General features: G+C 40.2%; 2 protein-coding genes, 1 long non-coding RNA gene and 3 pseudogenes across 14 annotated transcripts, besides 6 other annotated features; 1 reads left to right on the top strand and 5 right to left on the bottom strand.

Annotated features, from left to right (window-relative positions):
- Window positions 1-18933: 18933 nt before the first annotated feature.
- LOC124900299 (uncharacterized) lies at window positions 18934-19050 on the bottom strand (annotated as a pseudogene).
- Window positions 28561-28750: an enhancer, noted in NCBI's record as "active region_3150". NCBI's record gives its function as "activates an Ori minimal core promoter by ATAC-STARR-seq in GM12878 lymphoblastoid cells {active_cell/tissue: GM12878}" and the evidence as "EXISTENCE:reporter gene assay evidence [ECO:0000049][PMID:35858748]".
- Window positions 46257-49152, bottom strand: YWHAZP3 (tyrosine 3-monooxygenase/tryptophan 5-monooxygenase activation protein zeta pseudogene 3; annotated as a pseudogene).
- MSRB2 (methionine sulfoxide reductase B2) lies at window positions 64022-90456 on the bottom strand. Of its 2 annotated transcripts, NM_012228.4 has the most exons (5): window positions 90309-90456; window positions 81791-81891; window positions 75717-75793; window positions 66584-66731; window positions 64022-65277 (listed from the first exon to the last, which is right to left on the bottom strand). In NM_012228.4, the coding sequence occupies exons 1-5, from the start codon at window positions 90424-90426 to the stop codon at window positions 65173-65175; spliced, it is 549 nt and encodes a 182-aa protein (NP_036360.3). In that variant the 5' UTR covers window positions 90427-90456; the 3' UTR covers window positions 64022-65172. The 2 variants fall into 2 exon arrangements, with proteins under 2 accessions (NP_036360.3, XP_011517728.1); XM_011519426.3 differs by lacking the exon at window positions 64022-65277 and having other exon boundaries at window positions 66584-66989.
- Window positions 90179-90648: a silencer, noted in NCBI's record as "silent region_2216". NCBI's record gives its function as "represses an Ori minimal core promoter by ATAC-STARR-seq in GM12878 lymphoblastoid cells {active_cell/tissue: GM12878}" and the evidence as "EXISTENCE:reporter gene assay evidence [ECO:0000049][PMID:35858748]".
- Window positions 90756-190611, top strand: LOC107984215 (uncharacterized). The gene is made up of 3 exons (XR_001747394.2): window positions 90756-91215; window positions 116467-116560; window positions 190217-190611. It is a non-coding gene; the product is annotated as an uncharacterized LOC107984215 (long non-coding RNA).
- Window positions 115226-115335: an enhancer, noted in NCBI's record as "active region_3149". NCBI's record gives its function as "activates an Ori minimal core promoter by ATAC-STARR-seq in GM12878 lymphoblastoid cells {active_cell/tissue: GM12878}" and the evidence as "EXISTENCE:reporter gene assay evidence [ECO:0000049][PMID:35858748]".
- Window positions 117581-117875: an enhancer, noted in NCBI's record as "tiled region #11378; K562 Activating DNase unmatched - State 4:PromP". NCBI's record gives its function as "activates a minimal TATA promoter and a strong SV40 promoter by Sharpr-MPRA in K562 cells {active_cell/tissue: K562}" and the evidence as "EXISTENCE:reporter gene assay evidence [ECO:0000049][PMID:27701403]".
- Window positions 129719-130258: an enhancer, noted in NCBI's record as "NANOG hESC enhancer chr10:23344706-23345245 (GRCh37/hg19 assembly coordinates)". NCBI's record gives its function as "activates a minimal SCP1, AML or CMV promoter by ChIP-STARR-seq in naive H9 embryonic stem cells {active_cell/tissue: H9 hESC(naive)}" and the evidence as "EXISTENCE:reporter gene assay evidence [ECO:0000049][PMID:30033119]".
- Window positions 133386-133886: an enhancer, noted in NCBI's record as "H3K27ac hESC enhancer chr10:23341078-23341578 (GRCh37/hg19 assembly coordinates)". NCBI's record gives its function as "activates a minimal SCP1, AML or CMV promoter by ChIP-STARR-seq in naive H9 embryonic stem cells {active_cell/tissue: H9 hESC(naive)}" and the evidence as "EXISTENCE:reporter gene assay evidence [ECO:0000049][PMID:30033119]".
- ARMC3 (armadillo repeat containing 3) lies at window positions 147512-257982 on the bottom strand. 11 transcript variants are annotated; one of them, NM_173081.5, is made up of 19 exons: window positions 257929-257982; window positions 253991-254039; window positions 239774-239891; window positions 230103-230228; window positions 226897-226965; window positions 226461-226636; window positions 223957-224151; window positions 217546-217729; window positions 204543-204695; window positions 204335-204440; window positions 187638-187887; window positions 183980-184116; window positions 182621-182789; window positions 179054-179151; window positions 177661-177759; window positions 177104-177220; window positions 155239-155439; window positions 153012-153174; window positions 147512-148765 (listed from the first exon to the last, which is right to left on the bottom strand). In NM_173081.5, exons 2-19 carry the CDS (start codon window positions 254036-254038, stop codon window positions 148556-148558), a joined length of 2619 nt encoding a protein of 872 aa, NP_775104.2. In that variant the 5' UTR covers window position 254039; window positions 257929-257982; the 3' UTR covers window positions 147512-148555. The 11 variants fall into 11 exon arrangements, with proteins under 11 accessions (NP_775104.2, NP_001269674.1, XP_005252437.1 ...); NM_001282745.2 differs by having other exon boundaries at window positions 177104-177199; XM_005252380.4 differs by lacking the exon at window positions 223957-224151.
- On the bottom strand, window positions 188677-188780 carry RNA5SP304 (RNA, 5S ribosomal pseudogene 304; annotated as a pseudogene).
- Window positions 257983-288358: the final 30376 nt, after the last annotated feature.

The following is a 288358-nucleotide window of genomic DNA, read 5'->3' as shown; positions in this document are numbered from 1 at the left end:
AAAAATTTTAAAATATTTTTAGTTTTTAATTTTTATGGATACATAATAATTGTACATATTTATGGAGCACATGTGATATTTTGATACCAGCATACGAAGTGCAATTATCAAATCAAGGTAATTGGGGGTTTTCATCACCTCAGACAATTATCACTTCTTCATGTTGGGAACATTCCAATTTTTCTCTTCTAGCTATTTTGAAGTATACAACCTACTTGAGTTTGAACTTGGCTGACTTTTGTATTTAGTGGGTTCATGGTGAGGCCTCAATAATATAGGTTAATTGACTAACCGAGTGGATAAGGTAGGCTTCACCACAGCAGCTTTTAGAAAGTACCGACTTCTGGGGCGGGGCGGGGGTGGGTGGTGGCAGGGTGTGAATTTCCTCTTTTTAAAATATTTTTTCTTTGTGTATTGTATTTATTTTGAACATTCTTTTTTTGTAAAAAATTGTATTTCAATAGCTTTTGAGGTACAAGTGGTTTTTGGTTACATGGATGAACTGTGTAGTGCTGAATTCTGAGATTTTAGTGTACCTGTAGCCCAAGTAGTGTATACATTGTACCTAATATGTAGCTTTTCATCCCTAGCCTGCCTCCCACCACCCCACTTCTGAGTCTGCAATATCCATTATATCGCTCTGTATGCCTTTATGCAGGAAATTTTTTAAAAGTTAATGAACTTATTTTTTTAAGAAAAATTTTGGAGTTTATTATCTCTTTATATAAGCCCTGGAGGAGCCCTCCAGAGATCTGGATCATAGCTTGTGCCATTTTAAAATATCAGCAAGAACTAGGTGGTAGGTGGGAACAACAAGGGCTCACAGGGACTGCCAAGTAACCTCGGTGACTCCCTTCCATAATAATCTAAAATGGATGGCATTGGATGAAATGCTATTTCCTGTATGAAGTCAATATCGGATAAAGTTTAGAGAGATTCAACATGTAAAACACATTTAAAATTACTAAATACTCATGAAAACCACCACATTTTCTGCATTCTCTGCAATTGCACAACCTACAGGTGACTTAACATTTTGGTCTATTTTCTTCCATGTGTTTCCAGTTCTATTTCTTACAGTTTTCACTGGACAGCATCTCACAATTTCTCCATCTCTTTACTGGCAGGCTTTAATGGTGGCATGATCGTTCATCACACGGCTTTACTGTTGGGTAATTTCATGTTCATTGAGCACCACTCACTCCATCTGAGAACTCACAGTTCAGTTCATGCTTTCTGTATCTCTTTGACTGCCTTTGTATTCTATTTGTGGTCTGACTTTATTCTCTGCTTGGTGGGCCATTACTTTCATTCCCTCCAAATTTTTCTACCTCTTATCAATAACACTTTTCACTCATATCAGGGGTTCTGAAGATGTTAGGGTATTGCAGTGGCATTATTGCTCTTGTTCCCTTAAAATCCTGTCTAGAGCAAGAAACTCTTCATCTCCTGGGTTAATCTGTGCTTGAAGAAACATATGCCAGACCACACCTGGTTCAAGCACAAAAGTGCCCAATATTAGGCAAGAAACTCTTCATCTGCTGGGTTAATCTGTGCTTGAAGAAACATATGCCAGACCACACCTGGTTCAAGCACAAAAGTGCCCAATATTAGCCAAGAAACATTAGGTTTTTAGGAAAACTGCCTAAAAACTCAAGTATACAGTTTTCCTGCTTATGCTTTTCAAGAAATAGGCAGCTGCATGTCCCTAGCCATGCCTCTGCTCCTGCATGTGCAAAAACAAATTATCCTAATATTACCTCACGGGGTTATTGTGAGGATTAAGTGAGTTAACACATATAAAGCACATCAACAGTGCCAGGCACATAGTAGTAGTTGCTTAATAAGTTATTTAGTAGTAGGTGCTCAATACATGATGGAATGGATATGTGTAAGTCATCGTGAGAAGTGGGAGCCTGCTTAATCACACAGGAGTCATTCTTGGTGTTGGCCACCCCATCCTACCTCCTAGATTCATAGTGGACAGTATCAATGACTATATCAACAAATACTGAGTTTAATTCACTGTCCACACTGGAAGATGCAGCACACCTCTATTCAGCTCTTCTCACGACTTTTGGAGCAGTCAGGATTTGGTCTAGTTACAGCTTTTTGCTAATGCCGCTGGCTTTAAAGTGGGGGCCAGAAAAGTAGTTCATTGGCCAGGCATGGTGGCTTATGCCTGTTATCCCAGCACTCTGGGAGGCTGAGGTGGGAGGATCACTTAAGCCCAGGAGTTGCCTTGGCAACGTTGTGAGACCCCATCTCTACAAAAATTAAAAAAGTTAACTGGGCATGGTGGCATATGCCTGTGATCCCAGCTACTCAGGAGGCTGAACTAGGAGGATGGCTTGAGCCCGGGAAGTTAAGGCTGCAGTGAGCTGTGAATGCACCACCGCACTCCAGCGTGGGTGACAAAGTGAGATTCTGTCTCTAAAAAAAAAAGGAAAGGAAAGAAAGAAAAAGAAAAGTAGTTCACTTACACAGTCTAGTCCTCTAAGAGAATTATCTGTGCTGAGGCAGAGCAAGGTGCTCAGGGTGGTGGGGGGTGGGTGTTCCCACAGGCCAGTGCTTTTCATTTCTCCTCTGCAGTATCCCTCTCCAAGTCACAGTTAGACTGACTCCAAGGCTCTGAGTGTAGGAGTCCAGGAGGAGACAGCTTTCCCCCTCTAACTCCCTCACTCTCCCCAGCCCTGCAGAGAAGCCAGGGGCGTTTATTTCACTTCTTATCTGAAGGATCAGCCAGGCTTGTTATGGGACACAGTTGCCTCACAATCTGCTCACTCCTCTGTAACCAGTGAATCATATTTATAGCCATTTCTCTCTTCATAACAAGGGGACTCTCCATTACTGGGATTGAGTTTCCTGGCGGGACCTATCATTGGACTTCTCATTTCCATGGGCCTCTGATTTTTCTGGATCCATATTTCTTCAATGAAAGCACCACAGTTTTATTACAACAATTTTTTAATTTTGTGACATCATTTAGATGATAATCTTAAAAAATAATGACAATGAAGTATGGGTGTCTGCTGGAACATCTAGATGAGCACCGTAGGACTTGGTCCAACCATGGGACATGGGACCCGAATCTGGGCTTCCATTCGTGTTTAAGATTAGGGGGTGCCAATCAGGCAACTTTAATTACTGCAGGCTAAAGAAAACACACAGAGATTGTGCTTGTGCCTAGAAAAGATGAAATAGCTGCACAACAAGCTAGACAGACAAAGCTACCATGGTAGTTTAATTAAACTGGGGTAGAACTATCCCATGGCACACAGTCGACTGAAGAGAGGAACTGATACCATGTTAGCTTTGTAGGTGGCATATGTCACTACGACAGAGTCATATTATCCATCATATTAAATGCTGGTTAATTTGAATTTTGTTGATTTATAGAATTTTTTCATTTTAAATTTTGTTTGGCTTTGTAGTTATCCAAGAGCAGTACATAGAAAGAGTTTATTCTAATGGTCTAAGTTTTTGTAAATTACTAATTTATTAATATGAAATTAATTGTTTTAATAATTAATTAAAATAATTAAATTACTAATTAAATTATTAATATGAATAATAATTGAATGTAACACTGAGAGCCCATAAATGTTTTTATTTGTTTCTGTTTTGTTTTCTATAAATGTATAAATTTCTTTTTGTGCATGTTGAAAAATGTACCCAAAGTATTACTACAGTATTTGTGTTCAATTTAAGTAATCTCTATGGAGATTTTATACAAGTACATATATATGTGTATGTGTACAAAAATATACACACCTGTACACATATGAACATATATGCATATTAAAGTCAAGATTGAGAAGTACTGTTCCAGATGATTACCAAATACAGATGTTTGGCTTCAGGAGGTAGATAGCAGAGAGGAAAGAGGACAGGGAAAGAAAGTAAAAAGGAAGTGAAGTAAAATAAGAGGGAGAAGATGCAAGAGGAAGAGTTGGAAAGGTAAGAAACACATATGAAAGGGCAGAGAATGGAAAAGCATGGAAATTTGACCCACATAATCTGAATTCAGATCAAAATATCTGCTCAAATGTCCTTATAGTCATTTGTTCCTGGATCTTGCTTAGATTTAGTTTCACTGACTAGTGAAAGGGGAAGAAATAACAATGTCTACCTGAAGGATTGTTGTGGAAAGTAAAGCAAATGATTTAGGTAAAGCATCTGATACACAGCAGGCATTCAATGATTGCCAGTTCCCATCTTGCTTCCCCTACACTCAGTGGCTAATCAATAAGTTTTTTTTTTTATCAAATGTCTATAAAGTACAGAAGAAAAAAGAAAAAGGCATGCATGAGAAGTGATATTACAGGGGTTCAAAGAAGAACTGGGTTCTCTTCCACTGCTATCTTTCACCTTGAGCCTTGATTATCTGTATCAACTTAGAAGTTCTTTTTTTGACTGTACACCTTGCATTATTTTGGATAAGTGTTCTGCCTTCTGTAACAAATGTCTAAAGGGTGATTAAAATATAATATTTATGTCTCTCTCATGTAATAGTTTAGCATAGGCAATCCAAAGTTTATATGATGACTACACGGGTTGGAGGTCCAGCTTCCTTGCAGCTTGTTGCTCTGAAACATGCTCCTGAAACATGGCTTCCATCCCTGAGTTTAAACTGGCTGCTCCTACTCCTACTCCTACTCCTACCATTGTATCTCCATCCCAGCCAGCAAGAAAAAGGAAAGGACGCACTTTCCTTCTTTCCTTTTAGGAACATGACCTGAAGGTTGCTTACATCGAGGATGGTCACAGTCAATGGGCCTGAGCTGTCACATAGCCACATCTAGCTGCAAGGGACACAGACAAACAGTCTTGAGGTTGGTAGGCATGTTTCTTTATATATATATATATATATATAATTATACTTTAAGTTCTAGGGTACATGTGCACAACGTGCAGGTTTGTTACATATGTATACATGTGCCATGTTGGTGTGCTGCACCCATTAACTCGTCATTTACATTAGGTATATCTCCTAATGCTATCCCTCCTCCCTCCCCCCACCCCACAACAGGCCCTGGTGTGTGATGTTCCCCTTCCTGTGTCCAAGTGTTCTCATTGTTCAATTCCCACCTATGAGTGAGAACATGCAGTGTTTGGTTTTTTGTCCTTGCCATAGTTTGCTGAGAATGATGGTTTCCAGCTTCATCCATGTCCCTACAAAGGACATGAACTCATCATTTTTTATGGCTGCATAGTATTCCATGGTGTATGTGTGTCACATTTTCTTAATTCAGTCTATCATTGTTGGACATTTGGGTTGGTTCTAAGTCTTTGCTATTGTGAGTAGTGCCACAATAAACATACGTGTGCATGTGTCTTTATAGCAGCATGATTTATATTCCTTTGGGTATATACCCAGCATGTTTCTAGTTAAAACTTGGAATGTCATCAAAGAAAGAGAGAAAAGTAGTGTGTGTTGGGGAGATGGAGATTAGCTGTGCCCAACGCACCTTATCATTACCAGTTTTGAGTATGACCTCTTGAGAATATATGTACATTTATATATTTTAAATTCACACAGATAGGACTGTAGTAATATATTGGGTACATTTTTCAACATGCACAAAAAGAAATTTTAAGAAGGTGAGTAAAGATTTAAGTTCTAAAATTCTTCCTGCACCTCAATAGAACATCTTATTTGCTTTGGAAACTACTACTTTATATAATGCTGAACAATCACTTAAGTTTGTTTTCTTTTTGCTTTGTTTTGAGACAGAGTCTCACTCTGTCACCCAGGCTGGAGTGCAGTGGCGCAATCATGACTCACTGCCTCTTCCACCTCCTGGGCTCAAGCCATCCTCCCACCTCAGCCTCCCAAGTAGCTGGGACTACAGGCATGTGTCACCACACCAGACTAATTTTTGTAGAGATGGGGTTTCACCATGTTGTCCAGACTGGTCTCGAACTCCTTGTACTCCCAAAGTGCTGGCAATACAGGCATGAACCACCACATCTGACTACTTAGGTATTTTTTAAGCTGAATAATCTTGTTGTTTTTCATAATTATATATGAAGCTATAAACACAGAAATACTGAGAAAATGTCAAATCACGCTGTTTTAGTTTATTGCTTTAAGGAATGTGTTTCGAGCATCAACCATGTTCAGGTGACTGTGTTATGTATGTGGAAATACGGAGATGAATATGTGCAGTCTCTGCCCCTTAGCACGTTCTTGGTGTAGTAAAGACAGGAGTGAGTAATTATGATCCGGTTCAGTGAGGGCTATATTGAGGCATAAGTCGGTATAAGAATGAGGGGACAGAGAGAGCTTCAAAAAAGGAACAATGTTGGCCACGAGTGGTGGCTCACACTTGTAATCCCAACACTTTGGGAAGCTGAGGCAGGCAGAGAGGTCGGGAGTTCGAGACCAGCCTGGCCAACATGGTGAAACCTAATCTCTATGAAAAATACAAAAATTAGCTGGGGGTGGTGGTGTGTGCCTATAATCCCAGCTACTCGGGAGGCTGAGGCAGGGGAATTGCTTGAACCTGGAGGGAGAGGTTGCAGTTAGCTCAGATTGTGCTTCTGCACTTCAGCCTGGGCAACAGAGCAAGACTCTATCTCGGGGGGTTAAAAAAAAAAAAAAAAGGAACAATGTTGAGCTAAGCCAGTCCTGAGGAAATAATGACCACAAGAGGAGGGGCAGAAATGTGCTTCTGGGAGGTTGAACATATTTACAAAAGCCTAGAGCTGTGAATAGCCCATGGATATCCCCAGCAAATCCATGGGATGTTAGGGGCTCAGCCCCAAGCACAGCCTGCGTTCTGCACCTTCCAGTGTGCCTTTTTGCATCTACTTTCTTAGTCCTGCCTCCACAGCCCAGCCTCATCCCAGGCATGGAGTGGCCTCATGGTGAACACATGGATGCCCCACCAAGACCTATGTCTTCAAAGAATGCCCAGTGCTCCAAATTATCCTTTTTGCCCTCTTTAGAAGCCAATTACTTCAGGGCCATTGGTCTCAGCTAGAGGCCATAAAGGAAAACATCTGCTCCCCTAAGGTATGGGCAACACAGAGCAACCACATCATTCCCTCCCCAGCATTTGATTAGGGTTCTTGAAAGGTAATGCCGTAAATCACAGGAAGGGATTTTTTTGAATCTGGCATTTGAGCCTTAGTGCAGTCATTTGAAGGCATTTCGGGGGTAGACAGAGATTTCCTCGTGTCCACTGAATCTCACTTTTATTTAGCCTTTGCCAGCCCTAGAAACAGATTTCCCTGTGTGCACCTCATGGTAGAATGTCTTTCTGTATCCTTACACACTCCTGATCCTGGCCTTTTTTCTTTTTCAGAAGCTTGTTATCTACTACACCTGAGTATAAACCCATTGTAGAAATCCAAGATGGTGCTAGGAATATATGCAGAGACTCCTAAAAATGTTAAGGGATGTCCCAGATGGAACCAAAGCTGAGAATGCATCATCTGTTATATAATATTTCCCTGCTCAAATTTAAAATGATGTGAGGGAATTATGTTGTCATTGGCCTTGGAGGTCTCCAGGACTTAGAGAGTACATTTCTTCTTCAGCTGGACAAGTTTGAGCAGAGAAGAAAGGAAGGTACAGGTAGATCATTTTATAATTTCTGGATGCTTTACAAAAATAAAAATTAACCGGAAAAGCTTCCACCATACCTAGGTTGTGGGAGCCAGTGGAGCAAACCACAGATACTCTCTAGTTCGTCCAGGCAGATGATAGCTTACACTTCTCTACCCTCTTCAAGGTGAAATGTGGCCATATGACATGCTCAGTGAATGAAAGATGTGTGAAAATGACATGGTACCTCTGGGAGGAAGTTTTAAGAGCCAGTGCACAGTTTGTCTTTTGCCTCCATATTCTGTAATGATTGTGGACGTACACCTTGGGGCAGGACATCTGTCAGCTGGGGACCTGGAGTGACTCTGATGAACAAAGTTCCCCCGCAAACCTTCATAGAACGGGTAACCTGGACCAGAAATAAACTTTTGTTGTGTGAAGCTGCTGAGATTTGGGGGTTGCTACTGCAGCAAAACCTAGCCCACCTGACATACCTAGGTTGGTGCATGTAGCATTCTGCACCTAGTGTCATTGCATAGAGACTCAGTACCTTTGTGGATTTGTTTACAGTCTTTTGGTTTTAGTAGTGAAAGCCAATTTGAACTAAGTTAGACATTAAAAGGGGGATACATCATGGGATACAGAGCATCTCCTAGAATCTGATAGCAGGAATGCAGTGAGGCCTCAGGAGGCAGCAGTGCCAAGTGTTGTAGAAACTGAAGATTCTCCCCTGATAGCTATTTTCTCCTTCCTTTCATAATGGCACTCCAGGATTTTAGCTGGGCACATAGCTACCCAGAATAAAAACTACATTTCCTGCTCACCATGGCAGCTCTGTGTGGCTATGAAACTAATTTCTAAGTAATGGGTTGTGACCAGAAATGAGGCCAAGCTTTGAGACTCAGTCTTTGAAGGAGAAAGACATGTCCTATATTGTCACTTCCCCTCTTTCCACTGGTTGGGATGCTGAGGCAACAGGAGGAGTTGGAGCAGCTACTATGAACCATGAGTTGAAAGCTACACGTTGAGGATAGATGAGCAAATACACAAGAGGAACTGAAGTCCCCCACATCATTTAGAGCCCATACCAAGCCTGGAATACCTATCCAGCTTTGTTTTGTCTCTATGAGAAGTAAATAAACTTGTATCTCATATTTGTAAACTTTTTACAGTAGAGCAGCTAAACTTGTACACTAGTCAACACATCATGATCTAGAAAGATGCCTGGACATTGTCTCTGTCTTTCCTGTGCTTCTTTCTCTTTCCTTCTGCACATCTTCATCCTTTTCATTTTCTATGGATCAGCTTTCTCTGATTTTGAGTTATTTCATAGAAAACGTGGCTGCCTTAAAGAAGCACGATGTTCATGTCTGTAACACACATTTATTAAGCACCTGTTGTGTGCTGGGAAGTGTGCTTGGAATATCTCTTCTATGTACTGTTCTGTCTGTTGCTAGCATTAAACACTAGCAACAGAACAGTAGGTACAACATATCCTTTTTTCCATGGGGCATATGGAGGATTGAAAATGAGGATTAGAGGTAGACAGTAACATGAAACAGAATGATCATCATGAAATTTGAAGAAATAAAAAATTTTATTTAAAAAAGGATTTTATTAAGGATGAAGTAAAGAGGGATGGTAAGGATGGAAATGTAGATGGGATCTAGATCAAAGAAGACCTTGTAAACTGTGTTATGGAGATGGGCATCATATAGATAGTCATTTGCAGATTGGATAAACCTTATAGGGGTATAGGAAGAAACTATCAGAACTATCATCTACATTTTTTATCTTTTTTTAGAAAAATTGTGTGTCCTATGCATTCTTTATAATATATATAACTGACTCGTATAGCAGCACATCTTTATAACTTACCTATAATTAATTTGGGAATAGAAAGCCGACAAACGGTTTTACCCAGGGGGATAGCATGATCCAGTTTACCAATTACGAAGGGTGCTTGGGGCTTCGCTGTGGAGAATGGATGGAAGCAAGGCAGGACTACAGGCAGGGAGACTGAGCAGAAGGCCGTGGCAGCAGAACAGCTGGGATATTGTGAAGGACTGAACTGGGTGGTGACTGGGCAGATTGGAGAGAGATTTTGGAAAGAATTACTAGGATTTCTGAACTTATTGAATGTGGGAATTGGAAAAAGAGAGAAGGAAAAGATGATACTAAGGATTCTGCTTTTGCCATCAGGATGAATGGTGGGCCTGTTACTGCAATTTTAGGCAAACTAAGGTCTGTAAATTGGCCCTAAATTGGGGGACATGGAAATTGCTGGTAAAATGATTAAAAACAGTTTCAATGTGAGATTGGGGTGCAGACTGATGAAGACTGAATAAAGGCAATGAACTTGATTGAGACCCCTATCTGGAGGAACTTATTAAGAAGTAGAGTTGTGAATGTGATAAAAGAAAGGTCAGGGGTGACTTTTCCGTTATTTTTGCAGATGGGAAAGACTTTCACCCTGTGAGGAATCTATTTTCTCCCCTTTATTCTCCTTGCAAACAGTCCTTTTCAGACACACACCCATCTTCCTTATCCTTGGCCAACTGCCTTATTCCTGGACCAACTTCTCTATTACTTTAAGAAAATCATTTTCTTTTATCTGGTCAAAAACGAATCCTAATAATTGATGACACATATAAAAGTAATGAGGGTGGTGGCCTTGCATTAAGGGAAAGGAAATTTCCAGCTAATATTAGGCAAGACAGACAAGCTCTAAAACCTTTTGAAGTTCCCTTTAGACACACCCAACATTTCTGTCTCCCTCATCTTTTCTTCAAGTTGGCCCTGAGTATTATTAAACACCACTTGTTCTTTTTAAAATTGTCTTAATATTATAGCCGTATTTCTTGTGCTATTTTTCTTTTTCAGTATTTCCGCCGTGTGAAGACTTTTTGGGGCTTACCTAGAGAGTAAACTCCATTGACAATTTCCTCCCTAAGGAAAAAAAGCATTTTAAGGTTTTGCTTTAGAAGCCAGCTTGAGGGGGTGGGGGTGGGGGGCTAAATTTCTTGGTTTGTCAGGCCTTCGGGACACAGACGGGTACAGGAGTGACCCACTAAAGGCATAGCTGTTGGTGCAGCCCAAAGAAGCTAACGTACCTTCCGTGGTTTCTTCTGGGCAGGGAGCGACTGTGGCGTTGGGAGAGGTCAGTGAGAAGGCCACACTGCTGTTTAACCAGGAACAGCTGCTAAATGCGCCTGGGCTCAGGCCCTTCTTTGCACAGGAAGATAGACAAGGAGAGGGCAGGCCTACCTGGAAAGTTCAAGTTAAATCCTGGCAGGCCTCTGGAGGCCCAAGCAGCCCAACATATGGGCAAAATGTTTCTTCCCCGGCACAGCGGTTGTCTCCCCGGAGAGGTTCAAGCCTCCTGTGACCTCCTGCTGCCGTTAGTCTTGAAACCAAATCGGGACTGGGCAGCCAGGCCCCTGCAGCTTTTTCTGTCCCGGCAGCTAGGATCTCCGTCTGCACCCCTGGCTGGCTGCTATGGCTGCAGAGGAGCAAGAGCGAAACCGCGCGAGTGGCAGGAGCAGGCCAGGCCGGAGGCCCCTCCCCGGCCCCCAATCCGGCGGCCTGCCCTCCCCCTCCCGGGGCGTTTGTATAGCAGACACCTGCAGCACGGGCGGCCGCCCGGGTTCCCGACACAAGGCGCTGGTACCTGAGCCCTTGACTGGTAATGCACCATAAACCGCTCCTTTCAGGCCCTTTCAGAGCAGGAGCACGGAGGTCACCGTGCCTACAAACCCCTCTGTGTCCGCCACGTCTCCTGGGCCCTGGGCGCTCGGGCCTCCAGCCGCAGAGCACGCCTGCCCGTGGGAATCCCAACACTTGTGCTCCGCGAGGCCGGCGGGGCGGGGGCGGGGGATTGGGACCACCCTGCCCTCCCCCAGCCCGGCCTCCCCCGCCCTGCCCGCCGCTGGTTCACAGAGCGCAGCGAGTGGAACGAATTGGGTGCGCCGTCCTCAGACGCTGGCGGAAATCAAATGATGAGGCGAGGTGGGACACCCGCTCTCCGCCCCGCGGCCGACGCCCAGCCCACGGCAAAGGTATCACACGGTGTCCCGCCTCGCGGCGACGCGAGCGGCGGGATGACTCGGCCTGGGCCCTGGCGCAGCCAAAGGCCCGGCTCGCTGGGGCGCGATCCCAGCTCGGCGCGCACAGCCCTCCGAGTTCCAGGTTGGATTGGGTGCGGTTGTACCTGTGGAGTGGGTGGCCCGGTGACTGCCACCCGGGCCAGTGCTGCCAGCAGATGTGCACATCCTGGGCGGGGGCTGGCGGCCGAGTGTCACTAGTAGGGGCGGCGGCTAGGCAGCCATTCGCCGCCTTCCAAGCCCGGCGCTGCGCGCAGGGCTTGGAGCACTCGGTGCTGAGACGCGAATGCGCATAAAGAGAAAAGTGTTTCCAGTGTTTCCCCAAAATGGGGAACAGGGAAGAAGGACAAGTATCATGCAAGACTGCCACTGCCACCTGTCTTTTGCGGACCATGCTGCCTTCTTTCCCGCTGGCCTGGCTCTGAGCACTGAAAGCCGGGGAGAGGGCGCCGGCCTTAGAGCCAGCCGCACTCGGGGACCGCAGGCGGCGCTGGCCCGGGCCACCCAAGCCCGGCAGATGAGCCTTTGGCCTGCGGGGGACCGGGCCGGAGGCCAGGGGGACGGCAGTGTCGCCGGAGGGAGCGCGCAGCCCAAGGCCGGTGCTCCGGCCCCGCGCGCCCCCTCCCGGGTCCGCAGGGAACCCGGGTTACCTGGGGAGCCGGGCTTTGTCGGCCACGCTGGCTCTCCGCGGCCCCAGAACTAATTAAACGCCTCTTTTGGCCAAGGGAAGTCTTGCGCCGGACGGGGGTGGGGGCGTGTGGGGGCGGCATGTGGGCACCGGAATAATCAGCCCCATTCTTGCGCTTCTACAGAACCCGCGGCGCAGCGAGAAGTGAACAGCGGCCGCCTGAATGGCGGTTTCAAAAGGCGACACCTGCAAGCGCGGCCGGTTGTGAATTGAATTGAGTCAAATGCGGCGCCCGCTCGTACCTGAGCCGCGAGCTATTAGTGTCAGGCGCGCCCGGTCGTCCGGGCGGGGAAGCGCGCGGCCAGGCCGTCCGCGCTGAATGCGGCAAGCTGCGGCGCGGCCGCTCCATGGGAATGTCGCCACTTGTGCTGCTAGCGGTCGGGAGGGGGTGCGCTGCCCTTTCAGAGACAGACACAATTAGGCAAAATGCTCAATGAACATTATAAATGACGTGCGATCGCTCTGCAGATTGCCTGGCAAATCAAATTATATGGTCGCTCGCGGGCAATTTCCATGTGCTTTTAAAACTTAAACAGGTATTCGCCCATTTAAAAAAAAAAAAAAAGGAGAGGGGGTGAGTCGACTCAGGGATTCCGGAAAAAACAAGTGAAAGAGTCGGTGTTGAATATTCACACGTCCCCTTTGTTGGCGACTGACTTCACAATGGGCTTGGAGAGGGGGTGCGTTTGGACGAGACACATTTTTTACTGTCTTCCATGCTGCAGAGGAAGGCACCAGAAGTTTGCATTTATTACAACTCACAATTACAGTGGGACTCCCTTTTTTCTTTTAAGACTAAAATTCTTCTCATAATGAATGACTTGAAAGCTACTGTCATTCTAATAAGATGGAAGAAACATTCTAATCAGATGGAAGCGCGCCCGGGTGCACTTGGGGAGGAGGCGGAAAGAGCCCTGCGCTTCTCCCTGGCACCAAGCATTAATCCAGGAGGGAGCTGGGGAAGCTGGGGCTCTGCGCTCTGCACAGCCCAGACTCTGGGCCTCAGGCGCGGCCCCGAGGCTCCCCGGTTGTCATTCGGCCTCCCTGCGGTCCCCCAAGCATCGGGAGGAGCAGCGGCACAGAACCAGCGAGAGAAGCAGCGCTGGGTGCAGTGCGCCCAGGGCGGCTCCGGCAGTGATGCCGGCACCGGCATGAGCACCCCAGCCGCCCTTGGTCTGCCCCAGCTTGGGCCTGCGCTCTGTGGCTGCGACCCTCGGAGGAGGGGGGCAGCTGGAGGCGCCCGGATTGCGCGGACCCCCGCAGAGGCCAGGAGCCGCGCCTCCGGCGAGGGGCTGTCATCGAGCAAGAGCAGAGTCGATTCTGGCTTCAAAAGAAGGAAGCAAGGAAGCAGCAGCCATCCGTGGCCTCACACCCCTGCCGACCTCCATCTCATTTTCGATTTTCTACTCTTTTTGTTTCTAGATAATTGGGACAGAGGGAGGGGCGAAGAACTGCGGATCGTGGTGACAGTTGGTAAATATATGCATCTTAGTGAGGAAAGGCAAGCAGAAAAGAATATTGGAAATCCAGCTTTGGGGTTCGTCTTTGTCGGTGACTCACTGTGTTATCTTGGGCAAGTAGCTTAACCTCTTGGGCTCAGTTTTCTCATCCATGAAATGGGAACCAATGTCTGATGTGTCTTCCTCACGGGGCTGTTTTCATTAGGACTTTAATTGGGAATGGCAATCTTTTGGGTAGGTTGTCTTTGTGTGCCTTAAAGTCAAAAACTATACATAAGCCCCAAGGATAAAAACCTCCGTGGGAGGACAAACCTTAGAAACTCAGAGACCTGAGCACTGGTGTTCCTCCCCTCCCAATCCTCGCTCAGGAATCGCTCCTTATTGGGACTGGAGGAAAGGGATGCTCTTCCTAACTGCTTCCCCGTGCAAAGAGGAACTGGGTCCCTGAGGAGTGAGGAGAGCAAAACTCAACCAACATCCGGACCATCTGGTTGTGTGTGTGTGAGCGTGCGTGCATGTGTGTAAGGGGGCAGGTCTCCAATACGTTGGACATTTTCGTTTCTCCTTGTCTCACACTTTTCCTGCTGGTACCAATGACCACTTCGTGAAGAGCAATGAATGAAGCGCAATTCATGAGTTAGGAAGGTGAATTTCATTGAGAAATAACATTTTTTATTGCAGTTCTGGGCATGAGAGTCCCGGAATGGCGAAGGTTCTGGGAGCCTCGTGGAGCCAGGTGCGCTGGCCTTGGTGCTGAAGGTAAAGGCCGAGCCTGCGGAGGCAACCGCCTCAAACCATGGGCCATCTGCTCAAATCTAAAAGCAAGGGGATCACACCTTTTTAATACCTCCCGTCCCGGGTGTGTGCTTGTTTCCGTTGGGGGGATGGGGGGGAGGGTGTGTGTGCGCGCACGCCCGCGCGTGTGTGTAATAAAAATAACATGAAAGCACAGTGACAGTGTCTAATAAAGTTTAGTTAATTGAATGGACATTTAGATACCTTTCTCTCAATCTGCTCCATAACTTACTTATTCAATTCAATGTGGGAAAATTTTTACTAAATAATAGTCATGCAATGTCTTAAGGATGCCTGACTGTTTCTCACTTTGTTTTCATCGTCTGATCTAAACATTATGGTGGAGAAGTTTCAGGCAAGAGCAAAATTTATCAAAGACAAGAGTGGTCCATTCAACACTTCTTCCTGATGACATTTAAGTTCTTCACTGCCTCTGGGCCCAAATTGGGGTGATTCTATCTCAGGAAAGAAATAACTGAGACAGAATCATCTTGGAAAGGTATATGCGGTTTTAATTAATGAATCTATTCTGAGATCTCTAGGGAAGCTCAGTTAGTACTGGGTCAAACCCAGTGATTAAGGCTTCATGTGTGCCATTTATAGGAAGAATTTTCCTTGGGCTAAAATATGGTAAAAAGACCAAGGACCTGTTCTGTTCATTTTTCTGTCACAATATCATCTTTTTTTTTGAGACAGGGTATCACTCTGTCACTCAGGCTGGAGTGCAGTGGCATAATCACAGCTCACTACAGGCTCAAATTTTCAGGCTCCAGCGATCCTTCCATCTCAGCCTCCCGAGTAGCTGGGACCACAGGCACTAGTCACCAAGCCCAGCTAATTTTTGGTAGAGACAGGGTTCGACCATGTTTCCCAGGCTGGTTTTGAACTCCTGAGCTCAGGCAATCCACCTGCCTCAGCCTCTCAAAGTGCTGGGATTACAGGCATGAGCCACCATGCCTGTAATATCATATTTAACAGTTAAAAATCTATTTATACCCTGCTCATTCAAAATACATATTAAGTAGTATGCGCAAATATGTGTACTTTAACAAGATCAGAAAATAAGTAAATGAAAATATTTGGAGTGAAAGTAGAAAAAATCAGATGTAACTGGAATTAATTTCTGTACACTTGCTGGAGATGCTCTAAAGTTCTGGCTCCAAACCTCCTCATTGTTCCCAATGCAAAGAAAAAACACAATAAATGTCATGATTCACGGGGTCTAAGATAAAAGTAAACTGGTTTCTCACAGAAGAACAACTATTTGCAGTACTGACATCAGACAGAAACCTCTCCCATGTGCCCCCATAAAATGATGTACCCATAAAATGAAAAGTGACCTCAACCGTGTCCCTAAAGCAAATAGATCTTAGTTGTGTGGGCTAGCTTCCATTTGTGTCACTCAGTGAAGCCCCACAATATTCCCTTTGTTTGAGTAAGAATAAAACTGGCGAGAAAAAGACCTGGCAAACAGCACGCTCACTCACATCCTTACTGGGATGTTGCAATCTTAGCGTTGGGGACAAACCATCCTGAGAATCCTCATGCTACAGTTGTTGCAACTTCTGAAAGATTTGCAAAAAATACTCTTGGGACTCAGCCTGATATTTAAGGAAGACCAATGACAGTGATAGACTTTGGAAAAGAGGAGGTGTTACTGTTAGTGCTGGAACCATCAAAGCCATCTTTGGACCAGCACTCCAACTTCAGTACCTATAAAAGTCATCAGCTTTAACTTCAAAACTTATGATTTGGTGGGTCTAGTAGCATCAGGAAAAAACATTATATATATATATATAAATAATATTATATATGCACATTATATATATGTGTGCATATGCATCTATATGTATATGCATACATATACATGTATATATGTGTGTATATGCATACACAAACATGTATATATGTGTGTGTATATAATTTTGGAAAACATAATTTTTTAATAAGCACCCTAGATATGCAATGAGATCACTAAATTGTTTCCTTCTTCTCTTGTATAGAGCTAAACTACAGTTTCCAGCCTTTCCTGCAGCTGTGTTGGACTGTGTAATTCAGTCCTGGCCAATGGAATGTAGGCAAAAGTAAGGTACATCACTTCTAGCATTAGTCCCTAAAACCACTCTTGAAATCCTCTAAGTTGGCTTTTTCTCCTCTTGTCATCTGCCACCTTGGTACAGAGGATCCCAGAGAGGACTCTAAATGCCCTGAGTGATGGCAGAGACATTAGATGGAAGGAAAACTGTGCCCCTGAATGAGTGTGTAGGGAAGATCACCCTTTACAATCTGCAACAGTCACTGGACTATGTAATAAGCAATAACTACATATTTATGCTGTCAGCTACTGAAATTTGGGGACCATTTGTTACAACCTCTAGCTTTTCTTAACTTAATATACCAGGTGATTCTAACATAGTCCAATAACCACTTTTGGAGAAACACTACTCCAAACAAAACTGTGGAGAAGCAAATGATTCCGCCTTCTGGTGACAATTCCTTAGCGTCTAAGAAGGACTCAAATGGTAATGGTTTCAGGAGTGGTAGCAATCCAAGTGGATGCAAGATTTGGGGTCGGTGCCTCCATTCCATAAATGTTGCCTGTTCATAAAATTTACTCAAAAGTCACAATTTATATGGCATTATTTTATTTCCTGAGTATTTACCTCCTTTTTTTCTCTCTGCCTTGACCCTGTCACCACTGGGGAAGAAAGATGAGCTCCAAGAGAAAAGGAAGAGCCTCAGGTCTGTAGAGTCTTTGTTACGTGGTAGACACTATACTGAACACTTTTCATGCACAATCTCATTTACACTCACATGCATTCCTTCAAAGTAGGCATGAATATTCCCATTTTATAATGAAGACTCTAAAACCTTGTTGGAATTGCTGTGCCAGCATTAGGGACTTACTGATGAACTTAAAGCTCTGCCCCTTTAGGGAGTTTGACTGGGTGACCTAAGTACACCTAAGCTATGCATCTCAGTGGGAAGATAGATGAAGGGGCATTAACTCAATCTGAGTGGTATCACTGGGCTGGAACAGCAGTTAGGGAAGGGCTTTGCTCGATGATGTAGACCGGTTTGCTCAGTTCTGCAAGGGACTATTCTAAATGGACCCATGGTAAGCCTATTCAAACTCATTAAGCTCCTTGAACTCTGACCTGGTAGAAAGGATGTGCTTTTTATTAAGAACCTTACAAAAGTACTATTTTTAACCCCAGAAACTCCATTTCTAGGGATCAGTTCTAAGGAAATAATTTGAAATATGGAAAACACTGTACACAAAAAGCTCTACTATGACACTATTTATAAACAAAATGAGGATACAACCTAAATGTTGTTTAAGTGGATAAGTCATTGGGTTAATGATGCATTATTAAATGACACACATGGTCATGAAAATAATCATGCAGAGGGCTTGTAATAACTTTGAAAATGTTGAAAAGATAATGTTAAGTGAAAAATATTAAAATGTAGATTTGAATTAAAATGGCCATCTAAAATGAAAAAAAGAACATCAAAAACTAGTGATAGAAAAAAGATGGAAAGAAATATACCAAAATGTTCATAGCATTTTGTCTTTGGGAAAAAGAATTTGAGGTAATTTTCTCCTCCACTTCTCTAATTTTTCTCAAATGTTCTCTTATGCTCATGCTTATATTTTATAATGGAAAATCAAAAAATAGAAAATTTAAATACAAAGAATTTGCTTTTAGAGAAATAGTTCAGAAGAAAAATTTTAAGCTGTAAAAAAAGTTGAAATACAGCACATAGAAAAATGTATGAAATACACAACTCAAGGATTTATCACAAGACAAGCACCACCAAGCTCAAGAGCTAGAATACTGCCAGTGCTCAGAAATACCTCTTATATCCCCCTCAGTCACCATCCCCTTTGTCGTCTCCAACAGTAATGACTGTCAAGCTTCTATGGTCACTGTTTCCTTCCTTTTCTTCAGAATGTTGTGTCCTAAGTCTGAATCCTTAAACATGAGAATTTTATCTACCTTTTGAACTTAATGGAAATGGAATCATAAAACATTTCTTTGTTTCTGCTTTCTTTTTTTTTAACACTATAAATGTGAGGTGCCTCCATGTTGTTGCATGTGGCAAAATTCATTAATCGCTGTATAGTGTTGCATTGTGTGAATGCAACATTATTTGTCTATCATTTTCCTGTAGATGTTTCCAGTTTGGACCATTAGGAAAAATGCTGCTGTGAACAGTCTTGTACGTTTCTTAGTGCATGCGTGTGCAGACATTTCTTTGAGGATAAACCTAGGAGTGGAAGTTCTGGGTCATAGGACATGCGTATCTTTTTCTTCTTCTTTTCATAATATTCCTTCTTATATGTATCAAAGCTCATACCGCACAATGAGCTCTGAGTTGCAAAAGAGAATTTATTTTTTGCGTCTGTCTAAGGATGTGGATATCTTCAGTAGATTTAATGCTGTACTGTTCCCCACAGTGGTTCTAAGAGTTTACGCTTCCATTGGCAAGAAGTATGTGCTTTAACCCTTTATGGAGTGGAAGCATATGGCCCATAAAAGGAGACTCCAGGGGATTGGCTTTTAGCCTTTTTCTTCTCAGGGACAGACTGGAGAAAGCTTTTTTTATCAGATTATGGGATCCCCAAGGCTCACAATAGATATTGACATTGCTATATACGCCAGCTCAGAATCTAATCTGACCTTGAAGTGAATCTCCCAATACAATTAAAAAAAAAAAAAACCATCCCAGCAGTCACAGAGCTGAAGGGCACTCAGAAATAACACTTGGGTGAAAAGAGGTAGGTACTGAGGAGTAAAGTTCTGGATGTGAATGGATCACACAAATAAAATATCTTTTGATAGTTCTGAGTCTGGGAACTTCAGGAAGCCATGGAGATGGTAATGGGGCTAAACCAAGAATTTTCAATATTAAACACTTAGAGAAATGAAATCTTTACTGCCGATAGGACTGGGCAGGATTTCTAAAGCTTCCTGGCTTTGTTTTGACCTGGAATTCTGTGAACTCATTGTGATAGCTCTGGCAACATCATGCTAATCACAGGCTTTGGTTGGAAGTCATATGTATCTCTGATTAACAAAGTTAGGAAAATTAGCTTTAAATGGACACATGTATAGTCTCTTAAACCTTGGGGCCCATGGGGTTCGTGGTGTTGAGGAGACTGGGGAGCACTGAAGGTTTATCATGAGGAATGTGGGTGTGCTCAGCAACCTAGAAACATACCCACACCTATCTGTTCAATCTCTCCTTCGTGGCCATTCTTCATTTTTTTAATTTTTAATTTTTTTACTTATTTTTAGAGGTGGAGTCTTGCTATGTTGCCCAGGTTGTTCTCAAACTTTTGGCTTCAAGTGACCCTCCCACCTCAGCCTCCCGGGTGGCTGGGATTCCAGATTCTTCCATGCCTGGCTCTCTTTGGCCATTCCCTACTCTCTAACACAGACTCTCAGTGATGGGTCCCGTGGAGGATGACAAATTTTACCCTTGTCCACAGGCATAGGGGCTTAGCAGGATTTGACCAGCCTGTTAGGCCAAGGCAAAAGAAAAATCAAGGGGATGGCGTGTGCCTTCTCTGTAAGAAATACATCTTGGGGGACAGAATGGATGTCACCATAGATGAAAAGAAAGACCTGTATTAATTTTCTGCAGCTTCTATAGCAAATTACCACAAATAAAACAGCACAAGTGTATTATGTTACAGGTTTTTTTGTTTGTTGGTTTTTTTGAGACAGAGTCTCACTCTGTCACCCAGGCTATAGTGCAGTGGTGCGATCTCGGCTCACTGCAACTTCTGCTTTCCATGTTCAAGTGATTCTCATGCCTCAGCCTCTAGAGCAAGTGGGATTACAGGTGTGCACCACCACGCCCAGCTAATTTTTGTATTTGGTAGAGATGGGATTTTGCCATGTTGGCCAGGCTGGCCTCAAACTCCTGAACTCAAGTGATCCACCCACCTCAGCCTTGCAAAGTGCTGGGATTACAGGCGTAAGCCTTGCACCTGGGGCCTTATGTTACAGTTTTGTAGGTTAAAAGTCTGACATGAAGGCTGGGATGCAGTGGCTCTGGCCTGTAATTGCAGCACTTTGGGAGGCCAAGGCAGGAGGATCACTTAAAGCCAGGACTTTAAGAGCAGCCTGGGCAACAACGTGAGACTCTGTCTCTACAAAAATAAATACATAAATAAACAAATAAAGGAAAATAAAAAATTATTAATTTTAGAAGTCTGACTTGGGTCTCAGTGGACTGTAACTGAGTGTTAGCAGGGCTGCCTTTCTATCTGGAGGCTCTAGGGGAGACCCATGTAGATCTGTTTCCTTGTCTTTCAGTTTCTAGAGGCCGCTCACATTCCTTGGCTTGTGGCCTCTTCCTCCATCTTCAAATCCCGGTAATACTGCATCCCTGGACTATCTCTCCCCCACTCACATCTCCTTCTTCCTCCCTTTTCCTCTTTTAAGAATGCTGTGATTTCTTAGCGCCCCCAGGATCACCCAGAATAATCTATTTTAAAGGCAGCTAACTAGCAACCTGAATTCCATCTGCAACCTTAATCTCCCTGCGCCTTGTCACCTAGCATAGTCACATGTTCCAGAGATTTGAGCGTGACCATATTTGGGGGCCATTATTCTCCCTGGCACAGACCTTGGGTAACGGGATGGTTAATTCATGTGCTGTGAGCTGCAAAAGAAAGAGAAGGCCAGGAGTGGAAGTAGGGGAGGACAGATTGAGCCTCCAGGGTATAAAAACAGCTTCCCCCACAACCCCACTTCTTCCTGGTGAGGCACAGAGCAAAAGAAGGTGAGCGAGCCCTGTAAATGATGCCGCTGCACATTGCAATCCCAGAAGCCACACCCTTGGGTTTCATGAAAAAGTTCCATGAACTTCCAGACATTTTCAGGCAACAGCTTGACTTGTTGCTGAGACACTGATATGCAGAGCGATTCTTCACGGTAGTGTATTTGAACCTTCTCTCCTTGCATCCCAGGAGAGACCTAGTCTGAATGTGGCCTCCAGGAGTGGAGGGACTAAAAACGCCAGAAGGAAGAACGAAAATGCTAGAAATCAGCCGTGTCCTAGCAGCTAAACTTGTGCCTTCTCTATACAGGTATCGGGCCTGAGCACATTACAGGCATTGCCTTAATCTTTGCAAAAGCAATCACTGTCTATTATTATCCTGATTTCGAAGTGAGGAAAAGAGAGACACCCTTGACCGTCACAGTCCTGCAGTCATGGTCAAACATGGAGGGCTGGAAAGGAGAGCTGGGCGCCTCTGGGTGTTTTGTCAGCCAATGGCTCTCTTTCTGAAGGAGGTTGCTTTTCTCTTTTTTTTTGAGATGGAGTCTCACTCTGTCACCCAGGCTGGAGTGCAGTGGTGTGATCTCAGCTCATTGCAACCTCTACCTCCCAGGTTCAAGAGATTCTCCTTCCTCAGCCTCCTAAGTAGCTGGGATTACAGGCACCTGCCTTCACACCCAGCTAATTTTTTGTATTTTTAGTAGAGATGGGGTTTCACCATGTTGGCCAGGCTGATCTTGAACTCCTGACCTCGGTGATCTGCCCACCTTCACCTCCCAAAGTGCTGGGATTACAGGTGTGAGCTGCCGAGCCCGGCCGGAGGTTGCATTTCTGTTGAATTTCCTCCACTTTTGCTCAGCAACACTAAGCGCATTTGGCTGTCGGCACACCCTCCCTGCCAGCCTGGCAAATGGAAGTGAGATGTCCTTACATTCCTAATTGAGCAGATTAAAAATGCCAGTTCCCAGGGGCTGATGGCAGAATTGCCCCCAATGCCACCTGGCCCCTTTGAGGCCCCAGTGATGCTGAAATGGGGCTGGGGGATCGGGGATGGCCAGGAGATTTAGCTCTCCTTTGTCCCCAAACTCTCTTGTTTGGGTGGGGCTGCATCTGTTGTGGGGGACGGCTGTCCTGTAATGAGGCCTGTGGCTTGGCTGTTTCAGCTCTCTGGCCTTGTTGGCACAGGACCAGCCTTTCTTGGGTGAGTGGGAGCCTCATGCCCTCTTTATGAAGGAGATTGGTCCAAATTCTTGAGATGGGCTCTCCAGACCTTTGTTCTGGGTCTTTATTTACAATTGTGGTTCTTATTGATCTCTCCTGGAATCCTCCACTACTAAGCTAAGGTGACTAACTGCTACCCACAGCAGTAGTTCAGTTTCTGCCATTTCCCATTTCAAATTATTTCATGTGTTTTGCCTCCCAGCTAAGTTTCTTTCCCTTTCCTTCCTTCCCTCCCTCCCTCCCTCCCTTCCTTCCTTCCTTCCTCTCTCTTTCTTTCTTTCCTTTTCTCTTTTTTTTTTTTTTTTGGATAGGGTCTCCCTCTGTCACCCATGCTGAAGTGCAGTGGTGTGATCATAGCTCACTGTAGTCTCAAACTCCTGAGCTCAAGTGACCCTCCCACTTTAGCCTCCCAAGTAGCTGGGACCACAGGTGCATGTGCCACCATGCCCTGCCATTTTTTTTTAATTTAATTTTTTGTAGAGACAGGGTTTCCCTGTGTTGCCTAGGCTGGTCTCAAACTCGACTTGTCAACTAGGTTTCTTGAAGGCAAGTACCATTCTCATCCTCTAATATACCTTCCTTCGGTCACCTCAGTGCTACAACCTACCAGGGACATAAATAATTGCTGGATGCAGGGGTGGGGTTGGCTGAATTATAGGAAAATTAAGTTGTTTACATTGATTTCCAATATATGTAGCTCTCTGGTAGAACTAATCAAAGCACCAGAAACTTCCGAGCAATACATATGAATCATAAAGCCATGCTTTATCAAAAATGCTTTTCCATTTCTAGATTTTATCCTTTAAAACATAAATTCATGTCAAAATTTTGTTTAGCTGCTGTGTCAGTAGATCTTTTATATCTTAAGAATTTGGTATGTTTTCTTCTTTCTGAAAATGAGAATTATTTAAATAATCCCATTGTCTTTCTGTCAGGTAGCTCAAAGGTAAAATCTAAACCTAGTCGGAGCAATAATTATACGTCACATTTTCCATTCTGTCCTCCTCAGGTTATTTTTGGTAAGGGATGGAGTGCAAATGGCAGAAGGTAAAACTGACGTTTTAGGAGGTGTTGAAAGCCAGAGATAAGGAAGCATGATTGGGAGGTGTTTAGAGATACTGTATCTGCTGCAATTTTGATTTCCTTCTCTTGAGGCTTGATTTCTGGCTCCCCCCAGCCTCATTTTCTTTTTTTGTTGGTGTGTCCTCGGGAACCCTGGCCATTTGTCACCAAGACATACCTACCCTGCCCCACGCTTCTAACCCCAAAAGCCCCAAACTAAAGAAATTTCTCACTCTAATCTCCACTGTCCCTGATGGGCACACTCCAGGGGCTGAAGTCACAGCCAGGGGACAGGGCATGGTGGCTCACACCTGTAATCTCAGCACTTTAGGAGGCCAAGGCAGGTGGATCACCTGAGGTCAGGAGTTTGAGACCAGCCTGGCCAACATGGTGAAACTCTGTTTCTACTAAAAATACAAAAATTAGCCAGGCGTTGTGGTACATGCCTGTAATCCCAGCTACTTGGGAATCTGAGGCACGAGAATCGCTTGAACCTGGGAGGCAGAGGTTGCAGTGAACCAAGATCGTGCCACTGCGCTCCAGCCTGGGTGACAGAGTCTCACTCAGTCTCAAAAAAAAAAAAAAAAAGTCACAGCCAGGCCTGAGAGCAGAAGCCCTGAGTCAAAAAATCTGAGGCCAGCTGGACTCTTCTGACACTGAATCCTTGGCAGTCACTGCGTTAAGATGTCAATTTTTCATGTTTATTTTTCCTAATAGTGAGTTTGGAGCTTTATTGACTCTCTAAAGCTCCTGACAGCCCCTGGAAGTTAAACTGCGAGAGAACAATCTTGAATTCAGTGACTTTAACTCTTTCAGCAGCTTGCCCTGAGCTTATGACATGCCAAAATCCTTCTGCAGCTCACTGGGGTCTGCTCAGCCATGTCTCTCCCATCCTGCTCTTGTGAAATGGAGTTTCGCTGACACCGCTGGCTCTTCCCTGGAGCTATGATACATTTCATCGGGTTGATTTGAGCCTGTTGTTCTAGCTGATGATGACTTTTCAACAGCTATATTGAGGTGTAATTAGCACATCATACAAATCACCTAGTTGAAGTGTAAATTTAATGACTTTGTATATTTAGTAGATTCGCAATATATTATATCCATCACCACAATCATGTTTAGAACATTTTTATTACCCTCAAAAGAAACCCCACACCTTGGCTGTCACCCCCAATCTCCTCATCCCCCCAGCTCCTGACAATCACTAATCTACTTTCCAGCTCTGTAGATTTGCCTCCTCTCGACATTTCATATAATGAGAATCATGCAGTGTGTGGTCCTATGTGACTGGCTTCTTTCACTAGCTTAATGTTTTCTAGGTTCACCCACACTGTGGATGTATCAGTACTTGATTCCTCCTTTTTTGCCAAATAATATTCCAGTCAGCAAGACCTCATTTCCCAGCAGTTAAATGTGGCTACATGACTAAGTTCTCCCCAAAGATGAGGCGTCAAGACAGTGAGTGTGCCTTCCCCATGTCTCTTTTGCCTTCCTGCTGGGTGCAGCCTGGACACAGTATGGCCCAGCCCCAGCCACACAGAGAAAAGGCCCTCAGGGATGGCAGAGCTCCACGATGGAAGATCTCAAGTCCCTGGATGACCACACGGAGCAGAGCTGCTCACTGACACAGAACACACACCCCAGACTATTACTTGAGTGAAAAACGCGTGCTTTTTGGTCTTTAAGCCATTATATTTGGAAGGGGTGTTCTCTTGTTCCAGTAGCTCAGCTTTTTGCCCTACCTAACACATTGAGGGAAGTAACATGTTACTCTAGTCAAGATTTTATTGGTTGTGAATTAATCAGCACACTTTGAGTATAGTCATTAAGCAGGTTGTGACCTGCATAACCATCCTGTCTCCATTCTCTGGTGTGGCTCTTTATGGTCTTACGGTTGTGTGCATAGGCTCTGGCATCAGGCTCCTGGGGTTCAAACCCCAGTCTCAGCTTCTACTACTCGTGTCCCTGGGCAAGTTACTTAATCCTCCTCATCCATCACCTTAGTTTTGCCAATTTAAAAATGTAGACACTTGTAGTGCCTATCCCCTGTTTCACAGCGCATTTCTGCAGATGAAATGAGTGAACACATCTAGTGCTTAGACCGAGACTGGCACCATGTAAATACCTGCTGTCTCTTAGTTCTTATTTATTATTTTACACCTTGTTCATAAAGATATCATTTATCCATAACATTGAATTACTCCTAGTGTGTGCATTGCATCCTGCTTGGTTCTGGGGCTAGGGAGAGTATTAAGACAAAATTCTTTTCTCAAGGAACTGACAGTTTAATAGGAAAGTCAGATTAAAAATAACTATGGAATTGAATTGGAGCTATAATATATTACAAAGTGTGTGCCACATAAGAGGAAAGATGTATTAGCCCCTCAGGTTGTGGGTAGAAAGGTAAGAGTGTCAAGAAAGAGGTTGGATTTTTTTTCTTTTTTTTTTTTTTTTTGAGACAGGGTCTCACTCTGTCACCCAGGCTGTAGTGCAGTGGCACGATCTCGGCTCACTGCAACCTCCACCTCCCAGGTTCAAGCGATTCTCCCACCTCAATCCCAGTTACCTCCCGAGTAACTGGGATTACAGGCACGCACCACCACGCCCAGCTAATTTTTGTATCTTCAGTAGAGACAGGGTTTCACCATGTTGGTCAGGCTGGTCTCGAACTCCTGGCCTCAGCCTGCAAAAGTGCTGGGAATACAGGCTTGAGCCACGGCGCCCAGCCAAGGATGGATATTTTAAGAACGTGGCTGAAATTCAGATACACCATTTTCCCAGCAGATCCTGGCCTTCAGAATGCCAATAATGGCAAATGCCAGTGGGCAAATGCTGTTGATCTGAACAGAGGGTCTCATAGGTCTGAAGCAGCACAGAACCAGGGAGGATGTGTTCGTCTAGAAACTTCCTAGCAGAGCTAACCCCCATCACAGCATAAGAAGAAACAGTCGGGCGCAGTGTCTCACGCCTGTAATCCCAGCACTTTGGGAGGCCGAGGTGGGCGAATCACAAGGTCAGGAGATCGAGACCAGCCTGGCTAACATGGTGAAACCCCGTCTCTACTAAAAATACAAAAAAATTAGCCGGGCGTGTTGGCAGGCGCCTGTGGTCCCAGCTACTCGTGGTCCCAGCTACTCGCAGTCCCAGCTACTCGGGAGGCTGAGGCAGGAGAATGGCGTGAACCCGGGAGGCGGAGCTTGCAGTGAGCCGAGATCGCGCCACTGCACTCCAGCCTGGGCGACAGAGCCAGACTCCGTCTCAAAAAAATAAATAAATAAATAAATAAAAATAAAAAATGAAAGAAGAAACAGTCACTGTCAAGGCTCCTTTGAAAGCAGATGCTTGAAATGTTCGTTGAAAATAGGAGAAAAGTGATCTGTTCAGTTGGGTAAGTTGTTTAGAATCCTAATTGGTTCTCGAATTCTCTCCCATCCCCTGGCAGGTCACTGTACTTGACCGGATTTTTTTCTCACTGTGTGTCCGCCGTTTCACTTTTTTTCCTAAGCCAAGATCTCTTTAATTATTCTATTCCCTATTAAGTGGGCAATTTTCACACTGTTAAAATACCTCGCCACAGCAGTATTATTTGTTTGTTCATAGTCTGTGGGCTAAGAAAATACGGAATGTGCATTTCTGGTGCTAGGATTACTTCTAATTTTTTAAGTGTCTCGGGTGGTGGGAGGGGAGGGAAGGGTGTTCAATGGGTTTGATTAAGCAGCTTCCCAAAGAGGAAAAGCAAAGCAGCAGTGAATGAAGGGTTCTAAAGCAGTCATTTGGCTCCCTCTGGTGGGCTCTTGCAGAACTCATCCCCCCCTCATAAACAATCCTGTCGCGCATCAACTCACTTATTTGGAAAATAGAAAAATGCAACGAAACAGTCTGTTAACACAAATCCTTGGCTAAATTCCAAGGATGAAGGAATTGACTGAGGACTTTAGGTCAATTTAGGCAGAGCTAAAGCAAAATTCAAGAGATACAATTGATTCAGTTCCACTCTATGCAAAATAGATATGGCATTTTAGCAATATTTGTATATTAATTTTGGTAGCTACCATTTTTCTTCCATAGTGCCTTAGTCTACAACACAAAGTCCATTCAATACATGTCAGGATCTTGCCTTCCCCCACCACCCCCCACAATTGCTCAAAAGACTTGTAAAGGTGAAGGTCGCCCTCTAATGGTTTGGATGAGTCACACATGTGAAATTTTTTGTCTTAGTTTAGACACCTCAAACAGAATCTACCGTTTAGAATTCGAGAACCCTCCTCCCACCGCTAATATTAGTTGCACATTTCTAGTTGGTTGATAAGGGATATTTAATAATTTTAAAACCACATTAAGTTAATGCATACTTTGCATTCCAACTCTGTGTGTGTGTGCGCGCGCGTGTGTGTGAAATTTCTAAACTACAGCTGGTCGGTGGGGTATGGATCACTGAGGTTTACCTGCCCTTGCTGTGGGAGGCGACAGGGGCTTTGCAGCTCAGCCCTGTCCTGACACAAGAATGCTGTGCCTCTCAGGTGTCTAGGGAGCCCACCCCCTGGACAACAGAAGCAAGTGTAGCAAGATCCCCCAAAGCTCCTGGGTGCTTATTTCCACCTGCGGGACCCTCTTCAGCCCCCAGGACTCTGCCCTCCCCGGTTGACCAGAGGACATTTCCTGCCTGCCTTTTTACGACGCTGCATAATTAATTACACGGGACCATCCGGTGCCTGGAGCTCACCGCTCATTATGATGACAGAGTCATGGGCCGTCAGGCAGGGGCATTTGTTTTTGGACGCACTTGGCTGCCCATAGTCCTTGACTCTAGTGTGCTTAGTGTGGCGGTGCAGTGAGGGCGTTCAGAGGCTGAGTTCTGCTGATTGCAGCAAGATGGACCATTCGCATCAGCTCAAGGTCATCTCGTGGGTGACCTCGCAAACCCAACCACCTGAGAGTTGGTCGCTCACGTTTAATGTAGTTCTTCCATTTTTAAAAATGTTTTGAAAGTACCTATCATGCACAAGGCCTTGTGCTGGACACTGCAGGAAGTTAAGATCAGTAAAAAGTCCCTAGTGGTAAGGAGTTTCCTTTCTAGTCTGGTAGAGAAGACAGGTTGTGCATTAAAGGCAAAATCCTTTGATCCACACAAAAGAAGTGCGCAGACCTGCACAGCACTGCTGTTTTGCTGTATTGAATTGTTCACAGGCCTGTGATTCCTAAATGAAAGATATTTTAATAGCTAGTTGGTTTCTTTCCCTTTCTTTCTCTCCCCTCATCCCTCCCTGCTTCCTTTCTATTTTTCTTCCTCCCTCTTTTCCTCCTTTCCTCTCTTTTTGTTTTTTCTCTTCCTTCCATCCTCCCTCCCTTCCTCTCTTCCTTCCTGTCTTCCTTATTTCCTTCCTTCCTGTCTTCCTTATTTCCTTCCTTCCTGTCTTCCTTAATTCCTTCCTTCCTGCCTCCCGCTCCTTCTCCCTTTCTTCCCTCCCTCTCTTTCCTTCTCCTTTCCTTTCTTTCCTTCTCCCTTCCTTTCTTTCCTTCTCCTTTCCTTTCTTTCCTCCCTTCTCCTTCCCTCCTTTTCCTTCTTCTTTCCTTCCTTCCATCCTCTCTCTCTTTCTTTTCAACAGGCACAGTGCCTGGCACGCTGTAAGCTTGTATTGACCAGAACAAATACATAGGAGGAAAATGGGGTTGGCTCTGGAGAAGGGCCGGCTCACACGTGCAGTGTGGGTGGAGGAAGTGGTGAAGGTGGGCGTCATCATCAGCACCGCACAGCCGAGTGATTGGGAATGCTCCTAATTAGGTCACAAAGGCCCCTCCAGATTTCTCTCGTTCCTACCCTCTGCGACTTTCCTGTTCCATGCAGTCTAGCCCAGCAGATGGATCGTTCTCATCTTGGTTTTTTTTTTTACATTGATTCCAGTTTGGTGCCGTTATGAATATGACGCTGCTATGACCTTTCTTGTTGTGTCTTGGTGCACATAGAGACAAATATTTGTGAGATATTTATCCAGAAGTAGGATGCATAGGTCCTAGGATCTGGGTACATTCAGCTTTGGTGGCTGGTACTTGTTCTGGTGGTCTATTGCTACCTAACAAATCACCCCAACATTCTGTGGTTTAAAACCACCACCATTTTATTACATCTATTCTGTGGGCTACAAATTCAGGCAGGCTCAGCTGAGCAGTTCCTCTCTCCCCTTGGCTCAGACTAAGATCATTTAAGTATTTGGCTATCAAGTGATCTGGAGGGTACCAGATGGCTTCACCCACACACCTGGTGCCTCAGCGGGGACAGCTGTGAGGCTGGGCTCAGCTGGAACTGCCGAGATCGTCCTCCATGAAGCCTCTCCAGCGTGGCCATCTCAGGATGGTGGGGCACCTTACAGCATAGCTGGCTCCCCCTGGAGCAAGTGTTCAAGAAGATGGAGGGGGAAGCCACAAGGCTGCTGCTGACCGAGCCTCAGAAGGCTTGCAGCGTCACCTCCGCCACGTTCTGCTTGTCACACAAGTCACCTAGGCCAGCTCAGATTCACAGGAATGAGAATTAGACTCTGCCTAATTCCAAATAGGAGAAGGAAAAAAGGATTTGTGGCAACCCTAATACTTCCCCAAGGTGGTCATGCCAATTTCCACACACGCCTGTAATTTATGGGACTGTGAGGGTGAGATTTTTTGTTTGTTTGTTTTTGTGAGACAGGGTCTCTCTCTGTCACCCAGGCTGGAGTGCAGTGGTGTGATTATAGCTCACTGCAGCCTCAATCTCCTGAGCTCAAGCAATCCTCCCATCTCTCAGCCTCCCAAGTAGCTGGGTCTACAGGTGCGCACCACCACACCCAGCAAATTCTGTGTATTTTTTGTAGAGATGGGGTTTCAACACATTGCTCAGGCTGGTCTCGAATTCAAGGGCTCAAACAATCTACTTGCTTTGCCCTCCCAAAGTGCTGCAATTACAGGCATGAGTCACCGTGCCTGGCTAGGGTGAGATTTGTAATAGGAACTTCTGTTGTAATGAACAAAGCCGTTTGCACGCCTCTGGAACCCCTGTCCTCTTTCCTTCCATCAGCTACAGAACAGACCTGCTTTCACTGCTTCTCAAGAATCTGCCTCAACCTCAACACGGTGAAACTTGAGGCGATTGAGTTACTTGGCTTAACTTCCTACCTCCTTGCCAACACATTCATCAGTTCCACATCCTCACCTCGTTCCTTCCCTCCCAGCTCAGGAGAATAAACCTCTGTTCCTCTCCAAGGCCAGTCCCTGACCCCGGCTTCAGCCTCCCCAAGCCCGACTCTGGCCCACCCACTCCCATCTTTCCTCAACCTTCAGTCTTTCCCCCTCTACTGCTTCTTTTCTCTCCAATGCAACCTTTAATGGGACTGTTTTAAAAAATTATCAAAAACTTAGACATATTCAGCTGTTTGCCCTTTTAATGTATTTTTAGCGATCAACTCTGAACTGTGAAGTTGATCTCAAATCCAACAGAGGGAAGGGCCCTAAGAGAAAAGAAGGGGGTGAGGGAGATATTTTAAGTAAAAAAAAAAGTATATAAAATATCTATTATATATATCATATTATATATAATATCTATCATATATCATATTATATATAATATCTATCATATATCATATATATAATATCTATCATATATCATATTATATATAATATCTATCATATATCATATTATATATAATATCTATCATATATTATATATAATATCTATCATATATTATATATAATATCTTATTTATTTTTTTATTTTTTTATTATTATACTTTAAGTTTTAGGGTACATGTGCACATTGTGCAGGTTAGTTACATACGTATACATGTGCCATGCTGGTGTGCTGCACCCACTAACTTGTCATCTAGCATTAGGTATATCTCCCAATGCTATCCCTCCCCCCTCCCCCCACCCCACAACAGTCCCCAGAGTGTGATGTTCACCTTCCTGTGTCCATGTGATCTCATTGTTCAATTCCCACCTATGAGTGAGAATATGCGGTGTTTGGTTTTTTGTTCTTGCGATAGTTTACTGAGAATGATGATTTCCAATTTCATCCATGTCCCTACAAAGGACATGAACTCATCATTTTTTATGGCTGCATAGTATTCCATGGTGTATATGTGCCACATTTTCTTAATCCAGTCTATCATTGTTGGACATTTGGGTTGGTTCCAAGTCTTTGCTATTGTGAATAATGCCGCAATAAACATACGTGTGCATGTGTCTTTATAGCAGCATGATTTATAGTCCTTTGGGTATATACCCAGTAATGGGATGGCTGGGTCAAATGGTATTTCTAGTTCTAGATCCCTGAGGAATCGCCACACTGACTTCCACAATGGTTGAACTAGTTTACAGTCCCACCAACAGTGTAAAAGTGTTCCTATTTCTCCACATCCTCTCCAGCACTTGTTGTTTCCTGACTTTTTAATGATTGCCATTCTAACTGGTGTGAGATGGTATCTCATTGTGGTTTTGATTTGCATTTCTCTGATGGCCAGTGATGGTGAGCATTTTTTCATGTGTTTTTTGGCTGCATAAATGTCTTCTTTTGAGAAGTGTCTGTTCATGTCCTTCGCCCACTTTTTGATGGGGTTGTTTGTTTTTTTCTTGTAAATTTGTTTGAGTTCTTTGTAGATTATGGATATTAGCCCTTTGTCAGATGAGTAGGTTGCGAAAATTTTCTCCCATTTTGTAGGTTGCCTGTTCACTCTGATGGTAGTTTCTTTTGCGTGCAGAAGCTCTTTAGTTTAGTTAGATCCCATTTGTCAATTTTGGCTTTGGTTGCCATTGCTTTTGGTGTTTTAGACATGAAGTCCTTGCCCATGCCTATGTCCTGAATGGTAATGCCTAGGTTTTCTTCTAGGGTTTTTATGGTTTTAGGCCTAACGTTTAAGTCTTTAATCCATCTTGAATTGATTTTTATATAAGGTGTAAGGAAGGGATCCAGTTTCAGCTTTCTACATATGGCTAGCCAGTTTTCCCAGCACCATTTGTTAAATAGGGAATCCTTTCCCCATTGCTTGTTTTTCTCAGGTTTGTCAAAGATCAGATAGTTGTAGATATGCGGTGTTATTTCTGAGGGCTCTGTTCTGTTCCATTGATCTATATCTCTGTTTTGGTACCAGTACCATGCTGTTTTGGTTACTGTAGCCTTGTAGTATAGTTTGAAGTCAGGTAGTGTGATGCCTCCAGCTTTGTTCTTTTGGCTTAGGATTGACTTGGCGATGCGGGCTCTTTTTTGGTTCCATATGAACTTTAAAGTAGTTTTTTCCAATTCTGTGAAGAAAGGCATTGGTAGCTTGATGGAGATGGCATTGAATCTGTAAATTACCTTGGGCAGTATGGCCATTTTCACGATATTGATTCTTCCTACCCATGAGCATGGAATGTTCTTCCATTTGTTTGTATCCTCTTTTATTTCCTTGAGCAGCGGTTTGTAGTTCTCCTTGAAGAGGTCCTTCACATCCCTTGTAAGTTGGATTCCTAGGTATTTTATTCTCTTTGAAGCAATTGTGAATGGGAGTTCACTCATGATTTGGCTCTCTGTTTGTCTGTTGTTGGTGTATAGGAATGCTTGTGATTTTTGCACATTGATTTTGTATCCTGAGACTTTGCTGAAGTTGCTTATCAGCTTAAGGAGATTTTGGGCTGAGACGATGGGGTTTTCTAGATATACAATCATGTCATATCTATCATATATAGATATATCTATATATGATATATATAGCAATAGATATATATAGATATATATAATATATGATTCTATCATATATTATATTTTATATATCTATCATATATTATATTTTATATATCTATCATATATTATGTTATATATAATATCTATCATATATTATGTTATATATAATATCTATCATATATTATATTATAAATATCTATCATATACTATATTATATAATATCCATCATATACTATATTATATATAATATCTATCATATATTATATTATATAATATCTATCATATACTATATTATATATAATATCTATCATATACTATATTATATATAATATCTATCATATACTATATTATATATAATATCTATCATATATTACATATAATATCTATCATATATTACATATAATATCTATCATATATTACATATAATATCTATCATATATTACATATAATATCTATCATATATTATATATAATATCTAGCATATCTTATATATAATATCTAGCATATATTACATATCATATTATATATAATATCTAAGTGTATGTGTATATATATGGGTTTTTTTTTACAACCTATTTTCTTTTTTTTTTTCTTTTTGAGTTTAAGACTGAGTCTTGCTCTGTCACCCAGGCTGGAGTGCAGTGGTGCAATCTCAGCTCACTGCAACCTCTGCCTCCCGGGTTCAAGAAATTCTTGTGCCTCAGCCTCCCAAGAAGCTGGGATTACAGGCGCATGCCACCACACCTGGCTAATTTTTGTATTTTTAGTAGAGACAGGGTTTTGCCATGTTACCTAGTCTTGTCTTGAACTCCTGGCTTCAAGCAATCTACCCACCTCAGCCTCCCAAAGTGCTGGGATTACAGGCATGAGCCACCACACCCAGCCTACAACCAATTTTCTTCCAAAGGGTCTTGAAAAAGGGAAACTTTTTTAAAAAGTTTATCAAAATATGAGTCCTAGTACTTTTTGTTATTGTAACCATAAAGAAAAGGGCTGCCAGTGATGAACAAGTCTAGTGGTTTACAGGTTTTTAGAACACATTCCTAGATATTCTAACATTAGTGAGATAGGATCAAGAAGAATCTCCAGAAATCTTGTTGGCTGTATTCCTACATTTGGATAATCTTCTGGAAACCCAGGTGATTTATCCTCAATGGAAAACTGTATTTATTGCTTCTGGGGAAATGTATTTGTTGTTCATCTCAGTGACAAAAAATCCAGGAGTCATTCCAAAATGAAACAGAATAAGCAAAAGAAATGGGAGAGAGTCTCATGGAAAATGAAGCCCTCCAGCTCAAGTTCTCGTCCATCCAGGCTGCTGGCAGTGCCCAGCCACAGGAAACTCCTTAATGTCTGCACCTGCTGTTGGGCTGGGCCAAGGCCGAGCAGGCACCAAGGTTAGGTGTGCCCCAACCGGCTCTAGGCAAGATGACAAATCGTGTGAACAGCAAAAAGATGCGCGGGTCAGAAAGGGTTACGTGCTGCCAGGCAACTTGCACCTCCTAACCATGCCCACCCTCCATCACCCCCTGAAGACTCTCTGACAGACAATTAGAGCTTTTGATTTAGTGGTGGCCACAGTAATGGATCAGGTCCCTAAAGGAAAATGATGACAGGCTCTCCTGGTGGACAAGCTTCTGTTTCTCAGCAGTGAGCAGAGCAAACAGAGCTTTGCACCCCAAGGCTCTGACATCTGCAAAGTCCCCGAACCTTAGGGTAACACCTACCTTATCATGGCCTGGAGCAAATTCGCATGCAGAGCAGTGACTGGAGCCTATCACTTGCTGCGAGACCGTCCACTGGGACGAACTGTCGTGGGACTCTGCGGAGTGAAAGCATGCCGAAGGAATGTAAGCCATTCCTGTTTACGAATTCTTGCTTTCCATATCACAATGTGGCGCAAAGCACCAGAGAAGGCACACTAGTGGCCGCTCTTATTTGGTTCCCACTCCTCAAGCTGACAGGAACTAGCTGTGGGACCTCAGCCGATCCCTAACTCCTCTGAGCTTCATTTTCTCCATCTGAGAAAATAGAAATGGACCAGAAAGATCCTGTTTGACGTCCAAATTATATTTTATTTCAACTTGAATAATAGGCATAGAATGAGTCCTAGATATTATTATGTGCCAGATGCTGTGCAAAAGTCATCCATTGTATTCTAGACTCTTTCCAATAACCCTCTGGGGTAGGTTTCAGGGGCTACTGTCATCTCTGATTTTACACACAAGGAAACTGAGCCACAGAGAAGTTAAAGCCCTTTCCTAATGTCAAACAGTCCATAAGTAGCAGAACCAGGATTCAGACAGCTGCTGCCTGCAGAGGCTTAACTTTTAGCCACGCTGCTATATACCATGAGACCGGGGAGGGTCAATGTCAGTCTTCTTTATCCCCCAAGGGACCTGTCTAAGGCTGCACAGCTGGCAAGTGGTGTGGCCCCAGACAAAAAAGCCAGTTTTTGTCTGAATGTAAAGTCAATCCTCTTCACCACTGTAGTATCACCGATGTCAAACTCCCAGAAGCATAAATGGAAACGTTCAATGGCAAGGCATTTGTTAAACAGCAGCATAGCCATACAAAAGAATATGCCTTCAGATTATAGGGGCGGGCTGGGCACGGTGGCTCACGCCTGTAATCCCAGCACTTTGGGAGGCCAACGTGGGTGGGTCACCTGAGATCAGGAGTTCGAGACCAGCCTGGCCAACATGGCGAAACACCGTCTCTACTGAAAATACAAAAATTAGTTTGGCGTGGTGGAGTGCACCTGTAGTCCCAGCTACTCAGGAGGCTGAGGCAGGAGAATTGCTTGAACCTGGGAGGTGGAGATTGCAGTGAGTCAAGATCACGCCACTGTACACCAGCCTGCTAGCCTGGGCAACAGGGTGAGACTCAGTCCCAAAAAAAAAAAAAAAAAAAAAAAAAAACAGATTACAGGGAAGAATAATTATGTGAGAAGACGTTCAAAACACACTGTGGAAAGCAGTTACAAAACAGTATGTGGCTTAAACCTATATGCAACCATGGAAAAGGTAATGAAAAAGAAAAGTGAAATGCAATTTCTCCCCTATTTGGTTCATAAATGTGAACAGTCTAGCAATACCAAGGGATGATGAAGATATGTGGAAGTGGGAACTTTTTTTATTTTTTTTTGAGATGGAGTCTCCCTATGTCACCAGGCTGGAGTGCAGTGGCGCAATCTCAGCTCACTGCAATCTCTGCCTCCTGGGTTCAAGCAATTCTCCTGCCTCAGCCTCCCGAGTAGCTGAGACTACAGGCACATGCCACCACGCTTGGCTAATTTTTGTATTTTTAGTAGACACAGGGTTTCACCATGTTGGCCAGGTTGGTCTCCATCTTTTGACTTTGTGATCCGCCTGCCTTGGCCTCCCAAAGTGCTGGAATTACAGGCGTGAGCCACTGGGCCCAGCCAGAAGTGGGAACTTTCAGATGCTGCTGGAGTGAGTGTATATGGGCAAAAACTACTTCAGAAGTCAACTTGTCAATCTTGAAACGTGTATACCCTTCAACCCAGCAATTCCAGTTCTAAATACACATCTTGAAAAGCCCTTAAGAAGTGCATAAGGAAACTTGTAGAGGAGTTTCTTTGCAGCATTGCTTGTAATAGTAAAATACTGGGAACTGTCAACATTTTAACAATAAAAGAAGAAATCAAATTGTATATATTGACGCAACAGAATGCCACACAGCTGTTTAAACCAATCAGTCCGTGCTACATATATCAACATGAAGATATTACAGACATGTAGAGTAGAAGTAAAATCAGTGGGCCCAGCGCGGTGGCTCACGCCTGTAATCCCAGCACTTTGGGAGACCGAGGTGGTTGGATCACCTAAGGTCAGGAGTCTGAGATCAGCCTGACCAATATGGTGAAACCCCCATCTCTACTAAAAATACAAAAATTAGCCAGGCGTGGTTGCGTTCGGCTGTACTTCCAGCTACTGGGGAGACAGAGGCAGGAAAATCATTTGAACCGGGGAGGCAGAGGTTGCAGTGAGCAGAAATCATGCCCCGGCACTCCAGCCTGGGCAACAGGGTAAGACTTCGTCTCAAAAAAACAAACAAAAAACCAAGAAGTAAAATCAGTGGCCGCAAATCAGTATGCATAGTAATTACCATTGTGTAAATTATATAAACATGCACACTGCACACGTGCGCACACGCAGACACACACACGCCCACATGCACACACACGCACAGGCACACACGCACACACACACACGAACACACACATGCATGCGCACACATGCACAGGCACACACGCACGCACACGCACACACGCACACATGCATGCACATGCACGCACACACACGCACACGCACGCACACACAAGCAGGGCCTAGAAGGATATATATGAATTCATGTTATTGGTTGCTCCTGGCGAAGGAGGAAGGAGACTGGAACATCTGAGAGAGGAACCAAGAAGATGTCACCTTCCCCTGCAGCATTTCATGCACACACACAGAAAAACACATACACACCCACGTATTATCACCAGATGCTCACATTGATTCATTCTGCTGGTGAATAGTACAGATGTGTTGGTTAGATTACTCTGTACTAATTTTCTTCAACTCCCCCAAGTATTTCATTTTTATATAATAAAAAGTATGTATTTACCTGGGGGGGAAATGATCTCCAAAGACACACGGTGGCTATTTTTAGAGGTTGGAATTGTGGTGATGTAGATTTTCTTCTCTCCATTTTTTACTTTTGTAATAAGACAAAAAGTGAGTTATATGCAAATTTTTGTTGAATCTAGGAGCAAAGTGAGGAAGGAATTTAGACCCCTGAGTGAGGTATTTTCATCACCGCCCTCTGTGGTGGTCAGTGTTTCCACTCAGGACTTAAGGGTTAAGATATTGGGAAGAAAATGGAATTATGATGAAGTCTCTCCTGCAAAAAGAAAAGTTGAGTCAGTAGTGACCTTTATAAAATGCATGGGGAAGCAGCAGGCTGGTGACAATTTTCTGCAGACAAGAGAAAAAAAAAACTTCTATTTTTGTTTCTAGCTTAGAGCACAGGTCTAAAACACCTGACGGCTGGACAGCATAAAAACTGGTCAAAAATATGGATACCTTGAAGTGATTTTAATTTCTTCATTAAGGTGTTTTTATTTAATAGGAAGAATAATTTGAATTGACAGATACTTCTACTAGTGCATCCAAATCACTTGTCATCTAAACTTGGACATTCTTGAGAGAGAAAGGACAGCTAACGTGGATCAGGACTCTCCTAGGCATGGGACATAAGGTCTTCCTAACTATGATTGTCTGAAGTACTTTGTGCAGTAGAGCACCAAGGCTGCCATGCATCCAACAAGCATTCAGTCATCCAATGAGCGTCTAGTGAGCATCTACCATGAACCGGCACTATGCATGTCCTGGGAGAGCAGCAGTGACCAAGACAGACTTGAGTGGCCTCCACTGAGCTCATCACCTCCACGGAGAGGACCAGCCCTGCTTTCAGAGACTCCAGAGCCCAGTCGCTCTGAGGCAGAGCCAGCTCAGACCCTGGCTTTTAAAGTCACACCTGAGACCTGCTATTCAAACCTACATTGATTCCTGCATAGGTGGTGGCAGGAGCTGAGCGGCAGGGAGCACCACTAAGGAGAAGCTGGGAAACCGTATCCGGACACTTGCAGCCCATCATCTAGCAGGGAAGAATGCTGTTAAGCAAGTAACTACAAAATTCATGAATTGCACGTCTACTGCGTGATTTGAGAGCCTAGAGTGTATAACAGGAATATCTGACCTGGTTTAGGAGCTCATGGGTTTTTCCCAAGGAAGTGGCGTCAAGCCGAGACCTAAAGAGTGATAGGATTTAACCGGGTAAGAGGGAAGGGGCTTCGTGCAGAGCCCCTGCATACTTAAAAGCAAGAAGGAACACAATGCATTTATGGATCCAAAAGAGGCCAATGTGGCTAGAGGACACAGAGAAATTCATATGCTTGGTTTATTTCTCTAGTTTCGTGTGTGTGTGTGTGTGTGTATTTAAAATCATATCCTGTTCTTAAAAACCACACTTCACTCTGAGCATTTTACCCAGCAATGAAAGGCTTTCTGGAGGCTTCGAGTGAAGCTATGTACAGACACAGTTTTTTTCCTGGGAAGTGCACAGGAAGTGCACGGCTGATGGGATGGGAGTAACAGAAGCCCTTCCCAGTGCTGGTGCAGAGGTGAGAACCCACTTCTGCCCCAGCCAGGTAAGACCTGGCACAGTTCCACAGTAGCCCGGGCGGAGCAGCTGTGTGCGGTCAGGGACCCTCTGTGCACTCTTAGGAGCTTGCTGGTTTTTACGTCCCAAACTCCCTCTTGCTGCTTGCTGGGTTAGGGTTTTATCTTTCAAGTGGCCTAGAAATCCTGCGTCCCCTAGCCAGCACAGCGAGAGCGGCCAGCTCAGAAGAAAAACGGCTGATCACAGTGACAGAGGCAAATCTGACGCTGAGAAAGGCAGGCATCTTGCCTCCCCGTGGCTGGCTCTGTCATTTTTTTCTGGGACAGCAGTTTCCCTCCATTGAGTATGTACGGCTGGAACTGAAGCAGTGTGGATCTGGGATGTTTGATTCCACGACACATAACTGGTTGGGGGCAGAGGGTCCATCAGAACGATGAGTGGAGCTCTGGGAGCTGGGACCAGCATCCTGGGGTCAGCACAATGGCTGACACCCACGTTCCTGCAGAGTGCGCTGAAACCAGGCTCTATCAGCAGCCGCTCCCCACCCAGCCGCCCGGCGAAAGGACTGGTTACAGGATGGGCGTGGCTGCCAACTTCATTAGGCTGTCTCTCTGATGGTCTCTCTGTGGCTTCCACAGGGAAAGATTATAATAGTAGTGCTAAAGAATTATGATAGTTGGCCGGGTGTGGTGGTTCATGCCTGTAATCCCAGCACTTTGGGAGGCGGAGGCAGGAGGATCACCCTAGGTCAGCAGTTCAAGACCAGCCTGGCCAACATGGCAAAACCCCGTCTCCACACAAAAAAAAAAAAAAAAAAAAAAGTATATGTATATATATAATTTGTATTATATATATAAAATTTGTATTTTATATATATATTTGTATTTAATTTTGTATTTTTAATTTGTATTTTATATTTATATACATATATATATATGCAAAAATTAGCTGGGCGTGGTGGCGTGCACCTGTAATCCCAGCTACTCTGGAGGCTGAGGCAGGAGAATCTCTTGAACCCAGGAGGCGGAGGTCGCAGTGAGCCCAGATCACGTCACTGCACTCCAGCCTGGGTGACAGAGCGAGACTCCATCTAAAAAAAAAGACTTATGATAGTTAAGTAGTGCTAAAAAAGAAGCCTCACAGATTTTGGAGTCAGAAAAATCTGGGTTTGAGGCTGGTCCTGGTGCCTCATGCTTATAATCCTAGCACTTTGGGAGGCCTAGGTGGGAGGATCACTTGAGGCCAAGAATTCAAGACCAGCCTGGGCAAAATAGTGAGACCCCATTTCTACAAAAATAAAAATAAATTAGCCAGGCATGCTGGTGCATGCCTGTAGTCCTAGCTACTCGGGAGATTAAGGCAGGAGGATCCCTTGAACCCAGGAGTTTGGGGCTTCAGTGAGCTATGATCAAGCCACAGTACTCCAGCCCTGGGTGACAGAGCAAAACTCTATAGAGAAAAGAAAAAGAAAAATCTGGGTTGAAATCTTAACTTGACCCTGCTTGCTGGGTATCCTTGGGCAAGTCATTGAACTCTTTAACTGTAAAATGGGACTATCAACATCTATCTCATAGGATGGTTGTAGGGATTATATGAGATCATGTATACCAAATATTTAGCATGGTGCGTGACAGGTAGTATGTTCTCAGTAACTGCCTGAGCTAGGGAGAAAATTGTTTCTCTCCCTTATTATTCTTAGCAGAGCTGTGTTGGAGGTCACCGGCTTGAAGATTGAACCAGGGACAGTGGGGCTGTGATGGAGAAAGACAGCCAAAGGCTTTCACACTCTACCTGTTACTGTCCATGGGCTTTTAGAACTCTGATTTAGGCTGGGCACAGTAGCTCACACCTGTAATCCCAGCACTCTGGGAGGCCAGGGCAGGTGGATCACTTGAGCTGAGTTCAAGACCAGCCTGGGAAACATGGCAAAACTTCGTCTCTGCAAAAAAACAAAATTAGCCAAGCATAGTGGTATATGTCTGTAGTCCCAGCTACTTGGGAGTCTGAGGTGGGAGCATCGCTTGAGCCCAGGAGGTAGAGGCTGCAGTGAGCCATGATGGCACCACTGCACTCCAGCCTGTGAGACACAGCGAGACCTTGTCTCGAAACAAACAAACAACAACAAAAAACCCCCTGATTTAGGGAACTTTCAGGAGTTGGTCATCCTCAAACCCCAAATCAGTGGACTGCCTATAATTTAAAACCACTTTCATCTGTCTGGTTTGATCAGGTCTTCCAAATGACAAAAACAAAACAAAACTTCCATGTCCCAGCAAGGTTATTGAGGGGACATGTGAAGTAAAAATGAAAAGAGGTGGTCATCTAGATGTTATAACATTTGGAGAATCTTGTAAATTTCTTATTGCCTCAAAAATATTTGTTTAAAAAGCTCCATCCAAATTTGGTTATTATGATATGCATCCACTTGGTGGTCTCAGCCTCTGGTGACCAGAGCTAGGTGTATGGGCTGAGTCCCGTGGTCTGCATGCAAATATGCAGAGTGAGGTCACGGAAGGTAGACCCTGGTTGCCATCTGCAAGAGGAACAAGCCATCAGAACCCTCTGGCTTTCAGCCTAGGTCTCAGTTATTTGTCTCACAGGGTGCAGTTGATTTAAAAAGTTATAAAAGTACCCAGGGGTGATGCTCACATGGAATCAGAACCTTAGGACTATAAAATAAAGATCAATAAAAAAATCTTTTATGGATCCGTTAGCAACTTTCTGTGGGATGTGTTCTGGCCTTCCTTGTTTTTGACTGGGCAAGCTGCATTCATGCCCTCCTACGGGGGTGGATAGATGGCGAGGCATTTTCTTAAACACAGAAAGCAGGATTTTCCTGGCACGAACAAAGAGTGATCTCAAAAAAATAACTCGTCCTGGTGTTCAAGTACTGCCAACTAAAAGGGCCACAGAGGCAGTGCCCTAAAATGCAAGGCATCATTTTTGAAATTTAACTGGCTTTAGCTAATAACTCTATGTGGTCATTTAATTTATTCACATTTAATCTATGTGCGTATTAAAAATTATTATAAAATTAATATATTTGATGAAGAAAAATGAAAAAAAAAACCAAATAGTGCAAAGTGAAAAACTCTTATTATGTCACCATCCAGAGGCTATGGCTGTTCATAAAGTGATGTAGATCCCCTCAGTGTTTTTCTATGCCCTTAATCAGAGCTTTCGTTATTTAGTGGTGTACAAAAGTTGAAGCTACAGCAAACATGCTGGCTTGCAACCCATCCTCCTCCTTATTTTAACTTCACAATTTCCCTTGAACATTTTCCTATGTCATCATGTCATTCATCTGTGACTCTAAAAGCTGATGGATATACCACAATTTTTCTTAGCCTGTCCTCTATTGCTGGAGTTGCATGCTTTTCCCAATATTTTACTATTATACACAACAGTAGCTATAGAAGTTATCTACATATACATCTCTGCATATATTTCAGATTATTCTTTTAAGGAATTACTGGCAAAGATATGCTATATATAAAAGGCATTGACAAATATTGCTAGGGGCTGGTTCCCTTGAATCCCTGCAGTAGTATATAGGGTACTTCTTGTCTACACCTGGCCTATACTATTGCACTCACTTTTTAAAATCCTTGCAGTTTGATGTGTAATGCTGAGGTTTGGGGTGCAATTGAACCTGTCACCCAGGTAGTGAGCATAGTACCCAATAGGTAGTTTTTCTACCCTGGCCTCCCTCCCTCTCTCCTTCCTCCTGTGTCCCCAGTATCTGTTATTCTCATCTTTCTGTCCATGAGTACCCACTGTTTAGTTCCCATTTATAAGTGAGAACACACAATATTTGATTTTCTGTTTCTGCATTAATTCGCTTAGGATAATGGCCTGCAGCTCCATCCATGTTGCCACAGAGGACATGATTTTGTTCTTTTCTCTGACTGTGCAGCATTCCATGGTGTATATGTACCATGTTTTCTTTTATCCATTCCACTGTTGATGGGAACCTGGGTTGATTGCACATCATTGCTATTGTGATAGTGCTGCGATGAACATGCAAATGCATGTCTTTTTAGTAGAGTGATTTATTTTCCTTTGGGTATATACCCAGTAATGGGATTACTGGGTCGAATGGCAGTTCTATTTTAAGTTCATGGAGAAATCTCCAAACTGCTTTCCACAGTGGCTGAATTTACATTCCTACCAACAGTGTATAAATATTCCCATTCCTCTGTAGCCGCACCAATATCTGTTGTTTTTTGACTTTTTAATAATAGCCATTCTGACTAGTATGAGATGCTATCTTATTGTGGTTTTGATTTGCATTTCTCTGATGATTAGTGATGAACCAAAGGATACTGCTGTTAATCACTCCCTTGCATGTCTTCTTTTGAGACGTGTCTGTTCACGTCTTTTGCCCATTTTTTAATGGGGTTATTTGGTTTTTGGTTGTTGAATTGTTTAAGTTCCATATAGATTCTGGATATTAGACCTTTATTGGGTGCATTGTTTGTGAATATTTTCTCCCATTCTGTAGGTTGTCTGTTTATTCTGTTGATAGTTTCTTTTGCTGTACAAAAGTTCTTTAGTTTAATTAGATCTCACTTGTCAATTTTTGTTTTTGTTGCTATTGTTTTTAAGAACTTAGTTATAAATTCTTTGCCAAGGCTGACGTCCAGAGGGTATTTCCTAGGTTTTCTTCTAGGATTTTCATAGTTTGAGGTCTCATATTTAATTATTTAATCCATTTTAAGTTAATTTTTGTATATGGTGAGAGGTAGGCATCCAGATTTATTCTTCTGTATATGGTTAGCAAGTATCCCAGCACAATTTATGGAATAGGGAGGCCTTTCTCCATTGCTTATTTTTGTCAATTTTGTCAAAGATTGGTTGGTTGTAGATGTGTGGCTTCATTTCTGGGTTTTCTATGTGTCTGTTTTTGTACCAGTACCATGCTGTTTTGGTCACTGTAGCCTTGTAATATAGTTTGAAGTCTGGTAGTGTGATGCCTCTGGCTTCTTTTTAAATAGGATTGCTTTGGCTATGTGGACTTTTTTTGTTCCATATGAATTTTAGAATAGTTTTTTCTAATTCTTTGAAAAATGACCTTGGTAGTTTGATAGGAATAGCATTGAATCTGTAGATTGCTTTGGGTAGTGTGGCCATTTTAAAGACATTGGTTCTTCCAATCCATGAGTATGAAATGTTTTTTTCATTTGTTTGTGTCATCTGTGATTTCTTTCAGCAGTGTTTTGTAGTTATCCTTGCAGAGCTCTTTCACCTGCTTAGTTAGATGTATTCCTAGAAAATGTTTCTTGTATGGCTATTGTAAATGGGATTGAGGCAGTATTGTTTTAATTAGCATTTCATTATTAGTAATGATTCTGAAGCTATTTTCTAATATATTTTGGTCATTTTTAATTTCTGCTCTTGAAAATTGCTTGTCAATGTCTATTGTCCATTTCTCCATAGAATTTGTCTTTTTATTACTAAATTATAAGAGCTCCTTATTTATACTACAAAAATGTTCCCCATTTTGTCTTTTTCCTTTCAATTGTGTTAATAAAAACAGAAGTTACCAAGTAAATGCAGCAGGCATTTCTGGTCTCTCCCTCCGACCTCTCCATAGCATTTCACAGAATTGACCATTTATGGCCTCTCTGGTCACTCTTTTATCCTTGGCTTTCATGACCTCACACTCTTCTGCTTTTTCTCCTCCTTCTTTGGCTGGTCCTTCTTATTCTCCTTGTGGGATGCCCCCCTCTGCCCATCACTTAAGTGTTCATGATCTTCAGGCTTTTGTCATTGCTCTTACCTCTCCTCACACTGTACACCCTCCCTAGGCAATCCACATCCACTCCCTTAACTTCAGCTATTCAATTACAACTATAGGCTGATGATTCCCATGTCTAGAACATCAGCTTGGATCTGCCTCCTGAGCATCAGATCCATATATTCAAGGGTCTATTGGACATCTTCCCTTTGGTGTCTCCCAAGAACCTCAAACACAATAGAAATCACCATCTTCCCCTTGTAGTAATACTCCTTCTCCTCTGTTCCTTATCTTCTTAAATGGCTCCACCACCAATCTGGTTGCCTAATTCAGAAGTCCGGGTATCAACTGTGACTCCTCCCTTGCCCCCTTCCACACATTCAGACAATCAACAGGAATTGGAAGATTTTACCTCCTAAATTTCTCTCATTTCCACTTTCTCCATCTCATACTTGCAACACCAGTCCAGAAGATAATCATCTCCCTCTGGGTTACTCCAAAAACCTCCTAAATCTTCTCTCCATGCTCTCTTCCTTTCTATCCTTCCCATTACAGATAGAGTTATTGTCTTAGTCTGTTTGCATTGCTATAAAGAGATACCTGAGCCTGGGTAATTTATAAAGAAACAAGATTTATTTGTCTCACAGTTCTGCAGGCTTTATAAGCAGCATGGTGCTGGCATCTGCTTCTGGCAAGGACTTCAGGAAGCTTCTATTCATGGTAGAAAGCGAAGGGGAGGAGGCATCCCATGGCATGAAAGAAAGAAAGAGAGAGAGGGAAGGGGTTCCAGGCTCTTTTAGACAACCAGATCTTCCAGGAACTCATAGAGCAATAACTCATTCATTACTACAGGGATGACACCAAGCCATTCATGTGGGATCCACCCCCATGACTCAAACACCTCTCACTAGGCCCCATCTCCAAACTAGGGATGGAATTTCTTTTTTTTTTTTCTCTCCATTGCACTTTTATTTGAATGTAATATTTGGGATAATTATCCAAAAGGGCCAATATTTCCCATTTTAATCTGAGGTCATAATAAAACAAGCAACAAAACAGTGTTTGGGATTTCAGTTTCTCACCCTTATCAAGATTCACTGCCTCCCATCATCAATATTTATTGAGCATTTACAGTGTACTAGGCACAATAGAACATACAGAAAACATTGTCCCTGTTCTTGAGGAGCTTACATTCTGAAATAAAAAATACACCTCTTTTAAAATGGCATTTTTGTTTGGTGTTTTCTGCAAAGTACTGACGAAATATTTTGTAAAGTGAGCTTTGGGTATAACTTAGCCCCATCATTATTTAGAGAATAGAGGAAGAGAAAGAGGAAGGATTAAAGGCAGACAATGACAGACCATTCAGGATAGGTAGGGTTTTAAAGGGAGATAAACACAGTATCATCAACTAAGGAGAGATTTGCTGCAGTAAATAGGATGAGGGAAATAGTCTGTGGGATGCAAGCAAAGGAAGCAGGGTGCCTTAGACACTGAGTGGAGCCAGAAAGATCATGCGGCCTTTTTCCAAGTACATGGCCACCAAGTAGGAATGGTTGGTGACAAGAAAGACAGAAGGCTAAAAAAGGAGGGTAATCTTGTGCACCTGACAGATAGAAAGAATAAAGGATCAACACTGAAGGCAGGCTATAAGAGTATCAAGAAATTGTTAAAAACCAAAAAGTTATTTGGAAGCACAAAACTTATAGTTAATGCTACCCAATGTCATGATGGGCCAAGAACACTGTGGCTTCCTAAGTTAGAAAATGCCATTTACCAATATTTCAAATGGAACATATTACATTTTTTTCCAATCAATCTCCCCCTCTCCCAGAAAAAATAGGAACTGATTTTTTTCAGGGTGGGGAGGAAGAGAGGGAATCATGGGACATGGAAACAGTAGTTATATTAGTAGTATTTTTGTTGTTATGATAAACTTTGTGTTTAAACTTGGTAAAAGCCCATTAGCTGCCAAGAGAGAATAAGGAATACATTTCAAAAAAATGTACAATTTCCTTTAGAGAAGTTTCAGAACCAAAAGACTAATTTACATGAAAAGCTGTAGAGAAAGTAGTTGAAAAGTCCATTCATAAAACGTTTATTCCACTTACATGAATTTAATACGTGTGTTCTTAACAATTATGCTTGGATTGTTCATGAAAATTTCATAAGACATTAAACAAAGCTAGCCATCATCTCAAGTTATTTCCCTGTTAACTATTTTTACAGCACATGCATGTTAGGCAAGTATCAAAAAAAATCACAAAAGCAAAAAACCTAAAAAAAGTTAAATACATGGGTTTTTGTTTTATTGCTGTGCTTGATATACATGAAGTAGTGAATACCAAGCAATTCATTTTTACTGCATCTTTACTTTTACATTTGTTCTTAGGTTGCCTAAAACATTTAAATACAAATAAAATGAGTGTAGCAAAAATAATGAATGCTAACAGCAGGTAACTTTATAAATAATGGAATGTGAACCATTTCTGCCCTTATACAGAGTAAAATGGGTCACAACTGTGTCTAAAAGAACACTTCTGCAGCTGTGGTCAAAGGTATGAGATTGAGTATTCCACAATTATACATGGTTTAACATGTGGTATCCATGGGGCATCTGTTTCTACCACAGCCTTGTAAGTGCTCCATACCTTAAAGTACCCACAATTACTACACCTGTGACTGGAACCAATGATCCCTTTTATTCCCCACCAGGACAAACCAATATGTAGGCAGTTTTCTTTGCTTAGACATGGAAGCAGTTTTAACACTGGCCCTTGTGAAGCCACAATATACCAAAAGTACTATGCCAAACATTTATAACCTGTATAAAAATTCCACGTCCCCATATTGAACACCTCAAGATGAAAACAGATAACTCCCTAAATGTTAACTTCCTCTCCTCCCCTAATATTAAACATAGAAACCGTATGGGAAATAGAGAAATTCAAATAGAAGTAACATAAACCTGACATAAGTCATAAACAAAAAACTATTTGTGGGACAGCATGGATGACAAATGGTCTACTGTGTAAATTTTAGAATGAGGCAGACAAAAGCTGGAAGGCCGGTTAATTTTCCACTCCTTCTCCTGCTTCACCTTCGTCTGCTTGGGTATCTGATGTCCACAGTGTCAGGTTGTCCCTCAGTAATTGCATTATTAGCGTGCTGTCTTTGTATGACTCTTCACTTAATGTATCAAGTTCAGCAATGGCTTCATCAAAAGCTGTCTTTGCAAGAGAGCAGGCTTTCTCTGGGGAGTTCAGAATCTCATAATAGAACACAGAGAAGTTAAGGGCCAGACCCAGTCTGATAGGATGTGTTGGTTGCATTTCCTTTTTGCTGATTTCAAAAGCTTCTTGGTACGCTTGTTGTGACTGATCCACAATCCCTTTCTTGTCATCCCCAGCGGCAACCTCAGCCAAGTAACGGTAGTAATCTCCTTCCATTTTCAAATAGAAGACTTTGCTCTCTGCTTGTGAAGCACTGGGGATCAAGAACTTTTCCAAAAGAGACAGTACATCATTGCAGATATCTCTTAGCTCCGTCTCAATTTTCTCTCTGTATTCGCGAGCCATCTGCTGTTTTTTCTCAGCTCCCTCCGTCTTTTGTTCAATACTTGAGACGACCCTCCAAGATGACCTATGGGCTCCTACAACATTTTTATAAGCAACTGAGAGGAGATTCCTTTCCTCATTGGATAATTCAGCTCCTTGCTCAGTTACAGACTTCATGCAGGCTGCCATGTCATCATATCGCTCAGCCTGCTCGGCCAGTTTGGCCTTCTGAACCAGCTCATTTTTATCCATGACTGGATGTTCTGTGTCCAGAGTGGGTGGTGGCGGTGGACAGACAGGGGCTCAGCAGTCTTTGGGCAGTGGCAAGGCTGAGACTCTGGGGGTGGAATTTCAACATGAGATTTGGAGGGGACAAATATCCAAACTATATCAGTTATTTTCCAAAATATACAAATCTGATCAAGCTAGTCCACTATTAAAATCCTTTAATGGCTTCTCATTACACTTGAGATAAAATTCAACCCCCTTACTACTAGTTGCATGGTGTGCCCACCTGTTGAGTTCTTCAGCCTTTTTTCCTGTAAGTTCTTACGCTTTTTCTCGAGTCTAACACGACTACCATATTTCAGTAAATCTGAAATATCATCAACCATAAGATGCAACATTATTTTATGTGACATTAAGAAAAAACAATTCTGCCAATTAAAATGGTAAAATAACTTCATTGCAAGAGATGTCCAATTTCAGCGATGCAAAAATGGGAGAAAATCTGGGTTTGGTACCAATGAAACAGTTCTTTTCTTAGCTCTGTGGAACCAGCTTCCATCATGTCTGGGCCTCCCCATGTGCTATTTTCTCTTCCTCCTTCCTCACACTCCCCCTCGTCCTCATAACATCCCCCACATCCATCTTCAGCAAAATTAAACATTAGGTAAAATTGGTCCAGTGCACCCATTCTTCTTTTGTTCTCTTTTTTACTAAAATCGCATTTCCTTCCCCAACTGAGCTGAAGTTTGGAAGAGATGTTGGGGCTTGACTTTAGGCTTTGACAGGGCGTGGCCTTATTCTTTTTTTTTTTTTTTTTTTTTTTTTTGAGGCAGAGTTTCGCTCTGTCACCCAGGCTAGAGTGCACTGGCGCGATCTCGGCTCGCTGCAAGCTCTGCCTCCAGGGTTCATACCATTCTCCTGCCTCAGCCTCCAGAGTAGCTGGGACTACAGGCGCCCGGACTGCGCCCGGCTAATTTTTTGTATTCTTTTTAGTAGAGACGGGGTTTCACCATGTTACCCAGGATGGTCTCTATCTCCTGACCTCGTGATCCACCCGTCTCAGCCTCCCAAAGTGCTGGGATTACAGGTGTGAGCCACCGCGCCTGGTCGGCGTGTCGTTATTCTTAAAGCCTATCTGGGATCTCGGCTTGGTGCCAGATGCATTGAGAAGTAATGAAATTTCTCAGACAGGGCATTCCAGAATGCCCCAGCACTGCTAACCCTCTGCTATTGGCATCACCTTCAATCCTGAAGAAGTTGCTGTCTGGTAAGTAGACAGTAGCTTCTACCATGGGGAGCTGCGTCCTGTGCATGTACCATCCAGCCATGCCACGTATTCCCAGAAGGCACCCTCCTGAACTCCCAAGGGCCCCATCTGCACAGCTCCCTCCTTTCTGATGCCTCTTCATCCAGATTCCAAACATTTCAGCTGATCCAACTTCTAGTTTCTGATCTCTGTCTCCTCAGCTCAGCAAGGTCACTGTGCTCTACTTGGAGTCTGGCTCTCTGTGTCATCCCCAGGCAGAGAGTTTGGTGACTGCGGCTCACTTGTGAAATTTCCCTTCTCTTGCTGCTAGTATAATGAACTCTTCTGACCTATGTATCACCCAGCTTCAAAATCATCAACATTTGGCCAGTCTTCTTCAATCTATATCACTAGATCTAGATTACTACCTCTAATCTAGACACTATCTCTGCTGTCTAATCTAAATCACTGTGCAAATTACTTAGAGCAAATCCTAGACAGGTCATTTCACTTATAAATATTTCAGCATGCATCTCTAAACAGTAAGAATTATTTAACAAAACGCCACAAAACACTATTTTACACAACATAATAACAATATTTTCTTAATATCATTATATATATGGTAATGTTCAAATTTCTCCAGTTCTTTCATAAACTCTTTATAGTTTTTTCAAATAGTGATCCAAGTAAGGTCCCATACATCGCCATTGGTTGCTGTTTCCTAAGACTTTTAAAAATCTTTGGGTTGTTTCTCTCTCCTCCTTACAAATTACTTATGGAGGAAATCAGTCTGGATTTTCCTAACTGCAGCCCTGTTGTATTATTTAACATGTTCCTCTGTCCCCTGTGTTTGTTCTGATAGACCAGCAGCTCTAGCTAGAACTTGATTAGATTCATGCTGGAATATTTTGGTAAAACTACTTGCCCCTCTTTTTGTGATGATCATTGCCTAGACCCATTATTTCAGTAGGGATTGTGACATGGTAATATAGAATGATAGATCAAACCATTTATTAAGTGGATTACTTGTATAAAGAGAAATTGCTTCCATTTTTCCCTTTATTTACCATAATTTTTCCCTTCCTTCCTTTCTTTCTTTTTCTTTCTTTCTTTCTTTCTTTCTTTCTTTCTTTCTTTCTTTCTTTCTTTCTTTCTCTCTCTCTCTTTCTCTCTTTCTTTCTTTCTTTCCTTTCTTTCTTCTTTTTCAAGGCAAGGTCTTGCTCTGTTGCCCAGGCTGAAAGGCAGTGGTGTGATCATGGCTTACTGCAGCCTCAACCTCCCAGGCTCAAGCTATCCCCCTTGCTTCAGCCTCCCAAATAGCTGGTACAGCAGGTGAGCCTCACCACACCCAGCTATTTTTTTTATTTATTTTTAGTTTTTTAGCAATGGGGTCTCACTACATTGCCCAGGCTCATCTCAAACTCCTGGCCTCAAATGATCCTCCTGTCTCATACTCCCAAAGTGCTGGGTTTACAAGTATGAGTCACTGCACCCAGCCCCAATTTTCAAAATAATCATTTGGTTATCTAATAGCCTCAAAAGTGAGCCAATAAAGGTTTTCTTTCTATTATGAACTAATGGACTTAAACATATTTAAAGTGATTCACTATATTGTCGATACTATTCTTATTGATCCTCAACTTTTCCCATTTTTAGTCACTGTGAGCCCTTGCAAGTTGGATCCTGAGTTCTTTTGACACGATTCTAGTTAAGTGGTTGTTTTGTTTGAGACAGGGTCTCACTCTTGCCCAGGCTGGAGTGCAATGGTACAATAGCTCACTGCAGCCTTGAACTCCTGGGCTCGTGCAATCCTCTTACATAGCTGGAACTACAGGCATGAGCTGCCATGCCCACTATTCTTTTTTTTTTTTTTTTAATTTTGTAGACATGGGGTCTTTCTCTGTTGCCCAGGCTGGTTTCACACTTCTGACCTCAAGCAATCTGCCCTCCTCAGCCTGTAACCCTTAAAGCACTGGAATCACAGGCATGAGCCACCCCAACTGGCCTTAGGTAAGTGTTTGATAGCTACCTTGCTTTCTGGTAAGAAGCCTAGATGACCCAGGCTCATCTTATACATTTCCCATCCCAGATCTGGAGAAACCCATTTCTTCAAGGAGCCCTGGTTCCTTTCATGGGGAAATATTTAGAGATAACAAACTGCTCACTGTCCCTGGCTTGCTCCTTGATTTAAGGTCTTTTCATGGACAGAATTGGGAAATAATTTTTAAAGATAAAACATAAAATGTGTTTTATATTATTACATACTAGTATTTCCAACTCAAATGGAAAATTGTAAGGTTTTTAAATTAACTTTTTGAAATCTTCCATCAGTTTCTTCTTTCTTATGGAAAAACCCATACTCCAAGTCCCAGTTCCCAATGATACTAACATAATTACTTATTTACCAAAAGTAAAAGGTAGTGAAAACAGTTCAATTTTTTCTTCTTTTACAGTTCTTTTTGTCCGAGGTAACAGCCAATTATGGATATAGAGTGGAATTACCATGTTTTTAAATTACTTAAAATTCCTACTCTCCGTGTGGTCATGCCACTAACATGATGTAGAATTGGGTTCACTGTCTCATTTTGCTTTTGGTTGTTTGGGGATTGCTTTTTGAAATTTAACTTTGTTTTAAAATTCTGTGAAATGTTTCCATAGTTTCAAAGGCAAATCTACAAAAGAAAGTTTATTTGGAGAAATCTCCTTTTTATTAGAAGACTATCAAGGTAGGCTTCATTTCTTTTCATAATTTGATAGTACCCCATTATGTGGCTGTACTATAGTTTATTTAACCAGTACCCTACTGATGGATATTTGGATTATTTCCATCTTTTGCTCTTATAAACAGTGCTGTGATGAATATCCTTGCACTTCTATTTTGCTTATTTTTGCCAGTATATCTTTGGGATTGATTCCTAGAAATAAAATGGCTGGGTCCAAGTGTAAATGTATATTTTTGGTAGGTATTGCCAAATTGCCTTGGATAGGGGCTATGCCATTGTGTATTCTGATTAGCAATGTATAAGAGCATCTATTTCTCTATAATCTGACCAATGGAGTATGTTAGCAAACTTTTGAACTTTTGGCAATCTCATAGGTAAGAAATAATATCTCTATGAAGTTTTAATTTGCTAAATGTAATTTTCTTTTTACCACTGAAATTAGAATAAAGAGGTATAAATTGTTTTATTTTGATAATTTTCTCTTTAATTTAGCATGACAATCATCATAGGTATACAAGCTACATCCAGGCTTGATTAGCCTGTGGCGACAACCCATTACTATTTTTTTTTTTTTTTTAATCACAGGGTCTTGCTCTGTTGCCCACACTGGAGTGCAGTGTTGTGATTATGGCTTACTGCAGTCTTGACTCCTGGACTCAAGTGATTCTCCCACTTCAGCCTCCCGAGTAGCCAGGACAACAGGCACAAACCACCACTCCTGGCTAATTTTTTATTTCTTTGTACAGATGGGGGTCTCACTATGTTGTCCAGGTGAGAACTCCTGAGCTAAAGTGATCCTCCCACCTTAGTCTCCCAAAGTGCTGGGATTATGGGGGTAAGCCACCTCTGTGGGCTAACTTTTAATGCCCAAACTACAGTAGACATGCCTGAAAAGAAACATAGCCATCCTTATGTCTCCTAGTTATTTTGGGAAGTCTCCAAAAACTGGAAGCTCAGTCAGCCTGTTTCCTGTTTCTGATCCTTATCCAGTATCTTATAAAGAATTTCATAAATAGTTCCTTCCTTGGGTGGTTCAAATCCCATCTAAGGGGCTAGAAGGAGATCTGAGACCGTCTTCCACTCTATCAAACAAAACATGGGTATCCATGAAGCAAGCAGACACAGGAACATGATACATCACACTGGCATCTTAGCTGCACTCACAGCATCCCCTGAGCACTGAATGTCCTGCTGCACTGGCACTGCCAGTGGTCTCGCTAGCACACGGGCATGCATTTACAATCAGCTGACTGTAGGACATGATTGAAAATGACTTAAAAGTCGCAAGTCTGTAGTCCCAGCTACTTGGGATACTCAGCAGGCTGAGGCGAGAGGATCACTTGAGCCCCAGGAGTTCGAGCTCAGCCTGGACAGCATAGAGAGACCTTGTCTCTAAAAAGGAAAAAAACAAAACAAAAAAAAAAAAACAGACAAAGAAAATGACCTTAAACCAGTGTTTTATTTTTTTAACTTTTATTTTAAGTTCTGAGGTACACATGGAGGTTTGTTTTATAGGTAAACTTGAGTCATGGCAGTTTGTTGTACAGATTATTTTGTCACCCAGCTATTAAGCCTAGTGCCCATTAGTTATTTTTCCTGATCCTCTCCCTCCTTCCACCCTCTGCCCTCCAACAGGCCCCAGTGTCTGTTGTTCCTCTCTATGTGTCCATGTATTCTCATTATTTAGCTCCCACTTATAAGTGAGAACATGTGATATTTGGTTTTCTGTTCCTGCATTAGTTTGTTAAGGTCGGGAGGTGGCCTCCAACTGTATCCATTTCCTGCCAAGTACATGATCTCATTCCTTTTGATGTCTGCGTAGTATTCCATGGTGTACATGTACCATTTTCTTTATCCAGTCTACAATTGATGGGCATTTAGGTTGATTCCATGTCTTGGCTAGTGTGAATAGTGTGCAGTGAACATACGTGTGCATGTGTCTTTATGATAGAACGATTGTATGCCTTTGGGTATGTCCCCAGTAATGGGAATGCTGGGTCCGCTGGTAGTTCTGTTTTGAGTTGTTTGAGGAATCGCCATGCTGCTCTCCGCAATAACTGAACTAATTTACACTCCCACCAACAGTGTATAAGTGTTTCTTTTTTCCACAACCTCATCAGCACCTGTTATTTTTTGGCTTTTCAGTGATATCCATTCTGACTGGTGTGAGATGGTATTTCATGGTGATTTTGTTAAATAAGTTTAACAGGCGAAATAATGGAGAAAGTGGACAAAATTACTTGACAATACATTTTAATAGAAAATCATCCTGGAGTGTAAATGTTAGCAATACAAATACTAAGGATTTGAAAGATTCATTTTTAATGAGTATTCTTTTAGAGATTTACTTGGAAACAAAAATCAAATTAAAAATTCATGGAAGGTTCATGCCTGTAATCCCAGAGCTTTGGGAAGCCAAGGTAGGCAGATTGCTTGAACCCAGGAGTTTGAGACCAGCCTGGGCAACATGGTGAAAACCTGTCTCTACAAAAATACAAAAAAAAAGTAGTTGGGCTTGGAAGCTTGTGCCTGTCGTTTCAATTACTCAGGAGGCTGAGGTGGGAGGATCACCTGAGCCCAGGAGGTCAAGGCTGCAGTGACCAGAGATCACATCACTGCATGCCAGCCTGGGCACAGAGTAAGACCCTGTCTCAAATAAAAAAAGATGTACTAATGACCATCAAAAGCTGCTTCATAACACTTCAGATGCCTCCAATGAGTCTAAGAGCTGTGAAATTAGGGAAGACGGGACTCCCCAGCAGCGCAATACCTAAGACTGTGAAATCAATCAAGCAGCCGTGTTTATATAGTAAAAGGTAGAAAATAGAGTATTTTAATTGCTAATTGTTCTTGAGACCTTTACCAAGATATATTTTTAAATGTGGCCTAAATGCTTCCCTTGACAGGCATAGTGAAGGAATTACAGTTTATTCAGAGGCTGACATGCTGCTGATTGAAGTACAAAGAAGAGTAATCAAGGTGGTGGGTTTTTTTCATATGGCTTTTAACATTTACAAAGAAAATGATTTCAAGGGGTACATGCTAGAAAGAAACAAGTCTATAAACAGTTACCAATCAGCCAAATACACCAATTGCTAGGAATATTCCCTCCACCCTCATCTCTTACCAACTCCCATACCCCGTAATCAGCATCTAAATGCCGCATGCATTATTCTTTTGTTCCTAACTCTGAGGGAAGGGAATGAAGAGTCAGACTGTGTTCAGAGACCCCAGAACCACATCTTAGATAACTTTACAGACACAAATCTACCATGATAGTGTTGGGGAGGCAGCCACGCGGGATGCTTCCATTTAGGATAAAATGAGCAGAGACCAAGAAGCAGAAGGCTGCACAGACCAAGCCTTGCACTGGCTCTGCTGTGGAGGCTGGCCTCCTGTCCTCCTTCGGAACTAGACTCAAAGGGGCCTCAGACAGTGAGTTTTAATTGGAGAAAAGGCTAGAGACTGTGAGGGGAGGAAATAAGACATACATACAAAGCAAGCCTGTGTGGACTACCCATTCTTATAGAATTCCTCACTACTGGGTGTCTTGAGAAAAAGACCTTTTCCTGGAGTCCCAAAGCCCCCTTGGTGTCTCATGGGACACCTTGTGGTATCAGTGGGTTAATAGACTTGAGAATCTCTGAGTCACTGGCCATGTCAGGTGTTCAAATCCTTCTTGCATCATGGGGAATGGATCATGCTCTTAAGGCCCATGCAGAGGCAGAATCCAGCCATGATGACCCTGGAGACCCATCTTGAGATATTCTTAGACAGGCTTCTTAAAATCCCACAGACTGATGGTGGGTTCTAACATGCCTGTGAATTATAGGAAGAACATCTTACAGAACCATCAGTTAGCCTATAGGCTGAGGTAGGCACTTTTAAATTTTATGTTGTTTAATTTTTTATTTTTTAAGAGTCTTGCTATATTGCCCAGGCTGGACTTGAACTCCCAGGCTCAAGTGATCCTCCTGCTTTGCAGCCTCATGAGTAGCTGGGATTACAGATGTGAGCCACCATTCCCAGCTTAGGTCTGCAGCTTTTTAAGTGCCTACTGGGTCAAATTTTAAACTTAGTTTTAAAGCCAAGCATAACTCTGTGACCCAGGACAAGAAAAGCAGTGGTGCCCCCTTGGCTTCACTATTTCATTTTTTTATCCTAATTAACTTTTTCCAAATTTAATTTCTGCCATTCCTAGTGGGATGTCATACATCTGGTTTACTCTCTTGGCTGAGGTGGCATAGTTTTAGGGGTTTCCACTTCATCCTTCTTATCACGGTTGTCCTTACTCCACAGTCAGGTAAACCATGTGAGATCTCCCCATCTAGGAAGTCTGTCCATCCCAATAATGTCCTCAGGGACCAGCAAAATGACCACCGGGTGAGTCCCATGAACTCAATGGCTCTCTTGTGGGATGAATCTGGAGGAGGTTCATGTGCCTCTGTGCACCTGCACTAGGAAAGAGGGGCCATGATGCTTTTTAGGTTCCACTTGTAGGAGCAATGACTAACACCCTTCCAGAGGACTATGCTCCTCAGAAAACAACTGCAAAACCTGGACTCAATACAAAAGCAACTCTGAAGTACTGAGTGAACAGAAGCAGACAGTCTCTAGTGAAAAGTGTGAGCTGGCATGAAGAAAGGATGATGGGGAGCTGAACAAATTGGTTCTCATCTGTCCAGACTTTAGCCTGAGGCTAAGTGAATTCCATGTGGTGCACACAGTGGAAGTGGGGGTGCAAACATGGAAAAAACCTGCAGCATTTGTGGTCTGAGAAGCCAGAAAAGTGAAGCCAAGAAATTGTGAACATTGAAAAGAGAGGGGAAAAGTTTACAAGGGAAAGGCAAGAGAGGGGATCCCCACATTTTGTGTGTCCACGTTTCTGACTGACTCCTGAACTATGTACCATGGAACAGACAAGCCTTCACCAGACGCCAAAACTGCCAGTGCCTCAATCATGGACTTCCCAGCCTCCAGAACAGTGAGAAAATACATTTTTGTTCTTTATAAGTTCCTCAGTCTTCGTTATTTTGTTATAGCAGCACAACAACAAAAGACAAAAGCCAGAGATAGCACGCAAAACTTGTAAGCAGCAAGAGGAAAATGACAGATTGTACCGGGGAGCAACAATCCTAGTAACATCCAACTTTTCTTCAAAAATCATGGAAGGCAGAAGAGAGTGGAGCAAAAAACCTGTCAACCCAAGATTCTATAACCAATGAAAATAACATTCAAGAATAGGCCAGGCATGGTGGCTCATGCCTGTAATCCTAGGACTTTGGGAGGCCAAGGCAGATGGATCGCCTGAACCCAGGAGTTTGAGACCAACCGGGGCAACATAGAAAGATCTCATATCTACAAAAAATAGAAAATGTAGCCACGTGTGGTGGTGCATACCTGTAGTCCCAGCTACTTGCGAGGCTGAAGTGGGAGAGGATCACTTGAGTTTGGGAGATTGAGGCTGCAGTGAGCTGTGATCACACCAGCGCACTCCAGCCTGGGTGACAGAGTAAGACCCTGTCTCAAAAAAAACGAACAAACAGACATTTTCATTTAAAAGAAAAGTTACAGAATTAGTTACCAGCAAACCTGCACTGTAGGAAATACTAAAGAAAGTCATTCAGTCTGGAGAAAAACCATATAGAAACTTGGATTCTCTGAAAATAATAAAAAGCATGAGTAATGGCAAGTACCTGGCTAAACACAAGTTTTTTTTCTTTTTGCCTTTTACCTCTTAATTATTTTAATAAACCACATTTAAAAAATTATAACATGGTCTTTTGGGGTTTGTAATGTTATAGATGACTACATATAAAAACCATAAAATAGAAAGGAACATGGACTGATAGGATTGCAAGATTTCTATATTTTATGTGAAGTAGTGAAGTAATCATTATAAGCACCCAGTGAAAAGTTGTGTGTGTGTGTGTGTGTGTGTGTGTGGTGTGTGTATTCCTTCCACAACCACTAAAAAAAATTAAGAAGTCTAGCTAAATGAAAACAGGAAAATTAAAAAGGAATTCTGAAAAATATTCAAAGAATTCAAAAAGAAAAATCACAAAAGAAGGAACAAAGGCAAAACAACAGAAGAGACAAAAATAAAAAATAAGACAGATCCCAAATGCAAGCATGTGAATGGTTGCAGCAAGTGTTGATGAACTAAACAATGCAATTAAAAGGCAGAGATTGTCAAAATGGACCAAAAAAAAAACAAGACCCAACTATATGTTTATTAGAGAAGAACCAGCAAATATATTGACAAATATGTTGAAAGAAAATGGGTGGAAAAATACACCATGCAAACAGTAGACATCAAAAGGCTAGACTGGCTAGACTGATATCAGACAAAATATACTTAAGCCAAAATGTACACTGCATATTTTTAAGTGGAGAATTTTATATTATATGAAATTTTATGTTCTGTCAATTATATCACAATAAGAAATGTATTATCATATAATTTCATTACTCCATAATGATAAAAGTCTTATTGTCAAGGACAACACAACAGTCGAAATTTGTATGCATCCAATATATGAAGCAAAAATACATGAAGCAAGTAACTGACAGAATGAAAGTGCAGAAGAGATAGTTCCACAAACATCACTGCAAATATTAACATCTCTACCTAGCAGCTACTAGAACAATTAGACCAGAAAATGAGTAAAGACATAGAAGTTTTGAACAATATTATCAACCAACTTGACTTGATATTTATAGAACACTTCACCAAAAATGGCAGAATACACATTATTTTCAAGTGCACCTGGTGTGTTTGTCAAGATAGGCCATATTTTGGGCCACAAAACACAACTCAATAAATTTGAATAGTTTAAAATCACGCAGGCTATGTTCTCTGTCCACAAAGGATTAAACTGGAATTCAATAATAATGAGATAACCAGGAAAATTTCAAATATCTGGACTTCAACATACTTCTGAATAATCACTAGATCAAAGAAGAGTCACAAGTAATATTAGAAAATATGTTGATAATATATCATATACCTATGATAATGAAAGCATATCAAAATTTGTGGGATGTAGGGTAAAACAGAACATATAGGGAAATATGTAGCTTTAATGCCTACATGGGAAAAGAAGCAAAGTCTAAAAATAAAGCTCAGTGATCTAAGCTTCCACCTTAAGAAATTATAAAAATAAGTCCAAGTTATGCTCAAAGTAAACAAAAGGAAGGAAAGGATAAAGGGTAAAAATCAATAAAATAGAAAAGATAAATGGCGTGAACCCGGGAGGCGTAGCTTGCAGTGAGCCGAGATCGTGCCACTGCACTCCAGCCTGGGCGACAGAGTGAGTCTCCATCTCAAAAAAAAAAAAAAAAAAAAAGAAGTAGAGAAAAATCAATAAAACCAAAAGCCACGTTTTTGAAATAAATTCAATAAAACCGACCAGCTGTAGCCAGACTAGTGAAGAAAACAGAGGAGACAAATCCCCATTAGGAATGAAAGAAGGGGTTTTTCTACACGTCCTTCAGACATGAAAAGAATAAGAAGGGCATACTGTGAACAATTCCATGCTGATAAGCTTGACGATCTAGATAAAATACTACTTAAAAAGCAAATTTTTTTTTTTTTTTTTTTTTTTTTGAGACGGAGTCTTGCTCTTGTCGCTCAGGCTGGAGTGTAGTGGTGCGATCTCGGCTCACCACAAGCTCCGCCACCCGGGTTCATGCCATTCTCCTGCCTCAGCCTCCCGAGTAGCTAGGATTACAGGCACCCGCCACCACGCCCGGCTAATTTTTTTGTATTTTTAGTAGAGACGGGTTTTCACTGTGTTAGCCAGGATGGTCTCGATCTCCTGACCTCGTGATCCGCCTGCCTCGGCCTCCCAAAGTGATGGGATTACAGGCGTGAGCCACCTTGCCCGGCTTAAAAAGCAAATTTACCAAAACTGCCTCAAGAAAATTTGGCAGCCCTATTTAAATTAATAATAAAAACTTTCCCACATAGAAAACTCCAGATCTAGATCACTTCACTGGGGAATTCCACCAGTTATTTAAGGAAGAAATGACGCCAATCTTACACCAACGTTTTCAAAATATAAAAGAGGAGGGAGCATTTCCCAGATCGTTTTATGGGGCTAACATTACCTTTATTAGAAAATCAAATACATCACAAGATAATAGAACTGCAGAGCAATATTACTCATGAGCATAGAAACAAAAAGTTCCTAACAAAATATAGCAAATAAGAACCAATAACATGTAAAAAGAATACTATCTATCATATCCAAGTGGGGTTTATCTCAGAATGCAAGGTTGGCTTAACATCAGAAAATCAATCAATATAATCTACTCTATGAATAGAAAACAGAAAAAGAACCATATAATTATTTAAATGGATGCAGAAAAAACATTTGATAAAAATCAACACTCTTTCATCACTAAATCTCTCAACAACTAGGAATAGAAGTCTTCCTCATCCAATTAAGGTTATAAAAAAAATCTACAGCTAACATCAAACTCAATGGTGAAGATTTAATGTTTTCTACCTAAAATCACAAACAAAGCAAAGCAGGCATATCCACTCTCACTATTTGCATTTAAATTTGTATTGTAAGACCCAGATAGTGAATAAGGCAAGAAAAAGAAAAAGGCAAATTGGAAAGAAGAAGTAAAACTGTCCTATTTGCAGACATGATTTTGTATGTACAAAGCTCTAAGAAATCCAGAAAAAAGTTACAAGGATTAATATAAGTCAATTTAGTAAAGTTGCAGGATACATGTTCAAAACACAAAAATTAATTGTATTTCTATATATAGTGAAAGAATAGAAAATAAAAATGTAAATAACAATTCAATTTATGACAGTATTAAGAAAATTAAAATATTTTGGCATTAATTTAACAAAATATGTGCAAGACCCACATAGTAAAAACAACAAAATATTTAAAGAAAAACTAAAGCATACTTAAATAAACAGAGAAACATACCAGGCTGGTGGACTGGGACACTCAATATTTTTAAGATGCCAGTTCTCCCCAGATTGATATATCAATGCAATACCAATCAAAATTCCAGCAAGACTTTTTGTAGAAATTTCCAAGCAAATTCTAAAATTTATATGGAAATGCACATGTTTTGGTTATGTTTTTCCAATTGTGTTCTTTTTTCAAAATTGTTTTAGCATAAAACAACTAGCCAAGACTTGCTATAAACCTATAATTTCAATACAGTGTGGTATAAATGCCATAAGATTTTCAAGACTTGCTATAAACCTATAATAATGTCAAGACTTGCTATAAACCTATAATAATCAATACAGTGTGGTATAAATGCCATAGGAATAGATATATCAATGGAACAGAATAGAGAGTCCAGAAATAGACCCATGCTAATATGGAAATTAATTTTTTTGAAAAATGTCAAGGAAATTCAAGGAAGTCTTCAGTAAACAGTGCTGGGATAATTGGCTATCTGTAGAGGAAAAAATTCTAATTCCCCAAATTAGAACTCTATACTCAGGGAAAATATTCCTCAGAATGAAAGGAGAATAAATACGTTTCCTCACCAACAAAAACTGAAAAAAAATCATCACTAGGAAATATGAACTAATGGGAAAAATAAAAGAAGTTCGGCCAGGCACGGTGACTCACGCCTGTAATCCCAGCACTTTGGGAGTTCAAGGCGGGTGGATCACAGGCTCAGGAGTTCAAGACCAGCCTGGCCAAGATGGTGAAACCCCGTCTCTACTAAAAATACAAAAATTAGCCGAATGCGGTGGCAGGCGCCTGTAATCCCAGCTTCTCAGGAGGCTGAGGCAGGAGAATCTTTTGAACTCGGGGGTGGCAGAAGTTGCAGTGAGCCGAGATCGCACCACTGCACTCCAGCCTGGACGACAGAGTGAGACTCCATCTCACAAAAAAAAACAAAAAAAGAAAAACAAAAAGAAGTTCTTCAGGCAGAAGAAAAATAATCACACAGGGAAACACAGAATTGCAGGAAGAAATAAAAGAGCAACAAAAGAGGCAAATATGTAGGTAAATATAAATGAGTATCAACCACATATACTAAAAACATATATTATTATATATTAGTATGTTATATATTAGTGTATATTTATTAGTATACATATTAGTGTATATTATATATTTTATACTGATTCATTATATACTAATTATTAGTATATATTCGTACATATTTTAGTATATTATTATAATGGTTTGGGGGCTTTAAAGTGTGTGTGAAATGAAATACATGAGAATAGTAAAACAAAATGTGAGAGGATGTTAATAAAGTGTTCTAAGGCTAACATTCCTGGAGAACTCAAAATAAGTAATAATTTACATATGATGGTAACAAGTAAGGAAGCATGTTGTAATTTCCATGGTTGCTACTAAAAGAAATGTAAAATAATATATAACAAGTTCATAAAGAGAAAAAAAGTATAAACAAGTTTCCTTTTTGCCCATAAAGTCACAAAGAGAATGATTTATATACTTTCAGTAACAAATTATTCAAGACTCTTGATTTGTGAAATACTTGAGTTGCTATTAGTCTTGGTATAACCAAATGCCTGCTACCATGTGAGCCAATTCTTATTTGTCATTTTTAATTTAGAGGTTTTTTGTTTTTTGGTTTTTGTTTTTGTTTTTTTTTTTTTTTTTGAGATGGAGTTTTGCTCTTGTTGCCCAGGCTGGAGTGCAATGGTGTGATCTTGGCTCACTGCAACCTCCACCTCCTGGGTTCAAGCAATTCTCCTGCCTCAGCCTCCCAAGTAGCTGGGATTACAGGCATGTGCCACCATGCCCGGCTAACTTGGTATTTTTAGTAGAGATGGAGTTTCTCCATGTTTGTCAGGCTGGTCTCAAACTCCTGACCTCAGGTGATCCGCCTGCCTTGGCCTCCCAAAGTGCTGGGATTGCAGGTGTGAGCCACCACGCCTGGCTAGAGTTTTTTTTATAAAAGAGCATGTTCATTGACTTAGCCAAAAAGCAAACATAAATTTTAGTGAATATTTTATTTGGACATTTTAAAGTTTAGCTTTGTAACCAGAAGGTATGAAGGTGAACATTTATTCATAATCATTGAAATCTAACCAAGTCCTATTGCAGTTTATTTGTGGGTAGAATGGTTGGAAGTAGCATGCTCAAGACATTTAAAATTTTGAAAAAAAAGTCATGCATCTGATTGATCACCATATATGCTCCCAGAGCACAGCTCCTCCGTAATCCTGCTCTTCAGTGCTAGCATTGTTGATTCCTTGGATCCTGTATTTTCCTTCCTCTTCTCACTTGATCCCTTACTTATGTCTGTCAAGGACTGAAACGCAGTGGAAGGTGCAGGGAATTTTTGTAGGAATTGTTTGGCTTAATAGTCCATCAGCCTCCTGATGTTCCCAGAGTCATGCCCTCGTCTCAGGTGAAGCTGTGGAAGTGTTTGATGGAAACAGCTGTCCCTCTGTCGTTTTGTGAAGTTCTACTCCAAGTGGGAGTTGGGTGATATGGTTTGGATGTTTTCCCTCTCCAAATCTTATGTTGAAGTATAATTCCTAGTGCCGGAGGTGGGCCCTGCCGGGAGGTAACTGGGTCATGAGGGTGGATCCCTCATGGCTTGGTGCTGTCCTGGTGACAGTGAGTGAGTTCTTGAGAGATCTGGCTGTTTAAAAGTATGTGGCACCTCCCTACCACTCTCTCTTGCTCCTGCTTTGCCATGTGAGACGCCGGCTCCCCCTTCACCTTCTGCCATGAGTAAAAGCTCCCTCAGGTCTCCCCAGAATCCGAGCAAATGCTGGCACCATGCTTTCTGTACACCCTGCAGAACTGTGAGTCAATTAAACCTCTTTTCTTTATAAGTTACTCAGTCTCAGGTATTTTTTTTTCTTTTTAATTTTGTTTATTTTTCTAGTTTTTCTTTTTTTTTCAAATTCTCCCAGATCCTGATCAGGTACTTCTTTATAGCAACACAAGAACAGCCTAACACACAGGATTAAGTTGATTCCAGGTAAATAAATTAAGAGAAGCAATGACTCGCTGGAGACAGCAGCAAATTCAGCCCAGTTTTATTGCAAATAAAACAAGTCATTCAAGTGAATTGTGGAAATTGAGGGTGCACGTGAAGGGGTGGCAAGGGAACGGGACTCTTGAAGATGGTCAGTGTTTCCTTGGTTTGAACTTCAAAGCCACACTGTTGATGCAAAACCTCTGACCATTGGGCCCAGGTCCATCAGGAAACACGTGACCTAGATGAGCTTCACACTGCAAAGGACAGAAGCCTCTGTCATCTCCAAATGCAAACAAAGCTCTTTATGTAAAACCAGACAGACGAACCCCCCCAAAATCACTCCACTCCGGAGTCTGACATCTGTGTTAGGAGAAAAAGTCTATTGCATCCGAATTCAATTAAGAAATGAAAGAAAGCAGAACACAGTCATGGTAAATAGTTTTACTTTATCAATAGGATGTGAGCAAGTTATTAAATTTGGGCCTTTACAGTTACTCATCTAAAAATGGGGATAATTATCATACCTACATAAGAGAGCTGTGGGGACAATTAATTGATATATTACATGTAAAGCATTAACATAATTCCTGGGTAAGTACTGAATAATATTGTAGTACCCAGTGTATTATTATTATTTATTACTTAAGGCAAAACCACGCTATCTTAATCAGCTTGCCTCTAATGTTTTACAAAACCCATGAGTCAGAAAATGTGAGCAGCTAAGGATATCAAAATGAATTTGTGATCTGGATTTAAGCCACTCTCTCCTACGGGGCTCACAGAAGGCAGAGGTGCTGACGTCACCCGCAGCATTGCTCTGCAGGCCAGTGACACGCTGCAGGGTGCAAAAGGAGGGTGGAGAGATGGAGGTGCCAGTCACACTGGGTAAGTCAAAGATGAGATGCCAGTCACTCTGACAGGATAAGGACTTCCTGCTCCTTATCCCTGCTCAAAAGAAGGTGAAGATCCTACCTCTGTTCTCATCTCTGTGGAAGGTTAGAACCAGGAAAGGCCACATTAGAGAGAGGCTGGAGAAGACTTTTCTCTTTTTTGCAGTGCCCAGATTGAAGGGAGAGAGTGATCGTTATTGGCATGTGTAGAAACCCCATGTGTTCTGGGCTGGGTGTGGTGGCCCACGCCTGTAATCCCAGCACTTTGGGAGGCCGAGGCAGGTGGATCACTTGCGGTCAGGAGTTTGAGACCAGCCTGGCCAACATGGCGAAACCTCATCTCTACTAAAAATACAAAAATTCACTGGGTGTGGTGGCAGGCACCTGTAATCCCAACTACTCGGGAGGCTGAGGCACTTGAACTCAGGAGGTGGAGGCTGCAGTGAGCTGAGATCATGCCACTGCACTCCAGCCTGCAAAACAGAGCGAGACTGTCTCAAAACAAAACAAAACAAAACAAAACAAAGCAAAACAAAAAAGAAACCCCATGTGTTCTGAAGACAAAAGAAAGTACCCCTATAAAAGGACACCAGATTTGCCAAGAACAAGAGAGCTCTTTGTGGCATTGGGGGCAGCATCAGGGAAAGTAAAACAAAATGAGAAACCTCACCTGCTTGCAGACAACCTCTGTGCGAGCTGATCCTAACGAGGTATCCAGACGTCTCAGGATCCCTGTGTGGCTTTCATCAGAGCCAGACGTACCATGAGCCTCGGAAAACGAAGGCCACCCAGTGCCAGAGCAGTACTTTTTCTCAGAACTGTGGAAGACATAAACGATACTACAGCTGCTAATGACACTGTCATTAACATGCCAAGAGGTGCCCCGATGTGTTGTTCCAGGCAGCAGGATCTGTTCCCACTCTCCTCTGCCAGATCCCATGCCCAGTTATTCGACAGTCAGTCCCCCCGGAATCGTCCTCACTGCACCTTCACTATCGAAGCCATTGCCTCTCGAAGTGGAAGGACTTCTTGATCCTTTGATGCTAAAGACTTCTTTCTGGATATCCAACAAGGATCTAAAAACACATGGTGTTTTGTGAACTGTGTTGCATATTAGGTAACACAGATCAAACCCATGTGTTGAAAATGTCAAAAGGGGAGAAATCAAAACGAAATACTAATGCTCGGAGGAAGTCATCATCATCTTAGAGCAGCGCAGAAGTGTAAGGTCTGATGAGAAAGTCATGCTTGGCAACAGGAATTTCAGGTTATCTCAACACAGACGCCTGACCAGGGATTCAAAAGCTGCCTCTGGCCACTTCTTAGCTGTGTGAAACCACAGCTCTTGAAGCCTCAGTTTGCTCACCTAGCAAATGGGAATAATATCTACCCTACAGGGCTGTTTTGAGGATTTGAGGGGAAACTGAAGTGTGACATAAAGCTTAGCACGGTGCTGGGCACATGGTAAGTTCCCTGAATGCTTGCTGTGATGGTGATGATTAGTATTAATTAATACGCCTGGGTACCTGGCATCAATCACTGCAGTGAAACCTAACCCTCCAGAAGTCTCCCAGGGACTCATGATGCTGGCACAAGGAGAAGGACAGCAGGCAAATCCACTCACCAAAGACCCACCCTCTAAGTGCTCTCATGGATAAGCTCCCTTAAATGGCACTGGGAAAATAGACTTCAAAAATTGCTGTGGCAAGGAAATGGCTCTCTCTATCTAAGGAAGAAAGAGAAGAACTGAATGTTAGACCCAGCCAAAAAAAAAAAAAAAAAAACAAAAAACTAATCTAAGAAGAAAAAGTAGCAAAGAATCAAATCCCTAGACTATGAACACAGAAGGAAGCCTAGCTGGCAGCACAAACTCCCACAGAAACAATTGTGTAATGCAGCAATTCTCAAACATTTTGGTCTCGGCACCCCTCATGTCCCCTCTGTGTCCCCAAAATTAATAGGGATTGCTGAGAGCTTTTGTCTGTGAGTTACGTATGTCAACATTTAACAAATTATACATTATAAATGAGAATTTAAAAATATGTGTGCATTAATTTTTTTTTAATATAGGTTGAGTGCCCCTTATCTGAAATGCTTAGGACCAGAAGTGTTTCGGATTTCAGATCTTTTTGAATTTTGCATTTTACTTGATGGCTAAGCATCCTTAATCTGCAATACTCCAGTGAGCATTTCCTTTGACTAGCATGTTGGTTCTCAAAAAGTTTCGAATTTTGCTGGCGTGGTGGCCCACGCCTATAATCCCAGCTTTTTAGGAGGTGGAAGCGGGTGGATCACTTGAGCTCAGGAGTTCGAGACCAGCCTGGCCAACATGGTGAAACCCCCTCTCTACTAAAAATAGAAAAACTAGCTGGGCATGGTGGTGCATGCCTGTAGTCCTAGCTACTTGGGAGGCTGAGGCAGGAGAATAACTTGACCCCAGGAAGCAGTGGTTGCAGTGAGTGGAGATCAGTCAACAGAGCGAGACTCTGTCTCAAAAAATAAAAAAGTTTCAGATTTGGGTGCATTTCAGATTTCGAATTTTCAGAGTAGAGATGCTCAACCTGAAATAAATTTATTATATGTTAACATAACATATATTTAAGGCAAATAATTATACTTTTCAAAATGAAACAAACATTTCATGAGAAGAGTTGCACTGTTTTACAATTTTGCAAGGCTCTTTAACATCCGGCTTAAAAAAAAGACAACTGAATCTTCATATGTGCCTCTGAATTCAGTCTGTTGCTATGTTGTTTTGATTGGAGTATAAGAGGATGTGGCCTCAAGTGGTCTCAAGTGTGGTTGGAAAAGCCCCTAGAAAGGTCCCCCCCAGGAATCTCTGGGGTCCTCAGACCAGGCTTTAAGAACCACAGGTATAGCCATTAGAGGAAGGGCTTTGACTTCTGAAAGATTTGTGTGTGAATCTGGGATCTGTCTGTTACATCTGTATCACCTTGGCAAGTCATTTAATTTTTTGAAGCCTCAGCATCCTAGTCTATAGATAAGTATAAACTAAAAATAAAGTTCTAAGCCACCCACTGACTGAATAGAGCCCTTCTTGGCCAAGAGGACTCCAGAAAAACCTTTAAATCGAGTTTCCGGTCATGATGGGACAGGAGGTCAGACACACCTCATTATACCCTCTCCCTTTTGTGGTTTAGACACAACAAATGACCAGCATTAATGTTTAAATAGAGATCATAAGACTGGCAGAACAGCCTCTTTGTGGCAATAATATACCAAATTATAAACAGGACCTAAGGCCATGCCAGGCGAGGGTGAAGTCATGCACCCCTACACTTAAAGAATCAACTCTAACTGCCACAGGGGTTTTCTTCTTCTCTAGCAGCTAAACAATCACTGGCCTTGAGATAAGCAGTGTTGAAGCAATTGCAGCTCATCTACCATCAGACACTGACTAGCTGAGACCCTCTGTTCCACCAGCCGTAACTACAGCTTTGATTGCACAAGAGACTGATTTTAGTAACTTTCTCCTGATTAAAAGACCATGAAGTGGTTCTGGATGGTTTACAGAGGCTGTGCACTTGTGGGCCTTCATATCCTGAAAGACCTTTTGATGTATAGGATCTAATTATAATACATTTAAATGTTAAGTTTCTACCCCCAAATAAACATAGGTCATATGTTACATGCATGTTTGTTCAATATGTGTATGTCAGGACCATCTTCACAAATTTTCATAGCCCCTTCTGTGATCTGTTAAATAGGTATATTTAGCCAACCCTCTCAGCATAAAGCTCCTACCCCAGCTGCTCCCCCTTCCAAGTGCCTGCATCTGCTCTTGGCTGGGAGCTCGCTTCCCAGCCTGTAGGATGGCCACCTTGAAGGCTGTAACCCTTTAGAAGAAATAAAGTCTCCTTTTCTAAATTTATAGATTGTATGATTGTTTTAAGCTAACAATAGCAATGGCATTATCACCTCACTTTCTGTGTGTGTGCTTAGCATAGTACCTGACACATGGCACTTGAGTTGGTAGCTATTTTTTAATATTTTTTTATTATTAATACCAGAAATCTATGGAATGTGAGCAGTTGTGGGTCCAACTAGAAATGTCTGCATATTCAGGTCGGATTCTTTGCAACCCTCCTCCAGGGGTTCAAAAACATTCATCTGGCCACTCTGCTCAGGGAAAAACATCATTAAGTATCTTTTAATCCCAGTCTTTCCATCCTCAACATTATATATCAACTAGTGATCATTAAAGGTATTTTGATTGAGAATTATGAATACAATAAAATTTTTTAAATAAATGAAACTAAGGCTAATAAAAACTCATTAAAGCATTTTATGGGAAACAATAAACCTTTATTGATGCAATTAGCAGAATCGGGAGATTTTTACCAAGTAATATGAGAGGCCTAACATATATAAGTTAAGACTGGGAACCAAAATATTAAAGCCAATCAGAAATTCCAATATACATATTTAAGTGATTAGCAGATTGTAAGGTTTGCCCTTGAAGAACTAAAACCATTCTGAATCATATACTCTAAGGGATTTTTACTTTGTTTCGTTTTATTTGCTTTGGTTTTCCTTGATTTCTGGAAGTTCTACAGGTCCCAAACCAACAGCACAGGCACTTGGTGATAACTGACAACCCTAACCTCTTAGAAGAATTTCTATTCCTTTGAGGGAATGGGGCATACAGAAGGTTTTTAACAATATTACTTAGTTACTCATGGTACATACGACATCAGGATATTACGTAAAAGGTGAACTAGTATCAGGCTCTGTTTCCTCTTATTTTAAGAAGATTTGTGATCATGAAATATGTGATCCCACAATAGATTTTAATAAACACATTCCAAATAGGCTCATGTAGAAGAAGAAAGGGAGAAGGAGGAGAGGAAGTGGCAGTGATGGGCAATGTCACTTCATTCCGAGTTAAGGAAAGAGAGTCTGGAGTCCCTAGGAGTGTGACAACACATTCTGGAAAGTGTTCTTGACCCAGACACCTTTGATTAAAGGTGTCTGATTTGGAGAGGCAGAAGCTCTCCAAAACTGTGCACCAAACTCATTCCAACAATTATAGGATGATGAGGAGAATGACGCTAAGTCTGGTGGATGAGGCTGGGAACAAGGCTCTGGAAAGGGAACTCATGAGTTACACTGGCTGGGATCACTCTCAGAGGCTGGTTATGTCTTCTGGGAAACTTACACCTGTAATAAGGAAAGCAGGCACCAAAAGGCGATGGCACCTATGTCAACGGAGCTGCCCGTGTGGCTTAATGGAAGCTCAGCTAGTGAAGAATGTGGGCTCTGGAGTCCAAAACTGTGGGTTCATATTTTGGCTGGCTACCTGTAAGCTGCAGAACCCTGGACAAGTTATTTCATCTTCCTAGCTCTCAGTTTCCTCACGTGAAATGAGAATGATAATAACACTACGGGGAGCTGCCGAGAGGTCTGACGAAACGATGCACATGAAGAGCCTGGGCATGGCACCTGCCGCGTGCCCAGAGGGCTCCTTCATTGCTGGGGTGCTTCCCACTCTCAAGAAGAGTGCAGTGGAGCCCAAATCCCTGCACTATCACTTACTAGACAAGTGACCTGGAACAAGTTAGTTAAATTCTTTAAGCCTCAGTTTTCACATCTGTTAAGTGAGGGTCTTAATAGCTCCTTATTGGAGGGTGAGGATTGTTTGCAAAGTACTAGAGCCCAGTGTCTGGCATGTAAGTGCTCAAGAAGTTGCAGCCACTTCCCTCACATTTTCACAGTGATTTCATAATCACAGCTTTTTTTTTTTTTTTTTTTGAGATGGAGTCTCACTCTGTCACTCAGGCTGGAGTGCAGTGGCTCAATCTCAGCTCAATGAAACCTCTACCTCCTGGGTTCAAGCAATTCTCCTACCTCAGCCTCCTTAGTAGCTGGGATTACAGGCATGTGCTACCACGCCCAACTAGTTTTTGTATTTTTAGTAGAGACAGGATTTTGCTATACTGGTCAGGCTGGTCTCGAACTCCTGACCTGCAGTGATCCACCCGCCTTGGCCTCCCAAAGTGCTGGGATTACAGGCATGAGTCACCACGTTCAGCCCGTAACCACAGCTTCTGATAGTCCCAACATTGCTATGATGTCTAAGCAGCAGGATGGATATTATTAATCAACCAATCAATACGTACTTATGGAGCATCTAAGTATTAGTTTCCAAGGTGGCTGTAACAAAGTACCACAAAATGGGTGGTACTCTCTCACAATCTTGAAGATAGAAGTCCAAAGTCAAGGTGTCCACAGGGCTCTGAAGCATCTAGGGAATCCCTCCTTGCCTCTTCCTACCTTCTAAGGTAGGCAGTCTTCGGTTTGTAGCTGCGGATCACCAATCTCTGCTTCCGTTTTCACATGGCTGTCTCCTCTCTGTCTGGGCTTCTCTTCTTCTTATAAGGACAGCAGTGATTTTGGAATTAGGGCTGACCCTACTCCAATATGATCTTATCTAAACTAATTATACCTGCAGCCACCCTATTTCCAAATAAGGTCACATTCCCAGCTTACAGGGATTAAGACTTCAACATGTCTTTTTGGGAGACACAATTCATCCCATAACAACTTCCATGAGCCTTGTCCAAGAAGCATAAGATGGCCAAGGGACTCGAAAGCTAATCAAGTTTATCTCCTTAACTAAATAAAATACTTGATCCAATAGGAGAATAATTAGGTCCTAAATTGTGTGATACTGATAAATTAATAGGAATTTGAAGCAGATTAAAAAAAAACCCATGGTGTGTGCTATCAGAGAAGGTTTCAGGAGAAATCTGGGATCCAAAAATAAGTGGAATTTCAATTAGTATTAGTGGGGCTGAGCAGATCCCAGGAGGCCAGCTCAGCATGAAGGGAAGTCCCAGGCAGGAAGCAGCCAAGCTGGAGCAGGGAGCTCAAAGGAGTGAGCCCTGCATTTACTTGTTAAAAGAACTACTTAGTTTTGGTTGACCAACTTTCCCTTCACTTTCACTCCACACAAGCATTTGAAGGAATTATTTTTTCTGTACCTCTGCTTCCTACTATAGAGACTGGAGACCAGAGACAGAAAGAGAAGGAAAATGAGAGGCAAAACCAGAATATATTTCTAAAACTCCTCTTGAACAGGAAGAAGTCTCAGGAATATAGTCTGCATTTGTATGTTCTCATTAATTAGAATATATCCTCCAGAATTCCTCAGGATCAAAAGCGCATTCATGTATACAGCCCTAAGAGGGATCTATTGCTTAAGAACACATCATTACGCCCGGGTGCGCTGGCTCACGCCTGTAATCCCAGCACTTTGGGAGGCCAAAGCGGGTGGATCACCTGAGGTCAGGAGATCAAGACCATCCTGGCTAACATGGTGAAACCCCGTCTCTACTAATAATACAAAAAATTAGCCAGGCATGGTGGCACACGCCTGTAATCCCAGCTACTCAGGAGGCAGGAGAATCGCTTCAACCTGGAAGGCAGAGGTTGCAGTGAGCCGAGATCGCGCCACTGCACTCCAGCCTGGGCGACAGAGCGAGACTCCATCTCAAAAAACAAAACAAAACAACAAAAACATCATTACTAACTTGCATCAAGTGCCTGGCCTGAGTCAGTCATGTCAGGCATTGCTCTATGCTTTTCCATGTATTAATTCATGACTCAGATTATCCTCCCAACAACCTTATGAATTAGGTACTATTATCTTCATTTTACAGGTGAGGAAATCAGACACAGAAAGGTTAAGAAATTTGCTCAAGGTCACACAGCAATGGAGCCAGGATATACACCTTGGCAATCTTAACCATTCTACTGCCTCTCCCATAAATGAGTGCATCTTTAAGAATAGTATATTCTGGAACATAAATAATCTTCAGGAATATATTATTTCCTTCAGCTGCAGTAGCAGCAACAGGAAAGGGGAAGAGAAACAAACTCAGAAGTCTTTAAGAATGCAAAATGGAAACTTTTCAGCTCAAACTAAATGGTTACACAAAAACAAATAAAGTTAGTGAATTGGCAGTCTCATAAACTGGCCACTTGGTCAATGGGCTTTTGGAGAATCGGCTGGTTTTCCTATTAGTCTTGGCTGCTTCACAACCTCCAGGACCTGGAGTTGGTCACTTAACTTCCTTAATTTGAACTAGCATTGTGCTAATATAGTAGCCTCTGGCCACATGTGGCCTTTTAAGTTTAAATTAATTAAAATTACATTTAAGTTTAAATTAATTAAAATTAAAGTTTAAATTAATTAAAATTAAATTTAAGTTTAAATTAATTAAAATTAAATTTAAGTTTAAATTAATTAAAATTAAATTTAAGTTTAAATTAATTAAAATTAAATTTAAGTTTAAATTAATTAAAATTAAATTGAAAAAGTCAGCTTCTCAGCCATGCTAGCCACACCTTGAGTGCTTAACAAGCTTATGTGATGAGCAGCTACCACATGGCCAGATACAGACATCTCCATCACCACAGGAAGTTCTACTGGACAGAGCTTTCTGCTCTGGACTCAGGACCCTCCTGGCTCCAGTATTCTGACACCACAACTAAGCCTGCAAGGTGAAAGGAAGGGAAGAAGTCCCCCCCTTTTTCAGATGCAGAAACCGGAACATCAAGGAAGGGGAAGAGTGAAGACTGTGATTTAAGAGAATGCTCTTGCGAGGATGATTTATCTTCTGTATTCACAGTGCAAAGAGGGAGACAGAGCACTGCCTGGTGCCTGCGGTAACAAGGGAGCCCTTGACACGCTGGCAGCATGGTTCTATGGCTGAAAGCTCATGGGCCATCTCAAAATCCTACCTCTCCTCTTTAACACAACCAAAGGTCAAGAAATAACTATTGTCTCAGAAACCTGAGTCCCACATTTTACTGTGCAAAAATTAACCTCCTTCTAGTTTCCCCCATGCCAACGTGAATGCATCCGGGCAAAGGCCTGCCCATCTGTGAGCACGGAGGAAAATCGATGCTAATCGCTCCTCATCCTTGCAGGCGGGTCCGGCTTCCTAAGGCAGCCCACATTAGCAGCCAGCCGGGCAGGAAGGCCCAGACTGCTCAAAGCCCAGAGGACAGAAGGAAGCACTGCCTAATGGGCAATGCACAGAGCTGGCTTGATTTATATTTTATTCTAAACCAATTTAGGGTTGATGCAAAAGAAAGGAAAACATCTTTGAAGTTCTGAAAAATAGGACTTCAAAGATGTTTTCCTTTCTTCTCCATCGAATCTACTTTTTTTTAAGACTGTTTCCTGCATGTCTAAACAAAAAAGCCTTTGTTGAGAGATTTCAGATCCTGATTGACTTAAAAGAGGCTTTGAAATCAAGGGACAAATAAGTTTACTTTTAGCTATATAGAAGAGGGTATGGTATTCGCTACTGTCAAGCATTGTGGGGAATCTATCCTCATAAAATTCTACATTTCCTAAATTAAATTATAAACCCATTTTCCCTGGGAGAGAGTTTTAATCACATGGCCCAGCAAATATAATCACGGTTTAGATTTCTTTAAATACTTTCCCTCTAAAAAAAAAAAAACTCTAATAGCTTTATCATAAGGGGCCCACTGAGTTTTATTTCCTTGCTATTTCTTGAGGATAGAGAAAGGAAGAATATAAGCTAAGAAGTCTTGTTAATGGCTCTAAATGCTAGAAAAAAAAGTCAAGACAGGCAAGTATCTTATATGAATAGCTCTCCTTACAGCAACAATGCAAAATGAGAAGAGCAATTTAAAAAACAAAATGGGTATTATGGGTATTTATTTATCCAAGATCTCAAATGAAACAAAGCAGTAAGAACCTGGAGGTTTGGTCTCCTTCCGTGGCTCTCAATTCTTTATCTTACCTGAAGAGTGGACTGTCGCAGCACACGCAATGATACATTCCTGCTTCCTTGTTATTCAGGTAGATCCCACTGAAAGGCTGAAAGTAAATTAGATATGTCATGTTCAGATTTCTCATACTACTGGCAGGAGTTGAAACAGCAGATTTAAATCCTGGGTAAGTCCCCAAATCAAGGAATTTCTGTACTAATTTGACGAAGTGCAAATAACGCCAGAGAGAAAATTATAATGTACCCAATGAAGCAGCCTGCAGATGTATTTACAGCCTGGGCTTTATTGCACCCAATATTCAAATTATGACTTTGATAATCTTTGTATTCATACAGGACTTTTCATCCAAGAGCATCAAAGTCGGTGAAAAAGCAAGAAAACAGAGTCTTGTCCTCTGTGACTGTGTGAGATTTCGGTCTCCCTTTTAAAAGAGTTAATACAACAGGAATCTAGTCCACTGTCTAACATACTTTGAAATCTCCAATTAAAGACAGAATATAAATACATAAAAAGCATAGTTCAGTGAGATCAGGCATTTTGCCTTTAATATGCTTCACATAATGTTTAGGACACAGCATACTTAATAAATGTTAAATAATGAGCTAGATTCCCCACCCCCTCAGTGCCCAGGTTACTACTTAGATGAAATTACTGCGTTCATTGTGGGTTACAGGGTTTGCAAGTTTTCAGAGGTATTCTGAGAGGAGAACAAGGAGACAAGTCAATGAATTAGCCAAGTCAATATTTTTTAAAATGTTATTTCTCAAACTTGATTTTTTTTTTTTTTTTGAGATGAAGTCTCACTGTCACCCAGGCTGGAGTGCAATGACACGATCTCAGCTCACTGCAACCTCTGCCTCCCAGGTTCAAGTGATTCTCCTGTCTCAGCCTCCCGAATAGCTGGGACTACAGGTGCACGCCACCACGCCTGGCTAATTTTTGTACTTTTACGGGGTTTCACCGTGTTAGCCAGGCTGGTCTCGAACTCCTGACCTCAAGTGATCTGCATGTCTTGGCCTCTCAAAATGCTGGGACTACAGGCATGAGCCACTGCACCCGGCTGATGACTTTTTTTTAAAGACCATTTTTGCCCAATTTCTTTTGTCATCTCCCCTGTCAAAGAAAATTAAATAAAAAACAACCCTTGCACAAGCTGACCATGAAGATCCGCTATCACAGGGCCTGGCGGCAGGCACTGTCCCCTCCTATGGGCCAGAGGAAAGCCAGAGCACAGAACAGCTCACCAAGTGACAAAGCTGACTCAGGAAATCTTCAGATCCCTCCAGGCTTCCCAACTCAAAAAATTCACAGTTTAAACATCCAAATTCCCTGTGGTAGTATTAACAGCACATTTGCAGTGAGCTGTATAAAAGACAATTTCAAATTAACCTACTGAGCCTACCATCTGGGTACACTTGGATGTTTTCCTTCTTTAAAACCCTAAACTTAGCTGCAGAAATCCAAACAGTAGTGAGCTGGTCCTTTATGGCCGGTCCCCTCAAATGCCTGCTTCCAACACTGGCACTAGTTAGCAGCTGTGAAGAAGAGGAAGTTGGCCAGGTGTGGTGGCTCATGCCTGTAATCCCAGCACTTTGGGGGGCCGAGACAGGTGGATTACCTGAAGTCAGGAGTTCAAGACCAGCCTGGCCAACATGATGAAACCCCATCTCTACTAAAAATGCAAAAAAATGCCAGGCATGGTGGAGCACGCCTGTAATCCCAGCTATTCAGGAGGCTGAGGCAGAAGAATTGCTTGAACCTGGGAGGCAGAGGTTGCAGTGAGCCGAGATTGTGCCACTGCACTCCAGCCTGGGCGACAGAGCCAGACTCCATCTCAAAAAAAAAAAAAAAAAAGAGGAAGTTTCCCATCCTTCCCACCTGGGCTGAAGATGAATGCATGCAAAACAGGACTGCCAGTCCTAAGGCTGATCTAGAAAAGCCTTTTCATAGGATCCAGACAGCCTGGAAAGACTCAAAACATAATTTCATTATTGCAGGGGGGCAGCTGGACAGAGGAAGTGATAGATAACTGCTATCACAGTAAGCAAAATAAAAATTAAAACATCAGTGAAGGCCAGGTGCGGTGGCTCATGCCTGTAATCCCAGCACTTTGGGAGGCCAAGGCGGGTGGATCACCTGAGGTCAGGAATTCAAGACCAGCCTGGCCAACATGGTGAAACCCCATCTCTACTAAAAATCAAAATATTAGCCGGGTGTAGTGGCAGGCACCTGTAATCCCAGCTACTCGGGAGGCTGAGGCAGAATCGCTTGAACCCAGGAGGTAGAGGTTGCAGTGGGTCAAGATTGCACCATTGCACTCTAGCCTGGGCAACAAGAGCAAAACCCCATCTCAAGAAAAAAAAAAAAAAAATCAATGAAAAGGAATACTCAGCCAACATAGTTTCTGAAATGACATCTACCCACTCTCTCCTTGCCTAGCTTCCTGATGTTTCCCTCCCTCTCCAATTTTATACAAGTCCTGTAACTTATTTAGGGTTAAACTCAGCTTCTATCTCATTTCTAGTATTGACATGATAATCTAATATAAACCCAGGCTGAGCTGGGTGCTAGTGTTGCAGAGGTGGGCAGCAAAACAGTTTCTGCACTCAAAGAATTTGCTCCCTAAGTGGGAGGAAGACACACGTGAGCTGACAATTTATACCATGTGGTGACAGCTATGATAGAGATGGCATGGAGTTCGGGTAGCGCTGTACCCTTCACTACGAAGGGGGGAGTTTCCACAAAGGCTGACTGTATCAGATATTATCTGAGATGGGAGGAAGTCTTTTTATTTCTTAACCTTTTATTATTATTCTAAATTGCACAACTGATGGTTGTTTATTATAGAAAAATGCCAACACTAAGCTGACTTTTGAAGAGTAAGAGTTAATTGAATGAGGAAATGGAAGAGTATTTCTGGCAGGCAGAATACCTTGGTCAAGGCCCACATGAAAGAAGAGGGCAAAGAGGAGGATGGAGAGAGATGATGCCGGAAGGCAGGTGAGACCAGGCCAGATGGGGTTGGTTAGATCACGACAAACAGCTTAAACTGTGTCCTACTGGAAATTTGAAGCTACTGGAAACTTGTGAACTGGGTGTACGCCTGATTGGAGTTGGTTTTTAGAAAGATCGCTTGACATTCAGGTAAAGAATGAGCTGGAATGGGGCAAGATGCCACCAGAGGCAGAGGGCAATCCGACCTCCATCACACATGCAGGCCTGGAGTGTGCTCCTGCTCAGGCAGAGCAGTGGAAATAAAAGAAAGAGAAGAGATTCAAGAATACTTAGAAGAGAGAATTGAAATGCCTGGCTGCACAGGGAGGGGCCAGGGTCAGAGAGAGAATGATGTTCAAGATTCCCCTGGGATTGCAAGGTCTGCTGGACCAATGGCAGTTCACCATTCCATCTTGTCAATACAACGCACCTGCTGGAAACAGATGACACACTCAAGAGGGATGACTGCAGATAACCTCACACAGGACTGTTTACAAAGGTGCAGACGGGGCCAATGGAAATCCACAAGTGAGGGCAACGCATCCCTGGGCTAATGACTCTGAGAAGCCATGGCCTCCACTAGGCCTGTGGGACAAAGGAAGAGGGAGTGGCCAGAACCTGGTGAGGCTGCACCTGCAGGGGAGGGCTGCCTACAAGAGGGGCCACCTGCAGTACAGGAACACAGCCACTGCCATCCTGCAGCCCCACAGAGAGAACGCTGGGCTCTAGCGATTTCTCCATCCCACCTTTTGATCTCACTGTTGTCTCCCACTGGCTAAACTGAATCAATAGCTGGGGGAAAGGGAGCTGCTCACTCTTCCTAGAGCTCAGAGCAGGGGAGCCCGCGGAGAGTGGATCTGGAGAGTAGACAGAGAATGACCTGCACAAAACCTCCCTTCTATTGATACTTGACTTTCAGTTATTGCTCAGCCATCCTGTAAATTTATTCGTTGGTCTAGCAGAGTGCTAGCACATTACCGTTGCCCAAGAAAAAACATGCGGGAGGGAATTTTAATTTAGAGTCACCAAAGAGAAGCCTTCGATGTTTTATTTCTCTTCTCTTAGGTGAACAAAGCTAATGAAGGCTTACATTTCTGCAATACTCTAAAAAGTTAAACGTGGAAATGGATCCATGGAAAGGGATTTATAACATTAGTTAAAATAATGAATGATGCTCATTTTGTCAAATGGCCAAATGCAGAGAGTATATTGCACCATCTGTTTGAGAAGCCCACAGATTTATTTTCCTAAACATCTGGCAGCTCATCTCTAGGGTCTGTCTATGTACCAAGCCCTGCCTGGCTCTGTACCTGAGAATTAGGGTTGGCTTAGAATACTCTGGGAATACATACAACTGCTCACAGAGTATCATGTGGTTCCCTTGTGCAGTCTACACAAATGGCTAATGTAGTCTCTTTCCCAACAAGGGCTTTAGTAAAATCCCGCCTACAGGAAGTTTTCAAAAATACCAGCATTTCAGGGGACTTTATTGGAATGTGCTGGCCCTTCTGATGACTTTAGCATTGGAAAAACTGAGGGTGAGACCATGATTACAATGGCAGTGCATGTGGGTAGTGACATGAGTTTTGCAGGTGCTGACAAAGGAAAAAACATTCATACTCTACTATGTTTGAAGCCACAGGGCTGGGGTCCACTCTGTGGGATCTGCTTCACTAGTAAAAATATCTAATAACAAAGTTCAATTCAAAAAAGCTACATTCCAGTAGCTATATTTGGGTCTAAGACAGACCACTTGTTAAGCAACGCGGCACTATGTTCTCATTTATATGTGAGAGCTAAAGAATTTGAACACATGGAGGTAGAGAGTGGAAAAATGGATAACAGAGCCTGGAAAGGGGGTTTCCTACCCTGGAAAGCAGGGGGTAGGGGGAGGATGAAGAGGAGTGGCTTAAAGTCCACAAACATACAGTAAGAGAAAAGGAATACACTCAGTGTTTGATGGCAGAGTAGGAGGATGACACTTAACAAAAATGTATTGTATTCGGGTGACAGACACCCTAAATACCCTGACTCGATTACTATGCATTATATATGTGTAACAAATTTTCTCAAGTACCCCAGAAACTTGTATACACACACACACACACACACACACACACACAGACACACAGAGAGAGAGAGATAAATGTAGCACTGTAAAAAGTGGTGTTATAATGAAGAACCACTGAGGGTTGTTCTCTCAGAAAATGAATGAAAGCTGAGATTGCCAAATGCAGTTTAAATAATGTTTCCACCTCTTACCCGGCAGTCATTCAACATTCACAAAAGTTGATTTTTCGGATGCCTACTAGGCCAGCCACCACGTTAGGTGCCAGGGGTTACAGCAGTGATGGCAAATGCTATGAAGGAAGAGTTCTGCTAGAAGCAACCCTAGCTGGGGGCTAGGAGAAGGTTTGCCAGAGAAAGTGAGATTTGGGCCGAGAGCTACAAGGTAGGTCTGAATGAATGGGTGGAGAGTGTGGGGAGGGATGACGGGAGAGAAGAAGGAAAGCTGGGTGCAAAGGCCTTAAAAGAGAAGGGAGCCCAGGGCATGTGAGAGCTCAAGGGTGGTGTGGCCAAAGTACCGTGTCAAGAGGGAAGATGGCTGGATTTGAGGATAGGGGTGGGAGCCAGGGGCCGTTAGGACCTTATTAGCCATCTCATACTTTTCTTTTTCCTTGAAAGCACTGGGCAGCCACCAAAGGTTTTGAGCTGGGGAGTGATATGGTCAGATCTGTGTTTTCCAAAGAACTCTTTGGCTGCAGTGTGGAGAATGGGTTGGCTGGAGCAAGAATGGCCATGCACAGAGAAGGTGATGGTGACTTGGCCCCACGGGGAGGTGACAGCGGTGCATGGAAGTGAAATGACAGGAAGGTTATTTAGGAGTCAGAATAGAGATGCTGTGTCCAGAGAAAAGTTTCAGGTTTCTACAACTCGATGGATATCAACACCCCGAGAAGGGCACAATGGAAGAGGAAGACCAGGCCTGTGGAGTGTTGCTGGGCAGCTGGGTTTCATAGCTGGACCTATTCCAACTGGCCCCTCACTGCCAACACATGCAATCAGAAAACTGTAAACCAGCTTAGCTTACCGGTTCCGTTCCCTTTTCTCTTGTGACGTAGAACTGCTCCGGGGTTAGTTTCTTTTGCCACTCACTCTTGGCAAGAGGCAGCTCACACGTTGCAAGAGACCCTGTATTGTTAAACAGGAATTTTAAAAATTAAAACAAAAATGCCTGATGGACTTTTCTTCCTTGACCTTTTTCCCTAAGTGTACTGTCACCCAGCAGAATAATCCAGTCCCTTCCTCTCTCTCCCACGAGTTTATTCTTCATGGGGACCAGAAGGCTCAGGCACAAAATGCCTTCATTGACTATTTAATTTAATAAGAAATTAACAAGAAGTAGAGAGCCAGTTTTCTAGTCTTCCTGGGGCACAGAAGTGAAAGAGGCAGCTGAAATATGAAAGAATGCGGAATACATTCCCTTCGGGTACCTAAGGGTAGAAACTGATCCTCTCTTCTCTGATGACTTTTAGAGGAGCAGTTGCTGTCAGAATCTAGCCAGAAGTAGTTGAGGCATTGGGCAGAAAAGAACTGTGAGCTAGTCGGTTATTAAACTCTTCTCCCTTGCTAGTTTATAAGGATATCTCTGATTTTCTTTGTCAAGGGAGGTCTCTATTTTAAAAATCTTCTTGCATGGAACAAAAGAAGAAACTCCCATAGCATATAGTCCTGAAAGAGAAACAGACCTACCATAATCTATTATGATGCTTCATGGTTTTTGTCCATATTTTGTTTTCTTCTTTCCTACTCACCTTGGCATCTATATTACTACATTTATTCACGTGAGTGTAAACCAAGTAACTAGAGCAATACTCTCTTTAGCCAAAGGGAGTAGGAAGCCCAACTCCTATAATAAATGTTTTTAATCATCCAACATTAAGAATCTGAAAGGATTTTATAATGTGTCCAACTCTTCAGTTTGCAGATGAGAAACAGAGGCCCAAAGGGTTAGTAATCTGACTATGGCACTGAAGATGAAACGTTGAATGCCCGTGATGCCAGCACCTATATATCAAACACGTCAGAAGTTACAGTTGAAATTCATTTTAGGTTACAAAAAAAGTCCTAAATTATCCTTCGGCAAGAAAAGACTTATCTCCTCTCCAGTTTATAATACTGAACAATACTGCATTTCCAGTGATACATATAGTTGATTGCTTACATTTTGCTAAAAGGTTTTTAGGCTATTTAATATATTAAAAGTTTTCTTCTTTCTTTTTATTACTGTTATTATTTTTACACAAGGGCTCCCCTAGGAGGTATCTTTTATTAAATACAATCTTTATAAGACTACAGGGGTTTCTTTTTGCTATGAAAATAGATCTCTGAAATTCCTATGGAATATACCTCAGTTAACACATGATTTTTGGGGTATTCGACACTTTGGGAACAAAACAAAATGTATTTATGTGATAATTACTATTGCTCAATGGCCTTCAGAGTTATCACGCAGAATGTCAAGTAATAAATGAAGAAGGAAGTATAGAATTTTTAAAATCACCATTTTGTAAAAATCATCAGAGGATTCTAAAACCCCTGGGTGAAAGACTACTGGGGAACAGATAGTCACATCTTCTCAAAATACAACCCCAAAGTTTATTAATTACAAAAAAGAAAATGCCACTACTTTAACCAAGTAGGCTAAGTTAGCATCACCAACAGTGGGACAAGTGACATCCTGTCTTCCTGATGTGATGCTCTGGAAAGGACACAACATCACCAGTAAAGTTTTCCTGCTGAAAACATTCAATCAGTGTCTCATGAAGAAAAAATCACATAAGTGAAAATTGAGGGAAATTATTCAAAAGAAGGACTGTCCACAACTAAAACCAATGTGTGACCCTTTATTAAATTCTAGATCCCAGAAAAAAAAACAAGAGCTATAAAAGACATTGTTGGTATATGGTGGGAAATTTGAATATCAACTGTGTATTAGACAAGGGTGCTCAATTTCCTGAGAGGAAAACTGTCTTGCAGTTTTGTAGGAAAACATCTTTGGTCTTAGGAAACATGCCGAAATATTTAGCAGTAAAGTGTCATGATGTCTGCAACTCTCAAATGGTTTAGCAAGAGAAATATAAATAAGTAAGTGTGAGTGTGTGAGTGTACGTTTGCGCGTGTGTGTCTCAGTGTTGGGGAGAGAGATGGGGAAGAGCACATGAATCTAGAAAGGAACTGCATCTCTATGAGATTTTTCCTAATAGCCCATAATCCCAGTTTAATTGTGAGGAGAAACATCAAACAATCCCAGACTGAGGGACATTCTACAAGGAACCTGACCAGTCCTCCCCAAAACTGTAAAGGTCATGAAAGACAGAGACAGTTTTGACAAATGTACTATGATGATGTCAGAAGATTACCAGGGGGATCCGGATGAGGGGTCTTGAGAACTCTGTACTGTCTTTATAACTTGTCTATAAATCTAAAATTATTCCAAAATAAAAAAGCTTATTTAAAAAACTATCTTCTCCATGGCTACCCGTGTACCATCAAGCACTACTGGAGAAAATCCCCCACCTGGGGAGAGGGTTGTCCTTATAAACTCAAAGTTACTCATCTCACTGGGGTTTCAGTGAACCATGGAACCATCTTTCCCCAGTCAGCTCTCTTCCCATTTCTCTGCAATGAGTGTTTTAAACCTTTTCCACTCTCAGGAATGTAAACTAGTACAACCACTATGGAAAACAGTGTGGAGATTCTTTAAAGAACTAAAAGTAGAATACCATTTAATCCAGCAATCCCACTACTGGGTATCTACCCAGAGGCAAAGAAGTCATTACATGAAAAAGATACCTGCACACACGTTTATAGTAGCACAATTTGCAATTGCAAAAATATGGAGCCAACACAAATGCCCATCAATCAACTAGTGGATAAAGAAATGATGGTATATATATAGACTATGGAATACTACTCAGCCATAAAAAGGAACAAAATAATGGCATTCACAGCAACTTGGATGGAATTGGAGACTATTATTCTAAGTGAAGTAAGTCAGGAATGAAAAACCAAACATCGTATGTTCTCATTCATAAGTGGGAGCTGAGCTATGAGGATGCAAAGGCATAAGAATGATACAATAGACTTTGGGGACTCAGAGAAGAAAGGGTGTGAGGGGGATGAGGAATAAAAGACTACACATTGGGTACCATGTACACTGCTCGGGTGATGAGTACACCAAAATCTGATAAATCACCATTAAAGAAAGAACTTATTCATGTAACAAAACACCTGTTCGCCCAAAAGCTATTGAAATTAAACAAAACAAAACAAAACAAAACAAAAAACCTTTTCCACTCTCCTCAAACCATGGTATCTATCTACTACGTCTCCCCTTCCTCTCAACAGATTTCACTTTTGCAAAATCAAAAGCCACAAACCTTCTGGCTACCAAACCATCACACTTACTAATACCTACATCTACCCTTTTTCCATCTTGTCACAGTGGAACGAGTGACTGCCTCTGATATGGTTTGGCTCTGTGTCCCTACCCAAATCTCATGTGACATTGTAATCCTCAGTGTTGGAGGTGGGGCCTGGTGGGAGGTGATTAAATCATGGGGACATATTTCCCCTTTGGTGCTGTTCTCGTGATAGTGAGTTATCGAGAGATCTGGTTGTTTAAAAGTTCACCTCCCCCTCTCTCTCTTCCTCCTGCTCTGACCATGTAAGATGTGCTTGCTTATGTGCTTGCTTCCTCTTCACCTTACATCATGATTGTAAGTTTCCCGAGGCCTCCCCAGCCATGCTTCCTGTACAGCCTGTGGAACCGTAAGCCAATTAAACCTCTTTCCTTCCTAAATTACCCAGTCTCTGGTATTTCTTTATAGCACTGTGAAAACAAACTAATACAAGCCTCTTCCTGTCTGTTTTTTTGCCACTTCTGTTCAGGATCCTGTCTCTTCTTGGCCACCTCAAATGATTTAAAAAGAGAATGCTTTAGCCAGAGGCACTAAAAAGAGCAAGAACAGGCTTTGCTAGAAAGAGTGTATGTCCTGGGTTCCTCCTCCCAGATCTAAACTCTGGTCCCGTGGGGGAATTTGTGAGACCTAATCTCTGGCTATCATTGACATTTGTCAAGGAAAGGACTAAACGCATCATGATAAAACACCCTCCTCTTAGCTTTGGCAAAGATCTTGCATTATTCCTGTAGATAGGTAAGAGGACCAACTTCAGGTACAAAGGTTGGAATTTACAGTCTGTGAAGCTGGCTTTATCTTCCTGTCTCCTTTCAGGCAGGAAGTGGAATGGGCTTAGAAAAAAACCCTATTGTCTCCTGGAAGCACTGTCCTTAGTGTGACTCAACAGGCAGTACACTATAGTAGCTGACACTGGAAAGTGGGAATTAGAGAAGAGCTAAAAGTCAGTGGGACTCTCATGAATTGAGCTTTAAAACATGTACTTCTTTCGCTTTGAACCTAAGGCTTGAGTTGGTCTGGGTTCCCAGCTCCCTCTCCCACACCTCTATATTTTGTTACACGTATTAGAGAGTGACTATCTGTTCTTCAGACACCACCTTCTCCCTCTGCCCTAATTTTTTTAAGAGACCGAGTCTCACTGTGTTGCCCAGAATGGAGCACAATGGCTATTCATACGCATGATCAAAGTACACTACAGCCTTGAATGCCTGGACTCAAGCGATTTTCCTTCCTCAGCCTCCCAAGTAGCTGAGACTACAGGTGCGTGACACAGTGCCACGCCATAATATTTTCTTTTTAAGTTTAAAATATATAACTAGTATTTAAATTGCTAACCAAAAGAATTAAGCCTTCATCTAAGTACAATATGGAAAGGACATTTTTAATGGTTCTTTTAATCCTTATCAATGTGGACCTTTTACACTATTTTTAATGTGTGCGAAAACTTTAGTGGGTAGGCAATAATGTTTAGACTAGTTCTTGTTCAAGCACCAATTATGCAACATTTAGCTGCAGAATTTGCCAGCCTAGAAGGCTCAGTCAAGGGCAGACAGACTTTGCTTTGATAGCAAAATGATGAACGCTCAGTTGGGTACACCCAGGTCAGGTTATATGTGGGCTGTATCACTTTAAGAGGTTTCTTTGACCTGGATGTTATGAGCTGAATTGTGACACTCCCTGCCCGCCAACTTCCAAATTCATATGTTGAAGTCCTAATCCCCAGTACTTTAAAATGTGACTGCATTTAGAGACAGGGCCTTTAAAGAGGCAATCATGTCAAAATGAGGCCATTAAGAGGGGGCCCTGGTCCAATAAGACTGGTGTCCTCATAAGAGGAAGGGACAGCAGAGAAAAGGCCGCCTGGGGACACAGCAAGAAGGCAGCTATCCCCAAGTTAAGGAAAGAGGTCTCAGGACAAATCTCAGGACAAGTCTTGGCCTTGGACTTCCAGCCTCCAGAACCGTATGAAAATGAATTCCATCGTTTAAGCTGCCCAGCCTGTGATATTTTGTTATGGGATCCCTAGCAAATGAACACACTGGGGCTTTAGAAAACAACCAAAGTTTAAATAAAAATTACAGTATGAGTAAATTCTGAGCAGTTTTATCAAACAGCAATTTAGGCACGTGTAAATTAGATACACGACAAGGTCTCTCACTTGGGAATGAGTCAAGTCTTCTGGCTACCGTGGCTAGAGAGAGGTTTCAACACTGGCTGTGTCCTTTTCTGTGTGTGTGCAGGTATTTTCTGTCCTCTGCACCACGTGCTCATCCTTTGGGGGCTACACATTTTCCAGATTCCCTCTACATTCTCTTGCTATCTTCACTATGAAAACATTTATCGGTTGCTGCTATTGCATGAGATAACTACACAGCTTTACTTTGAATTATGCCTTAATAAACTCAAATTCCTTGGAGTTCCCTTCTCTCTGTGTGCTGTGATTTGCACAGGCCATATATTTTGTTGGTCAGAAGTTCTACGGGGTGGGCCTCGATTTTTTCATCCCTAAGGAAATCCACTCTTGGTCCTATGGTCACCTACTGGGTGCCTCCTTCGGGTTTTGCTAACCTTCCTGGCCACAGTTGCTATACTGCCAATTGTCACACATAAGCCCACTCCATTTTGATAAATAATGTGTTGAATCTAATGGAACTCTTTAGAAACTGGTATTAAAAGAATCCCCAGCCCATTCTGATCTGCAGAACTAGTCTCTCCCACCAGTGCCTGGACTATTTTAACCCTATGCCCAGGACAGTTTCCTAGCATAGTCATCTCTAGAAAGAATATTTTCCTGAAGCAACAGATTTTTTGCTCCAGAATATTTCTTACTTTCCTTTTTCAGTTTGCTCTTTGTCAATCTGGATTAAAAAAAATCACTCTAAGCATATGAGAAATTGCAGCACTGGAAAAAAATACTGTCATTTCAATATCTTCTCATTTCCCCCCTCCCAATGTCTCCCTCTCTCTCAACACTCCCGAAGCCCATGATGTAAGTTAAATGTAGCTACATTTTTGTCCTTTCCACTTATTTATGTAATCATAACTAACATTTATTGTGTGCCTAAGTGTCAAGCATTGTAACAAAATATTTAATTAAAAAGTTATTCTTTACAACAACCCTACCATTATCATTATCCTTATTTGACAGAAGGAAAAAAAATCTGAAGTTTAAACTTTCCAAATTCAAGAAACATGTCCAAAGACATTGTTACAAACTGAATATTATATGTTCTCCCTGCTCCTCTCCCCACTCCCATATGCTAAAGCCCTAACTCCCAATGAGATGGAATGTGGAGGTGGGGCTTGGGAGGTTATTAGTTTTAGATTAGATCATAAAGGTGAGGCTCTCTTGAGGGATTAGTGGTCCTTCCTGAGACAGTCACCTGAAGGCAGAGTGAGAAGGCAGTCAACTGCAAGCCAGGAAGCAGGTCTGCATCAGGAACCAAATCTGTTCCCACCTTGATCTTGGACTTCCCAGCCTCCAGAACTGTGAGAAAATGTTGTTGAAGCCACCCAGTCCACGGTGTTTTGCAATAGCAGCCTGAGCTCAGACACAGAGCCAGGAAGTAACCGAGAGCCAAGACTCAAAATCTGCATCTATTCATACCCAAGCCCTTCACCACAGAAATACTCCGTTTATCATTTTTAATGGCTGCCTAACAGTTTGTTGGATTGAATTTTCATGATTTACGTAAGTATTTCTTAACTGATTTGGGTTACAGCCAGTTTCCATTTTGTAAGAGACTAGTGCTTAAAGCATCTTTGCATATATCTCTTTGTTCTTCTTTTGAACTATTTCCTTCGAATAGATTCCCAGGAGGGGTGTCTGATAAGGTACACAGCTCCTGTTACCTACTGGTGGCTGGCCAAATTTTATTGTTGCTGGAGAACTTCAGATCCCAGGGCAATTCATTAGGCTGCTTCTGACAGCAGCAATTACAGCCATGAAGTAGTTACCGCTAAAACCACCATCCTTTTTCAAGGGGTTATAGAGAGCTCGTCGGTAACTGTGACCTGTTTCTATCACCTGTGGTTCTCAGCAATACAATGCTTGGCACACAGTAGGCTCACAGCAAATGTCATCAGACTGACTAGAGACACCAGTGATTAGAAAGGCCATAGCTGGAAGTCAAGTTGGATGAGCTAACATTCCACAACGCCAACGCTTTTATTTAGTTACGTATTCTTTCAATATTGCATTTCGAAAACTTCAGGGGCTAAAAAGAGCTCAGAATGAGTTGGTACATTTTCATCAGTTGGGTATCTCTGAATGTCTTCAATGAACACATATAAAATTGGATTCAGAGTGGGTCAGTCTGGCAACCGCCCAGGAAGCCAATCCCCTGGGGCACTAAGTTACCCTGAAATAGAACTGAAATACAGGGGTAGCTGGCACAGGTCTCCCGAGGTGACTCCTTCCTGCTTGGTGAAATGTGCAGGTACCCAGATCCAAGAGAGGATCCAAAAGTATTTAGCAGAAACACACACACACACACACACAGAGAGAGAGAGAGACACACACACACAGGCTCGCCCTGGTCTCTGTCTCAGTCATTAACAATGGCTGTCACCTTAAAGAAGGAACAAATGATCAACCCAGTCTCCCTGGCTCTTAGACACATTTATGGGAAGTCAGCAGGGCAGGAAACACTCACAGGAACCCCAAGTCTGAACTGCCTGCTTCTCAGATGCTGGAAGGAAGCCCGCGGAACTACGAAGAGGGCTGCAATGCAAAATACTAGGGGCCTTCGCAGGGGCGCGCGGGCCGGGCTGCTACAGCCCAGGCCCCGGGCCTTCGCCTGGAGTCCCCGATAGGGGTCAGAGGCCCCCGAGCCCCACTTATGCCCCCACTCCCCGAGCCAAGAAAAAAAAAATTATGCGCACATTTAGGGGGATCATTTGTTCATTTCCTCGGATTCTCACAGGGGTCAGTCCCCACCCTGCCGCCACCAAGTTTACAATCCACTGTCCCAGATCCTCGGGCTGGGGGGGGGGAGGGGCGCGCCGAGGAGGGCTTAGTAGGAGGGCAGCGCCCGGCCTGGACCGGCCCTAGGCTCCCGGGTGCAGCCGGTGAAATGAAGCCGAAAGCCGTAGGCGGCGGCGGGGCCTGCGGGACCCGCGTCCTACCTGCCTCCCCCAGTCCCGGCCCGGTGCCGGGCCCGCCGCCGCCCGCTTGGCCCCGCACCGCCCGCCGAGGCGCAGTTCCGAGGGTCAGGCCCCGGAGCAACCAGAGGAGCCGCGCCATGACGCCCGCTCCGGCGCCGCTCCGCCCTCTGCCCTCTGCCCGTCTCTGCCCCTGCTCCCATCCCACCCCTCCCCCATTCTCTCCCGTCCGCCTGCGCTAGTCGGCCTCCCTCCCCACGCTCCGCCCACACCGCCAGTCCCCTCGTCTCCCTCCCCCTCTTCTCCCTCCCCTGCCCCTCCCTCCTTCCCTCCTTCCCACCTGCTCCTCCCACTATGTGCCCTGGGCCCTCCCAGGTCCCCGCCCCTCTTTCCTCCCACTCTGCCTCTCTCTCCCCCTCCCTCTTCCTCTCCTTTTCCCCTTGCCTTTCCTCCCCCTTCCTCTCCCCCTTCCTCTCTCCCTTCCCTTCCATGAGACCCTCCCCAACCCATCTCTGCATCTCCCAGCTCCTCCCACTCCTGCTCCTCCCTCGCCCTGCCCCCCTCCACCTATCCCAACTCCACTCATCCGCAGCCCAAACACTGATCTGTTTTAGTTTGCATTTTCTAGAGTCGTCCATAAATGGAATCATCCCATATGTACTTGATTTTGTCTGGCTTCTTTCACTCAACATAGTTACTTTGACATGCCTGCGTGTTTTTGCATGGAACAATCATTCATTGCTTCCTGAGCAGTATTCCATTTATGGATATACCACCGTGTGTTTAGTCAGCACTTGATTTAGCCTGCTTTCAATTTTTCCTGATTAGAACTACAGCTGCTAGGAACATCCCTGTGCAAATCTTTGTACAGACATATACGGTTTTTCCTCTCTGGGGTAAATACCTGGAAGTGGAATGCCCAGGTCGTAAGGTAGGTGTAACCATTTAAGAAACTACTATACTGTTTTCCCAAGTGGTTTTTTTCTTTACCTTCCCACTAGCAGTCTATGCGAGTTCCAGTTGTTCTTCATCCTTGCCAACACTTGAAAGTCCAGAGATTTTAACTGTAGATGTTCCGGTTCTGTGTAGTGGTAGCTCATTGTGGCTTTATTATGCATTCTCTAATCGTTAATGATGTTAAGCATCTTTTCATGTGCGTATTTGCAGCGAGTGTATTTTCCTTGGTGAAGTGTCCGTTCAGATCTTTTGCCCATTTAATGTTGAGTTGTTTCATTATTGAGCTTAGAACACTTTATATATTTTGGATGCAAATCTTTTATCAAACATATGCTTTACAAAGATTTTTTTTCCCAGTCTCTTGTTTGTCTTTTCTGTCTCCTAATATTGTCTTGGGAAGAGCAGTTTTTAATTTTGATGAAGCCCAATTTATCAATTTGTTAATGGATTGTTCTTTTTTTGGTATCATATTTAAGAAATCTTTGCCTAATCCAAGATCACAAAGATTCTCTCCTATGTTTTGTTCTAAAATTTTTATAGTTCTAGGTTTTACATTTAGGTCTCTGACCGATTTAGAATTTTTATATATGGCCAAAATTTTTGTTTTGTTTTGTTTATCTGTTTTGTTTTTTGCATATCTATATCCAGTTGTTCCAGCACCATTTTTATTGATTGATTGATTGATTGATTGAGACAGAGTCTCTGTCGGCCAGGCTGGAGTGCAGTGGCACGATCTTGGCTCACTGCAACTTCCATCTTCCAGGCTCAAGCAATTCTTCTGCCTCAGCCTCCTGAGTAGCTGGGATTACAGGCGTGTGCCACCACGTCTGGCTAATTTTTGTATTTTTAGTAGAGACGGGGTTTCACCATGTTGGCCAGTCTGGTCTTGAACTCCTGATCTCAGGTAATCTGCCTGCCTCGGCCTCCCAAAGTGCTGGGATTACAGGCGTGAGCCACCAGGCCTGGCTCCTAGCACCAATTTTTAAAAGACTACTCTTTCTCCACTGAACTGTTTTTGAATCTGTCAAAAATCAGTTTCCTATCAATGTGTTGTGTCTATTTCTGGACTTCCTATTTTGTCCCATTAATTAATTTGTCTATTTTTACATCAATATTACAATATCCTGATGACTGGACTTGCAACCAGCTAGCATTGGTACTGTACCTCTGTTCTTTTTTAAGGTTGTTTGGGCTATTTTAGGTCTTTTGTATTTCAACATAAATTTTAGATTCAGTCTGTCAATTTCTACACATGATCTTACTTAAGTTTTGATTGGGATTGCATTGATTCTATCCATAAGTTTGGGGGAAATTAATATCATAACAATATTGAATCTTTTGACCCATGAATAAAGATATGCCTATCTATTTATTTAGGTCTTCCTTAACACCTACTAGTAGTGTTTTGTAGTTTTCACTGTATAGGTTTTGCACATCTTTTGATAGATTCATCCTAAAGCATTTCATATTTTTGATGCTGTGGTATTGTTTTATCAATTTCAATTTCTGATTGCTAGTATGTAGATTTTGTATATTGATCTTGTATTCTGTAATCTTTCTAAACTCATTTCTTAGTTCTAGTAACATTTTATGGATTTTATCAGATTTTCTACATAGAAAAATCATGTCATCTGTGTAGAAAGAGTTTTACTCTTTCTTTTTAATACAGATGTCTTTGATTTCTTTTTCTTGCCTTATTGCACTGGTTAGAGCCTGCGCAGTGTTGAATAGAAATGTTGAGAGTGAACATCCTTGTCTTGTTCCTGATCTTAGAGGAAAAGTATTCAGCCTTTTACCATTAAGTATGATATTAGCTATAAGTTTTTCATAAATTTTCTATCAGATTAAGGAAATTTCTATTTGTAGTCTACTGAGAGTTTTTATCAGGAAGGGATGTTGGATTTTTGTCAAATGCTTTTCTGCAGCTACTGATATAATCATACCTTTTTCCTATTTTCTTTTTGTAGTTTGTTACTTGATTTTCAAACGTTAAACCAACTTAGTATTTCTTCAATAAAGCCTGCTTTGTCAGTTTTATTATTTGTTTCATGTATTGTTGGATTATGTTCTATGTATCATGGATTACATTTTTTTAGAATTTTTGTGTCTGTGTTGATGAAGGATGTTGGACTGAAAGCTTCCTCTCTTATAGTATCTGTCTGGTTTTGTATCTGAGTAATAAGTAAACAAATTCAAATCCAGAGAGGATAAGTACCTTGTCTATGATCACACTGCTAGTTAGTTGAAGAGTTTGTAAAGTTCCCCTAAAGTTTAGAATTTAGAAAATATCAAGGAATACCGGTTTAACTCACCCACCTTCACCCCCAATCCCAAGCAAAGTTAATAAATTAACTTAACATTGTGACATTGTGGGAAAAAAATCATGGAGTCTGGTGTAAAACACATTCAAGTCAGAATATCTTAAATTTAAAAGACGCATGAGCTTGATCAAGTATTCAACCTGTGACAGATCAGTTTTCTTATCCCCAAAATGGGGTTATTGTAAGGATTAGATACAACATACGTTAAAACACCTAGCAAACCCTTTGGTACATACTTGGTTTTAATAAACGTTAGTTGTTATTGAAGATTTAATGAGGACAACGGTAATTGGTAAACAGAGCTGATAACCAATCTATCCTTGCATTTCTACATATCCTCACACTCCCAGAAAGACATTCTAAGCACAGAGGAAGTCCCTCCCTCCCTACCACCATTCTCCTTTACACCTGCTAGGAGGACCTTTACCTCATCTGTGATCAAGCCCTTACTGGTCTTAAAATGTCCCCTCTTCTCACCACCATTTATCTGAATCCAACTTAACCATCAAGGCCATGCATTAACCTCACATTCTTGGACACATGGTCTTAGCCTGAACAAAACTCTACTTTATGTTTTCCCTTTTACTTTGTACACTGAGTGGTAGAGACTATCATTTGCCTGGCCGATATCCACTCTCTCTACTTACAAACAGATCTTTGATTTTATTAAGAGTAGCAATATGCCTAGCTAAAATGTTACATCTGTCAGCTCCCTTGTAGTTGGTGGCAATCATATGATGCTGTTATGGGCAATGATAGGAGCAGACATCACTGGGAGCTACCAGGAAAACTAGTTAAAGAGGAGCTGGCTCAGCACTGGACTTTTGCTCTGTCTTTTGTTTCTGCTTGGAAATTAGTCATGATGGCTGGAGCACTGGCAATCTTCTGGTATACATGAAGATGAGACCCACATCTTGATTTTAAAGAAGTAGAAGACATGAAGGAGCCCAGGATTCTGAAGACAGTGTGGAGTCAATATGCTAGTCTTGGATTGCCTGCCTTCAGATTTCCAATTACATGAGAGACCAATAAATCTATATTTTGTTTAAATCACTGTTACTGGGATTTTCTGTTTCATGAAGTTGACACAGTGTATATCTGATGTCCTGAATTTGATTGTGAGAATCTTCAGGAAAGGCAAAATTCTATAACTTTGACTCTTTGTATATCCAACACACTTCTCTGCAAACTATAAATTTGATAATAAAATCCCTAAAAGATAGGATAGAATGACCAAAAAATGGGAGATAAGTGCAAAAGCCAATTTGCTTTTCCCTACCAAAAACCATTTGGGAAAGAATGAGGGACTGGAATAAGCTTTACACAATTAATCTGCACTGAAAATACTTTATCTGCTTCCATCTGCCCAAAGTTCAATGTCGATACTCATTTTTGTTTTACCTCAATCTAGAGAATTCCTAGAAACTAACCAACTGGAACATCTAATATATATAAAATATAGTTTTAAAGCTCTAAAGGCAGTGAATGAAGACTTAAATAAATGGTTCGATAGAAAAAAATAGCATGGGATAAGCTCTGGGTTCAATTTCTAGGTGTTCTCCTAAGCAGATACAGATGTTTTGGACAAACCAGTCTCTGGGCCTTGGTTTGATTATCTGGAAAATGACACGAATACAGGGGAGGGTGGCCTAGAACTAGAACTCAAATTATATCTCAACTCTCTTCAGTCTGTAATTATATGACGGGTGGTGAAAAATGGAAAGATACACTTGCTGACCAAAGAGCTGAAATTACGAAGGTTAAAATACATTCAACTTATAGATTTAAGCTATGTCACTTATAATCCCAATGGATTACTTTACAGGAATTGAAAAAATAACAACTGAAATAAATGTGGATAAAAATAGACTTTTATGTTAAAGATAATATTGGAGAAGTAGCCTCTCACATGTTAAAAGTGCTTATCAAGGAAGAGTAGATATGAAAACAGTGTTCTGATTGAAATAATAACCAAAAAATAGTCCAGAGAGATAAGAGGTTCCAGAAATTAATACATATTTAACCTATTAGAAACAAGGGGATATAAAATTATTCAGTATATTTTTTGTGGGAAAGTGACTATCAATACAGGGGAAGTAACCTTGGCGTCTAAGGCTTAGATGAATAATTCACTTCAAAAGAATTATTTTTTGAGTTAAAAGTAGTATGTGGATATGTGTATCATGTCAGAGCTCAGAGTACAATACCCCCCAAGTATGGTGCTCTGGTATGCTGAGCATTTTTGAATTAAATGAAATTGGAAAGCTTTAGAAGCTGCCTCAGAAACAACGACTTTCTAACTTTTTATTTCTTCCCCACAAGTGAAGAGAAGGGCTTTCTCCCACTGAGTCTTCCAAAAGAAGTGCAGTTGTCTTAAGATCTCTTTACTAGGAATCTTATCAGATAACCAGGAAAGATTAACTACTGGAGAAGAGGAAAGACTAAAAGTCATCACTATGCCCTGAAACACTTTTTATCTGTTCTTCTGATGGCACCTCTGAGAGATTACTTTATTATTTAAGATTTATTTAAGATTATTTAAATATTTACTATTTAAATAAAAATTAAATGCATAATAGGACAACCTTTGTTCACAGTACAGTTCTGCCCCTCACCTTCCCATAACTGTGGGTCCCATTCTTCTTCCGAAAAGAATAATTCAAAAACTACTGTCTGCTCTTTGGGCCTATTCAATTTTCCTGAAAATTATTTACAATCCCTCAAAATTGCCTAAGTTTCCGCCATCGCCCTCTTCCCTATGAAGAAGATATATAAGTTTCAACAATTTGGCCTTTCTTTGAGTCTCATATTTGTGGGGGTCTTGTGACCATGTGCACTTTAATACATTTGTATGCTTTTTCTTCTGCTACTCTATTGTCAGTTTATTTCAGCAGTCTCACTTCAGAGGGAAAGTTTAAACTTCCCTACCACACATACACAAACACACACACACACACACACACGAAATAAAACAATACTGCATACATCCATTTTGAAATAAAAATAATTTTTGGACAATAAAAGCAATAAAAGGAGTTAGCACTGAACAAATGATAAGGTTGACAGGTTCAAGTGAATGAAATTTAAGTACATACATACATACCACAAGATGAAGAACAAAAAATGATTACTCTCAAATTAGAAAAATTAAAATGATAAAAATACGAGAGTATTGTAATACACATAACAGTAAACATTTAACATTATATATATTAGGGAAATTAATATTATCTATATGGCCAATTTCAGGTCTGACTGGACAGATGGTTAAAGAATATGAACAGATGGTTTGCACAAGGAAAAATACAAATAGTGAACAAACACTTGGGAAAATGTTTGGCTTCCATAATAATTAAAGAATTAAAAATTAAAATGGCCTAATATATTGCCTCATGCATATTAAATTATTAATAATAGTGTTTTTTTGGAATTAAAGCTACCAGAGCTTTAAGAACTCATACACTGTCTGTAGAAATAGGGTCATACTTTTTCTGGAAAGAAATCTGACAACATGTACTAAAGATGACAATTTGGCAAATTGGCTTTGTGGAGCAAATCCCAAGGGAAAAAATCAATAGTAAAGAAAGCTCCAGTTTTGCAGAGAAGTTTACAGTTATGCTTTTCATAATGGCAGATGAATCCAGAGTCATTAACAGCCAGGAAATGACTAAGTAAATCTTGACATAGCAATACAATGAAACATTATATAGCCATTAAAATGTCAAATATGAAGACTACCTGGATTTATGGAATGGTCTGCATGAAATAATGTCAAGGAGAAAAAAGTAGAATACAAAATAGTTCATACTTGACAGTAAAAGTGGGTAAAAGCATGCACATGGAACCAATCTCTACTGAGGCATACCATTTTGGAAGAGGTTAGGATTGTTTGGTGAAAAGATACTTCTTTTGTACTTTTCTCTTCAAGTGACTTTTTACATTTAACAAAATTTCATTTTAGATAAATTAGAAAACAGAAGCATGTAAAGAAATTATTGAACACTGTCTCAAATCATTACTGATAATATTTGGTGTATATATTTATTCAATCTTTTTTAAGTATACTGTAATTGATGGCTGATAGTTTAATTACTTTCCCTTCCTTCTGAACTATACTCTGATTCTTCTTTGAGAAACAACTCCCCTTCCCATTCTCAGTCATGAAATTTAGATAAGATGGCTCCAGAGCAGAATTTCACAACCTCAGCACTATGGACATTTTGGGCCAAATAATTCTTTGGTGAGCGTATGGGTGGGTCGGGGGGCATAGGTTTCAATTGTCCAGTGCATTGTAGGATATTTAGCAGCATTCCTGGTCTCCACCTCCTAAATGCCAGTAGCATCCTCTTCCCGTGTGACAACTAAAAATGTCTCCAAACATTGCCAGATGTTCCCTTAGGGGAAAAATCACCCACCATTTGTTGAGAAGCACTGATCTAGACTTAGACCCTGATTGACTTAAGCCACTTAACTGATTCCATCCTATTACCCTCAAGGATATGATCAGAGATGGACACACAAGCCAAACAGAACCGCCAAGGAGCAAGAAATCAATTGTCTGCCGAGCCCATGGGGAAAGAATGACAAAGTTCATTCTTTCCCTGGTCAGGACAGTGCGAGAATGAGAGCTGAGATCTGGAAGCATGAGGAAGAGTCTGTCGTTTTGGTGACTGGGCTAGGGAACATAGTGTAATACTAATGACAAAAACAATCACTTGGAAAACAGAATAGAGCGGTGTGGAGAATCTGAGTCATTGGTGATGTTGTTTGAGCTGCTAGAACTCACCTGAAGGTTACATCTTGATTTTTCATCATCTTAATAAATTTCCCACTGTCTTTTTAAAAGTCAGTTTGAAATGGGTCTTTTATCTTTAGAACCTATAGGTCTAATTGAATTATATTTATATTTTTTCACTTAATTTTTCAGGAGTATCTTTTTTTTATTTTTTATTTTTTATTTTTTTTTTGAGACAAGGTCTCATTCTGTTGCCTAGGCTGGAGTGCAGTGGAGAGATCAGGGTTCACTGCAGTCTTGACCTTCTGGGTTCAAGTGATCCTCCCACCTCAGCCTCTCAAGTAGCTGGGACTACAGGTACGCACCACCTTGCCAGCTAATTTTTGTATTTTTTGTAGAGATGGGATTTCACTATGTTGGCCAGGCTGGTCTTGAACTCCTGGGCTCAAATGATCCTCCTACCTCAGCCTCCCAAAGTGTTGGGATTACAGGCATGAGCCATGGCGCCTGGCCAGGAGTATCTTTTAAAAATTATTACATAATTATGAGATACTTAAAATATCCAGAAAACAAAGACTACAATGTAACATATCTATAACAAGCAGAGTGTACTAACATGCAGAGGTTAAAAGTTTTAAATATTTGCCTCAGACTCCTGTCTTCCAACATTGCCCAATCTCTCTCTCTCTCTGTTGACTAAACATGGAAATACATGTAAATTCTCATTCCCCATTCTCCTCCTTTCCTTATCTTTCTCCCCATTTCCATGTGTGTTTTTGTACTTTTTTAACAGATGACTGTATGTTAAAAGAGTTTAAGCCATCATTCAGTGTATTTTAAAACCTCACGAGAGGTATCATACTGTCTGTATACATTTGCAACTTGAATTTATCATTCAGTATTATGCTTTTAAAAGATTTATTGAGAGAGAGAGTTTGAGTTCTTTCATTTTAGCTGTTGAAGAGAATCCATTGTATCAATAAACTGGAGGATATCCATTATCCTCCTTATAGACATGATGTGGTTTGAGTCTATGTCCCCCGCCAAAATCTCATGTCCAGTTGTAATCCCCAGTGTGGGACTGGATCTTGGGGGTGGATTTTCCTTTTAGTGCTGTTCTCATGAGAGTGAGTGAGTTATCGTGAGATCTGGTTGTTTGAAAGTGTGTAGCCCCTCCCACCTCTCTCTCTTCCTTCTGCTCTGGCCAGGTAAGACATGCCTGCTTCCCCCTCACCTTCTGCCACGACTGTAAGTTTCCTGAGGCCTCCCTAGCCATGATTCCTGTACAGCCTGTGGAACTGTGAGCCAATTAAACTTCTTTTCTTTATAGAATGCCCAGTCTCAGGTATTTCTTTACTGCAGTGAGAAAATGGACTAGTTCAGAAAATTGAAATGCTTTCATTCTTTAGCTATTACAAACCATGCTACAATGAACAGCTTCATACAAGTCTCCTTGTGCATGCAAGATTTCATTAGAGTAGACATCTAGAAATGGAACTCATGGATCAAAGAATACACTCATCTTCAGTTTTCCTAGGACTCCCCATCATTCGTCAAAGTAGTTGTACCTGCAGTGTCTGTGGGTTCCTGTTTTCCCTACATCTTCCCCAATATTTGATGTTATGAGATTTACTAGTTTTTGCCTATGTGGTGGGTACAAAATGGGGTCTCATTGATTTTTAATTTTCAGTTCCCTGATTGTTAATGGGATTTAGAATTTTTTCAGATATTTACTGGCCACTGCGGCTTTCCTTCTGAATTGTGGACATGTTGTCTCTTTCTTTCCGAGTATTTCTTTTTTATTACAGCCTTATTGGAATCCTTTATTATTATGCACATCAACTGTTTATTGAATATATGGATTCCAATTATTTTCTTCCATTATGTGGATTGGAGTTTTACTTTGCTCATGATATTTTTTTCTATAGATATTTTGTTTTTTAAGTAGTTAAATTTGTCTAGCTTTATGCTTATAGTTTATTTATGCACTTTTATCATGTTTATTCCCATATGTGTGCATATAATTTTCTACAAACAGTACATATTCTTGTCATTACTGTAGGTATCCGTTTCCACCTTGTTTTCTCAGTCAATTTTTTTTAAATTTTCAGCTATGGATTTTTAAAATCTATTTTATTTATTCTAATGAATCTTATGTAATAATGATATGCTCCTAGGTTGTCTTCTAAAGCTTCACATTTCAGTTTTTAGTCCACTTGAAAATGCATTTGGGGTATAGTGTGATGTAGGGATCTAATTTAGTCTTTTTCCACATAGAGAGCTAGTTGTCAGAGTCATTTATTAAATGTCCATTTAATAAGCCATTTATTAAAAAGTATATTCTGTTCCATTGACCAGTTTTCTAGCTCTGTACCAATACCAGTTTCAATACTGTAATTTTAAAATTAATTAATAATCAATAATTGCATCTATTTGTGGTATTCAAAATGATGTAGTATAGAAAGATTAAATCAAGCTAATTAATGTATCTATCACCTCACCCCTTATCACTTTTTTTGTGGTAAGAATGTTTAAAAACCTATTCTTTAAGTAATTTTGAAATATACAATACATTGTTATTAATTATGGCTGCCATGCTGTGGCTTAAGATACCCAAAACTTATTCCTCTTGTCCAATTAAACTTTGTACCATTTGACCAACATCTGCTCTTTCCCTGCCTTCTCCCACTGCTCCCCACTCCTCCCTGGCTCTGATAACCACCATTCTACTTTCTGTTTCTATGAAATCAATGTTTTTAGATTCCACGTATAAATGAGATCATATAGTCTTTCTGTGCCTGGCTTATTTCACTTAGCACACTGTCCTCCAGGTTCATCCATGTTGCAAATGACAGAATTTCCTTCTTTTTAAAGGCTGTATAGTATTCTGTTGTGTAGATATACCACATTTCCTTTACCCATTTATCTGTGGATGGACACTTAGCTTGCTTTAATATCTTGGCTATTGTGACTAATGCTGAAATGAACATGGGAATGCACATGTCTCTTCAACATGCTGATTTCAATTCCTTTGGATATATACTCAGAAGTGAGATAGCTGGATCAATACTATCATTTCATATTAAGCCTTAGTATTTGGCAAATATAAATTTTCCTTCTTCAAAAATGTATTGGCTATTTTTGGCTCTCCATTCATACAAGTGAAATATAGAATCACCTTCCATGTGAAGTCTAGTAGCATAAAAAAATTCTATTGAAATGTTGATTGGAATTGCTTTGAATTTATAGAGTAAGAGGCAGACAGTTGCTGCTTTTTAAAATAACATTTGAAATTAAAATAATAAGTTAAAATAATGAAGTACTAAAAGAAAACTTAGGTTTTCTTTTATATTTTTCTATAGTTTTATGCTATTGTCCATAAAGGGCTTGTACATCTTTTCTTATATTTATTCATAGAAACCTTGTAACCTTTGTTGCTATTGTGTGTGTGTTAAACATTCTAATTTCTTCTTGTTGTGTATTTGAGGGTAATTTTAGTATATTTATACAGTCATGTATTGCTTAACGAAGAGAGAGGCATCCTGAGAAATGCATCATTAGGTGATTTTGTCATTGTGTAAACATCATAGAGTGTACTTACACAAACGTAGATGGTACAACCAACTACATAACTAGGCTATATGGTATAGCCTGCTGCTCCTAGGCTACAAACCTGTACAGCATGTGACTATACTAAATACTGTAGACAATTGTTAACACAATGGCAAGTATCTGTGTATCTAAGCATATATAAACATAGAAAAGGTACAGTAAAAATACAGTATGATAATCTTAATGAACTACCATGGTATATGTGGCCTATTGTTGAAAGAAATGTCATTATATGGTATATGACTGTATTTTACCGAGTAATCTTGCCAAACTCCCTTCTTGCATTCAACAATGTGTCTTGAAGAATTTCTTAGATTTTCTATGAAAACAATCTCATTATCACATCATCTTTCTTCCTTTCCTGTCCAATACCTTTAATTTCTTATTGTGCTGGCTGAGACCCCCATTCAATGTTGAATAGAAGTAGTGATAGCAGGTGCCCTTGTTTTGTTCCTGACTCTAAAGGAAATGCTTCTAACATTTCCCCGATACAGAGCATAGATTGTTGGAGATTTTTGGTAGTTAATCTTTATTAGGATATAGAAGTTCCTTTCTATTCCTAGTTTACTAAGAGTTTTTGTCATGAATGAGCGTTGGATTTTATTTGTTGACTTTCCTGCTGCAGTGAGATAATCATATAATTTTTCTCTTTTACTGTGTTAATGTAGTGTATTATATTAATAGAGTTTCTACTAATGCTAAGTCATCATTGAAATTTTCAGGTCATTTTCATGACCATACTTGGTCATGACGTGATTTGTTATTTTAAAACATGCATTTAATTTGGTTTCCCAATGTCTTTTTTAGGATTTTTGCATTTATGTTCAAAATTGAGTTTAGTTTATAATTTTCTTTTCTCTTAGTTCCATTGCCTGCTTTTTAAAAATTAAGCTTATTCTAGTCTTACCAAATGCATCTCGAAAGCTTATGTATATTGCTCAAAATTCAATCAGTGTGTGTGTGTGTGTGTGTGTGTGTGTAATTTTAATGGCTTCACTATTGTTTGGATGTATCATAATTTATTTGCAAGTTAAAGAAGATACTTTGTATATAGTTTGTTGGTGATTTTAATATTTAAATATGAATTTAAATATGATGAACAGTTAGTAAAACCAATATAAAAATAGTATTTTATTATTCTGATCTATCTGGTTCTGTTCCCATATCACAGAGGTTTTCTGGCCAAATTGGTGGGCTAGCACTTACCTTTTAGCAGAGGTGAGTTTCCCCTCCAGAGGCCTGGCATCTTTCCTACTCTGCAGACTGGCATTATTTCAGGATGAATCTGGGTTTGGTCCAGGGAACTCCGCCTCTGGTCATTGATCTCCTGGGCTCTTCATGTCTGAGGCATCTTGTCTTTATCCCCACACTCTGCCAATTACTTTTCTTCCATTCATATGTGAAGACTTTTGCTGCCTCTAGTGCTCCTTTGGGTCCTTTACTTTCTGAGGCTAATCTAAATGTGTTCCTTTTTTCCTCAAGGGAACCACCCCTATCTATCTGGCATTCTAGAATAAAAATCTAGAAAGCTGAATTCTAACTCAGTAATTTCTCTGCTAGTCCTCCAGTCCATGCACTTCCATTTTCATGAGCCTTTGTTTACATATGAAGTATGGTTCCAGGACGGTTCTACTGGCTCTTTTTTTTTGGCAGGGGTTGTCGGGGGGCGAGGTGGGCGGCGGCAGGGTCTCACTCTGTTGCTCAGTTGAAGTGCAGTGATGCAATCATGGCTAACTATAGTGGCCAACTCCAAGATTCCAGCAATCCTCCTGCCTCAACCTCCTGAGTAGCTGGGATTAAAGACACGCACCCCCATGCCTGGCTAATTTTTGTATGTGTTTGTAGAGAGAAGGTCTCACTATGTTCCCCACGCTGGTCTTGAACTCCTAGGCTCAAGTGATCCTCCCACCTCAGCCTCCCAAAATGCTGGGATTACAAGTGTGAGCCACCGCACCCGGCTTCCACCGGCTCTTGTTGTATCTTTACAAATAGTCTGGTCCTTGAAACCCAAATATCACCCTCTTGTGGCAGAGAAGTATTTCAGCATGGAGGAAGGTCTAGATTATCCTCTAGTTGCATCTTAATTTCACTGGGTCCACTGAACAAGGCTTTCAGAGCAAACATCATTGTGCCTTTGAGCACCTTCAGCAACTTCTTTGAAATCATGGGGGCAAATCTCTGAACATATTTACAGGGGATGGTGAATCTTCTGTCTCCAGATGGCTCACCACAACAAGTTAATCCCACTTCATGTTACTGGTAATTGAATTCTCCCCTGAGAAGGAAATTGTATGAGATCCATGAACATTTGATGTATGGATATTTCTAAACAGCCTGACTTGGAAAAGATTAAAACAGCCTTGTATTCCCAATCCCTCAGACCTCCTCACCGGCAGGACCCAGATTTTAATCTGCTCCAGGTGGCTAAACTCAGGAAGGCTTATATCTCTCAGCATCTTCAATTAATGCCAAGTGTAATCATAGTTGGCAGAGTTCAGGGTGTTCTGGCACGTTCAAGGGACGGGCAGAGAACCTCCCTGCCAAGTCCTCAGAGTCCTATCTTTTGGACAGCACTTTTCATAATCAAAAGCTACCGTGATTAATGAGCTACAGGCAATGGGTAATCCCCCGTACTTAAAAATCAGAACCATGGAAAAAGAAGTAAGAGCAAATTATTCCACATAGCCTTGGGTTTCTTGACCTCAGAAGCTTTGTGCAAAATCTTTCTTTTAGGACCTTTGCCATGCAGACAGCTGAAACCTGACTGAGTAAGAGAGAGGCTGCCTGGGGCTCTGCGTCAGTGAGTGTTATTTGTTTAAATGTTGCCCATGAGCCCAGAGGCGTTTGAAATTGGCCACATTTAAAAGTAAAACAAAGCATCAAGACATTGGGTTTGGAAAATAATTACATAACTGGGCTTGCTTTTTTGCTCGTTTGACTGGCATCTGGTCCAAGGCAACATGAAGCAAGATGCTTCCAGAGCTTGTTATAAGGACAACTCTACAGTGGAAACTGACCCCCGACACTGCTTTCAGCAAGTCCTAAAAGTCCAATTTATACTGCAGGATTGAAAAGGAAGTTTTACCTTAGGAAAAAAATTAGGACTTGAGCAAACGTTTTTCTTTAATTTGATGGCTATGGAGTAGTTTTGTTTTGTTTTTCAAAGAGAAGCTTTGTAAATTTCCCTAGAAACAAGGAAATCAGAGTTGCAGAGCAGATGGAGAAACTAGTCCTTGTATTTAATGCCTTTTCAGAAATACTACCAAGATAATGGAGTAAAAATCACCTCTAGAAACTTAATAGACTTACAAAATTTTTGATGTAGGTAATAAGTTGGCTTTTATGATTACCAAGAGGTCAATAGAAAACAAGAAAATAGTGTTCATCATTCAACTGGATCCTTGGCTTTTTTTTTTCAATTTTATAAATTACTAAAGTTTGTATTTAAATTAAATTTCATTAGTCATTGTAAAATGGCACATTGACTTCATTATGGATTATTTTAAAAGCTGTAGAAATGCAGTCAATTTTATTTTATCACACACACACTACATAAAAGTCTTTGTAATTACTTTGTTTTATGAGACTCCCCATCAGTTGGGTACATTGTAAATATCCCATTCCACAGTTTATGGGTGGGGAAAATGAACCACGTGGAGGTTAAGCTGCTCGTGTTCACATTACAGCAGCAGTGATGGAATTAAATCTGAGCCATTCTCAGTAACGGAAGAATCTGCCCCCATATATGAAATCCGGAGCCCTCCAAGAGTTTTGCAAGAAAGAGCTCTAGAAAGAACATCTCCAAAACTGGAGAAAGCGTCCACACGTGGGTCTCAATTCCGTCCTTTCCTTTTGGGAACAGTCAGTGTCCAGTGTCCTGCTCTGTTGTAAATAACAACAGCAACAACAAATTTACTGCGTTCCGTTTAGCCCAGCCCAGGCAGACTAACAATTCCTAAACAACATGAGCACATGCAAAAGGAAAACCAGAAAGAAATAAACAGTGAATTAAGCCTCCTCCATTTACCTGTCCCCTCCCATAATCTGATTTTGTGGTACCCTAGATTCACCCTTCCTCCCAGCAAGTCCTCTGGAATTCCACTTCGGCCATAAACAAACTCCTGCTTTGAGGCTCAGGTTACTTAGGTCTACAAACACCCATGATCTGTTTCTCAGTCCTGCCATCTGTCAACCTTTGGGTCACTCTCCCGCATTCACTGGGGACATGTGCGCCTGGTTTAGTGTCTTTCTCTCCAGTCCAGCAGCTGGGCAACCTCAGGGTTCATGCCGAGGACTGTGCAACACTCCCACTGCAGGTCTGTGTGCTCAAGTCTCATCTCCCCCACTGCCTCCTTCAGGAAGCTAGGGCATCAGATACTCAGAATGTCTGGACCAGGCAGCTTAAATAAAAGTCTATCCCCAAGACTATCCCAAGCAACTCCCAGTCATAGAATCAGAAATACTTCAATCATTGTGGAAATAGCTCTTAGTCTCAAAATGTATTTTATCTGCAGCAAAGCAGAATTCTTGTTGAAACTGCTGGGTAAGAAGGTTCTAAAAAATTTCTCTTGATTACAAGATAGTAAATGGAAATTATTAATAACCCATTCATACAAGTTTAATGTGTATAAATTATCATAGATATTACTATTGAGCCTGTGGACTGCCATGGCTATGTGATTTAGTGACTATAATAATATTTATAAGGGCTTTTCCCATAGAAGCTAAGTCCCGCCAGGAATCATTACACTTGACTCAGGGGCTTATTTGCTATTTGTTTTCCATTTGTCCCAAATGTTTTTTGTTTTCTCTAAAATCTCATTCCCTGATTTTTTGCATTAATTGAGTTTTTGGCATTTTGGTTCTCTGTTTTTCCCTGTGTTGAATTTTTGAGTCATGCCTCTTTGTATTTGTTTTTAATGGTTGCTCTGGAGGTTACGATTACATCCTTATTACATGCAGTCTATTATACCAGTTCTCATATAAAATCTTAAACTATATGCAGCTGGCTTTCCATATCCACAGGTTCTGCACCTGGGCATTCAACCAACCATGGACAGAAAATATTTTAAAAAACAATAAAAGATAACACTATAACAATATAAAATACAAATAAAAATATAAGATAACAACTATTTATATAGCATTTACATTGTATTAGGTATTAGAAGTAATCCAGAGATGATTTAAAGTATATGGGAGGATGTGAGTAGGTTGCATGCAAATACTATGCCATTCTTAATAAGGGACTTGAACATCTGCAGACTTTGGTATCCGTAGGAGGTCCTGGAACCAATTCCTCAAGGATACTGAGGGGTGACTGCACATCCACTTACCACATTCTGGTCTTTGTGCTGTAAACATCTTACTTCAACATACACCATAAACCCCACAGCACATTGTTTTATTTTTGCTTTATTTATTTTTTATTTTTAAATTTTTTTTTAGAGACAGGGTTTTGCCATGTTGCTCAGGCTGGTCTCGAATTCCTGGACTCAAGCAATCCACCTGCCTAGGCCTCCCAAAGTGCTGGGATTATAGCTGTGAGCCACCAGACACAGTCCTATTTTTGCTTTAATTTACCTGTGAAAACATTTTAAAAATGAAAAAGGTTCTTCTACATTTATCTATATATTTACTATTTCCGGTGTTCTTTATTTCTTTGTACAGATTTGAGTTTCCAACTGGTATTATTTCCCTTCAGCCTAAAGAACATGCTTTAACATTTATTGTAGTGCAGGCTTGCTGACAACAAAGTCTCTCAGTTTTGTTTTTCGGAAAATGTCTTTTCACCTTCATTTTTGAAAGATGTTTCTCCCATTTATAGAATTCTAGATTGACAGTTCCCCATAGAAACCCCTCCTGCCTCTTCAGCAGTTTAAAGATGTTATTTCATTGACTTCTGGCTTGTACTGTATTAGGAGATGTCAACAATTATCTTATTCTCCTACATGTAAAGTGATTTGTCCCCCAGCCCCACCAGCTGATTTTAATGTTTGATTTCCAGCATTTTGACTATGGTGCCTAGATGTGAATATCACTATGTTCTAACTAAGGCTTGTGAAATTCTTCAATTTGTGGGTTGAAATTTTTCCATGAATTTGAAAATTGTTCAGCCATTATTTCTTTAGATTTTTTTTTCTGTCTCAATCTCTCTCTCCTCCTCTTCTGTGACTTTGTGTTTATTAGATTATGTGATGCTGTCTCACAAGGCACTGAAGCTCTGTCCATGTTTTTAAGTTATTTTTTTCTCTCTGTGCTTCAGTTTTGATATGCTGTCTGCAAGTTCACTGACCTTTTCTTGTGCAGTGCTAATCTACTGTTAAATCAATACAATTAAATATTATATTTTAAACATTTTATTTTTTAGGTCTATAATTTCTATTTGCTTCCTTGTTTTTATATTTCTCATTTCTTGGTTGAGATTCTGTATCTGTTAACTCCTTAAGTTCATCTTTTCCTTTAAATCCTTGAACAAATTTATAATAGCTGTTTTAAAGTCCTGTCCAAGAATTCCAACATGTGTCATCTTTCGGTCGGCTTCTATTAATTTATTTTCTTCCTGATTGTGGTCCACTTTCTTCCTGCTTTTTGTCACAGCTAGTAATTTTTTATTGTATGCTGGACTTTGAGAATGCTGCCAGTGCTGGATTTTGATGTTTTTTTTTTAAGTATGTTGGTTCACTTCTGGCATCCAGTTACTTTACTGATGGATTAGTGTGATTTTGCTAAGACTTGTTTTAGGCTTTGTTAGGGCAGGTCTTGGGTAGTCCGTGTTTTAGATGTGGCCTTTCTAGGCTCTCAACTGAATACCTGAGATGTTCAGCAAGTTTTCTCCACACTGACTGGTTGGAACTTTGACATCTTCCAGCTCCAGGTGACCTCTGGAACCTCTGCGCTGCTCAGCTCAGAGGTCCTCAGTAGCTGTTCTCTGCCCCACAGAGTCTTACCCTCCATGTGCGCAACTTTGTCTTCAGCCAAAGATTTAAGGATTTAAAGACGCTTTGTGAATCCAGGACTTCTGCAGCTCCTCTTCTGAGAAGCTGTCTCCTCTATAGCATTCTAACCCCCAAATTCTAGCTGCCTTAACAGCCTTGAACCAAATTGCTGTTTCCTTAGCACAGTGAGACCACTGCTATCTGTTTGGGTTCCACTTTCCTCTTGCACAGTGTGGAAGCTGCCCCCGGGTACCTTCCAAGCCTGTCATGGCAAGTGTACTGTTTCCTTTCTTCTAAAAATCACAACCCTTTGCTCTCTGTTGTCTATGACTGAAAACAGCTGCTTCATGCATTTTGTCCAGTTTTGTGCTTATTATTTTGGAAGTGTTAAGTCTGATACTTCTTAGTTCATCATGACCAGAACCAAAAGTCAGCTCAGGAGTTTTTAGAGCTACAAATCTTCATGTTTGGGGGAAGAAATATTACATTTTAATTTATTTGTTTTTATAATGTGGCACTGAAAAAATATTTCTACTGTTTTCATGCTTCTCTCTTTTCCCCTTCTCTATATCCAGCTCCTTCTTTTTCTAATTATCCTTAATAGGAGTGACTCAAGCTTTGCTTATATGCAAACTGGAATTCTGGCAACTACAAAAAAGTTTTATACAACACTAAATCTGCAAATACTAGAATTTTACTTCTGAGGAATAGAGAGGGATTTACGTTTATAAACTATATAAACAGCTAGGTTTAGAAAGCTTAGGAAAACATTTTTGAGATGGTGTCTCACTCTGTCGCCCAGGCTGGAGTGCAGTGGCACAATCTCGGCTCACTGCAACCTCTGCCTCCCAGGTTCAAGTGATTCTCGTGCCTCAGCCTCCTGAGTAGCTGGGATTACAGGTGCCCTCCACCAGGCCTGGCTAATTTTTGCATTTTTAGTAGAGACAGGGTTTCACCACATTGGCCAGGCTGGTCACCAACTCCTGACCTCAAGTTATCTGCCCGCCTCGGCCTCCCAAAGTGCTAGGATTACAGGCGTGAGCCACAGCGCCCAGCCGGAAAACATACCTTTCATAAAATTTGCTTGCCTTATTTTCCTGACTTGCTTATGCCTGTATGAGCACGGTCTCAATTCTCACTCAAGAGTGTTTCAAAAATCTGTCTTTTTTTTTTTCCCAACAAGGCCAAGGAACCCTGATTCATGCTTCCTAACTTCCCTCAATCTTCTGATTCATTTTCTAGTCTGAGAAAGTGTCTCCTTTCCAAGTATATAGCAGAAAATGTACGGTCTGTACTGTGGCTTTCGTCATGATAAAGTGAAACCCCACCCTCATGCCTATCCACATCATGGCAAAGCTAGAGAGTAGTCAACCCATGACAGGTTCATGAAATGACAATGTTTTAAAGATGCAGTCATCTTACCATTCATAATTAAGAACTGAACACACAGAGTAATAGGAGTTGATTCTTCCAAGCCTTTGCAAGCATTGTGCTGAATTTTAGACCAGAAGGGGCCTTAGAGGTCATCAGATTCAAACTCTTTATTTGCATTTTAGCCAAATGAGATCCATAGAGGCTGATACTTTACCGAGTTTCACACACCTAAAGGATTAGACACAGATCAATAACTTGTATTTTCTGACCTCTAATGCAGATTCTTTATGCTTCACTATGCAAATGCAAGATTGACCTCTTCTGGTTCCCTTGTGTTTTTTAGAGGCGGAGCTGTTTTTCCAACAACTTTTATGCACTACAGGACCCTGTAGGAGGGCCATAGTGAAATCGAGATGATCAAAACGATCATAGCTATTTTGTCTTGATTATCTCAACACATTCTATTTTTTGTTCTCCGTTTATTATCCTAAAGGCCCATGTTTTGATTAAATGTATTCATTTTTTTGTTATAATGAATGCATACACTTTATTTAAAAGTTTCCATTTTACTGCATGTCTTAACAGCTGAATAAGCAGGCCATTGCAGCCTATGTTGATTACATTTTACCTCCCTTCTCTTTCCTTGCCTAGATCTGTCTGGGTTTTTGGATGATTGACTTACAAATGAAAAAGCAGAACATCACATTCCACTTCTCTGAAAGCCAAGTTCATGTGGATCTAGTAATTATCCACACAGGGTAGCATCTATTTTCATGCTTTTGTTAATAAATAATCTTCACTTGAATAAAAATCATCTACTTCTTGATTAGTTATTATTTATAATTTTATAGAACGTTATACTTTCAAATTATGAATTAAAGAGGCATCATCTGCAAACTCACCATACTGTGACTGCTACCTCGTTTAAGGACTTAACAAGTATTTATTACGTGTTTGTGGAAGGTCATAAAATGAAGGACAAGGTATTATTTCCATCTTCATGCACCTCTAACCAACTCTGGCAGTTAATATGTAGATTCACGTGAATGAAAACACAACTGGGGATAAGCTGGGAAAATCCGGGATAGTTTCCTAAAAGGAGTGAGATTTGAAGGAGGTATGGATAGAGAGAGAATTGGGGAAGCTGGAAGATGCAAGAGTAGCAGTGCAGCTTGTAATCCCAACACTTAGGAGGCTGAGGCAGGAGGACCACTTGAGCCCAGGAGTTCAAGACCAGCCTGGGCAACAAAGTGAGACCTCGTCTCTACAAAAAAATACAAAAATTAACCAGGTGTGCTGGTGCACACCTGTAGTCCTAGCTACTCAGGAGGCTGAGGTAGGAGGATTGCTTGAGCCTGGAAGTTGGAGGCTGCAGTGAGCTATGATTGCTCCACTGCACTCCAGCCTGGGCAACAGAGTGAGACCCTGTCTCAAAAAAATATATAATAAAATAAAAACAAAAACAGAATACCAGAGCAAACAGACAGACATAGAGAAAAGAGCAAGCAGGTTATTTATGAGAACTATGTTAGGTTATAAATAAGAACCAATATCTAACATTCCTTGAATTCCAGGAACTCTACTGATCCCTGTATGTTTTTGATTTTTTTCCTTTTTGTATGTTTGTTTTGTTTTAGACAGGGTCTTGCTCTGTCACCCAGGCTGGAGTACAGTGGTGTGATCTTGGCTCACTGCTGCAGTCTCTATCTCCTGGGCTCAAGTAATCCTCCCACCTCAGCCTCCCAAGTAGCTGGGACTGCAAGCACATACCATCATGCCCAACCAATTTTTGTATTTTTTGTAGAGATGCGGTTTCACAATGTTGCCCGGGCTGGTCTCAAACTCCTGGGCTCAAGTGATCCTCCCACCTTAGCCTCCCAAAGTGCTGGAATTACAGGCATGATACACTGCACTTGGGCTCTGTTATTTAGTTTTTTACAAGACTTGTGTCATTTGCCAAACTATGTTAAGTCAAAAATTTTAACACTCCCCACAACCCAGCGCACACACAGGCCACTAATGGAAAACTTAAGTCAGGCATGCACACTCATTAAGTGCCAGCCAGGAATGCTCTGTCAATCCTAACACAGGAATGCCTGACAAGTCAAGGCAGCTGAAGACTCTCTTTGGTCCATGAGGTGCTATCTTCCTGTGTTGTAAGACAGAACGCAGAAGGAGCTCCCTTTTGCAAGGCTAAGGGATAGTGTGGCTCCCAAACAGTGAAAGAGAATATCACAGCACTCACACCATGATGAACAATAGGCGTCTGGAAGGTCACTTACACCAATGTGTTTCTTTTTCCTCTTCAGAGTAAATTTTTAGGAGCTAATCTTTCTGGGAGCTCCACTAAGAAGGAAATCAGAATCTCATCCTAATTTGAGTCAATATTCTAAGAATTTTGAGGCACAAACATTCATTTTTTCATTTATTTTGAGACATGGTCTCTCTTTGTCACCCCGGCTGGAGTGCAGTGGTGCCATCATAGCACACTGCAGCCTTCAGCTCCTGGGCTTAAGTGATCCTCCCGCCTCAGCCTCCTGAGTAGCTGGGACCACAGATGCATGCCACCATGTCTGGCTTTTTTTTTTTTTTTTTGTAGAAATGGGTATTGCTGTGTTGCCCAGGCTGGTTTTGAACTCCTGGGCTCATGCGATCCTCTGCCTCAGCCTGCCAGATTGCTGGAATTACAGCCATGAGCCACAAAATATCCTTTAGAGAAGGGAAATGATATCCTAGTTCTTTTCCTGAGGACTTTTATTCTATTCCACTTCCTGATCAGGTAAAAAGTGTTCTGGGAAACCCTGCCTTCCTTATTATTTTCTTTAAGTTCTCTCCTTTTCTCCAACATAGAATTTATGGAAATTGGAGTGCCTGCAAGAAGGGAGACTTGCCTCTGATCCCCTGGCCAGAGGCTTAACAAGCCAGACTAAAGAGTGGTGGGAGAATTTTTTAGAATACTTGACATGAATTCTCTGGAGTTTGGGGAATACAAGCACACAGGGCCTGCTGCCAACTTTTGTTCTGGAGCGTTCTGAAAGAGGAAGGTCCAGTGGAGAGTTCACTCTGCATCAGCAAGTATTTTTTTGTTTGTTTTTGTTTTTTGAGATGGAGTTTCGCTTTTGTTGCCCAGGCTGGAGTGCAATGGTACAATCTCGGCTCACTGCAACCTCCACCTCCTGGGTTCAAGTGATTCTCCTGCCTCAGCCTCCCAAGTAGCTGGAATTATAGGTGCCCGCCAACACGCCCAGTTAATTTTTGTACTTTTAGTAGAGACGGGGTTTCGCCATGTTGGCCAGGCTGGTCTTGAACTCCTGGCCTCAAGTTATCCCCTCACCTCAGCCTCCCAAAGTGCTGGGATTACAGGCCTGAGCCACTGTGCCCGACCTTCTTTTCTCAGTTTTGAATTGTTGCATTGAGATATTAATTCCTTACTTTTCATTCCTTGTCTCAGGCATCTCAGAGCTTCGACTGACTGAATATATGCAGAGTCCAAAATGAGATAAACAAGCAGTTGAGTATACTTTTATTTGGCTCCAATGCCCTCAGTGTGGTCACAGCTGTCACCGGAAGGTTATTCATTTTGCAATTTTGTGTTCTTGTTTCTAGTGCTAATCTCTCCAGGGCACCGGAAGGTTATTCATTTTGCAATTTTGTGTTCTTGTTTCTAGTGCTAATCTCTCCAGGGCATTAAGAAGGCTAGGCCGGGCGCGGTGGCTCACGCCTGTAATCCCAGCACTTTGGGAGGCCGAGGCGGGTGGATCATGAGGTCAGGAGATCGAGACCATCCTGGCTAACAAGGTGAAACCCCGTCTCTACTAAAAATACAAAAAAAAATTAGCCGGGCGCGGTGGCGGGCGCCTGTAGTCCCAGCTACTGGGGAGGCTGAGGCAGGAGAATGGCGTGAACCCGGGAAGCGGAGCTTGCAGTGAGCCGAGATTGCGCCACTGCAGTCCGCAGTCCGGCCTGGGCGACAGAGCGAGACTCCGTCTCAAAAAAAAAAAAAAGAAGGCTAAAATGGGAATTGCGTGGGTTATTAATAAAGAGACTTTGATTCAGAAATTCACAAAACTGCACATCTCTTTCAGTTGTAAGCCAAGGTGATAGTTTACTTTTCAGGACTGAGTAGCATCTGTCCTATTTCTTGCTACACAGACATTGGGAAAGAAAGAGTGAAACTAGCCAGGTGCAGTGGCTCATGCCTGTAATCCCAGCACTTTGGGAGGCTGAGACAGGAGGATCACTTGAGCTCAGGAGTTCGAGACCAGCCTGGGCAACATGGCAAAACCCCATCTCTCCAAAAAATACAAAAATTAGCCAGATGTGGTGGTATACACCTGTAGTCCCAGCTGCTTTGGAGGCTGAGGTGGGGGAATTGCTTGAGCTCATGAGATTGAGGCTGCAGTGAGCTATGATTACACCATTGCACTCCAGCCTGGGCAACAGAGCGAGACCCTGTCTCTATGTAAAAAAAAAAAGAAAAAGACTCAGGCTAGCCTAAGTGGGAGATTTTTTTCAGATTCTAGGCAAGTGGTTCTCAAAGCGTGGCCCCAGACCAGAGAAGCAGGCTCACCTGGAGCTTGTTAACAGTGCAAATTCTGAGGCCTCATCCCAGGCCTAATAGAATGGCTATTTCTGAAAATGGGGCCCAGGAATCATCAGCGTCCAGCTGATTCTGATGCCCGCTGAAGTGTGAGAACTGCTGCTCCGTCAGTCTAGTGTGAGAACAGGTGCCTTGAATTGAATCATGCTATGAGTACAGAGAGCACATTTCAGCTTCCTGTACTGCAGTCTAGCCAGGTTAGCAAATACAGGGTCATAGTTAATAGCTGGGACACTGAGGACCACTTCTCTTTTAAAGTGGCTTGTGGTTTGGGAACACCACTCCTAAGCCTTAGTTAATGGCGTCAGTAATTACTTGACTGCTTACAATTAGATAATGGTGTCAGCAAATTGGGTAGTTAGTAGCCAATCTTCTGAGGAGCCACCTGAACATGGGCACAGCCCATGGCTGAGTACCCAACCATGACAAAGGGCACATCGGAGACAGATAACCAGATACTATAGAACACATTATTTCTTGAACTGCAACAACCTTGTTACTCCAGACAGAAGAATATTAGCACTTGAGTCACCCAATCTCTGTCTCCCCTCTGTTTTTCTGTGTCCTTTAACAGCCTCTGTGACCCCTGTTTTAAGTGCATGTCCACATCTGCATTTTACAATGGTTTCTATAAAATTGTGACAAGAACGTTCCATCGGAATGTGCAATTAAAAGATAAGTGCTGCCATCAGCACTTTTTTTTTTTTTTTTTTTTTTGATGGAGTCTTGTTCTGCCACCCAGGCTGGAGTGCAGTGGTACAGTCTCGGCTCACTGCAACCTCTGCCTCCTGGGTTCAAGCCATTCTCCTGCCTCAGCCTTCCTAGTAGCTGGGATTACAGGCATGCCTCACCACGCCTGGCATTTTTTTGTATTTTTAGTAGGGGCAGGTTTTCGCCACATTGGCCAGGCTGGTTTGGAATTCCTGACCTCAAGTGATCCGCTCGCCTCAGCCTCCCAAAGTGCTAGGATTACAGGCATGAGCCACCGCACCTGGCCCATCAGCACTCTGAATAGATCTTTCTAATCACTTGAACCCAGGAGGCAGAGGTTGCAGTGAGCCGAGATTGTGCCATTGCACTCTAGCCTGGGTGACAGAGCGAGACTCCATCTCAAAAAAAAAGATCTTTCTGGGCCTTAACTCCAGCAATAGCCAGAAGAGTGTGTGTGCACCCAGCCTGACCAGGACAGTCTTCTCCCTTTCTCATGCGTTTCTGTCTTAATGAGATGGGCAATTGCTAAGGAGAACTTCGGTGCCAGAGGATGGCAGCCAAAGCCTACCTGCCCTGGGCTTCTCCCTATACATGGAGACACTGCTACCACCTAACCCACTACTACCCTGCCCCAACCATGGCCAGTTCTTCCTCTTGGACACATGTGGGAACTGTTGTTCCTTTTTGGGAAATGCCATCATTCTTCTTTGTTTCACTGTTGTCACTATGAGACCCAGGGACCTGAAAACAAATCAATTAGAACAAGATAGGAATTAGCATGTATCAAATAAGACTGAGGAGTAATTACTGCGTGGGTGAACCTGTGCAAAAACAGTCACGCTGGTCGCATATTTATGTCCTGCCATTTGCTAGAAACTTTCAAGCGTCTACTACTGTTACTTTAAAAATGTCTACATGGAAATTCTATCCCCAGCCTAACCTGAACTTAAGCCGGCAGATGAGGATAAGGCTCCCCAGCCTCCCGGAACAAGCAGACAGTTATTAATGGAAATGTTCCACCAGTTCAGGTATGTGCTAACATCTGTTAAAATTGCATTTGTACAGGATTGCATGAATTACTGATACATGAACACATTGCTTTAGCCAAACACAAGCTTTTATGATTTCATGATGAGGCTTCCCAGAGTTCTAGGTTATGACAACCTGACTTTCAAAGTTACACGTTAAAGCAATCTGTTTGCATCCCAGGCTGACTGTGCAGAAGAGATTTGCGGTTGGGACAATCTGCCATTTAAAGAGAATGAGGTCTCTAGTCATTAAGGGAGACAGAATCTGTGGCTGGGACTTTTTCTGGGGCATCCTGAGTAGGTAGCTGTGTGGCCTGTCACAGTGCGGTTTTTCAGAGGAATGTGTGTCATGCGTAGAATAGAGAAATTTATTCCTGAGCATTTTAATTTTTTTTAGAGACAAGTTCTTGCTCTGTCACCCAGACTGGGACACAGTGGTGCAATCATGGCTCACTGCAGCCTCAAACTCCTGGGCTCAAGTGATCCTTCCACCTCAGACTCCTGAGTAGCTGAGACTACAGGTATGCACCAGCATGCCTGGCTAATTTTCTTTCTTTCTTTATTTTTTTTTTTGTAGAAATGGGATCTGACTATGTTGCCCAGGCTGCTCTTGAACTCCTGGGCTCAAGCAATCCTCTGGCCTCAGCCTACCACAGCTTTTGGATTACAGGCATGAGCCACCTGGCCTCTTGAGTGTCCTTAAATAAAAATCAGCAGGTGCAAGTGCCAGGGCCTTGTCAAGCCTCCACTATTGCTGGATCGACATCTCTTCTGCCCATGGCTTTTCCCAGGATCATCTCTGCATTGCTATAGACTCCGCCATCTGTCTCACCCTGCTTTTGAGTTGGTGCATCTTACTGGGGGCTCTAGACAAATTAAGCATTGTTGTGAAGTGCACTGGCTCCGTGCTGAACTTGCTTTTTATTCCACCTACCTTCTTATAAAAAATGTTTTGGAAAGTAAGGGATCAGAGAAGGTTTCTACAGTTTTGGTGCATTATTAGGCCAGGTCCTTGTTTCAGTCTCCACTTAGCCTAACTAAAGACACCTTCCGCTCTGTAAAAAAGGTTATCGTTATGGATCCTGTGGGAATTGGTGGCATGAAGGGACCACTAGGGGGCGCCCAACGCCTCAGAATAGTCCACCTTTAAGTCTCTAGGCCTGGTCCTGGAGGCTCTTGACTCCAGGCTTCCCTAAGGTTCCTGGAAGGCCTTCATGTGTTATTACTGGTTGGACAGAGAAGAGCACTGCCAGCCCCAGATGGGAGTGAGAAGGCCGGTCGGGGAGAAGGTAAGCAATTGAGAAGGCGGAAGGGGCAAAAGGAAACTGGAGAGGGCGGCAGGAAGAGAGAAAAGGAAGAGAGCAGAGGCGTGGAGAAGAGGAAAAGAGGAGGGCGGGGAAAGGGGAGGCTGCGTTTTGCAGGACTGGGCAGCTCCAGAGACAGTGGAACACCGGTGTCTTTTTGGACCCTATGGTACATAGGGGGACAGGGAAGGAGCCCGGTTTGGGCTTAACTGGGGGATGCTGGGAGTCTCTCTGGTCCAGGAGGTCTTAGGCATCTGTGTGCCTGAGGCTATCTGGGTCTCCCCAGTGTCTCCCCACACACCTGTGCCAACTTGCCCACTTCATACTTTTCCTGTTGCCTTCGATTCACAACTCGCCTTGCTCACGTCCTTCTAGAAAAAAACGGTACGTGTTGATGTCACTACCTCCCCGTGGAAGCAGGAGGGGAGGGTGGAGAAAGTGGATTTGGTCATCACTTCCGGCCCTTTAGAATCACACTGCCGGTCAGGCGTAGTGGCTCACGCCTGTAATTCCAACAGTTTGGGAGGCCGAGGTGGGAGGATTGCTTGAGCCCAGGAGTTTGAGACCAGCCTGGACGATATAGTGAGACCCCCATCTCTACAAAAAAAACTTCGAAAAAACTAGCCAGGCGAGGTGGCACGCACCTGTACTCCCAGGTACTAGGGAAGCTGAGGCAGGGAGATTGCTTGAGCCTGGGAGGTCGAGGCTGCAGTGAGCCGTGGTTGTGCCGCTGCACTAAAGCCTGGGCAACAGAGCAAGACCTCAACTCTAAAGAAAAGAAAAAAGAATCACACTTTATTATTAATTATTTTGAACCATGAGATAATAAAAAAGGAAGGACCTTTTTCCCACTTAAAAATGTTTCAGACTAATAATAATTGCTAACATTTACTGGGCTCTTACTGTGTTCTAATAATAGGTGTCAGCATTTAGAAATCTAATGTCATTTAAGGCACGCAGCAACCTGGTGCTATTGTCATCCCTATTGACAGAAGCGAAATGGTTCACCCAAAGCCACACTGCCAGCAAACAGCGAGGCTAAAATGAGGGACCCAGACAGTCTGACTTCAGAGACTGCACTTAAGTTACTTAACAGAAATTAATGTCAGTTAAGTGACAGAACTAGAACTTGAATGTAGATCCTCTGTCTCCAAATCCTATTGAATCCTCTATATCACTGTTCTTAAATTTTTTGGTCTCAGACCCCTTTATTCTCTAAATATTGAAGATTCTAAAGAATATCATTTCTGCAGTTTTTGTGTGTTGCTATTTACAGCACTATAAATTAAAGCAAAGTAATTTAAATATTTATTAATTCATTTGAAACAATAATAATAAACCCACTCCATGTAAACATAAACAACATCTTTATGAAAACATTGTCGGCCAGGCACAGTGACTCACGCCTATAATCCCGGCATTTTGGGAGGCCTAGGTGGGTGGATCACGAGGTCAGGAGTTCCAGACCAGCCTGGCTAACACGGTGAAACCCTGTCTCTACTAAAAATACAAAATTTAGCCGGGCATGGTGGCGGGCGCCTGTAATCCCAGCTACTCGGCAGGCTGAGGCAGGAGAATCGCATGAACCGGGGAGACGGAGGTTGCAGTGAGCCGAGATCACACCACCGCACACTAGCCTGGGCGACAGAGCAAGACTCTATCTCAAAAAAAAAAAAAAAAAAGAAAAAGATAAAGAAAACATTAACAAGAGAAAAAATGTTTTCATTTTCTGCTACATGTCAGTGTAATAATATTTGATACAGAAAACTTAATATAGAAAGGCACAAAGATAAAAACAAAATCACCTGAAATGCCACCACCTAAGAGGGAACGTCTGTGAATTTTGTTTTATATATTGTCCCAGCTTCCTGGGAAGATTATGAATTCCAGACATCGTGCCTTCCAGACACTGAAATAGTAACCTTAAATTGTGGCAATTTAAAAGTGCCTGTAAAATCATCGTAGGAAATCTTAAGGCTGCACCAGGACCTGAAGAGGGTCTCGGTGACCCTCGGCCACATATTTCTAGACATCACTGGAGAGCACAGAGCTCAGAGCCCATTCTAGTTTATTAATAGTATAAAGCATACACCAAAGGCAAATGATCTAGCTACATAAATTTTGTTTCCTGCCCCAGGAGCCAAAGCTAAGCCCTTCACTGCTTTATGCTAAATGTGCATTAAATTGCAGAGGGCAATTGGTGTTTCTCAGCGCTCCAAGTTTGCACCTGCCTGTTTGATACCAGGAGAGGGTGTGGCCATTTCCTCTTGAACTTTGGGTTAGAGAGAGCTGGGTATGAGGGGTGGGGTTCAGGGAAGGTGAGCGAAAGCCCACTCAGGGGTCATCAGCTGCCTGGTGGTAATTCCTGGCCAATCATTTCTCATTCTGTATCTCCCTGCGGCAGAACAGCTCTGAGCCTCCCAGGACACCACGTGATGCCTGCGTTTCATTCCATGCCAAGTTCCACATGCCAGAGAGCTGTCGTAGAACTTTGGCAGGGAGAAGTGTCTGGGCCAGTGGCCTGTGGCAGTTACTGCTCCTGGCTCTCACATCCTTTGTAGAGTTTGTAGGGAATCTAGAACTTACTGTGTCCCCTAGAGAGGGGGTCACCAGACTGACAGAAGCCTGGGGTTAGAACAGAGAAACCGGAGAGCACACAGAATTTATGGACAGAGGCAAATGGCTGGGACTATGATACCAACATCGTATTTCCTTCCTCCTTGAAGGAAGGCCAGATGCCAGCAGTTCTCTCTCACTGGTCTCTTCGTGGGGCCTGGTAGTCTACAGACCCCTAGTCACCAGATGCCATCTTGGGGAGAAATTGGGTAGGAGGCCATGCAGGGAAGGAGGAAGTCTGCCACGTCAGTTATTTATCTGAAAGAGATTATCCAGAAAGAAATAGCAACTGATAAGCAGCAAGCCGAAATTTTTCCTTTCCTTTGCTGGATATGGTGGTGAATACTCAAGAAATTTCAACCAGACCGGGCATGGTGGCTCACACTTGCAATCCCAGCACTTTGGGAGGCTGAGGCAGGTGGATCACTTGAGGTCAGGAGTTCAAGACCAGCCTACGCAACATGGTGAAACCCCGTCTCTACTAAAAAACAAACAAACAAAAACAAAAACAAAAAATTAGCCAGATGTGGTGGTGTGCACCTGTAATCCCAGCTACTCAGGAGGCTGAGGTAGGAGAATTGCTTGAACCTGGGAGGCAGAGGTTGCAGTGAGCAAGATTGCACCACTGCACTCCAGCCTGTGTGACACAGCAAGATCCTACCCCCCCAAAAAAAGTTCCACCCAATTCCAGAGAATGGTTTGTTCTTTCTTAGAAACTCATTTCTTTTAATGTTGTTTTCTCTACATGGTGACAAATGCAAGGTTTTAGTTTACAAAGACAGCATAACGTGTCCTACCCCATCTAAGACCTCACCATACAAACACCTGCTCTCTGCAACCAGTGGAAAGATCTTCCTTCAGCTGTTGGCTGTCAGCAACTTTTTGCAGACTGGTTGAAGTTGGACAGGAATGGTAGTTAGGGCCCGTGTGGTATTATCCATATGCCATATAATCAAAATTATGTTTTCACGCAGGCAGAACAAAAGCAGGATTCCAAGTAGGTCTCAGATCAGTTCCAGATCCTCATGCCAATGTCTTATATCCAGTTCCCCAGCCTCGTTTTACATTTCAGCAAAAGACTGTCTTGCAAACGCAGCGGCGCTTATATGGCCAGTGTCATCTGAGAATGCAGTGGGGTGATTTGTGGTGGGAGAGCTGTGTTAACCGGGCCCGAACTGCTATCCAATATCCCAAACATAAACCTCTTCCTGCGCGGTTGAGAAAGAAGCCAAGGCTTTTGGAAAGTTCACCTTTCATGTGCTGAAGCCTTCCAATTTCTTGGTTGCAGCTGGACATGCTCTCAGAGCAGATCAGACACTCTGGGAAAGAAAAGGGGTACCCCATTGTCCAGCCCGGATCGGGGTAGCGACAGCAGAACCTTCCAGGGACAGCCCACCTGTCTCGCCTGGCCCCGGGGCTCGGCTGAGGATGGCAGGATCCCTGGACTGATTAGCTTCTCCAGAAATAGCTTCATCCAAGAAAACGACCTTTCATCCAACAAAATGACCTTTCGACTTCTATATATTTTATCCTCCCAGCCAAGCATCCTCTCATGAGTATTTATTAAACACCTACCATGCGGCAGACATTGTGCTTGGACACACTTGCCAATTGTTTCCTCGGAACTTGTTTTCCAGGCAAAAGGAGGTGTTGATGGATTAGCTATAAGCCTTAGCTCTCTCCGAAGCGTTTCTTGACTTACGATTGGGTCTTGTAGGAAAATGCTTCATTTTAGTGACTCTTAAACCGATGCCCAGTGTTTATTTCTGATGGACAGAGATCGTGTGATTCGTGCCAGATAAAGATGGGAGCTGAGGGGATTTGCGAGAATTGTAGGTTCTACTTTTGATGTTTTTCCGCAGTAGGTGGGAAGGAGGAGTCTCCCCAAATGAGAAAGAAGTAAGACAGGAGGGGGTCCTGCAGCCTTTGCTTCCTGGGAGGCGCTTGGATGACTCACAGCAGGGAGTACGGAGCAGCCGCTGGCCGCCGCAGCCCTGGTTACTGCTGCAAATTTATCTCCCCAACTACGGCCTCTCCATCTGTTCTAATTACAAATGCAAAAAATAGCTAATTTGCAATGGCATCATAAAGAGGAAAATCTAAGTGATTTAAGAGCTGCTCTGTGTTACGTGGAGCGTGTTTTACACACTCCAGTCAGAGAGAAACTGCTTGCTCCCTGTGTTGAGAGAGTCCCCTCTTCTTGGCCAGTTTCTGATTTGCCCTGACTGTGGGAGAATTATTATAAAAAGTCACAAAGGGCAAGGAGCTGGTCCTGAGAATGGGACACACCCTACTCTGCTTCTGACAAAAGAGGCGGTCACTGTAGTTACAACTCAAGGCCAATAATCTGCCTTGATCTCTAGATTATTTCAACTTCTTGGCAAAATATGTAATGTGGACACAGTACCATGAGTCTAACTATAATACAAGTTATTTTCTTTTTTAGCCAGGCACGGTGACTCACACCTGTAATCCCAGTGCTTTGAGAGGCCGAGGGGTGGGGATTATGTGGGGCCAGGAGTTCAAAAACAGCCTGGGTAACATAGGAAGACCCCATCTCCACAAAATTTTTTTTTAATTAGCCAGGCATCGGCCAGGCACGGCGGCTCACACCTGTAAACTCAGCACTTTGGGAGGCCAAAGTGGGCAGGTCACTTGAGGTCAGGAGTTTGAGACCAGTCTGACCAACATGGTGAAACCCTATCTCTAATAAAAATACACACACAAAAAAAAACTAGCTGGGTGTTGTGGCGGGTGCCTGTAATCCCAGCCACTTGGGAGGCTCAGGCAGGGGAATTGCATGAACCCGGGAGGCAGAGGTTGCAGTGAGCTGAGATCGTGCCACTGCACTCCAGCCTGGGTGACAGAGTGAGGCTCCATCTCAAAAAAAAAAAAAAAAAAAAAAAAAAAAAAATTTAGCCAGGCATGATGGCACGTGCCTGTAATCCCAGTTATTCCAGAGACTGAGGTGGGAGGTGAGAGTGAGAGGATCACTTGAGCCCAGGAATTGGAAGTTGCAGTGAGCTATGATGGCACCACTGCTCTCCAGCCTGAGCGACACAGTGAGACTCTGTCTCTAAAAAAAATGAAATAACAGTTATTTTCTCTTCAATTGTGCCAGTGATGAAATGATAAGAATGACGGTGTTCAGGACATCCTACCCCAAAAAGCGGCACCTTGGCATACTGAATATTTATTTTTTCTTTCTTTTCTTTCTTTCTTTCTTTTTTTTTTTTCTGAGATAGAGTCTTGCTCTGTTGCGCAGGCTGGAGTGCAATGGCGCAATCTTGGCTCACTGTAACCTCCACCTCCTGGGCTCAAGCGAGTCTTCCTGCCTCAGCCTCCCGAGTAGCTGGGATTACAGGCAAGTGCCACCGTGCCCAGGTAATTTTTGTATTTTAGTAGAGACGGGGTTTCACCACGTTGCCCAGGCTGGTCTTGAACTCCTGACCTCAGGTGATCCACCCGCCTTGGCCTCCCAAAGTGCTGGGATTACAAGCGTGAGCCACCACACCTGGCTGGCATACTGAATATTTTAAGCTGAAGGAACTTGAGTAAACAGCAGAAGCAGGAAGGTCCCCCTGGCCTTTCCCTCCCCTTCTTGCCTGAAGCAGGGCATAAGATCCTCATGTGACAGCTGCCCTTCCTATACCCGGAGGAAAGGGACATCCTTATCTCTGAAGACACAGCATCACAGGGAAGAATCTGAACAGGCTGGCTAGGTTTCCCCCAGTTTATTACTATTAGATCATTCTCTTTTTGCCCGATCCCATTTTTCCACAAGTGTCCACACTTCATCAAATCTGCCATAAAAACACACAGCTTTAGCTGTTTCTGATGGGGTCTGCATTTCCTTTTGAAGACTCCCTTGTCATGTAAAACTTAAATAGATTTATATGTTTTCTCTTGCAAATCTGTGTTTTGTTACAGGGACCTCAGCCACATACTTAGTATGGTAGAGGAAAAAGATATGTTTCTCTCCTACAATGGTTTATCATGAATTATCTTAGTAAGGGGATGTACAAAGGTCTGTGCACATGCAAAGTCATAGATGTGAACTTTCTTTTCTTCCTCTCCTCCTCCTCCCTTTCTCCTAGCTTTCCTCCTATGCCTTCTGTCTCTAACTGCAGAAGACCTTATCAATCACTGTAGCAGCAGCAGCATGGTGCAGAGGAAAGAGTGATTTGGAGTCAGGGCTGCCTCTAGATTTCTGTTGTGCTTTGCCACTCTGTGGTTATGTAAAAACAGAGCAGGTGACACCCTCCCTGAGCCTCAATTATCTTAGGTGTGGGTGGGATCGAGCAGCACCTGTCCTCCCTCCCTGACCCAACCTTTCAGTTCATAGGTGAGAAAACAAGGCCCAGAGAGGCACCTGGCTTGGTCTCATGGCTAAGATCCTGCAGGGCTAAGATGAGATCCTGGCCCTTGCATTTAACCCCTGCAGTCACAGCGACCCAGGAGGTGTTAGACACACTCTTGGGATCCAGGACTGTACTGGCTGCTGGAGGAGAGTGGAGGAGAGGTGTGGGGTGGGGAGGGCACAAGCTCTGGTGTAAGCCACAGAACAAGAAGACACTTTCTCTGCTGTTGAGAAGCAGGTTGGTCCTCTTCACTCCTCCCTCAGGAGTAATTGAACTGCTTGCCAGGTTCATCTTGCCCACTGCCAAGATAGAGCGAATTGATCAAGACAGAGGAATTGCAATAGAGAAAGAATTTAATACACATAGAGCCAGCTGAACAAGAGACCAGAGTCTCTTATTATTACTGAAATCAGCCTCCCCAAAACTTTGGAAGCCAGGGTCTTTTGAAGACACTTTGGTGGGCAGGGTGCCAGGGAATGGGGAACACTGATGGGTTGGTTTGGGGATGAAATCATAAGGAGCTGAAGCTGTCCCCTTGCACTGAGTCAGTTCCCCTGGGTTTGGACCCCAAGACCAGATGAGCCAGTTTACTGGGCTAGTTGGCACCCGCTGATCCATTGGAATTCAGGTTCTGAAGAATACCTCAAACACCAATCTTACCATTACAATAGTAATGGTATCCATAGAAATAATTGGAGAGATTTGTAATCTTGTGACTTCCAGCTGTGATGTGGTTTGGATATTTGTCCCCTCTGAATCTCATGTTGAAATGTGATTCCCAATGTTGGAGGTGGGGCCTGATGGGAGGTGATTGGATCATGGGGGTGGATCACTCATGAATGGGATCCCTTTGGTGATAAGTGAGTTCTCGCTCTGAGTTCACTCAAAATCTGGTTGTTTGAAAGTTCGTGGTGCTACCCCCCCCCGTCTCCCCTGCTCCTGCCATATGATATACCTGCTCCCCTTTTACCTTCCGCCATGATTCTAAGTTTCCTGAGCCCTCACCAGAAGCAGATGCTGGAGCTGTGCTGCTACAGCCTGCAGAACCATGAGCCAATTACACCTCTTTTCTTTATAAATTACCCAGCCTCCAGTATTTCTTTATAGCAATGCAAGAATGGCTTAACACAGGCTGCATGACTTCTGGGCCATAACTTCTAATCTTGTGGCTAATTTGTTGGTTTTACAAAGGTGGTCTGGTTACCAAGTAAGGAGGGGGTTTGTTTGGGGAGGGGCTGTTATCATCTTTGTTGCAAAGTTAAACTAAAAACTAAATTCCTCCCAAAGTTAGTTCTGCCTATGCCCAGGAACAAACAAGGGCAGCTCAGAGATTAGAAGCAAGATAGAGTTGGTTAGGTCAGATTTATTTTACTGTCATGATTTTCCTATGTCAAATTTTCCTCACTGTCATAACTTTTGCAACGGTGGTTTCAGTAGGAAAATAACTTCCTTGGGAGTGCTGAGACCTGTATTCTGAATCAGCATTGCCGGGAGTTTATAAAAAAGACCTGGGGCAAATCACTTTGCTCCACTGGGCCTCAGTTTTTCCCTCGCTGTAAAATAAGGTTGAACAAAATGGACTCTAGGAATCCGTCAAGCCCTAAAACTCTATTATAGTATTATTGAACCTAATTGTAGCACAAGCCTTTGTTTCATTAACTGTAGATTTGAAACCCTCATTTGCTCTAGGAATCCTTTGGTTGCTGTAAGAATATTATGACTTGTTATTTCTACCTTTAGTGATGGTATCTATGCAATAGGGAAGATAATAAAAATTCTTTCTGGAAAAATAAAAAATAAAAAGTAAATGGGTCACTCATATAAGTGAACTCTGAATAAGCTGTAAGTAGACTATTTGAAGCAGAGAGAAGAATCTATTTTCTAGGATACTATAATCCCTTTTAAGTGAATTCTTAGTGTGATTATCAGATGATAAGTTCTTCAGAGTTGTTTTGCAAATAAATGATGAAAGAGGGGAGGGGGTGTAGTGAGAGGGTAAGTTCCACTGGTTGATGAGACACAATCCTCAGATTGGTCTCTCACCCATATTTGCAGGAGAGCTTGTTCAGAAATCTGAGATTACATGATACAGGATGAAACTACATCAGAGTCAACCACCTAGACTAGGCTAACCTTTATAAAAACAGCCTCCATCACATAATGTTTAACATGTAAAGATAAGTGCTAGAATTTTCTTCCCTTGCTCACTGTTCTGGCACTTAGCATAAGAAAAATGTCTTCATAACCCCGCGTACTGTTCACTTGTGTTCAACACATGCTCAGGAAACACTACAGATCACATTGTCTATGCTGCAAGCTTCCATACCTGCCCTGTTTCTGCTCCAACTGCATGCACACTTAGGATTCTGTTCCAGAAGCTCAGTGATACCGTCTAGAGCAGTTCAAACAGGAGAACAACTTTTCTTCTATTTTTAATTTAAAGATTAACATAAGTTTTATTTCTATTTTTAATTAAAGATTTGAGAGTTCAAACGGTTTTTAAAAAGGTTTTGAACTTAGAGGAGAGCAAATCAGGTGTCTGTTATTACTTGCTCTGTGGCCTCAGGAATTTTGCACTATGGGCTGGGGTGGGGCTGGTTTGGATATGCCTCGCAGTTGCATTGGACCTGTTGTCCAAGAGTTTCTGGTTAATACAGAAACGCAGTCCTGAGGTGCACAGAATCACTGGGACAGGTGTGTCAGAGAACATTCAGAATAGAAGAAAGGTTGGCAAACATAGACAAAGGAATCAGAGCCTTAAACACCATCTTTCAAAGTCTAGGAAACTGGGAGCAAAATTTCCACTTTTGTTTGGCATATTCTCAGGGTTTTGGAACTTTTCAGAAGCAATACAGAAAAAAAAATGACAAAACAAAAGAAACAGCATTTTCTTTAAAAGGGAAAAAGGAAAAAACTGTTGGCCACTCATTGTCATATCTAGAGAATGGAGAAAATTAAGAAAACCAAAGGGCTTTTTACTTTTCATTTATATGCATGAGTAAAACCTTAGTTTTATCTTGTTGCTTTTAGTGGAAGAAAGACATTTTCAAATTGTATTCACGGATTGATTTTTTGGAATAGATGTAGCTTCTTTAGATTTCATCAGAAAAGAATTCTTTTCTATTATAACTATTTGAAAACAGTATATTTTTAGCCATTAAACAGAACTTTTGGAGCTGTGACCAAGTAGTTTTTGGAGCAGTCCATGAGTTTGGGTGTTTGTGTGGATGGAGTTCAGAACACACTGCTCCATATACGATACGCTGACATTTGAGGAAACAGCAGAAGCAGGAAGGTCTCTTTCACCTCCTTCTCACCCTTCTCCCCTGAAACAGGTAATAAGACCTTCATCTGAGAAGTTCCCACTCTATACCTGTCTTTATCTCTGCAGACACAGGGACACAGAGAACACTCTGAACAAACAGGTCTTGCTAACTTTGTAACCACAGGACCAGCCCAAATTGTGCCTAGTCTGTTGATAACAAAATGTCAAGTTACTTTGTAGGTAAAGCAGGGCCGAAAATGGCAAGCCATGTACTTTTTAGGTAAAACAGGGCCAAAAATTGCAGGCGTGCACAATAGACAAAGCTTTGACCTCTAACAACACCTGGAACCAATGATTCCTTCCCTTAGAACCAAAAAGACCAGGGCATGACCCAAACCTGAATGCTGTAACTCTTTCAGAAGATCTGGGGCAAAAATCTGTCTCGACATCCCTGTGATGGTTAACATAGAGTGTCAACTTGATTGGATTGAAGGATGCAAAGTATTGTTCCTGAGTATGTCTGTGAGGGTGTTGCCAAAGATTAACATTTGAGTCAGTGAACTGGGAAAGGCAGACCCACTCTCAATCTTAGAGGGCACCATCTAATCAGCTGCCAGCGTGGCTAGGATAAAAGCAGGCAGAGGAGCGTGGAAGGACTTGAGTTGCTGAGTCTTCCAGCCTTCAGCTTTCTCCTGTGCTCAGTGCTTCCTGCCCTCGAAGATCAGACTCCAAGTTCTTCAACTTTTGGACTCTCGACTCACACCAGTAGTTTGCCAGCAGCCCTCGGGCCTTTGGCCACAGACTGAAGGCTGCACTGTTGGCATCCCTACTTTTGAGGTTTTGGAACTCAGGCTGGCTTCCTTGCTCCTCAGCTTGCAGATGGCCTATTGTGGGACTTCACCTTATAACCATGTGAGTCAATACTCCTTAATAAATGCCCCTTCATATATACATGTATCCTGTTAGCTCTGTCCCTCTAGAGAGCCCTGACTAATACAATACCTTTTCATAAATGGTCAAACTTGAAGCCCTCCAATCAGACCCTGCCAAGCCAACATTCCTAAATCCTTTCCCATTCTCTCTGATCCCTTAAAACTTGCCCCCAGATCCCACATCTCAGAGACAGATTTGAGCCAGTCTGGCTGATTTTGTAAAAAAGCCTTTCTTTTCTACAAAGCTGGTGCCATAGTTATTGACTTCTGTGCACATTGGACAGCGAGCCCATTTTCTTGATCACAACTTTCCCCACAGTTTATGATAGTTAGATCATTCCCCCTTTTTCCAATCATACTTCACAACTATCTACTGAGTTTTTCATCAGATTTAGCATAAAAATAACAGGCTTCGCTGTGTCTTCAGGTTTTCATTTCCTTATGAAGGCTCCCATGCTACTTAAAACTAACATTAAATAAAGTTGTACACGTTTCTCTTGTTAATCTGTTCTTTGTTATAGGGGCCTCCGCCATGACTCCAGCCATGGGAAAGAAAGCTGTTTTTTTTCCCTACAGTATTTTATTGTACTCAGGCACAGAGACTTCAGAACCTGAGTGAAAAGGCCTCCCCTTAAGCTGTAAATGACACAGTATAAAATAAGTTGTTTGCTTTTGACACAGAAATCCAGTCAGAGCAACTCCAAGAGCAAGTTCTCCGGTTAATCTGACATGACTAATTCAACTAAAGTGGATTTTAAAAAATGACTTTAAAAGTAGACTGCATCCCAATTGCTTCCATCTAAACCACCCTCATTTCCTGTTCCTCTGCATTTTCTATTCCTGCTCTCTCCCCTCCTAGAATTCTGACCTAGCGTTTCCATAACACCCCGTGAACTGGAGGAGCTTTCTGGGTAATTAGCATGCAAATGCGCATTTCAATGCGCAATCATCGACAAGCCTTCAACTCTCCTGCTGAGGGATTGATTTTGTTAGAGGGCTGCAGAAGGTGTGTTTTTCATTTAGACATGCTTGTGTGGCTGTGAACACAAAGGGTAAATTCCATCTAGGCAGTAATTGATAAGGAACCATACGTGAAATGAGATATATTGCCATAGCAAAAAAAAAAAAAAAAAAAAAAAAACAAAAACCTGTGCTCTCTATTGGTCTGTTAGGTGCTGGCTGAAAAACGAGGATATCTCAAGGAATATTAATTTTGAGCAATTCTTTCTTTCATGTATTTAAAATACTGTTGTAAAGAAATTTATTTTAAAAAGTTTCAGATTACCTGCAAAATGGCTGTATTAGAAGTTTATTAGATCATACAAACTCAATGTATTATATCTAAATGTGACTCCCTTAAAAATGAGAGAATAGAGCCTTTGTTCCTTCCTCTTTTTCTCTTTTACTGGAGAGAGGTTAGTAAAGGTTTACTCTGGTGACATTTGGAAATGACACTGGGCTTGCCATTTTCTTTGGTAAACAGTTCTGCTTGGAGTGCCTAAAATATGTATCCTTAAGACCAGATTTCCCTGGCTTTCAGATGAGTTTTTAAAATGTGGTTTTTTGATGGGAAAATATTGTTCCTGTCCGTGTTGATATTTCATGGCTGGGATGACACTTTTTGTTGTATCTGAATGAGACTGGGCAGGGGGGATTCTGCAGCTCAGTTGTCAGGGGAGCTAGAAGCTTTTGGAGCCATCTTTTGGCAAGAAGGTGGTTGCCTGAAATTTGAGCTCTCTGCCTTTTCAACAAGGAGAGCTCAATTGACCCATGGGATGGAGGAGGTAGGGAGGGGAGCTTTGAGGATGAAAATGCACCCCTTCTTAGCATCCAGAACTGTCAGAGGCCTGTGAACCAGAGCAACTCCTTCTTGAATAGGAGCTGGGTAAAATGAGGCTGAGACCTACTGAGCTGCATTCCGAGATGGTTAAGGCATTCTAAGTCACAGGGTGAGACAGGAGGTTGGCACAAGATACAGGCCATAAAGACCTTACTGATAAAACAGGTTGCAGTAAAGAAACCGGCTAAAACCCACCAAAACCAAGATGGTTACGAGAGTGACCTCTAGCAGTCCTCACTGCTACACTCCCACCAGCGCCATGACGGTTTACAATTGCCATGGCAATGTCAGGAAGTTACCCTACATGGTCTAAAAAGGGGAGGTATAAATAATCCACCCCTCGTTTAGCATATAATCAATAAACAACCATACAAGTGGGCAACCAGCAGCCCTTGGGGCTGCTCTGTCTATGGAGTAGCCATTCTTTTGTTCCTTTACTTTCCTAATAAACTTGCTTTCACGTTACTCTGTGGACTCACCCTGAATTCTTTCTTGCTTGAGATCCAAGAACCCTCTCTTGGGGTCTGGATCTGGACCCCCTTCCTGTAACAGAACTATGGGTACATCTCTTTTCTTTTTGTTTTTTTTAAGCCTATAAGGGGACAAAATGTTAACAGTATTTCGTTACCTCTGGTCATGGGACTATGAGTGATCGTTAGTTGCTTCTTTAAATACTTGTCTACATTTGACTCTACAATGAGGCTGTATTACTGCGATAGTCCTAAAGTGTCAATTATTGTTAAAGCTCTCCATTCTGAAGAAGGTCGAGAGGTATCAGGCATGGAGCTAGCTGGTTGTCAGCAGGAGTGAGCCCCATTTTAGCTGGAACCTCATCCTGAGCTGCCCAACCCTGTACGGGCAGCCACCTGCCTTCTGCAGAGTTGTACTGGCCAGAGCATGGTGCATCTGGGGGTGTCTCCTCCCCACAAAGGAAACTTCCATTCTCCGCAAGGTGTCAGAAGAGCTGCCTCTGCTCCCCATGTTCACCTGGCAGGGCTGCAGTGCATTCCTTACAGCTGCTCTTGACTGTGGGACCAGCTTCCAGAACCTTGATTTATGAAACTATTTGGTGTCAGGTGATTTCTCATCAATATCCTATCACCCAACTTTTCATGGTTTGTGGCTGCTATTCCACAAAGCTCAGGCCTTTGAGAAAGCACCAGTGACTCAAAGCACAGGAGAAAGAAGAAGGTCCAAAATGCAACTCCCCAGTTTGGTTCTTACTGCTCAGCTTTCCTTTGAACAAATGACAACACTAGGGACCTGGGAATGGTAGCTGCTGAGGATAGTGTGACTTCTGAGCACAGGGGTGTCCCCAGCCCCTCTCCCATCATGCCTTTCCTCAATAAATGCCTGTGTTCTATACTCCAGACAGGAACACAATCTGCATATTCAGTAGGCCATTAAGTTTAAAAAAAAAAAAAAAGGTCCTGATGAATAGACTGGAAACAAATAGATCAAAACACGTACTCTGTGGTTGATAGAAAAATATTTTTCTTTCTTGCTGTATCTTCCATATTGTCCATAATAAGCAAGTATCTATTAAACAAAATATACATTCTATTTGTTCACCCATACATGAATTCCACAATGAAAGAGTCAGTCATTTGGCTTCAAGTTTTTTATGCTTTCATGATGCAGATTCTCCTAGAAGGTCTTTTACAGTCATGTGGTGGAGTTCATCCTTCTAGAATGAAGGTTTTGGAATTGAGGGACCCCAGAGAGCAGGCTCTGATAAGCCTGAGGAGGTGTGTGGCAGGAGGATGCAGGGGACTGGGAGAAAAGGCTGGAAGGTGAGTTGGAAAATCAGCTTTGCCCATCACAGGGTTTGCCAGGGGTGGAACCTTGTGACTCAGCACATTTTGAATCTTAAGTTCAAACTTGAAGAGCAGCCTTCCTTCTACACACCCTCCCCACTCAGCAATACTGGAATTCCTAGAAAGCCCAGCTGTTGCCTGGAGCACTCAAGATCAGGAAACAATGGCTCTTCTGAGCCCCTCCCTCACCCTTGAATTTCCAGGGCTCTAGTCTTGAGCTCTGCTCTTTCTCTCTGGGAGAAAGGGAAGCGGGAGTCTCTGGATGTTTCACAACAGAAAGTCCCACTCCTGCCACTGAGTGATTAAATATGATTTTTCTTTTAAGAAAAAAGAAGCCTTTTATCATACTCCTAGGGCTGTCAGAAACCATTTGGGCAGATTTTCCTACTCTTGTTTTTACATGCAAAAATGGGAGGTGGATGGGAGGGGAAAAAAATCTTTCTCTTCTAACCATTTTATGTTCATTGGATGAGGCCCTGAACATTAGGCTGTCAAAAGATAGATTAACAAGAGGAAGTCATATTAATTTACTTAATCTGAGTTTTATAAGACACGGGAAGCTTCATGAGAAAATGAAGACTCAAAGAAATGGTTAAACCTGAGTGTTTTTATGCTTGATTTGGTGAAGAGTGGAAAGTCGTGGAAAAATGGGATAGGGCAAAGGTGTATGAACAAAAGTAGCCAACTGGAGGAAACTTGGCAAGACCTGTTCATTCAAATTCTTCTCAGCATCCCTCTGTCTTCAGAAATAAGGATTCTGCTTTCCTCTGGATAGAGGTGTTACCAGAAAGGGATCCTGATCCAGACCCCAAAAGAGGTTTCTTGGATCTCACGCAAGAAAGAATTCGGGGCAAGTCCACACAGTAAAGTGAAAGCGACTTAATTAAGAAAGTAAAGAAAACAAATGGCTACTCCTTAGAAGACCAGCCCTGAGGGCTGCTAGTTGGTTATTTTTATGATTATTTCCTCATTTGATGTTAAACAAGGGGTGGATTATTCATGAGTTTTCTGGGAAAGAGGTGGGGAGTTCCTGTAACTGAGAATTCCTCTTCTTTTTGGACCATATAGCGTAACTTCTGGACATTGCCATGGCATTTGTAAACACTCAAGGCACTGGTGGGAGTGTCTTTTAGCATGCTAATATATTATAAGTAGTATATAATGAGCAGTGAAAGTGACCAGGGGTTTATTTTGTCGCCATCTTGTTTATGTTGGGTTTGGCCGGCTTCTTAACCACATCCTATTTTATCAGCAGGGACTTTGTGACCTGTATCTTGTGTTGACCTCCTGTCTCCTCCTGTGACTAAGAATACCTAAACTCCTGGGAATGCAGCCCAGTAGGTCTCAGCCTCATATTACCCAGCCCCTATTCAAGAGGAGTCGCTCTGGTTCAAATGTCTCTAACAGAGGGAGAGCACATGAAGGTCTCATGACCTGCTTCAAGGGAAGGCGAGAGAGACCTGTCTGCTTCTGCCACTTTCTCAAATTCCTTTGGCTTAAAATATTCAATATTCTAAGGTGCCATGTTTTGGAGTAGCACTTTCTGAACCCCATCAGAGGACATACCTGTCCTCATCTTGGCTCACTCTTACAAAGCACAGCAAGAACAAGAGAGGAGAATTTTCAATTTGCTCAGGAAAATGTCACCAAACCAAACTTGGGTTCACCTACCCAGCGCAGCAAAGTCAAACACTGACATCGGGATTTGCAGCAAGAGAAAGTGAGGCATTTATTGCAGGGCACCAAGCAAGGAGAGTTGGCAGCTCATACTTAAGACCCAAACTCTCAGATGGTCTACAGGTAAGGGTTTTCAAAGGCAGAAAGGCAGAGGTTACAGGCAAAGTCATAAATTCATACATGGAGGCTATACATTGGTTTGACCTAAAAGGCAGGACACCTGAGCAGAGGGGACACAGGCCATAGGTGGATTCAAAGATTTTTCTGATTTGCAACTGGTTAAAGAGGTGATGTTTTGTCTAAACATTTGGGATCAACAGAAAAGAATGTTAGCTCTGGCTTGTGGAAGTGACCTCCTCCCGGCCCCTCAGGAAGAAATTTAGAACAAAGAACTATAGTCAGAATGCAGTCCTTAATTCCCCCCTTATCTAAGGTCTACATGCCAGTGGAGAGTTTTATTTATTTGTTTGTTTGTTTGTTTTTTGAGACAGAGTCTCGCTCTGTCACCCAGGCTGGAGTTCACCCAGGCTGGAGTTCGGTGGCGCCATCTCGGCTCAGTGCAACCTCTGCCTCCCAGGTTCAAGTGATTCTCATGACTCAGCCTCCGAAGTCGCTGGGATTGCAGGCATGCGCCACCACACGTGGCTAATTTTTGTATTTTTAGTAGAGACGGGGTTTCACCATGTTGGCCAGGCTGCTCTCAAACTCCTAGCCTCAGGTGATCTGCCCACCTCGGCCTCCCAAAGTGCTGGGATTACAAGCGTGAGCCACTGCACCAGGCCTAATGAAGGGTATTTTTCATTTAGTAGGATCTGGGTCTCTGAAAAACAGCTCAGGGACATATGTTAAGATCTTTAGTTTCTATAGGGAACCCAGCATTTTGTGACTCTCACTTCCTTGGTTATTCTTTTAAGTTACTATTATCTTCTTGTTTATCAAGTTGCTCATTTACTTCTCAGGGGTCACTTAGGGACCTGGAATTTTCCCTTGAAGGAACTCAAGCTTTTCGTTTATTTCCTGCTTGCTTCCCAGCATGCCCCTAAGAGGGCTCCTTGCTCCCTCTCAAAAGCGGTTTGATCGACTGTTCTCTTTACTTCCAGTGGAGCCCTAGCTAAAAGGAGGGAGGCTATGAATTGTTTCTATTTTTTTCCACAAGTTACCAAATAATTCTTTTAGCTTTTAAAAATTAATTTTATTTTCTAATTAATAACTATAAGCTGTGTATACATTCAGGGTGCATGTGGTAATTTAATATAGTCATATAATTTGTAAAGATCAAATCAGTGTACTTGGGATATCCATCACCTTAAATATTTGTCTTTTCTTTATGCTGAAACCTTTGAATTATTCTCTCGTAGCTACTTTGAAATGCACAACAGATTATTGTAAATCATACCCTACTGATGTATCAAACACTAGCTCTTATTTCTTCTATCAAATTATATATTTGTACTCCTTTATTTTTATGTCTGAAAATCTGGGTCCCAGTGTTACCGATCACAGATTCTTAGGCTCTCATGCAGTGGAAATTGACAGGAGGCTGAGAAACTTTCCCATACAAGCTTTATTGGGGCTTATGTTCAAGCACAAGGCAGACAGTGTAGGAGCAAGAATTCTCCAGCTGGCTCCTGGAGGGTAGGTCTTTGCAGTGTTTTAAGGAGGGTGATATGAAGATCATGAGGTATGTGAGCATCATTACATGTGCAAGATAGAGCAAGGGGGTGCAGGTGCAGGGAGAAATCATGTTAGTACATACATTGCCTGATCAAAAAATGGCACATCAGCCCCTCCTGAGGTGGGGATTTTAGTAGTATAACAAGGCAAAGAGTCAGGATCACTTATTCTCCTGGTCCTGCGTGCATGCAGGTGATTGAGGTTACCTCTCTTGGGTAAGTTGTATGGTAGAATGCTGCTTATCTTAGTTTTCTCACATAGTTTGCAAGGCCTCGTTGTCAGCAGGTATATATGAAAGAAATGCATTAGTGGGGTTGGTGCCACGTTCCTTCCCTGCTCTATCCAAGTGGGGAATGGCATGGATGGGCTGAGAATGGATGATACTCATTGGGGGCAACCTCTGTGTCAGGAACCGTTTCCACTGCTTTATGTTCATTCATCCACTTACTTCTCAAACAACCATATGAGGAGGGAGCTGTCGTCATTGCCGTTTTCCAGGCAAAGAAACTGAGGGCCAGGGAGTGACTTGTCCGAGGCCACTCATTTAGTAGCAGAGCTAGGATCTGAACTGGGTTGTTCTCGGCTGGCGTGTCAGCTGAAAACCACTGCACAGCCTGCCCCCAACCATGGTGCTTGTGGAGGGTCTTTTCTGATTTTGCTCACATCTATGTGTAGCAGGTTTTTTTAAAGTTTATTTTAAGTATCTTTCCGGGTGTCATGCTAATTATAATGTACTAACAATTTACATCTGTAATTATGTACGAGTCTAGGGAGTGAGTGATTCTGTAGCTTGGAAAGAGACGATTCAGTTATTATTCCTTGTGAAAACCAAGGAATAGCTATAGTCTAATAGCTATTGCCAAGTCCCAAGAATAGCTATAGCGTACCACCGGGTACTGGTGCCCACCATCATTTAATATCTTCAAGGCCCAAGGATTTTAGTGCTTATTCCAGTGGCATAAGAACATAAAGGCAAGAAGGTGGGACAACCAACTCAAGTGTGTCCCCAAAACTTTTCATTTCATTGTTTCACAAACAGCAAAACTGGAGTGACAAAACCTTCAAGCTGATGGCATCTTGCAGCCAAGTCATTTAGTACAACATGGGTCTCAAATTTTCTTTTCTTTCTTTCTTTTTTTTTGAGATGGAGCTTTGCCCTTGTAGCCCAGGCTGGAGTACGGTGGCATGATCTCAGCTCACTGCAATCTCCGCCTCCCGGGTTCAAGTGATTCTCCTGTCTCAGCCTCCCAAGTAGCTGGGACTACAGGCATGCGCCACCACGCCCAGCTAATTTTTTGTCTTTTTAGTAGAGTTGGGTTCCACCATGTTGGTCAGGCTGGTCTTGAACTCCTGACCTCAGATGATCCGCCTGCCTCGGCCTCCCAAAGTGCTGGGATTACAGGCGTGAGCCACTGTGCCTGACCGGGTCTCAAATTTTCTAGACAATTTATTTCATGTATTTTTAATTGTCTTTTTTGCGAGATAGGGCCTTATTCTGGTACTCAGGCTGAGTGCTGTGGCATGCTCATGGCTCACTGCAGCCCTGACTTCCTGGGCTCAAGCAATTCCCCTGCCTCAGGCTCCGAGTAGCTGGGACTTACAGGCATGCACCATCACACCTGGCTAATATTTTTAAAAAAATCATTTGTAGAGAAGGTGTCTCACTGTTTTGCCCATACTGGTCTCAAATTCCTGGACTCAAGATATCCTCCCACCTCTGCTCCCAAAGTGCTGGGATTATAGGCATAAGCCACTGCACCTGGCTAATTGTCATATATATATATATATATATATATATATATATATATATATATATGTACACCCATTAACAATGGCTCCAATTTTGTTTTAAAGAACAATCCCATATTTAAGGTTAAGTGTAGATATTGAGAACTTAATCTGAGCAGAGATTTCCAAGTACACTTGACCTGGGGGAATAATTTGGAGCTGAAAGGGCCCAGAATATGCTATTGTGGCATATAAATTATTTTGAGCAGAGGCATTTGAGTTCCTGAAATCTGTCTAAAAGTAGAGCCTCCCAAGATAACTCAAAAGAATTCAATTATCTTAAATTCTCTTCCTGGAAGCAAACAGAGAAGACTGACTCATCACCAGAGGCTGGAAGTCAGCACCACACCTACACAGCCGTTGTGACCAAACGATCATATCTCCTAAGGGCCTATATATCTTTCCAAAAAGTCATTTGTTTTCCCTAAGTGCCCTTTTCTCCCTCCTCTTCCCCAGTTAAGACAGTATAGAAGCCACGAATTCTAACCATCTCTTTGAGTGACACTTTTCTGCGAACTCCCATAAGTACGTGATTAAGTCTGTCTTTTGCTAATCTGTTTTCTGTTAGTTTAATTCACAGGCCCCCAACTACAGAATCTAAAAGGTTAGAGGAAACGTTTCCTCTCTGTCAGAACACCTGCTATGATCCATTCTGACCTTCTCTCTGGCAGTTCCTAGCTCTTATCTGAGCTCTACAGGCTTTTGTATCCCTTCTGCATGGTGTCTTTGAGAGACGTCAACTGCACATGAAAACTAACAGAACATGCCTGTGGTGGACCTACTCTCTATGCATTCTCTCCCATGTTTCTGACTCTGAGGGCTCTGAAACTCAACCAGTGACAGGCTGAGGGCAAGAACTGGCTTCTCTCCTGCAATGATTTACTTTAAAGCTGTGGACTGTGATTCCCGGGGGGAAGCCATTCCCCTGCTCTCACCCCGCCTGCATTTTGGGGCCTTTGAAGAGTGGAAACTTAGCAGTTTACAACTATGCCAAAAACTTGATGGTGAGACTAAAGCTAAGGCTAAAAGAAATCAGATGGTTGATATTAAGAGATTTACCAAGACTTTTCTCATTTCTTGATTTCCTTTCTGGGGATTTCATATTAGTGAGTACATTCTCTGAATGTAATGGTTTAGCAGCATCAGACACAGTAAACTTGAGTCTCAGGACATTTATTTTGTAAGAAACATGTTTGAAAAGGGGCATTTTAATTATCCTGTAAGTGTTTTTAACTCAGCAGTAATGTTTACATAGCTAGTAATCATGGCTCTCAGGCATGGTGAGAGTTTTACTGTTGTTAAGTTTTGTGATGCTCTTTAAAGCCGGCTAGTATAGGTTTCATATTGTTACTTCTGAGTGGGACTCTGAAGTCTGTTGCTGGCGATTCATTGCTCTCTTTTTATTATTTATTCTATTATTATCTTATTTAGTTAAGGAAAATAATAACTGCATAAAGAAAATCTCCTCATTCAACAGTTAATTTTTCTTTTCATTCTAATCCTCAAAGGAGCAAATAATTGCATACAAGAAAAATAAGCTAAGCTTTCTATCCTGTAAGAGTCTATGCAACTAGCGTATTTATCGCTCTCTCTTATTTGTATTAATAAAATGAGACTTTTAATAAAACAATTTTCTGGAAAGCTAAATAAATGAAATCACAGAGCTAGAAAATTGTGTATGCAGATAATGACTATCAATGAGTTAGCAGATAAATGACTTGATAATACAGATATAAATGCATTCATCTAGGCTTTTCAAAGTTTTTCTAAAAGTAAAGACTGTAGAATCAAAAGGACAGCTAGACACAAACTCATATTTTTCAAAGAAAGGAACCTATAAATAAACTAATTGGACTATCACTCGATTTGTATGTCAGATATCTGAGTACTTACAGAGGCCGCTGTTTGCTTCAGCTGTTCTCATCAGTATTATTAACGACTACTTAAAAGTGCTTGATTCCATTTGTATGCCAGCTGTTCTTGTGTAAAACAAACTGGGACTTTCTCAAGATTCAGAGCCTGACTGTCTGCAGCATTTGGGGGCTGATACCTTTGAGCTGGAAAAGGAAATTAATGACTCTTAGCTCATCACTCTGAGGTCAGACCCAGACGTTTGTGACTGAAATATACCTAAAGCAGATGCTGCTCACTGGGGACTTGTCAAAATGGGAGCCTGCTCCTTTCCAAGTTCTGGTGGAAAGAAAGATCTTACCCTATATGGAGCCTTATACATTGTTAGCAGGTTAACAAGAGCCCAAGTCATCTTAACTACACAAACAACCATACTTTAAAAGGTGATAAGGCGAGGTGGGATGGCTCACACCTGTAATCCCAGCACTTTGGGAGGCTAAGGCGAGTGGATCACCTGAGGTCAGGAGTTCGAGACCAGCCTGGCCAACATGGCGAAACCCCGTCTCTACTAAATATACAAAAATTAGCCCAGCATGGTGGTGGATGCCTGTAGTCCCAGCTACTTGGAAGGCTGAGGCAGGAGGATCACTTGAGCCCGGGAGGCAGAGGTTGCAGTGAGCCAGGATTGTGCCACTGCACTCCATGCTGGGTGACAGAGCGAGATTCTGTCTCAAAAACGAAACAAGAAAAGGTAATAAGTATGCCAGTATGCAAGGGGAGGCATTCAAAGTCACAGGCAAGCTCTGTCCGCCAAGCAGCAATACTGAGTCATATAACCATAGGAAGTAATGCTGTATCCTCTCTTAATGAAACACTCACACACAGGTAGCAAAGGTGTTGGTGATGGGGAGTGATTTCAGACATTAGCTCCAAAGACAGAATTTCTGCATTTTGACATTCTATTCTACAAATTCAAAAGTAAAGGTGTGATGCTGGGCACTGTGACACACGCCTGTAATCCCAGCACTTTGGGAGGCTGAGGCGGGTGGATCACTTGCGGTCAGGAGTTCAAGACCAGCCTGGCAATATGGTGAAACCCCGTCTCTACTAAGAATACAAAAATTAGCTGGGTGGTGGTGGTGTACGCCTGTAATTCCAGCTACTCGGGAGGCTGAGGCAGGAGAATTGCTTGAGCCTGGGAGTTGGAGGTAGCAGTGGGCCAAGACGGCGCCAGTGCATTCCAGTCTGGGCAACAGGGTGAGATCCTGTCTCAAAAAAAAAAAAAAAAAGTAACCGTGTGGTCATCATATTTGTTACACTGAAAGGCCAAAGGAAATCAGTACCTAATCAGAAATGGGAGTGATTTTCTTTACCACCCAACTACTTTCAAAAATATCCAAAAGAAAATAAAAATGAATTCCAATTCCATTTTAGTCTTTAAGATCAGTTAGTTTAAGGCATTCAGATAGTCAACAAATATTATTCAAGTTATCCGTTTGCAAGGAGCTCTTGAGAGTAAGGTGTATGCCCAACATAGAATTCCTTTCCATCTCTTCAGGAGAGATCAAAGCATAATAGCTAATAGTTGTCAAATGCTTACAATTGTTAAAGCAAAATAAAAATGGAGGCCACAGTTTAGGTATACCCAAAGCCCAGCTGCCCGTAGCTGTGTAAACAAAACTTAAGTCATCCTGATTTTCCCAAACCTTTCACCATAAAGGTAAACATAACACAAATGTAAGCTTTTTGTCTTTATCAGACTGATTCAGTGAAATTAAACCAATAACCTATCAATAAATCAGCTTAAACAGTTTGGTTTGCCTTAATAAAGACTATATGACAGCCAATTATGAAAAAGACCAAAATCCTTCCTCCTTTGTGCTCTATGAACTGCACTGTTACTGCTGTAAAATTGAGACATTGAGGTCTCCCAGTTTGTGAACTATTCTTTTGTGTGCAGGATAAACTCTTAACATTCTAACTGGATCTGATTTTATTTTTGACGTTATGTTCAGTACTGTACATGGACTTATTTACTTCTGAGAGCAACCTTATGAAGTGGTTACTATTATTACATCCCCATTTTAGAGATGTAGAAACCAAGACATTTGCTAAAGATCCCACAGCTAAGAATGGTTTAAGTAGGACACTCCAACCCGAGCCTCTCTGACTCCAAGGATCTGCATGCTTCTAACCATGATATCACATACATGTGCATTAAGAAAACAGCAACCCCAGGCAGTAAGCATATGAAAAAATGCAAAATGAGTGCCAAAGATGCTATGAGAGAAGGTCACCAGTAGAGCATAAGGCATCAGGGGAAGCTTAGGGAGGAAAGTGAGGCTTGATCTGAATTTGGACTTGAACCTGTAGACAAAAGATTAGTAGGGCAATGTAGTATGATATAGCTGATAACCACCATACTTCTTTACAAATATTCCTTTGGGGTTGCCAGAAAAGAAAGTTGGCCTTGATGACTTATGAGGCCCATCTATTGTGACCTTTTTAATGTAATTATAAATAATATACATATATAATAAGCTTTTATATATCTGTATAAAACATGTGAATATCTATATTTATACATATTATAGGGATACTGGCTAGGGTAAGTTCACATATCCTTGTATGAATCGTCTCTATTTTACAGATGAGAGATTCCATAAAGACTGTTAAGAATTGATGAAGCTATTGGGAGATAATGCTCCATGGGTCTCCCTCGTTCTGCACATCTTCCTGATTGACTTTTGTTCCAGACTATCTTTTCAAGGGTGTTGGTGAATAGCCTTGGCAAATAATATAGTGTCTCTCTTGCTGCTCATTATACTCATTTTTTTTTTTTTGAGACAGTTTCACTCTTGTTGCCCAGGCTGGAGTGCAATGGCGCCATCTCAGCTCACTGCAACCTCCACCTCCCAGGTTCAAGCAATTCTCCTGCCTCAGCCTCCTGAGTAGCTGGGGTTACAGGCATGCGCCACCATGGCCAGCTAATTTTGTATTTTTAGTAGAGATGGGGTTTCTTCATGTTGGTCAGGCTGATCTCGAACTTTCAACCTCAGATGATCCACCCATCTCAGCCTCCCAAAGTGCTGGGATTATAGGTGTGAGCCACTGCGCCTGGCCCTTGCTGCTCACTATAAAGGATTTGGGTTCTCTAAGCTCAGAGTTCTTCTGTAACACAAACCACTGCATTGATAGGCATCCATCTGGGTCTATCCATGTTTTCCCCATGAGACTTGGGAGCAAGGAGATTTGACACAAATAGCCTGGCTCATGCTGCTTGCTTTGCTGTGAGTAATAAAATCCTTTGTCTCTGATCCAGATATCTCATGTCTTATTCCAGCAACAATAAAATTGGCAGTTAGCTTGCAAGTAGGATAAAATCTCAGACCCTTCACAGTTCTTAACAAAAGTATAGAAGATAGGAGGTTTATTTTCTTATGTAGATTGGTCAAATCTGTCCTCATCCTATTGAAAAATAAGGCATCTGTGTTGGCATCCATTGGAATAACATCAAGCAGATCCATCTTAGAGCCCAGAGAAACCAGGAAAGGCAAATGCCAGGGTGGGAGTCTCCCCTGAATACTTAGCTAAGGTGCCCAGGGATTATACTAAGTAAACTGAAGCCTTTCCATGTCCTTATCCTCAAAGTGCTCATCATCTAAAGCAAGGGTTGACCAACTATGGTCCGTGAGCCAATCTGGCCCCCCACCTGTTTTAGTAGATACAGTTTCATTGGTTAGGTATTATCTATGCTGCTTTTGTGCTGCAATAGCAGAGTTGAGTGGCTGCAGTAGAGATGGAATAGCCTGCAAAACCTGAAATATTTACTCTCTGGCCCTACAGAGGGATCTCAAGAGAGAGACAAATGCTTGAAGAATGAGGAATTCCCTTAAAACATGCTAAAGGCAAACAGAACATCATGTGTGCATAGAATAGAGAGCTACACACACACACACACACACACACACACACACACGCACTCACATATACAAATGCATATGCCATCCCCCACCTGTCATTTATATGCATGGTCTTATTTCACCCTCACAACAGCTTTATGAGACATATAGGTTGGAAGCATGGCCTCTGAAGCCAAACTGTGTTTAAATTGAAAGCTTTGCCGCTTACTAGCTGGACAATCTTGGGCAAATTACTTAACCTCTCTGTGCCTGGGTTTTCTCACTTGTTAACTGTGGGTAGTCCTACCTATGCATCACAGGATTACTCCAAGAGTTGAAACTACAAAGAACAGCCTCTGGCACATCGTAAACAATATATAAATATTTGCTATTATTTTTCCTTACTTTCCAGAAGACTAACTGAGGGAGATAGAGGTTAAGTAATTCTCTCAAGGTCACACGGCTAGAAAAAGTGAGAGACAGAACTTGATCTCAGCTCTGATTCTAAAGAGGTGCTATTATATTGCTTCTCAATAATAAAGACATTGAATTTTTTAATCCCTGCTATTATTTTAATTCTCAATAATAAAGGCTTATTGAATTTATAAGTAAAATCACCACAAGAAAATTTCTTTACCTTTTCCAACAATGCTTTTTATTTTTTAAATTGTGATTTGTGGTTTATTTATTGGTAGATCCTACAGGTCTCTTGTACTGTGTGAGTTCCACAAGAACTTTATTTGAATTCACTATATTAATATAGTCCCACCTGACACCTTGATGATTGTCCTTGGAAATGAAGTCCACTTTTATTATTAAACTAATTATATTCATGGCTTTAAAATGATAAACCTAAGCAAAGCTTTTGCTAGTGATCTATATAATACTACTCAGGTAATTTTAAATAAAGAATAGGACTTTTAAATATTAATCCCTAAATAAGTGACTTGACACTATGTATTGTTCCTAGAATATACCAAGAACAGTGATATTTTTCCATATAGTGTTTAGTAAGTTCATCCTACCCCCGTATTCAGTTGAGTTTAAAAACAAACAGTGGCAGGGTGTGGTGGCTCACGCCTGTAATCCCAGCGCTTTGGGAGGCCGGGGTGGGTGGATCACCTGAGGTCAGGAGTTTGAGACCAGCCTGGCCAACATGGCAAAACCCCATCTCTACTAAAAATATAAAAATTAGCTGGGTGTGGTGGCAGACGCCTGTAATCCCAGCTACTCGAGAGGCTGAGGCAGGAGAATAGCTTGAACCCGGGAGATGGAGGTTGCAGTGAACCGAGATGGCACCACTGCACTCCAGCCTGGGCAACAGAGTGAGACTCTGTCTCAAAAAACAAACAAACAAACAAAAAAAGAGCATGTAAATACAGCCTCTCTCTAGATAGTTCTAAGGAAAAATGCACCATCTCTTGAAACCCCATTCCTCATCTCCAGATTGCCAGCTCTGGCAGGGGAATACTGTAAGAGATATCTTGCTGAGAAACAAGTTACTTGCCATTAAAAGTAATGACAAAAACCATAATTACTTATGAGATGGGAGGATCACCTGAGCCCTGGGAGGTCGAGGCTGCAGTGAGTTATGACTGTGCCACTGCATTCCAGCCTGCGTGACAGAGTGACCCTGCCTCAAAAAATAATAATCCATTCGATTTTACATGTTATTTTGAGCTTCTGGAAAAGTATTTTTCATGGATGAAGTTCTGCTTCTTTGGCAAGGAAATAATACATTTGATGTGTACTTATTAAAAGTATTAAACACATTTGATGTGTACTTACGAAAAGCACAGTGCAAACTTCAATTCTCATTTATGATGCTTGCTTAAAGATCAAAGCTTGTGAAACGGATTTTATTTAACTGTCCATTTTCCATTTAATTAACAGCTATTTTTAAAAGTTAGTTATTAATTTTAATGAAATGTTTTGATCTCCAGAAGTAAAACTCTGGATTTTGGATCTGACAGAACAACTACAAGTTACTTTATATAAATTGTCTTGAAATGTCACAACCACAACAGTTGCCAGGGTTTTAAGGGACACCCAGGATTCTGACTAAAATCTCTATAGTTTCAGATATTACCCCATATGGTTTGGGTCTAGTTCTGACCAAATTGCACATTATTCCAGGCCAAAGCATATAATTCCTGAAGGATATCCTTAGCACTTTTCCCTCTCGCTGTAGCAACTGAGGAGATCTTGTATTCCAGATGCTGCAGGTACAAAATGGAGGAACTTCTGTCAGCCTGGGTTCTTGAATGACTGTGTGGAACCGAGCTCCCACTATTGACCTATGTTTGATATGTAATGTGATAAAAGACCTAAGCCACTGAGATCTGAGGATTATTACCCCTATAGAAAAGTGTTGCCAACTCTGTTTATTTTCCAAGTGTATTGTCTTTTTCTTATTGATTTTTAGAAGATCTTTGCTTATTGAGAATGTTAACATTTTGCTTGTTAAATATGCTGTTTTTTTTTCTCCCTGTCAATAATTTTGCTTACAGTGTATTTTGCTGACAGGAATTTAAGAGTTTTATGTAGCCAAACTTGTCATATATGTTCTTTTATGACTTCTAGTTTTTCTGGCATAAATAGAATCTCCCTTCTCAAGATTATAATTTTCCCCAAACCAGTTACCGAATAGGCTATCATTTTTCCACTGGGCAAAAAAGCTACTTTTAACAATGCTAAATCCTACCTATATGTATGGATTTGTGTCTGGAGTCTTAATTTTTTTTAATTTTTATGCCTGTACCATCCTAAATTTGCTTTTTATTGCTTTTTAATACATGTTCTAATAAGTGAGACAATTCCTCTGTATTTTTCTATTTCAAAATATTCTTAGTTTTTATACACATTTATTCTTCTAAATACATTTTGCTGTTTGTCAATTTCAGAAAAAAAAGAAATGTGTTGGGATTCTAATAGAAATTATACTAATTTTAGATTTTAATATGGGGGACTGAAATCTTTTTACTACTGAATTTCCCATCAAAGAGCGTGCTGTTCCTGGAAAGGACATCTCCATTTATTCAAGTCTCATTAAAATTCTGTAGTTTTTCTTGCATAGTTCTTGTTAAATTTATTTCTATGTATTTTATAACTTTTGTTGCCATTGCAAATGTATTGTCTTTGTATAATTGGCTGATTATTAAATTTTATGGCTCTACATTTAAACCAAGTAAATCAGAAGAAATGAACTTTGAAAACCTGTATGAGAATTAAATTTAAACTATCTCTGTTCAGTAATTATCTAGAAACTAGTTGAAAGAGACATTGTACAGAATTGTCTCAAAGATTAAAAAAAAAAATCTTTGGCATGCACCAGATTTTAAAAAGTGGTGTATACCCGGGCCCTATCCTAGTAGCTCTGCATAGAACATTTGCCTAATTCCACTTTGATGTTGGGGCCTTGGCCTGTGAAACTTCTTTTCAGAACTTACCAGGAGGTTGGTTTTTGACGATGTTATTTTCTAGGTTACATTTTGCCATCTCTATGAATCTACCAAAGAGAAATTCCCCTGATATTTGTTCCACCTGAGAAACTGGTCTGTGCTTTTATCTAGCAGATCCTAGTGTAAATCCCATAATGGATAAATAACATTTCCCCTCACACTGGCTGCCAGTGAGTATAGAGTCAAATTTCCATTCATCTCTAACAAATGCACTGCATTTTATTGAATTCTAATCTTTGGATCCAAATCTTATTCCTGCTTTGTTGGACTTTTCTACACTTACGCCTGCATTTCATTTATTTTCTTTTTCCTTCTTATATCCCATGGATCTTTGTAATCCACTTTAAATACTTTCTGGATCAAAACAGACTTTAAAATGCAGAGGAAAAACCTACAAATAGGTTTGTATCCCATAAGCCACGCTCTAATTTCATAAAATTCTATGATAAATATAATTACCACGCCATTTGAAATAAATTTATTCTGAAATAAAGAATTATATTATTTGAAATTACAAATTAATACAAAATAATCTTAGCTTTAATTTCTAAAATCAAATTCACTTTAAAACGTCTTCTAGGAAAATGACTATACAGGTCAACACTGGACTTTAAGCGTGACTAGGCAATATGTACTTCACGAGATTAACCACATTAGTAGTTTTTGTCTTATCATTTGAAATGTGAATTTACTCCCCATTTTGTGCTCAATACTAAAACACAATTCCTCAGCAAAGATTTGCTCTACCTTTATGCTTCAAAGTTTTCCAAAAAATAAAAATTTTTTAGTTCTATAAATTGAAAATAATATATTAATGGCCCAGCATTAAAATGTGGAAGAGCAAATCAGAATTGTTTTTAGCTGAAGGTATGTTTCCAAGCTAACACAGACAAGATGAAACCAAAACCATTTTATGGAAATATACTTTAGAAATATTTTTAATTCACTATATTAAAGTGTTTTTAATGATGAATTTTTAAAAATAGAAACAAAAATTTTTAGAAAGGAATTTGTAACACTCAGATCTGTGTTTATTCTATCTAAACTATCAAAATCTTAAATGAAACTGAGACAAGGTGATTGCAAATACTAAAAATTCACTTAGTTTGCTTAACTGAGCATGCCTGAAGCATTCTGGGCATGAAAGATGACAGTCATGAGGCCACAGTGTTGTCCTGGGTGCAGCAGCTGAGTGCTACATGTGATTCCTAAATGACAGAGACGCTCCTCAGGACACAGTGGGCTGGATGAATTTCGACAACAATCAGCTTTATGTGAGGGTCAGTGAGCGGAAAATGACCTAATAAGACAGAACTCTTGCCAAAAGCCTGAAATCAGAAGCACAGCAAAGTTCACTCCAAGCTTCCTAATTTCTACGCAGAGAAAACATTTCTAATACTTTTATTTAAAGTTTTTATTTAAAGAGATAAAATCAATTTGGAGAATGTCTTAGAGAGTGTACACAGTGAATTTCTTGTTTGAGCCTCTCTTGTGTTCGTCTGATGGCTTAAATGAATCTGTAAAGATCAGCCTCTCGACTTCTCAACTTCATCAGTCCACCTGGATGGAACATGAGGTCAATCACGTACATCTCAGGAGCGGGGAGGCCCCCAATCACTCCCTTCCGAGAGTCATTCTGCAGCATGACTTCATTCCACGCTCTACCGTACTCTCCGCGAACTAGGGAGCAACCAATGCCAATTCTATCAGCCAGAGCCTGCAGGAGAAAACAAGAGATCAACCAAGGGTGGTGCGGGAGAGGGGTGGGGAATATCCTATTTGTAATTGCACACCTTGATTGAAGGTGAAATACACAAGTCTTGCAAAGAAATGTTTAGATAGGAGGCTGAAAGATGTGGACTATTGGTATAGGGGCCAATCAAATGTGATAAATTCACTCAAGATTCTGTAGATGCAAAATCTCTGTGTAGGTCCTGCTGGGAAGTCACCTTTTTCAGGTAGTAACACTATTGTATCAGATGGCGAGGGTGATTGGAAAAAAGCTATTCTGTGCACTCTTTGCACTAGTGCATCTATCCATCTTTCCAAACTTCTGGGCTCTCCCTGGCTGTGAAATGCAGTGGGACTGAATGGAGGCATCACCCTGGGGCGGGGGCTCTTTCCAGCTAAACTATTCTGCGTGCCATGGGGCAGGAGAGGCAGAACTGTGGGTGCCTGGTCCTAGGGCTCCTTGCTGCCACCTCACCAGAGACTACGTTGGTTCCTTGGAAACTGTCTCTTGAATTTGCCCTCTGATGATTCCTGATTTTGAGGTTATTAAAACAAAGTATCTCTAATCTGGAGACTACTCAGCCACTTTATAGTGAACAGGAGAGCTGGCTTAGCCTGCCTGGGTCTGGATTATAGCCCAGATCTGAGACCGACTAGCCGCGCACCCCAGCAAGGGACTTGGCATCTCTGGGCTTCCATGGCTTCATCTGAGAAATGAGGGGAGCAACAGTACTTTCTTCATAAGGTATTAGGAAGATGAAGTCAATTATCTGTCCAGTGCTTAAAGCAGCGAACACCAGCAAGGCTACATACTCAGTTAATACTACATAGCACCAGAAGGCAGGAATTGTGTTGTTTTAGAACCCTGTATATGTATATATTAATTTATTTATTACTGACAATATAATGACTGCACCAGGTCACTGTGTCTTGGGTGGACCATGATGATTAAGACATGGTTATCATTTTTAGAGCCTTACATTCTACATAGACCTACTGGTAAAGAATCAACTATAACACAAATAGTATCTGAATGTATGGCACTCATAGTTCAGTGGGGTAGAGAGACAAAAATAAATATATAATTATAAGATGTTTCCAAAAGTAACACTCCGTGTCAAAGCCTTGTAAATCATCAAAACAACCAACCCTGTGGAATAGATGCTATTGTTTTCCCCGTTTTATAGAGGGTAAAACTGAGGTCGCATAATTTTCCTAAGGTCATGGTATGTGGTGACGGAAAGTGAGAGCGAGGGCATCTGTCTCTGGAGTCTGAGTTTTTAATGTCAGGGTAATAACTGCTGCTGACTGAGGTGAAGGAATTCCCATCTGAAACTCCCTGTTTTCTTTGTGAAGTGGGACACAAGGTCACCTGCTTAGAGGGGAGCAGTGCAGATGGAAGGGCTTGGCAAAGGGCAGATGTGGGGCCCAGTAGCTGAAGGAAATAGGAAAAAGCCTGCCACTAGGAGCTGGGAAAGGGTGGCCTATAGAGGAGTGGCCTGTAGGTGGTGTGTATGAGTGAAAAGACAGGCAATCAGAACAAGGCCTGGTTGACAAGGCAGAGGGGGAAGGATGGGAGGAGAGGGAATGGGGGAAATTAGTGAGTGAGTGAATTATTAGGGCTGTGGTATATTTGTCTATCCTGCCTAGGGAAGAAAGTAAAGCCAAACAGGCCAAAAAACTGGAAGAAAATAAGGGAGATAAAGAGTATATATAGAAGGGCTGAAGGATATAGGAGGAGGGGAAGGATAAGATATTTTACCAGTGAGTATTGGTGTTCAGAATTTCAGTGGTGGGAGATTTCTGGGTAATTAATTGCATGACTCAGTTGAGATGTGAGGGTAATTCTGTTTGGCATAATGAGCTTAAGATGCCTGCTATGAACTGAATGTTTGTGTACTCCCCCAAATTCATATGTTGAAGCCCTAATCCCTAATGTGATGGCATTTGGAGGTGGGGGTCTTTGGAAGGAGATTAGGTTTAGATGAGGTCATGAGGGTAGACCCCACGATGGGATTAGTGTCCCTATAATAAGAGACAGGAGAGCATGCTTGCTCTCCACCATGTGAGGATACAATTGGAGCCTTTTCTCTGCCATTTGAGGATACAGCAAGAAGGTGGCTGTCTGCAAACCAGGAAGGGAGCCCTCAGTAGACACTGAATCTGCTGGCACTCTGATCTTGGACTTCCCAGCCTCCAGAACTATGAGAAATAAATAAATGCTGTTTAATCTTCCAGTCTATGGTATTTTGTTATAGCAGCTCAACTTGACAAATACAGTGCCTATGAGACACTCATATAGAGCTAGCTGGCTACTAATCACATACATAGATCTGGAATCAGGGGAGGTTTGAAGGATGAAGGAAATAATCTGTAGATTTTAGGTATTTAGGTACTATTTAAGGCCATATGAAGGAAAACCTCACCCTGCAAAGTACATAAAGGGAGAACAGAAGAGTGTCTGGGTCAGAACCTTGAGGAACCCCAATATTTAAGAGAGACCTGGAGGTGTTCTCCAATTCTTTGACCTGTTAAGAAAGGCAGACAATAGGGAGATCACTAACGTCCTTATTGAGAGAGTGGGAGCGAAAGCCAGATGGCCGTGAGTTAGGACAAAAATGAGAGGTGTGCCAAAGAATGACAAGGAGCTAAGATGACTCAGAATTTTGACCAGGAATGGGAATTATCTATATGGGTAGAAGCAGTGTGGTAGGTCTTTTATTCAGGTAGGCGTGGGCTCAAATTTCAGCTCCATCTATGGTTGACCTTGGGTAAAATTATTTCTCCAGGTATCAGTTTGCTCACCTTTAAATCAAGGGTAGTCATTTCTATATTTGGCATTTTTGAAACTCTTCACAATTATAGTTATCAAGTCCCTGGCATATAGTTCAAAATGATGTTAGTCATGGTAATAGGATTTAAGGTAGTAATTGTAGCTATTATGATAAAAGCTTTATATTTTCTCTTTATATACTGCAGAGTTAAGCATGTTTAGATTTTAAAGGGGAAAATAGCTAAGAGAGAGAAGAGAGTTAAGACAGGAGAGAAGGAAGAATTGATAGAGCAGGCAATCCAAGGGAATAGGAAAGGGAATAGGAAATCCAAGGGAATAGGAAAGGGAATAGGAAATCCAAGGGAATAGGAAAGGGAATAGGAAAGATAATAGAATTCGCTTGGAACTGGAGGTAAGCTGCATGTGAATGCAATGATGTTTATAAGTGTTTGGGAAAGGGTAGGGAATTTATGCATTTAGTCTATAGTTCACATTTTCCCAGCTTCTGTTATATGCCAGACACTGGATATGATGGAGCAAAAGATCACCCCCTCTCTTCAACCTGATCCTTCTGTGATGTCCCCATTTCAGGGAATAATGCCATCATTACCAGCTGCCCCACTCAAAGCCCAGAAATCGTTTTGTTCTTCTCATGTACTCTCTCGCACCACACCTAGGATTTAGCATGGATCAACCACACTTCTTGCTCAGTCACCTTCTAACTGGTTTTCCTGTCTCTAGTCTTGCCCCTGCTCTAATTCATTCCCCATCTGTTGCCTGAACAGTGGTTCAAAATGATGTTACCCTCTTGAAAACTTTCAATGGCTACTGTTATATTTTAGGGTAATAAAATAATGCCCAAACTTACATGATGCGTTATGATCTAGCATTCGCCCCTCCTCTTTTCCTCATGCACACAAACTATTCTACCCTTCCTCAGATAGATCACTGATTCTCATACCTGTATTATTTTGCATAAGATGTTTTCTCTGTTTAGTATACGCTTGTTTTCCTTCTTTACTTGATAAACCCTGTGCAGCCTCTCATACCTGGGTTATATATCAGCTCTTTCTCTGGAATTTTCCCTGACTTCACTTTGGAAGCTGCAAGTCTGGTTTAGGTACCCCTTGAGTGTAGGGACTGTCATTTTAGTATCTCTGTACTCTCAGGCCCTAGCAGAGGCCCTCGCCATAGTAGGTGTATGGTCACTATTGAATAAATATGCTTCTAGTAGTCTGTTGACTATATAGGCAGGTATGTGTGTATATGCATGTTTATATTCATATATATATATGTGTATGCTTGTATATAAGTATATATACACTTATATGTAGATATAAATAAATCTAAATGGTAGAATTAATAATATCCAGTTAAATGTTAGCAACTGGCCTACTCCAGTATGATAAAGACAAAGCATTTTTACTTAATGGCAAATGAGGCAAAATACCTTACACACCTTGAAAAGCAAAGCTCGATGGTAGAAGATTCCTTTTTTGACATGTCCAATCGGTATAACATTGGATTTAAGTTGAAATTTCAGTTCACTTATGTGAAGTTCCCAGCTGAAATCAGGTAGTTTCTCTTTTGGAATCTTACCACCCATTTTTTCTGCTACATACCTGTGTCAATTACATTGAGATCAAATCGGTCAATTTTAATAACTCGCTTAGGATGCTTTGAGTGTAATTACATGTAAATATACATGTAAAAATGACATTTGCTGTGATTTTTGTTGTGCTTTATTTTTGAGAAAGTACTAACCATAAATAGTTATGCTTACTGTAGCATAGCATGCTTACTGTATGCAAACCATCATATATAAACTGAAATTCTAGCAATTTCATTCAATTTGAAGGAGAAAATGAGTGCTGATTTTTCCCAATACTTATAATAAGATAAAATCAATATAACTCTAAATATCAATGCAGTTTTAAAATTTTTTCTTACTCTTGAAAAGTATTTTTAAATATTTTAATCTGAAATCCAAGGAAGGAGTTGAAGTAACATACCGTTATTCTTTCAAGGAATTTAAACTCAGAGACAAGACAAACACACAGAACATTTTCCCATTAGATTTAAGAACATTTTCAAGTTTTATATTTTTATTTTTTCTTTAAAAATTTATTTTAATTTAGAGAAAGACATGGTGTGACTTAACACTGAAGTCAGGAGCAAGGAAGAAGAGGAAGAGGCAAAAAGAAAAATAAAGTCACAGATCTGTGGGCAAGGCAGGATAAATGTGGTATACTTTGCTTGTGGATTTCTCCTAATATTAGGCTGTCACTGAAGAAGTCAGTAAACACACCTGCAATACCCTTTGTCTCTGAAGACCACTACCTTCTTGGAGTAAAGGCAGAATTGCAATTTTATTTTTTAATTTGTATTTATAAAGAGAGATGAGAGTCTCACTATATTGCCCAGGCTGGTCTCAAACTCCTGGCTTCAATACATCTTCCCATCTTGGCCTCCCAAAGCACTGGGATTACAAGCATGAGCTAGCGTGCCTGGCCCAAATTGCGAATTTTAAAGAAATTCCTCTTGCTGCATGAAAAACCAAGCAAAGAAGAACAATGATTTAAAAAAAGAAAAAAGAGAGAGAAAGAGTTGGAGAGAAAGCTGTTGAACTGACTGCAGTTCCACCAAGCCAGGGGTACTTTAGTGAATGGCAGGGAACCAGAGCCATGGGGACATATCTCTGCCTCTCTTTGTATCTTGGTGTGGCCTCAAGTTAAAAAAAGACAATTGTTTGAGAATGATGAAAAGTGTTACTGATAGGAACAAAGCATGAAGAGATTTGACAGATGTTCACATAAGCCAAGACAGAGTTCCGCTTGAGCCATCACTTCTCAAGGACATCAGGAACACTTCAGTAGCCAAAAATGTTCTCTTCCAGTTCTGGCTGACAAAGAGTCAATGATCTGGCAGCTGTGTTACTTGCAGTTGTCACATCCAGGTTTCATGATAGCAACTCACTGCTATTTGGAGGAGATGCAAGCTCCCATGGAGGCTGCAGCTGTTGCACAAGCCAGCAGCTTACCTACTGAGTGGTGTCAGTCACGAAGCCTGTCCTCACTTCTGGTGATTCCTAACCCCTTACAGCTACCAAGTCCAATTCCAGCCTTTACCTGGTGTAATTAAACACTCTAATGAAGAAGACGACTTCACTGGCTTATACAGAGCCCTGAGCCTGCCTAAGCAGCCATTGTTTAGAATGCTCACACCCCACTTAGAGTAACATGAAACACGAAATATCAGAAACAGATCAGAAAAAGAGACATTGGACATTTGTATTAGAAAATTTATCAGTTTACAAATAATTCACAGTAGGATTCCTTTAACTTATGAACACCCCATCCACCTAAGGGATGATTTAATCTTCAAACTTTTGATTCATTCATAACTTCTGCAGGATCACATTGAAAGATGCTTTTCATGGTCTAGCTGAAGAAAATGACAGGCATTTTTCTTGAAGCAATTTCCAGCTGCTATCTCTGATTCTTAGTGAACGTATGACCTAAATAGAAGTTGAGGACTTTTCCAATTCATTGTGTTTCTGTGTCAGAGTCAGAGTGCTGTAAACTTCAATTTTATTTATGGTGTATTTGTCTAAAACATGGCTAAAATGTATATGACACTAAAATTTTTTCAGAAATTAAAAACACATATATACATAGACAACTTACTTTGCCAGATCCTCAATCTGTTCCTTAATATTGGTTATTGGCAGTATTGATTTGGTCACCTCATACACATACATAGAGAAATCAGGGTCAGAGGGAGGACACCATTCTTTGTCAGAGCTTCCTTCACCAACAAATTTTGGTACCACCATAACCTCTTCCTCCTCTTTCACTTTTTCCTCTTCTTTTTTTCCTTTGCTTTTCCTTTGAAAGTAAACAAGGGCAATCAAAATCACATCTTCTGCTAAACAAACAAACAATTGCTCTTGCATTTCTGAAAAGAGCATCACAGAAAAAAGGTACAGTGAACCCTTGAGCAACATGAGATTGAACTGTGTGGATCCACTTATATGTGGATTTTTTTTCAGTAAATACAGTTGGCCCTTCTTATCCATGGGTTCCGCATTCCACAACCAAATGTGACTGAAAATACAGTATTTGTGCTATGTAAAACCCACAGAAACAGAGAGCTGACTTTTCATATATGTGGGTTCCACAGAGCTGACTGTGGGTCTAGAGTATGCATGGATTTTGGTATCTATAGGGCTTCATGAAACCAATTCCTCATGGATACTGAGGAATGACTGTATTTTATACATATGTAAAGTTTTCAAATTTTCATTTTCAATGACAATTGGAGAATTTTATAGAGTCTATATTAGGCAGGACAAACTAATTTTCAAGAGAACATTGTGTGATTGATATATATTATGAAAATCATATATTGGTCTTCTGCACAATTGCCTAGCAAGGTGTCTGGCACATAGTAGTAGGTATGTAATACATATTTATTGAATTGGAAACAATTAGGTTGCCTTCTCAGAGAGCCTAAGCCAGCTACATCATCTGTTACTTCAGTTAAGACCTTCTGCAGAAATAATTTGGATTGCTATTTTTAAGAAAAATTATTCAAAACAAGGAAATAAAGCAAAAAAAACCTACAAAATGAGAATGGCATGTAATCTCCATGACGTACAAGAACAAAGACTCATCCAAGGTTTATCTAGAGAAATGTACTTAGTTTAGTACTTAATAAAGATGAAATTTTAATTAAAAGTTCTGGTCTTAGAGAATTACTAGTTAGCATGTATATTTTAACATGTAGAGATGCAAATAATTCCTGTCCAATGGAAAAGATACTCTCAAAGGTTACAGTTTATTGTCCTATAGGATGTTAATCAATTTGGCATGTAATTCAGCAATCTTTTTTGAATATTCCTTAGTTAAATTGGATAGAAATACCTTCCACCTCAATGGTTCTTTGAACCAGTATGAACATCTTACTGGTTCCCTCCCTAATTAATGAGTCAAACAAAAACAATAGCATGGGTTCTTATTCCAGGTAATGTGGAGTAAGCATACTTCACCCTGTCTGTCCCATTGAATACAGTCACAAAAGCTGGACAGGATGCATGCAACAGCTGTTTGAGGACTCTGAAAAGTAAATAGCAGCAGGAAGAGCAGAGAAGAACAAAATTTGAATTAATACTCTACTGATGATGAGTTTATCCTTCTATTGAATTCCATAATTCCCCATGCTGAAATAAACTTAGCCCAGTAACTGGAAGTGAACATCAGCACAGAGAAAGCTCAAGAAGATGCCCTCTTGAGAGAAAGAAAAAGAATAAAGGAAAGCCCCAGTTTTAATTTTTGTTCTTTCTAATTTTTCTTCATTCTTGTGCATTCTAAGCCCATAAGGAATCCTGTGACAGTGGTGGCACTGGTGGCACTAGGATCCTATAAGAGCCTAAAATTGCTTTATACTACCTCAGACCTTCTGCTATTTGGCTGTAGATATGGGTGCAGTCATGTCAAGAGTGCAGTAGATCAAGGTAAATAAAGTTTTCTGGCTGGAGGACCTAAAGGGAAGTCCCCAAAGAATCAGAAAAAGCAAGGAAGATTATGGAAAAGAAGGAGCTCAGAAAAGCAACCCCATAAGTTATTTATTTATAAATTCCTAGGCTTATCCTGAGTTGTGCATACATGGCTTGACCCTCAACAGCACATACATAGACTTTGAAAACTGAACTACTGGATAGACTGCTATCCAAGTCCCAAAGTGGATACTGGTTGGCATACATGCAGAACCAATCCAAATAGCACTGCAAAGACTTTGAAAATTCAACTGACATGGGAATGACAATCCACAGAAGCCTGGTTGGAATTGGAAGCCTGAACTCAACTTAGTCAATTGTCTGCTAAAACACACCCAAAAGGAATATTCTTAGAATGTAAATAAAACCCATAAATAAGACTCTTAGGACTTATAACTTATTATAATCTAAAATTACTCATTATGTGAAGAACCAAGAAAATCTCAACTCATATAGGATAAGACAATCAATAGACACCACTGCCTAGATGACCCAGATGTTGATTACACAAAGACTTTAAAAATGCTTCAAGAAGTAAGATCAAATACTCTTGAAATGAAGTATAAAAATCTTAGAAATAAATAGAAGACATAAAAATATAATTTTGGAACTGAGAAATACGTAATTAAAAGTTTAAAAGAACATAACTACCTAAATGGGTTTAATAGCATAATGAAGATAAAAGAGGAACTAGCCAATGTTGAAGATAGAACAATAAAAATCATCCAATCTGAACAACACCCAGAACAAAATTGTTGTTGTTGTTGTTCTTTGTTTGTTTTTGAGACAGGGTTTCACTTGTTGCCCAGGCTGGGGTGCACTGGCTGCCACCACTTCTCACTGTAGCCTCAAACTTCCAGTGCTCAAGTGATCCTCCCACCTCAGCCTCCTGAGTAGCTGGGAGCACAGGTGTGTGCCACCATGCTTAGCTAATTTTTTTATTTTTTTGTAAAGACAAGGTCTCACTATGTTGCCAAAGCTTGTCTCCAACTCCTGAGCTCAAGCGAAACTCCTGCCTTGGCCTCCCAAAATGCTGCGATTACAGGTTTGAGCCACCGTGCCTGGATAGAAAACAAAAGATTGAAAAAAACAGTTGACAGACACTCAGGGACCTGTGGTACAATTAAAAAGGTCTAAGATTGATGTCATCAAAGTCCCAGACAGAGAAGAGAAAGGGTACAGTATAGAAAAAAACACATTGAATAAAGAAGGAAAGGCTGAGATGGCTCCCTCAATTTGGTTGAAAACATAAATCTACACAGTCAGGAATTTCAGTGAATGCCAATAAGGTAAACCCAAAGAAATCTACTCTCAGATACATCAAAATCAAACTCTTGAAAACTAAACACAAAGCAGATGACATGACTGTCTATGTAGAAACTCCCAAGGAATTCTCCAAAAAAACTACTATAAATGAGTTCATCGAAGGGTCAGGATATAAGATCAACACACAAAAACCAATTGTGTTTCATATAGTAAGTAACAAGGAACATGTGCAAATCAAAATTAAAACCAAAAAACTGTTTGAAGCATTTACAATTGCTCCAAATAAAATACTTACAGATAAACTTTGCAAAACATGTTGAATTCCTACATGATCTATGTGCTGAATATTAAAAATGCTAAGGAAAGCAATCAAAGAAGACTTAGATAAATGATGAGACGTATTGTGTTCATGGATTTGAAGATGTAACTATTAAAGATGTCAGTTCTCCCCCAAAATGATCTCTGGTTTTAATGCAATTCCTATCAATATCCCAGCGGTTTTTTCTAGACATATAATAGAAAATCTTATTCTAGAATTTATATGAAAAGGCACGGATTTTAGGATAGCTACATCAATCTTGACAAAGAAAAATAAAGTGGGAAGAATCACTGTATTTGATAGTAAGGCTTACTATATAGCTACAGTAATTCTGACAGAGTGATACTAGTAGAGGGATAGACATATGGATGGATGTAACAGAACTGAGGACCAAGAAATAGAAACCAAAAAAATATGCTCCACTGATTTTTGACAAAGGTGCAAAAGCAATTCAATGGAAGAAGGATGGTCTTTTTAACAAATGGTACTGGGGCAATTCGACTTGAGGGTCCACGTGGTGATGAAACTATTCATTATCTTAACTGTGCTAGTAGAGGCATAAACCTACACGTGATAAAATTGTATAAAACTAAATACACATGTAGAAGAAAAATAAACTTGAATAAAATGATTGGATTGTATCAATGTCAATATCCTAGTTATGATATTGTTTGCAGTCTTTTACCATTAAGTATGATGTGATCTGTAGATTATTTTGTAGATGGCTTTTATCAAGTTGAGGCAATTACCTTTTATGCCTTTTTTCAACAGTTTTATTTTTATTTTTATCCTATCAACATCATAAGTAGATGTTGAATTTTGCCAAATGCTTTTTCTGTGTCAGTTAATATAAGTTGGTTTTTCTTCTTTATACTGCTAATATGATGGATTACATTGATTGACAAGCATGACACAGGCTTGCATTCCTAGGATAAAGCCCTCAAGTTGCTCAGATAAATTATTCTTTGTATATACTGCTGAATTTGATTTGCTGGTATTTCATACAGGATTTAGGGATCTATGTTCATGAGGAATACTGATCTGTAATTTTCTTGTAATGTCCTTGTCTGGTATTGGCACTAGAGTAACCTAATGCAAATAGATTGGCATTAGATCATCGTGAGTTGAGAAGTATCCTCTATTTTCCTATTTTCTGAAAAAAATTGTGTACAATTGATGTTAATTCTTTAAGTGTTTGGTGAAATTTGCCAATGAAACTATCTGGATCAAGAGATTTCTTTTTGGAAAAAAATTTTAATGAATTAAATTTATTTAATAGTTACAGGGCTGTTGTCTATTTCATCTTTGGTGAGATCGGGTAGTTTGTAGTTTTTGATAAATAATTGGTCCATTCATTGCATCTAAGTTGCTGAACTAAGTTGCTTGTAGCATTTCTCTATTATCCTTTATTGTGTGTTGAGGGGTTATAGTAATAATTCCTTCTTTCATTCCTGGTCTTGGCAATTTGTGTCCTCTGTCTTTGATTAATTGTCATCTTTGCAGAGGTTTACCCAAGTTATTGAACTTTTTAAAGAAACAGATTTTTATTTCATTGATTTTCTCTATTGTTTCTGTTTTAAATTTCATTGATTTCTTACCTTTATTATTTCCTTCTTTCTGTTTGTGTTGGGAGTGTTTTGCTCTCCTTTTTCTAGTTTCTTGAGGTAGAAGCTCAGATTGTTGATTTGAGACCTCTTTTTGTTTCTAATGTAAGCATTTAGTACAATAGATTTTCCTCTCAACACTCCCTGAAGTGTGCCCCACAAATTTTGATATGCTTTATTTTAAATTTCTTTCAGTCCTACGTTCTTAATTTTTTTTGAGATGTCCTTTTATGTCCCATGGATTATTGAGAAGTGCATCATTCAATTTTCACTTGTTTAGAGATTTTCTTGTTGTATTTCTGTTATTAATTTATAATCTGATTTATCATGATTATTGTACATATTATGTATAATTTCAAGTATTTTAAATTTCCTGAGGTTTTTTTTATGGCTCAGGGTATTCGTGAATTTTCACATGCACTTTTAATGAAACGTGTATTCTGCTGTTATTGTTGGAGTGTTCTACATATGTCAATGAGATCTTGTTGGTTGCTGCTGTTGCTGAAATCTTCTGTATCCCTGCAAATTTTCCACCTAGAAGTTCTACCAGTTGCTGGGGGTTGGGGGCAGTGTTGAAGTCCCAATTATAATTGTGAAGTTGTCAAATTCTCCTTTCAGTGCTATCAGGTTTTTTTTGCTTCATTTATTTTGAGGCTTTGTTGTTTGGTTCACACACATTAGATCATTATGTCTTCCTCATAAGTTAATTCATTTGATCACTAATGTAATGTCCCTCTTTATTTCTAGTAATTTTCTTTGCTCTGTAGTCTAATTTATAAGATATTTTAAAACCCACTCCTGCTCCATAAAAAGTTAATGTTTACATGGTATTTTTGTCCATCCTTTTACTTTCAGCCTACCTATGTCAAATGAATTTGAAGTTAGTTTATTTAAACAGCATACAGTCGGATCATAACTTCTTATCCACTCTGCCAATCTGTCTTTCAATTGGTTTTTATTCCTCTGCTCTTCTTTTCTTGCCTTCTTGTGTGTTACTTGAACATTGTTTTTAGGATTCCATCTTGACTTATTTATGGCTTTTTGAGCATAGCTTTTTGTATAGGTTTTTTAGTGGTTACAGTAGATATTACAATGTACAAATATGGCTTATCACAGTGTACTGGTATCCACATTTTACTGCTTCAAGTAAAGTATGGAAGCCTCACCTCCTTTCAGGTGTCTTTACTTCCTTTACTTTAAAATATCATTGTCTTGAGTATAAGATGTTATACATTTTGTTTCAATCATCAAATGTGACTTAAAATACTCATGAGGAAATGGATAGTCTACTGCATGGAGGTATCTATCTATCTGTCTATCTATCTATCTATCTATCTATCTATGTGGCATTCCTCTTTCTTCCTAATCCTTCCAGATTCTTTCACCATTTTCTTTCTGTTTGAAGAACATTCTTTAGCCAATCTGTTAGGATAGGCCTGCTAACTGTAAGTTGTTTAGTTTTCCTTTACCTGAGAAGGGCTTTATTTGTCTTCTTCATTGCTGAAGAATGGTTTCACCAGATACTTGTGGTTGACAGTTCTTTTCTTTCAGCACTTGAAAAACATGCCACTTCCACCTGGCTTCTATAGTTTCAAATAAGAAAGACACTGTCACTTGAGTCGATGTTTTCCTACAAGAAATGCATAGTTTTTCTTTGGCTGCTCGATTTCAGAAGTTTAATTATAATTAACTTAGTGTTGTTTTCTTTGGGTTTATCCTATTTGGAATCTTCTCCTCTTCTTTAATCAAAAGGTTTATATCTTTCAGCAAATGTGGGGAGTTTTCAATCATTACCTGTTTGAATACTCTTTCAGCCCTACCCTCTCTCCTCTCCTTCTGGAACTGCAATGATATGAATGTTGGATCTTTTATTATTGTCCCGTAAGTCCTTGAGGCTTTGTTCATTTTTTTTTCCAGTTAATTTTTCTCTTGGTTATATAGATTGAGTGAATTCTACTGCTCTGTCCTCAAGTTCACTGATTCTATCATCTATCATCTCCATTTTATTATTGTATCCTTCCAGTGAGACTTTTTATTTCTGTTATTATACTTTTCAGTTCTATAATTTCTATTTGGTTCCTTTTTTATAACTGCTATTTTTGTTGTTGAAATTTTCTATTTTTTCAGTTATTTCAAGAAAATTTGTAATGGATTGTTGAAGCACATTCATGATGACTGCTTTAAAATCCAGGTCAGATAATTCCAACAACTGATTTATCTTCATGTGGGCATTAATTGATTGTCATTTCTCATTGGTATTGTGATTTTCTTGGTTCCTGATATGACAGGTCTTTTGTGGGTCATAATCTGGCTATGTTGTCTATTATATTGGGAAACTCTGGCTCTCTTTATGTATTTTAGCAAGCAGTCTCCCTGGAGTTCTGCAGAGAGGTCCTGGACTACTTTTGTAGGCAGTGATTCCAATGACACGTTAATTTTCAGAGACTTTCAGTGAGTGTACGTGTTTTTCTGCTTGGTTTAACTAGGCTGCTGGGACTCCCACTGGTCCCTCCTGGTGTTATCTGAAGGAATACGAGGGGTTTCCCCGTTCTGGGACTCTCTGTGAAGGATAGGTATTTCAGGGCTGCAAGGACCCAGAGGCTTCCCTAGGCAGGGGCTTGTTGTGGCTGGTTTCCCCCAGCCTGTGTAAGATGGATAGGACCCTTGTGGCAAGATGTCTCCCTACTATCATCCCCCAGTCCATGTCTCTTGGTGAGAGAAGGTAGCCTCAATGCCATGGGGACAAAGGAGTGCCCTGTACCAGGGTACTTATTGTGCTTAGGTCCCTCTTGCAGGTTCCACCCACCTGCCCAGTGTTTCTCAGTGGGAGAGGGAGACTCAGGCTTATTGGGACAAAGCAGATTCCCAGGCTGGCCACATCCTGGTCTGAGCAGGTCCCTTCTGGCCACTCCAGTATCTCTGGGTGGGAGAAGCAAGTCTCAGCCCCTCAGGTATACTTGCTGTGTCTAGGTCCCTCTTGCTACTCCTGCCCAGCTGCCTTGATATCTCTTGGCAGGTCTAGGGGTAGAAGGGGGAAAAGGGAAGTTGTCTCTGGCTGTCAGAAGAGGCATTTGCTTACCCTAGATTCCTAGTGTTAGTGGGGCTCCAGTCAACCCCCTTGTCATTGGCACTGAGTTTGCCTAGTGTTGTCAAATGACTACTGGTTGCTTTCTGTTGCTAGGCTGGGGGGCCTTCTGTTAGATGAGGGAACATAAGATGCCCTGCTGCTGTGTTTTCCCCCAAGTCATAGGGTCCCCAGCCAGTTCACCTTCTTCTTGCCTCCTTTGGAGTTCTCCTTTGTTTGCCTCTTGCATTATTTCCAGGGTTAATAGTTCTATTTAGCAGGGAGGAGCAAAGAAAAACTAGTCTGTGCCAACTTGATCTGCAGGAAGTCATCAAGTGATTTTTGACAAAGGTACAAAGATAATTCAAGAGAGAAAAATGTTGCTTTTCATCAAATGTTCCTGGAAAAATTAGGCATTCATATGCAAAGTAAATTTCCACATAAGCCTCACATTGTATGTAAAAATTAACTCAAAATTAATGCTAGCCCTAAATAGAAAACCTAAAAGCATTCAATATTTTGAAGAAAACAAAGGAGGAAATCTTCTTGATCTAGGGTTAGCCTATTATGTATGTAAACACTCTATAGATATAAATGTAAATATACATATTTTTTCAAGGCATTCACCAAGAAGCAGGGAGTTTTTAGACATGACACCAAAAGCACAATCTATAAAAGAAAATTTTGACAAATTTGACTTCATCAAAATTAAAAACTTTTGCTCTGAGAAAGATACTGCTAAGGGAATAAAAAGACAAGGTACAGAGTGGAAGAAAATATTTGCAAGCCACATGGTCAACAGAAGACTCATATATAAGACAAAGAATGCTCATGACTGAACAGTAAAAAAACAAACAGCTTCTGCACAGCAAAAGAAACTATCAACAGAGTAAACAGGCAACCTACAGAATGGGGAAAAGTATTCACAAACTATGTATCCAACAAAGGTCTACAAATATCCAGAATATATACAGAACTTAAACAATTCAACAAGCAAAAAATGAATGACCCCATTAAAAATGGGCAAAGGACATGAACAGACACTTCTTAAAAGAAGACATACATGCAGCCAACAAATATATGAAAAAATCTGCAACATCACTAATCATTTCAGAAATACAAATCAAAACCATAATGAGAATACCGTCTCACACCAGTTAGAATGGCTATTACTAAAAAACTAAAAAATAAAAATTAACAGATGTTGGCAAGGTTGTGGAGAAAAGGGAACGTTCATTCACTGTTGGTGGGATTGTAAATTAGTTCAGCCACTGTGGAAACAAGTTTGGAGATTTCAAAGAACTTAAAACAGAACTACCATTTGACCCAGCCATCCCATTACTGGGTGTACACCCAAAGGAAAATAAATCATTGTACCAAAAAGACACATGTACTCCTATGTTCATTGCAGCACTATTCACGATAGCAAATACACGGCATCTACCTAGATGTCCATCAACAGTGGACTTGATTTTTAAAAATGTCGTATGTATACACCATAGAATACGATACAGCCATAAAAAAGAATAAAATCATGTCCTTTCCAGCAGCGTGGATGCAGCTGGAGGTCATTATCCTAAGTGAATTAATGCAGGAACAGAAAACCAAATACCACATGTTCTCAGTTATAAGTGGAAGCTAAACATTGCATACACATGGACATAAAGATGAGAATAACAGACACTAGGGCACTGGGGGCTACCAGGTGGGGGAGGTTGAGAGGTGGGGAAGGGTTGAAAACCTACCTGTTGGTATTGGGCTCACTACCTGGGTGACAGGATCATTCATATACTAAATCTCAGCAACACACAATTTACCCACGTAGCAAACCTGCACCTGTACCCTCTGAACCTAAAATTAAAGTTGAGAAAAAGCAAAAACAAAAGCCCAATTTAAAAAATGGACAAAATACTTGAACAGATACTTCACCAAAGAGGATATAAAGATGGCAAATAAGCACATGAAAAAATGCTAACAGCATTAGCTGTTAGGGAAATGCAAATTAAGATCATGATGAGATACCACTATTTACATATTAGAATGGATAAATAAATACTAACAATCCCAAGTGCCAGCAAGGATGTGGAGCACCTGGAGCTCTCATACATTGCCAGTGAGAAAGCAAAATGCTATTGCTATTCTGGAAAAGTTTGCTAGTATCTTATAAAGTTAAACATACAGTTACCATATGACCCAGAAATCCCACTCCCAGGTATTTACCCTAGAGAAATTAAAACTGGCTGTGTATGGTGGTTCACACCTGTAATCCCAGCACTTTGGGAGTCCAAGGCGAGTGGATCACTTGAGGTCAGGAGTTCGAGACCAGCCTGGCCATCATTTAGTAGAAACCATCATCCATCTCTACTAAAAATACAAAATTAGCTGGGTGTGGTGGCACATGCCTGTAATCCCAGCTACTCGGGAGGCTAAAGCAGGAGAATTGCCTGAACTGGGAGGCGGAGGTTGCAGTGAGCCAAGATCATGCTACTGCACTCCAGCCTGGGCAACAGAGCGAGACTCTGCCTCAAAAAAACAAAACAAAACAAAACAAAACAAAAACTTACATTCACACACACACATGAATGTTTATAACAGCTCTATTCATAATCAACAAAAACTGGAAACAACTCAAATGTCCTTTAACAGGTGAGTGGACATATACTGTGGTATATCCACACAGTGAAATAATACTCCAAAATAAACTGCTGATACACAAAACAATTCAGAAGAATCTCAAAGGCATTACACTGAGTGGAAAGGCCAGTCTCAAACGTTACACACTGTATGATCCTATTCATGTGGCATTCTCAAAAAGACTAACAGGCGTGGCTGCATGGTGATGGCTTGCGCATGTCATCCCAGCACTTTGGGAGGCAGAGGCAGGCGAATTGCTTGAGCTCAGGAGCTCCAGACCAGCCTGGGCAACATGGCGAAACCTTACAAAAATTAGCTGGGTGTGGTGGTGCATTCCTGTAGTCCCAGCTACTCGGGAGGCTGAGGTGGGAGGATCACTTGAGTCCAGGAGGTTGAAGTTGCAGTGAGTGGAGGTTGCAGTGAACCAAGATCACACCACTGCACTCCAGCCTAGACTATAAAGTGAGACCCTGTCTCTAAAAAAAACAAAACAAAGCAAAACAGAAAAACAACAGTAACAGAGAACAAATAGAAAATACCAGGGGTTAGGATTATCTGGGGTGATGGAACTGTTTTGTATCCTGATTGTGATGATGGTTATACAAATCTCCACTTTTGTTAAAATTCATAGAATTGTATACAGAAATCAATTTTAAAATAAATCTTGCTGTGTATTCACTTTATATTTACATGAGAGTTATGATTTTACTTCTACACAAATTGTATTCTAACACCATAGATGGAATGTCTGTCTTTACTCACTTTCTGCATCTCACCCTAGGGGATGCTGGTGTGACTTGATGACCTGCACCCCACTTTTTACTCTGCACCAAACACCCCTAAACAGCTTGACACAAACTTGAACATTTTCAGTAGCAAAGGAGACAATCATCGTTTCGTTAAAATACTTCTGAGCTGGTAAATAATGGCTTATCTGTCATTTGTGCCTTGGCAAGGCTTACTTTCTCTACTTTCCACTGCTAGCTGAGAGCCCACATTGGGAGAACCAGCAGTGAGGCTGGACAGCCCTCTGGGAGGCAGTGGGGAGGATGTCCACAGCCACTCACTAGAGCAGCTTTGCAAGGAACTCACGGAAATCTAAAAGGGGAGATGCAGGGGTCAGGGGAGTCACAGCCTCCTCACTTCACAGCTGTGCCAGGATGCAGCCTATCCTCTTCCAGTTTTTGGCTTTAGCTGTTTTTCCTTAAAAATTACCAAGGTGCGGCCAGGCATGGTGGCTCACGCCTGTAATCCTAGCACTTTGGGAGGCCAAGGCGGGTGGATCACGAGGTCAGAAGATCGAGACCATCCTGGCTAATGTGGTGAAACCCTGTCTCTACTAAAAATACAAAAAATTAGCCAGGTGTGGTGGCAGGCACCTGTAGTCCCAGCTACTCGGGAGGCTAAGGCAGGAGAATGGCTTGAACCTGGGAGGCAGAGCTTGCAGTGAGCAGAGATTGAGCCACAGGACTCCAGCCTGGGTGACAGTGCGAGACTCCGTCTCAAAAAAAAAAAAAAAAAAAATTACTAAGGTGCAAGTCTAATAAATGATACCATTATAGATGCCTTTTTGGTTTTGAAGCACACAGGCTCTCAGCTGAGCCACAGTCACGCAGAGACAGATCAAGAGGCACCATCTATGGCCAAACATGACTTTGGGCAGAAGGTCTAAAAATGAACGAAATGAGAACCTAAGTTTCCAGGACTCCAGACAGTTTGGTTACTCCAGTGTGGGCTGGGAGGCTGTTCTACAACCCCAGCTGTGACCACAGACCTGCTTCCCTGCCCAAGGACTTTAGCTCTTTTGCATGATGAGAGAAGTCTCCAGAACAGGCCTGGGTGGGACTTTGAGTAGGTGGAGTTCCAAGGAGCACAATGCTGTTTCTAATACCTGACTTGCAGTCAACACTGCTGCTAGTTCCTTTCCATTTTACCAGTAGAATTTTGTCAATTAACCAGTGATATGCAAATAAATGCTTCTGTTTATTATTAAAAAGAATTGTTGCCTTATCTAAATATCTACCACACTGCTCTCCGTGACATTAGCCTGCTTTCTGAGGGCAGATTTTCTTACACACCTTGTTCATTATAATAGGATCTGACAATATTAAGATTAAACAGTAGCTTTGATTGCAGCTTTTATTTTGTTACCTTCTTGAGAACAAGGAACTTAAAACAACAAATGTGTCAGAGGGTCAAGAAATCAAGAAAATGGGGCTAGGCCAGACCAGGCAGGTGAATTACCTGTTTTGTTTTGTTTTGTTTTGTTTTTTGAGACGAAGTCTCGCTCTGTTGCCCAGGCTGGAATGCAGTAGTGCGATCTTGGCTCACTGCAACCTCTGTCTCCCAGCCTCAAGCTGATTCTCCTGCTTCAGCCTCCCAGGTAGCTGGGATTACCAGCATTCCCCACCATACCCAGCTAATTTTTGTATTTTTAGTAGAGACAGGGTTTTAGCATGTTGGTCAGACTGGTCTCAAACTCCTGACCTCAAGTGATCCGCCCATCTCGGCCTCCCAAAGTGTTGGGATTACAGGTGTGAGCCACCATGCCCGGTCAATCACTTGTTATATACTCATGCATATTGAGCATCTGTTACACTAGCAGTAAATTAGGGGGTTTGGGAATTATTTAACTTTAAGTATTACTTGAAGCACAAGGTGGGAGGGAAGAATTGACTGAGGTCCAGATGAATTTTCTTTTTATTTTGAAGAAAAGAATAGAAAAATAATCCTGTCAACTGCTATTTGAGAATTACAAAGCTCTATATTCGTTTTAACAAGTACAAAAAGTTTTATACTTTCTAATTAAATATTATATTTGCTGCAGCTAAGTAAAAGAGAGAGGTTAATCATGTATCATTGAATGCACCCACCATGCATTCTAATAAAATCTCTAAGCAAAAGTTAGTATTTCCCAGAGAGATCATCTTAACCCCTTTCTCTTATTTGTAAAAAAAAAAATAATAAATTGGACATTGTCACATACATAGTTAAGATTTTAGTAAATTAGAAACCAATACTAGGAAGGTCAATTAGAAGTGCAGGAAGCACAGATAGGTTCACCTGTTTTCTAAAATTGCAAGGTGGTGGTGTAAGATTGGAGAGCTCAGTTCCAACAGTCAGTCCAATACTTCGTCACTGAATAGAGTGACTATTCAGAGTTACCTACAAAACAGAGGCAGGAGTGTGTCTCACAGAGCGTGCTGCCTGATGTAAGAACAAGGAGTCATTTGGCATGAAGGAGAAAATATCTGATACACCTCCAGGAAATGCAATCTTATGAATGATTAAAAAGAGAGAATTTCCGGGAACTCCTGAACTGTAGTTTCTTATTGCTATAAATAGAAGCATTTCTTTTGGACTTCTTTCCCATGAAGTCTGCCAGGTTATATTAATAAGGGCTTCAGTACTTAAATAAATTTCATTTCATGCATATGGAAATAAACACTTGGAAATTATAAAATTAACTCCGGTAAAATTAATTCTCAGAGCATCAGTTTTTGGTTAAAGACAGCAGAACTTTTACCTCTCCTGCAGAAACTTTAGCAAAACTACCTCAGGAAACAGGGATTTACTGTGGGATCCAAAGCTCTAAGGTTATTTTTCTACATTCATAGGTGGATGAAAAGGAGAGCAGGTAAACATATAGAATATTTGGCTGGCTCTAAATCGCTTATTGACATTTTCAAAGTTTAATCCCTTGCTCCTTTTTGATACCATCAACTATTGAAATACATAATTTTAGGACAAGGCTGGTGGGAGAAATACAGGTCATGAACCCAGCCCTCTTGGGGTTTCAATTTAAGCAAGAAGATTTTGTTATGTGGAAAATAATCACAATACCAGGCAGCATTCAATAAATTCCACATGAGTGATAAAGATGTGAAAGTCTCCAGGAGTTCAATGTTGAAAGAAATGTATTCAAATTGGGTGTCCTATTCCACCCAATTTATTCCAAAAGGATGGGAACAAGGCGTTGTTCAAAGTAGAGATAGGATTTGTTCTGGGTAGTGTCTGATTGTGTGAGTGTGTGTGAGTGTGTGTATTTCTTTGTTGTCTGTCTTCTCACTAGGATGTAAGTTCTATGAAGGCAAAGGTTTTTGTTTACTGCTGTATCTCCAGCACTGGAACAATTCCAGGCACATAGAAGGCGCTCAATAAGTATTTGTTGAATGAATGAATTGTAGAAAAGAAGGTAAGAAGGTGTTTACATGTGACTAAGAGACAATATCTGTTTCTGAAAGACTTTAGTAGTCAAGATTTGGGGGAGGAAGCAACAACAGTTTAAGTTATGGGTAAAAAGAGGGTAGTGGGAAATTATTTTAAAAACAAAAATGTTTTAGGAAATCATTATCCTGTAGATCAAGATTGTGTGAGTGACAGAAGTATTAAATAAAGCATTTGCTGTAAATATCTAAAAGGCTCTAGACATGATCAGCATGGAAAGAGGATATGAAAAAGGAGACAGAAAAACAACTAACTTTTAAATGTGTGTAATAAACTCATGTTCAGTCAAGTGAACGTTCATGAAAACTGGTCTGAATACAAAAGAACAGTGTAGACAGAACTTATCACACATTTCACAAACAGATCTAGTGAATGCTATTTTTAAATGTTTACATTCAAATGTTCTCTATAAGGAAAAGCTTTAGAAGAAATGTTAGATATGTTGGTTTCGGTGAAGACTAAGGAAGGAGGAGAGTGGATAACCAGGGAACGAATTAATCACGTCTCCTATGAGTGTTTTGCCATTAAGGGGAGTACAACTAAAGCCTTCGAAACCAAAAGTAATATGGTGCCTGGTCACCCAGGAGACAGAGTTTCAAATTTACATGCTGCATGGTAATGAGATTCATCAGGAAAAAGAAATCCGTACTTCCCCTTTCTCTTCTCCATATTAGAACACTTCACATGTAATTGATCTTACTTCTTTCCCATCTCTTCTCTCCTCTCCCTTTCAAAAATGTAGCACTCCATGGTTCTCGATGTCTCATTATTCTGTCAGTATCTCTCACTTTTTTAATTTATTTTTTTCCTTTATGATCTTCTTTTAAATTTTTTTTTAACTTTTATTTTAAGTTCAGGGGTATATGTGCAGGTTTGTTACATAGGCAATTTGTGTCATGGGGTTTTTTTTTTTTTTTTTTTTGTACAGATTATCTCATCACTCAGGTATTGAGCCTAGTACCCATTCATTATTTTTCCTAATCCTCTCCCTCCTCCACCCTCCACCCTCCAGTAGGCCCCAGTGTGTGTTGTTGTTCCCCTCTATGGGTCCATGTGCTCTCATCATTTAGCTCCCACTTATAAGTGAGAACATACAGTATTTGGTTTTCTGTTCCTACATCAGTTTGCTAAGGATAATGACTTCCAGCTCCATCCATGTCTCTGCAAAGAACATGATCTCACTCTTTTTTGTGGCTGCATAATATTCCGTGGTGTATATGTACCACATTTTCTTTATCCAGTCGATCATTGATGGGCATTTAGGTTGATCCCATGTCTTTGCTATTGTCTCACTCTTTTTAACATAAAATATTCCCAATGGCTTTTCAGACGAATGCAGTTAAAATATTTTATTCTATTTCCAGGAGTCCAAAGTTTTAATAGTCATAAGACAAGAAGGGTTGACCAAAAGACAGGCAACAGGACAACAGGGCTATGGCTAATCTACCCCTCAATGGACCAAAGGCTAAGAAGGGAAGAGAGAAGGGACGCACATTGAGCCCCTAAGTGTGCTAGGTGATGGTCAGGCACTTTCCTGACACCATCTCTCCTCTTACAGCAGCTCTTTGAGGCAGGGATCATCATTTTCATTTACAATTCAGAAGACCAAGGCCCAGTTGTGTCTGAATCCAAAGTCTCTGTGTTCTCCTCATGCCAACAATCCTCTTAAATCCTAGGAGTGCTTCAGGGTTTATCTTGAAGTGGGGAGTGAGCTGCCAGAATGTGCAGAGGAAGAGGGAGAGTGAAGACAGTACAAAGAAGGAATAATTATTCTCATTTGTTTATATTTGTTCTCCCTGGACATACTGTAAAGGAGTCAAACATCTGTTCCTTTCAACAAACAGCATTCAATAATTAAAGTAATTTTTAATATTATTAATCAATAAATAATTTTTTACTGCCCCTGATGAGCCTGATACTATTCTAGGCTCTACGGATATAAAGATAAAAAAAAAAGCGTGGTCCCAGATCTCAAACAGCTCATTGTTCAGTAAGAAAGACAAATAAATCAACACAAATCAGTGCAGGCTATGGAAGAGATAGAATCCATTCACAAAGGAGTTTCAGTTTCATGGGATGACTAAGGGCTGTGTTCTGGAGATCTAATGTACAGCATGGAGACATTATATTATATTTAATAACACTGTATTGTACACATGACATTTGCTAAGAGAGTAGATCTTCAATGTTCTCACCATGAAACTACAAAAAATGAAAGAGAACTCTGAGGTGACAGAAGTGTTAATTAACTTAATCGTGGTAAACATTTCACAGTGTACACAGATATCAAAACATCATGTTTAAATGTACATAATAATTCATTTGTCAATTAAGCCTCGATAAAGTGAGAAAAAACTATAGCTAAATAATTAAAAACCCAAATTCACAAAAAAATGGGCACAAAATAAATGTTTATCCTGGTGTGATCAGAGAAGGCTTCACAAAAACAAAGCTGTAAAGAAAATAAAGAATGAATAGGAACTTGCCACAAAACAAGCAAGGCTATTCCAGGGTGGGCCATGCTTGGAGTATGGGCTTCAGCTATAAGATGAGAGGGAACTTTGTTTTAGGCAGAGTCATATGATCTGACTTTCATTTAAAAAGGTGTGTAGTGGCTGGCCATGGTGTTTCACGCCTGTAATCCCAGCATTTTGGGAGGCCGAGGCAGGCAGATCACGTGAGGCCAGGAGTTTGAGACCACTCTGGCCAGCATGGCAAAACCCCGTCTCTAATAAAAATAAAAATAAAAATAAAAATTAGCTGGGCATGATGGCACGCATCTGTAATCCCAGCTACTCGGGAGGCTGAGGCCCGAGAATTGCGTGAACCTGGGAGGCGGAAGTTGCAATGAGCCAGGATCACACCATTGCACTCCAGCCTGGTGATAGAGTGAGACTCTGTCTCAAAAAAAAAAAAAAAAAAGGTGGGGGCTAGCACCTCTGGGGGCACATGCATGGAGGACGGGTTTATGGAGGGCTATGCGAAAGTGGGAGGATTTACAGTACGATAAGGAGGTTGATGTGATTGAATAACATAAAGGCCTGAACTAGGGAAGTAAAAGTGAAAATGAAGGGAAGAAATAGATGTAGGAGAGTTAAGACATAGAGTGGATAGGACTGTCTTGGTCATTCCATATTGGGGATAAATGAGAAGGACTTCAAGATGGTTCCTAGGCATGGGTGATTGTATGGGAATATGATTAACATGAACAAGCACAGGGAAGAGAGGGGGAGGGAGCTTGGGAGCTGCGGTGAACAATGAGTTCAGGTTGGAACATATTGAACTTAAGGTGCCTTCAGAGTGATAGGGCAGAATACTCCACCAGGCAACTGGACACACAGGTCTGGACTCAAGAGAAGGGTCTCAGCTTTGGAGTGGGAGCTAAAACTATGGAGAGTAGGAACAGGAGTACTACTCCTGGAGAACATTGATATTTACGGTATTGCAAAGGATGAGAAGATAGCACCAAGGGCCAAAAAAGAAGGGATTTATCTATAGAACAAAGCGACATGGATCTAATGAGATCAAGATGTGAGTGTTTCACAGTTATGGAAAATATCAGTGTCAAATATCACAATAAAGCAAACTATAGCTGTGTGAAGATCAGCAGCTTGATATTCACAAGTACACAAAATGAGTTCCCACCCAGAAGGATTGCCCAAAAAATTTAGGATTAAGAACCAGATTGAGCTGTAAGAAAAATAAGACAATTGTAAAAATCCAAGAAGAGCAGAAGAACCAAAGATGAAAGCTGATGTGTTCATTCGTCTGGGTGAGGACCAGAGGGAAAGGTGCACTTTGATTGAGGGACTATATGTACAATAAGGTCCTGTGGCTGCTCATCAGTCAAGTGGCCTGTCCCTAGCAAGGGAGCAGAAGGCTGAGTCTTTCCCAGGGCCATAGCTGGGTGGACTAAAGGGGAACACTTGTCTCAGAGGCAGCTGACATTCTGGATGGCCTGTGAAAATAAGATTGCATCTCCTGAAAATGCACGAAGAGACAGAGAGAGATTGTATTTGATTGCTGCCAGGCTTTTGAACTGGAAGGCTGTTTTGGAATTGGGGCCAGATTTGGTCCCTTAGCAAACCAAGGTCACATGCAAGCTACAGTTAGAGGAGAGGCTGTAAAAAAAAAGCAAGCAAGGAAGCAAGTGCAAGTAAGTTACCATGCAGGTGGAGGGAGTAAGAGAGAGGGGAAGAGAGATGGGCAGGCCCTGCAGTTGTCACCTGTCCCATTGAGGACCCTCTGCATCCCTGCACTGAATTCCTTTATATCCTTGTATGGTTGGAGTGGGTTTTGGCTCCTCGAAACTTTTTAGTACAACAATAATAATAGCAACAGAAACTGACACTGGTTGAGTGTTTACCATGTGCCAGGCACCGCGCTAAGCATTTCACACGTAGTGACTTACTTGAGGCTTACAACAGCACTATGAAAATGGTTCTATTTTTATTTCAGTTTTACAGATGAGGAAACAGAGACAAAGAGAAGGTAACCCATTTGCTCCAGATGCATCATTTATAAGTGTGGAACTTGTCAGAAATAACCTTTTCCTGCCAAAGTTTGGATTTCTGTTCTTTTGAATAAATGTGAATGCCTATGAGTGCCAGCCAGGCACTGCGCTAAATACAGGAGATGAAAATAAACTATTCAAATTAGAACATTCCTTGTTCTTGAGGAGCTTTTAGTCCAGTGGGGAGAGGCTCAGAGAGGCCAAAGGGTAGGGCAGAGCAAAACAAAGAAAAGGACAAGGAATGGAAAGGAAAGGGAAGGAGAGAGGAGGGAAGGGAAGGAGAGAGGAGGGAAGGGAAGGAGAGAGGAGAAAAGGGAAGGAGAGAAGAGGGAAGGGAAGAACAGGGAAGGGAAGGGAAAGGAAGGAAGGGGGAGGGAAGGGAAGAAGAGGGGAAGGAAGGGAAGGAGTGGGAGGGAAAGGGAAGGAGAGGAGAGGCAAGGGAAGGAGAGGAGAGGCAAGGGAAGGAGAGGAGAGGCAAGGGAAGGAGCAGGGAGAGAGAGCAAAGGAGAGGAGAGGGAAGGGAAAGAGAGGGGAGAGAAGAGAAGGAGTGGGGAGGGGGAGGGAAAGGGAAGGAAAGGGGAGGGAAAGGAAGGAGGGGGAAGGGAAAGGAAGGAAGGGGGAGGGAAAGGAAGGAGAGGAGAGGAGAGGAAAGGGAAGGAGAGAGAAGATGGTAGGTCAGGGAATGGGAAGGAAGGGAGAGAGAAGGGAAGGGAAGGGAAAGAGAGGGGAGAGAAGGGAAGGGAAAAGAAGAGAACAGGGAAGGGAAGGGAGACAGGAGAGATGGGAAGGGAAGGAGAGGGGAGGGAAAGGAAGGAGGGAGGAGGGAAAGGAAGGAGGGAGGAGGGAAAGGAAGGAGAGGGGAGGGAAGGGAAGGGGTGGGAGGGAAAGGGGAGGAGAGGGAAGGGAAAGAGAGGGGAAGGAAGGGAAGGAAAGGGGAGGGAAAGGGAAGGAGAGATAAGAGGGTAGGTCAGGGAATGGGAAGGAAGGGGAGAGAGAAGGGAAGGGAAGGGGAAAGAGAGGGAAGGGAAGGGAAAGGAAGAGAAGAACAGGGATGGGAAGGGAGAGAGGAGGGAAGGGAAGGACAAAGAAGCGGAGGGAAGGGAAGGAGAGGGAAGCTGGAGAGAAGGGAAGAGAAGGGGAGGGAGGGAAGGGAAGGACAGGGAAGGGGAGGAGAGAGCAAGCAGAAGCTATGGGACTGGAACCACAGGGATGGATGAGTAGCAGTGATGAGAATATTGAGCAACAGAGACTCTAACAACAGAGAAGAAAGCCAGAGCAGAAAATAAAGCAGTCTGAGGATGAGGGCAAACCACTGCGTACGCCTTGGGAGACTTGGGGCCCAGCCTCCTTGGAAAGCAGGGGTCTGGTATCTGTTCCCCACAGCCTCCAATGCCACCGTGGCCCTTACAGGCTTAAGTCTACCATAACTCAATACAGTTTTTCAAAGAATCCAGGAAAGTTCTCATAGAAGAAGTATGTTTTAAAAATATGTAAACATGTGGGGCCGAGCAGGGTGGCTCATGCTTGTAATCCCAGCACTTTGGGAGGCCAAGGCAGGCAGATCACGAGGTCAGGAGTTTGAGACCAGCCTGGCCAACAGGGTGAAACCCCATCTCTAATAAAAATACAAAAATTAGCCGAGCATGGTGGTGCACACCTGTAATCCTAGCTACTTAGGAGGTTGAAGCAGGAGAATTGCTTGAACCAGGGAGGCAGAGGTTGCAGTGAGCCAAGATGGGAGATGGTGCCACTGCACTCCAGCCTGGGCGACAGAGCGAGACTCTGCCTCAGAAAACAAAACAAAACAAAACACAGACCTCAAAACGACATTATAATTGTCCCAACCAAGTAAGAGCGTTGCTCTATTTGCCTCTCCTCCTCCTCATTCCTTCTCCCATGGAGGGTCAGAGATGGTGAGGGAGGTGGGGAGGGCCGTGGAAGCAAAAGTGGGGCGGGAGGAGAGAGCGTGGGACCACACATCTGGGTGTGGGGTTCCCCACCTGCAAAAGTCAGCAGTGGGAGGCAGAAACCCTCACACCAAGTTGGTTACCCAGGGTTGGGCTTTCAAAGGACTGATTAGAGACTGCTGTCCCTGTTGCCAAGTTTTAATTAAAGCGACTGTAGGACCCTGTTGTTCCTACAAGTGATCCAAGTGACCAGAGTTTTTGGCCAGAGCCAGAAGACAATTCTCTCCGGGTAAGTTTTAAAGAGATGGTAAGAGACAAAAATCAAGTTTCTTTTAAATTTCATCTCATGAGTCTTGCCTGGTTCAACACCCTGATGTCAGAAGAAAGCTTCCTACTGAAGAGCCACCCCTCCCTTCCACCAGCCTGGCTGGGTAATGAGGAACTCAGGACACTTTCTTACCTCCATCCTTTTTCTTTGGTGGCGCTTTTGCTGAGAACAGTATTTCGTCCAGAAGCTGGCTCTGATTTGTCTTCTATGGGAGATCCAAATCCAGCACTAAAATGATAACTATTTTTTCTTGTCATTTGAAAAAAAACCACAACCAATTTCAATCATATGGAAAACAACAATACATTACATTTGCATTTAGAGCTTACAAGGCATTTTTACTTCATTATACAATTTTTACTTCATTATATAACTTGATTCCTTTCCCCATGATGAAGCCAGGGACCCGGTGTTATTTCGTCCACAGCTAAGGAAACGAAACCCACACAGACACTAAGTCATGTGGCCCAAATCACTGCAGGTCCACAGGGCGAAATAGAAGGTGAAACCAGATTTCCTGGCTCCTATTCCAGAGATCTTTCCCATAGCAATGTAAAAGGCAATTATGCAATTGTATTACCATAAGAAGAATAAAAATCAAGTTGCCCCAATCTAAAATCTAAAACATTTTTTCACACTCAAATTAAAGGGGAAGCTGTTTGCATACAGATAAAACATCATTTTCTTACTTGTTCTTTTCTTTACTTGATCTTCTTAAGGAAGATGAAGAAGAAATACTTCGTCCATAACCAACATCTGATTTATCTTCCATAGATGAAGGTGGAGAACTAAAATTTTACACATTTAAAATTATATATAGATTAAAATTATTTGTCAACAGATGGTTTTATTCCACGAAACAGATTTTTTTCTGAAAGTCATAACTGAAGCTGACTTTTAACAGTGACATACTGTTTTTAAAGTATAAAGGAGAAGTCATTTTTTCTTTGTTTGTTTTTTGAGACAGGATCTCACTCTATCGCCCAGGCTGGAGTGCAGTGGTGCGATGATGGCTCACTGCAGCCTTGACCTCCGGGGCTCAAGCGATCCTCCCACCTCAGTCCCCCAAGTAGCTGGGACTACAGGCATGTGCTACCATACCCAGCTAATTTTTGTATTTTTTGTATAGATGGGGTTTCACCGTGTTGCCCAAGCTGCTCTCAAACTCCTGAGCTCAAAGGATCCTCCTGCATCAACCTCACAAAGGGTTGGGATTATAGGCATGAGCCACTGCAAGAAGACTATTATAAAGCCTTTCATAAGCTAGAACAGAAATTATTTGTATAAAATGTATCACATAACTACTATATGGATATATAGATATACACGATCTCTCGCTCTCTCTCTTTTTTTTTTTTTTTTTTTGAGACGGAGTCTTGCTCTGTTGCCAGGCTAGAGTGCAGTGGCAGTGCAATCTCAGCTCACTGCAACATCCGCCTCCCGGGTTCAAGTGATTCTCCTGCCTCAGCCTCCTGAGTAGCTGGGATTACAGGCGTGCGCCACCACACCCAACTAATTTTTGTATTTTTTAGTAGAGACAGGGTTTCACCATGTTGGCCTCGATCTCTTGACCTCGTGATCTGCCCGCCTCGGCTCCCAAAGTGTTGGGATTACAGGTGTCAGCCACCGTGCCCGGCCATGGTCATTTTAAAGAAGACCATGGAAGCTTTAATTTTTAGCTCTATCATTTACTTCTTATTTCAAAGAAAAATGTTGGGTGGTAACTGTACTCCAGCACATAGTCCTGGAGAATTGTAAACATGATTCATCTCGGTTTGCTGCTATTTACACTTTCTTCAATGACTCCATGGTAAGAGGCCTTGACTTCAGAATACACTTGAAATTGACTGGCAGTATAGAGTCAAAGAAAGAGAGCAGAGAGTGCATTGATTTGCAGTGGTGGCTATTTCATGGTTATTCCATGTCGGGCTATGAGTTTATGAGCCAGTGTTTATTTTCATGGAGGTGCTAGATACAGGAGAAAAGGGTCTGGGAATCTTTGCATATTCACACGTTGGTGGAGAAACAACAACAACAAGCAGTATGTGCTTCCCTTCATCCCCTCTCCCTGCAGAGACTCACACGTAAGATTTACTGTTGATTAAGAGTACAGCCCGTAGGTCACTTGGTTCTTGTAAGCAGAGCTCCTTCAAAGGCAACAGTTTGGTGCCGGGATTTATCTGTGAGATAATTTAAGGACCAAAAAGTAGTATCTGCAGGGGTCATATTTTCGAAAATGAATACAGATAGAATATATTCTCAGCTGTTTGCGGTGTCTCATTTCACACACACAAACACACACATGTACAATATACATATATAAAATTAGAAATAGGAACCTGAAGCTTGTGGATGTTCTTGCCTTTGGGCAGGACAGATCCAGTTCCTTATCATCTCGATTGCTTTACACTCGGCTGTTTCATCCCATCATTATCATCTTGGCCCCTGGAAGTATTTGGATTGGCAAATCCATCTATATACCTAAGGGAGAGCTGACTGCCTGCAAAAGTAACTGAATACTGGAACAGATGACTAAAAGTGTTGTGAGTGTATCTAAAAGTAGGCTAGACAAAGCCCTGTGCAGGCAGTTTCACAAGCCTGGAGGAAGAGGGCTAGACTAGATCACTTTTGAGATCTTTTTCCAATTAAGTTATAGTTGAATCCCTTTCTCATCCAAGATACATTTCATGGTCCTTTGGGAAGAAGGCAAAAGAGAGCCTTTTAAAATAAGACCAATCCTGTCATTCTTCTGCCCAGGACACTGCCACGGTTCCTGTTCCATTCAGAGTAAAGGCCTTTAACCTGGCCTTCGTTAGCTCTCTGGTCTAGGGTCTGCTCTCCTCGCACTTTGCTAGCCCAGCTCTAGCTGCACCGGCCTTCCTGCTGTGCCTAGCACATGCCAAACATATATTCACCACACGGCTCTTGCACTGCTTGATTCTTCTGCCTAGAAAACAACCCCAGATTTGCCCAGGACTTCCCCCAGCCCCAGATTTGCCCGGGACTAAGGTCCTCACCTGCTGCAAGTTTTGGCTTGGAAATGATCACCCTCTCAGTGATACCCACCTGACTGCAACTTCTAAAATTGCAACCGCCCACCTCAGGGCTCCCCAGCATTTCAGAGCCCCTCACCCTCCCTCTGCCCAGCTCTCTTCTCCCTCCATGGCACCTCTCATTTCTTTTTTTTTTCCCCCTTTTTTGAGATGGAGTCTAGCTCTGTTGCCCAGGCTGGAGTACAATGGTGCCATCTCGGCTCACTACAACCTCTGCCTCCCAGGTTCAAGTGATTCTCCTGCCTCAGCCTCTCGAGTAGTTGGGATTACAGGTGCGTGCCACCATGCCCAGCTAATTCTTGTATTTTTAGTAGAGACAGGGTTTCGCCATGTTGGTCAGCTGGTCTCCAACTCCTAACCTCAGGTGATCCACCCGCCTCGGCCTCCCAAAGTGCTGGGATTACAGGCGTGTGCCACCGCACCAAGCCAGTGCCTCTCATTTTTACCCTGGGATATCATTTATTTCAGTATCATGTTTGGTGTTTATTCTCTGTCCTCCAGCACTGGTACCATGGAAGCGGAGACCTTGGTCTCCTTTGTTCACTGACGTATTCACAGCCTCCAATATCCGAAACTTATAACAATATTTACTGAATGAATCAGAGCATCCCCCTTTAAAAAAGAAATTGTCTCGTTAAATGTTTTAAAACTTCATGACCAAACACGTTTTGTCACAATTTTATCTGATCTATGGCAAGGTTTTCCTGGTAAGTGTTCTGCGATCGTTTTTCGGCTTTTCCCGTCAGTTTTCTTGTTTGTTTTCCCCCCTTGGTTTGGTTTTTTTTTTTTTTTTTTTTTTGAGACGAGTCTAGCTCTGTCGCCCAGGCTGGAGTGCAGTGGTATGATCTCGGCTCACCACAAGCTCTGCCTTCCGGGTTCACGCCATTCTCCTGCCTCAGCCTCCGGAGTAGCTGGGACTACAGGCACCCGCCACCACGCCCGGCTAATTTTTTGTATATTTAGTAGAGATGGGGTTCCACCGTGTTAGCCAGGATGGTCTCGATCTGACCTCGTGATCCGCCCACCTCGGCCTCCCAAAGTGCTGGGATTACAGGCGTGAGCCACCACGCCCGGCCCCCCTCTTGGTTTTCTTAAAACAGCTTTGTCCTGATGCTGCAACATTCTCTTTAAATTATCATAATTGAAGGAGATGGGCTTCCTGGGAGCAATTTCTCAGTGGTTTGTGTGTGTTATGGAGTACGGCAGTGGTGGCAGGAGGTGGGGGAGGCAGAAGGGAGAGTAAGAGTCAAGTTTTAGGCAAGCTGTTTTGAATTATTCAAATTTTCTCTAGTTCTCCACTACCACGATGGAGTGCTTCCTGCAACCGGGGCTCAGTGATGTGACTTATGGCCCTGTCTCCTCTGCTTCTTGGAACCAAATTGGTCCAAGAAGGCTTCTGCTGTCAGCCTCACTCCCCGTGTCCTGAGTTCTTGCACCTGCCTAGCAAACCACATCTACAAGTTTTGCACTTCTGAGTTTTCCCATGACCTCAGGAAGGATACAGTGTTAGTGGTGCTTGCTTTCTGAGCTCTGCCATCTTTAGCCCTCTTGCTCCTGTCTGTGATTTTTTTTTTCCTTTTCCTTTTTCTTCCTGCACAGCTTCTGCCTGATCTTGGCAGCTTTTGGCAACCCTTAAAATTGTTTGAAGTCTGCAGATCATATCTGCTTCCTAGTTTTGCTTAAAATGGGATTTGTGGGTTTTTAACATTTTCCCCATTCTCCTCATTGCTTTTGGTTTCCAGAAGAAGTAGAAAATACTGACTAAATCAGTCATGTAAAAAGTGTCCTTAATATTTTAATTTCTAGCTTTTCACTTCTCTCAACATTCATGTAATACAGATAATAGAGCCCCCAAATTTTAAATGCTACTTTTTTTTTTTAAAAGACAGGTTGGAGGGCAGTGGTGTGATCATAGCTCACTACATCCTCGAACTCTGGGCTCAAGCCATCCTCCTAACTCAGCCTCCTGAGTAGATCAGACTACAGATGCATGCCACCATACCCAGCTAATTTTTTAAAGTTCTTTTATAGAGACAGGGTCTCACTATGTTCCCCAGGCTGATCTTGAACTCCTGCCTCAAGTGATTCTCCTACCTCAGACTCCCAAAGTTCTGGGATTACAGGCATGAGCTGTGTCACCTGCTCCTTCTTTTATACCTTTTTTTTTTTGACAGGGTCTTGCTATGCTGCCTGGGGTGGAGTGCAATGTCTATTCACAGGCACAACCATAGTGCACTCTAGCCTCAAACTCCTGGGCTCTTGGTCTCAAGCAATCCTCCTGCTTCAGCCTCCTGAATAGCTGGGACTACAGATATGCATCACCAGGCCCACCCAGCTCTTCTTTTGTATCTTATCTGAAACTTAAGACTGCCTCTAGCAAGCTGATTTAATTACAAGTAAGCAGATTCTAGTTAAAACTGAACAAAAAATGCAAAATCTTATAACTAAAGTTAAGAATGAAGTGCTGATTTTCAAGTTTCTGCCTGTAAAAATATAAATTACATTAGGTGATGATGAAATGGCAATGTAATGGCATCAGGATTAAAGAAAAATTATTATTGTACATACTAAACTACAAATAAATGCTGTCACTTACCCGACCATAATCATAGAATCCATCGTTAATTATGTTACTTGATGACAAATAGCCAGTCTGGCTGTATTTCAGGGAAAGATTGTTATTGAGCAACTTATTATAAGCTGCCTCACTGAATTTATTTTTCCGAGTTCCTGATACGTTAACTTCTTCAAGGATATCTAAAGCCCTGTCAATAAAAGCAAAAAGCATTATTTGCTTTATACAAGCCATCCAATACTGAGTCTCCACTTATATACCGACTTCAGATCCTGAAGGAAGAATGGAGATGGAGCTTAAAGCCTCCCCCACCCTCTTAGATAAAGTAATACTGATAGAATTATGAAGACAAATCTGCCCTTCTTAAGGATACATATGCCAAGTAGTAACTCATGTTCAAACAGGGGAAAAGGATGCTTTTGGGGGAAAAAGTTCTTTGTTCATCTAAAAACAAAATTAGTATTGGACCTCAACTTTTTCATCTAACTAGACAATATATGCAAAGAAGCCAAATGTTTAGAAATTAATAAATGAAACCTGTCTATAGAAACTTAAAACCTGGGGCTAGATGTGATGGCTTATGCCTGTAATTCTAGCACTTTGGGAGGCTGAGGCGGGCAGATCACTTGAGGTCAGGAGTTCGAGACCAGCCTGGCCAACACGGCAAAACCTTGTTTGTATTAAAAATACAAAAAAGTAATCCCAGCTACTCAGAAGGCTGAGACAGGAGAATTGCGAACCCAGGGGGCAGAGGTTGCAGTGAGCTGAGATTGCACCACTGCACTTTAGCCTGGGCAACAGAGCGAGACTCTGCCAAAAAAAAAAAGAAAGAAAAAAAGAAAAGAAAGAAAAAGAAAGAAAGAAAGAAAGAAAGAAAGAAAGAAAGAGAAAAGAAATGAAACTTAAAACCCTATTAGCTGATGTGTTAAAGGCAACAAACTCATCTGCTTTTGGTCAACAGAACTGATTGGTGAGGGTGGTGAAATGCGGAATTCTGGTGAAAGTTTTAGATGGGTGGGAAAGAAATAGAGGTGATAGACACAGCTCGCCCATTTAATTTTAGCCTTGAAAGTTGAGAGACAAATAGAATTTGTTTGGCAGTAGCAGAAGAAAGTAAAAGAGAAGCATTTATCAAGATAAAGGGGTTAGAAGAAAATACTGAAGGTGATTTTTTCAAGGGCAGTGAGGGAGCGGTGAATCGGGACCCCCTTGCCTCCAGGTGGTTCCTTCCAAGCCAAGGCCCGCCCTGGGGACATGCAGCGCTTCAGCGGACTGAGAGAGCAGCGGAGACTTGGCTTGAAATTCCTTGGGCCTAAAGAGTGTGCCTCTCCGTCTTCTGCTCTTCATCTGAGCCAGAAACTTGAGATGGCATCCACTCACCCGAGCCTGCATAATTCATTGGCCGTCAGCTCGTCACCAGCACAGACCATCACTGCCCAACTGGCGTGCTTCCTCACTTCATCATTCTTGGAGCGTAGCAGCTCTACCAGGGGCTCCAATCCACCAGAATTTCTTAACTAAAAGCAGAAACCAAAATGTTACACATTAAGAGTGTAGAATGTAACTATTTGTGCTTTTAAAAAAATCTCATTATTTGATTGCTAAAAGGTTTTAACTATGTAAAAATGCTTCAGAATGTGTCTATCTTTAGGTTTATTAAATTCAGGGGTGAAAAATCTATTGCAAACCCTTACACAGAGAAGCCCGGTTTTCGGGCCCTGGGAAAGTATCCCAGGGAGGTCATCCTGATTTTACGTGGGACGGGGACTGCAGCAGGAGTCTGTCTTCTCACTGCCCACCCGTGGGATGCCCGATGCTTATTCACTCTGCTCCTGAACACTGACTATTCATTCAGCTCAGTGATAGACAGAGTAAGGGGCCCCCAAAGATATCCTCATCCCTGGAAGGGACTCTGCAGAGATGATTAAGGGTCTTGAGATGGGGAGGTTATCCTGGATTAGCCAGGAGGGTTCAGTGTAATCACAAGGATCTTTATAAGAGGGGGACAGAAGGTGCTGGAAGCAGAAAAAAGACACGTGATGGAAGCAGAGGTTGCAGTGATGCACTTTGAAGATCCAAGGAGGGTCACAAGCCAAGCAATGTGGGAAGCCCCTGGAAGCTGAAAGGGCAAGGACATAAGACACAGCTTCAGACTTCTGACCTCCCCAACCATATGATATTCGATTTACATGGCTTTAAGCCAAGTGATGGTCATTTGTTACAGTGGCAATAGGAAGTTAACACAGTCCCTAAGATTGAGGCTGGATGAACCGATGCCAGCAAGGACCCCCCCATGTCACTGTGCACGGCCACCAAGTCAGCACTGCAGCCAAAGCAACACTCAAGCAATTCTCCAGAGAAAGACCCATCTTTGCTATCTATACACAGTGTCTTCTCTTCATTTCTCAAAGGACTGAAGAGGAGAAGAAAAAGAAAAGAATTGGATAGAACTTCATTAATTACATTATTAAAAGACATCACTCGTGTATAAAATTATTCCAATCAGAAAAAAAAAAGATTGGGCAGAGTTCTTGTCTCATGTCTGAAATGTAATGCTGCATTATCTATGCAACTGGAGGATAAAAAGAATGTTCTTATTCTACCAGCTTGAATGTGTAGTATCCTAAGACAGGATCCCTGTGGAATCTCTTCCACTTTCAGTCACTCTCATCACAAACACAGGGGCCCTGGTGGGGCTTACCTGTTATCACACATTACTTGGACAGCTTAGAAAGTTCACTTGAAGCATCCTTATGCTTAGCAAGCATAAGGTATAATATGAGATAGTAATCTAACACCACATGTCCTTTAGGCAAAGATTTAATTTATTCATTAATTCCTCCATTTATTTGTTCACTCATTCATTTAACAAATGTTCATTCAGCATATATTATGTGCCAGGTATATATTAATGACATGGACACAGGGATGAAAAATCTCAGTTCCCTTCCCTAAAGTCTCAAGGAGCTTGTAGTCTTTTACACAGAACCAAAAAATTCAAAAAAGGAAGACAAGGGGTGCAATGGGAGCATAGAGAAAGATGTACCCTAGTTTGAAAACTAAAGTAAAGGCCTTCTGGGGGACAGGAGGGTAGAGCTGGATTTTGAAGAACTAATAGGAATTTATCAGGTGGGGGAAAAGGGAGAAAGCAGAGAAATCAAGCAGGTATAGCTGTGAGAGCAGAGCATTCTGACATAATTACAAGCAGTGTGGCATTTCTGGAGTGTAGAGTTCCACCTGGACAGAGTTGGAGCTTACAGCTTTAGGTAGGCAGGTGCAGGTCAGGAGGGCCCCTGCAGATGTTGCTGAGCAGCTTAACGTTCCCATTGAGGATGTGCAATGATGTGACCAGGGCCACACGTTAGAAAGACAAGCCTGGAGCCAGTAAGGGGAATAGGAGGGGAGGGAAAAAAGTAAAGGGTCTCCTGCATATTCCAGGAACTAGGTGGGCTTCCCTGCAGGCTGCATGGAGGTACAAACAGGACCCTTGTTTGTCACTGTGCTCCTGATACCCAGCAGAGCACCTGGCACGCAGTACTTGGTAAATACATATCTGGTGCCTACCGCTACCTGAGTGGGTGAGCACAAATGAAGTGAGTCAATGGGAACAAACAAGGGAGACAGAATAGAGATCAAGGAGACAGAAGAAAAAGATTAGGCAGTTGTTTGGGCAGACAGCATGGGCCCAAGCATGTGAAACTTGGGCTCTGGACCCAGATGTGTTCTCATATCCCTGACTCGCCACTTACCAAGTCTGCTTTGAGCATATTTCTTTAAGCCTCATTTTCCTCATCTGTAATATGTGGATTACAAACATACCTATCTCAAATGAGGCTTAAATGCATGTAAAGTGCTTAGCACTGGCACATAGTAGGTGCCAAATAAACGTTGGTTTTGTTATTTTTATGGGACAGAGAAGAACAAAGTCCCAGGCTGTTCAAATGAGTGCCATGGTGACATGAAAATGTGAGAAAACTGAGAAAAATAAAAGGATGTTTGTTGATTTAAGTCCAGTTGTATTTTTATTCTTTTAGGAGGCAGAGTCTTTTTGTAGAGATGCGGATCTCCCTATGTTGCCCAGGCTGGCCTCGAACTCCTGGCCTCAAGCAATCCGCCTGCCTCCACCTCGCAAAGTGCAGGGATAACAAGTGTGAGCCACTGCACCTGGCCTAAATAAAGTTTTTCTGAAGATTTAATAGGATCACCATAAATTATCAAGGACATTTTTATATAATAGATTTTCAGATAAATGCAATTGTATGTTTTAAAAATAAGAAATATAAGAGAAACACAAGAGTACATATAATAACCCACATGTATAATTTAAAGAGTCCTAGTAAAAAGCACACCTGTTTGTCTACTATCCAGCTTAAGAGATGACCATTTCAATGACACCGAACCCCTAGGTGTTCCACCCAATTACATGCCCCCCTTTCTCCCTACAGAAGCAACCGCTTTCTTGAATTTCGGATTCAGCATTCCCTCAATTTTCTTTATAGTTTTAACTTATATGTATGCATGCCAAAACAGCATAGTGCTTAGCTTTGCATACTTTTGAACGTTACATAAATGGAATCATAAGTATGTATTTTTCTACAACGTGTTTTTGCTTGGCATAATGCTTGTGAACTCATCGCTGTTGACATGTGGGGCTGTAGCTCATTCATTTTCACTGACATGAGATTCTATTTTATGGCTACAGCACGATGCATTATCTATTTTCTTAACAATTGGACAATTTGTTTGTTTTAGATATTATTTGTTTAGATATTATAAACAATGCTTCCTGGTACACAGAGGCAACAGATTCTCTTAGGTATATACTTAGAAACAGAATTGCTGGGTTTATAGGGCATGCTCACCTTCTTTGCTAATTAAACAAACAAGACAAGACAATGCCAATTCGTTTTCCACTGTTTTACCGGTTTTGAAGGACTTAAATGACAGGTAGGTTCAATCACTTAAAAATGTTTCCAATGAATCCACCAGTAGGTACTAACCAGAAAAATGAGAGAACACATGTTATTAAAATTCTCACCTCAGTCCGGGCTTCAACGTCACACGCAGTTGCGGTGACAGCGAGAGCAGCTTTGCTCTGCACGACTGTGTTTGCAGAACGCAGTGGGCTGATGATGGCATGCATGATGTCGTGATTCTGTATGTTCAGGCGCAGGGGCTCCTGCATGGCCATGTTTGTTAATACTGTAGCAGCGTTGGCAATGGCTCCATCTCGTTTACTAGACAGGAGGTTTATTAATGGATCAATACCATCAGCTTCAGCAGCAGCGCTGAGTAAATGAAAGAGAAATGAATGTGATTCATCTGAATTCAAAAAATTATCTTTGGAGCATGCAACTAAGCTGCTAAAACAAATGAGTACAGAAATACGATTTTAGAAATAAATTAATTTGCCATGCAATGAACCCAGAATTGAGTGCTAGTGATTTAAATGGAGTCTGGGAAATTTTGAGCTATGAATGAATTTAAATAATTCTTTTTCTACTTGTACAGCTTTTGGTTATAGAAAAATATATCATTACTACTTTTTAGAAACCTCAGAAATAGACGACTACTACTTCTTAAAAAAAAGGTACAACCATTATTATTATTATTTTTATTTACTTGTAAGACCAGGAAATTCTATTTAAAGAAACTCTTGTGTGATTTCATACATGAACCATAAAATTCTTAGAAAGTTTTCTTGAAGATAAAATATTCCTAGCTATTAAGAAAACAAAAGCCTTAAATAGTAGGAATGAGTGAGCATGGGAACTCCTGATTTAAGTTAAAATTCATTAGCCTGTCTTCCTCTTCTTCAAATTAGGTTGTTAATTGTAGGCAAAGATGAACAGGTTTGAAAGCAGCAAATCATTCTGCATGTGAATACTGCTTTTACAAATTAAACATTAAAGATCAAAGTCATGATATGTATATAAATAGATAATTTTAGTAATGTAGGCATATTCAGTTATTAAATTTCCTGTCTCTAGTAAAAGACTACAGTTACCATTAATATACTAACATTTTTTCACAATTAGATAGCCTAAATCTTCTTTTAAGAGCACAGAATAGTCCTTGTTTTTGAGCACCCGGTTTTCCCGGGCAGTCTCCCATCCAAGTTCTAGCCAGTCCCCACCCTGCTTAGCTTCCAAGATGAAGCCAGGGTGGAAGGGCTCCAGACACCAGCTGTCCTTATTTTTAAATCAGTTTAAAGCTCATAGGTAGTAAAAATAAAAATTAGAGCATTTTAATGAGTGGAAGATACTTTAGTTATGTTCTTCAATGTTTGGAATTGCTATAAATAGGAGATGTTCCAAGCAATAAGATAAAGAGAGCATCCTGATTTTAAAGGGAGACCCAAAATTCTGTTTTCAAAATCCATTTAAATCATCATAGTAATAGAAGTCAAGACAAGAAAAATACTTGAGATGTCAATAATATGAACATCTAAGTTTTTGACACATTTTTTCATTTAGGACTATATAATAATAACCAAAATTAAAAAAAAAAACAACTGAAGCTATATGATTCAGCCCATCATCCTGTATGGTGATGAATTAAATTTAATTTGGTACTGTCACTTCAATTTGCTTATTGTGAAGGAGGACTCACAACCTCAAGAAAAGAAGTTATGACAATTATCCATCAGAGAGGAGGTAAATGAAATCTCCATAAAGAGACTGGTAGCCATAGGTGTAAGCAGGCTGTGACTGGGGCACCAGCTCTGAAAGAAACTGAACCACAGTGACTGGGCAGGAACGTAATGAAGAGGGACAGCAGCTCTGGAGAATGAAGGGCTCAGTTGGTGTCACCCTCGCAGGACCACCTCCCACCCTGGCTTATATAAACCAGTCCATCAAACACACCACATCCCACAAAGGCAGAGCCTTGCTTCGTTTCTACTCATTCTCCAGTCCTTGTACATTTAACCCTTCTGTGGTATCTCCCATTCTTTCTCTAGGATGACGTCCCTTAAAATTAAAATTTGGTTAGATGACATGTAACCAAAATTGACCTCTACAAAAATATCCAAAGGCCCTATATCACTCACTATAATAGCCCGAGGGTCAGCATTTAATTTCCTTTCCTAGGGGATAAAATAAGCATTCTTAAGATAATTTCACTTTTCATCTTCTCTCCTATTATTAATTGGCATGGCGTTCATTAGGTTTTATGAAAGAGGGAGAAGTTGGAGGTTCTAATATATTAGTTTATCAGAAACATCTCATATTTTTGCAATGGAAATACTGAATACCTTTTACAACTGCCAGCAAAAATGTTAAATTATACATATTTTCTAATTAATAATATATACTTAACCTCCTTAAAAATTAGTTTTTTCCTTTGACTTATTTTTGAGGTATTTAATGCAATCAGCCCCTTAAACCAAATACCTTGTATTTGTTAATCATTATAAATATGCTTGGCCAAAATGCATGATTCCTTTGTCACTTGGTGGTTTTCCCTCGAGAATGTTCACTTTTTAAAACATCCTGTAGAGTTAAGAAAGAGCATACAATCGCAGGGTACTTCAATGGCATCCAGGATAGAAACAGAAGTATTTTAAGTAAATGCAAACAATAAATTCTCAAATACTTTGTCTTTTGTGTGTACCAGGGAGTTTTTGGAAAACTAAAGGAGTTCGCAGGGTCATACATCATCTTTTTCTTTCATCTTGAAAACTAAGAAACGAAGAAAAATTGGATCATGGAAATACAGGAATTTACATCAGGTATATCCGAACAGTCAGCCTTTCTGCTTTGATTTTGTTTCTTTCTTTCTCCTCTACAAAGGCATATTTTGACTTGGTTCATTTATATCTCTACCTTCTGCTCTTTTCTTTGCTCTTGATGGAGACAGTAAAGGGAAATGCATAAAAAACTAGGTGTTTAAAAAACCAAAGATTCTAGTACACAGTGGAATATAGCTTTTACTAAATTGAACATAAATGCCAGCACAGAAAGATGAGTCGTGCAGGCACAGCTGGCACAACCTGCATTATATGTACATATTTGCCCGTAATTTGCTATATGCAGCACTAAGTCTAAAAAGAATAATTGAGATTAACTTATTATGGTGGTAAATTAAACTATTATTCTTACCTTAAAAAAACTAATTTTATATACAGAAGTAGAGCCCAGAACTTGTACTTTAAAAAACAAAAAAGAATTGAACAAAATTCTTTTTTGAAACAAAATTGTTTGTTTAAAAAACAAAAAAGAATTGAATTAATTCTGTTTATTTCAAACCTCAGACATTCTGTTGTATTTTTCCCTGTACACAAGCTGAAGCCTGTCATATTTTTAAAGCCATTATTTTGGTTTCCCAAATAGTATAGCATTATCCAAATGAATGGGATGGAAGTCAAACTGCTTTGTTTTAAAATCCAGAATTATAGGGCCATATGTCATCACAATAATTTGAAAATATTTTCTGATATTTACTATCATTAGTCTCCATCCAGTTGGAGTTTAATCAAGTAAGAGTTTAAAATGTAAATTGGGAAAAAAACAAACTAAAAAACAAATATGGGAATGTATGAAAACATCTGTTTATATCATTTGATATATGTAAACAGAGGTGAAGCTTGACATGTCATGTGACGTCAATCTATTAGCAAGTCCTGACTATTTTCCTCCTCCATATTTCTCAAATCTCTCCCTTCTCTCCATCCTCCCACAGAATCCAATTCAGCATCCTCTCTTGTGGGTTGATATAAATAATCTCCTAAGAGGTCTCTCCTCACCCCCTCCAGTCCTTCCTCCGTCTTACAGCTAAAGTGATGTTTTAAAATTATAATCATATTGCTCCCCTACTTAAAACTTTCACGGTTTCCCATTGCTTAGGATAAAGTTCCCAATTTTTTCTTTTTCTTTTTTGTTATATTTTTAAATTATTTTTCTAGAGATGGAGTCTTGCTACGTTGCCCAGGCTAGTCCCAAACTTCTGGCCTCAAGCAATCCTGCCACCTCGGCCTCCCAAAGTGCTGGAATTACAGGAGTGAGCCGCCATGCCTGGCCTACCCCCAAATTTCTGACATGGCCTCCAAGGCCTTACACAAGCGGCCCCCACTTCTCACGCCAGCCCCATGCACCCCCAGCCCCTCGCCGCCTCTTCCTGTTGCTCCGTGCTCTAAGCTTCTCTTGCAGCCTTCAATATGCCAGGCTCTTTCCCACATCAGGGCTCCCCTGCGCTCTTCCCATTTCCTGACATCCTCTTCCCCCAGGACAATGCCCAGCCCTCTTTCACAGCTCAGCACAAATGTCTTTTCCTCAAGGAGGCACTTCTGGATCCCCAAAGGAGATTTCTTTTTAACATGAGCTCAGAGCATTTGTGTGCTAAATATACACATTTCTTTTTGTTTAAAAATATGATGTTCTGGCATAAATGTTTACATCAGAAAAAAGTAACAATTTAAAAATGTTATTTTGCAGCACTCATGAATGGAATTCAGCAGATTTTTCATTCAAATGCCCAAGCCCCACAATAAAAGAGCACTTACAGAAAGGATGCTAAGAACATCACTGAGGAAAAATTCAAACACAAATAGCGTCTATGGCTCACTAAAAATATTGTGCGATTTCATGTCTGTGTCTTTGCACTTGTGGTCCCTTTGTCCCAAACACCCTTCCCTATCCCTCTGGCACTTGTGGCTGGAGAACACTAGCTCATTCTTCACTCTCTGCTTACCTGTCCCTTCCTCTGCAAAGTCATCTGTGACCATCACGGCCCTCCTTGTTAATCACTCCCTCTGCTGTGCTATGTCTGTACCTGGTACTTACCTCTTAGAGGTAATATTTGAGTCTTATTTATATTTCCGGTGCTGAGAAGATCAATGTATTTTAATTGACTCGAATCAACTCAAGGTGAGTGAGCAGAAATTCGCTGCAGGTATCAAGAAGAAGGGAGGGGGAAAGTGCTTAGCTCAGCTTTAAGTTTGCAAGAAGGGATAGGATCCAGCAACACTGCGATTTCCAGTTTTATCACTTACAGCTGCTCTTGAAATTGGTTCATTTCCTCCCTGCCCTCATGCTTCTCCAATTATACAGTGAGGTAATTTTTAGATGGTATTCAAGAAATAAAATTTTACACTTTAGACAACTTCTTGGGAATATATTCTTCTCTTTTATCAAGGGATGTCTCTATTTTGTCTTTGCAGACATTGTTGACTCTGTTTATTTTAGTGTGCACCAGTTGACACCATTTGGTACCTTTCAGAGTTGAATCCTTGCTTCAATTTGAGGTTCACATTCAACCCAACTGCAAAGTCTAGTAACATGAATCAAGGGTGACCTTGGGCAGAACAGAAATCTGTTTAACAGAGCCCACATACAGGGTAATATGTGGAACCCGATGGAACAGATGGTGATATTGGCAATAAGAACCTTGTTTGTTAACAGTGATTACAACCATTCCCACCAGCATGACTTTTCATGTCTCCGTGAGTTTTGTCACACCAAGGAAGACATATTGGCGGCAGACACTCTGCAAGTGGTCAGGGGCGGTGTGTACGCAGCAGCAACTCAGAGCTGGCATTTTTAAGCCTTGCCGGCTGCAGGAAGTCTGAACAGGTGGAACACTGGCCGTTATGATAAACAGGTCTCCTGGTTATCACAGCCAGATTTGGAATGCTGTAAACAGAATTCCTGACTCTTGTTCCAGCCAGTTTCTCAACAAAGGTAATGATCCAAGAAGTGGAGTGTGTTTGCTAAATTGGTCAATTTCTGAGTCCAGAACAAGGATCATCCCGCCACAGCCCCACAGCTACAGGACGCTAGTATATGTGCCCCTAAACTCTGGCTGAACTCCAGGTTGACAAAACTAGCCAAGAGAATGTTCTTCTTTTAAAGAAATATTATTTAAGAAGTTTTTCACAATTAAGGGAGACAACCAATTAATTGTAGGCTTATGCTTAAAATGAAGGTTTTAAAATTAACATAATTAAAGTAAAGCCTAGCCACAGGGAAAAAAATGTGTTTGCATCTATAGCAAAATAAGAAAAATGCCCCCCGCAAAATGCTAGGAAATATGTGAAACCGAATTGATTACATCATATTGATGCACCTTAGCAGGTTTCATTTTGAGACTTTCAGAATTCTCTTTGATGTTGCAGCCGCGGTGACATTATGCTCTCTCAAAGAGAACAGCATGACTGCAAAGAGAATAGTGAGTGCTACCCCAGCACTTCCACAAAGAGCATGCATGTTTTTGCTACCGATTTTGAGGCAGTCAATCAAAGTCTGGGGAAATCAAATGTAATTTCCTCCCAAGTGACACAGAGCCTTTATTGACCTATCTGTTCAATCACAATACTTCACTTCCATACATGCTACCTTGTTTCAAATGCTAGAATGCCCTACTCATAATTAACTACCTGCCATCAGCAAAAAACAACTCTCTTTTGCATGGCTGACTTGTCTCCTAATAAAATAGAAATGATGGTCAAGGAGTTAGGATATTCATAATAAATGACTTTTGCAGCTACCAAATGTTTCTGTTTAGCCTGGAAATCAGCGTATTTACATATCTGTCAATGACAAGGGATACAATCCCAAAGTAATTAGAGATACCATGTTGTTGATTTTCTTAACTAAATAATAAGGATGCTGAATGCTCTAGTGCCACAGCAAACAAAAAAAAATCCCTGCGCTTGCCAGGACTGGTTTATTCTCAGCAGCTCAGATGTCACTTTTTCAGAGAGCCCTTCCTTAACAAGCCCTGTATCATTCTCTAGGCCCCTTCCTAACCCCGGGGCCATGGCCCTCTTTCCACATTGTGCTGTTTGAAGTTTACCTATACTGTAACAATTCTGCAATTACCATTTTAAAATTACTTGTGTACTGCTGGCCTCCCTGACTGAAATGTAGGCCTGATGTGTTCCTTTCCTGTGGTACCCCAAGAGCCTAGCACAGTGCCCAGCAGGTAAAGGATACCCAGATAATGGTAGAATCATTACCAAAAAAAAAACCTAAAACAAAACAAAAAAGAAAAAACAAAAAAAAACCTACAGTCAAGGTGGTAAGTTCCCTGTATTTTGGGGTGAAATGATAACAGCTGTACCGACGGATCACATCCGGCCCCCAGTGGAAGAAGCTGGATTCCAGACTCCCTGTGATACTGGCTAGGGGGTAATCTCTTACATGCACAAAATACAGTAGATTATATAGATTCATTTTTACTTGTTTGTTTCATAGTCAAAAAAGACAGGATGCAGAGAGACTAAAACTTGCTCAAAGGTAAGTTAATCAACAGAGACCGGAAAAACAAACACATGGTTTTCTGACCTTTAATTTATTAGTTTTTACATTTTTCAACCTCTTAAGCTTTAAAAAGTATAGTATTTTCAGGAAAACAAAAACCAAAAGAATTTACTTGCTTTAGGACATCATTCCTTAGGGAATGGAAAATGAGAAGGAGGAGGAGGCAGAGGAAGCAGAGAGGAGGAGGCAGAGGAAGCAGAGAGGGGGAGAAGGGAGACTAGGGAAAGGAACCCGGGGAAAAAGGTGGAGGGAGGGTCAGAAGCAAAGAGAAAGGGAAAGGAAGGGATGAAAGATGATTTCAAGGTGCCTACTGGAGTGAGTACAAGGAGTGCTGGAGGAATTCAAAGAGATCATGAATTTCAGCACAAGGGAAATTTCTGGTGGGGAAAATGTGGAGAAGTTAAGGGTCCTGGAGGCACTGATGAGGAAAGAATGAGAGAAAAGTTGCCGGGGTGGAGAGTAAGAGGTTCAGCTCCTACCAGCTCCCTGGGGACCTACAGAACAGACCACCTCTGTGACTGTGAGTAAGCACCGGGCCTTGGTTTCCTCATCTGCAAAATGGGCATGACAATAATATTCCTTCCCCCATAGGACTGCTCTGGGATTTAATGATATATTCCACTCAAGGACTTAGCTTAATACCTGGCCGATAACTGCTAGCTTTCAACAACATCATCATCCTCTTAACATTCAGTGAGCCACAAGGGTAGAGAGTTTCAGATCATGGAAACGTAAGATCATATTGTAAAACTTGTGTGTGTGCATGAAAATTTCATTTTCAGACAATTTTTAGCTAAACAGCAAAATCTCCTACACCTGCAGAGCTAGAGCTGGGGCAGTTTCCTCAGAAATCCTACTCAAGCCTTTCACTCAAGTGTAATCAATGAGTGGTAAGGACCATTTCCAGTGTGAAGAAAAATCAAGAGAAATGATTAACATAAAAAGTCAAGGGTTGGTAAAAATAACCTTATATAGGTTTAAGTATGCTTCAAATTGGAAGTGGGGGGGGGAAATCACACAATATAAAGATTTCCTCTGAAAATCAGTAATGTTGGAAATTAAACCTGAAAGAGAGTACTAGCAACTTTAAAACGAGGTTATGCAAATATCAGTCTCTGCACTGTAGGTAATAAAAGTAGCATGGATAATTTTCTAATTGAACATTTTATGGGATTCACTTGGCCTCACAAAATCAGTAGCTAATCAAATTCAAACTGTTAGTCAAGGTCAGGTGGGCATCCACTGACATGAAATGGGGATAGGGAATCCACTTGTTCTATTGCAAAATTCAGCTTTTCATTCTCTGTTTTCCAAATTCAGTATGATTTTTCCAATCCAGTATAACCAATGTTTAGAATAAGATTCCATCAGACAGGGAGGAATCTAGGCTCTAAGGGGCAGAAAGAAAAGCATCCACTCAGTAAACTTGGACAGAAATAATGCAAGAATAATTCTCAGGTTTACCATGAGGACTTTTCCCATTTATTTTATCTATTAATTCCAGAGGACTTTTAAGGCATTAATTAACATGTTAAATACATTCTTCCAGAGCTCATCCTTAATACAAAACAAAACCTCCTAAAAACTTATGAAATTAGCTATCTTGCAAGATACTCATCTTGTGAGTATTCTAATTCAAAGGATCTAGAATTTTACAACAAAGTGATATAAATAAGAATGTAAAACAAAATCTATTATACAAAGTCAAGAGCAAAAAATCGACTCTAGAGAAACCATAATAGCAATGAGATTTCTTAGATTATGTTGTTCAAGAGTATTACATTTATCCTATCTGGTTATATAGCACAGAAGATGTCCAGCTACCGGTACAATGAATGCGTCAAAACATTTGTAAATGACTACACCTTAATAGGGGACAAAGTCAAACACAAGCATCTGTTAAACACACGTTTAGCAGTAGAATATTATCTCTAAAAGCAGCATGTTGAAATGATTTTCAGATCGGAATCTTTTAAAAATGTTTTGGAAATATTATCTTAGATACACTGGAGAGTGTTCCAAATTAAATTAACGTACGTTTCATTAAACTACAGAACCATCCTTCCATTACCTTTTTTGCCCCTCCCCCAACGTCCTCCTAATCGGCCACTAGGGGTCAGTATGAAGACGCAGTTCCTTGCATTGTTAGAAAATGGAACTCTCCGAAAATGAAAAACCCTATGCAACAAAGACAATAGCTGTACAACCTTAGCAATATTAAATGCAACCTATACATCAAGTCTACAACACGAACTTGCATTTTTCATGGGACTACGTTTTAATTTTGTAAATCACTGTGGATTATCTCTATGGTCAATGCTTCTTTAGTAAAAAGTATTCTCAATGACAGGATTACTTATGTAAGTGGGTCTGTGTAACTGGCCAAGAAGTGTGTTCTAAGAATAGGGTGTTAACATTTATTTTTCAAAGGGTGATGGGACACATGTCTAGCCATTTCATCTCTTCCTGTACAGGGATGGAGAAGGAAAAGTGGAACTTGTGGTTTGTATTTTGCTAACTTTAAGAGATTTTTCCCCCCTTCAAAATGACCATCATCATTCACTGCACTCAGCCTTCATTCCACTATGAAATATAGGCAATTCTAAGGAGAAACCATTAGCCTAAAATCAATAGAATAAAAGAAATGGTAACAATAAATACACAATACATTATCTTCCCACCAACTTTACTGAATGGGAGAGAAATTTTTCAAAAGGTTTGAAAAGTGCTTTCTATTTCTGCTGGAGAAACTTAACATTCCAGGAAATCATTAAGATCATGCCCCTCCCTGACAATACTGAAATGATTGATAAAGGACTTTGGTCACTGTGAGTAAATGCAGCACTGATTTTTGTTGAAGCACTAGATGAAGTATTGACTTTTCTTGAAACACTGTGTGAAGTTCTGTATGTGGCATACGTTCTAAAGTTTTCTCTACAAATTGCATGGCATTCTCAGGCATGATACTCCATGAATAATTCTAATAAGTATTAAAATTAGTCAATGCTTTATTTCTATATTAGCGAAAAGAATGTTTAATACTGATAATACAAAATGACAAGTTATCCATATATAACGAGGACATTCTAAGCTTCCCAAAGCACTCAAATGCACATCCATATAATTTGGGGGCATTCTATCTGTTTGTGGAGTCCCTTTGGAGTGTACTGCTTACAATTTCATCATTCCCTTGTGCGGTCCTGACCATAGGGAACACAACAGCAAGACAGTTTCTGGGGAAGAGCTTTTTGTCTCTGGTATTGTAGAAGCTGGCAATGGGCCAGTAATCAATCAATTAATTTTTCAGTCACCACTATATGTGCTAACATTTAGAACTTTCTTGGGTCACTGCTGTCATGGAAAGTCAAAAGGGGTACAAAAAATAAAAAATAAAAAGCAAAGAAATGGTAATAAAAGGGTCTCTAAGATTTAGGTAAATCACTCAGTTCTTCATGGGGATGACATGGAATAATTATGAAGAATCAGAGTTAGTGTGATCTATGTGTAAACAAGGGACTTATGATCATGCATTTACTGTAACAAAACTTCAGTTCTCACTTCTCTATAGTTATTAAAATAATTGTAGTTATTACTGTGTATATTTTTATTTTGTTCATTGCATTTTATTTCCTAAGATAATTGCATCTTTTGAAAACTGTCTAGCCAACATTTATACTAATCTTTATTAGTTCTGAACATTTATTCTAATCTTTTCATAGTTTACCAGTGGCCAAATTTAGTTAGCATTGCCAAAGGGAAGTGAAAAACACTGAACCCTTTTTCTTCTTGGAACAACTTAAACTCTAATTCTGATCAGATCCAACAGATGGCAGTGATGTTATAAAGTAATAGTTTAAAACATTCTTTTAATGTGTAGGGTCTGCTCCTCAGAGAATAAGTCTCTCAGTACTTGCATAAATAATATGGAACTTTGATATGATTAATTGGATAGAAGCATACAGGATAAATGTAACATGAAATTTAGCTGAAAACAATATTTCCTATGTCAAAAATAAACGGTTTTCTCGTTTTCAAAAGGCATTACAAATTGTTAACTGTAAAAGAGATTAGCAGTATACCAAGAAAAGATATGTGTCCAAACAACTACATTTTTCTATAAAATTCATTATTGCTTCTTGGTTTCCATTTTTATTTGTTCCTTTCTACAGGCATTGTTTTAGCCTTCACACCTTTTATTTATTCACTTAAAAATAGTTTTACTTTGCTTTCTCCTTCTTTCACTGCTAATAAGTGAATCTGGCTGTTCTTGTCCCCTTTTACTATGCCTTTATAAAAATAGTTATTTTTATTCTTATTCATTGCCTTTTCATATTTGTACCCACTTTAAGTTATCTTTATTCTGTAGATAATAATTAGAAGTATCAATAGGAGGCTCTTATAGGGAAGCCTCCACTGTTGCTTCTGTTTTCCAAGTTATATAAAAACAAAGAAAACAACACTGATGATTGCTTTCTGTTTTAAGTAATGGCCATTATTGATTGTTTGACAACAGACTTTGTTTGTCAAATAGACTTTGTTTTCATCACTTTTCTTTTACTTTTGGGTTTTTTGTTTTGTTTTGTTTTGTTTTGGGTTTGTTTTTTTTTTTTTTGTTTTTTTTTTTGAGATGGAGTCTCACTCTGTTGCCCAAGCTGGAGTGAAGTGGCGCGATCTTGGCTCACTGCAACCTCTGCCTACAGGGTTCAAGCAATTCTCATGCCTCAGCCTCCCATGTAGCTGGGATTACAGATATGCACCACCATTCCTGGCTAATTTTTGTATTTTTAGTAGAGATGGGGTTTTGCCATGTTGGCCATGCTGGTCTCGAACCCCTGACCTCAAGTAATCCACCCGCCTTGGCCTCCCAAAGTGCTGGGATTACAGATGTGAACCACCTTTGCCCGGCCATTTTTTGGTTGTATTTTTGATGTAAGCCTATTTTCCTTCGAATGCCTACTATGGGATGGACAGTGTTCTAGATGCTTGGGATGCATCAGTGAATTAAATAGATGAAGGCTGCTCCCTTCATGGATGCTAGTGGTTGGTGTGTGGCGCGGGGGGGGGGCGTGCAGTGCAGGGGTGTGGGGGTGCAGAAAATAAATGATGATAAGTGTACCAGGTGAGTTACATGCTATGTTAGAAAATGATAAGGGTATGTGAAAAGGGCAGCAGGGAAGGAGCGTTGAAAATATGCATGTGTGGAGTGCAATCTTAAGCCGTGTGGTAATGCTAAGTAGCTTCGCCAAGGTGACATTGTAACAGAGATGTAAACGGGGTGAGGGAGAGAACCACAGCCTGCATGGGAAGAGGTTTTCCAGGCAAGAGGGTGTCACTACAATGACCTAAGGCAAAATACTCCCGGAAGCGGAATTTACTTCCAGGATATATTTTATGTCTATTTTACTCTACAACATTAGCCCATTTGTAAGTAAAAGGATTCATGTTTGTTAATAATTTTTAACTACCATCCATATCCACGTATCCATAACTCAAATACCTGGAAATTTCACATAACCACAACATACACGAGAATTATCTGTGGGGGTAGGGAATGGCCTCTGAGAAGCAAAAATTATGTACATACCAAAGAGGCATCAGGCCCTCCTGTATGGCTTTTGTGTACAATTTGATAAAGCTGGGTTACCTGGAATCCAAGCTTTTCATGGACAGAAAGGAAGGATTTGAAAGGAACTCTGACAGGGAGGAAGTTAGAGCTCTGCCAATCAGATCCACTGATAGCAGTGAAAATGAAAAACTGACAGCTCTCAGAAGCTTGATAAGGAATCAACAAAATGCATCGAAGGTCAAAGGAGCTGCCCCCCTGAATTTATACCCAGTGAGTGGGACAAGTAGCCCCCCTTCCCCAAGGGGCACTGAGAACACCTCCGAGGGTCACATGGCAGTCATTTAGTCAAAATGGCAACCATAACTTTCCCCACCAAAGTTTAATAACAGCATAATCAGTTCAAAAGGCTGAGAGGGAGCTCACTGCAGAGGCTCAAACCTGTAATCCCAGCACTTTGGGAGGCCAAGGTAGGAGGATTGCTTGAGCTCAGGAGTTTGAGAGACCAGCCTGGGCAACATGGTAAGACCCCATCTCTAAAAAAAAAAAAAAAAAAAAAAAAAAAATGAAAAATTAACTGGGTGGGATGGTGCATGCCTGTAATCTCAGCTACCTGAAAGGCTGAGGCAGGAGGATCGCTTGAGCTCAGGAGGTTTAGGCTGCAGTGAGCTACGATTGTACCATTGCACTTCAGCCTGGGCAATAAAGTGACACCCTGTCTAAAAAAAAAACAGAAGGTTGAGAAGGAAAGATTTTAGAAGATTTTAATTCAAATTTATCGCAAATTTTTAAAAGTTTTTTTGGATTAAAAAAGTAAATTTTTAAAAATCCACTAAACTTGAGTATCTAAGAAACCTCATTCATGAATACCAAATGGGTAAGATCTTTTGGCATCAATTAAGGTGATGATCAGATTACTTCAATAAAGTTGAAAATCTTCTACATAGGGCTATGAATGGTCTGATTATTTATTTATGATTGCTACTAAAATTGCTCATCATCATACTATTTTATTATATTTGAGTGTGTTTTTTTGTTATGAGAAAGCAAGATGTGTGAAAATCTGAAATCAGATACATTAGACTATAAATTAATTTACATAAAGATTATAAAATTCTATTTTTAGATTACAAAAAGATTTTAATTAAAAAAAGCATTTGTTAGTTTTACAAAAAGCGTTACCACAAGTACATTTCTCCTTCCCTGTGTTGATTATTTAATTTAGAAAATTTTGATCTACCCACAATTTTCCAAGCAAAAACCTATTACATAAAGGAAATTGCACCAACATTATATGTTACCATGACAACACCAGCGATTACTCAATGCATGAAATGAGCCTCCAATTCCAGAAGATGCCCTGAGTTTAATAATTAGAGTTTAAAAATTCACTTTAGGCACATTAAGATATGCGTGTAGGAGAAGGGTTACGTTTTAACTACACGAAATTAGTATTTGCAACACTTATGTGCATTTTTAAAAATTAGGATAGCAATGATCAGATATTCAAACATCTATCAAATGCACCTGGAGGAAGTTAACTCTGGGCTTTTGTCTCCTATGCTACTTATGTATGACAGAAAAATAATTAGAAAACCTTGATTCCAACCACCCCAGCAGCAAAGCCACGATGCTTCCTGGGGAAATGATTGAATGGACCGCTACTAAAAGTGATGCCAGAAATACTCACCAATGCTGAGTTTAAGCTAACAATTTTTAAAAGACGATCTGAGTAGAAAATTATGTTATTAACAATAACCAATCACATTTGTAGTCACTTCTGTTATATTTGGCATTACTAATTAAACTCAAGGAGGCTTCTAGAAGGACTATGTGGTTTATTCGTGTTCATTCCTTTTGATTGACTCCAGAATCTTTTGCAACCTCAGTCTTCAGCATTTGGCATAAATCTGTCAAATTTGATTCCATATCCTCCTCAAAAGCATTCATCTTCAATATTTTTTAGCTCAGAAAATCCCAAGTAAAAATTATATAGACCTCAAGGAATATTCAGAAAGCCACTTTCATTCATGTTCCATTTCCCTTACAAAATACAAAATTTAAAAAAAACAGAATGGACAGTATATAATAGGTTAAAGAAATAACTGCAATTAAAAACTTACAAGAATAAAATTATATTATGTAACTAAAGTTGACTGTAGTAGAGAAGTCGGGCATCATTTAGTCCTGACTGACCTTTCTATGGTAACAAAATGGAACTAGGAGTCAGATGACAAAAATCTGTAAAATAGATAATTAAACTGAGAAAGATAATCTGAAGGAAGTCCCTTTTAGAACTACTTACCATCCTAATTTTCTATGATTTTATGTAAAATAAAGCAAAAAATGTAGGCCAGGCAAATTCACATCAAATCAAGACACCTATACACTCTGGAGGCCTGTTAAAAGTATTCTAGATCATATACAAATGTAAATGGACTGGAGCGAGAAATGGTTTAGTGTCTCTGATAAGATTTTTTTTTGCACCATGTGACCATACTGGAAAAACCACTGAATATGCTATTTTCAAACTGCTACTTAGAAGGACTCAATATTCCAGAAATTTGCATGCTTTCATAGAGATAATGATGACCCTTAATTTAGGAAATTACTGTGTCAAAGATTGTAGCTATTAAAGGAACACAGTTTTGTTTTGACACTTAATGCATTCCTCTTATGTTTTTATCAGGCAGTTAGATTTGTAGTCATTGCATTAGGATCTTATAATTTGTGTGGGAGAATAGAAAGGGAAAGAAAGGCTAAGAACTATTAAGTATGTGATGGAGGCAGAGGGAGATTTAGTTCAAGTTAGAAAAAGGGTAATTTTAGCCATGATATCACAAAGCAATAATAAATGAAAGCTAACTAACATACCAAATGAGATGGAGGCAGGGCAAATAATTATTTTATTTATGGAAGCTGCCTTCAATAAATTCTTACTGTCTTATAAGGCAGTCTTAATCTCCTGTAGAGGAAAGAACACAGACTTTGGAGTCTGACAGACCTGCATCGATTTCCAGCTCAGCTATTTCGATAAAAATGTGTACCTGGGAAAATTAAGTAAGCTTGAAAAGTCTCAGTTTCCTCAACTGCTGGCAGATTATTTTGATAATTTTTAAAATGAGTATAAATTACACACCAGAGTGCTTGGGATATAGAAGGCATTCCTATTCCTTAACTTTTCTTCACAGTATTTGCCCATAATATGCTTTGGTTTGTTTGTTTGTTTGTTTGAAGCGGAGCCTCGCTCTGTTGCACCCAGGCTGGAGTGCAATGGCACGAGCTCGGCTCACTGCAACCTCCACCTCCGGGGTTCAAGCGATTCAGCTGCCTCAGCCTCCTGACTAGCTGGGATTACAGGCGCATGCCACCACGCCCAGCTATTTTTTTGTATTTTTAGTATAGATGGGGCTTCACCATGTTGGTAAGGCTAGTCTCGAACTCCTGACCTCAAATGATCCACCCACCTTAGCCTCCCAAAGTGCTGAGATTACAGGTGGGAGCCACTGACCTTTTAAATGTTTCTATATTATCTAATGTTTATACCCTTTTAAGATGGATCTTTAAGCATTTTTCCAGATTTATCAAATGCTCATCCGATCTTGTCTTTAACATTTCCAGCATTATTCAGTCTTATTTGCAGAAGCTTCTACAAGAGTCCTCTTGGTCCCTGAAATCAAATGGCCTGCACATTTTCCCAACAAACTCAGAAACAGTAAAGATTTTGTAATATTTTTGGAAAACAGACCCATCTGATGATTCTGTTTCATAAGGGATTCTGAAGAATAACCCCAAGATAGACCATCTGAAGAAATTCATAGACTATCGTGAAAGTCAATATACTAACAGGAGAACATCTTGGACTGTGAATTGTCCCACAAGTCAGTGCTGGGTGAGGATCTCTGAACTTACTTTGCATTAGCAGGGTTGCAAGTGGTTAGGTTTGCCAGGGCTAGAGCTGCTGCTTCCCGTACCTCTTCATTGTCACTTTTTAGCAACTGAATTAACTGTGGAATCCCTACAGAAAGAGAAAGGTAAAAATGTGACTTTTAAAATGCCCATGTGCACTAAAATACGGTAACCTAAAAATGCTCAAAAGAATTGTTTCCAGTTGACTTACCCTGATTATTGAAAAAATCTTTGCTGCCTGAATTCTCACACATTGCTGAAATAGCTTGGGAAGCAGCAATTTTAGTTCCATCATTTTCAGAACCCAAAAGGGCTACAAGGCACTTTTCAACCTCTTGTTCATGAAAAAGTTTTCTATTTTCAGCTTTCATACACCAAAGGGAAAAAAATTCAGAATTTTAATGCAAAAACTGCGAAGTATTACTACTTTCCCATCCAAAGTCTAATAGGAATTCAAACAATTTGGTAGTTTTAGTACCAGAGTCTAAACTAGACAAAATCTACAACTATTTAACTTTAGAATACAGTAATTATGCAAAATGAATCATGGATGTTTTTTCCTATTCCCTTGTATGAGATCAATACTACGGCCAAGGAAAGTCTGTACTAGGAAAAAGGCAAGTTTTTGGATTTAGCAAGCACTGATTTAACACCTGTCATGCACCTGACCTGGTATTCAGTGTTCACAGGCTATTTGTTCACTAAGGACAAAATCCAGTTTATCTGATGGTTCTTTTAAATATAAAACCCAATATTGGAAGAATGCCTAAGATGTGCAAACTGGTGAGCTAGATGCTTACGACCTTCAGGAGAAGAGCAGAGGAGAGGAGAAAGTAAAAATGAGTTGTAAAGTATGATCCTGAGTCTTAAGAAATTTATAGTCTTATATCAAAATATAATCATTTTTTTCTCAAATGACAATACATACTTAAGTAGCAAAAATTAAAATAATTATTTAATTAAATAAAGTTATGTCTAAGTACATACCATTATATTCATCCCATTTAAAACACTAACTTTGAAACCAAAGTATTTTTAATGTTCTTTTGTTCCCTAAACATTGTTTTCTCTTGGCTTCATTTGATTTTTTTATAAATGACAATCTCATTACTATACTAACGTAAATACTGCATTAAGCTAAATGAGAACATTAAAATAATTTTTTGTTTTGTGTTCTATTAATTCTATTTTTTATGTTCTAGCTAATTCTAAAGAAGTTCCTCTTTATTAAAGTATGTTCTAGAAAAAATATATTAAATTAAACTGTTTTGATGAAATAAAGATGTACCAGGGACTGGTATAAAATGAAACAACCTACAAATAATTCCTTACTAAATAATTTGGTTCCTTCAAAAAATTGTCATAGATTATTTATTAACACCCTTTGTAAAGTTTATAAAATTAGCCTTTATAAATTCTATTTTTGTGATTAAAATGGAAGAATGTGTGATATGCACTCAAGATATATAAGAGAAGAATATTCTATTAGAATAAGAATTTTTGCAAAAAAATGCTGATAATAATTTAGGTTACAATATTTACATGTGGAACTCATTCATTACTTATACACATGTTAATTAACTTGTTTTTTTCAGAAATATTTTCAGAAATTAACATCAGCTAGGTTTCCGTTGTAAAGTTATGATTTCTCCCTTCCTTCAACGATGACTCAAAAAAAATCGTCCTTTTTCGCAGAAGCAGTATCACGTTTAGATGGCACCATATTTGCAAATACTTTTGGCCTTTGTTCACCTGATACACAGATATATATTAAATAATCTGGCCACAACTGGCACAGGCTAAGTTATTAACGCTCCTGCTCATTCATTTTAAACCAATCATGAACCATGTCCTGTAATCCTATCATTTTAATCTCTTGTTCCTTTCATTTACCATTAGAATTCAGGCAGGCCATAACTTTTTTTCATAAAAAAGCTTCAGTTAATACTTAACTCTAAAGTATGTGGCTCCGAAAATGTTTTAAATATACACGGTTCTTATTATTTTTCACTGAATAAGTAATATCCAAAACTTTTCCAGAGTCTCTGACCTAAAATGCTTAGATTTCTCATTAAGATTTCCCTGATGGCTCTAAACCAAATTTTCTAAACAGAACCCTCTTAGCATGGATTCTATCAGGAAAATTGGCCAAAATGATTAATTTGAAAAAACGAACTTTGGAGTATGTAGATGTTGCATTCAGAAAACAGTACATTTACAATTCTTGAAAAGATTTTTAAAAATAATTTAAATAGATACTGAGGGCAATTAGTTTCTCAACCTTGCTGGGACTGTTCTCAAAATGCAGCTGTGTTCACTAAACCTTAAAAGTGCTGACTGCAGCATGGCTATAATAGATTTAAAAGATGAATTAACATATTAACCAAATACTTTCCTTGAATTGCTACACCAAGGAGTATTTGTGTTTTAATTACACAGATCATAAAGATGGCAAGATAGTTATGCTACTAATAGCATAATGTCCTTTAAAAATAACATTTGTTCAGTACCCCTAAAATAAAAAGCATGACGTTTTCTTACTGGAAACAAATCTGTATGTAATGATGCTTTCCTTCATCCATTCTCAGAAGTTGCTATTGTGCCACTTTTGCTCCTGCTGAGATGTTAATGCCAGTTCATAAACCTCATGGCAACATGGTAATTAACACCTTCCTCCTACTGGTACCAGGTCAAAGGCATATTGATTTGGGCTTTCCACAGTTGAGATGCATGTTAAAAGTTTACTCAACAAACAACACTTAAAGAAAGTGTGTTTATGAGTTTGGACGTTTCGACTGTGTTTCTGACATACAATGACAATGCATGACCTTGTCTAAAAAAATATTCTTATGATGATGGAAAGTAAAAATAAGTGTATAAATTGCTATTGATAGTTACATTGTATAATAACAGTATAAGGAGCAATATTTGTCAAAATCTACTTATAAATGGAGTTTTCTAACTGTGGGAAATTTTTTAAACTTCTTCATGATTATATGCTTTCAATACAGGAATATTAGGATATAGCTTTCTTATTCATTGTTAAGTTTTTAAGAGTTTGCCACTGTAACTAATATAAAATAAGACATGTCTGATGAAGCTGGCTGTGTCTGGCAGATAGAGGTCAAAGCAGGCAGGAGTTTATATACAAAGTAGACAAATGATATGGTTTGGCTGTGTCCCCAAACAAATCTCATCTTGAATTGCAGTTCTCGTAATTCCCACATGTTGTGGGAGGGAACAGGTGGTGATAATTGAATCACAAGGCCAGTTTCCCTGATCCTGTTCTCCTGATAGTGAGTTAGTTCTCACGAGATCTTATGGTTTTATCAGGGGCTTCTCCCCTTTGCTGGGTATTCACTCTCTCCTGCCACCCTGCAAAGAGGTGCTTACTGCCATGATTATAAGTTTCCTGAGGCCTTCCCCAGCCCGGCAGAACTGTGAGTCAATTAAACATTTTTCCTTTATAAATTACCCAGTCTCAAGTATTTCTTCATAGCAGTTTGAGAACAGACTAATACAACAAGAAATACAGGTAGGACCTGAAAAGAAGGCAGAATCTAGAATCCAGGCAGGAGGAAGAGGTGGATATGGTAGATCTGGCCAGATAATAAGAGTTAAGAGGTAAATAACCAAAATAGAGGAGAATAATTAGGCAATGACAAAGATTTAACCTATCTTCTAGCACTGGCCTCAAAGATGTTGGTTCTGCCCTAATATTGTGTTCTGGTCAGAAGTGGGCAGTACTGCCCAAAAATGTCATGGCTAAGGCAGATCAGAGTCCTTAGGGGAAATCCTGCTTCTGGAATGGAGAGATTTTCTCAAAGCTCTGCACTTCCAATGAGAAGAGCATTCATTCATAATAATTTATTGGGATATGTGAACAGAGAGAAAGTTTGAATCTTCGTGGAATCATCTATCTTTCTAGAGGTTCCAAGAATCAAGCTTTCAGACCAGATATCTCCTAGGCTATAAGAAAATTAAACCACCTCTGCATTCACTGAATTTGAAGACCTACCTGGCATACTTTTTCAGTTTTTGTAGAGTTGCCAAAGATGAAAACAATTTAAGAAGGAAGGAGGCTATGTCAGAAGGGATGGAGGAAGATTACCAGTTGAATAAGTTGAATTATAAAATGGAAGTTTGCACAGTAATAGAGGAAACCTGCAAGACCATGGTGAAGGAGCCCGACTTTAATACAGATGGGCAGTTGGTTGAATGATGTTAAGGTAGATCTGGGAAATGGAGGTTCTGCTCAGCAATGGAAGTTAACTTTTGTGCTGTGCTTGCTTGGTATTCCAATGAGGGCCGGGTTACTTTAGTTCATGCACAGGTTGTTGCTTTAATCTACCATAGTGGGAACAGGTGAAGGTCTGGTGTGAGAAAACTGGTAGCAGATGTAGAGCAGAGTGGGCTATACTAGGTTACAGCACGAGGAAGCAGGTTTTTTAATTTCTTAAGGACAGAAAGAGAAACCAGTTATTTTATTGACACCTTGAAAATTAACAGAATTAGAAAATTTGAGATTTCCTCTAAATCTAGCCATTTGAAGAACATGGATACCAATAGATCAAAACAGCATTTCCCAAACCAGAATCCAGACAAAAGGCCCAAACCAGAGCAAATGAGTATAAAATTATGGTCGAACAAAGTTATACAATCCAGACCACAAGGGAGAGTTTCTGAGGAAGAACAAATTGATAACCAATGGCCATGTGCTTGTGTAAAATAGAAGAATCTCTGATGCCAAGTGGGGCTATCTGGATTTGATCCTGCTTATTCTAGCTCAAGAGTTATTCAGAAGACAGGTGGGCTTCAGGCAGTCCGTGAACTCCCTGCAATTATATGCAGAATGTAGTGTATTTGTGCATTTTCAGAAGGTTACTCTTTGTTCAGATTGTCAAAGAAACTTAACACTCCCCAAAGTGGAGTGTGGGCAGTATAGTTGGATGTGCTTGGAAGCTGTCAGAAATACAGGCAGGAATTCAGAAGACAGGTCAGAATTAGAAACAGATTTGGGATTCATAAGCAAATAAGGAGGCAGCTGAAACATTAGTCATAAGTAAGAGTGCTCAGGGAGATTTTCAAGAGAACAAGACATAAAACAGAAGGCAAGTTTAGGTTGAAATAAGCTGAGGAAAGTGGTAAAGGTGAAGGCTGGTCTGGTAATTTGAAGAACAATCAGGAGAGAGGGGTGTTTTGAAAACGATGGAATAAAAGAGTTTACAGGAGGAGAGGGCAATCAGCAGTGTGGATTCCCACCCAGAGGTCACGTTAAAAAGGACTGAAAATGCCTCTGCAGGATTTCGGAGTTGAGAGGTCAACGTCAAATTGTACAAGGACTATTTTGGCAGAATGGCAGAAACAGAAGTCAGGTGCAGCAGGTGAAATGATGGAGATGAGCTGAGGAGATGTGGCTATTTAAAATGGACTGATCTGTCAAAGAGGTTGATAAGAAAAGGAGAAAAAGAGGACCCTGGGGCAAGGGGAAGAGAGGAAGAAACAAATTTCCACAAGTCACCCAGGCCACAGACAATGAAGGGCCTCTTAGAAAGCTCTGAACTTATATCACCTTCCTCTTATATAAACCAGTGGGATCAGGAGAATCGAACTCTGGCGTTGCAATACTGCATTATGGGAAAGTCTCCTCCTCATCCACAATTGGGCTAAAGGAGTCCACTGCCCTTTCAATTGATGGGAAAACAGGCAAAGGGCACCCTGTAGGCTTCATCTATTCATTAAAACTAGGCCCAGGTAGAGTCCTCTGCATTCCATGATGAGCATTAAAAACCAAAATTATGAAACACTGCATAGAAAGGAGAACAGAGATGGTCTAAAAATAAGTATTCATGAGGAAAAAAGATTAAGTGAAACAAAAACAAGAATCCAAAGTATAGTGGAAAAAACTAGCTTCCTGAATTAGGGGAAAAAATCATGACTCTGGAGATCAAAAGGCTTGCCTGTGTAGTGGAGACAGTGGAGAGGGGGACTTAGACATATTTCGGCAAAATTTTCAAACTCAGGATAAAAAATTCTACCTTAATACAGCAAAAAAATCATATATGCAAAATAATGCAAATCAGGCTTGAACAATACAAAAGCAATCTTCATAGATAAGCTTTTCATTTTTGTTTTTTTGAGATGGACTTTCTCTGTTGTTGCCCAGGCTGGAGTGCGATGGTGCGATCTTGGCTCACTGCAACCTCCACCTCCTAGGTTCAAGTGATTGTCCTACCTCAGCCTCCCGAGTAGCTGGGATTACAAGCATGTATCACTACACCTGGCTAATTTTTTTGTATTTTTAGTAGAGATGGGGTTTCACGGTTTCACCATGTTGGCCAGGCTGGCCTTGAACTCCTGACCTCAGGTGATCCACCCGCCTCGGCCTCCCAAACCGCTGGGAGTACAGGCGTGAGCCACCGTGCCTGTCATCACTTCCATAGATATTTAAGGAGAAATGTTATGATGCAACAATTCCAAACCCAGTTAAATTGTCATATATGTTTGAAGGCAACAAACCTATGCACAGGTAAGGTAAGGTCTCAAAGCATATCACTATTGGATATACCTTAAAAAAATTTTAACTGAAAAATATACTCTGGTTAATTTGAGAAATGAATCAAATAAAATCTTAAGGACAGGTAAGCTTTATTATGAGAAATTGACAGCACACACTGAAACAGATTCAATATGTATATAACTCTAAATGACAAATGTGGTTAAAATTGAATGTAATGACAGTGATTCTTAAAAAAGAGAGTCTTGGCCAGGGTGGGGCTCATGCCTATAATCCCAGCACTTCGGGAGGCCAAGGCAGGTGGATCACTTGAGGTCAGGGATTCAAGACCAGCCTGTTCAACATGGTGAAACCCTGTCTCTACTAAAAATAAAAAATTAGATGAGCATGATGGCACGCACCTATAATCCCAGCTACTTGGGAGGCTGGGGCAAGAGAATCACTTGGACCCAGGAGCCGGAGGTTGCAGTGACCTGAGATCACTCCACTGCACTCCAGCCTGGGCAACAGAGCGAGACTCAGTCTCAAAACAAACAAACAAACAAACAAAAAAAAACAGATTTTAGAGAGGGGAATCTATAACCTCTTATTGATCTTAGAAACATCAGAAAGGGAAAGAATTGTGGAAGCAAAATTGCTAAATATCTAAAATAACTATAGTAACTTTATCTTTAAAATAACTGTTTATAAAAGTTTTTAAAATCTATACAAAGAAATGAACAGCATAGAAAAATAAACAGAAAGCATAAAACATAAAACATGATGTCAGAAATAAGGGTGAATATAGTAGCTATAAAAATAAATCTAACAATATTTATTTGCCTTGCCTTTTGGACCTAGTGGTAGTGAAGATTTCCCAATATTGCTAATCTCTGGGGACCTCATCATCTCTTGCTTATTCCCTTAACCCTAATTATACTTCTGAAAGTAGTTCCTTCATTTGTCTCTTTTAAAACCATCAGGAGTCTCCAGAATTTTTTTTCTGCCAAGACCATGTTTGATAATACATGGTAATCTTAATATCAAATTAGAATCAAAAGCTAAAGAGCAATAAAAGTGAGATTTAAAAAAATCAGTAGTGGATAAAAAACATAAAGTGAAGTCATTTAATATAAAATTACAAGAGAAAGGCCGACCGCGGTGGCTCACGCCTGTAATCCCAGCACTCTGGGAGGCCGAGGTGGGTGGATCATGAGGTCAGGAGATCAAGACCATCCTGGCTAACATGGTGAAACCCCGTCTTTACTAAAAATACAAAAAATTAGCTGGGCCTGGTGGCAGGCACCTGTAGACCCAGCTACTAGGGAGGCTGAGGCAGCAGAATGGTGAGAATCTGGGAGGTGGAGCTTGGAGTGAGCCAAGATCGCGCCACTGCACTCCAGCCTGGGTGACAGAGCGAGATTCTGTCTCAAAAAAAAAAAAAAAAAAAAAAAGAAAGACAAAGAAAAAATTACAAGAGAAAATAAAAATAATATAGTGGGAAACTTCTAACATACTACTCTTCATCTGTGACAGATCATATAGCTAAAAAAAGAATAAGGATAAAACTGTACAATATAATTTATAAAATTGAACTAAAAGATAAACTCTGCATTCTACAGGAAATATATCTTTTTGTCTATTCAGAAAATATTTATTCATTCCATCCATTGTTTATCCTTATCTTAATATCCTTAATATAGAAATGAATTGCATATGATAAGTGTTTATTTAAATAGTAAGCAGAGTATGCCTTTCCAAGATTTAATAGAACACTTGTACAAATAGATCCTATACCAGGCCTCAAAGAATATGCAATACTAGTCCAAAGCAAAGTTTGCATTTTTAACTATAAATCAAAGATGTTAGGATTTATTATTATTATTATTATTATTATTATTATTATTATTATTAAGGGTCTTGCTCAGTTACCCAGGCTGGAGTGCACTGGGATGATCACATCTCACTGCAGCCTCAAACTCCTGGGCTCAAGTGATCTTCCTTCCTCAGCCTCCCAAGTAGCTGGGACTACAGGTGCACAACATCACGCATGGCTCATTTAAAAAAAATTTTATGTAGAGATGGGGGGTCTTGCTCTGTTGACCAGGCTGGTCTTGAACTCCTGGTGTCAAGTGATCTTCCCACCTCAACCTCCCAAAGTGCTAGGATTACAGGTGTGAGCCACTGTGCCCAGCCCCAAAATGTTACAAATTAAAATGAGGAACTTTGAGCTCTGGGTACTGACTGAGAAAGATGATCTGGGGGCTCCCTGCAGGTCCTTCCCTCAAAGGGTTGGCCCAATATGCTAATGTAGTTAAGAGACTAAAATACTTGCTGCATAAGACTGAAATGGAAAATAATGATAAATCAACCTATCTATAGATAATATAAAATGATGGTGCATACTTTTAAAATAGCTTTCGTAATACTTATCAACACATTTCAAGGAGGGTATAATAAACAAGAGGAAGTCCTGAAGAGGTAAGAAAATGATCCCAGGATGGCCTGGGGACATGCGTGGAGAGAGACTAAACAAGATCTGAATTCTTCGGTCTGAAAAAGTGATGTTTGAAGGGAACATAATACAATCACAGATGACATATATGAAGTAAATACAGTTAGTCATTAGATTCTAACATAAAGACAGGAGACACAACTTGAAACTGGAATGTAGTTATTTTAGAACTAACAAAAGGAAGTAGAATCAGAAAACATTAAGTGCCAGAAAGGATTTAAAGACTATCTGCTTGAATTCCTTTCTATTACAAATAACCAATTTCAACAAATGATGCTAGGAAAAATTTATGTCTACATGAAAAAGAACGAACTGGGACCATAATTTTATACCCTATATAAAAATAAACTCAAAATGGATCAAGACCTAAATATAAGAGCTACAGCTACAAAACTCCTAGAAGAAAACATAGGGCAAAAGCTTTGATATTTGGTAATGAGTTATTGGATATGACACCAACAGCAAACAGCATAGCCAACAAAATAGATAAATTGGAATGCACCACAATTTAAAACTTTTTGCATCAAAGCACACAATCAACAGAGTAAAAAGGCAAACCACAGAATGGGAGAAACTGTTTTCAAATAATATCTGATAAGGGGTTAATATCCAGAATATATAAAGAACTTCTGTAACTTAGCATCAAGAAAACAACCCAATCAAAAAATGGGAGAAGGACTTGAATAGATGTCTCCAAAGAAGATATGCAAGTGGCCAGTAAGTACACGATAAAGATGCTTGAAGTTGCTAATCATTAGGGCATGCAAATAAAAAGTACAATGAGATAGCACCTCACGCCCATTAGGATGGCTACTATCAACAAACAGAAAATAGCAAGTGTGGGCCAGGATGTGGAGAAATTGGAACTCTTGTGCATTGGTTATGGGAATGTAAAATGGTACAGCTGCTACAGAAAACAATATGGCAGTTTCTCAAAAAAATTAAAAATAGAGGACGGGCATGGTGGCTCACACCTGTAATCCCAGCACTTTGAGAGGCTGAGTTGGGAAGATTGCCTGAGGTCAGGAGTTCAAGACCAGCTTGGCTAACATGGTGAAATCATGTCTCTACTACAAATACAAAAATTAGCTGGGTGTGGTGGTGCGTGCCTGTAGTCCCAGCTACTCAGGAGGCTGAGGCAGGAGAATCGCTGGAAGCCAGGAGGTGGAGGTTGCAGTGAGCTGAGATCACACCACTGCACTCCAGCCTGGGTGATGGAGCGAGACTGTCTCAAAAAAAAAAAAAAAAAAACTAAAAATATAATTACCATATGATTCAGTAACTCCACTTCTAGGTATATATCCAAAATAATTGAAATCAGGGACTCAAAGAGATATCTGTATACCCACATTCTTAGCAACATTATTCACATTAACCAAAAGGCAGATGTAACCAACTGTCCATCCATGGTTGAAAGGATAAACAAAATGTGGTCTATACAGGCAATGGATATTCTTTGGCCCTAAGAAGGGAGGAAATTGTGACACATGCTACAACATGAATGAAACTTAAGGACATCGTGCCAAGTGCTATGCATTTGCAAAAGGACAAATGCTGTATGATTCCATATATATGAGGGATCTAGAGTCATCAAATTCATAGAGACAAAGAATAGTGGTTGCCAGGAGTTTGTATGAGGAAGGAGTGGGAATGATTGTTTAATTGGTATACTTTTAGTTTTGCTAAATGAAAAGATTTCTGTGGATGGACAGCACCACAAAAATGTGAATACATTTAATGCCACTGAAATGTACACTTAAAAATGATGAAGACGGTAAATTTCATAGTATTTGTATTTCACCACAATTTAAAAAGCAAGAATAGGATTGATTCCTTTTCTTCAAGCAAAACCGCTCCCCTTCTTGAGTTCTTCAGTTCTGTGAGTGGCACCATTTTACTTCTAGCTGTCTAAGCCAGAAACCTGGCCTCATCCTTGGTATCGCCTTCTTCCTCTTTCAACCAACATAGTCATTCAAAAATACTCACACATGTGCTGGTGGTTCTCCTTGCAAAGTGCCTTGAGCCAGTCCTGAACACCGCATCTCTGTTTCAGGGCACCTTCACATCTCACCTAGATTACTACAGCAACCCCCTTTTGGTCTTCTGTGTCTGGTCCTAAACATTTCCAATCTCTTCTCCACTTTGCAACACGAGTTCTCTTTCTTTAACAAGTGAAAATCCATGATGTTCCCTCCCTTCTGAGTAACTTCAATGGCTCTTTGTTGCCATTAAAATAAAGTCCAAAATCCTTAACTGGGCTTATAATGTCCATGAGCACTGGGCTCCTCACCACGTCCATAGCCTGAGCGCTCAGTGTTCTGTGGCTTTCTGGTCATTGGCCATTCTGAAAACTTTCGGTTCTGGAACTTACCATGTTATCCCTCCTCTGGCTTTTATACACCCTGTTCCTTCTCAGAACCACTTCTCCTCCTCCATCCCATCTGAACCTTCTTTGACCAGACAATTTATCTTATTTACTCTAGGTCCTAGCTTGTTAATCACTGATTTCAGAAATATTTTTCTGATCCAGGTCTGTGCTGGGAGCCTTCCTGGGTGATCCTGTGTTTCCATCATTAATCACTTTGAACACTGCATTGTAAGTGCCTGTTTACTTTCCTGTTCTGGGTGAGAACTCAGTAAGAAATCATGAGTAAACGAATATATACATTGTTCTGGAGAAGTTATAGTTCACTCAAAATCACTTAAGTAGGTCGTTACAATGCCAGTAGTGGAACTAGTACTAGAACTCTAGTACCAGGAACTCTGCAGCATACTTTCCAGTACTGTGGCACATGATGGGTAGGCATCATCAAACTCACCACCTCAAAATGAGTGAGAACAGTCTTAGAATGACCCAGCCACATTTGATACATATAAATACTCTCCAAAGAGATGCTGAGATACGCAAACATTTCAGGTTTGGCATTGTCCGTGTCTCCCCATTTTACTTCTCTTCGGGTCTCACTTAGCTAAGAAGAACTAGGATAGAAGGAAGAGAGAACTGACCAGCTAGAATAATGTCTAAGTTCCATTTGATAGAATACTGGGTAAACCAACTTTTGCCAATATGAAGAAACCTTGATTTCACAACCAGTCTCTCAAATAGGCATTTATAATGTAACTCATGAGGCCCCTCTATGCACACTACATACTGGATGGTGAAATCTTGCTTACTGCATTAAAGCTTTGTCCTGAAGAAATCCAGTGTGTGCTGAAAATGGAGTGTTTCCCATAGTATACATATCAATATACAGATGTGAGTATATATGTTTAGAATATAAATCACTTAAAATAGTCAATGCTGTCATCATTTCTAAAAGTGGTGCAGAAGGGGAAAAATAAGATCACATCTTTTATTAGATAAAAGACTCCAAATATACATAAATTAAAACTATAATTTCATCTGTGCTTGTGCTGTAATTAATCTCTCATATTTTACAGATTTATATCAACATAACTTGTCACTGAAATGCAAATTGTATTATGTATATAGTATGAGCATATTTTTCACAGCTATGTAACATGGTGCTACTAGACTCCAGCTGAAACTTGAAAATTACTTTATAGATATCATTGTGAATGTGGATTTCTTCAATGCTCTCAGGTTCACAAACAATGCATACCTTCTATATAATTCCAAATTCAAGTGAAACAAAGGCTTAAAACTTAATGTAGAAATGAATTGTATTTTGAAAAATAGGATAATGAAATCATATTGAGTTCTTCATATCCCTGACAAATCTCTAACTCATTGGAAGTGAGATGAGTTTGGACTTAAGTAGTAAATATAGCACTATTCTCAAATGGTTTTTTAAAAGCAGACAAATGCTCTAGTGTTGATTAGTACTAATCAAAATTGAGACAAGAGGAATTATATATGTTTTGTTTATATAAAATAAGACATGGCAGGGTGCAGTGGCTCATGCCTGTAACTCAGTCAAAGTGGGCAGATCGCTTGAGCCCAGGAGTTCTAGACTAGCCTGGGCAACACAGCAAAACCCTGTCTCTACAAAAAATACAAAAATTAGCCAGGCATGGTGGTGCATGCCTGTAGTCCCAGCTACTAGGAAGGCTGAGGTGGGAGAATCACTTGTAACCTGGGGAGGTTGAGGCTGCAGTGAGCTGTGATCACGCCACAGCACTCCAGCCTGAGAAACAGAGCAAGATCCTATCTCAAAATAAATAAAATAAAATGAGACATACGATCATAAGCTGCTTTAGTAATGGCTTTTGCTGCATTCTTCTGAATATCAGGAATTGTAGAGTTTTCTGCAAATGACAGGAGCTTTTTAAGACCCCCTGTCTGCTGAATCTGCACCATAGTATCCATGTCTTCAAGGCAATTGGCTATCACTGCAAGTGCTTCTATATGAAGGTCATTCAATTCCTAATAATAAAAGCAAATACAACTTTAGAAAGTTGTACTAAAATGTACACTTCCCAAATTTGACTACAAGAGGAAATAAAGTCAGTCAGAACACAATGTCATGATTTTTGTTGTGACAGAGGCCCCAGGGAATAGGAGTTCTGCTTATCAAAGTAACATCACTCTTCTTGGCCATGTGCCCTGTCTTTTCTCCTTTCCCTTACTCCAAAATGTTTTATGGATAAAAAGTAATGCTAGGGAGGAAACTTCCAGAAATGGTAGTCAATGAAGTTGCTCATACAGTCTTCTGCAAAAAACAATTTTGAAATCTGGAGAAAACATTTTTTGAAAAAGCAAGACAGAAGCTGATGAAAATATATACTTTAAAATAATTTGTGACTATAACAGAAGTATTGCGAGTGTGTGGCCGTCTTGCCTGAGGAAATCTACTGAATCCCCACAGGCATGGAAAACTGCGGTTTTACCTAAATAGCTAGAAATGTAAACGGGAAATCCCAAAAGTGAGAAATGCTCAGAAAGGATAATCCACCATCATGAAGGGAAGGAACTCACTTTCACAGCAAATACATTGTGGCCAATGTTCATGGAATTCACTGGTTTTACCATGTTTCCCACCATCCTGAAGCAGCTGGCTTGATAGAATGGCCTTTTGAAGACTCAGTTACAGCACCAACTAGGTGGCAATACCTTGCAGGGCTTTGGCAAGGTTGTCCAGAATGCTGTATATGCTCTGAATCAGTGTCTACCATATGGTGCCGTTTCTCCCATAGCCAGGATTTGTGGGTCCAGGAAGGGTAAACATCACCCAAGGATTTTGCATCCTCTTCTGGGGTAAGCATTGGGAAATATTTGGTTGTTTATAGGATAGTTGTATCACGTTAGCTAAAAGTATGATCTCATTATTGTCTGAAGATTATGATTTAAGAGGTATATGGGTACCAAATTGACAAGGAGAAAACCTGTGATGAATTTTTATCTGGGCCACAGTACCCAGATATTTGGCCAAATATTATTCTAGATGTTCCTGTGAAAGTACTTTTTATATGAGATTAATGTTTAAAACAGACTTTGAGTAAAGCAGATTACCCTCCATGATATGGGTGGACCTCATCTAATGAGTTGAAGGCCTTAATAGAACAAGGCTGATCTACCTGGCCACAGAGGGAATCCTGCCAGTACAGCACCCCTGGACTCGAATTACAACACTTCTCTGGGTCTTCAGCCTACTGGTCTAACCTGTGGATTTTGGACTTGCCAAGCCTCCAAAATCACATGAGCCAATTCCTTAAAGCCACTACCCACCCCCGCCCCCAAACACACACCCATTGATATGGTTTGGCTCTGTGTCCTAACCCAAATATCTCAAATTGTGATCTCTAGGCAAATTAAGTAACATAATCCCCACGTGTCAAGGGAGGGACCTGATGGGAGGTGATTGGATCATGGGGGCAGTTCCCCCGTGCTGTTCTCATGACAGTGAGTGAGTTCTTATGAGATCTGATGGTTTTATAAGTGTTTGACAGTTCCTCCTTCACATGGTCATCTGCTGCCATGTAAGATGAACCTGTTTCCCCTTCTGCTATGATTGTAAGTTTCCTGAGGCCTCCTCATCCACTAGGATCTGTGAGTCATTTAAACCTCTTTTCTTTATAAATGACCCAGTCTCGGGCAGTTCTTTATAGCAGTGTAAAAATGGACTAATACACCCATATACACATGCACATGTACAATATACATGCATCCTGTTGGTTCTATTTCTCTAGAGAACTCTAATATAGGGTATAACCCAAAATCTGAGTATAAACTATGCCCAGACCTCTGGCTGACTACTAAACTATACATGCGTGGAGAAGACCCCAGGGACCCTGGTGAAAATAAACAGGCAAGGACTAGAAAGCATATCTTCTCCTTGAAGAGGGAGCTGTGCTAGGTGAGATTGATTAATTTACTGCTTTTAAATACAGTGCATTCCTCAATCCATGTGCAGCTCATTTGGCAGAATGCTGAAGCCTTACTGGTCTGAGGTGTCAGAGGTCAGAGCCTGAGACTGACAGAGGAGCCACAGGTGACCAGCAAACTGCAGAAGCTCTGGGGAGAACTCCATGGAGTCAGGCTAAAAACAGCAGCAACCAGAAACTGTAAGAACTGAGCAGAGATACCAGCTGCACCACTAGAGAGACAAAGTGTGTAGCTCACTGCCTAGTACAGCAAAATAGCCACAATCCTCAGAAGGACACAACAGAATCTGGAATCACTAGAAAGTATTATCTACAATGCTCATTCTTAACCATGCAAAGAAGAAACAGGAAAGTGTGATTCAAAGTCAGAAAAAAGTCAGTCAATAGAAATCTACTCTGTTAGGGACAGGTGTTGGTGAATTAAGTAATTAGAGACTCTAAAGCAGCTATGATAAATATGTTCACAGAGGAAAGCTCAATAGAGAAATGAAACTTCAAACATGGAAATTTAAGACTTGAAAAGTACAAAAACTAGAAAGAAAAATTTACTAGGTGGACCAAACGGCAGATTAGAGATGCCAAAATTGCATAAATTGAACAGAGATCAAAAGACGTTATTTAATCTAAAAAATTGAAGAAAAATGAGCAGAGCCTTAGAGTCCTGTAAAATATCAAGCAAGATAACATATATGTAATTGGGTTCCGGAGGGAGAGAAGGAATGGAAAAAAATATTTGCATAAATAATGACTGAAAAATTCCATGATTGGCAGAAAACACTAATTTACAGATCTAAGAAGGTCAAGCACCCCAAGCAGGATATATAATTATATCACTTCCATGCAGAAGAGAAATGCAGAAAGCCAAAGATAAAGAGCAAAGTGTTGAAAGCAGCCAAAGAAAAGTGACACATCACGTACAGGAAAATAGTTCAGCTCAATGGCTGAATTTTCATCAGAAATACTGGCATTCAGAAGAAATTTAAAAATGCTGAAAACAAAACTAGCAGCCAAGAATTTTGTATCAAGCAAAAATGTCTTTTCAAAATTAAAGGCAAAAGGAAGCAACTTCCAGATAAATTTAAAAGACAGAATTTATGCCATTATATTTACACTGTAAGAAATGCTAAATGAGGTTCTTCAGGTTGAAGGGAAATGACCCTGATGACAACATGGATCTACAGGAAAAAATGAAAAGCATCAGAAATCATACATATGTGAGTAAATATAAAATACTAAATATTGATAGATGAATATATGGATAGGTACTACACAAACACATATGAACATATAATTCTTAATATCTTAACACATGATATAGGACTCTTCAAAACAAAAAATTATTACATTGTATTGTTGGGTTTGTAATGGACACAGATATAAAATATGTAACAATATTAAGAGTAGGAAAAGTAGAGATACATTGTTAAAAGGTTCTAGTATTTTACTTGAAGTAGTTCAATATTAACTCTAGACTATTATAAGTTAAAGTTAAGTTGCGTATTGTAATCACTACAGCAACCACTAAAAATAGAACAAAGAAATACGGCAAAAAAGCCAAGAGACGAATTAAAATGTAACACTAAAGAAAAAAAAAAAACACTACGGGGGGCCGGGTGCAGTGGCTCATGCCTGTAGTCCCAGCACTTTGGGAAGCCAAGGCAGGAGGATCACCTGAGGTCAGGAGTTCGAGACTAGCCTGGCCAACATGGTGAAACCCCTCCCCCCAACCAAAAATACAAAAATTAGCTGGATGTGGTGGCACGTGCCTGTAATCCCAGCTAGTTGGGAGGCTGAGTAGGAAAATCACTTGAACCCAGGAGGCAGAAATTGCAGTGAGCAGAGATCGTGCCACTGCTCTCCAGCCTGGGTGACAGAGCAAGGCTCCATCTCAAAAAAAAAAAAAAAAATTAACACTACAAAAGGCAGGAAGAGAGGAACTGTGGAATAAAACAGATCAGACAAATATAAATGGGAAGCTTAACTATAACCAAATCAATAATCATATGATAATTGAAAACTAATCAAAAGGTAATTAAGTGGAAACTGACATATTAATATGTGTTCAGTCCATATACATATATTATCTCTTTAGTTCCTTTTAAAAAGTGTTTTATATTTTTCAGTGTATAGATTTTGCAAAAAGTTTGGTAAATTTATCCCCATGTAGTTCATATTTTAGGAAGGTATTATAAGTTCAATTGTACTTTTGCTGTTTTGTTCATTGCTCACATATAGAAATATGATAAATTTTTATGTATTGAACTTTCATCCTTTGACCTCGATAGATCTATTTATTAGTTCTAGTAAGTTTCTGTAGTCTTCTTAAGATTTTCTGTATAAATGGTCATGCAATCTGAATAAATACAGTTTTACGGCTTCCTTTCCAGTTTGTTAGTCTTTTTTTTTTTTTTTTTTTTTTTTTTTTGTGTGTGTGTGTGTGTGTGTGTGTGTGTGTGTGTGAGACAGAGTCTCGCCCTGTTGCCAGGCTGGAGTGCAGTGGTGCGATCTCAGCTCACTGCAACCTCCGACTCACGGGTTCAAGTGATTCTTCTGCCTCAGCCTCCCTAGTAGCTGGGATTACAGGCACGTGCCACCATGCCCAGCTAATTTTTGTATTTTTAGTAGAGACGGGGTTTCACCATGTTGGGCAAGACGGTCTCGATCTCCTGACCTTGTGATCCACCCACCTCAGCCTCCCAAAGTGCTGGGATTACAGGTGTGAGCCACCGTGCCTGGCCCCAGTTTGTTAGTCTTTTGTGTCATTTATTTATTTATTTGGGCTTATTGCCCCGGTTCCAACTTCCAGGACAATGCTGAATAAAAATTATGGGAGCAGACACCTGTGCCTTCTACCTACTCTTAGGTGAGGATGTGGAGAAGAATTTTGATGTTTCACTCTCTATATTTTTGTGTTCTTTGAATTTTTCCCACTAGAATATATACATATATACATACCAGTTCTTAAAAAACCCTTCTCACATATTTCCTAGCTCTAACCGTAGGCAAGTTATTCAACCTCTTTGAGAGGCATTTTTCTTATTTGTATAATAGGATTAACACTATAATAGGTATATATGATTATATATGTAATGATAGAATTATTATCAATACTTTCATTTTATAGATAAAAATACCATCACATTCCTCAATGAATTACAAATTTAATAAAATCACAATGCCTGCCACCTAGTAGGTGCTTCCATCCCCTTTCCTAATTAAAAGAAGACAGGTAAAATATCAGATAGGTGAGAATACTATGGCATATCAGATAAACCCTGTGGTTAGTCACTTTCTACCTGTGTGACATAAGGCAAATTAAGTAACATTTCTGGTTTCAGTTCCCCTTTTAAAAAACAGGATAAAATGTGTACTATATAGTGTTACTAGGATTTTGCATCACAAGTGTAATTATAGGGGATCACATATGGGATCCACAAATCAAAGGCGGGTAGGTCCACATGGCTGGGAACATGCTTGTGCCATCACTGCTCTTTTATATTGTACTTCATTTTCCCAGTGTTGTATCATCAAACTGAGTTCTGGTTTTTTTAGAAAAAAATTTAACAATTGGATAGTTTGAAACAGAATACAAAGTTACCACTCCGTTTTTCTCCTTCAATATGTTCCTATCTCTGGAATTTCTAAGAGGTACTTCAAGTAGATTTCTGTTATTAGAATTAATTGAATTTACTAAATATTAAAGTAGGGATACTGGATCTGAAATCTGTTTATTACTGTTTCACTAAGGAATTAGTGGCGAAAGACACAGGACACATTCAGAAGAGATCTGAACCACTCAAGTCAATTAAACGGTTTTCAATAAACTGCTAGATGAGTTTTTCTAACCAGGAGATCCCAGAAGGCACAGACATTCTTAAAGTTTGATTCTTAAGGAGCTTATTAGCAACTATGGACATTTAGCTCCAATATTATTAAAAGGTATCTAGAAGGTAAATTACGCTTCTGCTTTATCCCAGAGAAAACCATAATGAAGGTTAAAAGACTCACCCTAGGTGTTTCAGGAAATCAAGAGGAAGATCATAGACAAGAATTTAAAAACCTTAAGTCTGCTAAACTAGAAGATTTTTAAAATTAGTTTATAATAGTGTCTACAATTAGCCTGATTTAAGCAGGCCAATAAACTTTATGTAGCAATAAGCAAATTAATCTATTACACTTAATACACGTTAAGTATAATAAAATTTCATTTTTAAACATTTGGGAGAGATACATTTCCTCATAGAGGGTGGAATGAATGAAACTAAATACCTTAGTTTCTAGGATCTTAATAAGATGGTCCAATCCTTGATTGTCTCTTAGCATTGTTCGAGACTCCTTATCATTTGCAATAACACCTAAGGTTTTGAGAGCCAACAACTGAATCACTGGATATTCTGACTTCAAGAGATCTAAGATAGGAGGTATTGCATTTAGTTCTTGAAGTTTAGCTCGACACTGAAAATCCTGCCACAAAATACAGATGATCAATAATTTTTTTAAGCAAAATACATCCTCAAGAATGGAGAAATTCTGTTTTCTAACACAAGAACATAAGTTATAATTTGCCCATCTTTTATTCCAGATTCCCTTCCAAAATAACTCAAAAAATAAGAAATCTTTCAATTGACAACATCAAAATTTATTTTAACTGTAATATGTAGACATTGTCTACAACAGAAAATATACATGATCTATGACTTTTATCTATTGTTTATTATACAGCAAATCCTGATTAAACAGCAGTATAATAAAATCTATGCATAATGAAATTCTTCTCACACTTGGATATACTGCTTCAAATAGTAATTAATGCAATGAAATGGCATTGATTCCTTATTCTCTCATTCAAATGGATTGTTTATGAAATACCTATTAGCATGCAGTACTGTTGACAGGCCCTCTGCATGCAAATTTACAGCGGGTTTATTCAGATACGTGACCTTTATTTAAGACATTTACACAATCAAGGGGTCATTGTAATCTAGACAATTGTTGTGCCTCTATGTCTATGATTCTGTGTGAGTGAAGAAGTGGGTGGTTGGGGGAGTTTAAGAAAACAAGCCAAGAAGCCATGAAAAGCTCCCAAACTCTTTTAAGACATGACACCTTTGATCAAAACATGGTAAATATAAAATAGTACTAAAGGTGGAAAAGGCTCCAATTATAGCTTAGCTTTCCCCTGTCCATCCTTCAATTGATTGCTAATATTCAGCTTCCTTTAGACACAATTGTAGATTGCTTTTTGTCATGGGTTGAATTGTGTTCCCCCAAAATATATGCTGAAGTCCTAACCCCAGTACCTCATAATGTGACCTTACTGAAAACAGGGTCATTGCAGATGCAGTTAGTTAAGATGAGGTCATCCTGGAGTAAGGTGGGCCCTTAGTGGTGTCCTTGTGCAATTAGTGTCCTTAGGAGAGAGAGACAACAGAGGGAGAGCTTGCTGGGATGCAGCCACAAGCCAAGGGATGCCACCAATGGATGGCCACTACATGAAGCTGGGAAGAGGAGAGGAAGGGTCCTATCTGGTCTCAGTGGGGACGCGGTCCTACTGACACCTTGATTTTGGACTTCTGGCCTCCAGAACTGTGACTGTCTGTAGTTTTAAGCCACCTAGTTTGTAGTACTTTGTTACAACAGCCCTAGGAAACTAATACACAGTTTTTAGCCAGTACTGCTGTTAAGAATTGTGAGGTAATCATTTTGATTTCTTCTTAAGACAATAGAGAAATACTGCTCTAAGGAGTCTTGGGATTTAAAACACAAACACACAGGAATATTTAATCAAATGAGGTAAAGCCAAAGTGACCGGAGAAGGGAAAAGAGGGGCTGAGCTTCTTTCTCAGGGTCTCTTTTTTAGGGAGGGAGGGGTGAGGGTGAAACCAGTCCTGTCGAGTAGCAATGGCATACTGGGCCAGGAATTTTGCTTTTGCTGCATTTTGACATGAGCCTATTTGTCCCTCTTTGCCTGAATACATTGCCTCTGCATTAATCCTCTTCTTCACTCTCGTTTTGGTATCTCCTCATTCCCTACTCTATTAATGGCCATTTAAAATTTGTGTCTTTCCAATTTCAGGTGATCTAAAGCTCATCAAATGTGCATGCTAATTGTTAAGGAATCTAAGCAGCAGAGAAGGCTGTTCAAAGTGTCAGGAAGCTGACCTGCTGTGGGCGTGAGGGTGTGTGTGTGTGTGTATGTGTGTGTATTCTGGGGGTTGGGGTGCAAAGGACAGGACTGCAGGGGAGGGGAAGGTTGGCAGTTTCTTTCCGTGACAAAGGAAAACAGCACAGTGAGGTAGCATCTTGCTATTGTGGACAATGAATTCTGTCCTGCATACTCAAAAATGAAAAATCACTAGATTTTTAGCAACAAATAAGCCTAAACCAAAATCTCAGTACATTGAATAGGGTATATATTACATCCAATGTGCTTAGACCACCAGGGTTCAGTCAATAGTAGCTGCGCAGTTTCCACATATTAGATTTCCTGTTTCAAAAGAAGTACATTTTATTTGAATGCCATTCTATTCTTTAAAAACAAATACATTTCCAAAATACTTTTTCACAGGAGACAATGACTTACAAAATGTGAAAATTGAAAGATTATCTACATTAAGCTTCCATTATTTTTTTCTCTGAATGATAAATACCAGTAACAAGAAGATCTGATGATGCAAAACTGGTGCATTTTTAAAAGCTTTTTTCTATTTTTAATGGGAAAATAAATTCTAAAATGAGCTTTCATCAGAACGCTTTTTAGAAATTAATCTTACCTGCACCAAGTTGTAAATGCATTCCATAGAGTTCTTCTTTACATCCGGGTCAGGGCTACTCAGTAGTCTGATGAGTGGCTCTAATCCCCCATGTTCAAATATTTGCACTTTACTGGTGTACTCTGCAGACATGTTTGCTAGACAAAGACTAGCAAACTCATGGATAACTACTTCTTCTGTGTATCAAAAATAAATAACACAAGTATGCCAACTGCTTATTATTCAGCCACTACTTTAAAATATGCTTTGGAAACCAAAGCTCCACAAATTGTATCTTGCTTAAAGCTCACCTCTTTTATAAACTCAAAATTGAGCTGTGGTTTGAGAGATTTTAATAACACTTTACAATATTTCATGAATGATTTTCAATATATAGTTTAATCAAGTGTAAAAAACCAGTTCCATTTTTTAAAACAGATATAGAATGCAAAGTTACCTTCTGGAGCGAGCTGGGCAATGACAGAATTCATGACATCTAACTCCCTTAACAATTTTTTAACATCATCTACAAAGGAAGAAACAGAGTATTGATGTTTATTAATAATAATAATAGGCCGGGTGTGGTGGCTCATGCCTGTAATCCCAGCACTTTGAAAGGCTGAGGCGGGTGAATCACTTGAGGTCAGGAGTTCGAGACCAGCCTAGCCAACATGGTGAAACCCCTACCCTACTAAAAATAACAAAAATTAGCCAGGTATGGTGGCTTGTATCTGTAATCCCAGCTACTTGGGAGGCTGAGGCAGGAGAATCGCTTGAACCTGGGAGGCAGAGGTTGCAGTGAGCTGAGATCACGCCACTGTACTCTAGCCTGGGCAACAGAGTGAGACCCTGTCTCGAAATAATAATAATGATAATGGTAGTATCTACTGAACAGTCCCTTATGAGACAGGTAATATTATTATCTCATTTTACAGATAAGGAAATTGAGGCTCAAAACCACAAAGCAAGTGGTGGGGCAGGTTTCAAGCCTAGGTAGGGCCAACCCCACACATTCTCTAGCCTGCCTATATTCCTCGATCATGAGCTGTACTTCCTTCTAAGACACTAGAAACAACCATAAAAGTGCAAAGTGTGCCTAGAACACATATCAGAAGAGTTGAGTCACTGTGCCCTACGTTTATTTATTGTGTAATAGTAATCTGTGTGTGTGTTGCTGGGAAGGTATTTTTAAATTCTGATTTTAATAAATCTTGTACAGAATGCAAGTAAGATTACCCAGCCTATTTTAATTAATACATCTTGATTGCTTACATTCAATTTGATTATTAGAAATGCCAAAAATGCTTAAAAATAAGTATATTGACTGTTTTAAAGTACATTTTTATACTATTTTTGTCAGCCTAATTAAAGTTAGACAGGTATGCCTGTGTGCAGGGCTCTAACCTCAGTTCCACTACTAACCACCTGCATGATTTGGGGCAAATAAACTAATGCTTTGAGATATATATCCTACTTTTAAAATAAAGAATTGCATAAGACATATTACAAAGGTTTGTGTGTGTGTTTTTGTTTTGAGACAGGGTTTCGCTCTGTCACCCAGGCTGGGGTGCAGTGGTGTGGTCATGGCTCACTGCAGCCTCAATCTCCTGAGCTCAAGCAATCCTCCCACCTCAGCCTCCCAAAGTGCTGGGATTATAGGCGTGAGCCACCATGCCTGGCCACAAAATATTTTTGTTTCTCAAATTCAATGGTATGTAAGTAGAATAAAACATAAGAAATAAAAAAATCTTCCCTTTTTTGATTATAATTTTCCTTTTTTTGTTTTTGGTTAAACATTCATTATGATACTAACATAGAATTGTTACACAGATAATCCTTGTGATAAATTTAGGAAGGCCCATAATTCAATTGAGTACTGCCTTATTTAACTTCTGTATGCCTCTGTTACCTCAGATGTAAAGGGAATAATAATAGTACCTACCTCACAGGGCTGTTAGATAGGATTAAATGATTTAATATATCAATAGCACTTAGCACAGTGCCTGGCCCCTTGTCAGTGTATGTTAAGTGTTAACTAGTATTACCATAGTCTAAGTTGGTGGGTCATGCACTCCGCCATGACTGTCCTCATCCTGTTGCCATCTCCGGAAACACTCCCAGGCCCCTGCCTTACAGCACAACTACCATCAGAGCTCTCAAAGTCACTGCCTTCCACTGACCCCTCGCACAGGGCCCCATCTGCTTCCAGCACTGCAGCTGCCCGCAAGTGCAGTCTCTGTAGCTGAGGCTGTAATGGCACAGACGCCACACAAAACCGCCCTTCCACGTCTCTCCCCAACTTCCACTCATAACTGTCCCTGAACACACTCATACCACAATCCCTGCTGGACAAGGAATAAGGAGGCCTCACTGTCATCACACGGGGTCCAGGGAAAATGGCGGGCGGTGGATGGGCAGGAAGACTAGGAAAGAATCCGTGCTTGTGTTTTGCTGAGATTATCATAAGACGGGGAAAGTATAATGATTTTAGCCATGTACCACGATAGGCATGTGTTTAGTCAGAGCAGCCTAAGTTTCATGTTAGAATTCAGTCTCCACTAAGAGTGTCATTTAAAATTTATTATGAGTTACAGGGTTTTTGGTGGCTGACTCAAAAACTACTATTAGAAAATGACAAGGAAAATATATCCTGTTCATAAGTCAGAGACTGCGTTTATTGGCATGGTGTTCAAACTGATATTCTAATGGACATAATAGCATCTTTTAACTAATATTATACCATCATATTATATGATACTAATACGTTATTTAATATATAATATATAATTACATATTAATATATCATACTAATATATTAATATATTGATATTAATTGTATATTGATATTAATCACATATTAATGTTAATTATGTACACATGATTAATATTATTCAATATATATTATATATTAATATAATAATATGACATATATGATTCCAAGCAAGTAATAGGTCTGATTTAAGGAGTAAGTGCACTTTCTAAAATTTATTCTTTTGAGACAGTCTCACTCTGTCACCCAGGCTGGAGTGCAGTGGCGCAATCTCAGCTCACTGCAACCTCCACCTCCCGAGTTCAAGCGATTCTCCTGCCTCAGCCTCCCAAGTAGGTGGGATTACAGGCACCTGCCACTATTCCTGGCTACTTTTTGTATTTTTAGTAGAGACGGGGTTTCACCATTTTGGCCAGGCTAGTCTTGAACTCCTGACCTCAAGTGATCCACCTACCTTGGTAAACGCACATTTAAATTTATCTTTTGCAAAATATAGTTTGCAGTTTCAAAAAAAGAGTTTATCAAAACTCTTTAGGCTTTGTTCACTATGAAATATACATGAAATGTAAGATACATATAGGCAGGCAAATTACATTACACTAACTCAAGAAAAATAATTTTAAGAGAAAATGATTGCTCTCTCAGCTTGTAGGACTACATCACCAATTCTGAGAGGAGTTTTTGCATGGATGTGCTTGCACATGTTTTCTTATTTTAAAATTATCCCTTAAAATGTGAAATCACACATTTGCTGCATTATACTGATAAAATGTTTTTGTGAACATGAAAGTCAGTTTAAATAAAATTGAAACAAATTCCTTAATGTTAAATTTAAAAGAATGATAATGCATTAACATGGGATTATTTGATTATTTTTAAAAGTTGATACTTACTATTAGAAGCCAGGATTCCAAATATCATAGTAGCATTTCTTCTTACAATTTTGTCTTCATGGGTGAGTAGCTTAGTTAAAGGTTCCACAGCTCCAAGTTCAAGGAGGGTTGTTTTATTTTCCTCACCTGACATCACACGTAAAACAAAACCACACATGGATATTATCGATCTCATCAGCATTCTGCCTTGTGCCATTCCAATTTCTTATTTGCCATTTGCCTTTCACATTACTCTTGGCTTCCGTTCGTATTTCCCTCAGAATAAACTTCAAGGACACACATCCCGGACATTTCCTCCTCTCCCTTCCCCTGTTTACAAAGCTGGCTTCATCTTGTCTTCAGTTCTGAGCTCACATTGCACCTCCTTGGAGCAGTCCCCCGCAATCACCCTATCTAATTCTGTCACCACATCCAAGTCTGTCTTACCCCTCTTTATCCTGCTGTATTTTTGTCATATCACTTAACAACCTCTGTGTTTTGCTTGCCTACTCCACGATAACTCTCCATAAGGACAGATGCCCTTTCTGCCCTATTTTCTCATACCTTTGGGTGCCTAGGACAGTGCCGGTCATGTAACAGACACTCAACAAATACTTCCTTGCATAATTAATTAGTTCTAGCCCTTTTTTGTGGATTTGTTAGAATTGTCTATAGATGTCATCACATTAATTTTATGTGCCAAAGCGACTGAGCTAAGGGATGCACAAATAGCTACTAAAACGTTTCTGGGTGTGTCTGCAAGGGTGTTCCTGGAAGAGATTAGCATTTGAATCTCTAAACTGAGTAAAGATGTGAGCTCACCAATGTGAGTGGGCAATATCCAATCTGTTGAGGGCTTGAGTAACAGAGGGTGTAAAAAGGAAAAATCCTCTCTCTTTTTGAGCTGGGACTTCCATCTTCTCTTGCCCTGGGACATCAGAGCTCCTATTCTCAGGCCTTGGAACTCTAGGACTTTACATCAGCTTTGGTTCTCTGGCCTTAGGACGCAGACTGAATTACACCCCTGGCTCTCCTTATTCTCCAGCTTGCACATGGTATTGTCGTGGGACTTCTCAGCCTCCACAATCATGTGAGTCAATTCCCATTACAAATCTTTTCATATATATCTACATATGTCCTATTGGTTCTCTTTCTCTAGAGAATCCTGACTAATACAATGCAAAAGATAACTGTAATAATAGAGAAAACAAATTGAGGAGGGGTGTTTATGGGAACTCTACTTCCCATTTTTCTTTTCTTTTTTCTTTTTTTTTTTTTTCTTGAGACAGGGTCTTGCTCTGTCACTCAGGCTGGGGTGCAGTGGTGTGATCATGGCTCTCTGCAGTCTCGACCTCCTCGGCTCAAGCGATTCTCTCACCTCAGTCTTCTGAGTAGCTGGGACTATAGGCAACCACCAACATGCCTAGCTAATTTTTTTTTTTTTCGAATTTTTTTGTAGAGATGGGGTCTCACTATGTTTCCCAGGCTGGTCTCAAACTCCTGGGCTCAAGTGATCCTCCTGCCTCAGCCTCCCAAAGTGCTGGAATTACAGGCTCCACAAGACACTGTGCCTGGCCTCATTTTTCTATAAACATAACATTGCTTACAGAAAAAAAGTCTAGAAAATTTTTTTAAAAGATATTCTACAAATTGTGAGAAAAATTCTGCAAATATATGTCTGATACAGAAGTAAGGGATGTATATCCAGAATATATAATTTCTAAAACTGAATAAGAAAACAACCAAATTTTAAAATATATGTGAACAAATGATTTGAACAGATACATCACCAAAGAGGATATACAATGACAATAAAGTACATTTTTCTCTCCATCATTAGTCATTAGGGAAATGCAAATTAAAACCGCAATGAGATACCACTTCACACCCACAAGGATTGCTGTAATCAAAAAGATGGACAGCATCAAGTGCCAGCTAGTGTAGAGAGAAACTGGAACCCTCATAAATTGCTGGTGAGAATATAAAACAGTACAAATCACTTTGGAAAATGGTTTGGCAGTTTCTTAAAATGTTGATGTACACCTACCATATGACCCAGGCAAACTGTGGTAAATCCATATAATGGTAGCAATAAAAAGAAATGCTACAATATGAATTAATCTCAAAATAATTAGGGTGAGTGAACAGAGCCAGATTATGTCATCTTCTATAAATCAAATAGAGATAGTTCTATCCCTTTTTCTAATCTGTGAGAAAGTTTTTAACTACAAATTTTCTGGATGCCTTCTATTTCTTTTCCTTGCCTGATTGCATTGGCTAGAATCTCCCATACAATGTTGAATAAAGGTGATGATAGCAGACATCCTTCTCTTGCTCCTGATCTTAGGGGAAAAGCATTCAGTTTTTTACCATTAAGTGTGTTGTAAGCCATAGGTTTTTTTTGTAGATATCTTTTATTAGGGAGAGAAAGTTTATATCTATTCCTACTTTGCAGACATATTTTATCAGGAGTGGATGTCAGATTTTGCCAAAAAGGTTGTTTTGCATGTATTAAGATGATCATATGGTTTTTCTTTTTTCTTTTAAAAAAATATATTTTTTTCTTATTGCTGCTGTAATAACAAATCTAGTGGTTTAACAACACAAATTTATTATCTTATGGTTTGGAAGTCAGAAGTCTGATATATATCTCAGTAGGTGAAATTCAAAATGTTGGCAGGGCTATCTGTGCTCCTTGGGAGCTAAACCCAATGGCAGAATCCATTTCCTTTTCTTTTCCAGGTAGCATTCCTTGGCTAGTGAGCCCCTTTCGTCTTCAAAGCCAGAAATCACGCCCTTCTGACCTCTGTGTCCACCATCATGTCTTCTCCAATTCTGACTCTCTTGCCTTCTTTTTTCACCAATAAGGGCCTTTGTGATTGTGTTGGCCCAACCTAGATAATCCAAGGTAATCTCCTCATCTCAAAGTCAGTTGGTTAGCAACCTTAATTCTATCAGCATTCTTATTTATCCCTTGTCATGTAACATACTATTTTCATAGCTTCCAGGGATTCTGATGTAGATATTTTGGGGTTATTTTTCTACCTACCCCACACGGTAAAATACCTTGATTAATTTGCAGTTATTAAATCAACCTTGCAATCTGGGAATAAGTCATTTAGTCATGATGTGTTTGCTTTTTTTATACATTGTTGAATTTAATTTGCTAACTTTTGTTTAGAATTTTTACATCTATGTTAATAAGGCATACTGACTTGCAGATTTCTTTCTTTCTTGCCTTTTGCTGTTTGGGCCTTTATACAGTAGTGGTGGCTTCACAGAATGAATAGGGAAGTATGCCATCCTTTTCAATTTTCTGAAAGTATTTGTGTGTAATTGGTATTATTTCTTCCTTAAAGGTTTGGTAGAATTCACCAGTAAAACCATCTGGACCTGGAGTTTTGTTTGTGAGAAAGTTTTTAACTACAAATTTCAGTTTTTGTAATATAGAGCTATTCAAGCTGTCTTTTTTTAGTGAGCTTGGAAATTTATGTCTTGAAATAAAATTGTCCACTTAATCTAAGTTGTAGAATTTATTGGTATTAATTTATTCATAATATTCCTCTTATCCTGTTAATATCTGTAGGATCTCTAGTGATGTCCCTTCTCCCACTCCTGATATGGATAATTTGTCTTCTCTCTTATTTTGTCTATCAATCCATCTCGAGGTTTATCATTTTTATTGATCTCAAAAAGCAGCTTTTCATTTTTATGGCTCATCAATTTTTTTGTTTTCTATTTCATTGATTTATACTGAGATATCTATTATATCCTTATTATTACTAACTTTTGGTTTAATTTGTTTTTTGTTTGTTTTTTGTTTTTGTTTTGAGATGGAGTCTCACTCTGTCGCCAGGCTGGAGTGCAGTGGCATGATCTCAGTTCACTGCAACCTCCACCTCCCTGGTTCAAGAGATTCCCCTGCCTCAGCTTCCCAAGCAGCTGGGACTACAGACGCATGCCACCACACCTAATTTTCTGTATTTTGGTAGAGACAGGGTTTCACCATGTTGGCTAGTATGGTCTCAGTCTCCTGACCTCATGATCTGCCCACCTCAGCCTCTCAAAGTTCCGAGATTACAGGTGTGAGCCACTGTGCCCAGCCTTGTTCTTCTTTTTCTAGTTTCTTAAGATAGAAGCTGAGATTACTGGTTTGAGACTTTCCTTGTTTTCCAGTATAGGCATTTAGTGCAATAAACTTCTCTCTAAATACTTTGAGTGGCACTTTTGCTGTGTTTTAATTTTCAATTCTGATTTTTGTTTTGATTTCTTCTTTGATTCATGAGTCATTTAAAAGTATGTTATTTATTTTCTAACTACTTAACAATTACCCAGAGTTTTCTGCGTTATTGATTTCTAATTTAATTCCATGGTGGTATGAAAATACATTTTGTGTTATTGGAATCACTTAAAATTTATTGAGGCTTATTTTATGGCCTAGAATATGATCTATTTGGATAAATGTTCTGTATCCACTTGAAAAAAAAATGTATACTCTACTGCTCTTAAAGTGTTCTATAAATATTAATTAGGTTAAATTCATTGATATTGTCAAATCCTTTATATCCTTTTATATTTTCTGTCACTTGTTCTTTTATTTATTGAGAGGAGTATTTAAATCTCCAGCTTTAATTGTGGATATCTATTTCTCCTTGCATTATTAGCTTCGTGTATTTTGAAGATCTCATATTTGGTACATAACTGTTTAAGATTTTTCGGCCAGGCGCACTGGCTCATGCCTGTAATCCCAGCACTTTGGGAGGCCGAGACAGGTGGATCACGAGGTCAGGAGATTGAGACCATCCTGGCTAACACAGTGAAACCCTGTCTCTACTAAAAATACAAACAATTAGCTGGGTGTAGTGGCGGGCGCCTGTAGTCCCAGCTACTTGGGAGGCTGAGGCAGGAGAATGGCGTGAAGCCGGGAGGCGGAGCTTGCAGTGAGCCGAGATTGCGCCACTGCACTCCAGCCTGGGTGACAGAGCAAGACTCTGTCTCAAAAAAAAAAAAAAAAAGATTTTTCACAGTCTTTTGATTAACTGATCCCTTTATCATTATAAAATGACCTTCTTTATCTCTGGTACTACTCTTTTCTCTGTTTACTTTTATAATATTAATATTTCTGTTACTAATGCTTGGGCTTTCTTTTGATTCATGCTAGCATGACATATCTGTTGTCATCCTTTTGCGTTATTTTTGTCTTTCTATTCTAAATGCACTTCTTGAAGGTGGCATGTGGTTTACTCTTGCTTTTTATCCAATATACCAATTTCTCCCTGATAATCAAGGTATTTAGGACATTTATATTTAATTTGATTTTTGATATGGTTAGATTTAAATCCACCATCTCGTTTTTTACATGCCCCATTATTCCATGTTTTCTTTTTTCTTCATATTCAGCCTTCTTTTCTATGTATTCTGTGAATATTACTGATTCCATTTTATTTCTTTCATTGGCTTATTTAATATTATCCTTTATTTTGTTATTTTAGTGGTTGCATTAGGGTTGCAGTATACATCTTTAACTTAACACAGTCTACTTTGAAGTGGTATTATGCCACTTCACATATGAGATCCTAACAATAGTATACTTCCATTTTTTCCCTTTCTATGTTGGGGCTGTTGTTGCCATATATTTTATTTATACATATGTTTCAAGTTGCACAATATATGATTATTTTTGTTTAATAAATTTGCTTTTGAAGTGATTCAAATAACAAAACATATATGTTGCCATTTCTAGCACTCTGTATTCTTTTTTGTAGATCCATGTTTCCATCTAGTGTTAGTTTCCTTCTGCCTAAAAGGCCTCTTTTTATTATAAGTAATAGTGTAGATCTGCTGGAAATAAATTATTTTAGCTTTTTATATTTGGAAAAAAAACATTATTTCACCTACGTTTTTGAAAGACCTTTTTTCTGGATATGTAATTCTGTGTTGAAAGTTTTTATTTTTCTTTTATTCTTTTAAGATTGTTGCTCTACAGACTTCTCACTTGCATAACTTCTGATGATAAATCATCCTTATTTATAATTTGTTATTATCTACTGTCATCCTTATCTTTATTTGAATGTAACATGTTTTTACTGATTCTGGCTTCTTTTAAGATTTTCTCTTTATCACTGATTTTAAGCAATTTGATTATAATGTACTATGGCATGGTTTATTTCATATTCTTTGCACTTGGGTTTTGACAAACTTTTTTGGATCCATGGACTTAGAGTTTTCATCAGATTTAGGGAAAGTTTGGCCATTATTTCTTCAAACGCTTTTTCTGTCCCTGTCTCCCTTTTTCAGAGACTCCAATTACACATATATTGGACACTTGAATTTTTCTCATACCTCATTGAATCTCTGTTCATCTTTTTAAAATCTCTTTTCACTGTCCTTCATTTTGGACAGGTTGTGTTACTATGTATTTAAGTTCATTAATCTTTTCTTCTGCAATGTCCAAACTGCATTAATCAAAGCCTATGTGTTTTTCATTTCAGACATTGAAGTTTTCATCTCTAGAAGTTGTATTTGGATCTGTCTTATAGCTTCCATGTTTTCACTTTCTAAACATATAGAATACAGTTGTAATTAATCTTTTAATGTCTTTTCCTGCTAATTCTAACATCTAGGTCAATTTGATTTACTCATTGATATATATCTTATTATGCGTTTTTTCTGCTTTTTTTCATGCCTGGTAATTTTTTTATTGGATGCAAGATATTGTGAATTTTACCTTCTTGGGCAATGGATATTTCTGTATTCTTAAGATTTTTTTCAGGGACAAATTAAGTTACTTGGAAACAACTTGATCCTTTCAAGTCTTGCTTTTAATATTTACTAGGTGGTACTAGAACAGTGCACAATCTAGGACTAATTATTTCTCATACTGAGGCAAGACTCCTCTGTGTATTCTACACAATGCTCCATGAATTCTGAAGTTTCTGCCTGGCTGATGGAAACAGGCATTACTCCTAGCCGTATGTGAGCACCAGGCACTGTTACCCCAATCCTTTGGGTGCCTCTTGTTCCAACTATTACCCTCACATGTACATGCTGTTCACTACTCTTCTAAATACAAGAATGAGACCCTTTACAGAGCTCCTGAGTTCTCCTTCTGTGAAACTCATTCCTCTCCTTTGCTCTGTCCTGAAAACTCTGAATACCTTTATTTCTCTGGACTTTCAGGTTTGTCTTCTTAACTCAGAGAATCCACCAGGTTACCTTTTCCAGTGCTATGGCCAAAAAGCTCTCTAAAGTCAAAAATCTGAGGCAATCATAGGGTTTACTTCCCTTGTTTCCCGTCTCTCAGTGGTCACTGCCCTTTATTGTCTGATGTTGATGGTCTTGTCAACTGTTATTTCATATATCTCGTTTATTTTCTTCATTGTTTCCACCAATAGAGTAAGTCTACTCTACTTTCACATATTGGGTCTGTTTCATTCATTGTTACAGGCAGTAGAGTGGTCCGTCATGGCCAGAAACCAAAGTCCTATCATTTTTTTTTTAATTTTAGAAAATACTACTAGTATAAAACATCAGACTTAAAATTATTTCTGTATTGATTTCATATGAAATACATGCCTATTTCTTCATGTCATGCAAAAAGAGATAACACATAATTAGATACACGTGACAGCCAGATGATGTATAATGACTCCGTAAGACTGAATGGGATTCATGCTGCCATAGATGCACAATCCAATATCTCCCTGAAATTTGACCCAGGATTCTACACCATCCACTCAAAAAGATATAGTAACTTCCAGAAACACTCTGGTTTACATCTGGATTCCCAATGATGACCTGAGTGACAAAGCAAGGTGAGTATTATACCCTTTGCTAATTGAATGATTTGTTGTTCTCTCATTCAGTTTCCAACACAATATGTCAAGTATCATTTATTTAAAACAAAATTGTCCCTATCTTAGTTTGAAATGGTTTATTAAAAAAAACCAGTTTAGTTACACTAAACTCTCAATTAAATTAATATTCTCAATTAAAATGTCATGCAACATAATAAAAGTCTAATCATTTGTAATAATATGAAGACTAAAATATAGGCATCTTGTATGTTTTTAAATCCTCTATGAATAAACCTTTCAGTAGAACCTGATGTGTAATATTTATAATTTTTAAATGTTTTATGTTTTACAACAATGTTAGTTTTACAGAAAAGTTACAAAGACAGTACAAAGACTTTGCACATACCTCAGACCCAGTTTCCCCTATTATTAACATTTGATATTAGTATGGTACATTTTTTACAGTTAATGAACTAATATGAAGACACTGTTATTAACAAAAGTACTTAGTTATTCGGATTTCCTTAGTTTTAACCTAATATCTTCTTTCTGTCCCAGGATCCTATGTCATTACTCATTATGCCTCCATTATGTGAATTTCTCAAACTTGCTTGTTGTAGATAGCCATGACAGTTTTGAGGAGCATTGGCTAGGTATTTTGTACCTGAACCGGGATTTGTCTGATTTTAAAAATCATTATTAAACTGGGGTTATAGATTTTTAAGAAAAATAACACAGAAATAAAGTGTCATTTTCATCACATCATATCAAGAGCACCTAATATTGATAGGACTTATCACAGTTGGTGGTTTGTTTTCTGTTTTTTTTTTTTGGTTGGTTGGTTTGTTTTTTGAGACAGGGTCTCTCTCTGCTGCCCAGGCTGGAGTGCAGTGGCACAGTCTCAGCTCACTGCAACCTCTGCCTCCCAGGGTCAAGCAGTCCTCCCACCTCAGCCTCCCAAATAGCTGGGACTACAGACATGTGCCATCATACCTGGCTAATGTTTCTATTTTTTGTAGGGGTGGGGTTTTGCCATGTTGCCAAGGCTGGTCTTGAACTCCTGGGCTCAAGTGATCCTCCCACCTCAGCCTCCCGAGTAGCTGGGACTAAAAGCATGCACCACTACACATGGCTAGTTTTTGTATATATATATTTTTATATATAGAGATGGGGCTTTGCCACATTGCCAAGGCTGGTCTCAAACTCCTGGGCTCAAGTGATCCACCCACCTTGGCCTCCCGAAGTGCTGAGATTACAGGCATTAGCCACCATGCCCAGATGTGTGGTGTTGATTTTGATCACCTAGCTGCGGTAGTGTTTGTCAGGTTTATCCATTGTAAGCTTATTTTCCCCATTTCTACATTGTACTCTTTGGAAATAAGTCACTCTGTACCTCTCCCACTCAAAGAGTCGGAAGTTACATTTCACCTCCTTGAAGTCAAGAGTGTCTACATAAACTATTAGGAATTCTTCTGCATAGGAGATTTGTCTCTTCTCTTCCATTTATTCACCCATTTTATTTATATCAGTATGGACTCATGGATACTTATTTTCCACTTGGATGATAAGCCAATACTGCTTTACTTTGTTGTTCTAATTGTTCCAGCCTTGACTATTGGGAGTTCTTTTAGCTTCTGTGACATTTACAATTTCTAAAACTACAATGAAACTTTCAGAATGACTGTTCTACCCAGTGACTAAATTACTCCTTAAGATTAAGCTAGGAACTCAGGAAGAGAGATTGCTCTTAGGTAATGCATTAAATAATATCCTGGTTGTCTGAAATAATTCATCCGACAGCAAGTAAGTTAAAGACTAGGAAGAAAAGTGCCCAAGAGGTAGTAAATATTTTAAGAAATTAATGAAACAGAAAGATAAACTGAAAAAAATCCAAACCTTTTAAAGCAAATTTATAAATGGCTTCACATGCTTTAGCCAAAATTTCCTCTTCTGGAGAATTAAGCATTAACACCACAGTTGCTGCTTTTTTGCTTTCAATCATTAATGGGTCAAACTGAAAGGCAGAAAGAAAACTATCAGTTTCACATATGAGCTTTAAAAATCACATTAAAAATGAATGGGTCTTAAAACTTAAAGAAAATGTAATCTTGCAAAAAGGATGTGGTCACTGCCCAATAAGTGCACTGCAAAGTTTTTCATTAAAAATACATCAACCGCTAGAGAAACAATTGTCAGCATTGGAATGCCTGGGGTATGGTGGGAAGAGCCAAATGTTTTGGAATCTGACAGGTCTAGTTTCTCAATTTAGCCATGTGGAATCAAATGAATTATGCTACTAGAATGTCAATTTCTTTTTCTGTTTGATGAGGATAATAGTACCTATCTCAAAGGTACTATCTCAAAGAAACAAGGAAAGGAGTAGAGGTCATGTATGTAAAGCACTTAGCACGTCATCTGGCACATGACAGATGTTTATCAAATGATATAAATGCTTACTCAATATACACAATCCTTGAATACCTGTATATATTTTATTCCATGACCATCTCAATAATCAATACTTGCTTTCCAACCACTAGACTCTAGAAAAGCAGGAAGTACATATGTAAAACAATAAAAAAAGCAGTAGAAAAGAGCATATAACAAAATGTAAAATTGAATAAAACCTGGAACAGGGGAAATGATAATATAGTCTAAAGAAAAGTATAGGACTCTAAGAAGACCTGTTTCCTGAGAATTCATGTGTTATTGAAATGCATAATTGAAACGAACTATTGTTCATAGCACATAGAGGCTTTCTGTGGTCAAGGAGAAAACAAATTATTACACTATTTTTCTTCCATTTCCAGAGACTAATGAAGGATGGAGTTCTGCTTGGGATAAAGGAAAAAAACTGTATTTCAAAGCTTTAGCTGGTTCTTTGTGTTGGCATTCCTATATAGACATCTTACTATGTCATGGAATATTTTTAAGATTGTTTCATTTTAGGTAGAGAATGGAGAAATATATTACTCTGATTACTCCAAGGAAACATGATTGTGTGAGTTTGGAAGAGTAAAGAAGAAAGAAGATAGCAAGAAACAATGACCTGAAAGGACACAGCCAGGATAAAATTTCCCTTTTGGAGGAGAAATGGCTGCTGAATTTTAGAACGGCATTGTCTAGCACCCAAAGTAAAGCTGCTGTTTTTCTATGGCTCCCACTATACTAGAAGCTATAAAAGTTACAAAAGTCTTGTTTGTTCTTAAAGCTCGTAGACCCTTTTAGAGAAGACAAATCTTCAGTAAAAAATCAGTTGTGTACAACAGGTTGGTGGCACTTGTGATTCTAGACATGATCCAATGAGAAAAGGTGGCCTCTAGCTGAGCAAAGAGGAATGGCTGGGATGCTGGCTGCAACACTAATCATGAGAGCAGAAGGCCCTGGAAATCCACAGAAATCTTAAGGGAGGACTTCTGAATGTAGTTAGGGTTTGGGGCTTGAGAACCATCCTCTTTAGGTATTAAAGGGTAGCCCCAGAATGCCCGAGGACCTCACATCACCCAAGTGACACATGTGGCTCACTGACCATGGTTTTTTTTAATCTGAAAAGTTAGGAAGCTGGAGTATGATCTCTTCCAGATATAAAATTCTAGGATTTTATGAAGTGCAAAACATATGGCAGAAACAATAAATACTATGATGAGAGTGGGGAAATTAATTTGAAACTGGGGTAAATAGAGAAAGCTCCATGGATGTGGTAGAACTTCAGATATGATTTGAAGAACAGATAAAATGGGATGGATGGCAATGAGAAGGGAGGATATGCAAATGGGGAAAATAACACAAGATGGTTTAAAATGGGAGTATTTGTTTATGGTGGATAAAATATTAGCTTGACCAAATAGAAAATATACAACAGGAAGCAGAAATAATATTGAATAATAAGAAGAAAGACCTCAGCAAATGACCTATACCTTTCCTTCTCCTGACTGCTTATTGAAGATAATCAACAAAGGTCCAAGGGAAAAGGATTGTGACTCTGGAATTTTATGTCTGGCTAGGTTGTCATTCAGATGTTCAGGCGTTCACAAACTCAAAAAGTATATCAACCATACACTCTTAAACAAATTGCTCAGGCAAAACCTCCAGCCACAACTTGGGAGGACCAAAATATAAAAACAACTGTGGTGGATCAAAAAATACAGTAAAATGTATTTTGCTGTTTAGCTTACTAAATGCTGCAGATGATGTGAATCATAATACAATTTTTTTTTTTTTTTTGAGATGGAGTCTCACTCTGTCGCCCAGGCTGGAGTGCAATGGCGCGATCTTGGCTCACTGCAACCTCCACCTCCTGGGTTCAAGCTATTCTCTCTGCCTCAGCCTCCTGAGTAGCTGGGATTACAGGTGCCCACCACCATGCCTGGCTAATTTTTGTATTTTTAGTAGAGATGGGGTTTTGCCATTTTGTCCAGGCTGGTCTTCAACTCCTGACCTCAGGGAATCCACCTGCCTCAGCCTCCCAAAGTGCTGGGATTACAGGCATGAGCCAACTCACCTGGCCAATGCAATTCTTAAGAAAGGATTCCTGAAGTGATGATGATTTATAAGGGAAAAAAAACTAATAATGGCTTGGAATTAAAACAGATTTTTTTTTTCAACAAAACAGGTAAAGAAAATTTTTGGTTTTAAAAAAAGAGGAATGTTGCCCAGCTATTATTTATTTTTACATATTAATGTAAATTAATAGAAAAAAATGCAGGTTAAAATGTGTATTTAATAGATACGCTACCAATAAGTAACCAAAGTTCCACACTGCCAGAAAGAAGGGAAAACAAAGGAAAATTGCTCAACTCAGAAAAGGGACAGAAAATACAAAAGAAATTACAAGATGAAAACATAGCAAAGAAAAACCACAACTTCAAATAAAATGATAGGAATAAAATCAAATAAGTCAATGATCAAAATAAACATCACTAGGGTAAATAAATCCAACTAAGGCTGTTAGATTGGATTAAAAAGCAAAATTGACTCTGTTTGTGTTATTAGGTATTTCTTCCACTTGATCTTCCAGAATATTAATTCAGAGCTCTCCAACTAAGGTATAGAACATTTCTAGTATCTTTGAAGGTTTCCTCACACTCCTTTCCTAAGCCACCCTGCCCCCATGAGAGATAACCATTATTCTGACTTTTAAAATAATCACTTAATTTTCCATTTTTGAACTTCATATAAGGAATCATACAACATTCACTCTTTCATATTTGGTTTCTTTAGCTCAGTGCAATACCTGTTGCAGTTCTTTCACATTTTTGCTTATATAGCTAAGTCATATTTCTTATGGCTATATAATGTATTCCAGTATATAAATATACCAGTTTGGGTTCTTTTCTTTCCAGTTTAAGGAAATCATAGGTCACAATGAATATTCTTTTACATGTCTTTTTGTGGATACATACATTTCTCTTGGGTATTTATCTAGGAATGGCATTGATGAGTCATGGGGTAGACATATATTTCCCTTTTGTAGGTACTGTCGAACAGTTTTCCAAAGTGGTTTTTATCAATTTACATTCCCACCAGTTATGAATGAGAGTTCCACTTGCTCTACATCCTCACCAACACTTGGTATTATCAGTCTTTTTAATTTGCCTTTCCAAAGCTCTTCAATCATAGTTTTAAATCCATCTGCTTTTCATAGTTATTGTAGCTGGAGAAATGCCTGCTGCTGCCTGCTACCACTATATCCTAGGCAGAAGAGAAGTGTTCTCATTACTTTTGAAAGTTCTCTCCTGTCTCTTTTACTAATTCTGACTCAGTAGCATCCATCTATCATTCAGCTTTGTCTTCTGCTATTATGCTTGAGAATACATTAATTTTTCTCTATCTGCCCATAGATGGGTTTCCTGCCGCACCCACAGTGTTCAGGCTCTGAGGGGTTCTTGGTAGCCAACCAGCAAGTGGTGAAAGATACAACTTGACTTTTTCAACTACTCCCACTACAGAGATTCTTCAATTGCATTTGGATCCCCAGTCCATTTACTCCCTCTGTTTTCTCTCCCTTTATCAGCTTTCTCCCTTATTCCCCTCTTAAGTTGCTTAGATTGCATGTTCTATTATCTGAATAACACTTCTGCTAAAGCATAAACCTCCTTGTCTCTCTGTCTTTTCATCAGATGAATCTTCTCAAACCCAAACCACAAGTGAACACTAGTATTTTCTTCTTTGCATTTATACCCAAGTGTCCAACCATTCTCAAAGAATGTTAAACTAGAAGAAAATTAGTATCATTATAAATTCATGACCAGCAATTGAGAGGGCCTCACTGCAAACCAGGTTTCTACATTTCTTTTGTAAACTTGATTTTTCCTTCTCAAAAGAACAAAATTATTTCAAACATTTCTACTATCCTTGAACATTTAACACTCTTACTTCCCCCTTTCTTTCCTCCTCACCCAGCAAAATTTTCAGAAAAAATAAAGTTACCAGATGGAAACTCCATCAACTTCCAACTTGCAGATTCAAATCTACCTATATCTGCACATGTTCTATTACATCAGAGAAAATATCCAAGGCCAATCCCTAATAGGTGCTTTGGCTTTTTAACTCATTCACCTTCATTAATTCATTTATTTAATAAACATTTATTGAATCCCTATTAAGTGCCAGACGCTAAGAATAGCACATTAGATAACTCAATCTCCTATTCTCACAGAATGGACACATTCTCATCTTACTTTATATTATTAATAATCTCTTCTGTCTCATGAGTAGTCAACTCCTCCCTGTCAACTAAATTCTTCCTTTACTTCTTTTGAATCCAGCTTACAGAGGGCCAATTTAGATGTAATACAATGCAGTAATTTTCAGTGTAAGTTTGATGAGTTTTGAGGAATGTATACATCTGTATAGAATTTTAAGAAACATACACATCTGTATAACCAACCATTCCAAGCAATATGTGAAAGTTTCCATGCCCCACAACATTCTCTCCTGCCTCATTGCAGTTGATTCCCCTCCTATGACTGGTCCCAGACAACCACTGATCTCCTTTCTTCCACTGCAGATCAGTTTCGCCTGTCCTATAATTTAGTAGTAATGAAATTACTACATAGGGACCCTTTGTGTACGCTTCTTTCATGTGGCAGAATATTTTTGAGATCCATGTTTCATGGATCTCATTTGTTTTTACCTTTCTTTTTACTGCTGAGTAGTATCCCATTGTATATCACGATTTGTTTATCCATTCAACTGTTGATAGACCTCTGGGTTGTTTCAAGTTGGAACCATTATGTATGAAAGTTGCCATGCACATTTTATACAAGTCTTGTTATGGACAAATGTTTTCATTTCTCTTGAGCAAATGCCCAGAAGTAAAATTTCTGGCTTGTCTGGCAAGTGCATGTTTAACTTTATAAGAAAATATAATTTTGGGTCACTGTAGCTCATGCCTGTAATCCCAGCACTTTGGGAGGCTGAGGCAGGAGAATCACTTGAGGCCGAGAATTCAAGACCAGCCTGGGCAACATAGTGAGACCCTGTCTCTACAAAAAGTGAAAAAATTAGCCAGGTGTGGTGGCATGCACCTGTAGTCCTAGCTACTTGGGAGGCTGAGGTGGGAGGATCGCTTGACCAGGGAGTTCAAGGCTGCAGTGAGCTACAGTCATACCACTGCATTCCAGCCTGGGCAAAAGAGTGAGACCCTGTCTCAAAAAAAGAAAAAAATACAATTTATTTTTCCAAAGTAGTTCTACCATTGGCATTCCTGCCAGCAATGTATCTGTATCCAACATAGTACTTTTATCTCTTCAGTTATTTAGGTCTTAGTTAATTTGTCTCAGAAATGTTTTATAGTTTTCAGCATATAGGTATTGATTTTATTTTGTTAAACTAGTGTCTAAGTATTTCATTGTTTCTTATGCTATCGCATAGCCTTTTTTGCCATCATGTATCTTAAACTTGTGTTATTAGGTGCATAACACTTAGGACCATTAAAAAATAAACCTTTGTATCATAAAATGTCCATCTTTTTCTCAGGCAATATTCTTTGTCCTGCAATTGTAATGTATTTCATTTGGTATTAACATAGGTGCTGCAGATTTCTTATGATTAGTGTTTGCATGGTATATATCTTTTTTCATGTTTTTACTTTTATGTGTACCTTTATATGTAAAGGAGGATTCTTATAGACAGGTGAGAGTTGAGTCTTGCTTTTTTACTCAGTTGGACAATCACTTTTTGTTGGAATATTAGGTTATTTATATCCAATGTGGTTGTTGATATGGTTGGGTCTTAATTGATCATCTTGCTATTTGTTTTCACTTTGTCACATTTGCTCCCTGTTCCTTTTATTCTGCCTTTTTTCAGTTGATTGGGTTTTTTTAGTATCCCATTTTACCTCCTCTATTAGCTTATTAACTGATTTTCTCCTGGTTATAGGTCACATTTTCCTTTTTTGCACACCTAACAATTTTGTATTGGATACTGGGCATTGTGAAAATTATGTAGCTGAGCATCTAGATTCTTTTGGGGGCTGGGGGAGGAGAAGTGTTCCTTAAAGGATATTGAATTTTGTTCTGGCAGGCAGTTATCTTACTTATGGATCAGGTTAATCTATTTAAAGCCCGTTTTTAAGCTTTATTAGGTAGGGCAGGACTAGAGAAACCTTTTCTATAGGGCTGGATAGTTTAGCCACACGACTATTAACGCATGACTTTTCTGGGGACTCTTATTAATGCCCCAGGTATTCAATAAGACCCTCCATGCCTTCCAAGCAAATTACAATGCTTCCCAGACCGGTGTGAGCTCTAGAGAGGGTTTGACTTAACGGCACCCTGAGAGTTGTTCATGCATGTCCTTTGCCAGGTGGAGTTCCACCCCATACAGATTAGACTTCAGAGAATCCAGAGGACCATTAACTGGATTTCTGGAGCTATTGCTGTATGTTGGTCTCTTCTTTTTGGTACTCTACCCTGCAAACTGCAGCCACCTAATCCTCCTTGAACTCTGATTTCTTGAAGCTCTTTTATTTTAAAATAAAAACCAACTGTCCTTAGATAGTAATCATCCTCTGTACACATTACCCTTCCTTGTCTTTCACAATCAAAAACCTTACAAATACTTACTTTTCTTACTCTAGCTCCTTGCTGCACATATCCAATCTTACTTTCACCCTCAGTGACTTACCAAAATAGTTCTCACTAAAGCCACCATCTGGGAGCACCATGTCACATGTCACCCAGGACTTCTTGAGAGTTTTATTTCATTTCTAAAGAAAATAATACAATAATACTTGAAACTATAGAGAGTTATGGTGTATTTAATTGTCAGGCCTCCATCTCTCTGGATACACTTTTTATTGTTTTTATTCATGGTGGTTTGGGGGTTGAAATTCCTTGGGCGACTAGGCTTGCTTGCTTGCTTTTCTTTCTCTTCTTCCACAGCTGTTATTTTTCTGAATTTAACACACTGCATTATGTCTTTGATTTACATGTCTATTTCAGTATGTTGTACTTCCATTCACTCCATTGCTCAGGCTTGATCTCTCAACTTGTCCCCTTCTCACACTCCACGTCCTACCCATCAGCACATCCTGCCAGCTCGACCTTCAGAGCTCATCCTCACTCTGGCCACATCTCATCTTCTTCACGGTGACTTCCTGGGTCCAAGCTGCCATTGTATCTTAACTGCACTACTGTGACAACCTCCAAGCTGGTCTTCCAATTTTCATGTTTCTCCCACATTGTAGCTAGAACGATCTTATTTTTTATTTTAAATATAAATCAGATGTCACTACTACTCTCTTTGTCACCTTCCAACGAATTCTCCTTTTTGCACCTTAGGGAAAAATCCAACTTGCTTAACATAACCTAACGTCCTACGTGGTCACCACCATCTCTCCATCTTTGTGACCCCATCCTACACCTCGCTCACTAATCTCCTGTCACACCAACCTTCCTGGCATTCCTCAAACACACTGCATGAGGCTTTAGTTACTGTGGTCTGGCTGGGGTCCCCTCCCAGATATTTGCACAGATTACCCCCTCATTTCATTTAAGTGTGTTTTGGTTGAGATCCCACAAGAAGGCCTGCCCAAGATTCTATTTAAAGAGGCCCCATCACACTCCTTACCATATCATACTTTATTTTTCTTCATTGATCGTATCACTACCTGAATTATATTATTATTAATTGACTGTTTCTCCCACTATAATATAAGCTGCCTTGGGGCCTGAACTTTCCTTTCTCCCCATCTTTATGCCCAGGATGTGGAGGAATGCTTGCATATGGTAGGCACTCTATATTTGTCCAGCAAATAAATACATTTCTTTAGGCAAAGGACCATGCTGTTTCTCTGTCTCCATCACCTATGAACAATACTGGGGTGATGGTAGTACTTGGAAAATGTCTGTAAAGGAATGTATTAAAGTGCCCCTGGAAACTTTTTCTATGCTTGTGGCCTTAAAGTGCCTTAACTGTGTACTGTTTGCTGATGTCAGGAGAGAGGGCTCTAAATCTGAGGTCCATGGAGCTATCAGTAGGCTTTGAAGGTACATTCTCTATGTGAAATCATATGCAAAATACTTGGAGTACATTTCAGAAGGAGGAGTTTCCACAGATCCCAACCTACCTTCATAAGGTTCCTTGATTGCCCCGCAAACTCCTAAGAACCACAGCCTTAGATCATCTTCACCACTTAGGGCACTTCCCCTCATGTCCCAGCTGGCCATCTTCTCCACCAACCCACATCTAAAACAGATTTCCCTTCCCTCTTGGAACTTTCACCCCAGAGACCTCACATGTTTCTATATTTTTAAAGCTGATTATATAAGTGTGTGAATAAGGATACTATGGTTAAGGATGGGTATGTCATGATCACCACAGAAGAACAAGTCTCAGAGGAGTAGGTAGAGTATACGAAAATACATTTAAACATAAGCTTTAGTAAATATCATTTAATAGTCATGTGGTTATTTAAGTGTGAATCTATAATAATTAAAATTAATTTTAAAGACCAGGTGCAGTGAGTCATGCTTGTAATCACAGCACTTTGGGAGGCCGAGGGGGGAAGATCTCTTGAGCCCAGGAGTTCGAGACCAGCCTGGGCAACATAGTGTGACCCTGTCTCCACAAAACATACAAAAATTAGCCGGGTATGGCGGTGTATGCCTTTAGTCCCGGCTACTCAAGAGGCTGAGTAGGGAGGATCAGTTGAGCTGGGAGGTGGAGGCTGCAGTGAGCCATGATTGTGCCACTGCACTCCAGCCTGGGAGACAGAGCAAGACCCTATCTCAAAAAAGAAAAAAAGATAATATGGGGTATGAGAAGCTTAAAGGGAAGCTTGAGACTGTAAGAGTTGCAATCCAATAGGCTGACAAAGGAGAAATACAAATGTTTGGCAGAGAATAGAGAAACTTGGCATGACATTTGTTTCTCCTACAGAGCCTGCACCATTATAGTAATTTTTTTATTAAAAAGGGCACTGAGAATAAATGATAGCTATAACAGAGTGCCACATGACTAAATAAATAATACTGTGCTGTCATTACATATCCCATCTGCTTTCCCATGAGAAAGTCAGTCACCAACAAGCTCATTGAGAAATTATAATTTCATGCTCTGTGCAAAATAAATGATAAAATTATTTACAAAAAGAATGAAAGAAAATGGAAGCATTTTGGCTAAGTTTTGAATTTTAAGCCCAGTCAATTAGAGTGGCCATAGGCTTCTAGAGATATTTTTATGTCTCTGTTAAGGAATAATACTGTCTAGAATAGCGTTTTCCAACAGAACTTCAGCAATGAAAACGTTCTGATTTTGTGCTATCCAATATGGTAGTCACAGGCCACAAGCAGTTCTTTAGCACTTGAAATGTAACTGATGGGACTGAGAATCTGAATTTTTAACTTCTTTTTTAAAAAATAGCGACAAAGTCTTGCTATTTTTCCCAGGCTGGTCTTGAACTCCTGGCTTCAAGCGATCCTCCCGCCTCAGCCTCCCAAACTGCTGGGATTACAGATGTGACCCACTGCCCCTGGCCTTTAAAACTAATAATTTTAATCGTTATAAATTCAAATTTTAATAACCACATGTGCCTAGTGGCTGGAGTATTAGCACAGGTCTAAAAAAAATACAAAATTATGAAGATGACCTCAGTGAAAATAAATCATCACAGTTGAGTGATTTTTATGGTGCCGATAAGTACAAATAAAAAGCTTTCACAATTTCTATTTCAATATGTTTACTACATCAGTGGTCCCAGATCATGAGGTGCTAATTGTGTAGGAAAAGACAGAGATAGATAAACAGGAGGAGGTAGACAGCATTCATCTAATAGGAACTTTCAATAGAGAATATCTAGACATCCGGAAAAATTTGCTAAAATGTCTAAAGATTAAAATGAAAGTAGCTAAAATACCTTTTAGTTTACTTTATAACCTGATCAAAGTAGCAAACTTTTGGAGTAAGGTGAGCAAGCTGAAAATTATCCATATTGTTTTATATATGTATATTGTTTATGAATTTATATTTTTTATTAATTCATAGTGTTTAGCTGTCAGGAGGGAGAAAGATGGGAAAAGAAGTCCTTATAACTTCTTTACATAGCAAAATAAATGATAAAACAAAATTATTTACAAAAAGAATGAAAGTAAATGGAGGCATTTTGGCTAAGCTTTGAATTCTAAGCCCAGTCAATTCGAGTGGCCATAGGCTTCTAGAATATTTTTATGTCTCTGTTAAGGAATAATACTGTCTAGAATAGTGTTGTCCAATAGATCTTCAATGATAAAAATGTTCTGATTCTGTGCTGTCCAATAGGGCAAGCACAGGCCATTTATTTATTTATTTTTTAAAGTCCATAGTAGTGTTGTCAGTCTATGACAAAGAATGAAAGGTTGAGTTCTGAGATTGATGAAGGAGGTCCAGGAAAACTCAGGAGACCTCACCCTCTTCCCAGGAATTAGATTTGGTTGTGCAGCTGAGGGGGCATGTTGCACTACTTTCCATTGCTCTGATTCTATACTCACCCTGCTTAGCTTCCTGTGTGCATTTAACTAAGGAAAGAAAGTCCTGACTCATTAACATAAATGTTCAGTTAACTTGATACTTAATCATTACGATTCCAGGGCCAGGTCATAGTCTCTTGGGAATTTAGAGCTTGTGGCTTTATCCACTGAAGCTCAATCACCTCTGAAATATTAAAAGACTACAATTTCCATGCTTGCAAACTCAAAGATCTGACCGTAAATCATGATGGCCACACACCAGGCCTCAGGGGACTTCAGTGGCCAGCTGGTCGTCCATGCCTCATCCCTGACTTCCCTGTCTCCTTTGACAGTTCATACAAACTTACTCAGTTCTGTAGAATGATGAACAGCACCCTCAACTATATCATTAATAATAATAACATCTACCAAGCTCTTACCTAATGCCAGGCACTGTTCTAAGCATTTTACATTGATCTAACCTTCCTTCACTGATGTGAGTGGGTATTCCTATGAATTAAGCAGTATCACATCCTCACTGTGGTGCACAGAGGTTAGAAAGTTCACCCAAGTTCATAGATGGGCATAAGTGGATAATGGAGTAAGGACCCAAACTCAGGCAAGATAGCCCCAGAACCGGTACTCTTAGACACTGAATATCTCGCCTTATACTAAATCATGCCTAGTAGAGTCATTTCTATTAGGAATTCTTTTATGCAATATTCCACAGTAAATTTTCCTTTTGTTAAAGCACCACAAACAACCTTTTGGCCAGATATGGAAATGATTTGGAAAGGAAGAATATAGTTGTATTGGTAGATCAAGCCGTGTCTTTTCCATATGTAGGCATCTTCTTAGCTAGTGTCTCTTTTATGAGAAGGAAATGTAATCAGTACTATATCTGCATATATTAATGTTATGACAAATGAGAATATTCAGAAAAGCAAAGGGAGCTTTTTGTTCTAATCCTAATACCAACACTTTTCTTACTGTCTTTATTACTCATTTTAAACTATAGAGGAAAGCCTGATAAAAATTAAGGTCTTTGGAAACAATATTTCTAGGAAACATATAAGAAGCAAATTACTATTGGCTGACAGAGAAAAGTTTATTTTCTTAAGTAGTTATATTTCTCTTTAAATGTGGTTTTCATTTACAATGTGTACAACAAACCTTTATTGACTTTAGAGGTATATTCTGGAACAAGTTCCAGGTTAAGATACTGTAAATTGTGGCATACTGCTTTGAAGTATGAAAACAAATACTGTAGAAAAGGGCTTAGATATTATTTTAATACCACTCTGTCAGTTTTTGTTTGTTTGTTGGTTGGTTGGTTTGTTTTTTGAGATGCAGTCTCGCTCTGTTGCCTAGACTGAAGTGCAGTGGTGGGATCTCAGCTCACTGCAAACTCCGCCTCCCAGGTTCACACCATTCTCCTACTTCAGCCTCCCGAGTAGCTGGGACTACCAGCGCCTGCCACCACCCCCGGCTAATTTTTTGTATTTTTAGTAGAGACGGGGTTTCACCATGTTAGCCAGGATGGTCTCAATCTCCTGACCTCGTGATCCGCCCGCCTCAGCCTCCCAACACTCTGTCAGTTTTATAGTCAGAGTAGAAGTCCCCTGGGAAAGGCAGGGAAAAGTAAGGACCATTGGTCAATGTTACACCCGCCATTGGCTACCTCCAAGGCTGTTGGGAGCTGAGGAAGCAGGAGTTCTATTTTGTTAATGCTAGGACTGTGTTTCTCAAGTTCTCCATTGTGTCCCCAAGGATTGGAGTCCAGAGGACAATATCAGCAAGACATTATGAAGTTATAGAAAGTGTATTAGCCATATACATCTATTGTTTATTAGCCCCGTAATTCTAATTTTTATTAGAATATGTTTTTGCTAATCAGATGCCATTAATGCTATTTGGTAGCAAAAAGGGGAGTGATACAAACCTTGGATGCAATGAAAAAAAAAATAAGAGAATCTGCAACATTTTAGGAATATGTCCTAAGAGAAGCAGCCAGAATGATGAAACATCATGAGATCACAATGTCTACCCCTGCAAAGCCTTCCTGGACCCGGGAAGACAGGCACTTCTGTAGATTTTGTTCCCAACTGTATTGAAGTATCATACCCAGTGGATTGCACAGGGGTGCAAGTGTGTGTTTGTGTGTCTCAGAAGCAGAGTCCAGAGGATTCTCATGATAATAGATCTTATTTTCCAAGTGCTACGTGCCAAGCACTAAGACCTTTATGTAACTTATTTTGTTTTAATTCATACAACAACGGGAACGAGTTTGATATTATGATTCCCATTTAGGAGCTAAAGAAAAACCGAAATAACTTGGCCAAATTTGGCAAATTGGCCACAATGACACAGTTGGTAAGAGGCAGAGCTGGCTCAAGGCCCCCAGTGTCTTAACCACAAAGCTCCCAAGGGGGCAGATTTCTGCCATTAGCCCAGTTTCCTTCAAATTTGAAATTGCTGTGAGTCTGTGGACTCCACTTATTTCTTTTCTATTCCTGATTTATCTGAAGGAAATCACACCAAATGTCTGTTTCAAAATAAGTTTCTAAACTGCAAATTGTCCAAGGTCATTTTTCACTTTTAACACAACCTTTCAATAATTGATAAAGTTTAAAGAGAGAAGATAAAATCCTGTTTTTAAAGACAGAGAAGAGCTTTCAGTGGGGAATGAATTACTTAGCATTTGGAATAAAAATGATGATGCCAGACTAGTCTCTCGATAGAACTGGAAAGGATAGGGACTTCTCACGTGCAGTGGTCATCACCAGACAACCTTATATACATATCTAATAGCTATAGCAGAACTTCCAGTTATTTTTGAAAATTCACTTGATTAATTAACATAAATGAGAGGCTGGCAAATGTAAATGGTAAGTATTTAAAAGAACAACCCAAACTATTTATTCATTAACTATGCTATAAACATGCCATCTACATACTGGAAAAGCTAATAATTACTCTCTAATTGTGCTAATTATATAATGACAATGTTGTAAATGTTTGTTTATGTAATGTTAGATTTCTCTGACTAATCTTATCATTAGTCAGACTTTGGACTTCTGCCACCGCGTATTCATGTATATACTGGTACATGCCAAACTGTGTGAACAATTTATTTTTATAACTGGTTGTTAAAGTGCTACTAGTATTCAAATCAGAAACTTACCACATCCTTAGGAGGAGGCTCTACTTCCTTCTTTATCTTTTTACCCATCCTGGAAAAAGATGCAATATATGGTTAAAGTGACATTTGCACATACATTTCTCAATTACCTGTGCCCTTGAGAGGAGGTTTATTTTCTCCTTTAAATTTTTACCTCCTAAAACACAATGCAATACATGTAAAAATTATCACATATGTACAAATATGTCACCTACATCCCAATTTCAAACTCTGCAATTTTAAGGAACTTATTGATAAGATCATTGAGTGTTAGTCCTGGCTTTCAGTTTAGAAAGGAGGTGAATATATTAGTGGCATAACTTAAATAACAAGAAATCATTTACCATTTTTATAGCTTGCTTATGATGGGCTTAAGAGACTAAGCCCACCAAGTTACTTTTGAGACCTGCAAGAATGTTTGTGCCACAAAGGCAGAGGTTTTTGTCTATTTTCTTGCACTGATCTATCCTAAATACCTACAACAGTGTCTGGTACATAATTGGCATTTGATATTTATAAACCTCATTAACTCCATTTTTCCTAGGAGTAATGATCTCATAAATGGTATACAAAATCTACCAGGTCTTGAATCAACATTTGTGTCCTTTGCCCGGATAACAAAAAGTTTTCTTTCATAATCCACAGCTTAGTAAAAAAGCAATTAAAAAATCTGAAGAGATATATTCTGGGGAAACTGAGGTTACTTCCTTTCCACTTGTCCTCATATGTCCATGTCTGTGTGGAAAAAGTGAAAGGAATGGAATTTATACATAGTTAACATACCACAGAGGAGTAACCAGCCTGGGTTCAAAGAACTTTTCAGGCCGGGCAGGTGGCTCACGCCTGTAATCCCAGCTCTTTGGGAGGCCGAGGTGGGCGAATCACGAGGTCAGGAGTTCAAGACCATCCTGGCCAACACAGTGAAATCCTGTCTCTACTAAAAATACAAAAATTAGCCGGGTGTGGTGGCACGTGCCTTGTAGTCCCAGCTACTCAGGAGGCTGAGGCACAAGAATCACTTGAACCCGGGAGGCGGAGGCTGCAGTGAGCCGAGATCGCACCACTGCATTCCAGCCTGGGCAACAGAGTGAGACTGTCTCAAAAAAAAAAAAGAAACTTTTCAAGATGTTAATGTCTATTAGAATAACCCAGGAAATCTATCTAGTTTTCTTCAGTGAGAGTTTGTGGAATTATGTTTGACATCAGGGCCATCTTAAACGGTATATCGTAGGAGCAATCTTAAACGGTATATCATAGCCTTAAGGAAATTACCATAGTCTCAGTAGAAATCCTAGGAAGTAGAAAATCCTTGGGGAGAATCTACAGTGTCAGGGTTAGCTCAAATTGCATGTCAAGGGTCAAAAGCAACTCCTAGCATTAGAGACACTGACCAGAATTTATCACATACATTAAAAAGCCACGTCTTCATAGAAACTCCTAGATACTTCTGAAAGGCATTTATTCTAGGTCTCTAACTTCAGACCACACTACTTTTAAGACTTTGGAGGGCCTGGGCAAGCTTATTCACACAATAGCCAATATATTAAAATGTTAAAATGTGCCTGCATCGCCCATTAAATGTCATTTGCATCATAAAAACTTTTGAAATTTGTATTTGAAATTACTCAGCAATCAGTACATACACCTGGAAATTCTTGTAAAATGAGAAAATTGTTTTCAAATGTAATAAAAATTTATATTAATAAAACATTTAATTAACACTAATTTTTCAGTTCTCTTTTCATATTTTAGAGCCAATATAAGCATTTTTTTCAAATCTCAAACATCTTCCTTAGGTGCTTGAAAAGTGAACAGGCCCTAGACCTTGTGCCTATAATATTTCAGGCAGAGAGGCAGAAACTATTCTGGGCAAATGAGAATCTATCCTACAATTAATCTCTAGGAAAAAAAAAAGAGAGAGTTTATAGCACTCTATAACCAATTCCAAGACAGAGCAGCCTTTGATTTATAAAATAATTGCTTATGAATAATATTCAGGAAGCAATTTAATTACACCTGCATAAAGTTGTTTTAAATCATCTGATTTTCACTTAGGAACTAATTTTTCCTACTTCAGGATAGTGTTTTTGAGCAATTGCATAGTGCAGAGGTTAGAAGAGCTTACACAGACAGTATTGCAATGATAGAGTGTCTCCTAAGCTAAAGAATGAAGTTAAAAGCCTATGTGTTTTATCATGGCCCGGCGTGGTGGCTCACTCCTGTAATCCCAGCACTTTGGGAGGCTGAGGCGGGTGGATCACCTGAGGTCAGGAGCTCAAGACCAGCCTGGACAACATGGCAAAACTCTGTCTCTACTAAAAATACAAAAATTAGCCTGGAGTGGCGGTGGCATGTGCCTGCATTCCCAGCTACTGGGGAGGCTGAGGCAGGAGAATTGCTTGAGGCCGGGAGGCGGAGGTTGCAATAAGCTGAGATCACCCCATTGCACTCCAGCCTGGGTGACAGAGCGAGACTCTGTCTCCTCCCCCAAAAAAAGCCTATGTGTTTTATCACCATATTGGGTATGATAGTTAATGGAGGAGAGACTGAACAGCTGACATAGGTCGGTGGCAATGAGCTATGGAGATGATCCTTACAAGGGTAATACATTTCACTGTGGAGAATTTGGAAAACAAGGGCACAACGAATAAAATAAAAATCACCCAAAGATAAGCTCAGAGAGATCAATACTATTTCTTTTCTTTTCCTTTCCTTTCCTTTCCTTTCCTTTCTTTTTCTTTTTCTTTCTCTTTCTCTCTCTCTTTCTCTCTCTCTCTCTCCCTCTCTCTCTCTCTTCTCTTTTTTTCTTTTTCTTTTTCTTTTTTGAGACAGAGTCTCACTCTGTTGCCCAGGCTGGAGAGTGGCCTGATCTTGGCTCATTGCAACCTCCACCTCCCAGGTTTAAGAGATTCTCCTGCCTCAGCCTCCTGAGTAGCTGGGATTACAGGTACCCGCCACCACGCTCGGCTAATTTTTGTATTTTCAGTAGAGACAGGTTTCCCCACATTGACCAGGTTGGTCTCGAACTCCTGACTTCAGGCGATCCACCCGCCTCAGCCTCCCAAAGTGCTGGGGTTGTAGGCGTGAGCCACCGTACCTGGCTTTGTGTGTTTTTCTAAAGTGATTTTAACATCCTGCCTCAACTTCTATCCCCTACTTTCACCTTCCCTTCCTGGGTTCATATTCCTACTAAATTCTTATATTAACAAATAAATTCATGAAGTCTCAGTTTCCCTTCATTGCTTTAATAATCTCCAGTGGATTAGCATAACATGCCATTACAAATATTTTAAAATCCCTTAGCTATCTAGCCAGTCTCTGATTGTTGAAATTTGTTTCTAATTTTCTGGAAATATGGACAGGGCTGAAAGAACGTCCTTGGACATAAAATTTTCATCCATTATCCCCAACTATTTCTTTAGGATAAATCTCTAGCAGTAAATTAACTGGGTGAAAACTTCAGGGCATTGGATATGCAAACAACTCTGCTCTAAAAATGCATCTTCTTGACTACTGGAGCCATTTTTTTTTTCACGAGTTGATTGGTCCTTTGTATTTGTTCTTCGTGAACGTTCAGCCTATGATTTTAAATATTTTCTAATGAGTTCTGCTTTGAGAAGATTTAAAGAGGAGGAGGGCTCAAGAAATCGAGGCCACTTCTGAGTTGCTCACAGTCAAGTAACGGAATCTGACTTGATCTCACCTCAGATCCCCTCTCGGGCCTCAGTTTTGTCACCTGTTGAATGGGAGGTGGCGGGATGCTTACGAAACCCACCCCAAGCCCCGTCTAACCCTGCGGGCGCGAGGCAGAAACTAACAACGCCCAGCAAGGTGTTGCCTCACTGACCCAAGCAGTCTGCGCCCACGTGGCACCTTCTCCTTTCCCAGGTTTTCCTCAGGCCTCTGCCTTGGGCCTCCCCACCCCACGGGGTTACCTTTACCTGCCGGGAGATCCCGCCGAGTAGCTAGCTGCTCCGCAAACCCAGCAGACGAACCCCCAGTCCCTTGTTGTGCCTCGTTGCTAGGCGACGCCACGCCGCGCCGCGCCTGCGCCCTGGGAACGCTCGGGGCTGCTAGGGCGCCCATTGTCCCGCCGAGGGCAGCGGCCAGTGCGGGAGGAGCCAAGTGCGTCCGCGATTACCTGAATCCAGTGCTTTAGGGGAGAATGGAAACTGGGGGTGGAAGCTGTAAATCAAGAGGCAGTTCAGCCTCAGTTTCTGGCCCAAGGACTGGCTGTGGGTTCAAATACGCAAATACTATTGCATTCTTCCAAATAGAGGCGTCAGCCGGAATCTCTATGCAGATGAAACCCACATCAGCCACCTCCTGCCCAGGCTCCGTTAAGCTGCAGACCTGCACTGCCACATCTCTTTGCACTAGGATGTCCAATCCGTTTCCACAGAACTTCTCATGGCCCTTCAAAGCCCCGTTCTCTTCCTCTTTCTTTCCTCTTCCTGCCATTCTTCCAATTGCCTAGACTCAGAAGGAGCTTCAATTTCCCTTCTTCCTCCCATGCCCCCCAACCACAGTCATCACTTCAGCCACTTCTTGGCGGCTTACATTTTGTTTCCTGCTTGTTCCCTTTCTCATATCCTTATTGTCACTTCAATCCAGCTCGTCATTTTTTGGCCTTCTGGCTGAGAAATTCAGTTGCTCTCTGCTTACAGTTCTTTCTACGTATCACAGGCAAATCGGCCATCCAGAAATCATCGTTCCAGTCTTGTCACTTCCCTACTCAAATGTCAGCGGCTTCCTAAGATAAATTTTCAACACATTGGCCTGGAATTTAAGACCGTCTGCTCCATCTCTACTCCATCTGTGCAACCACATTTTCAACCGATCTCCACCATCCAAGCTCCAGCCAAACTTACTGTTCCCGAAATTTTCCACACTTTTCTCTAGATTTTCTTGCTTATCTGTTCATCACTTCATTTTTCAACAAATATTTATAAAGTAGCTTCTATTTCCCAGGTCATGTGCAATACCTGAAATATTCTCTCATTTCCACTTAATTAAGCCCAGCTCAAATGCCATCTTCATAAAATATTTTTTGATTGCCTTTAGCAAAAAGTCTCTCCCTCTCCTCTTAGACTTTGCAAATTCCGTCTCCTACCGGCCCCTGTTGGTCTCCCAGTCCTAAGAATGATAGATGCTTCTTATAATTGCTACTTTTATATATCTTATGTTCTCTTCTCACCATTTAAATTGCCTGATAAACAGCTTTATAACAATTATTTGTATTCAGTTTTCCATGGTCAAATATCCGGTGTGACTTCTGTATAGAAAAGATCTTAAGTAATGGTCATGAAAGTAGGAAAAGGATTAAGACCAAGTAGCATCAAGGAAACTAAGGAGGGAGTTTCAAGAATATAAGCGTCATCAAGTGTTATATGATTGGACCTTGAATAATATACACCTGTATTTTCAGCCTCTCCCTGTCTTCCACGTTTTTTCCTGTTGGTATATAATTATGTTGAAGCCCCTCCCATGCCTCATCTAAAAAGCAAAAACAAATAAAATCCCTTTGATGTTGTTGTTCCTTCTAACTATTATCCTATTGTTTTCTTTCTCTTCTTGGTCATGACTTTTCAAAAAAAGTAGCCAGCATTAGATACTTACATATTTTTAACTTCCTATTCACTCTTCAGACTATAGTGACCTGTTTTCATCCCAGCACTAAAACTATCCATATCCATTGGATGCTTCTTAGCCCTCATCTTGCTTGACATTGCTGCTGTATATAATACTCAATGACACCTCATTCTTGAAACTCTTTTCTTGGTTTCCTTGGTACTACTTGCTCTTGATCTTCCTCCTACTTTCTTTTATGACCATCATTTAAGATCTTTTCTATACAACAGGGTCTATCTATGTTGCCCAGGCTTGTCTTGAATTCCTGGCCTCAAGGAATCCTCCTGACTCAGCCTCCTGAGTAGCTGGGATTTTATAGGGATATATGCCCTATTGTGGTTTTTTTACAGAATCTTAAATGTTGAAATTTCCCAGGGATCTGTCCCTTGTTCTCTTTTCACACTATATGCTTTTCTAGGTGATCTTATTTATATTTGTGACTTCAACTATTGCACATATGTAGCTCCTCATCAGACTCCGGTACTGAACTCTAGACCCATATATCCTACTTGCTACACAGTTCCACCTGGATACCCACAGGCACTTCAGTCATCAACACTACCCACCTAAACTCATCATTTTCCCAGTATAGACATGTTTTTCCATTTATCTAGGGGTACCAACAGGTGTTCTACCCAAACAGACCACCAAGTCTGACAGGCATCCTAGACTTATTCTCCTTTTCATGCAGTTAATTATTGGATTCCCCTAAAAGTTTCTTGAATTTATTCTCACCTTCCAATTCCCATAGCCCAAGTACAGAAAGTCACTGTCCTTTACCTGAATTCATCTAACAAGCCTTCTGGCAGGTCTTCCATCCTCTAGACTCATCCTAGCTTCAATTCATCTTCTCCAAGACAATCAAAGTAATCATTCTAAGATGCAAATTTAATTTGTCTGTGTCCTTGCTGGCTCCAATAGCTCTAACACACAAATGATGAAATGCAACAAGATTCTTAAATTGACACTCAAGATCTTTCTTGTTCTGACTGACTGCTTCCTACTACAATAGCTTCTGTCATTGTTCAAAAATATAGCAAACTGCTCAGCATTCTCCAAGTACACCATGACATTTTGAGCCCTTCACTCCCCTAATCAGCCTGAAAACCACTTATTCATCTTTCAAATTTTAACTTAGTCATCATTTCCTCCAAAAAGTCTTTATTAGCTTCTTCAGACAGAGGGAAGCATTTCTCATTCGTTGCTATAGCTGTACCTTACACTTGCTCTATTTGTTATTTTCACATGATACTGTAATGTATTTGTTGACATGTATGTCTCCCCACCTAGGCTGTTTCTAAATGTTCTTCAAGTAACTAAAGCTTTTTTAATACTCACTATGAGACTGGCAATTATGAAGTGGTTAAAGTGCACAATTAAATCCACACCGTAATCCTGTGAGGTCTGAATGAAGTACAGGGTGATTAGCAGAAGGTCACTCTACTAGTAAATGGTAAAGACAGGACTTGAACTAAGGTCAGCTTGACTTTTATATCCATGTTCTGCACCAATATATCATACCAGCCCATCCTGAAATTATAGTGTTATAACAAGTTGTGATTTATTTTATTTTATTTTATTATACTTTAAGTTCTGCACAATGTGCAGGTTTGTTACATTTGTATACATGTGCCATGTTGGTGTGCTGCACCCATTAACTCGTCATTTACATTACGTATATCTCCTAATGCTATCCCTCTCCCCTCCCCCCACCCCATGACAGGCCCCAGTGTGTGATGTTCCCTTGTGATGTGTTTTTATGAAATAATTAAAACTACTGCTTTAATTCTTGTTTTATAGACTTAGTCTTTGCTGAGTATGTCAAATTTGGGCGGGAGATCATGTTTATTTTAACATATACAGTTGGATGGGTTTGGACAAGGGTTTGCAGTTGTGTAACCATCACCCCAGGGAAGTTTCAGAGACCATCTCCATCATCCCAAATTTCCCTCATGCCCCTTTGAAGTCAAATCTCTCCCTCTAACTCACTTCCCTGGGAACAACTGCTCTGCTTTCTCTCCCTATCATTTTGGCTTTTCTAGAATGTCTTATAAACAGAACCATGCAATATGCTGTATTTTGTGTCTGGCTTCTTTAATTTAGCATAGTTTAGGAGATTTGTCCATGGTGTTGCATTTATCCATAGCTTATCTCACTTTATGGCTGAGTGGTATTGCACTGCATAGATGTACAACATCCATTTACTGATTGATGGACATTCTGGTACTTTCCAGTTTGGGACTGTTATAAATAAATATGGTTAAATATACAGGGTGTTGTGTGAACGTGTTTCTCTCTTCTTGGGAAAATACCCAGGAGTGGAATTTCTGGGTCTTATGTCATGTGTATGTATAATGTTATAACAACCTGCCAAATTGCTTTCCAAAGGAACTATACTGTATTTGCATTCCCACCAGCAAAAATGAGAGATGCCATTGCTTCATGTGTTCTACAGCACTTGATGTTGTCAGTCCTTTTAATTTTAGCCATTTTAGTGGGAGTATAATGGTATCTCCCTCTGGGTTTAATTTGCATTTCCTTCATGACTAGTGATGATGATCCCATTCTATGTGATCACTAGCCATTTCTGTACCTTCTTTTGTGAAATGCCTGTTAAAATATTTTTCCTACTTTTAATTGGGTTGTTTGTGTTCTTGAGTTGTAAGAGTTCCCTGTATAGTGATGATAATCCCATTCTATGTGATCATTAGCCATTTCTGTACCTTCTTTTGTGAAATGCCTGTTCAAATATTTCTCCTACTTTTAATTGGGTTGTTTGTGTTCTTGAGTTGTAAGAGTTCCCTGTATATCCTGGATACAGGTCATTTGTCAGATATACATTTTGGACATATTTTCTGACAGTGTGTGGCTTATCATTTTGTTTCTTAAAAATATATTTTGTACACCGGAAGCTTTCAGTTTTGATGAAGTCCAATTCATTCATTGTTTCAAAGGTTAGCCTTGTTTTGTTTTATTTCATTTTGCTTTTGCCCTGCCTAAGAAATCTTTGCCTAGTCCAAAGGGAAGAAAATAGACTTCCTTTTATGTTTTGTTTTAGAAGTCTTCCAGTTTTGATTCTTATATTTGGGTCTATGATCCATGTCACATTAGTTGCTGTATATGGTATGAGATGGTTTGAGAATCACAATTTTGCATATGAATGTCCAAATGTTCTAGTACCACTTGAAGAAAACACTATTTGTGTATTGAATTACTTTGGCATCTTTGTCGAAAATAAATTTACCCTTTGTAAGTGGATCTATTACTAGGCTCTATTCTGCTTCCTTGATCGATGCATCTGTCCTCACACTAATATTACCACGTTTTGCTTATTGTAGCTTACAGTAAGCCTTTAAATCAACTAACAGGAGTTATCAAAAAGATCAAATTTGTTATTTTTCAAATTGTTTTGGCCATTGTATGTCCTTTGCATTTTCCTACACATTTTAAAATTAGCTTGTCAATTTTCATCAGAAAATCTGCTGGAATTTTGGTAAGAATTACATTTAATCTATAGATAAATTCAGGAAGAATTGACAGCTTAATACTGAGTTTTCTAAATTATTAACATAGTATAGCTCCTTATTTATTTTAAAATTTATTTCTTCATGTGCAGGTCTCACACTTACATTTTTAAAAGCTTGCATCTGAGTATTTTTGTAAGTTCTTATGCTATTGTAAAGAGTATTTTTTAAATTTCAATTTTGGAATGGTTATTTCTAGTATAACAAATACATTTGATTTTTATATTGATCTTTTCTACTGTGATCTTGTTGAGCTCACTTATTCTAGTAAATTTTTTGTAGATTCATTAGGATTTTTTATGTAGACGATCATGTTATCTACCAGTAAAGACATTTTTGCTTCCAATCTGGCTATCTTTCTTTTTGAAACAAAAGTTGTCTTGCCCTGTTGCTCAAGGTAAAATCTTTAACACAATTTTGAATAAAGTGGTAAAAGAACATCTTGCCTCATGCCAAATCTTAGGGAGAAAGCATTCAGCCTTTACCATGAAATATAAGCTTTTAAAAAGTGCCCTTAATCAAGTCAGGAAAGTTTCCTTCCTCTCCTTGTTTGCTGGTGAATTACTGTAGTGAATTAAGCCGAAATCTGTCAAATGTGTTTGCTAACATCTACTTTAATAATTGTATGGTTTTTCCTCTCTGGTCTGTTAACATGCTGATATTACACAGAATTATTTTCAAATGTTGAACCAACCTTGCATTACTGGATAAAGTCCCACTTGGATATTATGCATTACCATTTTACACAAAACTGGATTTGATTTGGTAATATTCAGTTAAAGATCTTTGCATCTATACTCATGAGGGACTTTGGTTTGTAGCTTTCTTTTCTCATAATGTCTTTGATCTTGGTTTCATGATAATGCTGGCCTCAGAAAATAATTTGGGAGGTATTTCCTCTTCTTCAATTCTCTGGAATTCTTTATGTAGAATTGGTAAGTTTTCTCCCTTTAATGTTTGGTAGAATATATCAGTGAAGCTATCTTCTTTTTTTCTGTGGGAAGGTTTTTAATTATGAATTTTATTTTTAGTAGATACACAGCTATTGAGATTATCTATTTCTTCTTCAGTGAGCTTTGGTAGTGCATGTAATTAGATGAATTTGTCCAGTGTAGGTAAGTTGTCAAATTTATTGGTATGAATTTGTTAATAGTATTTCCCTGAGTTATTCTTTTAATATCTGTATTATCTATAGTGATGTCCCACTTTCATTTGTGATATTACTAATTTGTAAATGGATTCAATCACTTCTCAAAAGAAGATATTTATGCAGCCAACAGACACATGAAAAAATGCTCATCATCACTGGTCATCAGAGAAATGCAAATGAAAACCACAATGAGATACCATCTCACGCCAGTTAGAATGGGGATCATTAAAAAGTCAGGAAACAACAGGTGCTGGAGAGGATGTGGAGAAATAGGAATGCTTTTACACTGTTGGTGGGAGTGTAAATTAGTTCAACCATTGTGGAAGACAGTGTGGTGATTCCTCAAGGATCTAGAACTAGAAATACCATTTGACCCAGCCATCCCATTACTGGGTATATACCCAAAGGATTATAAATCATGCTACTATAAAGTCACATGCACACATATGTTTATTGCAGCACGATTCACAATAGCAGACTTGGAACCAACCCAAATGCTCATCAATGATAGACTGGATTAAGAAAATGTAGCACATATACACCATGGAACACTATGCAGCCATAAAAAAGAATGAGTTCATGTCCTTTGCAGGGCCATGGATGAAGCTGGAAACCATCATTCTCAGCAAACTATCACAAGGACAGAAAACCAAACACCGCGTGTTCTCATTCATAGGTGGGAGTTGAACAGTGAGAACACATGGACACAGGGAGGGGAACATCACACACCAGGGCCTGTCGGGGGGTTGAGGGGCTGGGGGAGGGATAGCATTAGGAGAAATACCTAATGTAAATGGCGAGTTGATGGGTGCAGCAAACCAACATGGCACATGTATACCTATGTAACAAACTTGCTCATTGTGCACGTGTACCCTAGAACTTAAGTATAATTAAAAAAATAGATTCAAAATTATATATCCATATAACAACCTGCAAATGAAAGTTTATAGCAGCTTTATTTATTATCACTAAAAACTAGAAGCAACCAAGGGGGTTTGAATAAACAAACTGGTGTATTCTTACAATTGAATGCTATTCCTCAGTAAAAGAAATGAGCTATTAATTTACATAATAAAATTGATGAAAACAGACTAGTGGTTGCTAGAGTTTTATAGTAGGATGAGTATTTGACTAGGGGAAGCACAGGGAAATGGAATTTTTAAAATGGCAAAGTTGTAGGGATGAAAACAGACTAGTGGTTGCTAGAGTTTTATAGCAGGGAAAGTATTTGACTAGGGGAAGCACAGGGAAACAGGGAATTTTTAGGGTGATGGAACTAATATGATCTTATAGTTGTAGATACATGAGGCTATACTTTTGTCAAAACCCATAGTACTTTACAGCATAAGAAGTGAACCTAAATGCATGCAAATTAAAAAAATTTATTCAGGGGATTGGAAGAGCCTACGATGGAAAACAGACCGTGATAAAAGAGCTTAACTGTGTTACAAATGTGTGACATAACCTCACTGAAGCAGGCAGGGAAAATGAACTGATCTAATTAACTTTGGGAAACCATGTTTTGACTGGAAACTCTAAGACTAAAAACAAATGGAACAGTAAATAAATAGTGTATTCTACCAGGAAAAGTTGTTTCTCATAGAGTTTATGAAGGTTAATAATTCTGCAGTGATTGTACATTTATTTTGGAGGTTGAGCAAATAAATGTTAAGCGGTGGGAGCCATGTTTCCTACTATTGTAAAGAAAAGTTATGGATAAACAAGGCAGAGGACTAGAACAAACTAGGATTGGATCAGAATCAGTGCAAACTCATATTTAGCCTAATATATGCACAGATGAATAGATACAGAAATAATCATAAATGTGTTTCTATGGGTCAGTATACATTCATATATTCCCTAACTCTGTCTACCAAGAGGACCTAAAGGCAGTGACATTCCAGTAATAAGTACCTCTAGCACCCAGGTCTTTGTTTCTAATACCATTCTCCAATAAAGGAAACCGGGGCTCCTTGGAGAAATAATTTATTCTAAGTCTTGGGCAGGATATACACAAGATTAATCTGGAGCATCTTGTATTACCAGAATGTAAGGAAGTGCTCAGAAAACAAAAAATGAGGGTATGTTAGAAGGACAAAGGAGTCAACCTGAAGGAGCTTTTAGAGGTCAAAGCTAGAAGCATTTGAGCACCCAAATAAATAGCATAGTACTGACTGTAACACAAAGTATTAAATAAATACCCATCAGTCCATATTGATTTAAATAAATAATTGAAAAAATAGATGGGGATGAGGAAACAAATAGAAGACTTCCAAATGTTTTATGTAGATAATCCTCCTTCTCAGAGGTATAGCTTAACTCTTTCCATATCCCCACTCTTGAGTGTAAGCTGCTCTTTGTGACTTGCTTCCAGAGAGTAGATTATGGAAAGGAGAGAGGGACACTAACTTTAGAGTGGAGAACCTGGGAAACACTGCCTCATCCAGGTGGTCAAGGTTAACATTATTCCATGATAAGTCATGTTTGCAGAACGTAGTTTGGTAAAATTTTATGGTGGCTGGGCATGGTGGCTCATGCCTATAATCCCAGCACTTTGGGAGGCCAAGGTGGGAGGATCGCTTGAGTTCAGGACTTCAAGACCAGTCTGGGCAACATAGTGAGACTCCATCTCTACTAAAGACAAAAAGTTAGCCAAGAGCGGTGGCATGCACCTGTAGTCCCTGCTACTAGGGAGTCTGAGGTGGGTGGATCACTTGAGCCCAGGAGGTTGAAGCTGCAGTAAGCTGTGATTGTGCTGCTGGACTCTAGCCTGGATGACAGATCAAGACCCTGTCTCAATAATAAATAGTAATAATAATAAAGAAACAAAGATGTGATGAGAACAGCACTTCACCTTTGCATGCTTCCTTCCGAAACCCATGACCCCAGTCTAACCATGGAAAAACATCAGAAAAACCCAAATTAAGAAACATTTTGAAAAGCAGAAAAAAGACATTAGGGGGAAACTAGTAAAATCTGAACAAACTATGGAGTTTAGTTAACAGTCATGTTGCAATGTTGGTTCTTTTGTTGTCGCAAACGTGTCATGGTAATATAAAATGCAAACAACAGTGGGAACTGGGTGAGGCGCATATGGAGACTCTCCATACTATATTTACAATTTTCTGTAAATCTAAAACTATTCTAAATTTAAAACTTTGTTGTAAAAAACATACAGCAATTTCAGCCTGCTCTTTGTTAAATCTTGCTATCTATTCATTAAAGAAACCAGGTAACTTATTTGTCCTTTTGTTCGTGATTGTTTTCCGTAATGTGATTTAACATGGTGGTCTGTAGGCTGTTTTATTCTATAAATGGGTGTTTATATCCAGAGAGTGATACATTCAGGAGCAATTTTTGACAGTAACCCATCACAGGCGATGCTATATATTTCCTATTGTGTCACATCAGAAAACATAAAATTTCTGGATATCTCCCGTTTGATGACTTAATGAGTGGGTTCAGGTGTTATTAGCCTGATATCTCCTCTATAACATTCCATTCAGCTTTCTTTTTTTATCTATTAGTTTGAGTAGCCATTGAGCATAATTTTCTGGGTCCATGATTTCATTAGATGTTTGCAGAATGTTGATCTTCTATGTCCTCCATTACTTCTGAATTTATTAGTTATAGTTCTAAGATCTTTTCTCATCAACTATCTGATTAACAGGAAATACAGTTCATATAGGAAAGGCAGGATAAATGTTCTATTCTTTCGTTGTTTTTACCAGTTTTTGGGGGGTAATGCATTGTTACCTAGAACTTCCAAAGGTAATTAATGAGTTTTGGTTCTTTGTTTATTAGCAATATAAACACATGGGTTTCTAACAGATATATTAAAATCAATCATAGTCACTATTATTTTTGATAAATTGTCCTATATTGGTCAGTGGGAGCCCTTTTTTAAAATTTTCGTTTATTTGTTTGTTTGTTTTAGAGACAAGGTCTGGCTCCGTCATCCAAGCTGGAATATAGCAGTGCGATCATAACTCACTGCAACCTCAAATTCCTGGGCTCAAGTGATTCTCCCACCTCAGCCTCCTTAGTAGCTAGGATTATAGGCACACAGCTAATTAAAAAAAAAAATTGTGAAAACAAGGTCTCACCATGTTTCCCAGGCTGGTCTCAAACTTCTGACCTCAAGCAATTTTCCTGCCTCTGCCTCCCAGAGTATTGGGATTACAGGTGTGAACAACTGCACCCAGCCTGAGAGCCCCTTTAATTTTCAGTGTCCTTTTGATATGACTCCAGTAGCCTTTTATAGCTTCCCTGTTGTTTAGTATGAAACACGTTTCCAGCTCATCTTACATATTTTATGTCCCCAAACTGGAATCCAAAGAACCTAGGTTCATTATACTGGAAAATGGCATTTAGAGACCATAATCTAGACACTAGGTTGCTCATTGCTGCTGGGTCAATCATTGCTTCTAGGCCGTTTCAGAAGCCTGGTGAAGCCATGCATTCAGCACACATTGTAAACCAGAAATCCAGAGGTCCAGACTGTGGATATGAGAGGTAAGATAATCAGTGTGTGACAGTCATAGAAACTCTCTTGTCCTGTAGCCATGGCTTCTACTAGGCATTTAAATCTCTAAACCTATCTTTTTTTGTCTCAGATCTAACAGGTATACCAGAAGTAATCTGCCCATCCCATGTCCCTTGTAGTTCTTCTGTTTACCACATTGTGCTATGGCAGTAGCCACTGGGTCTGTCAAAATTGTGTCCAATATGTCCTGGGCAACAAAACCAGACCCAATCTCTACAAAAAAGTTAGCCAGCTGTGGTGGCACATGCCTGTGGTCCCAGCTACTTGGGAAGCTGAGGTGGGAGGATGCCTTGAGCTGAGGAGTTGGAGGCTGCACTGAGCTACAATCACGTCACTGCATTCCAGCCTGAGTGACAGAGTGAGACCCTGTCTCTTAAAAAAAGCCAAAAATGTGTCCAATGGGTACTTCTTTCCAGAAAACCACAGATGACTTCCAATTTTTAAAGACATTCTCTCAAATTAAGCAGATTCTTACTGTTTTCAAATTCAAGCAGGTCAAATGACCAGTCCTGGATTTCTATCTTTGATCTTCTAAGGTCAAAAACCACTCTGGTTCGAAGTATTATATCATTCTGTTGCAGAAAACAAAATCAATTCTAACTAGCAGGGAATTTAACATGTAGTGTGGTTGCAAGGGCTGGAGGAACAGTTTCTAGGCTCAGCTTGAGAGATGAATTTCTTTTTTTTTTTTTTTTTTTTTTTTGAGACGGAGTCTCGCTCTGTTGCCAGGCTGGAGTGCAGTGGCGCGATCTGGGTTCACTGCAACCTCCGCCTCCCAGGTTCAAGCGATTCTCCTGCCTCAGCCTCCCGAGTAGCTGGGACTACAGGCACATGCCACCACGCCTGGCTCGTTTTTTGTATTTTTAGTGGAGATTGGGTTTCACCATGTTGGCCAGGATGGTCTCAAACTCCACACCTCATGATCCGCCCACCTCAGCCTCCCAAAGTGCTGGGATTACAGGCATGAGCCACCGCACTTGGCCAGAGAGAAGAATTTCAAAATAATATTGCAGAAATGGTCAACCAAGAAAGCCAAGAGATCAGGAAGCTTAAGTCACTTTCAAGCAGAATAATGAGGATAATCTTGGTTTGGCATTTAAGTTCACTAATTTTTCTCTTCCTCACCCTAATTAGGCTAATTTTTTTTTTTTTTGTCTTGGAAAAGTTATCAAGTGAAACAATAGTGCCTAGCAAATCAGGCCAGCTCCACCCCACAAAATTTATATCTCAAAGAGAAAAAGCTTTGAACTTCTTAAAGCATGTGCAAGTTCAAAATAAGAAACAAAATTCTCTTGTGAAATCAGATTCAACAGTATTACATTAAGTTCAATTTCATAGCTAAAGCCAAGTTCCATGTGTAATTGCAGAATCATTCAATTTAACAGCCTATGTGAAAATTTGAGAACAGCAAGGCAAAGTCATAGAAAAGATGTCACTTTTATATAGTACCATTAGTAGATGCATTTATGATGTGAGGTGACACAGAGGAAGCACTACTCTAGAAAATATTTAAATCAAACAAAGACTGATGACTCTATGGACATTTCTAGTAACGTGCAGTTAATAAATCTAGTTAAGACTGCCTAAAGAGAAATGCTTGGAAAAAAACATTATCTGTCTTACAAAGAGTTACCAAAACAAAGTTCTTGAAATAAGATACTTAAAGTACTATATGAATATGTCAGAAGAAATAAAATACACTAGAAACACTGTTTAAATGGGTGTGATACTGCTTTCATAGTAGTTAGCGGCTTTACATAAAAAGTTCATTTCAAATACTATGAGTAAAAGAATCCATCATTTTAATTACACATAAATGTTAGTGTAAAACTTTTTCCATGCATCTATAGTCCACATTAAATGATATTCTCAAGATAGCGAATCCAAGCCACTGTAGTCATATCTGTTTTCAGCTCTATGCAAAGAATTAAGATCAAAAAAACACTCTTTCCTGGTTCATAGCACAGAGTATAACCAATGAAATTTTTTGTTAAGAATAGCTGAGCTCAAATAACAATTAAAATTTATGTGAGTATAAATTATTCTTACTTTACAGAGTCGAAGATTAGTTGTAAGCTTAAAAAAATGTGTTAACTAACATTTTCAAGCATTTTAATACACATGATCCAAGTTTGGAAGGACCACAAGAAATACAGTAATGTGCACTGTCAATATCCATGGACTTAAGAAATCACTACTGATGTTTTAGTAAGTGTTGGACTTTGTGTGCTAAAGAGTTAGAAAGACCAGTAAAGCTGTATCTATTTTTGCTGGAAGAAGCACTTTATTAAAATTTTGAAATAATAAGAAAACATTTTAAAAGATTCAAAACCATTTGTTATCACAAACTATTTCAATGTTGCATTTGTCAAAGAAAGGAGTTGTGTTTAAAAGTGATAAGCCTATGAAATATGATTTTAAAAGGTCAGAGAAGAAATGATCTGATAAGAGCAAGAAAGCAGTTTTAATTCATTAAAGACAAAGCAAGAATATGCTACTTTTTACATCTACTTGTGTAGTCTCTGACAAAATCACCTTAGTAAAAAAAGTGAATATTCTTTGTTATATATTTATGATAAAGAAAATGAAATAAAAATTACTGTGGATATATTAAATACTGATTTCATAATATAAATAGCTTCACATCTTTAAATGAGATCATTGGCTTTGCCCCTGCAAGTATTTTACACACACACACACACACACCCCCACACACAATATCTCATTTACAACTTGAACCTGTAGCATGTAATTTATTTTCTTTTATTTTTTTGTTTTCAGAGACAGGGTCTTGCTCTGTTGCCCAGGCTGGAGTGAGCAAGGTGACTATCAAGAATATGTAAGATTTTGTTGAGAAATTACTGTATCCATAGTCCTAGCTACTTGGGAGGCTGAGGCAGGAGGTTCACTTGAGCCCAGGTGTTTGAGGCTGCAGTGCGCTGTGATAGTGCCACTGCACTCTAACCTATTGACTTCCCCAAATCTCTCCCAGTTTGACTGGAAGGCTCAGTGTGACTTACAAATATTGTCATTTTCTGTAAGTATCTTGGTGTGAAAAAGTTTGAGAGGCACTCATCTAAAGCCTTACCGACCACCATTAAGTTCCTGGCTGGATCTACAGAATTTTGTTCCCAACAGTCCTAGTCTAGTAAGTTGGCATTATCCATACATGCAGAGATCATAAAATGTGTCTTTTATGTAATTTTTAATGAAACTTGGTCTTACCTTCCCTAAATCAGCCAATTTTCTTTCCTGATATTGAAGTATTTGAGCAGGAAGTTAACTATGTTAATTCGTGTTAATTTCGCAATGTTATAGTTGTAGGTGAACGTAAACTAGGACTAGAAGAGGTAAGAAATCATGATGGATTTTCCCACCCCACCCCAGAAAACACTCTTGCTGCATCTAAGTTATTATGGACCTTCAGACTCAGCATCTTTCTCCCCTAGATTGTGTCATAGTCAACATATCTATTTCCATGCCTAGATGACGTTTTATCTCCCATGCGCTACCCACAAGTCCTTTGGTGCTGTTAGTGTCAGAAACTAATTAAACCACATGATAGTATCAGCTCTCCCATTTTTAGCAACCCGAGAGTCTTAGCACAAAAAAACTTCATTTGACTCAGTAGATATGTTCTAGAAAATAGATTTTTTAAAAAAAGAATTTTTGAAATCTAATTATACTTTGAGAACAGTAAGAGAGTTTACTATTTAGAGAAATCTGAGAATGAATTACTTCACAGACAAAAAGCAAAGAACCTTTACTAGGGACTGAAAGTTAGTGTCCCCCCAAAATTTATATGTAGAATCCTTAATCCCCAATGCGATGGTATTTAGAGGTGGGGCCTTTGGGAGATAATTAGGATTATATTAGGTCACTAGAGTAAGGCCCTCATAATGTGATTACTGCCCTTAAGAGGAAAAAACATGAGCTCTGTCTCTGCAACATGAGGATACATGAAGAAGGCAGCTGTGTGCAAACCAGGAAGAGAACCGTCACCAGATATTGAATCTGCTCACACCTCGATCTTGCACTTCTCAGCCTCCAAAACTGTGAGAAATAAATGTGTGTTGTTTAATGCACTTGTATTTGTTATAGCAACCTGAACTAAGATAACTCTTCAGTAAAGAAAGCAATTATCTATTGTTTATCTACTTTTGAAATCTAAATTTGCCTCAAGTGAAAGGGTACATCTGTACAATACTAGGTAGATGATCACAATATGTTCCTTTTAATGCAGTCTTTGAATTCATTTCCATCCAAATTGAATTAGTCATATGGTTTATTGTTGTAAATCAACTGAAATTAGTCGAAGATAAATAATAAAAATGTAAAGACTTCTGTTTTCTTTAACATTCAGTTCAGTGTTACCTATGTAAGGAAAGCTATAAACAGTGTGGTAACCTTTCACCGTTTCTAGAGCTTAAGCATACATATGCCAATATGTACCATAAATAGTTGCTATTTCTCTCAACAGTAGATTGCCACAAGGCAGTTTCTTCCACCACACTGTGTTATTTAAAAGTTATCTGCTTTGTTGGCTGCCGTTCAAGGGCGCTCTTTGCCTGTAAATCCTCTTTACCTCATGCTATGGGGGAAGCGAAATCTTGGCACAATTTCAGAGTGTTTGTATTCTTGTACCGAGGAGAAAAAAAAAAAATTAATGGCTCCAAAGACTGACACTGCTCTGCAAATGGTCATGAAACAGTGGGAAGTCCTGTTGGCTATTCAGAAGGGTAACACTACCAAGTGCCCACAGCGAAAAATAAGATCCCCTCAGACGAGAGGCAGCCACTCTATAAAAAAGATCATTTAAAAGCCTGAATGATAGAGTTTCAAAGTAAATAAGGCTCATTGTGTACTTGACTCCGGGCCTTTAAAATCAGCTTAACTTAGTGGACGAGGTCCTTAAGTAGCAATCATTTACTTCTTAGACAAGTTTTTACATTCTTTTGACTCTGAACTTGGTTTCTGTAATTTGCATTGTGGAGATAGCAGCTTGTTTGCTAGTGGTTGTGAAGTTTAAGATAAAATAGGGTACATTTCGCTTAGAAAAAGAGTAAAAACAGATGTCTGAGACAACCTACCCCTTTGAGATAACATCTTCTGTGAGGGATGCTCCAAAATGGCTTATTCCAGTGGTGGAAGAAATTCTTCTACCTGGAATGTGTAATTCATACTGGTGGATAAACAGTAGGTACTCCTGTCAGAGCAACGTCTAGGTAAAAAGTGGTTCCCCTAGGTTGGCTTCTGACATTTAGTTTGTCTTAAAAAACAAACAAACAAAAACCAGAGTAACTGTGCTGGTTTAAGAAAGGATCCCCTGAACTGAGAAGAACTAGGTTAATCTAAAACCCAGTTCCAAATCACCAGAATAAACTATACTGAATAGAATGTGGTTGAGAGGCTCCCCCAAGAAGGCCAGTGTGTTGAAAGTAGAGGGAATGGATCAAAGAGCTCTTCTTTTTGCCTGTTGTGAGCTGTAAGGTAATCCTACAGCATGTGGAACTACTGAGGCCAGGATCCTGGGTCTGATCTCTCTAGGGTTTTCTGGCCAAACTGGGCCAGAGATTTTGGCTTGATCAAGATGATACAAGATTACTGCTAGAAAAGGAAGTCTGGGCTTGAGTCTTTCCAGTAACATGTGGTGACTACCACCCTGATTAGAGAGGATCCTATGGCCTGCATTTAGAAGGCTCTTCATGTTTGAAGGCCCAGCCCAGTCTGCTTGCATCTGGTTCCAAGGCAGCATTATTTTGGGCATAGTAAGTTTTGTTTCCACAAATTATTAGAGTTTGTGGTCTAAAATTGTGCAGAATTGTCCCCACCCAAATCTCATGTTGAAATGTAATCCCCAATGCTGGAGGTGGGGCTTGGTGGGAGGTAATTGGATCATGGGGGCAGTTTCTCATGAATGGTTTAACACCATCCCCCCTTTGGTGCTGTTGTCACGATAGTGAGTTCTCATGAGATCTTGTTGTTTAAAAGTATGTGGCACCTTCCTACTCTCTCTCTCTCTTACTCCTGCTCCAGCCATGTAAGATGTGCCTGTTTCCCCTTCACCTTCTGCCATGATTGTAAGTTTCCTGAGGCCTCTCCAGCAGCAGAAGCTGCTATGCTTCCTGTACAGCCTGCAGAACTGTGAGCCAATTAACCCTCTTTCTTTACAAATTACCCAATCTGAGGTATTTCTTTATAACAATGTGAGAATGGACCAATACATTTTCATTTCAAAATTGTTATATTTTCCATCACTCATTTCAAGATTTTAAATCATATGCAAATACTTAACACTTACAATTAACAAAAGTTTAACTCAAATACTTGTACAATAGAAAAAATAAGTAAAGGATGATGCATGATGATCAACTATAGAATCTTTTGAAATAAGTGGAAGGGAAAGAATCCCACTTTTTTTATTATAGCACATAGATATATCTAACAATGAAAAGTTTTAATTATTAAGTATTTAAAGTTTTAATTTTTAGTTTCAAGTAGAGTATAACCTGTGATATTAACAATTGAAATTATGTAAGGTGATGAAAATTATGACTCTCCAGAGATTAGTCGCCAAGTCAAAGGGTTAAAATTGTTTTAATTTTTAATAGACCTCAAACTTCAAGTCATCTTGAAGGAGTTAATAATTTTTTGAACAGTTGATTGCAGGCATGGCGGATTTATTTTAAATATGACTCCTGTAAGAATTAAAAAAAGAGGAATAAAATATTCTGCAATGTTTATTTAATGAAAGACTGAGACCAACTTCACACAAAGACTAAGTAACAAAACAAACTATTAAACAGAAATAATTTTCTTCATCACATTAATCTAAGCTTTTCATCATGAAGCTGATATATTGAAATAAAGAAAAAGTCCAAAAAGAAAAAAATACCAAAATAAAGATATTTCATTTTCTGTTACTCAAAATAGGGTGAGATTTTTACTTCACCTTTAATCTCTACCTTTTGTAAACACATTTCTACCTGTGCCGAAAGGAAAATGTAGTTCTACATATATTCCACTTCTTACATAATTTTTTTCATTGCAGTCACAGCATGACTACATGGTCCTTATACATGAGACCTTGTACATACAATACTGAGCTACTGGTTGATATGATTTGACTGTATCCCCACCCAAATCTCATCTTGAATTGTAGCTCCCATAATTTCCACATGTTGTGGGATGGACCTGGTGGGAGATAATTGAATCATGGGGGGTGGTTTCCCCCATACTGTTCTTGTGGTAGTGAGTAAGTCTCATGGGATCTGATGGTTTTATAAGGGGAAACCCCTTTCCCTTGGCTCTCATTCTGTCTTGACTGCCACCATGTAAGACATACCTTTGATCCTCCTTCGTCTTCTGCCATGATTATGAGGCCTCTCCAGCCATGTGGAACTGTGAGTCAATTAAACCTCTTTCTTTTATAAACTACCCAGTCTCAGGTATGTCTTTATTAGCAGCATGATTTCAGACTAATACAGTAAATTGGTACCAGTGGAGTGGGGTGCTGTTGTGAGGATACCTGAAAATGTGGAAGTGACTTTGGAACTGGGTAACAGGCAGGGGTTGGAACAATTTGGAGGGCTCAGAAGAAGACAGGAAAATGTGGGAAACTTTGGAACTTCCTAGAGACTTATTGAATGGTTTTGACCAAAATGTTGATCATGATATGGACAATGAAATCCAGGCTGAGGTGGTCTCAGATGGAGATGAGGAACTTACTGGGAACTGGAGTAAAGGTGGCTTTTGCTATGTTTTAGCAAAGAGTCTGGCAGCATTTTGTCCCGCTGTAGAGATTTGTGGAACTTTGAAATTGAAGGATATGATTTAGGGTATCTGGCAAAAGAGATTTCTAAGCAGAAAAGCATTCAAGAAGTGACTTGGGTGTGCTGTTAAAAGCATTCAGTTTTAAAAGGGAAACAGAGCATAAAAGTTCAGAAAATTTGCAACCTGACTATGCAATAGAAAAGAAAAACCCATTTCCTGAGAAGAAATTCATACTTGCTGCAGAAATTTGCATAAGTAACAAGGAGCCAAATGTTAATCACCAGGACAATGGGGAAAATGTCTCCAGAGCATGTCAGAGACCTTCATGGCAGCCTCTCCCATCACAGGCCCAGAGGCCCAAGAGGAAAAAATGGTTTCATGGGCTGGGTCCAGGGTCCGCCTGCTGCATGCAGCCTAGGGACCTGGTGCCCTGCATTCCAACTGCTCCAGCCATGGCTAAAAGTGGCCAATGTACACTTTGGGCCATGGATTCAGAGTGTGCAAGCCCCAAGCCTTGGCAGCTTCCATGTGGTATGTATTGAGCCTGATGGTGCACAGAAGTCAAGAATTGAGATTTGAGAACCTCCATCTAGATTTCAGAGGATGTATGGAAACACCTGGATATCTAGGCAGAGGTGTGCTGCAGGGGCAGAGCCCTCATGGAGAACCTCTGCTAGGGCAGTGCAGAAGGGAAATGTGAGGTCAGATCCCCCCCCCAACAGAGTCCCCACTGGGGCACTGCCTAGTGGAGCTTTGAGAAGAGAGCCACCATCCTCCAGACTCCAGAATGGTAGATCCACCATCCTCCAGACTCCAGAATGGTAGATCCACCAGCAGTTTACACCATTCACCTGGAAAAGCCACAGACACAATGCTAGCCCATGAAAGCAGCCAGGAAAGGGGCTGTACCCTGCAAAGTCACAGCGGTGGAGCTACCCAAGGCCTTGGGAACCCACCTGTTGCATCAGTGTGACCCGGATGTGAGACAAGGAGTCAAAGGAGATGATTTTGGAGCTTTAATATTTGACTGCCCCACTGGATTTTGAACTTATGGGGGTTGGAACCCCTTTGTTTTGGCCAATTTCTCCCATATAGAACAGCTGTATTTACCCAGTGCCTGTACCCCCAATGTATCTAGGAAGTAACTAGCTTGCTTTTGATTTTACATGCTCATAGGTGGAGGGGACTTGCCTTGTCTCAGATGAGATTTTGGACTGTGGACTTTTTAGTTAATGCTGAAATGAGTTAAGACTTTGGGGGACTGTTGGGAAGGCATGATTGGTTTTGAAACATGGGAGAGGCAAGGGGTAGAATGATATGGTTTGGCTGTGTCCCCACCCAAATCTCATCTTGAATTGTAGCTCCCATAATTCCCATGTGTTGTGGAAGGGACCCAGTGGGAGATAATTGAATCATGGGGTCATTTTCCCCCATACTGCTCTTGTGGTAGTGAATAAGTGTCACAAGATCTGATAGTTTTATAAGGGGAACCCTTTTTGCTTGGCTCTCATGCTCTCTTGCCTGCCACCATGTGAGACATGCCTTTGCTCCTCCTTTGCCTTCCACCATGATTATGAGGCCTCCCTAGCCATGTGGAACTGTGGGTCCATTAAACCTCTTTCCTTTATGAATTACCCAGTCTGGCATATGTCTTTATTAGCAGCATGAGAACAGACTAATACACTAGTCCTGCTCTTTAACATTCAAATTCTAACAGTCATTAAACAACACTTGTGATTTTTTTTCTTTGAGTCCATTAATGTTGATTGTACACATCATTTTTCATGTGGGCCTTGCAATTTTGGATGTTCATTACATTGCTGAGCATTTTTTCTTTTTCTGAGTCTCACTATTTCACCAGATTGGTCTAGAACTCCTGCACTCAAAGGATCCTCCCAGCTCAGCCTCCCATACACATCTTTGAACATTTTAGTGAACATAATGCAACTCAAAAAGTATTATTCTAATGTTGGCATTACTAATTGCATCACTTGGAAATTTGAATAGAATGTATAATTTATACTTATGCAAATTACTGTGTTAAAAAGGATTAGTTATTGTGAAAAGAAATATTTGTAATTTCTATACACTAACTACAAAATCTTGAATTGTAATTTACTCATCAAAATGGACAATAAGCAGATGACACTAGAAATTCCATCATCCACTAGTCCTGAATACAGCAACTTAGAATGTAAAGGGTCTAAGATGGTCCTCCATGCAAGACAAAACTCACCTTAAGAGCTAAAGTCAAGCTGTTATGTATTACTTTGGCCTTAAAACCAAGGCCACTAGATTCCATTTCCATGGCAATTTACCCTATGACCCAAGCAAAGCATCCAGTGTTTTGGAGATATGTAAGTGGTAGAAATATGTAATTAAGCATGAATGTAGATTTGCCAATATTGTAACTATTAGGAAAATTATATGATGGTTAAAACTACTTATAAAGCATTGTTGTGCTATACCAGCAATATTAGTAGAGAAGCCAAGATTCTTTAAAATAATATTCGTATTCTATAATTTATAGAGATTTCCATGCTTTAAGGTAGAAGAATGGAATTTTGAAGATTTTATATAAACATATGAAAATACTAAGTAATTTATAAACATATTTTTCTTGACAAATAAAAAGTGACGAAGTGAAAGTTTAAATGATCAAGTGAAAATAGAGTCCACTGACTGACTTCGATTATTAGAACTGTTTGAATAAATACTGAAAATACAGTTGCTGACCCTGTGTTTGGGAGGTTATTGTTGTTGTTTGCTTTTTTCTCCCATTTTTTTTTGAGACAGGGTCTTGCTGTGTCACACAGGTTGGAGTGCAGTGGCACAACCACAGCTCACTGCAGCCTCAGCCTCCCAGGTTCAAGTGATCCCCTCACCTCAGCCTCCTGAGTAGCTGGGACCACAGGCAAATCCCACTACACTTAGCTATTTTTTAAAAAAATTTTCTTGTAGAGGTGGGGTCTCACTATATTGCCCAACATGGTCTTGAACTTCTGAGCTCAAGCAATCCTCCTGCCTCAACCTGCCAAACTACTGGGATTATAGGCATGAGCCACCATGACTGGCCAACGCTGTTTAAGTAAAAGATATATCATTTTCAGATAAAATGACTCACTATAGAACCAAGATACAAGGGATCATGAGAATAATGCCTAAAATGCACAAATTAAAAATTGTCTGAGTATTTCATATGTCCCTGTTTCCATAGTTTATTGGTATGTAATTCAAGACAGATTATTTACTTGCCTCTTCATTTATTCTAGAAGCCTGATACTACTGAATCATAGGAAATAGCTGAAGTCAAGGAAATAACTGAAAAACCTCAGAGAGAAAAAGCAATGAAAGGCCATCATATTTTTTCAGAAATTCTTTTCTCTTTTCATTCATAAACATCTTTATTTATATAAATTAGAGAACCAGTGGTTCTCTTTGTTGGGAACCTGAATCTTTCATTTGGAGAATTTCATCAACTTATTTTCTGCTATTTATATTTTGAATGCTGTGTTTGTTTCTGTTTTTATTATTTTAAAGAAGACTGCAGTTGCATCTCTTACTCTTTTTTTTTTTTAACAAGAGTTAGATTTACTTATTTAATAAGTTGAGCCCACCATTTTTTAAAGAGAGAATTAATCATGCGTTGTTTCAGTAGATACAAAACTGATATTAAAGCCATTACTTCTATTTTAAAACCTTATTCAATGTAACTCTTGGGTATCCCTAGAGAAATCACATGCAGAAAGGTACTGTTTTAAATATGAGAAGTTTACTGTTTTTGAAACTCTAATTCAGGCAAAGATCAACATTTCAACCCCAGCAGTTAGGGAGTAGAGAACCTCCACATGGGAAATAAGTTTTCTTTGTAGAAACACAAATATTTATTCAGATTGTCCTGTTTGTTTACTCTCCATTTGCCTTAGAAGAAATAGAAGAAATAGAAATATAGAGGGACTGGAATGCCCTTCACCTCAGGAAGTTGAATGCTAACATTTCCTTACCCTTGGAGAATGGGAAATTTGTTTTTTGGGGACTAATGACTCAGGATCCAGGCTTAATGGAACTTCAGTGTCCTCTGTGAAAAAAATAAAGAGGGCAGATTGGGTTTAAAGAAAAAAGCAAAGCGCCTCTGAAAAATACAAGGTTGGTCAGGGGCTTCTCACAAACTGGAAGGGGTCTCTTCTCACTAATGTCCTTTGTTTTTGGTCCAAGATTCCATATTGCACTTAGTTGCCAAATTCCCTGAGTCTCCTTCAGTATGAAACAGTTACCCAGTCTTTTTTTTTTTTTTCCCTTGGTCTTTCATGACCTTGACACTTATGAAGAGCATTGACCAGTTATTTTGTAGAATGCTTCTCAGTTTGGGTTTGTCAACAGTTGCTGACGATTAGATTGAGACTGTGTATTTTTGGCAAGAATCCCACAGAAGGGATGAGGTGCCCTTCTCAGCACATCATATCAGGAGGCACATGGTGTCAGTTTCTTTCCATGGATAGTGTGCATTTTGACCACTTGTTAAGGTTGTATCTATGGTGGTGTCTCCACTATAAAGTTACTCTTTTTCCCTTTGGAATTAGTGAGTACCTGTTGAGAGATACTTTGAATCTGTGCAATATCCTACCTGTTTCTTATCACAAGTTTACCCTTAATTTTAGCACCCAACAGTGATTCTTGCCTAAAATTATTAGTATCTTGTTTGCCTAACAATAATTTATTTCTATCATTTCTTCTCCACAAACTAATTGGATTTGTATTGTTAAAAAAATAAAAAGAGTTCTCCTTTTTCCTCCACTTACATAAGAATATTGGAGAATATATACTGAACAAAAATTTTGGAATCAAGGAGAGCTTTCTAAACAAGGCCCAAAATAAAAGTAGCCATAAATGAAAAGATTGATAAGTTTAAGCATATAACCAAAAAAAAAAAACCTTCCGTGAAAGCAATATACATACACAAAATCAAAATACAATGAATTAGAAAAATATATTTCAAATGTATACTACTACCTATGTGGTAATATATAATATATGCAAAACTCCTACAACTTAAACAATCCAACAACCTATAGAAAATGATTAAGGAATATGCTAGTTAATAGAAAAGGAGCTACTACATAATGACTTTCAATCATGTGAAATTGGCTCAACTTCAACCTCACACAGAATAGGGACACAGCCCATGGTTATACAGATTGGACATCAAGAATTTGAGACGGCACTATTCATGTCAGGGTGTATTTAAAACAATCTTCCCGGATTTATGCAGTGCACAACTTTCACAACCATATGGCAGCTCTGCACATAAGAGAAATGCAATTTGTCACCATAATGTGATACCATTTTTCACTCATCAGAACATCAAAAATCAAAAGTTTGATAATACTCTCTGTTAGAGTATGGGAAAACAGGCACTCTCAAACTTATGGGATTTTAAATAGGTACAACCTCTGTAGAATAAATTGCTAATATCAAAGATTAAATGCACAAACCTACACATATAAGAAATAGCATGTGTTCAAGAATATTCATGTCAGCATTATTTGTAATTGAAGGGAAAAAAACCTAAAAATCTCTAAAGAGGGGACAGATTAAATGATTTATTTACTGATTAAATACTATGCACCTGTTAAAAAAAAAAAAAGGACAAGCTGGGCATGGTGGCTCATGCTTGTAATTCTAACACTGGGAGGCCGAGGTGGTGGATCATTTGAGGTCAGGCATTTGAGACCAGCCCGGTCAATATGGTGAAACCCCATTTCTACTAAAAATACAAAAGTTAGCTGGGTGTGGTGGCATGTGTCTGTAGTCCTAGCTACTTGGGAGGCTGAGGCAGGAGAACTGCTTGAACCCAGGAGGCAGAGGTTGCAGTAAGCTGAGATCAAGTCACTGCACTCCAGCCGGAATGACAGGGTGAGACTCTGTCTCAGAAAAAAAAAAAAGGGGGGGGGAATGAAATGTATGTATTGATTTGGAATAATCTCAAAGAGCTATTAAGTTAAAAACGCCAGGTGTGGACTCATGTGACTATTATGCCACCATTGGTTGAGAGGAAGATGCACAAGCAGGTAATTACAGCTGTCCCATCTGGGGAGAATTGGATGGCTAGAGAGGGTAGGAAAGAGACTGATTTTTATGGTATAATATTTGGTACCTTTTGTGTAACATGATTATATTACCTATTTAAAGATAAACAAAGTAATGTTTAAATTAGAAATTAAAGCAAAACAAATACTAATTAATAATGTGTCTAGGCAGTCTGTACCCAAAATACCCTACCAGCCTTGACAAAATCAGGGGTGTATCCAGTTGACTCTGTAATCCAGGGACAATGGTCCTCACCTGTAGGGGCATTCTGAGGTGATAGGACACACAGCCAGCCCATTCTGCTGCTGCTGAGACTGCCATGCCAGTGTTCTCCTGATCCAACCATGAAGAAAGACTGTAATTCCTTAGAAATCTATGAATTTTGGAAACAAATCTATCCCCACCTCTCTACTGCCAGTGGGCACTTACCCTATCCCGCATTGTAAGAAACTTGAATGTTCCACTGTCTGTTTCACCAATGACCTTTCTTGTTTTTCCCCTCTGCATCTCAGGAGGATAAGAAGAAGCAAAAAAACTTACTTGTATTTTGCCCACACTCCATCTCTGGAATTAGAAATGTAACCTAGTCCTTCACTAGACAAATAGAGATTCAGAAGCAAAATTTTGATAAAACCAAGGAAGAGTCTTGACAATTTAAATTCGATTAATTAAATTTCTCTCTTCATTTCTCTTCCAGGATTTTGGCCCATCATATATTTCTGAACTAAATACCTCCTATTTCAGTAATATATATTAAAGAGAATAGCAATGATGATATTTATACCACTGCTTTGTTTTAGTAAGGTATTTCATACGGTTTGGCTCTGTCCCCACCCAAATCTCATCTTGAATTGTAGCTCCCATAATCCCCACATATTGTGGGAGGGACCTGGTGGGAGGTAATTTAATCAAGGGGGCAAGTTTTTGCCATGCTGTTCTCGTTATAGTGAATAAGTCTCACGAGATCTGATGGTTTTATAAAGGACAGTTCCCCTGCACACTCTCTCTCTTGCCTGCCACCATGTAAGACATGCCTTTGCTCCTCCTTTGCCTTCTGCCATGATTGTGAGGCCTCCCCAGCCATGTGAACTGTGAGTCTGTTAAACTTTTTTTTCTTTATAAATTACCCAGTCTTAGGTATGTCTTTATTAGCAGCATGAGAACAGACTAATACAGTATTTATTTAAGAAGCATTGTCATTTTATAGATGTTTTCTACTTCATTTGAGTGATATGAACAGAGCTAGGGATACATGTACAATATTTACAAGAAAATTTTAGTCTTTTATATAAACCCTATCACTAAGTTACCAGTTCTCAGTCTAGGTGATTAGAGGAAAGAAGAGTCAGAGAAGAAGATAGAAAACTGCCAGCTTCAGGAAAGACAAAGAGTCAGCTCCCAAGACAGCTCTTAGGAGGAGGTGATTTAAGCTGAATTCCACAAAATGATCACATTTTAGCCAGGTTGACAACGGGTATATCTCATTTCAAGTAGAGGAAATAATATTGACAAAATACATTTTGTAGACGGCAAGAAAGTTATCATGACATGAGCTGATGGAGCCCATAAGAAGGGGCAGGAGATGTGGCTGGGAAGATAGCATGGTACCTTAGCCCAAGGGGTTTGTGGAAGCATTTTGAGTTTTATGAGACTCATACTTCAGACTTTGAGAAACTACTTTATAAAATAAGCAAACAACTGAGGTTCATAAAATTAGACCAGTTTGCACCAAAGAAATCCTAGACGCAAAGACAGATGTATGTATCACCAGTACAACAAGGATCCCTTCTCCTTGCACTAAACATGGCCCTTTTGAGGGAAGGAGCATTAAGAGAAAGTTGGACAGTTGTTCTCTCTGTTGGTACAAAAGCTCAGACAAAGAGCAGCCAAGTGCTAGGAACAGAAGCAACCCCTTTCTAAGTACTGCCATGTGTTTTTCTCCCCAGATTAAACACACTGAACTGGGATGGAAAAAAAAGCAACCTTTGAAAAAATAAAAAATGAAAATATTACTCGGGTGTTCTAGTAAACAGCCTAAAGTAGCACAGCACCAGAAAACTGTTGGTTGGGATTTTGGGGGCTAAGATCTCTTTATATGGCCAATTTGGGCGAATATTATCCCACAAAATAAAAGAACCTTAATCTCAGGTCTTTTTGGGTTTATAAAATCTGCCAACAAAATCCTCACTTGGGTGTTGATGGGTTTTCCTCTGCCCGACTGTGGCCTGGCTCTGAAAGAAGAAAAAGAGGCAAATGTTAAGCAAGACCATTTGAACTCTCTCTCTCCCCAGGGATAGGCCACAGCTGGCTTCCTCTGACTCCACTAAGAATTCATATTCTTCTGAAGACCAATGACAGCCTTTTCCTCCTATTACTATGACTTAGGCCATTTGTCTTACAAAATAATACCCTTGCAAAGGTTTGGGTGTTTGTCCCCTCTAAACCTCATATTGAAATTTGATCTCTAACATTGGGGTTGGGGCTAATGGGGGTCATTTGGATCATGGGGGCAGATCCTTCATGAATTGATTAATGCTTTCTTTCAGAGGTGAATGAATTCTCACTCTATTAGTTCTTATGAGGGCTGGTTGTTAAAAAGCTGGAACATCCCCCCTTCTCATGTGACCTCTGCACATGCAGCTCCCCTTCACCTTCTTTCATGAATAGAAGCAGCCTGAAGCCCTCACCAGATGTAGATGCCCAATATTGAACTTTGCAGTCATTAGAACCATGAACCAAATAAACCTTTTATTTAAATAAATTACCCAGTCTCTGATATTTCTTTATAGCAACACAAAACAGACTAAGACAGCCTCTTACTATGCTAAATGAATATTTGCCTCCTACCTAGGCCTGTTTTCATTAAAATGTGCTCTGAATTTAGTGGAAAATACTTCTTTGTGAGCCAAAAAGTGGGGAAATGACCTTTCTCAATTTGTTTAACTTTGATTTCCAAGTTCCTTCCATGATGATGGGGTGAAAAAGGAAGGGACATGTCACACATTAGATTCTCCAGGAAGTAGTTGTGGTGATAGAGTTAGGGGTGTAAACCTTTAATTATGAAGTAAAAGTTACAAAAGGCAAAAGGGAGAAAGCAGGACTGGGCAGCAGGAGCCATCAGACCACAGTACAGACAGGGCAGGGTCTTTGCCACCAAAAGACAAAACTCTGAAGCAAAGACTGCTCTTCTAAAGAGTCCTGCACTGGGGACCATACCGAGAATGGTGTGACATTGTCTTAAAAAGCTGAGGCAGATCTCCCAGAGCCTCAGTGAACTTTGTGTGCATGAGAAATAAATCTTTGTTGTCTTCAGTTACTGAGACTTGGGAATCTTGGATATGAGGGTTCATGACTTTAATCCATTTAAGGAAATTTTTGGCCATATTTCCTCAAATATTTTTCTGCTCTGCCTCCTTGACTAGCTTGTCCTGACTGATACAAAGTACCTAGATAAAAATCTATTAACAGGTCCTTCTAATCCCTCCTAGTAGCTGCTGCTTTACTATGTACCTCCACCATTGTATACACAAAACTGTATATTTGTTTTCTAGGGCTACTGTGACAAAGTAGCATAAACTGGATGGCTTAAAACAAGAGAAACTTATTCTTTCATAGTTCTGGAAGCTAGAAATCTGAAATCAAGGTGTAGCCACGTCCTTGTTCTCCTCAAGGCTCTCCAAGTCCTTCCTTCGGCTCTTTCTAGCTTTTTGTGGTTTCTGGCAATCTCTGGTATTCCTTGGCATGTAGATGCATCACTCTAATATCTGCCTTTGTCTTCATGTGATCTTCTCCCTTGTGTGTCTCTGTGCTTCTGTCTCCACATGGCATTCTCCTCTCTCCACATGGTATTATCCTCTCTGCATCTGTGTTCAAATTTCCCCCCATTTTATTAGGACACTAGTCATCAGCTTAGGGCCTACCCTAATCCAGTATGACTTCATGTTAACTTGATTACCTCTGCAAAGACCCTATTTCAGAAAAAAAAAAAAAAATCACATTCACAAGTACCAGAGGTTAGGACTTCAACATATCTTTTTGGGGGATGTGATTCAACCCAAAACAAACTGTATTGTTTTTATTTGCTTATATGCAGATTTTCCTTAATAAACTGATAATGTCTTGAGAGCAGGAAGCTCTTTACCCTTACTCTCTTCATTTCTAGCATAGCATCTAAATTATATTTAGGTATTCAGTAAATGTGTGTAGAAGGTGACAACTAAATTAGAGCACTGCTTGCATTGATAAAGATCAATTTGAAAAAAGAACATAGGTAAAATGGTAGAATACTAAATATTTCCATTTTTGGCAGCAAATCCAAGTCATTATATAGAGTCCCACTTATACACATTTTGGTTGTAGACAGGAGAAAAATCCAACTGATACTGTCTTAAAGAATTTTATTGGATCATATATCTAAAAAGCCCACGGTATAGGTCATTTTTATGTGATTCTGTGGCTCAATGATGAAACCAAGAGAAAATATATATTTCTTCTTTGAGCCATGACAGAGAACCTGATACAGAACTAGTCATAAACAACTGGAAAATTGGGCAAATTATCTGCAACAAACAACAGTTTTTATTTGGTTGGGGAGGTTATTTTTTTATTTCAATGAGTTTTTGGGGAACAGGTGGTGTTTGGTTACATGAATAAGTTCTTTAGTAGTGATTTCCGGGATTTTGGTGCACCCATCACCCAAGCACTGTACACTGTACCCAGTGTGTAGTGTTTTATCCCTCACCCCACCATCCCACTCTTTCCCGAGTCCCCAAAGTTCATTATATCATTCTTACACCTTTGCATCCTCATAGCTTACCTCCCACTTATGAGTGAGAGCATACAATGTTTGGTTTTCCATTCCTGAGTTACTTCACTTAGAATAATGGTCTCTAATTCCACCTAGGTTGCTGCAAATGCCATTATTTCATTCCTTTTTATGACTGAGTAGTATTCCATAGTGTGTATATATATATATATATATATATATATATATATATATATATATATATATACCACATTTTCTTTACCCACTCATTGATTGATGGGTATTTGGGCTGGTTCCATATTTTCACAATTATTAATTGTGGTGCTATAAACATGCATGTGTACGTATTCATATATTTTACACATAATGACTTCTTTTCCTCTGGGTAGATACCCAGAATTGGGATTCCTGGATCAAATGGTAGTTCTACTTTTAGCTCTTTAAGGTATCTCCACACTGTTTTCCATAGTGGTTGTGCTAGTTTACATGCCCATCAACAGTGTTAAAGTGTTCTCTTTTCACTGCATTCATGCCAACATCTATTTTTTTTATTATTATTATTATGGCCATTCTTGCAGGAGTAAGATGATATCTCATTGTGGTTTTGATTTGCATATCCCTGATAATTAGTGATGTTGAACATTTTTTCATATGTTTGTTGGCCATTTGTATAGCTTCTTTTGCGAATTGTCTATTCATGTCCTTAGCCCACTTTTTGATGGGATTTGAAACAACAGTTTTTAGATATTGCAGAACAAATATGGTGAAACTGATGATCATCGTTTTCACCTAGAGGCACTTTACAGATTAAAACTATTACGCTCAGCAAGCAGTACCCCAAAATACCATTTTGACATGCTGGCTGAATGAAGGAAGTAGCCTCGAGGTCTCTCTC

This window comes from Homo sapiens, chromosome 10 (genome assembly GCF_000001405.40).
Source record: "Homo sapiens chromosome 10, GRCh38.p14 Primary Assembly".
NCBI lineage: Eukaryota > Metazoa > Chordata > Mammalia > Primates > Hominidae > Homo > Homo sapiens.
The sequence above is the reverse complement of the archived record's forward strand: the minus strand, read 5'-3'. Positions and strand labels throughout refer to the sequence as shown.

What these genes read in the sequence shown, in the direction of transcription:
- MSRB2 (NM_012228.4), bottom strand. Translation starts at nt 90,426, where the DNA reads ATGGCGCGGCTCCTCTGGTTGCTCCGGGGCCTGACCCTCGGAACTGCG. An exon ending in GCCGGGACTGGGGGAGGCAG is followed by an intron (nt 81,892 to 90,308) that starts GTAGGACGCGGG and finishes TTAACAATACAG; the next exon opens with GGTCTCTTGCAACGTGTGAG. An exon ending in CAGAGGTTGTCTGCAAGCAG is followed by an intron (nt 65,278 to 66,583) that starts GTGAGGTTTCTC and finishes TGTCCTTTGCAG; the next exon opens with TGTGAAGCTCATCTAGGTCA.
- ARMC3 (NM_173081.5), bottom strand. Translation starts at nt 254,038, where the DNA reads ATGGGTAAAAAGATAAAGAAGGAAGTAGAGCCTCCTCCTAAGGATGTG. An exon ending in TCAAGTAAAGAAAAGAACAA is followed by an intron (nt 177,221 to 177,660) that starts GTAAGAAAATGA and finishes TCAAATGACAAG; the next exon opens with AAAAAATAGTTATCATTTTA. An exon ending in ATCGAGCTTTGCTTTTCAAG is followed by an intron (nt 148,766 to 153,011) that starts GTGTGTAAGGTA and finishes TTTCTCCTGCAG; the next exon opens with GCTCTGGCTGATAGAATTGG.